Genomic DNA, 288,358 nt, shown 5'->3' on the forward strand with positions numbered 1-288,358 from the left:
CCGTTTGATTTGTTTAGCATCCTTCAATTCATAATAAGATTCTGATATCGCTGCAGTCCCAAGCTCCATCAATTCTGTTAGTAAATTCTTTTGTTCCCGAAATGTTGCGACAATCGTTTTTCAGTTCAATAATATCATCTGAATCTGTACGGCTCACTTCTCTCTGATTTTCTGGCGTCATGTCGCGCTCATAATATTAGTATGAACATGAGATTATCATCTACCGATTTTAGTTTCACTGTTCGCTTGCTCACAAAAAATGAATTACAAAACACAGAATTACAAGTTGGAAACGACGATATCATCGTGTCTTTCATCGATTGCTTCTTTACCAGCGCTAAACAGAATGAAGAAGCGTTTGAACAAGTTATTACATAATAAATTCCTGATCTGTGACTTCTGTGTTATACAAGTCGTGCAAGATATATAAGTGATAACATATAAAGTTGATTTCTTTACGTTTATTATGACACGATATAACCGTTCGATGCGATGAACAGAGTAAAAAGACTAATTTCAGGGCTGAATATCAGCTATAGTTTAGTCGGCTTCGTGCTGGTATGCAATCATTTTTGAGGGAAAGGCATCAGAAAAAAAATTAAAATAATATAAAATTAAATAATATCATAAAGCTTTACTTAGATAAGTTTAAAAAAATCCTTATCCAAAGAATAGTAAAAACTTTTCGATATTTTACTTAATAAGACAGTTACAGCGATATTTTGTTTTTTCGAAAGGCCCTCCCCCATTTCCAGTCCCATGATCCGATTTTGGCCGTTAACGAACTAGACCGAGATTTTCTGACGGGTTATTTTTAAGGAACAATTTGAAAAATTACGGCGGTTATAGTGTTCACAAGAAATTGAAATATACATATATAAAATTTTGAGTTGACGGTGGTTTTGGGGTCTGAGGCTGTGAAACGCCAAGATATGTCGAAATTTTCCTGAAATCAAATCATTGTATCCATTACAATACGTAGCTATCTTTTGAAATCTACTTAAAACATTAGATTGCAGAAAAAAATACTGAAATAAACCGTTTTGTAATTCGTGGGGTTGATAATTCATTCGCTTCGAAAAATAGATATTTTTCGTTTAAAACATCGTTTTAAAAAATGTGTTTCGCGACACATCGTTTAATTTCGCTCTGCTATTCAGGAACGGTGTGAGGATGAGTTTTGTAAGCGGCATCCTTAAGGTATCCCCCCACAAGAAAAAGTCAGGAAAGGATAAATCAGGAGACCGAGGGGGCCACAATCCCTTCGAAATCTATTGTCCACGAAAACACCGATACAAGAAAGTCGGCTATATGAGCCGTAGCTTTGTGCTATTAAAACCACGTGTAATCTATCCGGTCTGCAGGTATAGTGTTTACAAATTGTTGCACCGTCTGTATGTAGCGCTCATATTTCACAGTGCCGGAAAGAATGTATGAAGTTTCGACTGCTGATATTGCACGCGAAACTCCCATTTTTTGTCCGCGGAGAGGAGACTAGTGCACCGATGTGGATTTCCGTACGCGAGATGCGTGAATTCTGTGCGTTCATGGTAGTTCCGTATTGCTGGAACCGTGCCTCGTCGGATCGAAACCGATCGTCAAATTCATCCCCGTCCGAGTTATGACGTGAACCGCTGACAGAAAGCTACACCTTTTCCAGTGTCTTCAGGTAACGACTCGTGAACGACAGCAATTCTGCGTGAACGCATCTTTAAACGCTTGTTCCATGCCGTGCGGGCGTTACCAAAAAAGATCAAAACGGTTAGATAGACGTAGCACAGATTTCTTGGCACTAACAGAATATAAAGCTTGCACGTCGATCGACTTTTCTGATGCTACCGTTTTCGGTCGAGCGCTTTTGGCTGCGTCTATCGCATTCCCTGTCTCTTGATTCTGCCGCTTGATGGAGAACTACTTTTCTGTGAAGGCGTTCTGGGTCTGGGCGTAACTGGCACATCTAATGTATCGGGAGACGACGAATATATTCTGCTGCATTTTGTAACCCGTTTTACCCGATTAAACTTGCAACAAAAGAAGAAAACATTCTTCCGTGAGATTGTGTCGCTCCTTGAACCGTCTGTATTTTAAATAAATGGCTCTAAGATTTTTTAAATCGTTTGATAATTTATTAAAAACGGCAAAGTAAACGCGTATGAAGTATTTTATAAAACTTTACGCTTGACAATTATTAAATATGTACTATACTTATGTATATTGAATTTTAAAGTATAGTAAACCTCTTTACGGTTTCCCTAAAAAGTTAAAACAAATTTTCAAAATGAATAAATAGGCTGCTAGAAAATTGTTTGGCGACGATAAATATGAATCGTGTAGATTGATATTTAGAAAATGAAATATTTTTAGTTATCCTTGAGTTTATATTTATGAATGTGCATTCTTTTCCAAAAATAGTCCCTTTTTAAAAAAATAACAATATCCGTGCTATCAAATCTGATAATAGAACTCTCTTTTTCTGTTTAGCTTCTGGAACTACTGTAAGGTATTACTTCAGAGGATGATATGTATGAATGTAAATGAAGTGTAGTCTTGTACAGTCTCGCATCAACTATTCCTGAGATGTGTGTTTAAATGAAACTCAACCATCAAAGAACACGGTATCCACAATCTAGTATTCAAATCCGTATAAAAGTAACTAACTGCCTTTACTAGGGTTTGAATCTTAGAACTCTTGACTTCGAAATCAAATGATTCACTATGATAAGTTCACCACTAGACCTCGACCGGTTAATGCCGATAAAGAATTTCTTTCTTTTTCTGTTTACCCTCCAGAACCACCGTAAAATATTACTTCAGAGGATGAATGAGGATGACGTGTATAAATGTAAATGAACTAAAGTCTTTAAAGTCTCTGGTCAGCCGCTCCTGAGATCGTTGTTAATTGAAACCCAACCACCAAAGAACGACGGTATCCGTGATCTCGTAATCAGATCTGTAGCCGATATTAGAACCGGTTTCATTTAACTCAGCGCAATACTTTGGCTTACGACAAAGGGCCTTATGCTTCTGTTGCGATTTTAAATAGATTACCAAATCGTTTAAAAACTTCTCCCGACAATTTATTTTAAATAGAATTAAAATATTCTGTTTTACTAAAACATAATATTAATTCTGAAAATAAATTTCTAAATAATAATTGAAAATGTTTAAAAAACTCTAAATTTTCTGCACCTTATTCAGCTTATTATTAATATGTACGTAAATATGGAGTAAAATAATTTTCGTTATGCCTTCTAAATTGTTAGTTATTTTTTATACTTTGTATCTCCATTAAAATACCGTAACATTATTTAATGTTTTTATTTTTTGCATTTAGGCCGACTACAAACCACACAAATGTCATTTCTTCCGCTTTCTTTTTCATTTCCTTCAACATTCTTTTGTTCTTTATATATGTTTGGCATTTATTTTTTTTTTACCGTTTCACTTTGGTATGTCTTTTCCTTCATCGCACATTTCTAACTCAATTTTACGTATTTTTTGTCAGATTAGCTTTCTATCTTTCGTTTCCTGTTCACGGATCCCTAAGTTCTGTAATTCTTTTTTCATCGTTGTAGGTCCCAAAGTCGCTCTTTTGTTCACAGATTTTAATGAAAATCTGTTTATTTAGTCGCTGTTCGTCCATTCTGTACACACGACCCAGGAATTTCAATCTCCACTTTCTTATTAATAAACTTAAAATATAAATACATGTAAACGGTTATTTTGTGACGCTAATCTGGATGGTTTTACCTTGGCTTTCTACGATTCATCCGGCAAAGGCTGCCACAGTTCCTTTTCTTTTTACACGGAATAGTATACGAGTACCGTTTATGAAATCATCTATATAATGTGTTGTTATGAATCGATCAGGATAAAAATTTTATTTATTTATGCTTCAGTTCAACAGAGGATTATTCTGTCTTTAACAAAATTTCTACAAAAAAACCTCCTTAATATTGCATAATTACAATGCGTGTGTTAAATCTTATAATTCACAATATATTACAAACAAACTGAATTATAATCTTTTTTTCAGATATGTTTTTTAAAGAATGTAATTTAACTCATCTTAACGATTGCTTTATTACAATGTAATAATTCAGATGAGGATATTGCAGTCTGGTATGGAATTGATATATTTACACACCGAGGGGGACCACCGAGGTCCGAGGGGGACCTCGGACATTTCTTTAGAAATCATATTAGAAATGTTATGATGCCTGTATATCAACATCCACTAGCTATTATAAGGTCAGTAATATATTTGTTTTTATATTATTTACTACGTTTTTTCTTAATTTTTACGTAAATATTAGAATTTCCTGTTTAATTATATTATATTTTCTGTAAAAGACCCTGAAAAAGATATTTTAATTTTTTTATACTGTTAACAGCCTATGATTATCTTTGTCATTCTTTAGTACTTCTCTTCGTTATGATACTTTTCTATCATTTTTCTTAAATTGTTCTCATATATATATATATATATATATATATATAATTTTGATTATGGATTATTTGAATTTAAATTAACATACCTGAAGATGGAGTTACAGCTCCGAAAGTACTAGGATTTACACTTTTTAAATTGTTGGTTAGTAGAAATTAATTTATACAAAAATAATTTTCATTACAAAAATACTGTAGCCAACGTGATATAATGTGTTGATTTCCGGGACAGTTCGACTGCAGGGAAGTCCTGCATTTTATAAATTTGATTTGTTTATAAAGTCAAAGCCAAATTTTGTGTTGTTAATCTATAAAAATGGTGAAATTAGAAGGTCAGATCAGAATGTCAAAGTAACGTATTATTTGCTGTTAATAGATCGGTCGAGTGGCCGAAAACAAAATAAAACAAACTTAAGAAAAATAATAATGAAACCGATTTCAAAAGAAACACACTAGAGATAAAAATTGCTTTCTTAAATCTTTCAATTTTAACGTATTAGAAAAGTTTTAATTATTTTATTTTAACGTTTTTATAATTTTATTTTTATTTAAAATAAAAATATATCTACAAAATTGTTTTGTGATGGTCGGACAGCGGCCATCTCAAGACCCATCTCGCACACAGTTTACGGTACTGAAGTCTCTCACTCGCAACGGTGTAGAGAGCTGACCTTGAAATTTCAGGAAGCGAATCGGTCAATACAGAAATTGTGAACGACGATTTTCTCGAATCGCCTCATCCACTCGCTCAACGAGATCATCGGTTGACACTCGCTTCCTTCCCAGATCACCTGCATCATGAACATCTGTACGTCCTGTTTTAATGTTACTGCACCGTTGTCGCACTTTGCTGTCGCTCATTAAAGTTACTTATTCGTCGATGAATTTAAGCCGCATTACACCCCTCAGCCTGAAGAAATCGAATTAACGCACGCACCTCACACTCGGCGGGAGATGCTATTGTTGTAGACATGTTTACGCGCTAGCTGCGTGTTCAGAACAAAACGAAGTGACGCGGCGTGATTGAAGGCCTTACTAGAAACGCTGCGTAACACATATGCGCAAAGGTTCATCCGATTTTTGCGAGGGTTTTTATTTCGCGACCGATCGGACCTTGAAAAAAAATAACCGTCGTAGATGTAATATGCCAAAGTTTGGTCAAATTCGGTGGAGTAGTTCTGGAAATACGAAGTGATTTAGGGTGTGAGACTTTTTTTTTGGTTTGTTTTACTTCCGGGTCCGCAGTTAAGCAATTCAATCCGCAGAGATGAGATGAATGTTTTGTATCGTGTGTGAAAAATGCCATGCCTGACCGGGATTCGAACCCAGGACCTCCGAGTGAAAGGCCGAGTTGCTACCACTCGCGCCACGGAGGCCGGCAAGGGTGTGAGACCTAACACCGAACACACACACACGTACATACCAACAACCGGAAAATTTCCATCCGGATTTTTGTTTTTTTCCGGTGAAAACCGCATACCCCAAAACTGGACCGATTACTATACTTTCCCTTCTGTAGTTATAGCTCTGTTATAAGCGCAAGGCGGGAAAGTAATAGTGAATATTTATATTTTCAGAAAGTGGAATAATTAAAACCTTTCGTATCACTTTAAACGCATTAAATAATCCGAAATGTTTTTCTCTTGCCAAAAACTGATGCGCCGATCATATAAACAGATTTAAAGAAATCTCTATTATAAATACTTCTTTTATTTATTTCTTGTAACAGATATTTCTTGTAAAAATGTTTATAATTTTGTTATTTGCTGTTCAATTGCGCAAGAGATAAAACATATTCGTTATCAGAAGACAATATCACTACGACTGAAAGCTTGTAAATTCTTTTACCCACCTACTCGACGTACACCACTATCACCACGTTATTTCCACACTGCGCCCACATCACCTCTTGGACGCCAAACCTAATTGTTCCAAATACGATTTAATTTTTAATGTAGAGCGTTTTTCTAAATATGTTTGTCTATTATTCAAGATTATAGAGAGCGAAGTAAGATTATAATAAATAATTGTATAATAAAATCTTAACTAGAATTTTATACAGAAGAATTGAGAGGAGAGTGGAAGAAGTGTTAGGAGAAGACCAATTTGGTTTCAGGAAAAGTATAGGGACAAGGGAAGCAATTTTAGGCCTCAGATTAATAGTAGAAGGAAGATTAAAGAAAAACAAACCGACATACTTCGCATTTATAGACCTAGAAAAGGCATTCGATAACGTAGACTGGAATAAAATGTTCAGCATTTAAAAAAAATTAGGGTTCAAATACAGAGATAGAAGAAGAATTGCTAACATGTACAGGAACCAAACAGCAACAATAACAATTGAAGAACATAAGAAAGAAGCCCTAATAAGAAAGGGAGTCCGACAAGGATGTTCCCTATCTCCGTTACTTTTTAATCTTTACATGGAACTAGCAGTTAATGATGTTAAAGAACAATTTAGATTCGGAGTAACAGTACAAGGTGAAAAGATAAAGATGCTATGATTTGCCGATGATATAGTAATTCTAACCGAGAGTAAAAAGGATTTAGAAGAAACAATGAACGGCATAGATGAAGTCCTACGCAAGAACTATCGCGTGAAAATAAACAAGAACAAAACAAAAGTAATGAAATGTAGTAGAAATAACAAAGATGGACCGTTGAATGTGAAAATAGGAGGAGAAAAAATTATGGAGGTAGAAGAATTTTGTTATTTGGGAAGTAAAATTACTAAAGATGGACGAAGCAGGAGCGATATAAAATGCCGAATAGCACAAGCTAAACGAGCCTTCAGTAAGAAATATAATTTGTTTACATCAAAAATTAATTTAAACGTCAGGAAAAGATTTTTGAAAGTGTATGTTTGGAGTGTCGCTTTATATGGAAGTGAAACTTGGACGATCGGAGTATCTGAGAAGAAAAGATTAGAAGCTTTTGAAATGCGGTGCTATAGGAGAATGTTAAAAATCAGACGGGTGGATAAAGTGACAAATGAAGAGGTATTGCGGCAAATAGATGAAGAAAGAAGCTTTTGGAAAAATATAGTTAAAAGAAGAGACAGACTTATAGGCCACATACTAAGGCATCCTGGAATAGTCGTTTTAATATTGGAAGGACAGGTAGAAGGGAAAAATTGTGTAGGCAGGCCACGTTTGGAGTATATAAAACAAATTGTTGGGGATGTAGGATGTAGAGGGTATACTGAAATGAAACGACTAGCACTAGATAGGGAATCTTGGAGAGCTGCATCAAACCAGTCAAATGACTGGACAAAAAAAAAAATAATTGTATAGAATATAGGAATAACGGTCTTCACCGCTAGCCTTAACTGTTATTTCATCGACTAAAACCATCGTTCCATGTTACGATATAACTTTATTAATAATAATTAAAGGTTACTTAACGATCACATCCTTTGTTTTTGCTACAGCTTGTAGCGAAAAGCAGGACTCTTATTTCATTTTCCCTTTTACAGTGGACTTATTAACAAATAGAAGATAACGAAACGATTTTATAATCTTTAGATATAAACCTGAAGTATAATTTGAATAACAGCGCTTGCGTAGCTACTTTATTGAACGTTTAATAAAGTTAACTCTAGCAGCTGCTTATCAGATGTTTACGTTTCATATAATCCCAAATTAAATTAACTTATTTTCTCGTCATGCGTCTCCGTATTTGCCCGGGAAATAATACAGATTTTAATGAAACTTGTAAAGATTACATACATGCTTTCAGCTATATTATTAAAATATTTATAGGGTGTCCAACCACTTATAATATTGTCAGCATGACAAAAAAAAAAAATTAAATAAATTGAGAAATATTTTTAAAAAAATTTCTCTCTTCTCTCTCTCTCTCTATTTATCTATCTATCTGCGTCTGTCTCTCTGTTTCTCTCCTGTGAATGTGTAACTGTTTGTGTAAGCCGCGCATCAGAAAACAGTTTTCTGTTTATCGGTAATATTGTGTGTGTGTATTTTCGGTGTTAGTCCTCGCATATAATATCGGTTAAAAACACATGTATTTATATTTATGTACGTACGTAAATAACAGTAAATAATTTTTAACGGGATTTTTAATCGGTACCAACGGAAAGCTTTTATTCGTGATCTATTCACCGAGAATAATCGTAGGAAAACTTTAAAGAAACTTTTTACAACTTTTCAAGAGGAATTTTTTTATTTTTTATTTAACCGCTAAGGGTGAAGTTTGTTAAAATAAAATTTCAGTAAATAAAACAGGAAATGTTTCAAACACGGATTCTACAGATTGATTTTCACGAAAATTTTCATTTCGAACAAATCGCTAAGTAATAGACAAATAAAAAAACAAAAAAAAAACATAGGAATAAAAATTGAACCAAGTAGAATTAAAAAAAACAATCTTTATGTGGATATGAGTATTACGCGTGATTGCGAGACGGTTTTTATTTACGAATGTTTGTTTTTTTAATATAGCTTTGAGTTGCACACCGGTCTAATGACCGATGAAGAATGGTGGATCCTTGGTTTTATTGGAGTTTTTTGTGTTACAGTCAACTTTGTTATCGAAAAGTATTTGCATAATTAAATTAACTACTCGTCAATAAAGATGTTTGGTAATACTCGCATTATTTTTCATCTAAATATGCATTAATATCTTTAATAGGAACATTTCTGATATTTCAAAAACGTCTCTTTTTGGTAGAACGTTGTGTTTTTGTAATCCACTAGTTGGCGTCACAGATTTCACACGATAATAATAATATCGATTTTTTAAAATTTAAATGAATGTTTTCTTTCCGGTTGGAAATTAAATAAGTTCTTTAAAGGACGCTGTTTATTTCAGTTAGTATATGAAGTATAATGTACCGATCGAACTGGAATTATAAAAGTCGAAATAATATAACTGAAATGGAGTGATCGATTGTTATATCTCATTTTTCTATTTGAGAGCCTCACGCCCCTCACGAGAAGTAACTGACTGTTAGTAATTATAAAGTAGGCGGAGAGGGATTTTCATCGCTCCATTTATAGCTTAAATTACAGATAAATTTCATTAGAAATTTTATATTAAATCACGATCGGTGGTCAGTTACACGCGATCAGAATATTATTTTACTATTGCGATTACTAAACTTTAACGTGAGACTTCCTTAGGATGTGAAATGTAAATAAAATCAAAAAGTATAACCTTATAAAAATTCCTCTTACTATGTTGCCGCTTAGGTGAATAAATTTTTGTTTAAAATCAGGCTTATTGAGAATCGCTGTTTATCCTTTCAGATAGAGGTAAACTTTGAAAAATATTATCCCGCAGCAGTGCAAGTTAATATTGCTAGTCGTACTGCCTTAACTTTATTTAAATCCAGGAATTAAAAAAAAAATCCCTTTCTGCACGCCGGAAGGCGGAGATAGATTTCACCGGTGCTAAGTAAAAAGAAAAAAAGATTTCCTTCCTCCTTAAAGTTAAGAAAAACTTCAAATTTACTCGATACGACAACGGATGCATGTGAAAAAAAGTTTCACATGTTTAGCATACGACAGCCCCTTTTTTTACAATTGCAGCAAGATTTTGGTCTGCCTTGCCGTAAGGGTTGGTCATATCAAAAATTATTTCAGTTAAAGTTTTAGGTAATGTTTAGAGGACTAACGACCACTTTAAACCGATTCGACACAGCCTATTAAGGGAGGTATGATTCTTTTTTGTCTTCGAACCCCCATTTTTTCCACCCCCTAGGCCGACGGTTGCTGACATCAAATTTATATAAGTTTTAAGCCCTTATCCAAAGAATAGTAGGATCTTTAAACGAATTCGATATTTTACTTAATAAGAAAGTTGTAGCGATATAACTTTCCCGAAAAAGGTTTTCCCACTTCCACCCTCACGGTCCGATTTTGGCCATTCGACTGAGATTTTGGGACGAGTTATTTTTAATAAACAATTTGAAAGTGATTGCGGCAGTTATCCTGTCCACAAGAAACTGAAATATAACATGTATAAATGTATTTTAAACTTTTGAGCTGACGGTGGTTTTGGAGTCTGCGGGATGTGAAACGCGAAGATATACAGAAATTTTTCGGATGTCGAATCATTGTACCCGTTACAGTAGGTAGTTTTCTATTGAAATCTACCTAAAAAAGAATAAACATATGAAATAACTACTATTTAGTAAACGAAAGCATCGTAAACAAGTAATATATTTTATTTTTATCCATTAATGTACACCGATGATATAATTATTTTTCGAAATTATTAATTAATATTTAATTTTTTCATCCCAATTTCAACAATATACATGTAACATAACTTAAGTTAGCTTTTTAATTATTAGATTTACGATAATTTACATTTAAGTTCATAGAATCTTTTTTTTTATGGACGGGCGAAGAATAACAAAAAAAAATTACTAATACGTATTACAATAAAATTAAAATTAATTATAAAATCGACAAATAATAAAAGTAATAATTAAAATTGCTAACAAGCAGTGACAGCGACTTACAAATTCAAAAAGTAACAATTCAGAAATTATACAAATGAAAAAAAGTAATTAATCAAAGCTAATATTATATTAATGAATGCAATTGAATCAAGAAATGAAAAAAAAAATTAAAGTAATCAGCTGAAATAATTAAAAAAAAAACTCCCGTTCAAATTCAAATATAGTAAATAATTAAATTAATTATTTAATTAGAAGAGAGAGTGCTAATTTGTTCCCATTCTCTAAGTGCACTTGTTGCAATTCGGAACAAAAACATTAAGGATGTCTTAATTTCAAACATCCTGTCCATTTTATACGTTTTAAATCAACGAGGACAGCGATGCATATTTGTATGGACTCCAGGGCATGCTGGTGTTACAGGTAATGAGAGCGCAGACGAAGCAGCCAGAAAGGCAACAGTCTGCGATGATTTGGATGCATTTCCTGTAAGAGTGGCAGACGTTAAAAATTGTCTAACTAACGTAGTAAAAGAACAAGTGGAATACTGAGTGGAGGAGTTTAAATACAAAATTAAACTCGGTGAAAACTTCTCCATATAAATGGAAAAGCGACGTGAAGTTGACTCGCCGAGAACAAGTAGCTGTGACCAGACTTAGAATCGGTCACACGCGATTAACAAATTCATATTTGTTAACCGGCGATGAGAGACCGATGTGCGGTGTTTGCAATAAAACACTTACAATTAAGCATCTAATAGAAGAGCGTACAATATATGAGGACCTCAGAAAGAGGTTCCGTCTAAGAAATTATATTACTACGTTGAACCTACGAGAACTACGTTGGTTGAACCGTTGCGTTATATATCGTCTCACCCTTCAAAAATTTTCAAAAACCCGAAAATGGTTTTTAGATATTTATCTGAACAGTATTTGCAAGCTCCAATCTAATGAATATCGTGTTTAGTATAGTCGGGAATGGGGAAAATTTGTAATAAGTGTTAAGTGTAATAATTTTGAAAAATCTAGAAATTGTTTCTTTTTTTTTAGATATGTACATGAAAATTAAGCACTCCAAAACTCAAGTTGATATCTTCATCTCTTACCAAAAAGTTAAAAAAAAAAATAACAGCCGTGTTTGAAAAAAAATTCAAAATCAATTTTAACTCTTTAAACTTGTAATTTCGAAAAATCTAGATGTTAGCTTTTAGATATTCATATGAAAATTAGACGAATCAAAAATCAAGTTGATACCTTAATTTATTACCAAGAAATTATAAAAAAGTAAATTTCATTGTTATTACATTTGAAACATAAACACTCTGAATTTCAAAAAATTATTTCTTAGTGTGCTCTTCCTAAGAAGAACGTGCATTAATTAAAATTTTCAATAATTTATCTTTAGTAGTTTTTACTGGGCGTTAATGATGAATCAATCGATTAGGTACAGTCAATGTTTTACAGATACAGATATTATTTATATGGTAAATGAAAATTGTTTTCCAAAATAATAATAATAATAATAAATAAATAAATAATTTTTAGTTAAATATATTACAAAAATTAATTTTTATTGAATAATTTAATAATTATTTGACCTCTTGAAAAAAAGATTTATTAATTTAAAAATATAATTTTATTTTCCTTCTCTTGAAATAAAGTAATAAAAACAATTTGTTATGTACATCTGGAACTCGGCTAACAAGATGAGTCAACAGTTGTATAGTTAAGAACGAAGATGACCGATTGTACGCGGAAGGGAACGAATGTAACAAACAGCCGACTCGGTCTAGTTAGTCATCGCTGGATATACAACGAAGTACGTGTAGTTAAATAAGGTACGTTTATTGATATATATATATATATATATATATATATATATATATATATTTCATAATTTCAACTCTTCTATTTTTTTTTTTGTTTGTTAATATTTAAAGGTTTTTTTTATTGTAACAGTAAGATGTACACTTTTTTGTCTGTATTTCATGATGTGTATGTTGCGCGTGTTTATGTGTGTGTGTGTGTGCGCGCGCGCGTCCACGTGTGTATATAGTCAAAAATCAAATTATTTATACTACTTATTTGTTGTATCCCCAACTATTACTTTGCATACCCCCCGGAACTGAGTACGCGTACACCACTTTCGAGACCACTGCTCTAAAGCTGTGGTGAAGAAAGAAATTATGGTAATAAGTCAAAAAATGTGGTATGGGTTATTTCACATTTCTTTACGTTTCATCACCCAGGAACCCCAGAAAACCTAATTAACTGTTGCGGGGAGGGGGGGTAATGTTCATACGTATATAAGTGCGTCTGTTGGCGTGTCGGAAGCTTAATAATTTTTGAATGGATAAATAGAGTTTGATGAAATTTTGTATAGAGATTCGTATGTTAGAGAATTTATTGGTAGAAGTTTTGGATCAACACCTCCGATGTGGTGGGGTGGGCGGGGGCGGGGGGTTGAGGGTTCATTTTTCAAGATTTTGTAAACATAATGACACCGCTTTATAATAATTTCAGTACTTACGTGAGCGCAAGTATTTGTAAAATATATGCCATATTTTAAAAATTTTGCCGCAGAAATCGAAAAAAAAAAATTTTATTTATCGCATATTTTAACTTTCCCGTCTAGATAGCTTTAGAATGAAAAGCATTGTAATCGTTCTAATTTCGGCATATGCGGTTTTCACCGGATCTGAACGTTATGACACCTAACGAACCCGAAAAACCGAATAGAAATTTTTACGGATGTTGATGTACATGTGTTAGGTGTCGGCCGCTAAATAACCTTATATTTACAGAACTACTGGACCGATTTTGACCGTTTTTTGAAAACGTCAAAGAGGTGGGGCTATAGAGAAAGATCACCCTCAGTATTTCGAGATATCGCCTAATTACGGTCACATTTTTCTTAAGAGCGTTTGTTTACGATTAAAAAATTAAAACGATTTGGGAAATCGCATCTTACCTCAAAAAATGTTATTGTAGTCGTACGCTATGTTCTGACGCCATAGGTGAGCGGCAGAATTAAATAAACGAATAAGATTTAAAGTTTTGTAATTGAATATATTTAAAAATTTACTTGTTCTGGCCGGGCGAACTCGATCGCCCGGTTGATACGGTGTCTGGTGCGTAAAGCCTCACGGCTACGCCGACCGTACAAGCTAAATTTGTTGTAAGTCGTGAAATTATATTAGTTGGTACCGCCATATCCGCGCGAATTAAATACGCTATGGGCACGCGGTTTCGTTATAACAATTAAATTAAATAAACGAAGAAATATTATATTTTAATAAAACGATAAATATATTTTAATTAAATGTAATTAACAAGCTGTATATCCACCTTACCGGCAAATAAGTGTTAAATCTTCGAGATCTTTCGGTCTTTTTTGTAACCATCAACAGGAGTTAAAAAAAATTTATCTCCGGTCCCGGAGATAAAAAAAAAAAATTTTTATCACCATCACCATCACCATCACCGGGGCGGCCGTACGGTCTAAATGGCGTCGGTCCCGGTCGAATAGCTTCGATCCTGGCTGACATATACTCGATTACTTCAATTTTCGTTTCGGCCAAATTCTCGGTCTTCCGAAAAAAATACGCCGATGCAGAGGGCATAGGCATCACTGGGGGGGGGGGGGGGGCCGGACGGTCGATATGGCGTCGGTCCCGGTCGAATAGCTTCGATCCTGGCTGACATATACTCGATTACTTCAATTTTCGTTTCGGCCGAATTCTCGGTCTTCCGAAAAAAATACGCCGATGCAGAGGGCATAGGCATCACTGGGGGGGCCGGACGGTCGATATGGCGTCGGTCCCGGTCGAATAGCTTCGATCCTGGCTGACATATACTCGATTACTTCAATTTTCGTTTCGGCCGAATTCTCGGTTTTCCGAAAAAAATACGCCGATACAGAGGGCATAGGCATCACTGGGGGGGTCGGACGGTCGATATGGCGTCGGTCCCGGTCGAATAGCTTCGATCCTGGCTGACATATACTAGATTACTTCAATTTTCGTTTCGGCCGAATTCTCGGTCTTCCGAAAAAAATACGCCGATGCAGAGGGCATAGGCATCACTGGGGGGGCCGGACGGTCGATATGGCGTCGGTCCCGGTCGAATAGCTTCGATCCTGGCTGACATATACTCGATTACTTCAATTTTCGTTTCGGCCGAATTCTCGGTCTTCCGAAAAAAATACGCCGATGCAGAGGGCATAGGCATCACTGGGGGGGCCGGACGGTCGATATGGCGTCGGTCCCGGTCGAATAGCTTCGATCCTGGCTGACATATACTCGATTACTTCAATTTTCGTTTCGGCCGAATTCTCGGTCTTCCGAAAAAAATACGCCGATGCAGAGGGGATAGGCATCACTGGGGGGGCCGGACGGTCGATATGGCGTCGGTCCCGGTCGAATAGCTTCGATCCTGGGTGACATATACTCGATTACTTCAATTTTCGTTTCGGCCGAATTCTCGGTCTTCCGAAAAAAATACGCCGATGCAGAGGGCATAGGCATCACTGGGGGGGCCGGACGGTCGATATGGCGTCGGTCCCGGTCGAATAGCTTCGATCCTGGCTGACATATACTCGATTACTTCAATTTTCGTTTCGGCCGAATTCTCGGTCTTCCGAAAAAAATACGCCGATACAGAGGGCATAGGCATCACTAAGGGGGGCCGGACGGTCGATATGGCTTCGGTCCCGGTCGAATAGCTTCGATCCTGGCTGACATATACTCGATAACTTCAATTTTCGTTTCGGCCGAATTCTCGGTCTTCCGAAAAAAATACGCCGATGCAGAGGGCATAGGCATCACTGGGGGGGCCGGACGGTCGATATGGCTTCGGTCCCGGTCGAATAGCTTCGATCCTGGCTGACATATACTCGATTACTTCAATTTTCGTTTCGGCCGAATTCTCGGTCTTCCGAAAAAAATACGCCGATGCAGAGGGCATAGGCATCACTGGGGGGGCCGGACGGTCGATATGGCGTCGGTCCCGGTCGAATAGCTTCGATCCTGGCTGACATATACTCGATTACGTCAATTTTCGTTTCGGCCGAATTCTCGGTTTTCCGAAAAAAATACGCCGATACAGAGGGCATAGGCATCACTGGGGGGGCCGGACGGTCGATATGGCTTCGGTCCCGGTCGAATAGCTTCGATCCTGGCTGACATATACTCGATTACTTCAATTTTCGTTTCGGCCGAATTCTCGGTCTTCCGAAAAAAATACGCCGATGAGAGGGCATAGGCATCACTGGGGGGGCCGGACGGTCGATATGGCGTCGGTCCCGGTCGAATAGCTTCGATCCTGGCTGACATATACTCGATTACGTCAATTTTCGTTTCGGCCGAATTCTCGGTTTTCCGAAAAAAATACGCCGATACAGAGGGCATAGGCATCACCGGGGGGGGGGGGGGCCGTACGGTCTAAATGGCGTCGGTCCCGGTCGAATAGCTTCGATGCCGGCTAACATATACTTCTTTACGTCATTTTTTGTTTCGGCCGAATTCTTGGTTTTCCGAAAAAAATACGCCGATACAGAGGACATAGGCATCACCGGGGCGGCCGTACTGTCTAAATGGCGTCGGTCCCGGTCGAGTAGCTTCGATCCTGGCTGACATATACTCGTTTACGTCAATTTTCTTTTCGGCCGAATTCTCGGTTTTCCGAAAACAATACGCCGATGCAGAGGGCATAGGCATCACCGGGGGGGCCGGACGGTCGATATGGCTTCGGTCCCGGTCCAATAGCTTCGATCCTGGCTGACATATACTCGATTACTTCAATTTTAGTTTCGGCCGAATTCTCGGTCTTCCGAAAAAAATACGCCAATGCAGAGGGCATAGGCATCACCGGGGCGGCCGTACGGTCTAAATGGCGTCGGTCCCGGTTGAATAGCTTCGATCCTAGCTGACATATACTCGATTACTTCATATTTCGTTTCGGCCGAATTCTCGGTCTTCCGAAAAAAATACGCCGATACAGAGGGCATAGGCATCACTGGGGGGGCCGGACGGTCGATATGGCTTCGATCCCGGTCGAATAGCTTCGATCCTGGCTGACATATACTCGATTACTTCAATTTTCGTTTCGGCCGAATTCTCGGTCTTCCGAAAAAAATACGCCGATGCAGAGGGCATAGGCATCACTGGGGGGGCCGGACGGTCGATATGGCGTCGGTCCCGGTCGAATAGCTTCGATCCTGGCTGACATATACTCGATTACTTCAATTTTCGTTTCGGCCGAATTCTCGGTTTTCCGAAAAAAATACGCCGATACAGAGGGCATAGGCATCACTGGGGGGGCCGGACGGTCGATATGGCTTCGGTCCCGGTCGAATAGCTTCGATCCTGGCTGACATATACTCGATTACTTCAATTTTCGTTTCGGCCGAATTCTCGGTCTTCCGAAAAAAAATACGCTGATGAGAGGGGATTGGCATCACTGGGGGGGCCGGACGGTCGATATGGCGTCGGTCCCGGTCGAATAGCTTCGATCCTGGCTGACATATACTCGATTACGTCAATTTTCGTTTCGGCCAAATTCTCGGTTTTCCGAAAAAAATACGCCGATACAGAGGGCATAGGCATCACTGGGGGGGCCGGACGGTCGATATGGCTTCGGTCCCGGTCGAATAGCTTCGATCCTGGCTGACATATACTCGATTACTTCAATTTTCGTTTCGGCCGAATTCTCGGTCTTCCGAAAAAAATACGCCGATGCAGAAGGCATAGGCATCACTGGGGGGGCCGGACGGTCGATATGGCGTCGGTCCCGGTCGAATAGCTTCGACCCTGGCTGACATATACTCGATTACTTCAATTTTCGTTTCGGCCGAATTCTCGGTTTTCCGAAAAAAATACGCCGATACAGAGGGCATAGGCATCACTGGGGGGGCCGGACGGTCGATATGGCTTCGGTCCCGGTCGAATAGCTACGATCCTGGCTGACATATACTCGATTACTTCAATTTTCGTTTCGGCCGAATTCTCGGTTTTCCGAAAAAAATACGCCGATACAGAGGGCATAGGCATCACTGGGGGGGCCGGACGGTCGATATGGCTTCGGTCCCGGTCGAATAGCTTCGATCCTGGCTGACATATACTCGATTACTTCAATTTTCGTTTCGGCCGAATTCTCGGTCTTCCGAAAAAAATACGCCGATGCAGAGGGCATAGGCATCACTGGGGGGGCCGGACGGTCGATATGGCGTCGGTCCCGGTCGAATAGCTTCCATCCTGGCTGACATATACTCGATTACGTCAATTTTCGTTTCGGCAGAATTCTCGGTTTTCCGAAAAAATACGCCGATACAGAGGGCATAGGCATCACTGGGGGGGCCGGACGGTCGATATGGCTTCGGTCCCGGTCGAATAGCTTCGATCCTGGCTGACATATACTCGATTAATTCAATTTTCGTTTCGGCCGAATTCTCGGTCTTCCGAAAAAAATACGCCGATGAGAGGGCATAGGCATCACTGGGGGGGCCGGACGGTCGATATGGCGTCGGTCCCGGTCGAATAGCTTCGATCCTGGCTGACATATACTCGATTACGTCAATTTTCGTTTCGGCCGAATTCTCGGTTTTCCGAAAAAAATACGCCGATACAGAGGGCATAGGCATCACCGGGGGGGGGGGGCGTACGGTCTAAATGGCGTCGGTCCCGGTCGAATAGCTTCGATGCCGGCTAACATATACTTCTTTACGTCATTTTTTGTTTCGGCCGAATTCTTGGTTTTCCGAAAAAAATACGCCGATACAGAGGACATAGGCATCACCGGGGCGGCCGTACTGTCTAAATGGCGTCGGTCCCGGTCGAGTAGCTTCGATCCTGGCTGACATATACTCGTTTACGTCAATTTTCTTTTCGGCCGAATTCTCGGTTTTCCGAAAACAATACGCCGATGCAGAGGGCATAGGCATCACCGGGGGGGCCGGACGGTCGATATGGCTTCGGTCCCGGTCCAATAGCTTCGATCCTGGCTGACATATACTCGATTACTTCAATTTTAGTTTCGGCCGAATTCTCGGTCTTCCGAAAAAAATACGCCAATGCAGAGGGCATAGGCATCACCGGGGCGGCCGTACGGTCTAAATGGCGTCGGTCCCGGTCGAATAGCTTCGATCCTAGCTGACATATACTCGATTACTTCATATTTCGTTTCGGCCGAATTCTCGGTCTTCCGAAAAAAATACGCCGATGCAGAGGGCATAGGCATCACTGGGGGGGCCGGACGGTCGATATGGCGTCGGTCCCGGTCGAATAGCTTCGATCCTGGCTGACATATACTCGATTACTTCAATTTTCGTTTCGGCCGAATTCTCGGTCTTCCGAAAAAAATACGCCGATGCAGAGGGCATAGGCATCACTGGGGGGGCCGGACGGTCGATATGGCGTCGGTCCCGGTCGAATAGCTTCGATCCTGGCTGACATATACTCGATTACTTCAATTTTCGTTTCGGCCGAATTCTCGGTTTTCCGAAAAAAATACGCCGATACAGAGGGCATAGGCATCACTGGGGGGGCCGGACGGTCGATATGGGTTCGGTCCCGGTCGAATAGCTTCGATCCTGGCTGACATATACTCGATTACTTCAATTTTCGTTTCGGCCGAATTCTCGGTTTTCCGAAAAAAATACGCCGATACAGAGGGCATAGGCATCACTGGGGGGGCCGGACGGTCGATATGGCTTCGATCCCGGTCGAATAGCTTCGATCCTGGCTGACATATACTCGATTACTTCAATTTTCGTTTCGGCCGAATTCTCGGTCTTCCGAAAAAAATACGCCGATGCAGAGGGCATAGGCATCACTGGGGGGGCCGGACGGTCGATATGGCGTCGGTCCCAGTCGAATAGCTTCGATCCTGGCTGACATATACTCGATTACTTCAATTTTCGTTTCGGCCGAATTCTCGGTTTTCCGAAAAAAATACGCCGATACAGAGGGCATAGGCATCACTGGGGGGGCCGGACGGTCGATATGGCTTCGGTCCCGGTCGAATAGCTTCGATCCTGGCTGACATATACTCGATTACTTCAATTTTGGTTTCGGCCGAATTCTCGGTCTTCCGAAAAAAAATACGCCGATGAGAGGGCATAGGCATCACTGGGGGGGCCGGACGGTCGATATGGCGTCGGTCCCGGTCGAATAGCTTCGATCCTGGCTGACATATACTCGATTACGTCAATTTTCGTTTCGGCCAAATTCTCGGTTTTCCGAAAAAAATACGCCGATACAGAGGGCATAGGCATCACTGGAGGGGCCGGACGGTCGATATGGCTTCGGTCCCGGTCGAATAGCTTCGATCCTGGCTGACATATACTCGATTACTTCAATTATCGTTTCGGCCGAATTCTCGGTCTTCCGAAAAAAATACGCCGATGCAGAAGGCATAGGCATCACTGGGGGGGCCGGACGGTCGATATGGCGTCGGTCCCGGTCGAATAGCTTCGACCCTGGCTGACATATACTCGATTACTTCAATTTTCGTTTCGGCCGAATTCTCGGTTTTCCGAAAAAAATACGCCGATACAGAGGGCATAGGCATCACTGGGGGGGCCGGACGGTCGATATGGCTTCGGTCCCGGTCGAATAGCTTCGATCCTGGCTGACATATACTCGATTACTTCAATTTTCGTTTCGGCCGAATTCTCGGTTTTCCGAAAAAAATACGCCGATACAGAGGGCATAGGCATCACTGGGGGGGCCGGACGGTCGATATGGCTTCGGTCCCGGTCGAATAGCTTCGATCCTGGCTGACATATACTCGATTACTTCAATTTTCGTTACGGCCGAATTCTCGGTCTTCCGAAAAAAATACGCCGATGCAGAGGGCATAGGCATCACTGGGGGGGCCGGACGGTCGATATGGCGTCGGTCCCGGTCGAATAGCTTCCATCCTGGCTGACATATACTCGATTACGTCAATTTTCGTTTCGGCAGAATTCTCGGTTTTCCGAAAAAATACGCCGATACAGAGGGCATAGGCATCACTGGGGGGGCCGGACGGTCGATATGGCTTCGGTCCCGGTCGAATAGCTTCGATCCTGGCTGACATATACTCGATTAATTCAATTTTCGTTTCGGCCGAATTCTCGGTCTTCCGAAAAAAATACACCGATGCACAGGGCATAGGCATCACTGGGGGGGCCGGACGGTCGATATGGCGTCGGTCCCGGTCGAATAGCTTCGATCCTGGCTGACATATACTCGATTAATTCAATTTTCGTTTCGGCCGAATTCTCGGTCTTCCGAAAAAAATACGCCGATATAGAGGGCATAGGCATCACCGGGGGGGGGGGGGGCCGTACGGTCTAAATGGCGTCGGTCTCGGTCGAATAGCTTCGATGCTGGCTGACATATACTTGTTTACGTCATTTTTTGTTTCGGCCGAATTCTTGGTTTTCCGAAAAAAATACGCCGATACAGAGGACATAGGCATCACCGGGGCAGCCGTACGGTCTAAATGGCGTCGGTCCCGGTCGAGTAGCTTCGATCCTGGCTGACATATACTAGTTTACGTCAATTTTCTTTTCGGCCGAATTCTCGGTTTTCCGAAAACAATACGCCGATGCAGAGGGCATAGGCATCACCGGGGGGGCCGGACGGTCGATATGGCTTCGGTCCCGGTCCAATAGCTTCGATCCTGGCTGACATATACTCGATTACTTCAATTTTCGTTTCGGCCGAATTCTCGGTCTTCCGAAAAAAATACGCCAATGCAGAGGGCATACGCATCACCGGGGCGGCCGTACGGTCTAAATGGCGTCGGTCCCGGTCGAATAGCTTCGATCCTGGCTGACATATACTCGATTACTTCAATTTTCGTTTTGGCCGAATTCTCGGTCTTCCGAAAAAAATACGCCGATGCGGAGGGCATAGGCATCACTGGGGGGGCCGGACGGTCGATATGGCGTCGGTCCCGGTCGAATAGCTTCGATCCTGGCTGACATAAACTCGATTACTTCAATTTTCGTTTCGGCCGAATTCTCGGTTTTCCGAAAAAAATACGCCGATACAGAGGGCATAGGCATCACTGGGGGGGCCGGACGGTCGATATGGCTTCGGTCCCTGTCGAATAGCTTCGATCCTGGCTGACATATACTCGATTACTTCAATTTTCGTTTCGGCCGAATTCTCGGTCTTCCGAAAAAAATACGCCGATGCAGAGGGCATAGGCATCACTGGGGGGGGCCGGACGGTCGATATGGCGTCGGTCCCGGTCGAATAGCTTCGATCTTGGCTGACATATACTCGATTACGTCAATTTTCGTTTCGGCCGAATTCTCGGTTTTCCGAAAAAAATACGCCGATACAGAGGGCATAGGCATCACTGGGGGGGCCGGACGGTCGATATGGCTTCGGTCCCGGTCGAATAGCTTCGATCCTGGCTGACATATACTCGATTACTTCAATTTTCGTTTCGGCCGAATTCTCGGTCTTCCGAAAAAAATACGCCGATGCAGAAGGCATAGGCATCACTGGGGGGGCCGGACGGTCGATATGGCGTCGGTCCCGGTCGAATAGCTTCGATCCTGGCTGACATATACTCGATTACGTCAATTTTCGTTTCGGCCGAATTCTCGGTTTTCCGAAAAAAATACGCCGATGCAGAGGGCATAGGCATCACTGGGGGGGCCGGACGGTCGATATGGCTTCGGTCCCGGTCGAATAGCTTCGATCCTGGCTGACATATACTCGATTACTTCAATTTTCGTTTCGGCCGAATTCTCGGTCTTCCGAAAAAAATACGCCGATGCAGAGGGCATAGGCATCACTGGGGGGGCCGGACGGTCGATATGGCGTCGGTCCCGGTCGAATAGCTTCGATCCAGGCTGACATATACTCGATTACTTCAATTTTCGTTTCGGCCGAATTCTCGGTCTTCCGAAAAAAATACGCCGATGCAGAGGGCATAGGCATCACTGGGGGGGCCGGACGGTCGATATGGCGTCGGTCCCGGTCGAATAGCTTCGATCCTAGCTGACATATACTCGATTACTTCATATTTCGTTTCGGCCGAATTCTCGGTCTTCCGAAAAAAATACGCCGATGCAGAGGGCATAGGCATCACTGGGGGGGCCGGACGGTCGATATGGCGTCGGTCCCGGTCGAAAAGCTTCGATCCTGGCTGACATATACTCGATTACTTCAATTTTCGTTTCGGCCGAATTCTCGGTCTTCCGAAAAAAATACGCCGATGCAGAGGGCATAGGCATCACTGGGGGGGGCCGGACGGTCGATATGGCGTCGGTCCCGGTCGAATAGCTTCGATCCTGGGTGACATATACTCGATTACTTCAATTTTCGTTTCGGCCGAATTCTCGGTTTTCCGAAAAAAATACGCCGATGCAGAGGGCATAGGCATCACTGGGGGGGCCGGACGGTCGATATGGCTTCGGTCCCGGTCGAATAGCTTCGATCCTGGCTGACATATACTCGATTACTTCAATTTTCGTTTCGGCCGAATTCTCGGTTTTCCGAAAAAAATACGCCGATACAGAGGGCATAGGCATCACTGGGGGGGCCGGACGGTCGATATGGCTTCGATCCCGGTCGAATAGCTTCGATCCTGGCTGACATATACTCGATTACTTCAATTTTCGTTTCAGCCGAATTCTCGGTCTTCCGAAAAAAATACGCCGATGCAGAGGGCATAGGCATCACTGGGGGGGCCGGACGGTCGATATGGCGTCGGTCCCGGTCGAATAGCTTCGATCCTGGCTGACATATACTCGATTACTTCAATTTTCGTTTCGGCCGAATTCTCGGTTTTCCGAAAAAAATACGCCGATACAGAGGGCATAGGCATCACTGGGGGGGCCGGACGGTCGATATGGCTTCGGTCCCGGTCGAATAGCTTCGATCCTGGCTGACATATACTCGATTACTTCAATTTTCGTTTCGGCCGAATTCTCGGTCTTCCGAAAAAAAATACGCTGATGAGAGGGCATAGGCATCACTGGGGGGGCCGGACGGTCGATATGGCGTCGGTCCCGGTCGAATAGCTTCGATCCTGGCTGACATATACTCGATTACGTCAATTTTCGTTTCGGCCAAATTCTCGGTTTTCCGAAAAAAATACGCCGATACAGAGGGCATAGGCATCACTGGGGGGGCCGGACGGTCGATATGGCTTCGGTCCCGGTCGAATAGCTTCGATCCTGGCTGACATATACTCGATTACTTCAATTTTCGTTTCGGCCGAATTCTCGGTCTTCCGAAAAAAATACGCCGATGCAGAAGGCATAGGCATCACTGGGGGGGCCGGACGGTCGATATGGCGTCGGTCCCGGTCGAATAGCTTCGACCCTGGCTGACATATACTCGATTACTTCAATTTTCGTTTCGGCCGAATTCTCGGTTTTCCGAAAAAAATACGCCGATACAGAGGGCATAGGCATCACTGGGGGGGCCGGACGGTCGATATGGCTTCGGTCCCGGTCGAATAGCTACGATCCTGGCTGACATATACTCGATTACTTCAATTTTCGTTTCGGCCGAATTCTCGGTTTTCCGAAAAAAATACGCCGATACAGAGGGCATAGGCATCACTGGGGGGGCCGGACGGTCGATATGGCTTCGGTCCCGGTCGAATAGCTTCGATCCTGGCTGACATATACTCGATTACTTCAATTTTCGTTTCGGCCGAATTCTCGGTCTTCCGAAAAAAATACGCCAATGCAGAGGGCATAGGCATCACTGGGGGGGCCGGACGGTCGATATGGCGTCGGTCCCGGTCGAATAGCTTCCATCCTGGCTGACATATACTCGATTACGTCAATTTTCGTTTCGGCAGAATTCTCGGTTTTCCGAAAAAATACGCCGATACAGAGGGCATAGGCATCACTGGGGGGGCCGGACGGTCGATATGGCTTCGGTCCCGGTCGAATAGCTTCGATCCTGGCTGACATATACTCGATTAATTCAATTTTCGTTTCGGCCGAATTCTCGGTCTTCCGAAAAAAATACGCCGATGAGAGGGCATAGGCATCACTGGGGGGGCCGGACGGTCGATATGGCTTCGGTCCCGGTCGAATAGCTTCGATCCTGGCTGACATATACTCGATTACTTCAATTTTCGTTTCGGCCGAATTCTCGGTCTTCCGAAAAAAATACGCCGATGAGAGGGCATAGGCATCACTGGGGGGGCCGGACGGTCGATATGGCGTCGGTCCCGGTCGAATAGCTTCGATCCTGGCTGACATATACTCGATTACGTCAATTTTCGTTTCGGCCGAATTCTCGGTTTTCCGAAAAAAATACGCCGATACAGAGGGCATAGGCATCACCGGGGGGGGGGGGGGCCGTACGGTCTAAATGGCGTCGGTCCCGGTCGAATAGCTTCGATGCCGGCTAACATATACTTCTTTACGTCATTTTTTGTTTCGGCCGAATTCTTGGTTTTCCGAAAAAAATACGCCGATACAGAGGACATAGGCATCACCGGGGCGGCCGTACTGTCTAAATGGCGTCGGTCCCGGTCGAGTAGCTTCGATCCTGGCTGACATATACTCGTTTACGTCAATTTTCTTTTCGGCCGAATTCTCGGTTTTCCGAAAACAATACGCCGATGCAGAGGGCATAGGCATCACCGGGGGGGCCGGACGGTCGATATGGCTTCGGTCCCGGTCCAATAGCTTCGATCCTGGCTGACATATACTCGATTACTTCAATTTTAGTTTCGGCCGAATTCTCGGTCTTCCGAAAAAAATACGCCAATGCAGAGGGCATAGGCATCACCGGGGCGGCCGTACGGTCTAAATGGCGTCGGTCCCGGTTGAATAGCTTCGATCCTAGCTGACATATACTCGATTACTTCATATTTCGTTTCGGCCGAATTCTCGGTCTTCCGAAAAAAATACGCCGATACAGAGGGCATAGGCATCACTGGGGGGGCCGGACGGTCGATATGGCTTCGATCCCGGTCGAATAGCTTCGATCCTGGCTGACATATACTCGATTACTTCAATTTTCGTTTCGGCCGAATTCTCGGTCTTCCGAAAAAAATACGCCGATGCAGAGGGCATAGGCATCACTGGGGGGGCCGGACGGTCGATATGGCGTCGGTCCCGGTCGAATAGCTTCGATCCTGGCTGACATATACTCGATTACTTCAATTTTCGTTTCGGCCGAATTCTCGGTTTTCCGAAAAAAATACGCCGATACAGAGGGCATAGGCATCACTGGGGGGGCCGGACGGTCGATATGGCTTCGGTCCCGGTCGAATAGCTTCGATCCTGGCTGACATATACTCGATTACTTCAATTTTCGTTTCGGCCGAATTCTCGGTCTTCCGAAAAAAAATACGCTGATGAGAGGGGATTGGCATCACTGGGGGGGCCGGACGGTCGATATGGCGTCGGTCCCGGTCGAATAGCTTCGATCCTGGCTGACATATACTCGATTACGTCAATTTTCGTTTCGGCCAAATTCTCGGTTTTCCGAAAAAAATACGCCGATACAGAGGGCATAGGCATCACTGGGGGGGCCGGACGGTCGATATGGCTTCGGTCCCGGTCGAATAGCTTCGATCCTGGCTGACATATACTCGATTACTTCAATTTTCGTTTCGGCCGAATTCTCGGTCTTCCGAAAAAAATACGCCGATGCAGAAGGCATAGGCATCACTGGGGGGGCCGGACGGTCGATATGGCGTCGGTCCCGGTCGAATAGCTTCGACCCTGGCTGACATATACTCGATTACTTCAATTTTCGTTTCGGCCGAATTCTCGGTTTTCCGAAAAAAATACGCCGATACAGAGGGCATAGGCATCACTGGGGGGGCCGGACGGTCGATATGGCTTCGGTCCCGGTCGAATAGCTACGATCCTGGCTGACATATACTCGATTACTTCAATTTTCGTTTCGGCCGAATTCTCGGTTTTCCGAAAAAAATACGCCGATACAGAGGGCATAGGCATCACTGGGGGGGCCGGACGGTCGATATGGCTTCGGTCCCGGTCGAATAGCTTCGATCCTGGCTGACATATACTCGATTACTTCAATTTTCGTTTCGGCCGAATTCTCGGTCTTCCGAAAAAAATACGCCGATGCAGAGGGCATAGGCATCACTGGGGGGGCCGGACGGTCGATATGGCGTCGGTCCCGGTCGAATAGCTTCCATCCTGGCTGACATATACTCGATTACGTCAATTTTCGTTTCGGCAGAATTCTCGGTTTTCCGAAAAAATACGCCGATACAGAGGGCATAGGCATCACTGGGGGGGCCGGACGGTCGATATGGCTTCGGTCCCGGTCGAATAGCTTCGATCCTGGCTGACATATACTCGATTAATTCAATTTTCGTTTCGGCCGAATTCTCGGTCTTCCGAAAAAAATACGCCGATGAGAGGGCATAGGCATCACTGGGGGGGCCGGACGGTCGATATGGCGTCGGTCCCGGTCGAATAGCTTCGATCCTGGCTGACATATACTCGATTACGTCAATTTTCGTTTCGGCCGAATTCTCGGTTTTCCGAAAAAAATACGCCGATACAGAGGGCATAGGCATCACCGGGGGGGGGGGGCGTACGGTCTAAATGGCGTCGGTCCCGGTCGAATAGCTTCGATGCCGGCTAACATATACTTCTTTACGTCATTTTTTGTTTCGGCCGAATTCTTGGTTTTCCGAAAAAAATACGCCGATACAGAGGACATAGGCATCACCGGGGCGGCCGTACTGTCTAAATGGCGTCGGTCCCGGTCGAGTAGCTTCGATCCTGGCTGACATATACTCGTTTACGTCAATTTTCTTTTCGGCCGAATTCTCGGTTTTCCGAAAACAATACGCCGATGCAGAGGGCATAGGCATCACCGGGGGGGCCGGACGGTCGATATGGCTTCGGTCCCGGTCCAATAGCTTCGATCCTGGCTGACATATACTCGATTACTTCAATTTTAGTTTCGGCCGAATTCTCGGTCTTCCGAAAAAAATACGCCAATGCAGAGGGCATAGGCATCACCGGGGCGGCCGTACGGTCTAAATGGCGTCGGTCCCGGTCGAATAGCTTCGATCCTAGCTGACATATACTCGATTACTTCATATTTCGTTTCGGCCGAATTCTCGGTCTTCCGAAAAAAATACGCCGATGCAGAGGGCATAGGCATCACTGGGGGGGCCGGACGGTCGATATGGCGTCGGTCCCGGTCGAATAGCTTCGATCCTGGCTGACATATACTCGATTACTTCAATTTTCGTTTCGGCCGAATTCTCGGTCTTCCGAAAAAAATACGCCGATGCAGAGGGCATAGGCATCACTGGGGGGGCCGGACGGTCGATATGGCGTCGGTCCCGGTCGAATAGCTTCGATCCTGGCTGACATATACTCGATTACTTCAATTTTCGTTTCGGCCGAATTCTCGGTTTTCCGAAAAAAATACGCCGATACAGAGGGCATAGGCATCACTGGGGGGGCCGGACGGTCGATATGGGTTCGGTCCCGGTCGAATAGCTTCGATCCTGGCTGACATATACTCGATTACTTCAATTTTCGTTTCGGCCGAATTCTCGGTTTTCCGAAAAAAATACGCCGATACAGAGGGCATAGGCATCACTGGGGGGGCCGGACGGTCGATATGGCTTCGATCCCGGTCGAATAGCTTCGATCCTGGCTGACATATACTCGATTACTTCAATTTTCGTTTCGGCCGAATTCTCGGTCTTCCGAAAAAAATACGCCGATGCAGAGGGCATAGGCATCACTGGGGGGGCCGGACGGTCGATATGGCGTCGGTCCCAGTCGAATAGCTTCGATCCTGGCTGACATATACTCGATTACTTCAATTTTCGTTTCGGCCGAATTCTCGGTTTTCCGAAAAAAATACGCCGATACAGAGGGCATAGGCATCACTGGGGGGGCCGGACGGTCGATATGGCTTCGGTCCCGGTCGAATAGCTTCGATCCTGGCTGACATATACTCGATTACTTCAATTTTGGTTTCGGCCGAATTCTCGGTCTTCCGAAAAAAAATACGCCGATGAGAGGGCATAGGCATCACTGGGGGGGCCGGACGGTCGATATGGCGTCGGTCCCGGTCGAATAGCTTCGATCCTGGCTGACATATACTCGATTACGTCAATTTTCGTTTCGGCCAAATTCTCGGTTTTCCGAAAAAAATACGCCGATACAGAGGGCATAGGCATCACTGGAGGGGCCGGACGGTCGATATGGCTTCGGTCCCGGTCGAATAGCTTCGATCCTGGCTGACATATACTCGATTACTTCAATTATCGTTTCGGCCGAATTCTCGGTCTTCCGAAAAAAATACGCCGATGCAGAAGGCATAGGCATCACTGGGGGGGCCGGACGGTCGATATGGCGTCGGTCCCGGTCGAATAGCTTCGACCCTGGCTGACATATACTCGATTACTTCAATTTTCGTTTCGGCCGAATTCTCGGTTTTCCGAAAAAAATACGCCGATACAGAGGGCATAGGCATCACTGGGGGGGCCGGACGGTCGATATGGCTTCGGTCCCGGTCGAATAGCTTCGATCCTGGCTGACATATACTCGATTACTTCAATTTTCGTTTCGGCCGAATTCTCGGTTTTCCGAAAAAAATACGCCGATACAGAGGGCATAGGCATCACTGGGGGGGCCGGACGGTCGATATGGCTTCGGTCCCGGTCGAATAGCTTCGATCCTGGCTGACATATACTCGATTACTTCAATTTTCGTTACGGCCGAATTCTCGGTCTTCCGAAAAAAATACGCCGATGCAGAGGGCATAGGCATCACTGGGGGGGCCGGACGGTCGATATGGCGTCGGTCCCGGTCGAATAGCTTCCATCCTGGCTGACATATACTCGATTACGTCAATTTTCGTTTCGGCAGAATTCTCGGTTTTCCGAAAAAATACGCCGATACAGAGGGCATAGGCATCACTGGGGGGGCCGGACGGTCGATATGGCTTCGGTCCCGGTCGAATAGCTTCGATCCTGGCTGACATATACTCGATTAATTCAATTTTCGTTTCGGCCGAATTCTCGGTCTTCCGAAAAAAATACACCGATGCACAGGGCATAGGCATCACTGGGGGGGCCGGACGGTCGATATGGCGTCGGTCCCGGTCGAATAGCTTCGATCCTGGCTGACATATACTCGATTAATTCAATTTTCGTTTCGGCCGAATTCTCGGTCTTCCGAAAAAAATACGCCGATATAGAGGGCATAGGCATCACCGGGGGGGGGGGGGGCCGTACGGTCTAAATGGCGTCGGTCTCGGTCGAATAGCTTCGATGCTGGCTGACATATACTTGTTTACGTCATTTTTTGTTTCGGCCGAATTCTTGGTTTTCCGAAAAAAATACGCCGATACAGAGGACATAGGCATCACCGGGGCAGCCGTACGGTCTAAATGGCGTCGGTCCCGGTCGAGTAGCTTCGATCCTGGCTGACATATACTAGTTTACGTCAATTTTCTTTTCGGCCGAATTCTCGGTTTTCCGAAAACAATACGCCGATGCAGAGGGCATAGGCATCACCGGGGGGGCCGGACGGTCGATATGGCTTCGGTCCCGGTCCAATAGCTTCGATCCTGGCTGACATATACTCGATTACTTCAATTTTCGTTTCGGCCGAATTCTCGGTCTTCCGAAAAAAATACGCCAATGCAGAGGGCATACGCATCACCGGGGCGGCCGTACGGTCTAAATGGCGTCGGTCCCGGTCGAATAGCTTCGATCCTGGCTGACATATACTCGATTACTTCAATTTTCGTTTTGGCCGAATTCTCGGTCTTCCGAAAAAAATACGCCGATGCGGAGGGCATAGGCATCACTGGGGGGGCCGGACGGTCGATATGGCGTCGGTCCCGGTCGAATAGCTTCGATCCTGGCTGACATAAACTCGATTACTTCAATTTTCGTTTCGGCCGAATTCTCGGTTTTCCGAAAAAAATACGCCGATACAGAGGGCATAGGCATCACTGGGGGGGCCGGACGGTCGATATGGCTTCGGTCCCTGTCGAATAGCTTCGATCCTGGCTGACATATACTCGATTACTTCAATTTTCGTTTCGGCCGAATTCTCGGTCTTCCGAAAAAAATACGCCGATGCAGAGGGCATAGGCATCACTGGGGGGGGCCGGACGGTCGATATGGCGTCGGTCCCGGTCGAATAGCTTCGATCTTGGCTGACATATACTCGATTACGTCAATTTTCGTTTCGGCCGAATTCTCGGTTTTCCGAAAAAAATACGCCGATACAGAGGGCATAGGCATCACTGGGGGGGCCGGACGGTCGATATGGCTTCGGTCCCGGTCGAATAGCTTCGATCCTGGCTGACATATACTCGATTACTTCAATTTTCGTTTCGGCCGAATTCTCGGTCTTCCGAAAAAAATACGCCGATGCAGAAGGCATAGGCATCACTGGGGGGGCCGGACGGTCGATATGGCGTCGGTCCCGGTCGAATAGCTTCGATCCTGGCTGACATATACTCGATTACGTCAATTTTCGTTTCGGCCGAATTCTCGGTTTTCCGAAAAAAATACGCCGATGCAGAGGGCATAGGCATCACTGGGGGGGCCGGACGGTCGATATGGCTTCGGTCCCGGTCGAATAGCTTCGATCCTGGCTGACATATACTCGATTACTTCAATTTTCGTTTCGGCCGAATTCTCGGTCTTCCGAAAAAAATACGCCGATGCAGAGGGCATAGGCATCACTGGGGGGGCCGGACGGTCGATATGGCGTCGGTCCCGGTCGAATAGCTTCGATCCAGGCTGACATATACTCGATTACTTCAATTTTCGTTTCGGCCGAATTCTCGGTCTTCCGAAAAAAATACGCCGATGCAGAGGGCATAGGCATCACTGGGGGGGCCGGACGGTCGATATGGCGTCGGTCCCGGTCGAATAGCTTCGATCCTAGCTGACATATACTCGATTACTTCATATTTCGTTTCGGCCGAATTCTCGGTCTTCCGAAAAAAATACGCCGATGCAGAGGGCATAGGCATCACTGGGGGGGCCGGACGGTCGATATGGCGTCGGTCCCGGTCGAAAAGCTTCGATCCTGGCTGACATATACTCGATTACTTCAATTTTCGTTTCGGCCGAATTCTCGGTCTTCCGAAAAAAATACGCCGATGCAGAGGGCATAGGCATCACTGGGGGGGGCCGGACGGTCGATATGGCGTCGGTCCCGGTCGAATAGCTTCGATCCTGGGTGACATATACTCGATTACTTCAATTTTCGTTTCGGCCGAATTCTCGGTTTTCCGAAAAAAATACGCCGATGCAGAGGGCATAGGCATCACTGGGGGGGCCGGACGGTCGATATGGCTTCGGTCCCGGTCGAATAGCTTCGATCCTGGCTGACATATACTCGATTACTTCAATTTTCGTTTCGGCCGAATTCTCGGTTTTCCGAAAAAAATACGCCGATACAGAGGGCATAGGCATCACTGGGGGGGCCGGACGGTCGATATGGCTTCGATCCCGGTCGAATAGCTTCGATCCTGGCTGACATATACTCGATTACTTCAATTTTCGTTTCAGCCGAATTCTCGGTCTTCCGAAAAAAATACGCCGATGCAGAGGGCATAGGCATCACTGGGGGGGCCGGACGGTCGATATGGCGTCGGTCCCGGTCGAATAGCTTCGATCCTGGCTGACATATACTCGATTACTTCAATTTTCGTTTCGGCCGAATTCTCGGTTTTCCGAAAAAAATACGCCGATACAGAGGGCATAGGCATCACTGGGGGGGCCGGACGGTCGATATGGCTTCGGTCCCGGTCGAATAGCTTCGATCCTGGCTGACATATACTCGATTACTTCAATTTTCGTTTCGGCCGAATTCTCGGTCTTCCGAAAAAAAATACGCTGATGAGAGGGCATAGGCATCACTGGGGGGGCCGGACGGTCGATATGGCGTCGGTCCCGGTCGAATAGCTTCGATCCTGGCTGACATATACTCGATTACGTCAATTTTCGTTTCGGCCAAATTCTCGGTTTTCCGAAAAAAATACGCCGATACAGAGGGCATAGGCATCACTGGGGGGGCCGGACGGTCGATATGGCTTCGGTCCCGGTCGAATAGCTTCGATCCTGGCTGACATATACTCGATTACTTCAATTTTCGTTTCGGCCGAATTCTCGGTCTTCCGAAAAAAATACGCCGATGCAGAAGGCATAGGCATCACTGGGGGGGCCGGACGGTCGATATGGCGTCGGTCCCGGTCGAATAGCTTCGACCCTGGCTGACATATACTCGATTACTTCAATTTTCGTTTCGGCCGAATTCTCGGTTTTCCGAAAAAAATACGCCGATACAGAGGGCATAGGCATCACTGGGGGGGCCGGACGGTCGATATGGCTTCGGTCCCGGTCGAATAGCTACGATCCTGGCTGACATATACTCGATTACTTCAATTTTCGTTTCGGCCGAATTCTCGGTTTTCCGAAAAAAATACGCCGATACAGAGGGCATAGGCATCACTGGGGGGGCCGGACGGTCGATATGGCTTCGGTCCCGGTCGAATAGCTTCGATCCTGGCTGACATATACTCGATTACTTCAATTTTCGTTTCGGCCGAATTCTCGGTCTTCCGAAAAAAATACGCCAATGCAGAGGGCATAGGCATCACTGGGGGGGCCGGACGGTCGATATGGCGTCGGTCCCGGTCGAATAGCTTCCATCCTGGCTGACATATACTCGATTACGTCAATTTTCGTTTCGGCAGAATTCTCGGTTTTCCGAAAAAATACGCCGATACAGAGGGCATAGGCATCACTGGGGGGGCCGGACGGTCGATATGGCTTCGGTCCCGGTCGAATAGCTTCGATCCTGGCTGACATATACTCGATTAATTCAATTTTCGTTTCGGCCGAATTCTCGGTCTTCCGAAAAAAATACGCCGATGAGAGGGCATAGGCATCACTGGGGGGGCCGGACGGTCGATATGGCGTCGGTCCCGGTCGAATAGCTTCGATCCTGGCTGACATATACTCGATTAATTCAATTTTCGTTTCGGCCGAATTCTCGGTCTTCCGAAAAAAATACGCCGATGAGAGGGCATAGGCATCACTGGGGGGGCCGGACGGTCGATATGGCGTCGGTCCCGGTCGAATAGCTTCGATCCTGGCTGACATATACTCGATTACGTCAATTTTCGTTTCGGCCGAATTCTCGGTTTTCCGAAAAAAATACGCCGATACAGAGGGCATAGGCATCACCGGGGGGGGGCCGTACGGTCTAAATGGCGTCGGTCCCGGTCGAATAGCTTCGATGCCGGCTAACATATACTTCTTTACGTCATTTTTTGTTTCGGCCGAATTCTTGGTTTTCCGAAAAAAATACGCCGATACAGAGGACATAGGCATCACCGGGGCGGCCGTACTGTCTAAATGGCGTCGGTCCCGGTCGAGTAGCTTCGATCCTGGCTGACATATACTCGTTTACGTCAATTTTCTTTTCGGCCGAATTCTCGGTTTTCCGAAAACAATACGCCGATGCAGAGGGCATAGGCATCACCGGGGGGGCCGGACGGTCGATATGGCTTCGGTCCCGGTCCAATAGCTTCGATCCTGGCTGACATATACTCGATTACTTCAATTTTCGTTTCGGCCGAATTCTCGGTCTTCCGAAAAAAATACGCCAATGCAGAGTGCATAGGCATCACCGGGGCGGCCGTACGGTCTAAATGGCGTCGGTCCCGGTCGAATAGCTTCGATCCTAGCTGACATATACTCGATTACTTCATATTTCGTTTCGGCCGAATTCTCGGTCTTCCGAAAAAAATACGCCGATGCAGAGGGCATAGGCATCACTGGGGGGGCCGGACGGTCGATATGGCGTCGGTCCCGGTCGAATAGCTTCGATCCTGGCTGACATATACTCGATTACTTCAATTTTCGTTTCGGCCGAATTCTCGGTCTTCCGAAAAAAATACGCCGATGCAGAGGGCATAGGCATCACTGGGGGGGCCGGACGGTCGATATGGCGTCGGTCCCGGTCGAATAGCTTCGATCCTGGCTGACATATACTCGATTACTTCAATTTTCGTTTCGGCCGAATTCTCGGTTTTCCGAAAAAAATACGCCGATACAGAGGGCATAGGCATCACTGGGGGGGCCGGACGGTCGATATGGGTTCGGTCCCGGTCGAATAGCTTCGATCCTGGCTGACATATACTCGATTACTTCAATTTTCGTTTCGGCCGAATTCTCGGTTTTCCGAAAAAAATACGCCGATACAGAGGGCATAGGCATCACTGGGGGGGGCCGGACGGTCGATATGGCTTCGGTCCCGGTCGAATAGCTTCGATCCTGGCTGACATATACTCGATTACTTCAATTTTGGTTTCGGCCGAATTCTCGGTCTTCCGAAAAAAAATACGCCGATGAGAGGGCATAGGCATCACTGGGGGGGCCGGACGGTCGATATGGCGTCGGTCCCGGTCGAATAGCTTCGATCCTGGCTGACATATACTCGATTACGTCAATTTTCGTTTCGGCCAAATTCTCGGTTTTCCGAAAAAAATACGCCGATACAGAGGGCATAGGCATCACTGGAGGGGCCGGACGGTCGATATGGCTTCGGTCCCGGTCGAATAGCTTCGATCCTGGCTGACATATACTCGATTACTTCAATTTTCGTTTCGGCCGAATTCTCGGTCTTCCGAAAAAAATACGCCGATGCAGAAGGCATAGGCATCACTGGGGGGGCCGGACGGTCGATATGGCGTCGGTCCCGGTCGAATAGCTTCGACCCTGGCTGACATATACTCGATTACTTCAATTTTCGTTTCGGCCGAATTCTCGGTTTTCCGAAAAAAATACGCCGATACAGAGGGCATAGGCATCACTGGGGGGTCCGGACGGTCGATATGGCTTCGGTCCCGGTCGAATAGCTTCGATCCTGGCTGACATATACTCGATTACTTCAATTTTCGTTTCGGCCGAATTCTCGGTTTTCCGAAAAAAATACGCCGATACAGAGGGCATAGGCATCACTGGGGGGGCCGGACGGTCGATATGGCTTCGGTCCCGGTCGAATAGCTTCGATCCTGGCTGACATATACTCGATTACTTCAATTTTCGTTACGGCCGAATTCTCGGTCTTCCGAAAAAAATACGCCGATGCAGAGGGCATAGGCATCACTGGGGGGGCCGGACGGTCGATATGGCGTCGGTCCCGGTCGAATAGCTTCCATCCTGGCTGACATATACTCGATTACGTCAATTTTCGTTTCGGCAGAATTCTCGGTTTTCCGAAAAAATACGCCGATACAGAGGGCATAGGCATCACTGGGGGGGCCGGACGGTCGATATGGCTTCGGTCCCGGTCGAATAGCTTCGATCCTGGCTGACATATACTCGATTAATTCAATTTTCGTTTCGGCCGAATTCTCGGTCTTCCGAAAAAAATACGCCGATGCACAGGGCATAGGCATCACTGGGGGGGCCGGACGGTCGATATGGCGTCGGTCCCGGTCGAATAGCTTCGATCCTGGCTGACATATACTCGATTAATTCAATTTTCGTTTCGGCCGAATTCTCGGTCTTCCGAAAAAAATACGCCGATACAGAGGGCATAGGCATCACCGGGGGGGGGGGGGGCCGTACGGTCTAAATGGCGTCGGTCACGGTCGAATAGCTTCGATGCTGGCTGACATATACTTGTTTACGTCATTTTTTGTTTCGGCCGAATTCTTGGTTTTCCGAAAAAAATACGCCGATACAGAGGACATAGGCATCACCGGGGCAGCCGTACGGTCTAAATGGCGTCGGTCCCGGTCGAGTAGCTTCGATCCTGGCTGACATATACTAGTTTACGTCAATTTTCTTTTCGGCCGAATTCTCGGTTTTCCGAAAACAATACGCCGATGCAGAGGGCATAGGCATCACCGGGGGGGCCGGACGGTCGATATGGCTTCGGTCCCGGTCCAATAGCTTCGATCCTGGCTGACATATACTCGATTACTTCAATTTTCGTTTCGGCCGAATTCTCGGTCTTCCGAAAAAAATACGCCAATGCAGAGGGCATACGCATCACCGGGGCGGCCGTACGGTCTAAATGGCGTCGGTCCCGGTCGAATAGCTTCGATCCTGGCTGACATATACTCGATTACTTCAATTTTCGTTTCGGCCGAATTCTCGGTCTTCCGAAAAAAATACGCCGATGCGGAGGGCATAGGCATCACTGGGGGGGCCGGACGGTCGATATGGCGTCGGTCCCGGTCGAATAGCTTCGATCCTGGCTGACATAAACTCGATTACTTCAATTTTCGTTTCGGCCGAATTCTCGGTTTTCCGAAAAAAATACGCCGATACAGAGGGCATAGGCATCACTGGGGGGGCCGGACGGTCGATATGGCGTCGGTCCCGGTCGAATAGCTTCGATCCTGGCTGACATAAACTCGATTACTTCAATTTTCGTTTCGGCCGAATTCTCGGTTTTCCGAAAAAAATACGCCGATACAGAGGGCATAGGCATCACTGGGGGGGCCGGACGGTCGATATGGCTTCGGTCCCTGTCGAATAGCTTCGATCCTGGCTGACATATACTCGATTACTTCAATTTTCGTTTCGGCTGAATTCTCGGTCTTCCGAAAAAAATACGCCGATGCAGAGGGCATAGGCATCACTGGGGGGGGCCGGACGGTCGATATGGCGTCGGTCCCGGTCGAATAGCTTCGATCTTGGCTGACATATACTCGATTACGTCAATTTTCGTTTCGGCCGAATTCTCGGTTTTCCGAAAAAAATACGCCGATACAGAGGGCATAGGCATCACTGGGGGGGCCGGACGGTCGATATGGCTTCGGTCCCGGTCGAATAGCTTCGATCCTGGCTGACATATACTCGATTACTTCAATTTTCGTTTCGGCCGAATTCTCGGTCTTCCGAAAAAAATACGCCGATGCAGAAGGCATAGGCATCACTGGGGGGGCCGGACGGTCGATATGGCGTCGGTCCCGGTCGAATAGCTTCGATCCTGGCTGACATATACTCGATTACGTCAATTTTCGTTTCGGCCGAATTCTCGGTTTTCCGAAAAAAATACGCCGATGCAGAGGGCATAGGCATCACTGGGGGGGCCGGACGGTCGATATGGCTTCGGTCCCGGTCGAATAGCTTCGATCCTGGCTGACATATACTCGATTACTTCAATTTTCGTTTCGGCCGAATTCTCGGTCTTCCGAAAAAAATACGCCGATGCAGAGGGCATAGGCATCACTGGGGGGGCCGGACGGTCGATATGGCGTCGGTCCCGGTCGAATAGCTTCGATCCAGGCTGACATATACTCGATTACTTCAATTTTCGTTTCGGCCGAATTCTCGGTCTTCCGAAAAAAATACGCCGATGCAGAGGGCATAGGCATCACTGGGGGGGCCGGACGGTCGATATGGCGTCGGTCCCGGTCGAATAGCTTCGATCCTGGCTGACATATACTCGATTACGTCAATTTTCGTTTCGGCCGAATTCTCGATTTTCCGAAAAAAATACGCCGATACAGAGGGCATAGGCATCACTGGGGGGGCCGGACGGTCGATATGGCTTCGGTCCCGGTCGAATAGCTTCGATCCTGGCTGACATATACTCGATTACTTCAATTTTCGTTTCGGCCGAATTCTCGGTCTTCCGAAAAAAATACGCCGATGCAGAGGGCATAGGCATCACTGGGGGGGCCGGACGGTCGATATGGCGTCGGTCCCGGTCGAATAGCTTCGATCCTGGCTGACATATACTCGATTACGTCAATTTTCGTTTCGGCCGAATTCTCGGTTTTCCGAAAAAAATACGCCGATACAGAGGGCATAGGCATCACCGGGGGGGGGGGGGCGTACGGTCTAAATGGCGTCGGTCCCGGTCGAATAGCTTCGATGCCGGCTAACATATACTTCTTTACGTCATTTTTTGTTTCGGCCGAATTCTTGGTTTTCCGAAAAAAATACGCCGATACAGAGGACATAGGCATCACCGGGGCGGCCGTACTGTCTAAATGGCGTCGGTCCCGGTCGAGTAGCTTCGATCCTGGCTGACATATACTCGTTTACGTCAATTTTCTTTTCGGCCGAATTCTCGGTTTTCCGAAAACAATACGCCGATGCAGAGGGCATAGGCATCACCGGGGGGGCCGGACGGTCGATATGGCTTCGGTCCCGGTCCAATAGCTTCGATCCTGGCTGACATATACTCGATTACTTCAATTTTAGTTTCGGCCGAATTCTCGGTCTTCCGAAAAAAATACGCCAATGCAGAGGGCATAGGCATCACCGGGGCGGCCGTACGGTCTAAATGGCGTCGGTCCCGGTCGAATAGCTTCGATCCTAGCTGACATATACTCGATTACTTCATATTTCGTTTCGGCCGAATTCTCGGTCTTCCGAAAAAAATACGCCGATGCAGAGGGCATAGGCATCACTGGGGGGGCCGGACGGTCGATATGGCGTCGGTCCCGGTCGAATAGCTTCGATCCTGGCTGACATATACTCGATTACTTCAATTTTCGTTTCGGCCGAATTCTCGGTCTTCCGAAAAAAATACGCCGATGCAGAGGGCATAGGCATCACTGGGGGGGCCGGACGGTCGATATGGCGTCGGTCCCGGTCGAATAGCTTCGATCCTGGCTGACATATACTCGATTACTTCAATTTTCGTTTCGGCCGAATTCTCGGTTTTCCGAAAAAAATACGCCGATACAGAGGGCATAGGCATCACTGGGGGGGCCGGACGGTCGATATGGGTTCGGTCCCGGTCGAATAGCTTCGATCCTGGCTGACATATACTCGATTACTTCAATTTTCGTTTCGGCCGAATTCTCGGTTTTCCGAAAAAAATACGCCGATACAGAGGGCATAGGCATCACTGGGGGGGCCGGACGGTCGATATGGCTTCGATCCCGGTCGAATAGCTTCGATCCTGGCTGACATATACTCGATTACTTCAATTTTCGTTTCGGCCGAATTCTCGGTCTTCCGAAAAAAATACGCCGATGCAGAGGGCATAGGCATCACTGGGGGGGCCGGACGGTCGATATGGCGTCGGTCCCAGTCGAATAGCTTCGATCCTGGCTGACATATACTCGATTACTTCAATTTTCGTTTCGGCCGAATTCTCGGTTTTCCGAAAAAAATACGCCGATACAGAGGGCATAGGCATCACTGGGGGGGCCGGACGGTCGATATGGCTTCGGTCCCGGTCGAATAGCTTCGATCCTGGCTGACATATACTCGATTACTTCAATTTTGGTTTCGGCCGAATTCTCGGTCTTCCGAAAAAAAATACGCCGATGAGAGGGCATAGGCATCACTGGGGGGGCCGGACGGTCGATATGGCGTCGGTCCCGGTCGAATAGCTTCGATCCTGGCTGACATATACTCGATTACGTCAATTTTCGTTTCGGCCAAATTCTCGGTTTTCCGAAAAAAATACGCCGATACAGAGGGCATAGGCATCACTGGAGGGGCCGGACGGTCGATATGGCTTCGGTCCCGGTCGAATAGCTTCGATCCTGGCTGACATATACTCGATTACTTCAATTATCGTTTCGGCCGAATTCTCGGTCTTCCGAAAAAAATACGCCGATGCAGAAGGCATAGGCATCACTGGGGGGGCCGGACGGTCGATATGGCGTCGGTCCCGGTCGAATAGCTTCGACCCTGGCTGACATATACTCGATTACTTCAATTTTCGTTTCGGCCGAATTCTCGGTTTTCCGAAAAAAATACGCCGATACAGAGGGCATAGGCATCACTGGGGGGGCCGGACGGTCGATATGGCTTCGGTCCCGGTCGAATAGCTTCGATCCTGGCTGACATATACTCGATTACTTCAATTTTCGTTTCGGCCGAATTCTCGGTTTTCCGAAAAAAATACGCCGATACAGAGGGCATAGGCATCACTGGGGGGGCCGGACGGTCGATATGGCTTCGGTCCCGGTCGAATAGCTTCGATCCTGGCTGACATATACTCGATTACTTCAATTTTCGTTACGGCCGAATTCTCGGTCTTCCGAAAAAAATACGCCGATGCAGAGGGCATAGGCATCACTGGGGGGGCCGGACGGTCGATATGGCGTCGGTCCCGGTCGAATAGCTTCCATCCTGGCTGACATATACTCGATTACGTCAATTTTCGTTTCGGCAGAATTCTCGGTTTTCCGAAAAAATACGCCGATACAGAGGGCATAGGCATCACTGGGGGGGCCGGACGGTCGATATGGCTTCGGTCCCGGTCGAATAGCTTCGATCCTGGCTGACATATACTCGATTAATTCAATTTTCGTTTCGGCCGAATTCTCGGTCTTCCGAAAAAAATACACCGATGCACAGGGCATAGGCATCACTGGGGGGGCCGGACGGTCGATATGGCGTCGGTCCCGGTCGAATAGCTTCGATCCTGGCTGACATATACTCGATTAATTCAATTTTCGTTTCGGCCGAATTCTCGGTCTTCCGAAAAAAATACGCCGATATAGAGGGCATAGGCATCACCGGGGGGGGGGGGGGCCGTACGGTCTAAATGGCGTCGGTCTCGGTCGAATAGCTTCGATGCTGGCTGACATATACTTGTTTACGTCATTTTTTGTTTCGGCCGAATTCTTGGTTTTCCGAAAAAAATACGCCGATACAGAGGACATAGGCATCACCGGGGCAGCCGTACGGTCTAAATGGCGTCGGTCCCGGTCGAGTAGCTTCGATCCTGGCTGACATATACTAGTTTACGTCAATTTTCTTTTCGGCCGAATTCTCGGTTTTCCGAAAACAATACGCCGATGCAGAGGGCATAGGCATCACCGGGGGGGCCGGACGGTCGATATGGCTTCGGTCCCGGTCCAATAGCTTCGATCCTGGCTGACATATACTCGATTACTTCAATTTTCGTTTCGGCCGAATTCTCGGTCTTCCGAAAAAAATACGCCAATGCAGAGGGCATACGCATCACCGGGGCGGCCGTACGGTCTAAATGGCGTCGGTCCCGGTCGAATAGCTTCGATCCTGGCTGACATATACTCGATTACTTCAATTTTCGTTTTGGCCGAATTCTCGGTCTTCCGAAAAAAATACGCCGATGCGGAGGGCATAGGCATCACTGGGGGGGCCGGACGGTCGATATGGCGTCGGTCCCGGTCGAATAGCTTCGATCCTGGCTGACATAAACTCGATTACTTCAATTTTCGTTTCGGCCGAATTCTCGGTTTTCCGAAAAAAATACGCCGATACAGAGGGCATAGGCATCACTGGGGGGGCCGGACGGTCGATATGGCTTCGGTCCCTGTCGAATAGCTTCGATCCTGGCTGACATATACTCGATTACTTCAATTTTCGTTTCGGCCGAATTCTCGGTCTTCCGAAAAAAATACGCCGATGCAGAGGGCATAGGCATCACTGGGGGGGGCCGGACGGTCGATATGGCGTCGGTCCCGGTCGAATAGCTTCGATCTTGGCTGACATATACTCGATTACGTCAATTTTCGTTTCGGCCGAATTCTCGGTTTTCCGAAAAAAATACGCCGATACAGAGGGCATAGGCATCACTGGGGGGGCCGGACGGTCGATATGGCTTCGGTCCCGGTCGAATAGCTTCGATCCTGGCTGACATATACTCGATTACTTCAATTTTCGTTTCGGCCGAATTCTCGGTCTTCCGAAAAAAATACGCCGATGCAGAAGGCATAGGCATCACTGGGGGGGCCGGACGGTCGATATGGCGTCGGTCCCGGTCGAATAGCTTCGATCCTGGCTGACATATACTCGATTACGTCAATTTTCGTTTCGGCCGAATTCTCGGTTTTCCGAAAAAAATACGCCGATGCAGAGGGCATAGGCATCACTGGGGGGGCCGGACGGTCGATATGGCTTCGGTCCCGGTCGAATAGCTTCGATCCTGGCTGACATATACTCGATTACTTCAATTTTCGTTTCGGCCGAATTCTCGGTCTTCCGAAAAAAATACGCCGATGCAGAGGGCATAGGCATCACTGGGGGGGCCGGACGGTCGATATGGCGTCGGTCCCGGTCGAATAGCTTCGATCCAGGCTGACATATACTCGATTACTTCAATTTTCGTTTCGGCCGAATTCTCGGTCTTCCGAAAAAAATACGCCGATGCAGAGGGCATAGGCATCACTGGGGGGGCCGGACGGTCGATATGGCGTCGGTCCCGGTCGAATAGCTTCGATCCTAGCTGACATATACTCGATTACTTCATATTTCGTTTCGGCCGAATTCTCGGTCTTCCGAAAAAAATACGCCGATGCAGAGGGCATAGGCATCACTGGGGGGGCCGGACGGTCGATATGGCGTCGGTCCCGGTCGAAAAGCTTCGATCCTGGCTGACATATACTCGATTACTTCAATTTTCGTTTCGGCCGAATTCTCGGTCTTCCGAAAAAAATACGCCGATGCAGAGGGCATAGGCATCACTGGGGGGGGCCGGACGGTCGATATGGCGTCGGTCCCGGTCGAATAGCTTCGATCCTGGGTGACATATACTCGATTACTTCAATTTTCGTTTCGGCCGAATTCTCGGTTTTCCGAAAAAAATACGCCGATGCAGAGGGCATAGGCATCACTGGGGGGGCCGGACGGTCGATATGGCTTCGGTCCCGGTCGAATAGCTTCGATCCTGGCTGACATATACTCGATTACTTCAATTTTCGTTTCGGCCGAATTCTCGGTTTTCCGAAAAAAATACGCCGATACAGAGGGCATAGGCATCACTGGGGGGGCCGGACGGTCGATATGGCTTCGATCCCGGTCGAATAGCTTCGATCCTGGCTGACATATACTCGATTACTTCAATTTTCGTTTCAGCCGAATTCTCGGTCTTCCGAAAAAAATACGCCGATGCAGAGGGCATAGGCATCACTGGGGGGGCCGGACGGTCGATATGGCGTCGGTCCCGGTCGAATAGCTTCGATCCTGGCTGACATATACTCGATTACTTCAATTTTCGTTTCGGCCGAATTCTCGGTTTTCCGAAAAAAATACGCCGATACAGAGGGCATAGGCATCACTGGGGGGGCCGGACGGTCGATATGGCTTCGGTCCCGGTCGAATAGCTTCGATCCTGGCTGACATATACTCGATTACTTCAATTTTCGTTTCGGCCGAATTCTCGGTCTTCCGAAAAAAAATACGCTGATGAGAGGGCATAGGCATCACTGGGGGGGCCGGACGGTCGATATGGCGTCGGTCCCGGTCGAATAGCTTCGATCCTGGCTGACATATACTCGATTACGTCAATTTTCGTTTCGGCCAAATTCTCGGTTTTCCGAAAAAAATACGCCGATACAGAGGGCATAGGCATCACTGGGGGGGCCGGACGGTCGATATGGCTTCGGTCCCGGTCGAATAGCTTCGATCCTGGCTGACATATACTCGATTACTTCAATTTTCGTTTCGGCCGAATTCTCGGTCTTCCGAAAAAAATACGCCGATGCAGAAGGCATAGGCATCACTGGGGGGGCCGGACGGTCGATATGGCGTCGGTCCCGGTCGAATAGCTTCGACCCTGGCTGACATATACTCGATTACTTCAATTTTCGTTTCGGCCGAATTCTCGGTTTTCCGAAAAAAATACGCCGATACAGAGGGCATAGGCATCACTGGGGGGGCCGGACGGTCGATATGGCTTCGGTCCCGGTCGAATAGCTACGATCCTGGCTGACATATACTCGATTACTTCAATTTTCGTTTCGGCCGAATTCTCGGTTTTCCGAAAAAAATACGCCGATACAGAGGGCATAGGCATCACTGGGGGGGCCGGACGGTCGATATGGCTTCGGTCCCGGTCGAATAGCTTCGATCCTGGCTGACATATACTCGATTACTTCAATTTTCGTTTCGGCCGAATTCTCGGTCTTCCGAAAAAAATACGCCAATGCAGAGGGCATAGGCATCACTGGGGGGGCCGGACGGTCGATATGGCGTCGGTCCCGGTCGAATAGCTTCCATCCTGGCTGACATATACTCGATTACGTCAATTTTCGTTTCGGCAGAATTCTCGGTTTTCCGAAAAAATACGCCGATACAGAGGGCATAGGCATCACTGGGGGGGCCGGACGGTCGATATGGCTTCGGTCCCGGTCGAATAGCTTCGATCCTGGCTGACATATACTCGATTAATTCAATTTTCGTTTCGGCCGAATTCTCGGTCTTCCGAAAAAAATACGCCGATGAGAGGGCATAGGCATCACTGGGGGGGCCGGACGGTCGATATGGCGTCGGTCCCGGTCGAATAGCTTCGATCCTGGCTGACATATACTCGATTAATTCAATTTTCGTTTCGGCCGAATTCTCGGTCTTCCGAAAAAAATACGCCGATGAGAGGGCATAGGCATCACTGGGGGGGCCGGACGGTCGATATGGCGTCGGTCCCGGTCGAATAGCTTCGATCCTGGCTGACATATACTCGATTACGTCAATTTTCGTTTCGGCCGAATTCTCGGTTTTCCGAAAAAAATACGCCGATACAGAGGGCATAGGCATCACCGGGGGGGGGCCGTACGGTCTAAATGGCGTCGGTCCCGGTCGAATAGCTTCGATGCCGGCTAACATATACTTCTTTACGTCATTTTTTGTTTCGGCCGAATTCTTGGTTTTCCGAAAAAAATACGCCGATACAGAGGACATAGGCATCACCGGGGCGGCCGTACTGTCTAAATGGCGTCGGTCCCGGTCGAGTAGCTTCGATCCTGGCTGACATATACTCGTTTACGTCAATTTTCTTTTCGGCCGAATTCTCGGTTTTCCGAAAACAATACGCCGATGCAGAGGGCATAGGCATCACCGGGGGGGCCGGACGGTCGATATGGCTTCGGTCCCGGTCCAATAGCTTCGATCCTGGCTGACATATACTCGATTACTTCAATTTTCGTTTCGGCCGAATTCTCGGTCTTCCGAAAAAAATACGCCAATGCAGAGTGCATAGGCATCACCGGGGCGGCCGTACGGTCTAAATGGCGTCGGTCCCGGTCGAATAGCTTCGATCCTAGCTGACATATACTCGATTACTTCATATTTCGTTTCGGCCGAATTCTCGGTCTTCCGAAAAAAATACGCCGATGCAGAGGGCATAGGCATCACTGGGGGGGCCGGACGGTCGATATGGCGTCGGTCCCGGTCGAATAGCTTCGATCCTGGCTGACATATACTCGATTACTTCAATTTTCGTTTCGGCCGAATTCTCGGTCTTCCGAAAAAAATACGCCGATGCAGAGGGCATAGGCATCACTGGGGGGGCCGGACGGTCGATATGGCGTCGGTCCCGGTCGAATAGCTTCGATCCTGGCTGACATATACTCGATTACTTCAATTTTCGTTTCGGCCGAATTCTCGGTTTTCCGAAAAAAATACGCCGATACAGAGGGCATAGGCATCACTGGGGGGGCCGGACGGTCGATATGGGTTCGGTCCCGGTCGAATAGCTTCGATCCTGGCTGACATATACTCGATTACTTCAATTTTCGTTTCGGCCGAATTCTCGGTTTTCCGAAAAAAATACGCCGATACAGAGGGCATAGGCATCACTGGGGGGGGCCGGACGGTCGATATGGCTTCGGTCCCGGTCGAATAGCTTCGATCCTGGCTGACATATACTCGATTACTTCAATTTTGGTTTCGGCCGAATTCTCGGTCTTCCGAAAAAAAATACGCCGATGAGAGGGCATAGGCATCACTGGGGGGGCCGGACGGTCGATATGGCGTCGGTCCCGGTCGAATAGCTTCGATCCTGGCTGACATATACTCGATTACGTCAATTTTCGTTTCGGCCAAATTCTCGGTTTTCCGAAAAAAATACGCCGATACAGAGGGCATAGGCATCACTGGAGGGGCCGGACGGTCGATATGGCTTCGGTCCCGGTCGAATAGCTTCGATCCTGGCTGACATATACTCGATTACTTCAATTTTCGTTTCGGCCGAATTCTCGGTCTTCCGAAAAAAATACGCCGATGCAGAAGGCATAGGCATCACTGGGGGGGCCGGACGGTCGATATGGCGTCGGTCCCGGTCGAATAGCTTCGACCCTGGCTGACATATACTCGATTACTTCAATTTTCGTTTCGGCCGAATTCTCGGTTTTCCGAAAAAAATACGCCGATACAGAGGGCATAGGCATCACTGGGGGGTCCGGACGGTCGATATGGCTTCGGTCCCGGTCGAATAGCTTCGATCCTGGCTGACATATACTCGATTACTTCAATTTTCGTTTCGGCCGAATTCTCGGTTTTCCGAAAAAAATACGCCGATACAGAGGGCATAGGCATCACTGGGGGGGCCGGACGGTCGATATGGCTTCGGTCCCGGTCGAATAGCTTCGATCCTGGCTGACATATACTCGATTACTTCAATTTTCGTTACGGCCGAATTCTCGGTCTTCCGAAAAAAATACGCCGATGCAGAGGGCATAGGCATCACTGGGGGGGCCGGACGGTCGATATGGCGTCGGTCCCGGTCGAATAGCTTCCATCCTGGCTGACATATACTCGATTACGTCAATTTTCGTTTCGGCAGAATTCTCGGTTTTCCGAAAAAATACGCCGATACAGAGGGCATAGGCATCACTGGGGGGGCCGGACGGTCGATATGGCTTCGGTCCCGGTCGAATAGCTTCGATCCTGGCTGACATATACTCGATTAATTCAATTTTCGTTTCGGCCGAATTCTCGGTCTTCCGAAAAAAATACGCCGATGCACAGGGCATAGGCATCACTGGGGGGGCCGGACGGTCGATATGGCGTCGGTCCCGGTCGAATAGCTTCGATCCTGGCTGACATATACTCGATTAATTCAATTTTCGTTTCGGCCGAATTCTCGGTCTTCCGAAAAAAATACGCCGATACAGAGGGCATAGGCATCACCGGGGGGGGGGGGGGCCGTACGGTCTAAATGGCGTCGGTCACGGTCGAATAGCTTCGATGCTGGCTGACATATACTTGTTTACGTCATTTTTTGTTTCGGCCGAATTCTTGGTTTTCCGAAAAAAATACGCCGATACAGAGGACATAGGCATCACCGGGGCAGCCGTACGGTCTAAATGGCGTCGGTCCCGGTCGAGTAGCTTCGATCCTGGCTGACATATACTAGTTTACGTCAATTTTCTTTTCGGCCGAATTCTCGGTTTTCCGAAAACAATACGCCGATGCAGAGGGCATAGGCATCACCGGGGGGGCCGGACGGTCGATATGGCTTCGGTCCCGGTCCAATAGCTTCGATCCTGGCTGACATATACTCGATTACTTCAATTTTCGTTTCGGCCGAATTCTCGGTCTTCCGAAAAAAATACGCCAATGCAGAGGGCATACGCATCACCGGGGCGGCCGTACGGTCTAAATGGCGTCGGTCCCGGTCGAATAGCTTCGATCCTGGCTGACATATACTCGATTACTTCAATTTTCGTTTCGGCCGAATTCTCGGTCTTCCGAAAAAAATACGCCGATGCGGAGGGCATAGGCATCACTGGGGGGGCCGGACGGTCGATATGGCGTCGGTCCCGGTCGAATAGCTTCGATCCTGGCTGACATAAACTCGATTACTTCAATTTTCGTTTCGGCCGAATTCTCGGTTTTCCGAAAAAAATACGCCGATACAGAGGGCATAGGCATCACTGGGGGGGCCGGACGGTCGATATGGCGTCGGTCCCGGTCGAATAGCTTCGATCCTGGCTGACATAAACTCGATTACTTCAATTTTCGTTTCGGCCGAATTCTCGGTTTTCCGAAAAAAATACGCCGATACAGAGGGCATAGGCATCACTGGGGGGGCCGGACGGTCGATATGGCTTCGGTCCCTGTCGAATAGCTTCGATCCTGGTTGACATATACTCGATTACTTCAATTTTCGTTTCGGCTGAATTCTCGGTCTTCCGAAAAAAATACGCCGATGCAGAGGGCATAGGCATCACTGGGGGGGGCCGGACGGTCGATATGGCGTCGGTCCCGGTCGAATAGCTTCGATCTTGGCTGACATATACTCGATTACGTCAATTTTCGTTTCGGCCGAATTCTCGGTTTTCCGAAAAAAATACGCCGATACAGAGGGCATAGGCATCACTGGGGGGGCCGGACGGTCGATATGGCTTCGGTCCCGGTCGAATAGCTTCGATCCTGGCTGACATATACTCGATTACTTCAATTTTCGTTTCGGCCGAATTCTCGGTCTTCCGAAAAAAATACGCCGATGCAGAAGGCATAGGCATCACTGGGGGGGCCGGACGGTCGATATGGCGTCGGTCCCGGTCGAATAGCTTCGATCCTGGCTGACATATACTCGATTACGTCAATTTTCGTTTCGGCCGAATTCTCGGTTTTCCGAAAAAAATACGCCGATGCAGAGGGCATAGGCATCACTGGGGGGGCCGGACGGTCGATATGGCTTCGGTCCCGGTCGAATAGCTTCGATCCTGGCTGACATATACTCGATTACTTCAATTTTCGTTTCGGCCGAATTCTCGGTCTTCCGAAAAAAATACGCCGATGCAGAGGGCATAGGCATCACTGGGGGGGCCGGACGGTCGATATGGCGTCGGTCCCGGTCGAATAGCTTCGATCCAGGCTGACATATACTCGATTACTTCAATTTTCGTTTCGGCCGAATTCTCGGTCTTCCGAAAAAAATACGCCGATGCAGAGGGCATAGGCATCACTGGGGGGGCCGGACGGTCGATATGGCGTCGGTCCCGGTCGAATAGCTTCGATCCTGGCTGACATATACTCGATTACGTCAATTTTCGTTTCGGCCGAATTCTCGATTTTCCGAAAAAAATACGCCGATACAGAGGGCATAGGCATCACTGGGGGGGCCGGACGGTCGATATGGCTTCGGTCCCGGTCGAATAGCTTCGATCCTGGCTGACATATACTCGATTACTTCAATTTTCGTTTCGGCCGAATTCTCGGTCTTCCGAAAAAAATACGCCGATGCAGAGGGCATAGGCATCACTGGGGGGGCCGGACGGTCGATATGGCGTCGGTCCCGGTCGAATAGCTTCGATCCTGGCTGACATATACTCGATTACGTCAATTTTCGTTTCGGCCGAATTCTCGGTTTTCCGAAAAAAATACGCCGATACAGAGGGCATAGGCATCACTGGGGGGACCGGACGGTCGATATGGCTTCGGTCCCGGTCGAATAGCTTCGATCCTGGCTGACATATACTCGATTACTTAAATTTTCGTTTCGGCCGAATTCTCGGTCTTCCGAAAAAAATACGCCGATGCACAGGGCATAGGCATCATTGGGGGGGGCCGGACGGTCGATATGGCTTCGGTCCCGGTCGAATAGCTTCGATCCTGGCTGACATATACTCGATTACTTCAATTTTCGTTTCGGCCGAATTCTCGGTCTTCCGAAAAAAATACGCCGATGCAGAGGGCATAGGCATCACCGGGGCGGCCGTACGGTCTAAATGGCGTCGGTCCCGGTCGAATAGCTTCGATCCTGGCTGACATATACTCGATTACTTCAATTTTCGTTTCGGCCGAATTCTCGGTTTTCCGAAAAAATACGCCGATACAGAGGGCATAGGCATCACTGGGGGGGCCGGACGGACGATATGGCTTCGGTCCCGGTCGAATAGCTTCGATCCTGGCTGACATATACTCGATTACTTCAATTTTCGTTTCGGCCGAATTCTCGGTCTTCCGAAAAAAATACGCCGATGAGAGGGCATAGGCATCACTGGGGGGGCCGGACGGTCGATATGGCGTCGGTCCCGGTCGAATAGCTTCGATCCTGGCTGACATATACTCGATTACGTCAATTTTCGTTTCGGCCGAATTCTCGGTTTTCCGAAAAAAATACGCCGATACAGAGGGCATAGGCATCACTGGGGGGGCCGGACGGTCGATATGGCGTCGGTACCGGTCGAATAGCTTCGATCCTGGCTGACATATACTAGATTACTTCAATTTTCGTTTCGGCCGAATTCTCGAGTTTCCGAAAAAAATACCCCGATACAGAGGGCATAGGCATCACTGGGGGGGACGGACGGTCGATATGGCTTCGGTCCCGGTCGAATAGCTTCGATCCTGGCTGACATATACTCGATTACTTCAATTTTCGTTTCGGCCGAATTCTCGGTTTTCCGAAAAAAATACGCCGATACAGAGGGTATAGGCATCACTGGGGGGGCCGGACGGTCGATATGGCTTCGGTCCCGGTCGAATAGCTTCGATCCTGGTTGACATATACTCGATTACTTCAATTTTCGTTTCGGCCGAATTCTCGGTCTTCCGAAAAAAATACGCCGATGCAGAGGGCATAGGCATCACTGGGGGGGCCGGACGGTCGATATGGCGTCGGTCCCGGTCAAATAGCTTCGTTCCTGGCTGACATATACTCGATTACGTCAATTTTCGTTTCGGCCGAATTCTCGGTTTTCCGAAAAAAATACGCCGATACAGAGGACATAGGCATCACCGGGGCGGCCGTACAATCTAAATGGCGTCGGTCCCGGTCGAGTAGCTTCGATCCTGGCTGACATATACTAGTTTACGTCAATTTTCTTTTCGGCCGAATTCTCGGTTTTCCGAAAACAATACGCCGATGCAGAGGGCATAGGCATCACCGGGGGGGCCGGACGGTCGATATGGCTTCGGTCCCGGTCCAATAGCTTCGATCCTGGCTGACATATACTCGATTACTTCAATTTTCGTTTCGGCCGAATTCTCGGTCTTCCGAAAAAAATACGCCAATGCAGAGGGCATACGCATCACCGGGGCGGCCGGACGGTCGATATGGCGTCGGTCCCGGTCGAATAGCTTCGATCCTGGCTGACATAAACTCGATTACTTCAATTTTCGTTTCGGCCGAATTCTCGGTTTTCCGAAAAAAATACGCCGATACAGAGGGCATAGGCATCACTGGGGGGGCCGGACGGTCGATATGGCTTCGGTCCCTGTCGAATAGCTTCGATCCTGGCTGACATATACTCGATTACTTCAATTTTCGTTTCGGCCGAATTCTCGGTCTTCCGAAAAAAATACGCCGATGCAGAGGGCATAGGCATCACTGGGGGGGGCCGGACGGTCGATATGACGTCGGTCCCGGTCGAATAGCTTCGATCTTGGCTGACATATACTCGATTACGTCAATTTTCGTTTCGGCCGAATTCTCGGTTTTCCGAAAAAAATACGCCGATACAGAGGGCATAGGCATCACTGGGGGGGCCGGACGGTCGATATGGCTTCGGTCCCGGTCGATTAGCTTCGATCCTGGCTGACATATACTAGTTTACGTCAGTTTTCTTTTCGGCCGAATTCTCGGTCTTCCGAAAACAATACGCCGATGCAGAGGGCATAGGCATCACCGGGGGGGCCGGACGGTCGATATGGCTTCGGTCCCGGTCCAATAGCTTCGATCCTGGCTGACATATACTCGATTACTTCAATTTTCGTTTCGGCCGAATTCTCGGTCTTCCGAAAAAAATACGCCAATGCAGAGGGCATACGCATCACCGGGGCGGCCGGACGGTCGATATGGCGTCGGTCCCGGTCGAATAGCTTCGATCCTGGCTGACATAAACTCGATTACTTCAATTTTCGTTTCGGCCGAATTCTCGGTTTTCCGAAAAAAATACGCCGATACAGAGGGCATAGGCATCACTGGGGGGGCCGGACGGTCGATATGGCTTCGGTCCCTGTCGAATAGCTTCGATCCTGGCTGACATATACTCGATTACTTCAATTTTCGTTTCGGCCGAATTCTCGGTCTTCCGAAAAAAATACGCCGATGCAGAGGGCATAGGCATCACTGGGGGGGGCCGGACGGTCGATATGGCGTCGGTCCCGGTCGAATAGCTTCGATCTTGGCTGACATATACTCGATTACGTCAATTTTCGTTTCGGCCGAATTCTCGGTTTTCCGAAAAAAATACGCCGATACAGAGGGCATAGGCATCACTGGGGGGGCCGGACGGTCGATATGGCTTCGGTCCCGGTCGAATAGCTTCGATCCTGGCTGACATATACTCGATTACTTCAATTTTCGTTTCGGCCGAATTCTCGGTCTTCCGAAAAAAATACGCCGATGCAGAAGGCATAGGCATCACTGGGGGGGCCGGACGGTCGATATGGCGTCGGTCCCGGTCGAATAGCTTCGATCCTGGCTGACATATACTCGATTACGTCAATTTTCGTTTCGGCCGAATTCTCGGTTTTCCGAAAAAAATACGCCGATGCAGAGGGCATAGGCATCACTGGGGGGGCCGGACGGTCGATATGGCTTCGGTCCCGGTCGAATAGCTTCGATCCTGGCTGACATATACTCGATTACTTCAATTTTCGTTTCGGCCGAGTTCTCGGTCTTCCGAAAAAAATACGCCGATGCAGAGGGCATAGGCATCACTGGGGGGGCCGGACGGTCGATATGGCGTCGGTCCCGGTCGAATAGCTTCGATCCAGGCTGACATATACTCGATTACTTCAATTTTCGTTTCGGCCGAATTCTCGGTCTTCCGAAAAAAATACGCCGATGCAGAGGGCATAGGCATCACTGGGGGGGCCGGACGGTCGATATGGCGTCGGTCCCGGTCGAATAGCTTCGATCCTGGCTGACATAAACTCGATTACTTCAATTTTCGTTTCGGCCGAATTCTCGGTTTTCCGAAAAAAATACGCCGATACAGAGGGCATAGGCATCACTGGGGGGGCCGGACGGTCGATATGGCTTCGGTCCCTGTCGAATAGCTTCGATCCTGGCTGACATATACTCGATTACTTCAATTTTCGTTTCGGCCGAATTCTCGGTCTTCCGAAAAAAATACGCCGATGCAGAGGGCATAGGCATCACTGGGGGGGGCCGGTCGGTCGATATGGCGTCGGTCCCGGTCGAATAGCTTCGATCTTGGCTGACATATACTCGATTACGTCAATTTTCGTTTCGGCCGAATTCTCGGTTTTCCGAAAAAAATACGCCGATACAGAGGGCATAGGCATCACTGGGGGGGCCGGACGGTCGATATGGCTTCGGTCCCGGTCGAATAGCTTCGATCCTGGCTGACATATACTCGATTACTTCAATTTTCGTTTCGGCCGAATTCTCGGTCTTCCGAAAAAAATACGCCGATGCAGAAGGCATAGGCATCACTGGGGGGGCCGGACGGTCGATATGGCGTCGGTCCCGGTCGAATAGCTTCGATCCTGGCTGACATATACTCGATTACGTCAATTTTCGTTTCGGCCGAATTCTCGGTTTTCCGAAAAAAATACGCCGATGCAGAGGGCATAGGCATCACTGGGGGGGCCGGACGGTCGAAATGGCTTCGGTCCCGGTCGAATAGCTTCGATCCTGGCTGACATATACTCGATTACTTCAATTTTCGTTTCGGCCGAATTCTCGGTCTTCCGAAAAAAATACGCCGATGCAGAGGGCATAGGCATCACTGGGGGGGCCGGACGGTCGATATGGCGTCGGTCCCGGTCGAATAGCTTCGATCCAGGCTGACATATACTCGATTACTTCAATTTTCGTTTCGGCCGAATTCTCGGTCTTCCGAAAAAAATACGCCGATGCAGAGGGCATAGGCATCACTGGGGGGGCCGGACGGTCGATATGGCGTCGGTCCCGGTCGAATAGCTTCGATCCTGGCTGACATATACTCGATTACGTCAATTTTCGTTTCGGCCGAATTCTCGATTTTCCGAAAAAAATACGCCGATACAGAGGGCATAGGCATCACTGGGGGGGCCGGACGGTCGATATGGTTCGGTCCCGGTCGAATAGCTTCGATCCTGGCTGACATATACTCGATTACTTCAATTTTCGTTTCGGCCGAATTCTCGGTCTTCCGAAAAAAATACGCCGATGCAGAGGGCATAGGCATCACTGGGGGGGCCGGACGGTCGATATGGCGTCGGTCCCGGTCGAATAGCTTCGATCCTGGCTGACATATACTCGATTACGTCAATTTTCGTTTCGGCCGAATTCTCGGTTTTCCGAAAAAAATACGCCGATACAGAGGGCATAGGCATCACTGGGGGGACCGGACGGTCGATATGGCTTCGGTCCCGGTCGAATAGCTTCGATCCTGGCTGACATATACTCGATTACTTCAATTTTCGTTTCGGCCGAATTCTCGGTCTTCCGAAAAAAATACGCCGATGCAGAAGGCATAGGCATCACTGGGGGGGCCGGACGGTCGATATGGCGTCGGTCCCGGTCGAATAGCTTCGATCCTGGCTGACATATACTCGATTACGTCAATTTTCGTTTCGGCCGAATTCTCGGTTTTCCGAAAAAAATACGCCGATGCAGAGGGCATAGGCATCACTGGGGGGGCCGGACGGTCGATATGGCTTCGGTCCCGGTCGAATAGCTTCGATCCTGGCTGACATATACTCGATTACTTCAATTTTCGTTTCGGCCGAATTCTCGGTCTTCCGAAAAAAATACGCCGATGCAGAGGGCATAGGCATCACTGGGGGGGCCGGACGGTCGATATGGCGTCGGTCCCGGTCGAATAGCTTCGATCCAGGCTGACATATACTCGATTACTTCAATTTTCGTTTCGGCCGAATTCTCGGTCTTCCGAAAAAAATACGCCGATGCAGAGGGCATAGGCATCACTGGGGGGGCCGGACGGTCGATATGGCGTCGGTCCCGGTCGAATAGCTTCGATCCTGGCTGACATAAACTCGATTACTTCAATTTTCGTTTCGGCCGAATTCTCGGTTTTCCGAAAAAAATACGCCGATACAGAGGGCATAGGCATCACTGGGGGGGCCGGACGGTCGATATGGCTTCGGTCCCTGTCGAATAGCTTCGATCCTGGCTGACATATACTCGATTACTTCAATTTTCGTTTCGGCCGAATTCTCGGTCTTCCGAAAAAAATACGCCGATGCAGAGGGCATAGGCATCACTGGGGGGGGCCGGACGGTCGATATGGCGTCGGTCCCGGTCGAATAGCTTCGATCTTGGCTGACATATACTCGATTACGTCAATTTTCGTTTCGGCCGAATTCTCGGTTTTCCGAAAAAAATACGCCGATACAGAGGGCATAGGCATCACTGGGGGGGCCGGACGGTCGATATGGCTTCGGTCCCGGTCGAATAGCTTCGATCCTGGCTGACATATACTCGATTACTTCAATTTTCGTTTCGGCCGAATTCTCGGTCTTCCGAAAAAAATACGCCGATGCAGAAGGCATAGGCATCACTGGGGGGGCCGGACGGTCGATATGGCGTCGGTCCCGGTCGAATAGCTTCGATCCTGGCTGACATATACTCGATTACGTCAATTTTCGTTTCGGCCGAATTCTCGGTTTTCCGAAAAAAATACGCCGATGCAGAGGGCATAGGCATCACTGGGGGGGCCGGACGGTCGATATGGCTTCGGTCCCGGTCGAATAGCTTCGATCCTGGCTGACATATACTCGATTACTTCAATTTTCGTTTCGGCCGAATTCTCGGTCTTCCGAAAAAAATACGCCGATGCAGAGGGCATAGGCATCACTGGGGGGGCCGGACGGTCGATATGGCGTCGGTCCCGGTCGAATAGCTTCGATCCAGGCTGACATATACTCGATTACTTCAATTTTCGTTTCGGCCGAATTCTCGGTCTTCCGAAAAAAATACGCCGATGCAGAGGGCATAGGCATCACTGGGGGGGCCGGACGGTCGATATGGCGTCGGTCCCGGTTGAATAGCTTCGATCCTGGCTGACATATACTCGATTACGTCAATTTTCGTTTCGGCCGAATTCTCGATTTTCCGAAAAAAATACGCCGATACAGAGGGCATAGGCATCACTGGGGGGGCCGGACGGTCGATATGGCTTCGGTCCCGGTCGAATAGCTTCGATCCTGGCTGACATATACTCGATTACTTCAATTTTCGTTTCGGCCGAATTCTCGGTCTTCCGAAAAAAATACGCCGATGCAGAGGGCATAGGCATCACTGGGGGGGCCGGACGGTCGATATGGCGTCGGTCCCGGTCGAATAGCTTCGATCCTGGCTGACATATACTCGATTACGTCAATTTTCGTTTCGGCCGAATTCTCGGTCTTCCGAAAAAAATACGCCGATGCAGAGGGCATAGGCATCACTGGGGGGGGCCGGACGGTCGATATGGCGTCGGTCCCGGTCGAATAGCTTCGATCTTGGCTGACATATACTCGATTACGTCAATTTTCGTTTCGGCCGAATTCTCGGTTTTCCGAAAAAAATACGCCGATACAGAGGGCATAGGCATCACTGGGGGGGCCGGACGGTCGATATGGCTTCGGTCCCGGTCGAATAGCTTCGATCCTGGCTGACATATACTCGATTACTTCAATTTTCGTTTCGGCCGAATTCTCGGTCTTCCGAAAAAAATACGCCGATGCAGAAGGCATAGGCATCACTGGGGGGGCCGGACGGTCGATATGGCGTCGGTCCCGGTCGAATAGCTTCGATCCTGGCTGACATATACTCGATTACGTCAATTTTCGTTTCGGCCGAATTCTCGGTTTTCCGAAAAAAATACGCCGATGCAGAGGGCATAGGCATCACTGGGGGGGCCGGACGGTCGATATGGCGTCGGTCCCGGTCGAATAGCTTCGATCCAGGCTGACATATACTCGATTACTTCAATTTTCGTTTCGGCCGAATTCTCGGTCTTCCGAAAAAAATACGCCGATGCAGAGGGCATAGGCATCACTGGGGGGGCCGGACGGTCGATATGGCGTCGGTCCCGGTCGAATAGCTTCGATCCTGGCTGACATATACTCGATTACGTCAATTTTCGTTTCGGCCGAATTCTCGATTTTCCGAAAAAAATACGCCGATACAGAGGGCATAGGCATCACTGGGGGGGCCGGACGGTCGATATGGCTTCGGTCCCGGTCGAATAGCTTCGATCCTGGCTGACATATACTCGATTACTTCAATTTTCGTTTCGGCCGAATTCTCGGTCTTCCGAAAAAAATACGCCGATGCAGAGGGCATAGGCATCACTGGGGGGGCCGGACGGTCGATATGGCGTCGGTCCCGGTCGAATAGCTTCGATCCTGGCTGACATATACTCGATTACGTCAATTTTCGTTTCGGCCGAATTCTCGGTTTTCCGAAAAAAATACGCCGATACAGAGGGCATAGGCATCACTGGGGGGACCGGACGGTCGATATGGCTTCGGTCCCGGTCGAATAGCTTCGATCCTGGCTGACATATACTCGATTACTTCAATTTTCGTTTTTGCCGAATTCTCGGTCTTCCGAAAAAAATACGCCGATGCAGAAGGCATAGGCATCACTGGGGGGGCCGGACGGTCGATATGGCGTCGGTCCCGGTCGAATAGCTTCGATCCTGGCTGACATATACTCGATTACGTCAATTTTCGTTTCGGCCGAATTCTCGGTTTTCCGAAAAAAATACGCCGATGCAGAGGGCATAGGCATCACTGGGGGGGCCGGACGGTCGATATGGCTTCGGTCCCGGTCGAATAGCTTCGATCCTGGCTGACATATACTCGATTACTTCAATTTTCGTTTCGGCCGAATTCTCGGTCTTCCGAAAAAAATACGCCGATGCAGAGGGCATAGGCATCACTGGGGGGGCCGGACGGTCGATATGGCGTCGGTCCCGGTCGAATAGCTTCGATCCAGGCTGACATATACTCGATTACTTCAATTTTCGTTTCGGCCGAATTCTCGGTCTTCCGAAAAAAATACGCCGATGCAGAGGGCATAGGCATCACTGGGGGGGCCGGACGGTCGATATGGCGTCGGTCCCGGTCGAATAGCTTCGATCCTGGCTGACATAAACTCGATTACTTCAATTTTCGTTTCGGCCGAATTCTCGGTTTTCCGAAAAAAATACGCCGATACAGAGGGCATAGGCATCACTGGGGGGGCCGGACGGTCGATATGGCTTCGGTCCCTGTCGAATAGCTTCGATCCTGGCTGACATATACTCGATTACTTCAATTTTCGTTTCGGCCGAATTCTCGGTCTTCCGAAAAAAATACGCCGATGCAGAGGGCATAGGCATCACTGGGGGGGGCCGGACGGTCGATATGGCGTCGGTCCCGGTCGAATAGCTTCGATCTTGGCTGACATATACTCGATTACGTCAATTTTCGTTTCGGCCGAATTCTCGGTTTTCCGAAAAAAATACGCCGATACAGAGGGCATAGGCATCACTGGGGGGGCCGGACGGTCGATATGGCTTCGGTCCCGGTCGAATAGCTTCGATCCTGGCTGACATATACTCGATTACTTCAATTTTCGTTTCGGCCGAATTCTCGGTCTTCCGAAAAAAATACGCCGATGCAGAAGGCATAGGCATCACTGGGGGGGCCGGACGGTCGATATGGCGTCGGTCCCGGTCGAATAGCTTCGATCCTGGCTGACATATACTCGATTACGTCAATTTTCGTTTCGGCCGAATTCTCGGTTTTCCGAAAAAAATACGCCGATGCAGAGGGCATAGGCATCACTGGGGGGGCCGGACGGTCGATATGGCTTCGGTCCCGGTCGAATAGCTTCGATCCTGGCTGACATATACTCGATTACTTCAATTTTCGTTTCGGCCGAATTCTCGGTCTTCCGAAAAAAATACGCCGATGCAGAGGGCATAGGCATCACTGGGGGGGCCGGACGGTCGATATGGCGTCGGTCCCGGTCGAATAGCTTCGATCCAGGCTGACATATACTCGATTACTTCAATTTTCGTTTCGGCCGAATTCTCGGTCTTCCGAAAAAAATACGCCGATGCAGAGGGCATAGGCATCACTGGGGGGGCCGGACGGTCGATATGGCGTCGGTCCCGGTCGAATAGCTTCGATCCTGGCTGACATATACTCGATTACGTCAATTTTCGTTTCGGCCGAATTCTCGATTTTCCGAAAAAAATACGCCGATACAGAGGGCATAGGCATCACTGGGGGGGCCGGACGGTCGATATGGCTTCGGTCCCGGTCGAATAGCTTCGATCCTGGCTGACATATACTCGATTACTTCAATTTTCGTTTCGGCCGAATTCTCGGTCTTCCGAAAAAAATACGCCGATGCAGAGGGCATAGGCATCACTGGGGGGGCCGGACGGTCGATATGGCGTCGGTCCCGGTCGAATAGCTTCGATCCTGGCTGACATATACTCGATTACGTCAATTTTCGTTTCGGCCGAATTCTCGGTTTTCCGAAAAAAATACGCCGATACAGAGGGCATAGGCATCACTGGGGGGACCGGACGGTCGATATGGCTTCGGTCCCGGTCGAATAGCTTCGATCCTGGCTGACATATACTCGATTACTTAAATTTTCGTTTCGGCCGAATTCTCGGTCTTCCGAAAAAAATACGCCGATGCACAGGGCATAGGCATCACTGGGGGGGGCCGGACGGTCGATATGGCTTCGGTCCCGGTCGAATAGCTTCGATCCTGGCTGACATATACTCGATTACTTCAATTTTCGTTTCGGCCGAATTCTCGGTCTTCCGAAAAAAATACGCCGATGCAGAGGGCATAGGCATCACCGGGGCGGCCGTACGGTCTAAATGGCGTCGGTCCCGGTCGAATAGCTTCGATCCTGGCTGACATATACTCGATTACTTCAATTTTCGTTTCGGCCGAATTCTCGGTTTTCCGAAAAAAATACGCCGATACAGAGGGCATAGGCATCACTGGGGGGGCCGGACGGACGATATGGCTTCGGTCCCGGTCGAATAGCTTCGATCCTGGCTGACATATACTCGATTACTTCAATTTTCGTTTCGGCCGAATTCTCGGTCTTCCGAAAAAAATACGCCGATGAGAGGGCATAGGCATCACTGGGGGGGCCGGACGGTCGATATGGCGTCGGTCCCGGTCGAATAGCTTCGATCCTGGCTGACATATACTCGATTACGTCAATTTTCGTTTCGGCCGAATTCTCGGTTTTCCGAAAAAAATACGCCGATACAGAGGGCATAGGCATCACTGGGGGGGCCGTACGGTCTAAATGGCGTCGGTCCCGGTCGAGTAGCTTCGATCCTGGCTGACATATACTAGTTTACGTCAATTTTCTTTTCGGCCGAATTCTCGGTTTTCCGAAAACAATACGCCGATGCAGAGGGCATAGGCATCACCGGGGGGGCCGGACGGTCGATATGGCTTCGGTCCCGGTCCAATAGCTTCGATCCTGGCTGACATATACTCGATTACTTCAATTTTCGTTTCGGCCGAATTCTCGGTCTTCCGAAAAAAATACGCCAATGCAGAGGGCATACGCATCACCGGGGCGGCCGTACGGTCTAAATGGCGTCGGTCCCGGTCGAATAGCTTCGATCCTGGCTGACATATACTCGATTACTTCAATTTTCGTTTCGGCCGAATTCTCGGTCTTCCGAAAAAAATACGCCGATGCAGAGGGCATAGGCATCACTGGGGGGGGCCGGACGGTCGATATGGCGTCGGTCCCGGTCGAACAGCTTCGATCTTGGCTGACATATACTCGATTACGTCAATTTTCGTTTCGGCCGAATTCTCGGTTTTCCGAAAAAAATACGCCGATACAGAGGGCATAGGCATCACTGGGGGGGCCGGACGGTCGATATGGCTTCGGTCCCGGTCGAATAGCTTCGATCCTGGCTGACATATACTAGTTTACGTCAATTTTCTTTTCGGCCGAATTCTCGGTCTTCCGAAAACAATACGCCGATGCAGAGGGCATAGGCATCACCGGGGGGGCCGGACGGTCGATATGGCTTCGGTCCCGGTCCAATAGCTTCGATCCTGGCTGACATATACTCGATTACTTCAATTTTCGTTTCGGCCGAATTCTCGGTCTTCCGAAAAAAATACGCCAATGCAGAGGGCATACGCATCACCGGGGCGGCCGTACGGTCTAAATGGCGTCGGTCCCGGTCGAATAGCTTCGATCCTGGCTGACATATACTCGATTACTTCAATTTTCGTTTCGGCCGAATTCTCGGTCTTCCGAAAAAAATACGCCGATGCAGAGGGCATAGGCATCACTGGGGGGGCCGGACGGTCGATATGGCGTCGGTCCCGGTCGAATAGCTTCGATCCTGGCTGACATAAACTCGATTACTTCAATTTTCGTTTCGGCCGAATTCTCGGTTTTCCGAAAAAAATACGCCGATACAGAGGGCATAGGCATCACTGGGGGGGCCGGACGGTCGATATGGCTTCGGTCCCTGTCGAATAGCTTCGATCCTGGCTGACATATACTCGATTACTTCAATTTTCGTTTCGGCCGAATTCTCGGTCTTCCGAAAAAAATACGCCGATGCAGAGGGCATAGGCATCACTGGGGGGGGCCGGACGGTCGATATGGCGTCGGTCCCGGTCGAATAGCTTCGATCTTGGCTGACATATACTCGATTACGTCAATTTTCGTTTCGGCCGAATTCTCGGTTTTCCGAAAAAAATACGCCGATACAGAGGGCATAGGCATCACTGGGGGGGCCGGACGGTCGATATGGCTTCGGTCCCGGTCGAATAGCTTCGATCCTGGCTGACATATACTCGATTACTTCAATTTTCGTTTCGGCCGAATTCTCGGTTTTCCGAAAAAAATACGCCGATACAGAGGGCATAGGCATCACTGGGGGGGCCGGACGGTCGATATGGCTTCGGTCCCGGTCGAATAGCTTCGATCCTGGCTGACATATACTCGATTACTTCAATTTTCGTTACGGCCGAATTCTCGGTCTTCCGAAAAAAATACGCCGATGCAGAGGGCATAGGCATCACTGGGGGGGCCGGACGGTCGATATGGCGTCGGTCCCGGTCGAATAGCTTCCATCCTGGCTGACATATACTCGATTACGTCAATTTTCGTTTCGGCAGAATTCTCGGTTTTCCGAAAAAATACGCCGATACAGAGGGCATAGGCATCACTGGGGGGGCCGGACGGTCGATATGGCTTCGGTCCCGGTCGAATAGCTTCGATCCTGGCTGACATATACTCGATTAATTCAATTTTCGTTTCGGCCGAATTCTCGGTCTTCCGAAAAAAATACGCCGATGCACAGGGCATAGGCATCACTGGGGGGGCCGGACGGTCGATATGGCGTCGGTCCCGGTCGAATAGCTTCGATCCTGGCTGACATATACTCGATTAATTCAATTTTCGTTTCGGCCGAATTCTCGGTCTTCCGAAAAAAATACGCCGATACAGAGGGCATAGGCATCACCGGGGGGGGGGGGGCCGTACGGTCTAAATGGCGTCGGTCACGGTCGAATAGCTTCGATGCTGGCTGACATATACTTGTTTACGTCATTTTTTGTTTCGGCCGAATTCTTGGTTTTCCGAAAAAAATACGCCGATACAGAGGACATAGGCATCACCGGGGCAGCCGTACGGTCTAAATGGCGTCGGTCCCGGTCGAGTAGCTTCGATCCTGGCTGACATATACTAGTTTACGTCAATTTTCTTTTCGGCCGAATTCTCGGTTTTCCGAAAACAATACGCCGATGCAGAGGGCATAGGCATCACCGGGGGGGCCGGACGGTCGATATGGCTTCGGTCCCGGTCCAATAGCTTCGATCCTGGCTGACATATACTCGATTACTTCAATTTTCGTTTCGGCCGAATTCTCGGTCTTCCGAAAAAAATACGCCAATGCAGAGGGCATACGCATCACCGGGGCGGCCGTACGGTCTAAATGGCGTCGGTCCCGGTCGAATAGCTTCGATCCTGGCTGACATATACTCGATTACTTCAATTTTCGTTTCGGCCGAATTCTCGGTCTTCCGAAAAAAATACGCCGATGCAGAGGGCATAGGCATCACTGGGGGGGCCGGACGGTCGATATGGCGTCGGTCCCGGTCGAATAGCTTCGATCCTGGCTGACATAAACTCGATTACTTCAATTTTCGTTTCGGCCGAATTCTCGGTTTTCCGAAAAAAATACGCCGATACAGAGGGCATAGGCATCACTGGGGGGGCCGGACGGTCGATATGGCTTCGGTCCCTGTCGAATAGCTTCGATCCTGGCTGACATATACTCGATTACTTCAATTTTCGTTTCGGCCGAATTCTCGGTCTTCCGAAAAAAATACGCCGATGCAGAGGGCATAGGCATCACTGGGGGGGGCCGGACGGTCGATATGGCGTCGGTCCCGGTCGAATAGCTTCGATCTTGGCTGACATATACTCGATTACGTCAATTTTCGTTTCGGCCGAATTCTCGGTTTTCCGAAAAAAATACGCCGATACAGAGGGCATAGGCATCACTGGGGGGGCCGGACGGTCGATATGGCTTCGGTCCCGGTCGAATAGCTTCGATCCTGGCTGACATATACTCGATTAATTCAATTTTCGTTTCGGCCGAATTCTCGGTCTTCCGAAAAAAATACGCCGATACAGAGGGCATAGGCATCACCGGGGGGGGGGGGGCCGTACGGTCTAAATGGCGTCGGTCACGGTCGAATAGCTTCGATGCTGGCTGACATATACTTGTTTACGTCATTTTTTGTTTCGGCCGAATTCTTGGTTTTCCGAAAAAAATACGCCGATACAGAGGACATAGGCATCACCGGGGCAGCCGTACGGTCTAAATGGCGTCGGTCCCGGTCGAGTAGCTTCGATCCTGGCTGACATATACTAGTTTACGTCAATTTTCTTTTCGGCCGAATTCTCGGTTTTCCGAAAACAATACGCCGATGCAGAGGGCATAGGCATCACCGGGGGGGCCGGACGGTCGATATGGCTTCGGTCCCGGTCCAATAGCTTCGATCCTGGCTGACATATACTCGATTACTTCAATTTTCGTTTCGGCCGAATTCTCGGTCTTCCGAAAAAAATACGCCAATGCAGAGGGCATACGCATCACCGGGGCGGCCGTACGGTCTAAATGGCGTCGGTCCCGGTCGAATAGCTTCGATCCTGGCTGACATATACTCGATTACTTCAATTTTCGTTTCGGCCGAATTCTCGGTCTTCCGAAAAAAATACGCCGATGCAGAGGGCATAGGCATCACTGGGGGGGCCGGACGGTCGATATGGCGTCGGTCCCGGTCGAATAGCTTCGATCCTGGCTGACATAAACTCGATTACTTCAATTTTCGTTTCGGCCGAATTCTCGGTTTTCCGAAAAAAATACGCCGATACAGAGGGCATAGGCATCACTGGGGGGGCCGGACGGTCGATATGGCTTCGGTCCCTGTCGAATAGCTTCGATCCTGGCTGACATATACTCGATTACTTCAATTTTCGTTTCGGCCGAATTCTCGGTCTTCCGAAAAAAATACGCCGATGCAGAGGGCATAGGCATCACTGGGGGGGGCCGGACGGTCGATATGGCGTCGGTCCCGGTCGAATAGCTTCGATCTTGGCTGACATATACTCGATTACGTCAATTTTCGTTTCGGCCGAATTCTCGGTTTTCCGAAAAAAATACGCCGATACAGAGGGCATAGGCATCACTGGGGGGGCCGGACGGTCGATATGGCTTCGGTCCCGGTCGAATAGCTTCGATCCTGGCTGACATATACTCGATTACTTCAATTTTCGTTTCGGCCGAATTCTCGGTCTTCCGAAAAAAATACGCCGATGCAGAAGGCATAGGCATCACTGGGGGGGCCGGACGGTCGATATGGCGTCGGTCCCGGTCGAATAGCTTCGATCCTGGCTGACATATACTCGATTACGTCAATTTTCGTTTCGGCCGAATTCTCGGTTTTCCGAAAAAAATACGCCGATGCAGAGGGCATAGGCATCACTGGGGGGGCCGGACGGTCGATATGGCTTCGGTCCCGGTCGAATAGCTTCGATCCTGGCTGACATATACTCGATTACTTCAATTTTCGTTTCGGCCGAATTCTCGGTCTTCCGAAAAAAATACGCCGATGCAGAGGGCATAGGCATCACTGGGGGGGCCGGACGGTCGATATGGCGTCGGTCCCGGTCGAATAGCTTCGATCCAGGCTGACATATACTCGATTACTTCAATTTTCGTTTCGGCCGAATTCTCGGTCTTCCGAAAAAAATACGCCGATGCAGAGGGCATAGGCATCACTGGGGGGGCCGGACGGTCGATATGGCGTCGGTCCCGGTCGAATAGCTTCGATCCTGGCTGACATATACTCGATTACGTCAATTTTCGTTTCGGCCGAATTCTCGATTTTCCGAAAAAAATACGCCGATACAGAGGGCATAGGCATCACTGGGGGGGCCGGACGGTCGATATGGCTTCGGTCCCGGTCGAATAGCTTCGATCCTGGCTGACATATACTCGATTACTTCAATTTTCGTTTCGGCCGAATTCTCGGTCTTCCGAAAAAAATACGCCGATGCAGAGGGCATAGGCATCACTGGGGGGACCGGACGGTCGATATGGCTTCGGTCCCGGTCGAATAGCTTCGATCCTGGCTGACATATACTCGATTACTTAAATTTTCGTTTCGGCCGAATTCTCGGTCTTCCGAAAAAAATACGCCGATGCACAGGGCATAGGCATCATTGGGGGGGGCCGGACGGTCGATATGGCTTCGGTCCCGGTCGAATAGCTTCGATCCTGGCTGACATATACTCGATTACTTCAATTTTCGTTTCGGCCGAATTCTCGGTCTTCCGAAAAAAATACGCCGATGCAGAGGGCATAGGCATCACCGGGGCGGCCGTACGGTCTAAATGGCGTCGGTCCCGGTCGAATAGCTTCGATCCTGGCTGACATATACTCGATTACTTCAATTTTCGTTTCGGCCGAATTCTCGGTTTTCCGAAAAAAATACGCCGATACAGAGGGCATAGGCATCACTGGGGGGGCCGGACGGACGATATGGCTTCGGTCCCGGTCGAATAGCTTCGATCCTGGCTGACATATACTCGATTACTTCAATTTTCGTTTCGGCCGAATTCTCGGTCTTCCGAAAAAAATACGCCGATGAGAGGGCATAGGCATCACTGGGGGGGCCGGACGGTCGATATGGCGTCGGTCCCGGTCGAATAGCTTCGATCCTGGCTGACATATACTCGATTACGTCAATTTTCGTTTCGGCCGAATTCTCGGTTTTCCGAAAAAAATACGCCGATACAGAGGGCATAGGCATCACTGGGGGGGCCGGACGGTCGATATAGCGTCGGTACCGGTCGAATAGCTTCGATCCTGGCTGACATATACTCGATTACTTCAATTTTCGTTTCGGCCGAATTCTCGAGTTTCCGAAAAAAATACCCCGATACAGAGGGCATAGGCATCACTGGGGGGGACGGACGGTCGATATGGCTTCGGTCCCGGTCGAATAGCTTCGATCCTGGCTGACATATACTCGATTACTTCAATTTTCGTTTCGGCCGAATTCTCGGTTTTCCGAAAAAAATACGCCGATACAGAGGGTATAGGCATCACTGGGGGGGCCGGACGGTCGATATGGCTTCGGTCCCGGTCGAATAGCTTCGATCCTGGTTGACATATACTCGATTACTTCAATTTTCGTTTCGGCCGAATTCTCGGTCTTCCGAAAAAAATACGCCGATGCAGAGGGCATAGGCATCACTGGGGGGGCCGGACGGTCGATATGGCGTCGGTCCCGGTCAAATAGCTTCGTTCCTGGCTGACATATACTCGATTACGTCAATTTTCGTTTCGGCCGAATTCTCGGTTTTCCGAAAAAAATACGCCGATACAGAGGACATAGGCATCACCGGGGCGGCCGTACGGTCTAAATGGCGTCGGTCCCGGTCGAGTAGCTTCGATCCTGGCTGACATATACTAGTTTACGTCAATTTTCTTTTCGGCCGAATTCTCGGTTTTCCGAAAACAATACGCCGATGCAGAGGGCATAGGCATCACCGGGGGGGCCGGACGGTCGATATGGCTTCGGTCCCGGTCCAATAGCTTCGATCCTGGCTGACATATACTCGATTACTTCAATTTTCGTTTCGGCCGAATTCTCGGTCTTCCGAAAAAAATACGCCAATGCAGAGGGCATACGCATCACCGGGGCGGCCGGACGGTCGATATGGCGTCGGTCCCGGTCGAATAGCTTCGATCCTGGCTGACATAAACTCGATTACTTCAATTTTCGTTTCGGCCGAATTCTCGGTTTTCCGAAAAAAATACGCCGATACAGAGGGCATAGGCATCACTGGGGGGGCCGGACGGTCGATATGGCTTCGGTCCCTGTCGAATAGCTTCGATCCTGGCTGACATATACTCGATTACTTCAATTTTGGTTTCGGCCGAATTCTCGGTCTTCCGAAAAAAATACGCCGATGCAGAGGGCATAGGCATCACTGGGGGGGGCCGGACGGTCGATATGACGTCGGTCCCGGTCGAATAGCTTCGATCTTGGCTGACATATACTCGATTACGTCAATTTTCGTTTCGGCCGAATTCTCGGTTTTCCGAAAAAAATACGCCGATACAGAGGGCATAGGCATCACTGGGGGGGCCGGACGGTCGATATGGCTTCGGTCCCGGTCGAATAGCTTCGATCCTGGCTGACATATACTAGTTTACGTCAATTTTCTTTTCGGCCGAATTCTCGGTCTTCCGAAAACAATACGCCGATGCAGAGGGCATAGGCATCACCGGGGGGGCCGGACGGTCGATATGGCTTCGGTCCCGGTCCAATAGCTTCGATCCTGGCTGACATATACTCGATTACTTCAATTTTCGTTTCGGCCGAATTCTCGGTCTTCCGAAAAAAATACGCCAATGCAGAGGGCATACGCATCACCGGGGCGGCCGTACGGTCTAAATGGCGTCGGTCCCGGTCGAATAGCTTCGATCCTGGCTGACATATACTCGATTACTTCAATTTTCGTTTCGGCCGAATTCTCGGTCTTCCGAAAAAAATACGCCGATGCAGAGGGCATAGGCATCACTGGGGGGGCCGGACGGTCGATATGGCGTCGGTCCCGGTCGAATAGCTTCGATCCTGGCTGACATAAACTCGATTACTTCAATTTTCGTTTCGGCCGAATTCTCGGTTTTCCGAAAAAAATACGCCGATACAGAGGGCATAGGCATCACTGGGGGGGCCGGACGGTCGATATGGCTTCGGTCCCTGTCGAATAGCTTCGATCCTGGCTGACATATACTCGATTACTTCAATTTTCGTTTCGGCCGAATTCTCGGTCTTCCGAAAAAAATACGCCGATGCAGAGGGCATAGGCATCACTGGGGGGGGCCGGACGGTCGATATGGCGTCGGTCCCGGTCGAATAGCTTCGATCTTGGCTGACATATACTCGATTACGTCAATTTTCGTTTCGGCCGAATTCTCGGTTTTCCGAAAAAAATACGCCGATACAGAGGGCATAGGCATCACTGGGGGGACCGGACGGTCGATATGGCTTCGGTCCCGGTCGAATAGCTTCGATCCTGGCTGACATATACTCGATTACTTCAATTTTCGTTTCGGCCGAATTCTCGGTCTTCCGAAAAAAATACGCCGATGCAGAAGGCATAGGCATCACTGGGGGGGCCGGACGGTCGATATGGCGTCGGTCCCGGTCGAATAGCTTCGATCCTGGCTGACATATACTCGATTACGTCAATTTTCGTTTCGGCCGAATTCTCGGTTTTCCGAAAAAAATACGCCGATGCAGAGGGCATAGGCATCACTGGGGGGGCCGGACGGTCGATATGGCTTCGGTCCCGGTCGAATAGCTTCGATCCTGGCTGACATATACTCGATTACTTCAATTTTCGTTTCGGCCGAATTCTCGGTCTTCCGAAAAAAATACGCCGATGCAGAGGGCATAGGCATCACTGGGGGGGCCGGACGGTCGATATGGCGTCGGTCCCGGTCGAATAGCTTCGATCCAGGCTGACATATACTCGATTACTTCAATTTTCGTTTCGGCCGAATTCTCGGTCTTCCGAAAAAAATACGCCGATGCAGAGGGCATAGGCATCACTGGGGGGGCCGGACGGTTGATATGGCGTCGGTCCCGGTCGAATAGCTTCCATCCTGGCTGACATAAACTCGATTACTTCAATTTTCGTTTCGGCCGAATTCTCGGTTTTCCGAAAAAAATACGCCGATACAGAGGGCATAGGCATCACTGGGGGGGCCGGACGGTCGATATGGCTTCGGTCCCTGTCGAATAGCTTCGATCCTGGCTGACATATACTCGATTACTTCAATTTTTTTTTCGGCCGAATTCTCGGTCTTCCGAAAAAAATACGCCGATGCAGAGGGCATAGGCATCACTGGGGGGGGCCGGACGGTCGATATGGCGTCGGTCCCGGTCGAATAGCTTCGATCTTGGCTGACATATACTCGATTACGTCAATTTTCGTTTCGGCCGAATTCTCGGTTTTCCGAAAAAAATACGCCGATACAGAGGGCATAGGCATCACTGGGGGGGCCGGACGGTCGATATGGCTTCGGTCCCGGTCGAATAGCTTCGATCCTGGCTGACATATACTCGATTACTTCAATTTTCGTTTCGGCCGAATTCTCGGTCTTCCGAAAAAAATACGCCGATGCAGAAGGCATAGGCATCACTGGGGGGGCCGGACGGTCGATATGGCGTCGGTCCCGGTCGAATAGCTTCGATCCTGGCTGACATATACTCGATTACGTCAATTTTCGTTTCGGCCGAATTCTCGGTTTTCCGAAAAAAATACGCCGAAGCAGAGGGCATAGGCATCACTGGGGGGGCCGGACGGTCGATATGGCTTCGGTCCCGGTCGAATAGCTTCGATCCTGGCTGACATATACTCGATTACTTCAATTTTCGTTTCGGCCGAATTCTCGGTCTTCCGAAAAAAATACGCCGATGCAGAGGGCATAGGCATCACTGGGGGGGCCGGACGGTCGATATGGCGTCGGTCCCGGTCGAATAGCTTCGATCCAGGCTGACATATACTCGATTACTTCAATTTTCGTTTCGGCCGAATTCTCGGTCTTCCGAAAAAAATACGCCGATGCAGAGGGCATAGGCATCACTGGGGGGGCCGGACGGTCGATATGGCGTCGGTCCCGGTCGAATAGCTTCGATCCTGGCTGACATATACTCGATTACGTCAATTTTCGTTTCGGCCGAATTCTCGATTTTCCGAAAAAAATACGCCGATACAGAGGGCATAGGCATCACTGGGGGGGCCGGACGGTCGATATGGCTTCGGTCCCGGTCGAATAGCTTCGATCCTGGCTGACATATACTCGATTACTTCAATTTTCGTTTCGGCCGAATTCTCGGTCTTCCGAAAAAAATACGCCGATGCAGAGGGCATAGGCATCACTGGGGGGGCCGGACGGTCGATATGGCGTCGGTCCCGGTCGAATAGCTTCGATCCTGGCTGACATATACTCGATTACGTCAATTTTCGTTTCGGCCGAATTCTCGGTTTTCCGAAAAAAATACGCCGATACAGAGGGCATAGGCATCACTGGGGGGACCGGACGGTCGATATGGCTTCGGTCCCGGTCGAATAGCTTCGATCCTGGCTGACATATACTCGATTACTTAAATTTTCGTTTCGGCCGAATTCTCGGTCTTCCGAAAAAAATACGCTGATGCACAGGGCATAGGCATCATTGGGGGGGGCCGGACGGTCGATATGGCTTCGGTCCCGGTCGAATAGCTTCGATCCTGGCTGACATATACTCGATTACTTCAATTTTCGTTTCGGCCGAATTCTCGGTCTTCCGAAAAAAATACGCCGATGCAGAGGGCATAGGCATCACCGGGGCGGCCGTACGGTCTAAATGGCGTCGGTCCCGGTCGAATAGCTTCGATCCTGGCTGACATATACTCGATTACTTCAATTTTCGTTTCGGCCGAATTCTCGGTTTTCCGAAAAAAATACGCCGATACAGAGGGCATAGGCATCACTGGGGGGGCCGGACGGACGATATGGCTTCGGTCCCGGTCGAATAGCTTCGATCCTGGCTGACATATACTCGATTACTTCAATTTTCGTTTCGGCCGAATTCTCGGTCTTCCGAAAAAAATACGCCGATGAGAGGGCATAGGCATCACTGGGGGGGCCGGACGGTCGATATGGCGTCGGTCCCGGTCGAATAGCTTCGATCCTGGCTGACATATACTCGATTACGTCAATTTTCGTTTCGGCCGAATTCTCGGTTTTCCGAAAAAAATACGCCGATACAGAGGGCATAGGCATCACTGGGGGGGCCGGACGGTCGATATGGCGTCGGTACCGGTCGAATAGCTTCGATCCTGGCTGACATATACTCGATTACTTCAATTTTCGTTTCGGCCGAATTCTCGAGTTTCCGAAAAAAATACCCCGATACAGAGGGCATAGGCATCACTGGGGGGGACGGACGGTCGATATGGCTTCGGTCCCGGTCGAATAGCTTCGATCCTGGCTGACATATACTCGATTACTTCAATTTTCGTTTCGGCCGAATTCTCGGTTTTCCGAAAAAAATACGCCGATACAGAGGGTATAGGCATCACTGGGGGGGCCGGACGGTCGATATGGCTTCGGTCCCGGTCGAATAGCTTCGATCCTGGTTGACATATACTCGATTACTTCAATTTTCGTTTCGGCCGAATTCTCGGTCTTCCGAAAAAAATACGCCGATGCAGAGGGCATAGGCATCACTGGGGGGGCCGGACGGTCGATATGGCGTCGGTCCCGGTCAAATAGCTTCGTTCCTGGCTGACATATACTCGATTACGTCAATTTTCGTTTCGGCCGAATTCTCGGTTTTCCGAAAAAAATACGCCGATACAGAGGACATAGGCATCACCGGGGCGGCCGTACGGTCTAAATGGCGTCGGTCCCGGTCGAGTAGCTTCGATCCTGGCTGACATATACTAGTTTACGTCAATTTTCTTTTCGGCCGAATTCTCGGTTTTCCGAAAACAATACGCCGATGCAGAGGGCATAGGCATCACCGGGGGGGCCGGACGGTCGATATGGCTTCGGTCCCGGTCCAATAGCTTCGATCCTGGCTGACATATACTCGATTACTTCAATTTTCGTTTCGGCCGAATTCTCGGTCTTCCGAAAAAAATACGCCAATGCAGAGGGCATACGCATCACCGGGGCGGCCGGACGGTCGATATGGCGTCGGTCCCGGACGAATAGCTTCGATCCTTGCTGACATAAACTCGATTACTTCAATTTTCGTTTCGGCCGAATTCTCGGTTTTCCGAAAAAAATACGCCGATACAGAGGGCATAGGCATCACTGGGGGGGCCGGACGGTCGATATGGCTTCGGTCCCTGTCGAATAGCTTCGATCCTGGCTGACATATACTCGATTACTTCAATTTTCGTTTCGGCCGAATTCTCGGTCTTCCGAAAACAAATACGCCGATGCAGAGGGCATAGGCATCACTGGGGGGGGCCGGACGGTCGATATGACGTCGGTCCCGGTCGAATAGCTTCGATCTTGGCTGACATATACTCGATTACGTCAATTTTCGTTTCGGCCGAATTCTCGGTTTTCCGAAAAAAATACGCCGATACAGAGGGCATAGGCATCACTGGGGGGGCCGGACGGTCGATATGGCTTCGGTCCCGGTCGAATAGCTTCGATCCTGGCTGACATATACTAGTTTACGTCAATTTTCTTTTCGGCCGAATTCTCGGTCTTCCGAAAACAATACGCCGATGCAGAGGGCATAGGCATCACCGGGGGGGCCGGACGGTCGATATGGCTTCGGTCCCGGTCCAATAGCTTCGATCCTGGCTGACATATACTCGATTACTTCAATTTTCGTTTCGGCCGAATTCTCGGTCTTCCGAAAAAAATACGCCAATGCAGAGGGCATACGCATCACCGGGGCGGCCGTACGGTCTAAATGGCGTCGGTCCCGGTCGAATAGCTTCGATCCTGGCTGACATATACTCGATTACTTCAATTTTCGTTTCGGCCGAATTCTCGGTCTTCCGAAAAAAATACGCCGATGCAGAGGGCATAGGCATCACTGGGGGGGCCGGACGGTCGATATGGCGTCGGTCCCGGTCGAATAGCTTCGATCCTGGCTGACATAAACTCGATTACTTCAATTTTCGTTTCGGCCGAATTCTCGGTTTTCCGAAAAAAATACGCCGATACAGAGGGCATAGGCATCACTGGGGGGGCCGGACGGTCGATATGGCTTCGGTCCCTGTCGAATAGCTTCGATCCTGGCTGACATATACTCGATTACTTCAATTTTCGTTTCGGCCGAATTCTCGGTCTTCCGAAAAAAATACGCCGATGCAGAGGGCATAGGCATCACTGGGGGGGGCCGGACGGTCGATATGGCGTCGGTCCCGGTCGAATAGCTTCGATCTTGGCTGACATATACTCGATTACGTCAATTTTCGTTTCGGCCGAATTCTCGGTTTTCCGAAAAAAATACGCCGATACAGAGGGCATAGGCATCACTGGTGGGGCCGGACGGTCGATATGGCTTCGGTCCCGGTCGAATAGCTTCGATCCTGGCTGACATATACTCGATTACTTCAATTTTCGTTTCGGCCGAATTCTCGGTCTTCCGAAAAAAATACGCCGATGCAGAAGGCATAGGCATCACTGGGGGGGCCGGACGGTCGATATGGCGTCGGTCCCGGTCGAATAGCTTCGATCCTGGCTGACATATACTCGATTACGTCAATTTTCGTTTCGGCCGAATTCTCGGTTTTCCGAAAAAAATACGCCGATGCAGAGGGCATAGGCATCACTGGGGGGGCCGGACGGTCGATATGGCTTCGGTCCCGGTCGAATAGCTTCGATCCTGGCTGACATATACTCGATTACTTCAATTTTCGTTTCGGCCGAATTCTCGGTCTTCCGAAAAAAATACGCCGATGCAGAGGGCATAGGCATCACTGGGGGGGCCGGACGGTCGATATGGCGTCGGTCCCGGTCGAATAGCTTCGATCCAGGCTGACATATACTCGATTACTTCAATTTTCGTTTCGGCCGAATTCTCGGTCTTCCGAAAAAAATACGCCGATGCAGAGGGCATAGGCATCACTGGGGGGGCCGGACGGTCGATATGGCGTCGGTCCCGGTCGAATAGCTTCGATCCTGGCTGACATAAACTCGATTACTTCAATTTTCGTTTCGGCCGAATTCTCGGTTTTCCGAAAAAAATACGCCGATACAGAGGGCATAGGCATCACTGGGGGGGCCGGACGGTCGATATGGCTTCGGTCCCTGTCGAATAGCTTCGATCCTGGCTGACATATACTCGATTACTTCAATTTTCGTTTCGGCCGAATTCTCGGTCTTCCGAAAAAAATACGCCGATGCAGAGGGCATAGGCATCACTGGGGGGGGGCCGGACGGTCGATATGGCGTCGGTCCCGGTCGAATAGCTTCGATCTTGGCTGACATATACTCGATTACGTCAATTTTCGTTTCGGCCGAATTCTCGGTTTTCCGAAAAAAATACGCCGATGCAGAGGGCATAGGCATCACTGGGGGGGCCGGACGGTCGAAATGGCTTCGGTCCCGGTCGAATAGCTTCGATCCTGGCTGACATATACTCGATTACTTCAATTTTCGTTTCGGCCGTATTCTCGGTCTTCCGAAAAAAATACGCCGATGCAGAGGGCATAGGCATCACTGGGGGGGCCGGACGGTCGATATGGCGTCGGTCCCGGTCGAATAGCTTCGATCCAGGCTGACATATACTCGATTACTTCAATTTTCGTTTCGGCCGAATTCTCGGTCTTCCGAAAAAAATACGCCGATGCAGAGGGCATAGGCATCACTGGGGGGGCCGGACGGTCGATATGGCGTCGGTCCCGGTCGAATAGCTTCGATCCTGGCTGACATATACTCGATTACGTCAATTTTCGTTTCGGCCGAATTCTCGATTTTCCGAAAAAAATACGCCGATACAGAGGGCATAGGCATCACTGGGGGGGCCGGACGGTCGATATGGCTTCGGTCCCGGTCGAATAGCTTCGATCCTGGCTGACATATACTCGATTACTTCAATTTTCGTTTCGGCCGAATTCTCGGTCTTCCGAAAAAAATACGCCGATGCAGAGGGCATAGGCATCACTGGGGGGGCCGGACGGTCGATATGGCGTCGGTCCCGGTCGAATAGCTTCGATCCTGGCTGACATATACTCGATTACGTCAATTTTCGTTTCGGCCGAATTCTCGGTTTTCCGAAAAAAATACGCCGATACAGAGGGCATAGGCATCACTGGGGGGACCGGACGGTCGATATGGCTTCGGTCCCGGTCGAATAGCTTCGATCCTGGCTGACATATACTAGATTACTTCAATTTTCGTTTCGGCCGAATTCTCGGTCTTCCGAAAAAAATACGCCGATGCAGAAGGCATAGGCATCACTGGGGGGGCCGGACGGTCGATATGGCTTCGGTCCCGGTCGAATAGCTTCGATCCTGGCTGACATATACTCGATTACTTCAATTTTCGTTTCGGCCGAATTCTCGGTCTTCCGAAAAAAATACGCCGATGCAGAGGGCATAGGCATCACTGGGGGGGCCGGACGGTCGATATGGCGTCGGTCCCGGTCGAATAGCTTCGATCCAGGCTGACATATACTCGATTACTTCAATTTTCGTTTCGGCCGAATTCTCGGTCTTCCGAAAAAAATACGCCGATGCAGAGGGCATAGGCATCACTGGGGGGGCCGGACGGTCGATATGGCGTCGGTCCCGGTCGAATAGCTTCGATCCTGGCTGACATAAACTCGATTACTTCAATTTTCGTTTCGGCCGAATTCTCGGTTTTCCGAAAAAAATACGCCGATACAGAGGGCATAGGCATCACTGGGGGGGCCGGACGGTCGATATGGCTTCGGTCCCTGTCGAATAGCTTCGATCCTGGCTGACATATACTCGATTACTTCAATTTTCGTTTCGGCCGAATTCTCGGTCTTCCGAAAAAAATACGCCGATGCAGAGGGCATAGGCATCACTGGGGGGGGCCGGACGGTCGATATGGCGTCGGTCCCGGTCGAATAGCTTCGATCTTGGCTGACATATACTCGATTACGTCAATTTTCGTTTCGGCCGAATTCTCGGTTTTCCGAAAAAAATACGCCGATACAGAGGGTATAGGCATCACTGGGGGGGCCGGACGGTCGATATGGCTTCGGTCCCGGTCGAATAGCTTCGATCCTGGCTGACATATACTCGATTACTTCAATTTTCGTTTAGGCCGAATTCTCGGTCTTCCGAAAAAAATACGCCGATGCAGAAGGCATAGGCATCACTGGGGGGGCCGGACGGTCGATATGGCGTCGGTCCCGGTCGAATAGCTTCGATCCTGGCTGACATATACTCGATTACGTCAATTTTCGTTTCGGCCGAATTCTCGGTCTTCCGAAAAAAATACGCCGATGCAGAGGGCATAGGCATCACTGGGGGGGGCCGGACGGTCGATATGGCGTCGGTCCCGGTCGAATAGCTTCGATCTTGGCTGACATATACTCGATTACGTCAATTTTCGTTTCGGCCGAATTCTCGGTTTTCCGAAAAAAATACGCCGATACAGAGGGCATAGGCATCACTGGGGGGGCCGGACGGTCGATATGGCTTCGGTCCCGGTCGAATAGCTTCGATCCTGGCTGACATATACTCGATTACTTCAATTTTCGTTTCGGCCGAATTCTCGGTCTTCCGAAAAAAATACGCCGATGCAGAAGGCATAGGCATCACTGGGGGGGCCGGACGGTCGATATGGCGTCGGTCCCGGTCGAATAGCTTCGATCCTGGCTGACATATACTCGATTACGTCAATTTTCGTTTCGGCCGAATTCTCGGTTTTCCGAAAAAAATACGCCGATGCAGAGGGCATAGGCATCACTGGGGGGGCCGGACGGTCGAAATGGCTTCGGTCCCGGTCGAATAGCTTCGATCCTGGCTGACATATACTCGATTACTTCAATTTTCGTTTCGGCCGAATTCTCGGTCTTCCGAAAAAAATACGCCGATGCAGAGGGCATAGGCATCACTGGGGGGGCCGGACGGTCGATATGGCGTCGGTCCCGGTCGAATAGCTTCGATCCAGGCTGACATATACTCGATTACTTCAATTTTCGTTTCGGCCGAATTCTCGGTCTTCCGAAAAAAATACGCCGATGCAGAGGGCATAGGCATCACTGGGGGGGCCGGACGGTCGATATGGCGTCGGTCCCGGTCGAATAGCTTCGATCCTGGCTGACATATACTCGATTACGTCAATTTTCGTTTCGGCCGAATTCTCGATTTTCCGAAAAAAATACGCCGATACAGAGGGCATAGGCATCACTGGGGGGGCCGGACGGTCGATATGGCTTCGGTCCCGGTCGAATAGCTTCGATCCTGGCTGACATATACTCGATTACTTCAATTTTCGTTTCGGCCGAATTCTCGGTCTTCCGAAAAAAATACGCCGATGCAGAGGGCATAGGCATCACTGGGGGGGCCGGACGGTCGATATGGCGTCGGTCCCGGTCGAATAGCTTCGATCCTGGCTGACATATACTCGATTACGTCAATTTTCGTTTCGGCCGAATTCTCGGTTTTCCGAAAAAAATACGCCGATACAGAGGGCATAGGCATCACTGGGGGGACCGGACGGTCGATATGGCTTCGGTCCCGGTCGAATAGCTTCGATCCTGGCTGACATATACTCGATTACTTCAATTTTCGTTTCGGCCGAATTCTCGGTCTTCCGAAAAAAATACGCCGATGCAGAAGGCATAGGCATCACTGGGGGGGCCGGACGGTCGATATGGCGTCGGTCCCGGTCGAATAGCTTCGATCCTGGCTGACATATACTCGATTACGTCAATTTTCGTTTCGGCCGAATTCTCGGTTTTCCGAAAAAAATACGCCGATGCAGAGGGCATAGGCATCACTGGGGGGGCCGGACGGTCGATATGGCTTCGGTCCCGGTCGAATAGCTTCGATCCTGGCTGACATATACTCGATTACTTCAATTTTCGTTTCGGCCGAATTCTCGGTCTTCCGAAAAAAATACGCCGATGCAGAGGGCATAGGCATCACTGGGGGGGCCGGACGGTCGATATGGCGTCGGTCCCGGTCGAATAGCTTCGATCCAGGCTGACATATACTCGATTACTTCAATTTTCGTTTCGGCCGAATTCTCGGTCTTCCGAAAAAAATACGCCGATGCAGAGGGCATAGGCATCACTGGGGGGGCCGGACGGTCGATATGGCGTCGGTCCCGGTCGAATAGCTTCGATCCTGGCTGACATAAACTCGATTACTTCAATTTTCGTTTCGGCCGAATTCTCGGTTTTCCGAAAAAAATACGCCGATACAGAGGGCATAGGCATCACTGGGGGGGCCGGACGGTCGATATGGCTTCGGTCCCTGTCGAATAGCTTCGATCCTGGCTGACATATACTCGATTACTTCAATTTTCGTTTCGGCCGAATTCTCGGTCTTCCGAAAAAAATACGCCGATGCAGAGGGCATAGGCATCACTGGGGGGGGCCGGACGGTCGATATGGCGTCGGTCCCGGTCGAATAGCTTCGATCTTGGCTGACATATACTCGATTACGTCAATTTTCGTTTCGGCCGAATTCTCGGTTTTCCGAAAAAAATACGCCGATACAGAGGGCATAGGCATCACTGGGGGGGCCGGACGGTCGATATGGCTTCGGTCCCGGTCGAATAGCTTCGATCCTGGCTGACATATACTCGATTACTTCAATTTTCGTTTCGGCCGAATTCTCGGTCTTCCGAAAAAAATACGCCGATGCAGAAGGCATAGGCATCACTGGGGGGGCCGGACGGTCGATATGGCGTCGGTCCCGGTCGAATAGCTTCGATCCTGGCTGACATATACTCGATTACGTCAATTTTCGTTTCGGCCGAATTCTCGGTTTTCCGAAAAAAATACGCCGATGCAGAGGGCATAGGCATCACTGGGGGGGCCGGACGGTCGATATGGCTTCGGTCCCGGTCGAATAGCTTCGATCCTGGCTGACATATACTCGATTACTTCAATTTTCGTTTCGGCCGAATTCTCGGTCTTCCGAAAAAAATACGCCGATGCAGAGGGCATAGGCATCACTGGGGGGGCCGGACGGTCGATATGGCGTCGGTCCCGGTCGAATAGCTTCGATCCAGGCTGACATATACTCGATTACTTCAATTTTCGTTTCGGCCGAATTCTCGGTCTTCCGAAAAAAATACGCCGATGCAGAGGGCATAGGCATCACTGGGGGGGCCGGACGGTCGATATGGCGTCGGTCCCGGTCGAATAGCTTCGATCCTGGCTGACATATACTCGATTACGTCAATTTTCGTTTCGGCCGAATTCTCGATTTTCCGAAAAAAATACGCCGATACAGAGGGCATAGGCATCACTGGGTGGGCCGGACGGTCGATATGGCTTCGGTCCCGGTCGAATAGCTTCGATCCTGGCTGACATATACTCGATTACTTCAATTTTCGTTTCGGCCGAATTCTCGGTCTTCCGAAAAAAATACGCCGATGCAGAGGGCATAGGCATCACTGGGGGGGCCGGACGGTCGATATGGCGTCGGTCCCGGTCGAATAGCTTCGATCCTGGCTGACATATACTCGATTACGTCAATTTTCGTTTCGGCCGAATTCTCGGTTTTCCGAAAAAAATACGCCGATACAGAGGGCATAGGCATCACTGGGGGGACCGGACGGTCGATATGGCTTCGGTCCCGGTCGAATAGCTTCGATCCTGGCTGACATATACTCGATTACTTAAATTTTCGTTTCGGCCGAATTCTCGGTCTTCCGAAAAAAATACGCCGATGCACAGGGCATAGGCATCACTGGGGGGGGCCGGACGGTCGATATGGCTTCGGTCCCGGTCGAATAGCTTCGATCCTGGCTGACATATACTCGATTACTTCAATTTTCGTTTCGGCCGAATTCTCGGTCTTCCGAAAAAAATACGCCGATGCAGAGGGCATAGGCATCACCGGGGCGGCCGTACGGTCTAAATGGCGTCGGTCCCGGTCGAATAGCTTCGATCCTGGCTGACATATACTCGATTACTTCAATTTTCGTTTCGGCCGAATTCTCGGTCTTCCGAAAAAAATACGCCGATGAGAGGGCATAGGCATCACTGGGGGGGCCGGACGGTCGATATGGCGTCGGTCCCGGTCGAATAGCTTCGATCCTGGCTGACATATACTCGATTACGTCAATTTTCGTTTCGGCCGAATTCTCGGTTTTCCGAAAAAAATACGCCGATACAGAGGGCATAGGCATCACTGGGGGGGCCGGACGGTCGATATGGCGTCGGTCCCGGTCGAATAGCTTCGATCCTGGCTGACATATACTCGATTACTTCAATTTTCGTTTCGGCCGAATTCTCGGTTTTCCGAAAAAAATACCCCGATACAGAGGGCATAGGCATCACTGGGGGGGACGGACGGTCGATATGGCTTCGGTCCCGGTCGAATAGCTTCGATCCTGGCTGACATATACTCGATTACTTCAATTTTCGTTTCGGCCGAATTCTCGGTTTTCCGAAAAAAATACGCCGATACAGAGGGTATAGGCATCACTGGGGGGGCCGGACGGTCGATATGGCTTCCGTCCCGGTCGAATAGCTTCGATCCTGGTTGACATATACTCGATTACTTCAATTTTCGTTTCGGCCGAATTCTCGGTCTTCCGAAAAAAATACGCCGATGCAGAGGGCATAGGCATCACTGGGGGGGCCGGACGGTCGATATGGCGTCGGTCCCGGTCAAATAGCTTCGTTCCTGGCTGACATATACTCGATTACGTCAATTTTCGTTTCGGCCGAATTCTCGGTTTTCCGAAAAAAATACGCCGATACAGAGGACATAGGCATCACCGGGGCGGCCGTACGGTCTAAATGGCGTCGGTCCCGGTCGAGTAGCTTCGATCCTGGCTGACATATACTAGTTTACGTCAATTTTCTTTTCGGCCGAATTCTCGGTTTTCCGAAAACAATACGCCGATGCAGAGGGCATAGGCATCACCGGGGGGGCCGGACGGTCGATATGGCTTCGGTCCCGGTCCAATAGCTTCGATCCTGGCTGACATATACTCGATTACTTCAATTTTCGTTTCGGCCGAATTCTCGGTCTTCCGAAAAAAATACGCCAATGCAGAGGGCATACGCATCACCGGGGCGGCCGTACGGTCTAAATGGCGTCGGTCCCGGTCGAATAGCTTCGATCCTGGCTGACATATACTCGATTACTTCAATTTTCGTTTCGGCCGAATTCTCGGTCTTCCGAAAAAAATACGCCGATGCAGAGGGCATAGGCATCACTGGGGGGGGCCGGACGGTCGATATGGCGTCGGTCCCGGTCGAATAGCTTCGATCTTGGCTGACATATACTCGATTACGTCAATTTTCGTTTCGGCCGAATTCTCGGTTTTCCGAAAAAAATACGCCGATACAGAGGGCATAGGCATCACTGGGGGGGCCGGACGGTCGATATGGCTTCGGTCCCGGTCGAATAGCTTCGATCCTGGCTGACATATACTAGTTTACGTCAATTTTCTTTTCGGCCGAATTCTCGGTCTTCCGAAAACAATACGCCGATGCAGAGGGCATAGGCATCACCGGGGGGGCCGGACGGTCGATATGGCTTCGGTCCCGGTCCAATAGCTTCGATCCTGGCTGACATATACTCGATTACTTCAATTTTCGTTTCGGCCGAATTCTCGGTCTTCCGAAAAAAATACGCCAATGCAGAGGGCATACGCATCACCGGGGCGGCCGTACGGTCTAAATGGCGTCGGTCCCGGTCGAATAGCTTCGATCCTGGCTGACATATACTCGATTACTTCAATTTTCGTTTCGGCCGAATTCTCGGTCTTCCGAAAAAAATACGCCGATGCAGAGGGCATAGGCATCACTGGGGGGGCCGGACGGTCGATATGGCGTCGGTCCCGGTCGAATAGCTTCGATCCTGGCTGACATAAACTCGATTACTTCAATTTTCGTTTCGGCCGAATTCTCGGTTTTCCGAAAAAAATACGCCGATACAGAGGGCATAGGCATCACTGGGGGGGCCGGACGGTCGATATGGCTTCGGTCCCTGTCGAATAGCTTCGATCCTGGCTGACATATACTCGATTACTTCAATTTTCGTTTCGGCCGAATTCTCGGTCTTCCGAAAAAAATACGCCGATGCAGAGGGCATAGGCATCACTGGGGGGGGCCGGACGGTCGATATGGCGTCGGTCCCGGTCGAATAGCTTCGATCTTGGCTGACATATACTCGATTACGTCAATTTTCGTTTCGGCCGAATTCTCGGTTTTCCGAAAAAAATACGCCGATACAGAGGGCATAGGCATCACTGGGGGGGCCGGACGGTCGATATGGCTTCGGTCCCGGTCGAATAGCTTCGATCCTGGCTGACATATACTCGATTACTTCAATTTTCGTTTCGGCCGAATTCTCGGTCTTCCGAAAAAAATACGCCGATGCAGAAGGCATAGGCATCACTGGGGGGGCCGGACGGTCGATATGGCGTCGGTCCCGGTCGAATAGCTTCGATCCTGGCTGACATATACTCGATTACGTCAATTTTCGTTTCGGCCGAATTCTCGGTTTTCCGAAAAAAATACGCCGATGCAGAGGGCATAGGCATCACTGGGGGGGCCGGACGGTCGATATGGCTTCGGTCCCGGTCGAATAGCTTCGATCCTGGCTGACATATACTCGATTACTTCAATTTTCGTTTCGGCCGAATTCTCGGTCTTCCGAAAAAAATACGCCGATGCAGAGGGCATAGGCATCACTGGGGGGGCCGGACGGTCGATATGGCGTCGGTCCCGGTCGAATAGCTTCGATCCAGGCTGACATATACTCGATTACTTCAATTTTCGTTTCGGCCGAATTCTCGGTCTTCCGAAAAAAATACGCCGATGCAGAGGGCATAGGCATCACTGGGGGGGCCGGACGGTCGATATGGCGTCGGTCCCGGTCGAATAGCTTCGATCCTGGCTGACATATACTCGATTACGTCAATTTTCGTTTCGGCCGAATTCTCGATTTTCCGAAAAAAATACGCCGATACAGAGGGCATAGGCATCACTGGGGGGGCCGGACGGTCGATATGGCTTCGGTCCCGGTCGAATAGCTTCGATCCTGGCTGACATATACTCGATTACTTCAATTTTCGTTTCGGCCGAATTCTCGGTCTTCCGAAAAAAATACGCCGATGCAGAGGGCATAGGCATCACTGGGGGGGCCGGACGGTCGATATGGCGTCGGTCCCGGTCGAATAGCTTCGATCCTGGCTGACATATACTCGATTACGTCAATTTTCGTTTCGGCCGAATTCTCGGTTTTCCGAAAAAAATACGCCGATACAGAGGGCATAGGCATCACTGGGGGGACCGGACGGTCGATATGGCTTCGGTCCCGGTCGAATAGCTTCGATCCTGGCTGACATATACTCGATTACTTAAATTTTCGTTTCGGCCGAATTCTCGGTCTTCCGAAAAAAATACGCCGATGCACAGGGCATAGGCATCATTGGGGGGGGCCGGACGGTCGATATGGCTTCGGTCCCGGTCGAATAGCTTCGATCCTGGCTGACATATACTCGATTACTTCAATTTTCGTTTCGGCCGAATTCTCGGTCTTCCGAAAAAAATACGCCGATGCAGAGGGCATAGGCATCACCGGGGCGGCCGTACGGTCTAAATGGCGTCGGTCCCGGTCGAATAGCTTCGATCCTGGCTGACATATACTCGATTACTTCAATTTTCGTTTCGGCCGAATTCTCGGTTTTCCGAAAAAAATACGCCGATACAGAGGGCATAGGCATCACTGGGGGGGCCGGACGGACGATATGGCTTCGGTCCCGGTCGAATAGCTTCGATCCTGGCTGACATATACTCGATTACTTCAATTTTCGTTTCGGCCGAATTCTCGGTCTTCCGAAAAAAATACGCCGATGAGAGGGCATAGGCATCACTGGGGGGGCCGGACGGTCGATATGGCGTCGGTCCCGGTCGAATAGCTTCGATCCTGGCTGACATATACTCGATTACGTCAATTTTCGTTTCGGCCGAATTCTCGGTTTTCCGAAAAAAATACGCCGATACAGAGGGCATAGGCATCACTGGGGGGGCCGGACGGTCGATATGGCGTCGGTACCGGTCGAATAGCTTCGATCCTGGCTGACATATACTCGATTACTTCAATTTTCGTTTCGGCCGAATTCTCGAGTTTCCGAAAAAAATACCCCGATACAGAGGGCATAGGCATCACTGGGGGGGACGGACGGTCGATATGGCTTCGGTCCCGGTCGAATAGCTTCGATCCTGGCTGACATATACTCGATTACTTCAATTTTCGTTTCGGCCGAATTCTCGGTTTTCCGAAAAAAATACGCCGATACAGAGGGTATAGGCATCACTGGGGGGGCCGGACGGTCGATATGGCTTCGGTCCCGGTCGAATAGCTTCGATCCTGGTTGACATATACTCGATTACTTCAATTTTCGTTTCGGCCGAATTCTCGGTCTTCCGAAAAAAATACGCCGATGCAGAGGGCATAGGCATCACTGGGGGGGCCGGACGGTCGATATGGCGTCGGTCCCGGTCAAATAGCTTCGTTCCTGGCTGACATATACTCGATTACGTCAATTTTCGTTTCGGCCGAATTCTCGGTTTTCCGAAAAAAATACGCCGATACAGAGGACATAGGCATCACCGGGGCGGCCGTACGGTCTAAATGGCGTCGGTCCCGGTCGAGTAGCTTCGATCCTGGCTGACATATACTAGTTTACGTCAATTTTCTTTTCGGCCGAATTCTCGGTTTTCCGAAAACAATACGCCGATGCAGAGGGCATAGGCATCACCGGGGGGGCCGGACGGTCGATATGGCTTCGGTCCCGGTCCAATAGCTTCGATCCTGGCTGACATATACTCGATTACTTCAATTTTCGTTTCGGCCGAATTCTCGGTCTTCCGAAAAAAATACGCCAATGCAGAGGGCATACGCATCACCGGGGCGGCCGGACGGTCGATATGGCGTCGGTCCCGGTCGAATAGCTTCGATCCTGGCTGACATAAACTCGATTACTTCAATTTTCGTTTCGGCCGAATTCTCGGTTTTCCGAAAAAAATACGCCGATACAGAGGGCATAGGCATCACTGGGGGGGCCGGACGGTCGATATGGCTTCGGTCCCTGTCGAATAGCTTCGATCCTGGCTGACATATACTCGATTACTTCAATTTTCGTTTCGGCCGAATTCTCGGTCTTCCGAAAAAAATACGCCGATGCAGAGGGCATAGGCATCACTGGGGGGGGCCGGACGGTCGATATGACGTCGGTCCCGGTCGAATAGCTTCGATCTTGGCTGACATATACTCGATTACGTCAATTTTCGTTTCGGCCGAATTCTCGGTTTTCCGAAAAAAATACGCCGATACAGAGGGCATAGGCATCACTGGGGGGGCCGGACGGTCGATATGGCGTCGGTCCCGGTCGAATAGCTTCGATCCTGGCTGACATATACTAGTTTACGTCAATTTTCTTTTCGGCCGAATTCTCGGTCTTCCGAAAACAATACGCCGATGCAGAGGGCATAGGCATCACCGGGGGGGCCGGACGGTCGATATGGCTTCGGTCCCGGTCCAATAGCTTCGATCCTGGCTGACATATACTCGATTACTTCAATTTTCGTTTCGGCCGAATTCTCGGTCTTCCGAAAAAAATACGCCAATGCAGAGGGCATACGCATCACCGGGGCGGCCGGACGGTCGATATGGCGTCGGTCCCGGTCGAATAGCTTCGATCCTGGCTGACATAAACTCGATTACTTCAATTTTCGTTTCGGCCGAATTCTCGGTTTTCCGAAAAAAATACGCCGATACAGAGGGCATAGGCATCACTGGGGGGGCCGGACGGTCGATATGGCTTCGGTCCCTGTCGAATAGCTTCGATCCTGGCTGACATATACTCGATTACTTCAATTTTCGTTTCGGCCGAATTCTCGGTCTTCCGAAAAAAATACGCCGATGCAGAGGGCATAGGCATCACTGGGGGGGGCCGGACGGTCGATATGGCGTCGGTCCCGGTCGAATAGCTTCGATCTTGGCTGACATATACTCGATTACGTCAATTTTCGTTTCGGCCGAATTCTCGGTTTTCCGAAAAAAATACGCCGATACAGAGGGCATAGGCATCACTGGGGGGGCCGGACGGTCGATATGGCTTCGGTCCCGGTCGAATAGCTTCGATCCTGGCTGACATATACTCGATTACTTCAATTTTCGTTTCGGCCGAATTCTCGGTCTTCCGAAAAAAATACGCCGATGCAGAAGGCATAGGCATCACTGGGGGGGCCGGACGGTCGATATGGCGTCGGTCCCGGTCGAATAGCTTCGATCCTGGCTGACATATACTCGATTACGTCAATTTTCGTTTCGGCCGAATTCTCGGTTTTCCGAAAAAAATACGCCGATGCAGAGGGCATAGGCATCACTGGGGGGGCCGGACGGTCGATATGGCTTCGGTCCCGGTCGAATAGCTTCGATCCTGGCTGACATATACTCGATTACTTCAATTTTCGTTTCGGCCGAGTTCTCGGTCTTCCGAAAAAAATACGCCGATGCAGAGGGCATAGGCATCACTGGGGGGGCCGGACGGTCGATATGGCGTCGGTCCCGGTCGAATAGCTTCGATCCAGGCTGACATATACTCGATTACTTCAATTTTCGTTTCGGCCGAATTCTCGGTCTTCCGAAAAAAATACGCCGATGCAGAGGGCATAGGCATCACTGGGGGGGCCGGACGGTCGATATGGCGTCGGTCCCGGTCGAATAGCTTCGATCCTGGCTGACATAAACTCGATTACTTCAATTTTCGTTTCGGCCGAATTCTCGGTTTTCCGAAAAAAATACGCCGATACAGAGGGCATAGGCATCACTGGGGGGGCCGGACGGTCGATATGGCTTCGGTCCCTGTCGAATAGCTTCGATCCTGGCTGACATATACTCGATTACTTCAATTTTCGTTTCGGCCGAATTCTCGGTCTTCCGAAAAAAATACGCCGATACAGAGGGCATAGGCATCACTGGGGGGGCCGGACGGTCGATATGGCTTCGGTCCCGGTCGAATAGCTTCGATCCTGGCTGACATATACTCGATTACTTCAATTTTCGTTTCGGCCGAATTGTCGGTCTTCCGAAAAAAATACGCCGATGCAGAAGGCATAGGCATCACTGGGGGGGCCGGACGGTCGATATGGCGTCGGTCCCGGTCGAATAGCTTCGATCCTGGCTGACATATACTCGATTACGTCAATTTTCGTTTCGGCCGAATTCTCGGTTTTCCGAAAAAAATACGCCGATGCAGAGGGCATAGGCATCACTGGGGGGGCCGGACGGTCGAAATGGCTTCGGTCCCGGTCGAATAGCTTCGATCCTGGCTGACATATACTCGATTACTTCAATTTTCGTTTCGGCCGAATTCTCGGTCTTCCGAAAAAAATACGCCGATGCAGAGGGCATAGGCATCACTGGGGGGGCCGGACGGTCGATATGGCGTCGGTCCCGGTCGAATAGCTTCGATCCAGGCTGACATATACTCGATTACTTCAATTTTCGTTTCGGCCGAATTCTCGGTCTTCCGAAAAAAATACGCCGATGCAGAGGGCATAGGCATCACTGGGGGGGCCGGACGGTCGATATGGCGTCGGTCCCGGTCGAATAGCTTCGATCCTGGCTGACATATACTCGATTACGTCAATTTTCGTTTCGGCCGAATTCTCGATTTTCCGAAAAAAATACGCCGATACAGAGGGCATAGGCATCACTGGGGGGGCCGGACGGTCGATATGGCTTCGGTCCCGGTCGAATAGCTTCGATCCTGGCTGACATATACTCGATTACTTCAATTTTCGTTTCGGCCGAATTCTCGGTCTTCCGAAAAAAATACGCCGATGCAGAGGGCATAGGCATCACTGGGGGGGCCGGACGGTCGATATGGCGTCGGTCCCGGTCGAATAGCTTCGATCCTGGCTGACATATACTCGATTACGTCAATTTTCGTTTCGGCCGAATTCTCGGTTTTCCGAAAAAAATACGCCGATACAGAGGGCATAGGCATCACTGGGGGGACCGGACGGTCGATATGGCTTCGGTCCCGGTCGAATAGCTTCGATCCTGGCTGACATATACTCGATTACTTCAATTTTCGTTTCGGCCGAATTCTCGGTCTTCCGAAAAAAATACGCCGATGCAGAAGGCATAGGCATCACTGGGGGGGCCGGACGGTCGATATGGCGTCGGTCCCGGTCGAATAGCTTCGATCCTGGCTGACATATACTCGATTACGTCAATTTTCGTTTCGGCCGAATTCTCGGTTTTCCGAAAAAAATACGCCGATGCAGAGGGCATAGGCATCACTGGGGGGGCCGGACGGTCGATATGGCTTCGGTCCCGGTCGAATAGCTTCGATCCTGGCTGACATATACTCGATTACTTCAATTTTCGTTTCGGCCGAATTCTCGGTCTTCCGAAAAAAATACGCCGATGCAGAGGGCATAGGCATCACTGGGGGGGCCGGACGGTCGATATGGCGTCGGTCCCGGTCGAATAGCTTCGATCCAGGCTGACATATACTCGATTACTTCAATTTTCGTTTCGGCCGAATTCTCGGTCTTCCGAAAAAAATACGCCGATGCAGAGGGCATAGGCATCACTGGGGGGGCCGGACGGTCGATATGGCGTCGGTCCCGGTCGAATAGCTTCGATCCTGGCTGACATAAACTCGATTACTTCAATTTTCGTTTCGGCCGAATTCTCGGTTTTCCGAAAAAAATACGCCGATACAGAGGGCATAGGCATCACTGGGGGGGCCGGACGGTCGATATGGCTTCGGTCCCTGTCGAATAGCTTCGATCCTGGCTGACATATACTCGATTACTTCAATTTTCGTTTCGGCCGAATTCTCGGTCTTCCGAAAAAAATACGCCGATGCAGAGGGCATAGGCATCACTGGGGGGGGCCGGACGGTCGATATGGCGTCGGTCCCGGTCGAATAGCTTCGATCTTGGCTGACATATACTCGATTACGTCAATTTTCGTTTCGGCCGAATTCTCGGTTTTCCGAAAAAAATACGCCGATTCAGAGGGCATAGGCATCACTGGGGGGGCCGGACGGTCGATATGGCTTCGGTCCCGGTCGAATAGCTTCGATCCTGGCTGACATATACTCGATTACGTCAATTTTCGTTTCGGCCGAATTCTCGGTTTTCCGAAAAAAATACGCCGATGCAGAGGGCATAGGCATCACTGGGGGGGCCGGACGGTCGATATGGCTTCGGTCCCGGTCGAATAGCTTCGATCCTGGCTGACATATACTCGATTACTTCAATTTTCGTTTCGGCCGAATTCTCGGTCTTCCGAAAAAAATACGCCGATGCAGAGGGCATAGGCATCACTGGGGGGGCCGGACGGTCGATATGGCGTCGGTCCCGGTCGAATAGCTTCGATCCAGGCTGACATATACTCGATTACTTCAATTTTCGTTTCGGCCGAATTCTCGGTCTTCCGAAAAAAATACGCCGATGCAGAGGGCATAGGCATCACTGGGGGGGCCGGACGGTCGATATGGCGTCGGTCCCGGTCGAATAGCTTCGATCCTGGCTGACATATACTCGATTACGTCAATTTTCGTTTCGGCCGAATTCTCGATTTTCCGAAAAAAATACGCCGATACAGAGGGCATAGGCATCACTGGGGGGGCCGGACGGTCGATATGGCTTCGGTCCCGGTCGAATAGCTTCGATCCTGGCTGACATATACTCGATTACTTCAATTTTCGTTTCGGCCGAATTCTCGGTCTTCCGAAAAAAATACGCCGATGCAGAGGGCATAGGCATCACTGGGGGGGCCGGACGGTCGATATGGCGTCGGTCCCGGTCGAATAGCTTCGATCCTGGCTGACATATACTCGATTACGTCAATTTTCGTTTCGGCCGAATTCTCGGTTTTCCGAAAAAAATACGCCGATACAGAGGGCATAGGCATCACTGGGGGGACCGGACGGTCGATATGGCTTCGGTCCCGGTCGAATAGCTTCGATCCTGGCTGACATATACTCGATTACTTAAATTTTCGTTTCGGCCGAATTCTCGGTCTTCCGAAAAAAATACGCCGATGCACAGGGCATAGGCATCACTGGGGGGGGCCGGACGGTCGATATGGCTTCGGTCCCTGTCGAATAGCTTCGATCCTGGCTGACATATACTCGATTACTTCAATTTTCGTTTCGGCCGAATTCTCGGTCTTCCGAAAAAAATACGCCGATGCAGAGGGCATAGGCATCACTGGGGGGGGCCGGACGGTCGATATGACGTCGGTCCCGGTCGAATAGCTTCGATCTTGGCTGACATATACTCGATTACGTCAATTTTCGTTTCGGCCGAATTCTCGGTTTTCCGAAAAAAATACGCCGATACAGAGGGCATAGGCATCACTGGGGGGGCCGGACGGTCGATATGGCTTCGGTCCCGGTCGAATAGCTTCGATCCTGGCTGACATATACTAGTTTACGTCAATTTTCTTTTCGGCCGAATTCTCGGTCTTCCGAAAACAATACGCCGATGCAGAGGGCATAGGCATCACCGGGGGGGCCGGACGGTCGATATGGCTTCGGTCCCGGTCCAATAGCTTCGATCCTGGCTGACATATACTCGATTACTTCAATTTTCGTTTCGGCCGAATTCTCGGTCTTCCGAAAAAAATACGCCAATGCAGAGGGCATACGCATCACCGGGGCGGCCGGACGGTCGATATGGCGTCGGTCCCGGTCGAATAGCTTCGATCCTGGCTGACATAAACTCGATTACTTCAATTTTCGTTTCGGCCGAATTCTCGGTTTTCCGAAAAAAATACGCCGATACAGAGGGCATAGGCATCACTGGGGGGGCCGGACGGTCGATATGGCTTCGGTCCCTGTCGAATAGCTTCGATCCTGGCTGACATATACTCGATTACTTCAATTTTCGTTTCGGCCGAATTCTCGGTCTTCCGAAAAAAATACGCCGATGCAGAGGGCATAGGCATCACTGGGGGGGGCCGGACGGTCGATATGGCGTCGGTCCCGGTCGAATAGCTTCGATCTTGGCTGACATATACTCGATTACGTCAATTTTCGTTTCGGCCGAATTCTCGGTTTTCCGAAAAAAATACGCCGATACAGAGGGCATAGGCATCACTGGGGGGGCCGGACGGTCGATATGGCTTCGGTCCCGGTCGAATAGCTTCGATCCTGGCTGACATATACTCGATTACTTCAATTTTCGTTTCGGCCGAATTCTCGGTCTTCCGAAAAAAATACGCCGATGCAGAAGGCATAGGCATCACTGGGGGGGCCGGACGGTCGATATGGCGTCGGTCCCGGTCGAATAGCTTCGATCCTGGCTGACATATACTCGATTACGTCAATTTTCGTTTCGGCCGAATTCTCGGTTTTCCGAAAAAAATACGCCGATGCAGAGGGCATAGGCATCACTGGGGGGGCCGGACGGTCGATATGGCTTCGGTCCCGGTCGAATAGCTTCGATCCTGGCTGACATATACTCGATTACTTCAATTTTCGTTTCGGCCGAGTTCTCGGTCTTCCGAAAAAAATACGCCGATGCAGAGGGCATAGGCATCACTGGGGGGGCCGGACGGTCGATATGGCGTCGGTCCCGGTCGAATAGCTTCGATCCAGGCTGACATATACTCGATTACTTCAATTTTCGTTTCGGCCGAATTCTCGGTCTTCCGAAAAAAATACGCCGATGCAGAGGGCATAGGCATCACTGGGGGGGCCGGACGGTCGATATGGCGTCGGTCCCGGTCGAATAGCTTCGATCCTGGCTGACATAAACTCGATTACTTCAATTTTCGTTTCGGCCGAATTCTCGGTTTTCCGAAAAAAATACGCCGATACAGAGGGCATAGGCATCACTGGGGGGGCCGGACGGTCGATATGGCTTCGGTCCCTGTCGAATAGCTTCGATCCTGGCTGACATATACTCGATTACTTCAATTTTCGTTTCGGCCGAATTCTCGGTCTTCCGAAAAAAATACGCCGATACAGAGGGCATAGGCATCACTGGGGGGGCCGGACGGTCGATATGGCTTCGGTCCCGGTCGAATAGCTTCGATCCTGGCTGACATATACTCGATTACTTCAATTTTCGTTTCGGCCGAATTGTCGGTCTTCCGAAAAAAATACGCCGATGCAGAAGGCATAGGCATCACTGGGGGGGCCGGACGGTCGATATGGCGTCGGTCCCGGTCGAATAGCTTCGATCCTGGCTGACATATACTCGATTACGTCAATTTTCGTTTCGGCCGAATTCTCGGTTTTCCGAAAAAAATACGCCGATGCAGAGGGCATAGGCATCACTGGGGGGGCCGGACGGTCGAAATGGCTTCGGTCCCGGTCGAATAGCTTCGATCCTGGCTGACATATACTCGATTACTTCAATTTTCGTTTCGGCCGAATTCTCGGTCTTCCGAAAAAAATACGCCGATGCAGAGGGCATAGGCATCACTGGGGGGGCCGGACGGTCGATATGGCGTCGGTCCCGGTCGAATAGCTTCGATCCAGGCTGACATATACTCGATTACTTCAATTTTCGTTTCGGCCGAATTCTCGGTCTTCCGAAAAAAATACGCCGATGCAGAGGGCATAGGCATCACTGGGGGGGCCGGACGGTCGATATGGCGTCGGTCCCGGTCGAATAGCTTCGATCCTGGCTGACATATACTCGATTACGTCAATTTTCGTTTCGGCCGAATTCTCGATTTTCCGAAAAAAATACGCCGATACAGAGGGCATAGGCATCACTGGGGGGGCCGGACGGTCGATATGGCTTCGGTCCCGGTCGAATAGCTTCGATCCTGGCTGACATATACTCGATTACTTCAATTTTCGTTTCGGCCGAATTCTCGGTCTTCCGAAAAAAATACGCCGATGCAGAGGGCATAGGCATCACTGGGGGGGCCGGACGGTCGATATGGCGTCGGTCCCGGTCGAATAGCTTCGATCCTGGCTGACATATACTCGATTACGTCAATTTTCGTTTCGGCCGAATTCTCGGTTTTCCGAAAAAAATACGCCGATACAGAGGGCATAGGCATCACTGGGGGGACCGGACGGTCGATATGGCTTCGGTCCCGGTCGAATAGCTTCGATCCTGGCTGACATATACTCGATTACTTCAATTTTCGTTTCGGCCGAATTCTCGGTCTTCCGAAAAAAATACGCCGATGCAGAAGGCATAGGCATCACTGGGGGGGCCGGACGGTCGATATGGCGTCGGTCCCGGTCGAATAGCTTCGATCCTGGCTGACATATACTCGATTACGTCAATTTTCGTTTCGGCCGAATTCTCGGTTTTCCGAAAAAAATACGCCGATGCAGAGGGCATAGGCATCACTGGGGGGGCCGGACGGTCGATATGGCTTCGGTCCCGGTCGAATAGCTTCGATCCTGGCTGACATATACTCGATTACTTCAATTTTCGTTTCGGCCGAATTCTCGGTCTTCCGAAAAAAATACGCCGATGCAGAGGGCATAGGCATCACTGGGGGGGCCGGACGGTCGATATGGCGTCGGTCCCGGTCGAATAGCTTCGATCCAGGCTGACATATACTCGATTACTTCAATTTTCGTTTCGGCCGAATTCTCGGTCTTCCGAAAAAAATACGCCGATGCAGAGGGCATAGGCATCACTGGGGGGGCCGGACGGTCGATATGGCGTCGGTCCCGGTCGAATAGCTTCGATCCTGGCTGACATAAACTCGATTACTTCAATTTTCGTTTCGGCCGAATTCTCGGTTTTCCGAAAAAAATACGCCGATACAGAGGGCATAGGCATCACTGGGGGGGCCGGACGGTCGATATGGCTTCGGTCCCTGTCGAATAGCTTCGATCCTGGCTGACATATACTCGATTACTTCAATTTTCGTTTCGGCCGAATTCTCGGTCTTCCGAAAAAAATACGCCGATGCAGAGGGCATAGGCATCACTGGGGGGGGCCGGACGGTCGATATGGCGTCGGTCCCGGTCGAATAGCTTCGATCTTGGCTGACATATACTCGATTACGTCAATTTTCGTTTCGGCCGAATTCTCGGTTTTCCGAAAAAAATACGCCGATTCAGAGGGCATAGGCATCACTGGGGGGGCCGGACGGTCGATATGGCTTCGGTCCCGGTCGAATAGCTTCGATCCTGGCTGACATATACTCGATTACGTCAATTTTCGTTTCGGCCGAATTCTCGGTTTTCCGAAAAAAATACGCCGATGCAGAGGGCATAGGCATCACTGGGGGGGCCGGACGGTCGATATGGCTTCGGTCCCGGTCGAATAGCTTCGATCCTGGCTGACATATACTCGATTACTTCAATTTTCGTTTCGGCCGAATTCTCGGTCTTCCGAAAAAAATACGCCGATGCAGAGGGCATAGGCATCACTGGGGGGGCCGGACGGTCGACATGGCGTCGGTCCCGGTCGAATAGCTTCGATCCAGGCTGACATATACTCGATTACTTCAATTTTCGTTTCGGCCGAATTCTCGGTCTTCCGAAAAAAATACGCCGATGCAGAGGGCATAGGCATCACTGGGGGGGCCGGACGGTCGATATGGCGTCGGTCCCGGTCGAATAGCTTCGATCCTGGCTGACATATACTCGATTACGTCAATTTTCGTTTCGGCCGAATTCTCGATTTTCCGAAAAAAATACGCCGATACAGAGGGCATAGGCATCACTGGGGGGGCCGGACGGTCGATATGGCTTCGGTCCCGGTCGAATAGCTTCGATCCTGGCTGACATATACTCGATTACTTCAATTTTCGTTTCGGCCGAATTCTCGGTCTTCCGAAAAAAATACGCCGATGCAGAGGGCATAGGCATCACTGGGGGGGCCGGACGGTCGATATGGCGTCGGTCCCGGTCGAATAGCTTCGATCCTGGCTGACATATACTCGATTACGTCAATTTTCGTTTCGGCCGAATTCTCGGTTTTCCGAAAAAAATACGCCGATACAGAGGGCATAGGCATCACTGGGGGGACCGGACGGTCGATATGGCTTCGGTCCCGGTCGAATAGCTTCGATCCTGGCTGACATATACTCGATTACTTAAATTTTCGTTTCGGCCGAATTCTCGGTCTTCCGAAAAAAATACGCCGATGCACAGGGCATAGGCATCACTGGGGGGGGCCGGACGGTCGATATGGCTTCGGTCCCGGTCGAATAGCTTCGATCCTGGCTGACATATACTCGATTACTTCAATTTTCGTTTCGGCCGAATTCTCGGTCTTCCGAAAAAAATACGCCGATGCAGAGGGCATAGGCATCACCGGGGCGGCCGTACGGTCTAAATGGCGTCGGTCCCGGTCGAATAGCTTCGATCCTGGCTGACATATACTCGATTACTTCAATTTTCGTTTCGGCCGAATTCTCGGTTTTCCGAAAAAAATACGCCGATACAGAGGGCATAGGCATCACTGGGGGGGCCGGACGGACGATATGGCTTCGGTCCCGGTCGAATAGCTTCGATCCTGGCTGACATATACTCGATTACTTCAATTTTCGTTTCGGCCGAATTCTCGGTCTTCCGAAAAAAATACGCCGATGAGAGGGCATAGGCATCACTGGGGGGGCCGGACGGTCGATATGGCGTCGGTCCCGGTCGAATAGCTTCGATCCTGGCTGACATATACTCGATTACGTCAATTTTCGTTTCGGCCGAATTCTCGGTTTTCCGAAAAAAATACGCCGATACAGAGGGCATAGGCATCACTGGGGGGGCCGGACGGTCGATATGGCGTCGGTCCCGGTCGAATAGCTTCGATCCTGGCTGACATATACTCGATTACTTCAATTTTCGTTTCGGCCGAATTCTCGGTTTTCCGAAAAAAATACCCCGATACAGAGGGCATAGGCATCACTGGGGGGGACGGACGGTCGATATGGCTTCGGTCCCGGTCGAATAGCTTCGATCCTGGCTGACATATACTCGATTACTTCAATTTTCGTTTCGGCCGAATTCTCGGTTTTCCGAAAAAAATACGCCGATACAGAGGGTATAGGCATCACTGGGGGGGCCGGACGGTCGATATGGCTTCCGTCCCGGTCGAATAGCTTCGATCCTGGTTGACATATACTCGATTACTTCAATTTTCGTTTCGGCCGAATTCTCGGTCTTCCGAAAAAAATACGCCGATGCAGAGGGCATAGGCATCACTGGGGGGGCCGGACGGTCGATATGGCGTCGGTCCCGGTCAAATAGCTTCGTTCCTGGCTGACATATACTCGATTACGTCAATTTTCGTTTCGGCCGAATTCTCGGTTTTCCGAAAAAAATACGCCGATACAGAGGACATAGGCATCACCGGGGCGGCCGTACGGTCTAAATGGCGTCGGTCCCGGTCGAGTAGCTTCGATCCTGGCTGACATATACTAGTTTACGTCAATTTTCTTTTCGGCCGAATTCTCGGTTTTCCGAAAACAATACGCCGATGCAGAGGGCATAGGCATCACCGGGGGGGCCGGACGGTCGATATGGCTTCGGTCCCGGTCCAATAGCTTCGATCCTGGCTGACATATACTCGATTACTTCAATTTTCGTTTCGGCCGAATTCTCGGTCTTCCGAAAAAAATACGCCAATGCAGAGGGCATACGCATCACCGGGGCGGCCGTACGGTCTAAATGGCGTCGGTCCCGGTCGAATAGCTTCGATCCTGGCTGACATATACTCGATTACTTCAATTTTCGTTTCGGCCGAATTCTCGGTCTTCCGAAAAAAATACGCCGATGCAGAGGGCATAGGCATCACTGGGGGGGGCCGGACGGTCGATATGGCGTCGGTCCCGGTCGAACAGCTTCGATCTTGGCTGACATATACTCGATTACGTCAATTTTCGTTTCGGCCGAATTCTCGGTTTTCCGAAAAAAATACGCCGATACAGAGGGCATAGGCATCACTGGGGGGGCCGGACGGTCGATATGGCTTCGGTCCCGGTCGAATAGCTTCGATCCTGGCTGACATATACTAGTTTACGTCAATTTTCTTTTCGGCCGAATTCTCGGTCTTCCGAAAACAATACGCCGATGCAGAGGGCATAGGCATCACCGGGGGGGCCGGACGGTCGATATGGCTTCGGTCCCGGTCCAATAGCTTCGATCCTGGCTGACATATACTCGATTACTTCAATTTTCGTTTCGGCCGAATTCTCGGTCTTCCGAAAAAAATACGCCAATGCAGAGGGCATACGCATCACCGGGGCGGCCGTACGGTCTAAATGGCGTCGGTCCCGGTCGAATAGCTTCGATCCTGGCTGACATATACTCGATTACTTCAATTTTCGTTTCGGCCGAATTCTCGGTCTTCCGAAAAAAATACGCCGATGCAGAGGGCATAGGCATCACTGGGGGGGCCGGACGGTCGATATGGCGTCGGTCCCGGTCGAATAGCTTCGATCCTGGCTGACATAAACTCGATTACTTCAATTTTCGTTTCGGCCGAATTCTCGGTTTTCCGAAAAAAATACGCCGATACAGATGGCATAGGCATCACTGGGGGGGCCGGACGGTCGATATGGCTTCGGTCCCTGTCGAATAGCTTCGATCCTGGCTGACATATACTCGATTACTTCAATTTTCGTTTCGGCCGAATTCTCGGTCTTCCGAAAAAAATACGCCGATGCAGAGGGCATAGGCATCACTGGGGGGGGCCGGACGGTCGATATGGCGTCGGTCCCGGTCGAATAGCTTCGATCTTGGCTGACATATACTCGATTACGTCAATTTTCGTTTCGGCCGAATTCTCGGTTTTCCGAAAAAAATACGCCGATACAGAGGGCATAGGCATCACTGGGGGGGCCGGACGGTCGATATGGCTTCGGTCCCGGTCGAATAGCTTCGATCCTGGCTGACATATACTCGATTACTTCAATTTTCGTTTCGGCCGAATTCTCGGTTTTCCGAAAAAAATACGCCGATACAGAGGGCATAGGCATCACTGGGGGGGCCGGACGGTCGATATGGCTTCGGTCCCGGTCGAATAGCTTCGATCCTGGCTGACATATACTCGATTACTTCAATTTTCGTTACGGCCGAATTCTCGGTCTTCCGAAAAAAATACGCCGATGCAGAGGGCATAGGCATCACTGGGGGGGCCGGACGGTCGATATGGCGTCGGTCCCGGTCGAATAGCTTCCATCCTGGCTGACATATACTCGATTACGTCAATATTCGTTTCGGCAGAATTCTCGGTTTTCCGAAAAAATACGCCGATACAGAGGGCATAGGCATCACTGGGGGGGCCGGACGGTCGATATGGCTTCGGTCCCGGTCGAATAGCTTCGATCCTGGCTGACATATACTCGATTAATTCAATTTTCGTTTCGGCCGAATTCTCGGTCTTCCGAAAAAAATACGCCGATGCACAGGGCATAGGCATCACTGGGGGGGCCGGACGGTCGATATGGCGTCGGTCCCGGTCGAATAGCTTCGATCCTGGCTGACATATACTCGATTAATTCAATTTTCGTTTCGGCCGAATTCTCGGTCTTCCGAAAAAAATACGCCGATACAGAGGGCATAGGCATCACCGGGGGGGGGGGGGGCGTACGGTCTAAATGGCGTCGGTCACGGTCGAATAGCTTCGATGCTGGCTGACATATACTTGTTTACGTCATTTTTTGTTTCGGCCGAATTCTTGGTTTTCCGAAAAAAATACGCCGATACAGAGGACATAGGCATCACCGGGGCAGCCGTACGGTCTAAATGGCGTCGGTCCCGGTCGAGTAGCTTCGATCCTGGCTGACATATACTAGTTTACGTCAATTTTCTTTTCGGCCGAATTCTCGGTTTTCCGAAAACAATACGCCGATGCAGAGGGCATAGGCATCACCGGGGGGGCCGGACGGTCGATATGGCTTCGGTCCCGGTCCAATAGCTTCGATCCTGGCTGACATATACTCGATTACTTCAATTTTCGTTTCGGCCGAATTCTCGGTCTTCCGAAAAAAATACGCCAATGCAGAGGGCATACGCATCACCGGGGCGGCCGTACGGTCTAAATGGCGTCGGTCCCGGTCGAATAGCTTCGATCCTGGCTGACATATACTCGATTACTTCAATTTTCGTTTCGGCCGAATTCTCGGTCTTCCGAAAAAAATACGCCGATGCAGAGGGCATAGGCATCGCTGGGGGGGCCGGACGGTCGATATGGCGTCGGTCCCGGTCGAATAGCTTCGATCCTGGCTGACATAAACTCGATTACTTCAATTTTCGTTTCGGCCGAATTCTCGGTTTTCCGAAAAAAATACGCCGATACAGAGGGCATAGGCATCACTGGGGGGGCCGGACGGTCGATATGGCTTCGGTCCCTGTCGAATAGCTTCGATCCTGGCTGACATATACTCGATTACTTCAATTTTCGTTTCGGCCGAATTCTCGGTCTTCCGAAAAAAATACGCCGATGCAGAGGGCATAGGCATCACTGGGGGGGGCCGGACGGTCGATATGGCGTCGGTCCCGGTCGAATAGCTTCGATCTTGGCTGACATATACTCGATTACGTCAATTTTCGTTTCGGCCGAATTCTCGGTTTTCCGAAAAAAATACGCCGATATAGAGGGCATAGGCATCACTGGGGGGGCCGGACGGTCGATATGGCTTCGGTCCCGGTCGAATAGCTTCGATCCTGGCTGACATATACTCGATTACTTCAATTTTCGTTTCGGCCGAATTCTCGGTCTTCCGAAAAAAATACGCCGATGCAGAAGGCATAGGCATCACTGGGGGGGCCGGACGGTCGATATGGCGTCGGTCCCGGTCGAATAGCTTCGATCCTGGCTGACATATACTCGATTACGTCAATTTTCGTTTCGGCCGAATTCTCGGTTTTCCGAAAAAAATACGCCGATGCAGAGGGCATAGGCATCACTGGGGGGGCCGGACGGTCGATATGGCTTCGGTCCCGGTCGAATAGCTTCGATCCTGGCTGACATATACTCGATTACTTCAATTTTCGTTTCGGCCGAATTCTCGGTCTTCCGAAAAAAATACGCCAATGCAGAGGGCATAGGCATCACTGGGGGGGCCGGACGGTCGATATGGCGTCGGTCCCGGTCGAATAGCTTCGATCCAGGCTGACATATACTCGATTAGTTCAATTTTCGTTTCGGCCGAATTCTCGGTCTTCCGAAAAAAATACGCCGATGCAGAGGGCATAGGCATCACTGGGGGGGCCGGACGGTCGATATGGCGTCGGTCCCGGTCGAATAGCTTCGATCCTGGCTGACATATACTCGATTACGTCAATTTTCGTTTCGGCCGAATTCTCGATTTTCCGAAAAAAATACGCCGATACAGAGGGCATAGGCATCACTGGGGGGGCCGGACGGTCGATATGGCTTCGGTCCCGGTCGAATAGCTTCGATCCTGGCTGACATATACTCGATTACTTCAATTTTCGTTTCGGCCGAATTCTCGGTCTTCCGAAAAAAATACGCCGATGCAGAGGGCATAGGCATCACTGGGGGGGCCGGACGGTCGATATGGCGTCGGTCCCGGTCGAATAGCTTCGATCCTGGCTGACATATACTCGATTACGTCAATTTTCGTTTCGGCCGAATTCTCGGTTTTCCGAAAAAAATACGCCGATACAGAGGGCATAGGCATCACTGGGGGGACCGGACGGTCGATATGGCTTCGGTCCCGGTCGAATAGCTTCGATCCTGGCTGACATATACTCGATTACTTAAATTTTCGTTTCGGCCGAATTCTCGGTCTTCCGAAAAAAATACGCCGATGCACAGGGCATAGGCATCATTGGGGGGGGCCGGACGGTCGATATGGCTTCGGTCCCGGTCGAATAGCTTCGATCCTGGCTGACATATACTCGATTACTTCAATTTTCGTTTCGGCCGAATTCTCGGTCTTCCGAAAAAAATACGCCGATGCAGAGGGCATAGGCATCACCGGGGCGGCCGTACGGTCTAAATGGCGTCGGTCCCGGTCGAATAGCTTCGATCCTGGCTGACATATACTCGATTACTTCAATTTTCGTTTCGGCCGAATTCTCGGTTTTCCGAAAAAAATACGCCGATACAGAGGGCATAGGCATCACTGGGGGGGCCGGACGGACGATATGGCTTCGGTCCCGGTCGAATAGCTTCGATCCTGGCTGACATATACTCGATTACTTCAATTTTCGTTTCGGCCGAATTCTCGGTCTTCCGAAAAAAATACGCCGATGAGAGGGCATAGGCATCACTGGGGGGGCCGGACGGTCGATATGGCGTCGGTCCCGGTCGAATAGCTTCGATCCTGGCTGACATATACTCGATTACGTCAATTTTCGTTTCGGCCGAATTCTCGGTTTTCCGAAAAAAATACGCCGATACAGAGGGCATAGGCATCACTGGGGGGGCCGGACGGTCGATATGGCGTCGGTACCGGTCGAATAGCTTCGATCCTGGCTGACATATACTCGATTACTTCAATTTTCGTTTCGGCCGAATTCTCGAGTTTCCGAAAAAAATACCCCGATACAGAGGGCATAGGCATCACTGGGGGGGACGGACGGTCGATATGGCTTCGGTCCCGGTCGAATAGCTTCGATCCTGGCTGACATATACTCGATTACTTCAATTTTCGTTTCGGCCGAATTCTCGGTTTTCCGAAAAAAATACGCCGATACAGAGGGTATAGGCATCACTGGGGGGGCCGGACGGTCGATATGGCTTCGGTCCCGGTCGAATAGCTTCGATCCTGGTTGACATATACTCGATTACTTCAATTTTCGTTTCGGCCGAATTCTCGGTCTTCCGAAAAAAATACGCCGATGCAGAGGGCATAGGCATCACTGGGGGGGCCGGACGGTCGATATGGCGTCGGTCCCGGTCAAATAGCTTCGTTCCTGGCTGACATATACTCGATTACGTCAATTTTCGTTTCGGCCGAATTCTCGGTTTTCCGAAAAAAATACGCCGATACAGAGGACATAGGCATCACCGGGGCGGCCGTACGGTCTAAATGGCGTCGGTCCCGGTCGAGTAGCTTCGATCCTGGCTGACATATACTAGTTTACGTCAATTTTCTTTTCGGCCGAATTCTCGGTTTTCCGAAAACAATACGCCGATGCAGAGGGCATAGGCATCACCGGGGGGGCCGGACGGTCGATATGGCTTCGGTCCCGGTCCAATAGCTTCGATCCTGGCTGACATATACTAGATTACTTCAATTTTCGTTTCGGCCGAATTCTCGGTCTTCCGAAAAAAATACGCCAATGCAGAGGGCATACGCATCACCGGGGCGGCCGGACGGTCGATATGGCGTCGGTCCCGGTCGAATAGCTTCGATCCTGGCTGACATAAACTCGATTACTTCAATTTTCGTTTCGGCCGAATTCTCGGTTTTCCGAAAAAAATACGCCGATACAGAGGGCATAGGCATCACTGGGGGGGCCGGACGGTCGATATGGCTTCGGTCCCTGTCGAATAGCTTCGATCCTGGCTGACATATACTCGATTACTTCAATTTTCGTTTCGGCCGAATTCTCGGTCTTCCGAAAAAAATACGCCGATGCAGAGGGCATAGGCATCACTGGGGGGGGCCGGACGGTCGATATGACGTCGGTCCCGGTCGAATAGCTTCGATCTTGGCTGACATATACTCGATTACGTCAATTTTCGTTTCGGCCGAATTCTCGGTTTTCCGAAAAAAATACGCCGATACAGAGGGCATAGGCATCACTGGGGGGGCCGGACGGTCGATATGGCTTCGGTCCCGGTCGAATAGCTTCGATCCTGGCTGACATATACTAGTTTACGTCAATTTTCGTTTCGGCCGAATTCTCGGTCTTCCGAAAAAAATACGCCAATGCAGAGGGCATACGCATCACCGGGGCGGCCGTACGGTCTAAATGGCGTCGGTCCCGGTCGAATAGCTTCGATCCTGGCTGACATATACTCGATTACTTCAATTTTCGTTTCGGCCGAATTCTCGGTCTTCCGAAAAAAATACGCCGATGCAGAGGGCATAGGCATCACTGGGGGGGCCGGACGGTCGATATGGCGTCGGTCCCGGTCGAATAGCTTCGATCCTGGCTGACATAAACTCGATTACTTCAATTTTCGTTTCGGCCGAATTCTCGGTTTTCCGAAAAAAATACGCCGATACAGAGGGCATAGGCATCACTGGGGGGGCCGGACGGTCGATATGGCTTCGGTCCCTGTCGAATAGCTTCGATCCTGGCTGACATATACTCGATTACGTCAATTTTCGTTTCGGCCGAATTCTCGGTTTTCCGAAAAAAATACGCCGATGCAGAGGGCATAGGCATCACTGGGGGGGCCGGACGGTCGATATGGCTTCGGTCCCGGTCGAATAGCTTCGATCCTGGCTGACATATACTCGATTACTTCAATTTTTGTTTCGGCCGAATTCTCGGTCTTCCGAAAAAAATACGCCGATGCAGAGGGCATAGGCATCACTGGGGGGGCCGGACGGTCGATATGGCGTCGGTCCCGGTCGAATAGCTTCGATCCTGGCTGACATAAACTCGATTACTTCAATTTTCGTTTCGGCCGAATTCTCGGTTTTCCGAAAAAAATACGCCGATACAGAGGGCATAGGCATCACTGGGGGGGCCGGACGGTCGATATGGCTTCGGTCCCTGTCGAATAGCTTCGATCCTGGCTGACATATACTCGATTACTTCAATTTTCGTTTCGGCCGAATTCTCGGTCTTCCGAAAAAAATACGCCGATGCAGAGGGCATAGGCATCACTGGGGGGGGCCGGACGGTCGATATGGCGTCGGTCCCGGTCGAATAGCTTCGATCCTGGCTGACATATACTCGATTACGTCAATTTTCGTTTCGGCCGAATTCTCGGTTTTCCGAAAAAAATACGCCGATGCAGAGGGCATAGGCATCACTGGGGGGGCCGGACGGTCGATATGGCTTCGGTCCCGGTCGAATAGCTTCGATCCTGGCTGACATATACTCGATTACTTCAATTTTCGTTTCGGCCGAATTCTCGGTCTTCCGAAAAAAATACGCCGATGCAGAGGGCATAGGCATCACTGGGGGCGCCGGACGGTCGATATGGCGTCGGTCCCGGTCGAATAGCTTCGATCCTGGCTGACATATACTCGATTACTTCAATTTTCGTTTCGGCCGAATTCTCGGTCTTCCGAAAAAAATACGCCGATGCAGAGGGCATAGGCATCACTGGGGGGGCCGGACGGTCGATATGGCGTCGGTCCCGGTCGAATAGCTTCGATCCTGGCTGACATAAACTCGATTACTTCAATTTTCGTTTCGGCCGAATTCTCGGTTTTCCGAAAAAAATACGCCGATACAGAGGGCATAGGCATCACTGGGGGGGCCGGACGGTCGATATGGCTTCGGTCCCTGTCGAATAGCTTCGATCCTGGCTGACATATACTCGATTACTTCAATTTTCGTTTCGGCCGAATTCTCGGTCTTCCGAAAAAAATACGCCGATGCAGAGGGCATAGGCATCACTGGGGGGGGCCGGACGGTCGATATGGCGTCGGTCCCGGTCGAATAGCTTCGATCCTGGCTGACATATACTCGATTACGTCAATTTTCGTTTCGGCCGAATTCTCGGTTTTCCGAAAAAAATACGCCGATGCAGAGGGCATAGGCATCACTGGGGGGGCCGGACGGTCGATATGGCTTCGGTCCCGGTCGAATAACTTCGATCCTGGCTGACATATACTCGATTACTTCAATTTTCGTTTCGGCCGAATTCTCGGTCTTCCGAAAAAAATACGCCGATGAAGAGGGCATAGGCATCACTGGGGGGGCCGGACGGTCGATATGGCGTCGGTCCCGGTCGAATAGCTTCGATCCTGGCTGACATAAACTCGATTACTTCAATTTTCGTTTCGGCCGAATTCTCGGTTTTCCGAAAAAAATACGCCGATACAGAGGGCATAGGCATCACTGGGGGGGCCGGACGGTCGATATGGCTTCGGTCCCTGTCGAATAGCTTCGATCCTGGCTGACATATACTCGATTACTTCAATTTTCGTTTCGGCCGAATTCTCGGTCTTCCGAAAAAAATACGCCGATGCAGAGGGCATAGGCATCACTGGGGGGGGCCGGACGGTCGATATGGCGTCGGTCCCGGTCGAATAGCTTCGATCCTGGCTGACATATACTCGATTACGTCAATTTTCGTTTCGGCCGAATTCTCGGTTTTCCGAAAAAAATACGCCGATGCAGAGGGCATAGGCATCACTGGGGGGGCCGGACGGTCGATATGGCTTCGGTCCCGGTCGAATAGCTTCGATCCTGGCTGACATATACTCGATTACTTCAATTTTCGTTTCGGCCGAATTCTCGGTCTTCCGAAAAAAATACGCCGATGCAGAGGGCATAGGCATCACTGGGGGGGCCGGACGGTCGATATGGCGTCGGTCCCGGTCGAATAGCTTCGATCCTGGCTGACATATACTCGATTACTTCAATTTTCGTTTCGGCCGAATTCTCGGTCTTCCGAAAAAAATACGCCGATGCAGAGGGCATAGGCATCACTGGGGGGGCCGGACGGTCGATATGGCGTCGGTCCCGGTCGAATAGCTTCGATCCTGGCTGACATAAACTCGATTACTTCAATTTTCGTTTCGGCCGAATTCTCGGTTTTCCGAAAAAAATACGCCGATACAGAGGGCATAGGCATCACTGGGGGGGCCGGACGGTCGATATGGCTTCGGTCCCTGTCGAATAGCTTCGATCCTGGCTGACATATACTCGATTACTTCAATTTTCGTTTCGGCCGAATTCTCGGTCTTCCGAAAAAAATACGCCGATGCAGAGGGCATAGGCATCACTGGGGGGGGCCGGACGGTCGATATGGCGTCGGTCCCGGTCGAATAGCTTCGATCCTGGCTGACATATACTCGATTACGTCAATTTTCGTTTCGGCCGAATTCTCGGTTTTCCGAAAAAAATACGCCGATGCAGAGGGCATAGGCATCACTGGGGGGGCCGGACGGTCGATATGGCGTCGGTCCCGGTCGAATAGCTTCGATCCTGGCTGACATAAACTCGATTACTTCAATTTTCGTTTCGGCCGAATTCTCGGTTTTCCGAAAAAAATACGCCGATACAGAGGGCATAGGCATCACTGGGGGGGCCGGACGGTCGATATGGCTTCGGTCCCTGTCGAATAGCTTCGATCCTGGCTGACATATACTCGATTACTTCAATTTTCGTTTCGGCCGAATTCTCGGTCTTCCGAAAAAAATACGCCGATGCAGAGGGCATAGGCATCACTGGGGGGGGCCGGACGGTCGATATGGCGTCGGTCCCGGTCGAATAGCTTCGATCCTGGCTGACATATACTCGATTACGTCAATTTTCGTTTCGGCCGAATTCTCGGTTTTCCGAAAAAAATACGCCGATGCAGAGGGCATAGGCATCACTGGGGGGGCCGGACGGTCGATATGGCTTCGGTCCCGGTCGAATAGCTTCGATCCTGGCTGACATATACTCGATTACTTCAATTTTCGTTTCGGCCGAATTCTCGGTCTTCCGAAAAAAATACGCCGATGCAGAGGGCATAGGCATCACTGGGGGGGCCGGACGGTCGATATGGCGTCGGTCCCGGTCGAATAGCTTCGATCCTGGCTGACATAAACTCGATTACTTCAATTTTCGTTTCGGCCGAATTCTCGGTTTTCCGAAAAAAATACGCCGATACAGAGGGCATAGGCATCACTGGGGGGGCCGGACGGTCGATATGGCTTCGGTCCCTGTCGAATAGCTTCGATCCTGGCTGACATATACTCGATTACTTCAATTTTCGTTTCGGCCGAATTCTCGGTCTTCCGAAAAAAATACGCCGATGCAGAGGGCATAGGCATCACTGGGGGGGGCCGGACGGTCGATATGGCGTCGGTCCCGGTCGAATAGCTTCGATCCTGGCTGACATATACTCGATTACGTCAATTTTCGTTTCGGCCGAATTCTCGGTTTTCCGAAAAAAATACGCCGATGCAGAGGGCATAGGCATCACTGGGGGGGCCGGACGGTCGATATGGCTTCGGTCCCGGTCGAATAGCTTCGATCCTGGCTGACATATACTCGATTACTTCAATTTTCGTTTCGGCCGAATTCTCGGTCTTCCGAAAAAAATACGCCGATGCAGAGGGCATAGGCATCACTGGGGGGGCCGGACGGTCGATATGGCGTCGGTCCCGGTCGAATAGCTTCGATCCTGGCTGACATATACTCGATTACTTCAATTTTCGTTTCGGCCGAATTCTCGGTCTTCCGAAAAAAATACGCCGATGCAGAGGGCATAGGCATCACTGGGGGGGCCGGACGGTCGATATGGCGTCGGTCCCGGTCGAATAGCTTCGATCCTGGCTGACATAAACTCGATTACTTCAATTTTCGTTTCGGCCGAATTCTCGGTTTTCCGAAAAAAATACGCCGATACAGAGGGCATAGGCATCACTGGGGGGGCCGGACGGTCGATATGGCTTCGGTCCCTGTCGAATAGCTTCGATCCTGGCTGACATATACTCGATTACTTCAATTTTCGTTTCGGCCGAATTCTCGGTCTTCCGAAAAAAATACGCCGATGCAGAGGGCATAGGCATCACTGGGGGGGGCCGGACGGTCGATATGGCGTCGGTCCCGGTCGAATAGCTTCGATCCTGGCTGACATATACTCGATTACGTCAATTTTCGTTTCGGCCGAATTCTCGGTTTTCCGAAAAAAATACGCCGATGCAGAGGGCATAGGCATCACTGGGGGGGCCGGACGGTCGATATGGCTTCGGTCCCGGTCGAATAGCTTCGATCCTGGCTGACATATACTCGATTACTTCAATTTTCGTTTCGGCCGAATTCTCGGTCTTCCGAAAAAAATACGCCGATGCAGAGGGCATAGGCATCACTGGGGGGGCCGGACGGTCGATATGGCGTCGGTCCCGGTCGAATAGCTTCGATCCTGGCTGACATAAACTCGATTACTTCAATTTTCGTTTCGGCCGAATTCTGGGTTTTCCGAAAAAAATACGCCGATACAGAGGGCATAGGCATCACTGGGGGGGCCGGACGGTCGATATGGCTTCGGTCCCTGTCGAATAGCTTCGATCCTGGCTGACATATACTCGATTACTTCAATTTTCGTTTCGGCCGAATTCTCGGTCTTCCGAAAAAAATACGCCGATGCAGAGGGCATAGGCATCACTGGGGGGGGCCGGACGGTCGATATGGCGTCGGTCCCGGTCGAATAGCTTCGATCTTGGCTGACATATACTCGATTACGTCAATTTTCGTTTCGGCCGAATTCTCGGTTTTCCGAAAAAAATACGCCGATACAGAGGGCATAGGCATCACTGGGGGGGCCGGACGGTCGATATGGCTTCGGTCCCGGTCGAATAGCTTCGATCCTGGCTGACATATACTCGATTACTTCAATTTTCGTTTCGGCCGAATTCTCGGTCTTCCGAAAAAAATACGCCGATGCAGAAGGCATAGGCATCACTGGGGGGGCCGGACGGTCGATATGGCGTCGGTCCCGGTCGAATAGCTTCGATCCTGGCTGACATATACTCGATTACGTCAATTTTCGTTTCGGCCGAATTCTCGGTTTTCCGAAAAAAATACGCCGATGCAGAGGGCATAGGCATCACTGGGGGGGCCGGACGGTCGATATGGCTTCGGTCCCGGTCGAATAGCTTCGATCCTGGCTGACATATACTCGATTACTTCAATTTTCGTTTCGGCCGAATTCTCGGTCTTCCGAAAAAAATACGCCGATGCAGAGGGCATAGGCATCACTGGGGGGGCCGGACGGTCGATATGGCGTCGGTCCCGGTCGAATAGCTTCGATCCAGGCTGACATATACTCGATTACTTCAATTTTCGTTTCGGCCGAATTCTCGGTCTTCCGAAAAAAATACGCCGATGCAGAGGGCATAGGCATCACTGGGGGGGCCGGACGGTCGATATGGCGTCGGTCCCGGTCGAATAGCTTCGATCCTGGCTGACATATACTCGATTACGTCAATTTTCGTTTCGGCCGAATTCTCGGTCTTCCGAAAAAAATACGCCGATGCAGAGGGCATAGGCATCACTGGGGGGGCCGGACGGTCGATATGGCGTCGGTCCCGGTCGAATAGCTTCGATCCTGGCTGACATATACTCGATTACGTCAATTTTCGTTTCGGCCGAATTCTCGGTTTTCCGAAAAAAATACGCCGATACAGAGGGCATACGCATCACTGGGGGGACCGGACGGTCGATATGGCTTCGGTCCCGGTCGAATAGCTTCGATCCTGGCTGACATATACTCGATTACTTAAATTTTCGTTTCGGCCGAATTCTCGGTCTTCCGAAAAAAATACGCCGATGCACAGGGCATAGGCATCATTGGGGGGGGCCGGACGGTCGATATGGCTTCGGTCCCGGTCGAATAGCTTCGATCCTGGCTGACATATACTCGATTACTTCAATTTTCGTTTCGGCCGAATTCTCGGTCTTCCGAAAAAAATACGCCGATGCAGAGGGCATAGGCATCACCGGGGCGGCCGTACGGTCTAAATGGCGTCGGTCCCGGTCGAATAGCTTCGATCCTGGCTGACATATACTCGATTACTTCAATTTTCGTTTCGGCCGAATTCTCGGTTTTCCGAAAAAAATACGCCGATACAGAGGGCATAGGCATCACTGGGGGGGCCGGACGGACGATATGGCTTCGGTCCCGGTCGAATAGCTTCGATCCTGGCTGACATATACTCGATTACTTCAATTTTCGTTTCGGCCGAATTCTCGGTCTTCCGAAAAAAATACGCCGATGAGAGGGCATAGGCATCACTGGGGGGGCCGGACGGTCGATATGGCGTCGGTCCCGGTCGAATAGCTTCGATCCTGGCTGACATATACTCGATTACGTCAATTTTCGTTTCGGCCGAATTCTCGGTTTTCCGAAAAAAATACGCCGATACAGAGGGCATAGGCATCACTGGGGGGGCCGGACGGTCGATATGGCGTCGGTACCGGTCGAATAGCTTCGATCCTGGCTGACATATACTCGATTACTTCAATTTTCGTTTCGGCCGAATTCTCGAGTTTCCGAAAAAAATACCCCGATACAGAGGGCATAGGCATCACTGGGGGGGACGGACGGTCGATATGGCTTCGGTCCCGGTCGAATAGCTTCGATCCTGGCTGACATATACTCGATTACTTCAATTTTCGTTTCGGCCGAATTCTCGGTTTTCCGAAAAAAATACGCCGATACAGAGGGTATAGGCATCACTGGGGGGGCCGGACGGTCGATATGGCTTCGGTCCCGGTCGAATAGCTTCGATCCTGGTTGACATATACTCGATTACTTCAATTTTCGTTTCGGCCGAATTCTCGGTCTTCCGAAAAAAATACGCCGATGCAGAGGGCATAGGCATCACTGGGGGGGCCGGACGGTCGATATGGCGTCGGTCCCGGTCAAATAGCTTCGTTCCTGGCTGACATATACTCGATTACGTCAATTTTCGTTTCGGCCGAATTCTCGGTTTTCCGAAAAAAATACGCCGATACAGAGGACATAGGCATCACCGGGGCGGCCGTACGGTCTGAATGGCGTCGGTCCCGGTCGAGTAGCTTCGATCCTGGCTGACATATACTAGTTTACGTCAATTTTCTTTTCGGCCGAATTCTCGGTTTTCCGAAAACAATACGCCGATGCAGAGGGCATAGGCATCACCGGGGGGGCCGGACGGTCGATATGGCTTCGGTCCCGGTCCAATAGCTTCGATCCTGGCTGACATATACTCGATTACTTCAATTTTCGTTTCGGCCGAATTCTCGGTCTTCCGAAAAAAATACGCCAATGCAGAGGGCATACGCATCACCGGGGCGGCCCGACGGTCGATATGGCGTCGGTCCCGGTCGAATAGCTTCGATCCTTGCTGACATAAACTCGATTACTTCAATTTTCGTTTCGGCCGAATTCTCGGTTTTCCGAAAAAAATACGCCGATACAGAGGGCATAGGCATCACTGGGGGGGCCGGACGGTCGATATGGCTTCGGTCCCTGTCGAATAGCTTCGATCCTGGCTGACATATACTCGATTACTTCAATTTTCGTTTCGGCCGAATTCTCGGTCTTCCGAAAAAAATACGCCGATGCAGAGGGCATAGGCATCACTGGGGGGGCCGGACGGTCGATATGGCTTCGGTCCCGGTCGAATAGCTTCGATCCTGGCTGACATATACTCGATTACTTCAATTTTCGTTTCGGCCGAATTCTCGGTCTTCCGAAAAAAATACGCCGATGCAGAGGGCATAGGCATCACTGGGGGGGCCGGACGGTCGATATGGCGTCGGTCCCGGTCGAATAGCTTCGATCCAGGCTGACATATACTCGATTACTTCAATTTTCGTTTCGGCCGAATTCTCGGTCTTCCGAAAAAAATACGCCGATGCAGAGGGCATAGGCATCACTGGGGGGGCCGGACGGTCGATATGGCGTCGGTCCCGGTCGAATAGCTTCGATCCTGGCTGACATAAACTCGATTACTTCAATTTTCGTTTCGGCCGAATTCTCGGTTTTCCGAAAAAAATACGCCGATACAGAGGGCATAGGCATCACTGGGGGGGCCGGACGGTCGATATGGCTTCGGTCCCTGTCGAATAGCTTCGATCCTGGCTGACATATACTCGATTACTTCAATTTTCGTTTCGGCCGAATTCTCGGTCTTCCGAAAAAAATACGCCGATGCAGAGGGCATAGGCATCACTGGGGGGGGCCGGACGGTCGATATGGCGTCGGTCCCGGTCGAATAGCTTCGATCTTGGCTGACATATACTCGATTACGTCAATTTTCGTTTCGGCCGAATTCTCGGTTTTCCGAAAAAAATACGCCGATACAGAGGGCATAGGCATCACTGGGGGGGCCGGACGGTCGATATGGCTTCGGTCCCGGTCGAATAGCTTCGATCCTGGCTGACATATACTCGATTACTTCAATTTTCGTTTCGGCCGAATTCTCGGTCTTCCGAAAAAAATACGCCGATGCAGAAGGCATAGGCATCACTGGGGGGGCCGGACGGTCGATATGGCGTCGGTCCCGGTCGAATAGCTTCGATCCTGGCTGACATATACTCGATTACGTCAATTTTCGTTTCGGCCGAATTCTCGGTTTTCCGAAAAAAATACGCCGATGCAGAGGGCATAGGCATCACTGGGGGGGCCGGACGGTCGAAATGGCTTCGGTCCCGGTCGAATAGCTTCGATCCTGGCTGACATATACTCGATTACTTCAATTTTCGTTTCGGCCGAATTCTCGGTCTTCCGAAAAAAATACGCCGATGCAGAGGGCATAGGCATCACTGGGGGGGCCGGACGGTCGATATGGCGTCGGTCCCGGTCGAATAGCTTCGATCCAGGCTGACATATACTCGATTACTTCAATTTTCGTTTCGGCCGAATTCTCGGTCTTCCGAAAAAAATACGCCGATGCAGAGGGCATAGGCATCACTGGGGGGGCCGGACGGTCGATATGGCGTCGGTCCCGGTCGAATAGCTTCGATCCTGGCTGACATATACTCGATTACGTCAATTTTCGTTTCGGCCGAATTCTCGATTTTCCGAAAAAAATACGCCGATACAGAGGGCATAGGCATCACTGGGGGGGCCGGACGGTCGATATGGCTTCGGTCCCGGTCGAATAGCTTCGATCCTGGCTGACATATACTCGATTACTTCAATTTTCGTTTCGGCCGAATTCTCGGTCTTCCGAAAAAAATACGCCGATGCAGAGGGCATAGGCATCACTGGGGGGGCCGGACGGTCGATATGGCGTCGGTCCCGGTCGAATAGCTTCGATCCTGGCTGACATATACTCGATTACGTCAATTTTCGTTTCGGCCGAATTCTCGGTTTTCCGAAAAAAATACGCCGATACAGAGGGCATAGGCATCACTGGGGGGACCGGACGGTCGATATGGCTTCGGTCCCGGTCGAATAGCTTCGATCCTGGCTGACATATACTCGATTACTTCAATTTTCGTTTCGGCCGAATTCTCGGTCTTCCGAAAAAAATACGCCGATGCAGAAGGCATAGGCATCACTGGGGGGGCCGGACGGTCGATATGGCGTCGGTCCCGGTCGAATAGCTTCGATCCTGGCTGACATATACTCGATTACGTCAATTTTCGTTTCGGCCGAATTCTCGGTTTTCCGAAAAAAATACGCCGATGCAGAAGGCATAGGCATCACTGGGGGGGCCGGACGGTCGATATGGCTTCGGTCCCGGTCGAATAGCTTCGATCCTGGCTGACATATACTCGATTACTTCAATTTTCGTTTCGGCCGAATTCTCGGTCTTCCGAAAAAAATACGCCGATGCAGAGGGCATAGGCATCACTGGGGGGGCCGGACGGTCGATATGGCGTCGGTCCCGGTCGAATAGCTTCGATCCAGGCTGACATATACTCGATTACTTCAATTTTCGTTTCGGCCGAATTCTCGGTCTTCCGAAAAAAATACGCCGATGCAGAGGGCATAGGCATCACTGGGGGGGCCGGACGGTCGATATGGCGTCGGTCCCGGTCGAATAGCTTCGATCCTGGCTGACATAAACTCGATTACTTCAATTTTCGTTTCGGCCGAATTCTCGGTTTTCCGAAAAAAATACGCCGATACAGAGGGCATAGGCATCACTGGGGGGGCCGGACGGTCGATATGGCTTCGGTCCCTGTCGAATAGCTTCGATCCTGGCTGACATATACTCGATTACTTCAATTTTCGTTTCGGCCGAATTCTCGGTCTTCCGAAAAAAATACGCCGATGCAGAGGGCATAGGCATCACTGGGGGGGGCCGGACGGTCGATATGGCGTCGGTCCCGGTCGAATAGCTTCGATCTTGGCTGACATATACTCGATTACGTCAATTTTCGTTTCGGCCGAATTCTCGGTTTTCCGAAAAAAATACGCCGATACAGAGGGCATAGGCATCACTGGGGGGGCCGGACGGTCGATATGGCTTCGGTCCCGGTCGAATAGCTTCGATCCTGGCTGACATATACTCGATTACTTCAATTTTCGTTTCGGCCGAATTCTCGGTCTTCCGAAAAAAATACGCCGATGCAGAAGGCATAGGCATCACTGGGGGGGCCGGACGGTCGATATGGCGTCGGTCCCGGTCGAATAGCTTCGATCCTGGCTGACATATACTCGATTACGTCAATTTTCGTTTCGGCCGAATTCTCGGTTTTCCGAAAAAAATACGCCGATGCAGAGGGCATAGGCATCACTGGGGGGGCCGGACGGTCGATATGGCTTCGGTCCCGGTCGAATAGCTTCGATCCTGGCTGACATATACTCGATTACTTCAATTTTCGTTTCGGCCGAATTCTCGGTCTTCCGAAAAAAATACGCCGATGCAGAGGGCATAGGCATCACTGGGGGGGCCGGACGGTCGATATGGCGTCGGTCCCGGTCGAATAGCTTCGATCCAGGCTGACATATACTCGATTACTTCAATTTTCGTTTCGGCCGAATTCTCGGTCTTCCGAAAAAAATACGCCGATGCAGAGGGCATAGGCATCACTGGGGGGGCCGGACGGTCGATATGGCGTCGGTCCCGGTCGAATAGCTTCGATCCTGGCTGACATATACTCGATTACGTCAATTTTCGTTTCGGCCGAATTCTCGATTTTCCGAAAAAAATACGCCGATACAGAGGGCATAGGCATCACTGGGTGGGCCGGACGGTCGATATGGCTTCGGTCCCGGTCGAATAGCTTCGATCCTGGCTGACATATACTCGATTACTTCAATTTTCGTTTCGGCCGAATTCTCGGTCTTCCGAAAAAAATACGCCGATGCAGAGGGCATAGGCATCACTGGGGGGGCCGGACGGTCGATATGGCGTCGGTCCCGGTCGAATAGCTTCGATCCTGGCTGACATATACTCGATTACGTCAATTTTCGTTTCGGCCGAATTCTCGGTTTTCCGAAAAAAATACGCCGATGCAGAGGGCATAGGCATCACCGGGGCGGCCGTACGGTCTAAATGGCGTCGGTCCCGGTCGAATAGCTTCGATCCTGGCTGACATATACTCGATTACTTCAATTTTCGTTTCGGCCGAATTCTCGGTTTTCCGAAAAAAATACGCCGATACAGAGGGCATAGGCATCACTGGGGGGGCCGGACGGACGATATGGCTTCGGTCCCGGTCGAATAGCTTCGATCCTGGCTGACATATACTCGATTACTTCAATTTTCGTTTCGGCCGAATTCTCGGTCTTCCGAAAAAAATACGCCGATGAGAGGGCATAGGCATCACTGGGGGGGCCGGACGGTCGATATGGCGTCGGTCCCGGTCGAATAGCTTCGATCCTGGCTGACATATACTCGATTACGTCAATTTTCGTTTCGGCCGAATTCTCGGTTTTCCGAAAAAAATACGCCGATACAGAGGGCATAGGCATCACTGGGGGGGCCGGACGGTCGATATGGCGTCGGTCCCGGTCGAATAGCTTCGATCCTGGCTGACATATACTCGATTACTTCAATTTTCGTTTCGGCCGAATTCTCGGTTTTCCGAAAAAAATACCCCGATACAGAGGGCATAGGCATCACTGGGGGGGACGGACGGTCGATATGGCTTCGGTCCCGGTCGAATAGCTTCGATCCTGGCTGACATATACTCGATTACTTCAATTTTCGTTTCGGCCGAATTCTCGGTTTTCCGAAAAAAATACGCCGATACAGAGGGTATAGGCATCACTGGGGGGGCCGGACGGTCGATATGGCTTCCGTCCCGGTCGAATAGCTTCGATCCTGGTTGACATATACTCGATTACTTCAATTTTCGTTTCGGCCGAATTCTCGGTCTTCCGAAAAAAATACGCCGATGCAGAGGGCATAGGCATCACTGGGGGGGCCGGACGGTCGATATGGCGTCGGTCCCGGTCAAATAGCTTCGTTCCTGGCTGACATATACTCGATTACGTCAATTTTCGTTTCGGCCGAATTCTCGGTTTTCCGAAAAAAATACGCCGATACAGAGGACATAGGCATCACCGGGGCGGCCGTACGGTCTAAATGGCGTCGGTCCCGGTCGAGTAGCTTCGATCCTGGCTGACATATACTAGTTTACGTCAATTTTCTTTTCGGCCGAATTCTCGGTTTTCCGAAAACAATACGCCGATGCAGAGGGCATAGGCATCACCGGGGGGGCCGGACGGTCGATATGGCTTCGGTCCCGGTCCAATAGCTTCGATCCTGGCTGACATATACTCGATTACTTCAATTTTCGTTTCGGCCGAATTCTCGGTCTTCCGAAAAAAATACGCCAATGCAGAGGGCATACGCATCACCGGGGCGGCCGTACGGTCTAAATGGCGTCGGTCCCGGTCGAATAGCTTCGATCCTGGCTGACATATACTCGATTACTTCAATTTTCGTTTCGGCCGAATTCTCGGTCTTCCGAAAAAAATACGCCGATGCAGAGGGCATAGGCATCACTGGGGGGGGCCGGACGGTCGATATGGCGTCGGTCCCGGTCGAATAGCTTCGATCTTGGCTGACATATACTCGATTACGTCAATTTTCGTTTCGGCCGAATTCTCGGTTTTCCGAAAAAAATACGCCGATACAGAGGGCATAGGCATCACTGGGGGGGCCGGACGGTCGATATGGCTTCGGTCCCGGTCGAATAGCTTCGATCCTGGCTGACATATACTAGTTTACGTCAATTTTCTTTTCGGCCGAATTCTCGGTCTTCCGAAAACAATACGCCGATGCAGAGGGCATAGGCATCACCGGGGGGGCCGGACGGTCGATATGGCTTCGGTCCCGGTCCAATAGCTTCGATCCTGGCTGACATATACTCGATTACTTCAATTTTCGTTTCGGCCGAATTCTCGGTCTTCCGAAAAAAATACGCCAATGCAGAGGGCATACGCATCACCGGGGCGGCCGTACGGTCTAAATGGCGTCGGTCCCGGTCGAATAGCTTCGATCCTGGCTGACATATACTCGATTACTTCAATTTTCGTTTCGGCCGAATTCTCGGTCTTCCGAAAAAAATACGCCGATGCAGAGGGCATAGGCATCACTGGGGGGGCCGGACGGTCGATATGGCGTCGGTCCCGGTCGAATAGCTTCGATCCTGGCTGACATAAACTCGATTACTTCAATTTTCGTTTCGGCCGAATTCTCGGTTTTCCGAAAAAAATACGCCGATACAGAGGGCATAGGCATCACTGGGGGGGCCGGACGGTCGATATGGCTTCGGTCCCTGTCGAATAGCTTCGATCCTGGCTGACATATACTCGATTACTTCAATTTTCGTTTCGGCCGAATTCTCGGTCTTCCGAAAAAAATACGCCGATGCAGAGGGCATAGGCATCACTGGGGGGGGCCGGACGGTCGATATGGCGTCGGTCCCGGTCGAATAGCTTCGATCTTGGCTGACATATACTCGATTACGTCAATTTTCGTTTCGGCCGAATTCTCGGTTTTCCGAAAAAAATACGCCGATACAGAGGGCATAGGCATCACTGGGTGGCCGGACGGTCGATATGGCTTCGGTCCCGGTCGAATAGCTTCGATCCTGGCTGACATATACTCGATTACTTCAATTTTCGTTTCGGCCGAATTCTCGGTCTTCCGAAAAAAATACGCCGATGCAGAAGGCATAGGCATCACTGGGGGGGCCGGACGGTCGATATGGCGTCGGTCCCGGTCGAATAGCTTCGATCCTGGCTGACATATACTCGATTACGTCAATTTTCGTTTCGGCCGAATTCTCGGTTTTCCGAAAAAAATACGCCGATGCAGAGGGCATAGGCATCACTGGGGGGGCCGGACGGTCGATATGGCTTCGGTCCCGGTCGAATAGCTTCGATCCTGGCTGACATATACTCGATTACTTCAATTTTCGTTTCGGCCGAATTCTCGGTCTTCCGAAAAAAATACGCCGATGCAGAGGGCATAGGCATCACTGGGGGGGCCGGACGGTCGATATGGCGTCGGTCCCGGTCGAATAGCTTCGATCCAGGCTGACATATACTCGATTACTTCAATTTTCGTTTCGGCCGAATTCTCGGTCTTCCGAAAAAAATACGCCGATGCAGAGGGCATAGGCATCACTGGGGGGGCCGGACGGTCGATATGGCGTCGGTCCCGGTCGAATAGCTTCGATCCTGGCTGACATATACTCGATTACGTCAATTTTCGTTTCGGCCGAATTCTCGATTTTCCGAAAAAAATATGCCGATACAGAGGGCATAGGCATCACTGGGGGGGCCGGACGGTCGATATGGCTTCGGTCCCGGTCGAATAGCTTTGATCCTGGCTGACATATACTCGATTACTTCAATTTTCGTTTCGGCCGAATTCTCGGTCTTCCGAAAAAAATACGCCGATGCAGAGGGCATAGGCATCACTGGGGGGGCCGGACGGTCGATATGGCGTCGGTCCCGGTCGAATAGCTTCGATCCTGGCTGACATATACTCGATTACTTCAATTTTCGTTTCGGCCGAATTCTCGGTCTTCCGAAAAAAATACGCCGATGCAGAGGGCATAGGCATCACTGGGGGGGCCGGACGGTCGATATGGCGTCGGTCCCGGTCGAATAGCTTCGATCCTGGCTGACATAAACTCGATTACTTCAATTTTCGTTTCGGCCGAATTCTCGGTTTTCCGAAAAAAATACGCCGATACAGAGGGCATAGGCATCACTGGGGGGGCCGGACGGTCGATATGGCTTCGGTCCCTGTCGAATAGCTTCGATCCTGGCTGACATATACTCGATTACTTCAATTTTCGTTTCGGCCGAATTCTCGGTCTTCCGAAAAAAATACGCCGATGCAGAGGGCATAGGCATCACTGGGGGGGGGCCGGACGGTCGATATGGCGTCGGTCCCGGTCGAATAGCTTCGATCTTGGCTGACATATACTCGATTACGTCAATTTTCGTTTCGGCCGAATTCTCGGTTTTCCGAAAAAAATACGCCGATACAGAGGGCATAGGCATCACTGGGGGGGCCGGACGGTCGATATGGCTTCGGTCCCGGTCGAATAGCTTCGATCCTGGCTGACATATACTCGATTACTTCAATTTTCGTTTCGGCCGAATTCTCGGTCTTCCGAAAAAAATACGCCGATGCAGAAGGCATAGGCATCACTGGGGGGGCCGGACGGTCGATATGGCGTCGGTCCCGGTCGAATAGCTTCGATCCTGGCTGACATATACTCGATTACGTCAATTTTCGTTTCGGCCGAATTCTCGGTTTTCCGAAAAAAATACGCCGATGCAGAGGGCATAGGCATCACTGGGGGGGCCGGACGGTCGATATGGCGTCGGTCCCGGTCGAATAGCTTCGATCCAGGCTGACATATACTCGATTACTTCAATTTTCGTTTCGGCCGAATTCTCGGTCTTCCGAAAAAAATACGCCGATGCAGAGGGCATAGGCATCACTGGGGGGGCCGGACGGTCGATATGGCGTCGGTCCCGGTCGAATAGCTTCGATCCTGGCTGACATATACTCGATTACGTCAATTTTCGTTTCGGCCGAATTCTCGATTTTCCGAAAAAAATACGCCGATACAGAGGGCATAGGCATCACTGGGGGGGCCGGACGGTCGATATGGCTTCGGTCCCGGTCGAATAGCTTCGATCCTGGCTGACATATACTCGATTACTTCAATTTTCGTTTCGGCCGAATTCTCGGTCTTCCGAAAAAAATACGCCGATGCAGAGGGCATAGGCATCACTGGGGGGGCCGGATGGTCGATATGGCGTCGGTCCCGGTCGAATAGCTTCGATCCTGGCTGACATATACTCGATTACGTCAATTTTCGTTTCGGCCGAATTCTCGGTTTTCCGAAAAAAATACGCCGATACAGAGGTCATAGGCATCACTGGGGGGACCGGACGGTCGATATGGCTTCGGTCCCGGTCGAATAGCTTCGATCCTGGCTGACATATACTCGATTACTTAAATTTTCGTTTCGGCCGAATTCTCGGTCTTCCGAAAAAAATACGCCGATGCACAGGGCATAGGCATCACTGGGGGGGGCCGGACGGTCGATATGGCTTCGGTCCCGGTCGAATAGCTTCGATCCTGGCTGACATATACTCGATTACTTCAATTTTCGTTTCGGCCGAATTCTCGGTCTTCCGAAAAAAATACGCCGATGCAGAGGGCATAGGCATCACCGGGGCGGCCGTACGGTCTAAATGGCGTCGGTCCCGGTCGAATAGCTTCGATCCTGGCTGACATATACTCGATTACTTCAATTTTCGTTTCGGCCGAATTCTCGGTTTTCCGAAAAAAATACGCCGATACAGAGGGCATAGGCATCACTGGGGGGGCCGGACGGTCGATATGGCTTCGGTCCCGGTCGAATAGCTTCGATCCTGGCTGACATATACTAGTTTACGTCAATTTTCTTTTCGGCCGAATTCTCGGTCTTCCGAAAACAATACGCCGATGCAGAGGGCATAGGCATCACCGGGGGGGCCGGACGGTCGATATGGCTTCGGTCCCGGTCCAATAGCTTCGATCCTGGCTGACATATACTCGATTACTTCAATTTTCGTTTCGGCCGAATTCTCGGTCTTCCGAAAAAAATACGCCAATGCAGAGGGCATACGCATCACCGGGGCGGCCGTACGGTCTAAATGGCGTCGGTCCCGGTCGAATAGCTTCGATCCTGGCTGACATATACTCGATTACTTCAATTTTCGTTTCGGCCGAATTCTCGGTCTTCCGAAAAAAATACGCCGATGCAGAGGGCATAGGCATCACTGGGGGGGCCGGACGGTCGATATGGCGTCGGTCCCGGTCGAATAGCTTCGATCCTGGCTGACATAAACTCGATTACTTCAATTTTCGTTTCGGCCGAATTCTCGGTTTTCCGAAAAAAATACGCCGATACAGAGGGCATAGGCATCACTGGGGGGGCCGGACGGTCGATATGGCTTCGGTCCCTGTCGAATAGCTTCGATCCTGGCTGACATATACTCGATTACTTCAATTTTCGTTTCGGCCGAATTCTCGGTCTTCCGAAAAAAATACGCCGATGCAGAGGGCATAGGCATCACTGGGGGGGGCCGGACGGTCGATATGGCGTCGGTCCCGGTCGAATAGCTTCGATCTTGGCTGACATATACTCGATTACGTCAATTTTCGTTTCGGCCGAATTCTCGGTTTTCCGAAAAAAATACGCCGATACAGAGGGCATAGGCATCACTGGGTGGCCGGACGGTCGATATGGCTTCGGTCCCGGTCGAATAGCTTCGATCCTGGCTGACATATACTCGATTACTTCAATTTTCGTTTCGGCCGAATTCTCGGTCTTCCGAAAAAAATACGCCGATGCAGAAGGCATAGGCATCACTGGGGGGGCCGGACGGTCGATATGGCGTCGGTCCCGGTCGAATAGCTTCGATCCTGGCTGACATATACTCGATTACGTCAATTTTCGTTTCGGCCGAATTCTCGGTTTTCCGAAAAAAATACGCCGATGCAGAGGGCATAGGCATCACTGGGGGGGCCGGACGGTCGATATGGCTTCGGTCCCGGTCGAATAGCTTCGATCCTGGCTGACATATACTCGATTACTTCAATTTTCGTTTCGGCCGAATTCTCGGTCTTCCGAAAAAAATACGCCGATGCAGAGGGCATAGGCATCACTGGGGGGGCCGGACGGTCGATATGGCGTCGGTCCCGGTCGAATAGCTTCGATCCAGGCTGACATATACTCGATTACTTCAATTTTCGTTTCGGCCGAATTCTCGGTCTTCCGAAAAAAATACGCCGATGCAGAGGGCATAGGCATCACTGGGGGGGCCGGACGGTCGATATGGCGTCGGTCCCGGTCGAATAGCTTCGATCCTGGCTGACATATACTCGATTACGTCAATTTTCGTTTCGGCCGAATTCTCGATTTTCCGAAAAAAATATGCCGATACAGAGGGCATAGGCATCACTGGGGGGGCCGGACGGTCGATATGGCTTCGGTCCCGGTCGAATAGCTTTGATCCTGGCTGACATATACTCGATTACTTCAATTTTCGTTTCGGCCGAATTCTCGGTCTTCCGAAAAAAATACGCCGATGCAGAGGGCATAGGCATCACTGGGGGGGCCGGACGGTCGATATGGCGTCGGTCCCGGTCGAATAGCTTCGATCCTGGCTGACATATACTCGATTACTTCAATTTTCGTTTCGGCCGAATTCTCGGTCTTCCGAAAAAAATACGCCGATGCAGAGGGCATAGGCATCACTGGGGGGGCCGGACGGTCGATATGGCGTCGGTCCCGGTCGAATAGCTTCGATCCTGGCTGACATAAACTCGATTACTTCAATTTTCGTTTCGGCCGAATTCTCGGTTTTCCGAAAAAAATACGCCGATACAGAGGGCATAGGCATCACTGGGGGGGCCGGACGGTCGATATGGCTTCGGTCCCTGTCGAATAGCTTCGATCCTGGCTGACATATACTCGATTACTTCAATTTTCGTTTCGGCCGAATTCTCGGTCTTCCGAAAAAAATACGCCGATGCAGAGGGCATAGGCATCACTGGGGGGGGGCCGGACGGTCGATATGGCGTCGGTCCCGGTCGAATAGCTTCGATCTTGGCTGACATATACTCGATTACGTCAATTTTCGTTTCGGCCGAATTCTCGGTTTTCCGAAAAAAATACGCCGATACAGAGGGCATAGGCATCACTGGGGGGGCCGGACGGTCGATATGGCTTCGGTCCCGGTCGAATAGCTTCGATCCTGGCTGACATATACTCGATTACTTCAATTTTCGTTTCGGCCGAATTCTCGGTCTTCCGAAAAAAATACGCCGATGCAGAAGGCATAGGCATCACTGGGGGGGCCGGACGGTCGATATGGCGTCGGTCCCGGTCGAATAGCTTCGATCCTGGCTGACATATACTCGATTACGTCAATTTTCGTTTCGGCCGAATTCTCGGTTTTCCGAAAAAAATACGCCGATGCAGAGGGCATAGGCATCACTGGGGGGGCCGGACGGTCGATATGGCGTCGGTCCCGGTCGAATAGCTTCGATCCAGGCTGACATATACTCGATTACTTCAATTTTCGTTTCGGCCGAATTCTCGGTCTTCCGAAAAAAATACGCCGATGCAGAGGGCATAGGCATCACTGGGGGGGCCGGACGGTCGATATGGCGTCGGTCCCGGTCGAATAGCTTCGATCCTGGCTGACATATACTCGATTACGTCAATTTTCGTTTCGGCCGAATTCTCGATTTTCCGAAAAAAATACGCCGATACAGAGGGCATAGGCATCACTGGGGGGGCCGGACGGTCGATATGGCTTCGGTCCCGGTCGAATAGCTTCGATCCTGGCTGACATATACTCGATTACTTCAATTTTCGTTTCGGCCGAATTCTCGGTCTTCCGAAAAAAATACGCCGATGCAGAGGGCATAGGCATCACTGGGGGGGCCGGATGGTCGATATGGCGTCGGTCCCGGTCGAATAGCTTCGATCCTGGCTGACATATACTCGATTACGTCAATTTTCGTTTCGGCCGAATTCTCGGTTTTCCGAAAAAAATACGCCGATACAGAGGTCATAGGCATCACTGGGGGGACCGGACGGTCGATATGGCTTCGGTCCCGGTCGAATAGCTTCGATCCTGGCTGACATATACTCGATTACTTAAATTTTCGTTTCGGCCGAATTCTCGGTCTTCCGAAAAAAATACGCCGATGCACAGGGCATAGGCATCACTGGGGGGGGCCGGACGGTCGATATGGCTTCGGTCCCGGTCGAATAGCTTCGATCCTGGCTGACATATACTCGATTACTTCAATTTTCGTTTCGGCCGAATTCTCGGTCTTCCGAAAAAAATACGCCGATGCAGAGGGCATAGGCATCACCGGGGCGGCCGTACGGTCTAAATGGCGTCGGTCCCGGTCGAATAGCTTCGATCCTGGCTGACATATACTCGATTACTTCAATTTTCGTTTCGGCCGAATTCTCGGTTTTCCGAAAAAAATACGCCGATACAGAGGGCATAGGCATCACTGGGGGGGCCGGACGGACGATATGGCTTCGGTCCCGGTCGAATAGCTTCGATCCTGGCTGACATATACTCGATTACTTCAATTTTCGTTTCGGCCGAATTCTCGGTTTTCCGAAAAAAATACGCCGATACAGAGGGTATAGGCATCACTGGGGGGGCCGGACGGTCGATATGGCTTCGGTCCCGGTCGAATAGCTTCGATCCTGGTTGACATATACTCGATTACTTCAATTTTCGTTTCGGCCGAATTCTCGGTCTTCCGAAAAAAATACGCCGATGCAGAGGGCATAGGCATCACTGGGGGGGCCGGACGGTCGATATGGCGTCGGTCCCGGTCAAATAGCTTCGATCCTGGCTGACATATACTCGATTACGTCAATTTTCGTTTCGGCCGAATTCTCGGTTTTCCGAAAAAAATACGCCGATACAGAGGACATAGGCATCACCGGGGCGGCCGTACGGTCTAAATGGCGTCGGTCCCGGTCGAGTAGCTTCGATCCTGGCTGACATATACTAGTTTACGTCAATTTTCTTTTCGGCCGAATTCTCGGTTTTCCGAAAACAATACGCCGATGCAGAGGGCATAGGCATCACCGGGGGGGCCGGACGGTCGATATGGCTTCGGTCCCGGTCCAATAGCTTCGATCCTGGCTGACATATACTCGATTACTTCAATTTTCGTTTCGGCCGAATTCTCGGTCTTCCGAAAAAAATACGCCAATGCAGAGGGCATACGCATCACCGGGGCGGCCGTACGGTCTAAATGGCGTCGGTCCCGGTCGAATAGCTTCGATCCTGGCTGACATATACTCGATTACTTCAATTTTCGTTTCGGCCGAATTCTCGGTCTTCCGAAAAAAATACGCCGATGCAGAGGGCATAGGCATCACTGGGGGGGCCGGACGGTCGATATAGCGTCGGTCCCGGTCGAATAGCTTCGATCCTGGCTGACATAAACTCGATTACTTCAATTTTCGTTTCGGCCGAATTCTCGGTTTTCCGAAAAAAATACGCCGATACAGAGGGCATAGGCATCACTGGGGGGGCCGGACGGTCGATATGGCTTCGGTCCCTGTCGAATAGCTTCGATCCTGGCTGACATATACTCGATTACTTCAATTTTCGTTTCGGCCGAATTCTCGGTCTTCCGAAAAAAATACGCCGATGCAGAGGGCATAGGCATCACTGGGGGGGGCCGGACGGTCGATATGGCGTCGGTCCCGGTCGAATAGCTTCGATCTTGGCTGACATATACTCGATTACGTCAATTTTCGTTTCGGCCGAATTCTCGGTTTTCCGAAAAAAATACGCCGATACAGAGGGCATAGGCATCACTGGGGGGGCCGGACGGTCGATATGGCTTCGGTCCCGGTCGAATAGCTTCGATCCTGGCTGACATATACTCGATTAATTCAATTTTCGTTTCGGCCGAATTCTCGGTCTTCCGAAAAAAATACGCCGATGCAGAATGCATAGGCATCACTGGGGGGGCCGGACGGTCGATATGGCGTCGGTCCCGGTCGAATAGCTTCGATCCTGGCTGACATATACTCGATTACTTCAATTTTCGTTTCGGCCGAACTCTCGGTCTTCCGAAATAAATACGCCGATACAGAGGGCATAGGCATCATCGCTGGGGGGGGGGGGGGGGGCGTACGGTCTAAATGGCGTCGGTCACGGTCGAATAGCTTCGATGCTGGCTGACATATACTTGTTTACGTCATTTTTTGTTTCGGCCGAATTCTTGGTTTTCCGAAAAAAATACGCCGATACAGAGGACATAGGCATCACCGGGGCGGCCGTACGGTCTAAATGGCGTCGGTCCCGGTCGAGTAGCTTCGATCCTGGCTGACATATACTAGTTTACGTCAATTTTCTTTTCGGCCGAATTCTCGGTTTTCCGAAAACAATACGCCGATGCAGAGGGCATAGGCATCACCGGGGGGGCCGGACGGTCGATATGGCTTCGGTCCCGGTCCAATAGCTTCGATCCTGGCTGACATATACTCGATTACTTCAATTTTCGTTTCGGCCGAATTCTCGGTCTTCCGAAAAAAATACGCCGATGCAGAGGGCATAGGCATCACTGGGGGGGCCGGACGGTCGATATGGCGTCGGTCCCGGTCGAATAGCTTCGATCCTGGCTGACATAAACTCGATTACTTCAATTTTCGTTTCGGCCGAATTCTCGGTTTTCCGAAAAAAATACGCCGATACAGAGGGCATAGGCATCACTGGGGGGGCCGGACGGTCGATATGGCTTCGGTCCCTGTCGAATAGCTTCGATCCTGGCTGACATATACTCGATTACTTCAATTTTCGTTTCGGCCGAATTCTCGGTCTTCCGAAAAAAATACGCCGATGCAGAGGGCATAGGCATCACTGGGGGGGGCCGGACGGTCGATATGGCGTCGGTCCCGGTCGAATAGCTTCGATCTTGGCTGACGTATACTCGATTACGTCAATTTTCGTTTCGGCCGAATTCTCGGTTTTCCGAAAAAAATACGCCGATACAGAGGGCATAGGCATCACTGGGGGGGCCGGACGGTTGATATGGCTTCGGTCCCGGTCGAATAGCTTCGATCCTGGCTGACATATACTCGATTACTTCAATTTTCGTTTCGGCCGAATTCTCGGTTTTCCGAAAAAAATACGCCGATGCAGAGGGCATAGGCATCACTGGGGGGGCCGGACGGTCGATATGGCTTCGGTCCCGGTCGAATAGCTTCGATCCTGGCTGACATATACTCGATTACTTCAATTTTCGTTTCGGCCGAATTCTCGGTCTTCCGAAAAAAATACGCCGATGCAGAGAACATAGGCATCACTGGGGGGGCCGGACGGTCGATATGGCGTCGGTCCCGGTCGAATAGCTTCGATCCAGGCTGACATATACTCGATTACTTCAATTTTAGTTTCGGCCGAATTCTCGGTCTTCCGAAAAAAATACGCCGATGCAGAGGGCATAGGCATCACTGGGGGGGCCGGACGGTCGATATGGCGTCGGTCCCGGTCGAATAGCTTCGATCCTGGCTGACATATACTCGATTACGTCAATTTTCGTTTCGGCCGAATTCTCGATTTTCCGAAAAAAATACGCCGATACAGAGGGCATAGGCATCACTGGGGGGGCCGGACGGTCGATATGGCTTCGGTCCCGGTCGAATAGCTTCGATCCTGGCTGACATATACTCGATTACTTCAATTTTCGTTTCGGCCGAATTCTCGGTCTTCCGAAAAAAATACGCCGATGCAGAGGGCATAGGCATCACTGGGGGGGCCGGACGGTCGATATGGCGTCGGTCCCGGTCGAATAGCTTCGATCCTGGCTGACATATACTCGATTACGTCAATTTTCGTTTCGGCCGAATTCTCGGTTTTCCGAAAAAAATACGCCGATACAGAGGGCATAGGCATCACTGGGGGGACCGGACGGTCGATATGGCTTCGGTCCCGGTCGAATAGCTTCGATCCTGGCTGACATATACTCGATTACTTCAATTTTCGTTTCGGCCGAATTCTCGGTCTTCCGAAAAAAATACGCCGATGCACAGGGCATAGGCATCACTGGGGGGGGCCGGACGGTCGATATGGCTTCGGTCCCGGTCGAATAGCTTCGATCCTGGCTGACATTTACTCGATTACTTCAATTTTCGTTTCGGCCGAATTCTCGGTCTTCCGAAAAAAATACGCCGATGCAGAGGGCATAGGCATCACCGGGGCGGCCGTACGGTCTAAATGGCGTCGGTCCCGGTCGAATAGCTTCGATCCTGGCTGACATATACTCGATTACTTCAATTTTTGTTTCGGCCGAATTCTCGGTTTTCCGAAAAAAATACGCCGATACAGAGGGCATAGGCATCACTGGGGGGGCCGGACGGACGATATGGCTTCGGTCCCGGTCGAATAGCTTCGATCCTGGCTGACATATACTCGATTACTTCAATTTTCGTTTCGGCCGAATTCTCGGTCTTCCGAAAAAAATACGCCGATGAGAGGGCATAGGCATCACTGGGGGGGCCGGACGGTCGATATGGCGTCGGTCCCGGTCGAATAGCTTCGATCCTGGCTGACATATACTCGATTACGTCAATTTTCGTTTCGGCCGAATTCTCGGTTTTCCGAAAAAAATACGCCGATACAGAGGGCATAGGCATCACTGGGGGGGCCGGACGGTCGATATGGCGTCGGTCCCGGTCGAATAGCTTCGATCCTGGCTGACATATACTCGATTACTTCAATTTTCGTTTCGGCCGAATTCTCGGTCTTCCGAAAAAAATACGCCGATGCAGAGGGCATGGGCATCACTGGGGGGGCCGGACGGTCGATATGGCTTCGGTCCCGGTCGAATAGCTTCGATCCTGGCTGACATATACTCGATTACGTCAATTTTCGTTTCGGCCGAATTCTCGATTTTCCGAAAAAAATACGCCGATACAGAGGGCATAGGCATCACTGGGGGGGCCGGACGGTCGATATGGCGTCGGTCCCGGTCGAATAGCTTCGATCCTGGCTGACATATACTCGATTACGTCAATTTTCGTTTCGGCCGAATTCTCGGTTTTCCGAAAAAAATACGCCGATACAGAGGGCATAGGCATCACTGGGGGGACCGGACGGTCGATATGGCTTCGGTCCCGGTCGAATAGCTTCGATCCTGGCTGACATATACTCGATTACTTCAATTTTCGTTTCGGCCGAATTCTCGGTCTTCCGAAAAAAATACGCCGATGCACAGGGCATAGGCATCACTGGGGGGGGCCGGACGGTCGATATGGCTTCGGTCCCGGTCGAATAGCTTCGATCCTGGCTGACATTTACTCGATTACTTCAATTTTCGTTTCGGCCGAATTCTCGGTCTTCCGAAAAAAATACGCCGATGCAGAGGGCATAGGCATCACCGGGGCGGCCGTACGGTCTAAATGGCGTCGGTCCTGGTCGAATAGCTTCGATCCTGGCTGACATATACTCGATTACTTCAATTTTTGTTTCGGCCGAATTCTCGGTTTTCCGAAAAAAATACGCCGATACAGAGGGCATAGGCATCACTGGGGGGGCCGGACGGACGATATGGCTTCGGTCCCGGTCGAATAGCTTCGATCCTGGCTGACATATACTCGATTACTTCAATTTTCGTTTCGGCCGAATTCTCGGTCTTCCGAAAAAAATACGCCGATGAGAGGGCATAGGCATCACTGGGGGGGCCGGACGGTCGATATGGCGTCGGTCCCGGTCGAATAGCTTCGATCCTGGCTGACATATACTCGATTACGTCAATTTTCGTTTCGGCCGAATTCTCGGTTTTCCGAAAAAAATACGCCGATACAGAGGGCATAGGCATCACTGGGGGGGGCCGGACGGTCGATATGGCGTCGGTCCCGGTCGAATAGCTTCGATCCTGGCTGACATATACTCGATTACGTCAATTTTCGTTTCGGCCGAATTCTCGATTTTCCGAAAAAAATACGCCGATACAGAGGGCATAGGCATCACTGGGGGGGCCGGACGGTCGATATGGCTTCGGTCCCGGTCGAATAGCTTCGATCCTGGCTGACATATACTCGATTACTTCAATTTTCGTTTCGGCCGAATTCTCGGTCTTCCGAAAAAAATACGCCGATGCAGAGGGCATAGGCATCACTGGGGGGGCCGGACGGTCGATATGGCGTCGGTCCCGGTCGAATAGCTTCGATCCTGGCTGACATATACTCGATTACTTCAATTTTCGTTTCGGCCGAATTCTCGGTTTTCCGAAAAAAATACGCCGTTACAGAGGGTATAGGCATCACTGGGGGGGCCGGACGGTCGATATGGCTTCGGTCCCGGTCGAATAGCTTCGATCCTGGTTGACATATACTCGATTACTTCAATTTTCGTTTCGGCCGAATTCTCGGTCTTCCGAAAAAAATACGCCGATGCAGAGGGCATAGGCATCACTGAAGGGGCCGGACGGTCGATATGGCGTCGGTCCCGGTCAAATAGCTTCGATCCTGGCTGACATATACTCGATTACGTCAATTTTCGTTTCGGCCGAATTCTCGGTTTTCCGAAAAAAATACGCCGATACAGAGGACATAGGCATCACCGGGGCGGCCGTACGGTCTAAATGGCGTCGGTCCCGGTCGAGTAGCTTCGATCCTGGCTGACATATACTAGTTTACGTCAATTTTCTTTTCGGCCGAATTCTCGGTTTTCCGAAAACAATACGCCGATGCAGAGGGCATAGGCATCACCGGGGGGGCCGGACGGTCGATATGGCTTCGGTCCCGGTCCAATAGCTTCGATCCTGGCTGACATATACTCGATTACTTCAATTTTCGTTTCGGCCGAATTCTCGGTCTTCCGAAAAAAATACGCCGATGCAGAGGGCATAGGCATCACTGGGGGGGCCGGACGGTCGATATGGCGTCGGTCCCGGTCGAATAGCTTCGATCCTGGCTGACATAAACTCGATTACTTCAATTTTCGTTTCGGCCGAATTCTCGGTTTTCCGAAAAAAATACGCCGATACAGAGGGCATAGGCATCACTGGGGGGGCCGGACGGTCGATATGGCTTCGGTCCCTGTCGAATAGCTTCGATCCTGGCTGACATATACTCGATTACTTCAATTTTCGTTTCGGCCGAATTCTCGGTCTTCCGAAAAAAATACGCCGATGCAGAGGGCATAGGCATCACTGGGGGGGGCCGGACGGTCGATATGGCGTCGGTCCCGGTCGAATAGCTTCGATCTTGGCTGACATATACTCGATTACGTCAATTTTCGTTTCGGCCGAATTCTCGGTTTTCCGAAAAAAATACGCCGATACAGAGGGCATAGGCATCACTGGGGGGGCCGGACGGTCGATATGGCTTCGGTCCCGGTCGAATAGCTTCGATCCTGGCTGACATATACTCGATTACTTCAATTTTCGTTTCGGCCGAATTCTCGGTCTTCCGAAAAAAATACGCCGATGCAGAAGGCATAGGCATCACTGGGGGGGCCGGACGGTCGATATGGCGTCGGTCCCGGTCGAATAGCTTCGATCCTGGCTGACATATACTCGATTACGTCAATTTTCGTTTCGGCCGAATTCTCGGTTTTCCGAAAAAAATACGCCGATGCAGAGGGCATAGGCATCACTGGGGGGGCCGGACGGTCGATATGGCTTCGGTCCCGGTCGAATAGCTTCGATCCTGGCTGACATATACTCGATTACTTCAATTTTCGTTTCGGCCGAATTCTCGGTCTTCCGAAAAAAATACGCCGATGCAGAGGGCATAGGCATCACTGGGGGGGCCGGACGGTCGATATGGCGTCGGTCCCGGTCGAATAGCTTCGATCCAGGCTGACATATACTCGATTACTTCAATTTTCGTTTCGGCCGAATTCTCGGTCTTCCGAAAAAAATACGCCGATGCAGAGGGCATAGGCATCACTGGGGGGGCCGGACGGTCGATATGGCGTCGGTCCCGGTCGAATAGCTTCGATCCTGGCTGACATATACTCGATTACGTCAATTTTCGTTACGGCCGAATTCTCGATTTTCCGAAAAAAATACGCCGATACAGAGGGCATAGGCATCACTGGGGGGGCTGGACGGACGATATGGCTTCGGTCCCGGTCGAATAGCTTCGATCCTGGCTGACATATACTCGATTACTTCAATTTTCGTTTCGGCCGAATTCTCGGTCTTCCGAAAAAAATACGCCGATGAGAGGGCATAGGCATCACTGGGGGGGCCGGTCGGTCGATATGGCGTCGGTCCCGGTCGAATAGCTTCGATCCTGGCTGACATATACTCGATTACGTCAATTTTCGTTTCGGCCGAATTCTCGGTTTTCCGAAAAAAATACGCCGATATAGAGGGCATAGGCATCACTGGGGGGGCCGGACGGTCGATATGGCGTCGGTCCCGGTCGAATAGCTTCGATCCTGGCTGACATATACTCGATTACTTCAATTTTCGTTTCGGCCGAATTCTCGGTTTTCCGAAAAAAATACCCCGATACAGAGGGCATAGGCATCACTGGGGGGGACGGACGGTCGATATGGCTTCGGTCCCGGTCGAATAGCTTCGATCCTGGCTGACATATACTCGATTACTTCAATTTTCGTTTCGGCCGAATTCTCGGTTTTCCGAAAAAAATACGCCGATACAGAGGGTATAGGCATCACTGGGGGGGCCGGACGGTCGATATGGCTTCGGTCCCGGTCGAATAGCTTCGATCCTGGTTGACATATACTCGATTACTTCAATTTTCGTTTCGGCCGAATTCTCGGTCTTCCGAAAAAAATACGCCGATGCAGAGGGCATAGGCATCACTGGGGGGGCCGGACGGTCGATATGGCGTCGGTCCCGGTCAAATAGCTTCGATCCTGGCTGACATATACTCGATTACGTCAATTTTCGTTTCGGCCGAATTCTCGGTTTTCCGAAAAAAATACGCCGATACAGAAGGCATAGGCATCACTGGGGGGGCCGGACGGTCGATATGGCTTCGGTCCCGGTCGAATAGCTTCGATCCTGGCTGACATATACTCGATTACTTCAATTTTCGTTTCGGCCGAATTCTCGGTCTTCCGAAAAATATACGCCGATGTAGAGGGCATAGGCATCACTGGGGGGGCCGGACGGTCGATATGGCGTCGGTCCCGGTCGAATAGCTTCCATCCTGGCTGACATATACTCGATTACGTCAATTTTCGTTTCGGCAGAATTCTCGGTTTTCCGAAAAAATACGCCGATACAGAGGGCATAGGCATCACTGGGGGGGCCGGACGGTCGATATGGCTTCGGTCCCGGTCGAATAGCTTCGATCCTGGCTGACATATACTCGATTACTTCAATTTTCGTTTCGGCCGAATTCTCGGTCTTCCGAAAAAAATACGCCGATGCACAGGGCATAGGCATCACTGGGGGGGCCGGACGGTCGATATGGCGTCGGTCCCGGTCGAATAGCTTCGATCCTGGCTGACATATACTCGATTACTTCAATTTTCGTTTCGGCCGAATTCTCGGTCTTCCGAAAAAAATACGCCGATGCAGAGGGCATAGGCATCACTGCGGGGGCCGGACGGTCGATATGGCTTCGGTCCCGGTCGAATAGCTTCGATCCTGGCTGACATATACTCGATTACTTCAATTTTCGTTTCGGCCGAATTCTCGGTCTTCCGAAAAAAATACGCCGATGCAGAGGGCATAGGCATCACCGGGGCGGCCGTACGGTCTAAATGGCGTCGGTCCCGGTCGAATAGCTTCGATCCTGGCTGACATATACTCGATTACGTCAATTTTCGTTTCGGCCGAATTCTCGGTTTTCCGAAAAAAATACGCCGATACAGAGGGCATAGGCATCACCGGGGGGGGGGGGGGGGGGGCGTACGGTCTAAATGGCGTCGGTCCCGAAAAAAATACGCCGATGCAGAGGGCATAGGCATCACTGGGGGGGCCGGACGGTCGATATGGCGTCGGTCCCGGTCGAATAGCTTCGATCCTGGCTGACATAAACTCGATTACTTCAATTTTCGTTTCGGCCGAATTCTCGGTTTTCCGAAAAAAATACGCCGATACAGAGGGCATAGGCATCACTGGGGGGGCCGGACGGTCGATATGGCTTCGGTCCCTGTCGAATAGCTTCGATCCTGGCTGACATATACTCGATTACTTCAATTTTCGTTTCGGCCGAATTCTCGGTCTTCCGAAAAAAATACGCCGATGCAGAGGGCATAGGCATCACTGGGGGGGGCCGGACGGTCGATATGGCGTCGGTCCCGGTCGAATAGCTTCGATCTTGGCTGACATATACTCGATTACGTCAATTTTCGTTTCGGCTTAATTCTCGGTTTTCCGAAAAAAATACGCCGATACAGAGGGCATAGGCATCACTGGGGGGGCCGGACGGTCGATATGGCTTCGGTCCCGGTCGAATAGCTTCGATCCTGGCTGACATATACTCGATTACTTCAATTTTCGTTTCGGCCGAATTCTCGGTCTTCCGAAAAAAATACGCCGATGCAGAAGGCATAGGCATCACTGGGGGGGCCGGACGGTCGATATGGCGTCGGTCCCGGTCGAATAGCTTCGATCCTGGCTGACATATACTCGATTACGTCAATTTTCGTTTCGGCCGAATTCTCGGTTTTCCGAAAAAAATACGCCGATGCAGAGGGCATAGGCATCACTGGGGGGGCCGGACGGTCGATATGGCTTCGGTCCCGGTCGAATAGCTTCGATCCTGGCTGACATATACTCGATTACTTCAATTTTCGTTTCGGCCGAATTCTCGGTCTTCCGAAAAAAATACGCCGATGCAGAGGGCATAGGCATCACTGGGGGGGCCGGACGGTCGATATGGCGTCGGTCCCGGTCGAATAGCTTCGATCCAGGCTGACATATACTCGATTACTTCAATTTTCGTTTCGGCCGAATTCTCGGTCTTCCGAAAAAAATACGCCGATGCAGAGGGCATAGGCATCACTGGGGGGGCCGGACGGTCGATATGGCGTCGGTCCCGGTCGAATAGCTTCGATCCTGGCTGACATATACTCGATTACGTCAATTTTCGTTTCGGCCGAATTCTCGATTTTCCGAAAAAAATACGCCGATACAGAGGGCATAGGCATCACTGGGGGGGCCGGACGGTCGATATGGCTTCGGTCCCGGTCGAATAGCTTCGATCCTGGCTGACATATACTCGATTACTTCAATTTTCGTTTCGGCCGAATTCTCGGTCTTCCGAAAAAAATACGCCGATGCAGAGGGCATAGGCATCACTGGGGGGGCCGGCCGGTCGATATGGCGTCGGTCCCGGTCGAATAGCTTCGATCCTGGCTGACATATACTCGATTACGTCAATTTTCGTTTCGGCCGAATTCTCGGTTTTCCGAAAAAAATACGCCGATACAGAGGGCATAGGCATCACTGGGGGGACCGGACGGTCGATATGGCTTCGGTCCCGGTCGAATAGCTTCGATCCTGGCTGACATATACTCGATTACTTCAATTTTCGTTTCGGCCGAATTCTCGGTCTTCCGAAAAAAATACGCCGATGCACAGGGCATAGGCATCACTGGGGGGGGGCCGGACGGTCGATATGGCTTCGGTCCCGGTCGAATAGCTTCGATCCTGGCTGACATATACTCGATTACTTCAATTTTTGTTTCGGCCGAATTCTCGGTCTTCCGAAAAAAATACGCCGATGCAGAGGGCATAGGCATCACCGGGGCGGCCGTACGGTCTAAATGGCGTCGGTCCCGGTCGAATAGCTTCGATCCTGGCTGACATATACTCGATTACTTCAATTTTCGTTTCGGCCGAATTCTCGGTTTTCCGAAAAAAATACGCCGATACAGAGGGCATAGGCATCACTGGGGGGGCTGGACGGACGATATGGCTTCGGTCCCGGTCGAATAGCTTCGATCCTGGCTGACATATACTCGATTACTTCAATTTTCGTTTCGGCCGAATTCTCGGTCTTCCGAAAAAAATACGCCGATGAGAGGGCATAGGCATCACTGGGGGGGCCGGACGGTCGATATGGCGTCGGTCCCGGTCGAATAGCTTCGATCCTGGCTGACATATACTCGATTACGTCAATTTTCGTTTCGGCCGAATTCTCGGTTTTCCGAAAAAAATACGCCGATATAGAGGGCATAGGCATCACTGGGGGGGCCGGACGGTCGATATGGCGTCGGTCCCGGTCGAATAGCTTCGATCCTGGCTGACATATACTCGATTACTTCAATTTTCGTTTCGGCCGAATTCTCGGTTTTCCGAAAAAAATACCCCGATACAGAGGGCATAGGCATCACTGGGGGGGACGGACGGTCGATATGGCTTCGGTCCCGGTCGAATAGCTTCGATCCTGGCTGACATATACTCGATTACTTCAATTTTCGTTTCGGCCGAATTCTCGGTTTTCCGAAAAAAATACGCCGATACAGAGGGTATAGGCATCACTGGGGGGGCCGGACGGTCGATATGGCTTCGGTCCCGGTCGAATAGCTTCGATCCTGGTTGACATATACTCGATTACTTCAATTTTCGTTTCGGCCGAATTCTCGGTCTTCCGAAAAAAATACGCCGATGCAGAGGGCATAGGCATCACTGGGGGGGCCGGACGGTCGATATGGCGTCGGTCCCGGTCAAATAGCTTCGATCCTGGCTGACATATACTCGATTACGTCAATTTTCGTTTCGGCCGAATTCTCGGTTTTCCGAAAAAAATACGCCGATACAGAAGGCATAGGCATCACTGGGGGGGCCGGACGGTCGATATGGCTTCGGTCCCGGTCGAATAGCTTCGATCCTGGCTGACATATACTCGATTACTTCAATTTTCGTTTCGGCCGAATTCTCGGTCTTCCGAAAAATATACGCCGATGTAGAGGGCATAGGCATCACTGGGGGGGCCGGACGGTCGATATGGCGTCGGTCCCGGTCGAATAGCTTCCATCCTGGCTGACATATACTCGATTACGTCAATTTTCGTTTCGGCAGAATTCTCGGTTTTCCGAAAAAATACGCCGATACAGAGGGCATAGGCATCACTGGGGGGGCCGGACGGTCGATATGGCTTCGGTCCCGGTCGAATAGCTTCGATCCTGGCTGACATATACTCGATTACTTCAATTTTCGTTTCGGCCGAATTCTCGGTCTTCCGAAAAAAATACGCCGATGCACAGGGCATAGGCATCACTGGGGGGGCCGGACGGTCGATATGGCGTCGGTCCCGGTCGAATAGCTTCGATCCTGGCTGACATATACTCGATTACTTCAATTTTCGTTTCGGCCGAATTCTCGGTCTTCCGAAAAAAATACGCCGATGCAGAGGGCATAGGCATCACTGCGGGGGCCGGACGGTCGATATGGCTTCGGTCCCGGTCGAATAGCTTCGATCCTGGCTGACATATACTCGATTACTTCAATTTTCGTTTCGGCCGAATTCTCGGTCTTCCGAAAAAAATACGCCGATGCAGAGGGCATAGGCATCACCGGGGCGGCCGTACGGTCTAAATGGCGTCGGTCCCGGTCGAATAGCTTCGATCCTGGCTGACATATACTCGATTACGTCAATTTTCGTTTCGGCCGAATTCTCGGTTTTCCGAAAAAAATACGCCGATACAGAGGGCATAGGCATCACCGGGGGGGGGGGGGCGTACGGTCTAAATGGCGTCGGTCCCGGTCGAATAGCTTCGATGCTGGCTGACATATACTTGTTTACGTCATTTTTTGTTTCGGCCGAATTCTTGGTTTTCCGAAAAAAATACGCCGATACAGAGGACATAGGCATCACTGGGGCGGCCGTACGGTCTAAATGGCGTCGGTCCCGGTCGAGTAGCTTCGATCCTGGCTGACATATACTAGTTTACGTCAATTTTCTTTTCGGCCGAATTCTCGGTTTTCCGAAAACAATACGCCGATGTAGAGGGCATAGGCATCACCGGGGGGGCCGGACGGTCGATATGGCTTCGGTCCCGGTCCAATAGCTTCGATCCTGGCTGACATATACTCGATTACTTCAATTTTCGTTTCGGCCGAATTCTCGGTCTTCCGAAAAAAATACGCCAATGCAGAGGGCATAGGCATCACCGGGGCGGCCGTACGGTCTAAATGGCGTCGGTCCCGGTCGAATAGCTTCGATCCTGGCTGACATATACTCGATTACTTCAATTTTCGTTTCGGCCGAATTCTCGGTCTTCCGAAAAAAATACGCCGATGCAGAGGGCATAGGCATCACTGGGGGGGGCCAGACGGTCGATATGGCGTCGGTCCCGGTCGAATAGCTTCGATCCTGGCTGATATATACTCGATTACTTCATTTTTCGTTTCGGCCGAATTCTCGGTCTTCCGAAAAAAATACGCCGATGCAGAGGGCATAGGCATCACTGGGGGGGCCGGACGGTCGATATGGCGTCGGTCCCGGTCGAATAGCTTCGATCCTGGCTGACATATACTCGATTACGTCAATTTTCGTTTCGGCCGAATTCTCGGTTTTCCGAAAAAAATACGCCGATACAGAGGGCATAGGCATCACTAAGGGGGCCGGACGGTCGATATGGCGTCGGTCCCGGTCGAATAGCTTCGATCCTGGCTGACATATACTCGATTACTTCAATTTTCGTTTCGGCCGAATTCTCGGTCTTCCGAAAAAAATACGCCGATGCAGAGGGCATAGGCATCACTGGGGGGGCCGGACGGTCGATATGGCTTCGGTCCCGGTCGAATAGCTTCGATCCTGGCTGACATATACTCGATTACTTCAATTTTCGTTTCGGCCGAATTCTCGGTCTTCCGAAAAAAATACGCCGATGCAGAGGGCATAGGCATCACTGGGGGGGCCGGACGGTCGATATGGCGTCGGTCCCGGTCGAATAGCTTCGATCCTGGCTGACATATACTTGATTACGTCAATTTTCGTTTCGGCCGAATTCTCGGTTTTCCGAAAAAAATACGCCGATACAGAGGGCATAGGCATCACTGGGGGGGCCGGACGGTCGATATGGCTTCGGTCCCGGTCGAATAGCTTCGATCCTGGCTGACATATACTCGATTACTTCAATTTTCGTTTCGGCCGAATTCTCGGTCTTCCGAAAAAAATACGCCGATGCAGAGGGCATAGGCATCACTGGGGGGGCCGGACGGTCGATTAGGCGTCGGTCCCGGTCGAATAGCTTCGATCCTGGCTGACATATACTCGATTTCGTCAATTTTCGTTTCGGCCGAATTCTCGGTTTTCCGAAAAAAATACGCCGATACAGAGGGCTTAGGTATCACTGGGGGGACCGGACGGTCGATATGGCTTCGGTCCCGGTCGAATAGGTTCGATCCTGGCTGACATATACTCGATTACTTCAATTTTCGTTTCGGCCGAATTCTCGGTCTTCCGAAAAAAATACGCCGATGCAGAGGGCATAGGCATCACCGGGGCGGCCGTACGGTCTAAATGGCGTCGGTCCCGGTCGAATAGCTTCGATCCTGGCTGACATATACTCGATTACGTCAATTTTCCTTTCGGCCGAATTCTCGGTTTTCCGAAAAAAATACGCCGATACAGAGGGCATAGGCATCACCGGGGGGGGCCGGACGGTCGATATGGCTTCGGTCCCGGTCGAATAGCTTCGATCCTGGCTGACATATACTCGATTACTTCAATTTTCGTTTCGGCCGAATTCTCGGTCTTCCGAAAAAAATACGCCGATGCACAGGGCATAGGCATCACTGGGGGGGCCGGACGGTCGATATGGCGTCGGTCCCGGTCGAATAGCTTCGATCCTGGCTGACATATACTCGATTACTTCAATTTTCGTTTCGGCCGAATTCTCGGTCTTCCGAAAAAAATACGCCGATGCAGAGGGCATAGGCATCACTGGGGGGGCCGGACGGTCGATATGGCTTCGGTCCCGGTCGAATAGCTTCGATCCTGGCTGACATATACTCGATTACTTCAATTTTCGTTTCGGCCGAATTCTCGGTCTTCCGAAAAAAATACGCCGATGCAGAGGGCATAGGCATCACCGGGGCGGCCGTACGGTCTAAATGGCGTCGGTCCCGGTCGAATAGCTTCGATCCTGGCTGACATATACTCGATTACGTCAATTTTCGTTTCGGCCGAATTCTCGGTTTTCCGAAAAAAATACGCCGATACAGAGGGCATAGGCATCACCGGGGGGGGCCGTACGGTCTAAATGGCGTCGGTCCCGGTCGAATAGCTTCGATGCTGGCTGACATATACTTGTTTACGTCATTTTTTGTTTCGGCCGAATTCTTGGTTTTCCGAAAAAAATACGCCGATACAGAGGACATAGGCATCACCGGGGCGGCCGGACGGTCGATATGGCGTCGATCCCGGTCGAATAGCTTCGATCCTGGCTGACATATACTCGATTACGTCAATTTTCGTTTCGGCCGAATTCTCGGTTTTCCGAAAGAAATACGCCGATACAGAGGGCATAGGCATCACTAAGGGGGCCGGACGGTCGATATGGCTTCGGTCCCGGTCGAATAGCTTCGATCCTGGCTGACATATACTCGATTACTTCAATTTTCGTTTCGGCCGAATTCTCGGTCTTCCGAAAAAAATACGCCGATGCAGAGGGCATAGGCATCACTGGGGGGGCCGGACGGTCGATATGGCGTCGGTCCCGGTCGAGTAGCTTCGATCCTGGCTGACATATACTCGTTTACGTCAATTTTCTTTTCGGCCGAATTCTCGGTTTTCCGAAAACAATACGCCGATGCAGAGGGCATAGGCATCACCGGGGGGGCCGGACGGTCGATATGGCTTCGGTCCCGGTCCAATAGCTTCGATCCTGGCTGACATATACTCGATTACTTCAATTTTCGTTTCGGCCGAATTCTCGGTCTTCCGAAAAAAATACGCCGATGCAGAGGGCATAGGCATCACTGGGGGGGCCGGACGGTCGATTAGGCGTCGGTCCCGGTCGAATAGCTTCGATCCTGGCTGACATATACTCGATTTCGTCAATTTTCGTTTCGGCCGAATTCTCGGTTTTCCGAAAAAAATACGCCGATACAGAGGGCTTAGGTATCACTGGGGGGACCGGACGGTCGATATGGCTTCGGTCCCGGTCGAATAGGTTCGATCCTGGCTGACATATACTCGATTACTTCAATTTTCGTTTCGGCCGAATTCTCGGTCTTCCGAAAAAAATACGCCGATGCAGAGGGCATAGGCATCACCGGGGCGGCCGTACGGTCTAAATGGCGTCGGTCCCGGTCGAATAGCTTCGATCCTGGCTGACATATACTCGATTACGTCAATTTTCCTTTCGGCCGAATTCTCGGTTTTCCGAAAAAAATACGCCGATACAGAGGGCATAGGCATCACCGGGGGGGGCCGGACGGTCGATATGGCTTCGGTCCCGGTCGAATAGCTTCGATCCTGGCTGACATATACTCGATTACTTCAATTTTCGTTTCGGCCGAATTCTCGGTCTTCCGAAAAAAATACGCCGATGCACAGGGCATAGGCATCACTGGGGGGGCCGGACGGTCGATATGGCGTCGGTCCCGGTCGAATAGCTTCGATCCTGGCTGACATATACTCGATTACTTCAATTTTCGTTTCGGCCGAATTCTCGGTCTTCCGAAAAAAATACGCCGATGCAGAGGGCATAGGCATCACTGGGGGGGCCGGACGGTCGATATGGCTTCGGTCCCGGTCGAATAGCTTCGATCCTGGCTGACATATACTCGATTACTTCAATTTTCGTTTCGGCCGAATTCTCGGTCTTCCGAAAAAAATACGCCGATGCAGAGGGCATAGGCATCACCGGGGCGGCCGTACGGTCTAAATGGCGTCGGTCCCGGTCGAATAGCTTCGATCCTGGCTGACATATACTCGATTACGTCAATTTTGTTTCGGCCGAATTCTCGGTTTTCCGAAAAAAATACGCCGATACAGAGGGCATAGGCATCACCGGGGGGGGCCGTACGGTCTAAATGGCGTCGGTCCCGGTCGAATAGCTTCGATGCTGGCTGACATATACTTGTTTACGTCATTTTTTGTTTCGGCCGAATTCTTGGTTTTCCGAAAAAAATACGCCGATACAGAGGACATAGGCATCACCGGGGCGGCCGTACGGTCTAAATGGCGTCGGTCCCGGTCGAGTAGCTTCGATCCTGGCTGACATATACTAGTTTACGTCAATTTTCTTTTCGGCCGAATTCTCGGTTTTCCGAAAACAATACGCCGATGTAGAGGGCATAGGCATCACCGGGGGGGCCGGACGGTCGATATGGCTTCGGTCCCGGTCCAATAGCTTCGATCCTGGCTGACATATACTCGATTACTTCAATTTTCGTTTCGGCCGAATTCTCGGTCTTCCGAAAAAAATACGCCAATGCAGAGGGCATAGGCATCACCGGGGCGGCCGTACGGTCTAAATGGCGTCGGTCCCGGTCGAATAGCTTCGATCCTGGCTGACATATACTCGATTACTTCAATTTTCGTTTCGGCCGAATTCTCGGTCTTCCGAAAAAAATACGCCGATGCAGAGGGCATAGGCATCACTGGGGGGGCCGGACGGTCGATATGGCGTCGGTCCCGGTCGAATAGCTTCGATCCTGGCTGACATATACTCGATTACTTCATTTTTCGTTTCGGCCGAATTCTCGGTCTTCCGAAAAAAATACGCCGATGCAGAGGGCATAGGCATCACTGGGGGGGCCGGACGGTCGATATGGCGTCGGTCCCGGTCGAAAAGCTTCGATCCTGGCTGACATATACTCGATTACTTCAATTTTCGTTTCGGCCGAATTCTCGGTCTTCCGAAAAAAATACGCCGATGCAGAGGGCATAGGCATCACTGGGGGGGGCCGGACGGTCGATATGGCGTCGGTCCCGGTCGAATAGCTTCGATCCTGGCTGACATATACTCGATTACGTCAATTTTCGTTTCGGCCGAATTCTCGGTTTTCCGAAAGAAATACGCCGATACAGAGGGCATAGGCATCACTAAGGGGGCCGGACGGTCGATATGGCTTCGGTCCCGGTCGAATAGCTTCGATCCTGGCTGACATATACTCGATTACTTCAATTTTCGTTTCGGCCGAATTCTCGGTCTTCCGAAAAAAATACGCCGATGCAGAGGGCATAGGCATCACTGGGGGGGCCGGACGGTCGATATGGCGTCGGTCCCGGTCGAGTAGCTTCGATCCTGGCTGACATATACTCGTTTACGTCAATTTTCGTTTCGGCCGAACTCTCGGTCTTCCGAAATAAATACGCCGATACAGAGGGCATAGGCATCATCGCTGGGGGGGGGGGGGGGGCGTACGGTCTAAATGGCGTCGGTCACGGTCGAATAGCTTCGATGCTGGCTGACATATACTTGTTTACGTCATTTTTTGTTTCGGCCGAATTCTTGGTTTTCCGAAAAAAATACGCCGATACAGAGGACATAGGCATCACCGGGGCGGCCGTACGGTCTAAATGGCGTCGGTCCCGGTCGAGTAGCTTCGATCCTGGCTGACATATACTAGTTTACGTCAATTTTCTTTTCGGCCGAATTCTCGGTTTTCCGAAAACAATACGCCGATGCAGAGGGCATAGGCATCACCGGGGGGGCCGGACGGTCGATATGGCTTCGGTCCCGGTCCAATAGCTTCGATCCTGGCTGACATATACTCGATTACTTCAATTTTCGTTTCGGCCGAATTCTCGGTCTTCCGAAAAAAATACGCCGATGCAGAGGGCATAGGCATCACTGGGGGGGCCGGACGGTCGATATGGCGTCGGTCCCGGTCGAATAGCTTCGATCCTGGCTGACATAAACTCGATTACTTCAATTTTCGTTTCGGCCGAATTCTCGGTTTTCCGAAAAAAATACGCCGATACAGAGGGCATAGGCATCACTGGGGGGGCCGGACGGTCGATATGGCTTCGGTCCCTGTCGAATAGCTTCGATCCTGGCTGACATATACTCGATTACTTCAATTTTCGTTTCGGCCGAATTCTCGGTCTTCCGAAAAAAATACGCCGATGCAGAGGGCATAGGCATCACTGGGGGGGGCCGGACGGTCGATATGGCGTCGGTCCCGGTCGAATAGCTTCGATCTTGGCTGACGTATACTCGATTACGTCAATTTTCGTTTCGGCCGAATTCTCGGTTTTCCGAAAAAAATACGCCGATACAGAGGGCATAGGCATCACTGGGGGGGCCGGACGGTTGATATGGCTTCGGTCCCGGTCGAATAGCTTCGATCCTGGCTGACATATACTCGATTACTTCAATTTTCGTTTCGGCCGAATTCTCGGTTTTCCGAAAAAAATACGCCGATGCAGAGGGCATAGGCATCACTGGGGGGGCCGGACGGTCGATATGGCTTCGGTCCCGGTCGAATAGCTTCGATCCTGGCTGACATATACTCGATTACTTCAATTTTCGTTTCGGCCGAATTCTCGGTCTTCCGAAAAAAATACGCCGATGCAGAGAACATAGGCATCACTGGGGGGGCCGGACGGTCGATATGGCGTCGGTCCCGGTCGAATAGCTTCGATCCAGGCTGACATATACTCGATTACTTCAATTTTAGTTTCGGCCGAATTCTCGGTCTTCCGAAAAAAATACGCCGATGCAGAGGGCATAGGCATCACTGGGGGGGCCGGACGGTCGATATGGCGTCGGTCCCGGTCGAATAGCTTCGATCCTGGCTGACATATACTCGATTACGTCAATTTTCGTTTCGGCCGAATTCTCGATTTTCCGAAAAAAATACGCCGATACAGAGGGCATAGGCATCACTGGGGGGGCCGGACGGTCGATATGGCTTCGGTCCCGGTCGAATAGCTTCGATCCTGGCTGACATATACTCGATTACTTCAATTTTCGTTTCGGCCGAATTCTCGGTCTTCCGAAAAAAATACGCCGATGCAGAGGGCATAGGCATCACTGGGGGGGCCGGACGGTCGATATGGCGTCGGTCCCGGTCGAATAGCTTCGATCCTGGCTGACATATACTCGATTACGTCAATTTTCGTTTCGGCCGAATTCTCGGTTTTCCGAAAAAAATACGCCGATACAGAGGGCATAGGCATCACTGGGGGGACCGGACGGTCGATATGGCTTCGGTCCCGGTCGAATAGCTTCGATCCTGGCTGACATATACTCGATTACTTCAATTTTCGTTTCGGCCGAATTCTCGGTCTTCCGAAAAAAATACGCCGATGCACAGGGCATAGGCATCACTGGGGGGGGCCGGACGGTCGATATGGCTTCGGTCCCGGTCGAATAGCTTCGATCCTGGCTGACATTTACTCGATTACTTCAATTTTCGTTTCGGCCGAATTCTCGGTCTTCCGAAAAAAATACGCCGATGCAGAGGGCATAGGCATCACCGGGGCGGCCGTACGGTCTAAATGGCGTCGGTCCCGGTCGAATAGCTTCGATCCTGGCTGACATATACTCGATTACTTCAATTTTTGTTTCGGCCGAATTCTCGGTTTTCCGAAAAAAATACGCCGATACAGAGGGCATAGGCATCACTGGGGGGGCCGGACGGACGATATGGCTTCGGTCCCGGTCGAATAGCTTCGATCCTGGCTGACATATACTCGATTACTTCAATTTTCGTTTCGGCCGAATTCTCGGTCTTCCGAAAAAAATACGCCGATGAGAGGGCATAGGCATCACTGGGGGGGCCGGACGGTCGATATGGCGTCGGTCCCGGTCGAATAGCTTCGATCCTGGCTGACATATACTCGATTACGTCAATTTTCGTTTCGGCCGAATTCTCGGTTTTCCGAAAAAAATACGCCGATACAGAGGGCATAGGCATCACTGGGGGGGCCGGACGGTCGATATGGCGTCGGTCCCGGTCGAATAGCTTCGATCCTGGCTGACATATACTCGATTACTTCAATTTTCGTTTCGGCCGAATTCTCGGTCTTCCGAAAAAAATACGCCGATGCAGAGGGCATGGGCATCACTGGGGGGGCCGGACGGTCGATATGGCTTCGGTCCCGGTCGAATAGCTTCGATCCTGGCTGACATATACTCGATTACGTCAATTTTCGTTTCGGCCGAATTCTCGATTTTCCGAAAAAAATACGCCGATACAGAGGGCATAGGCATCACTGGGGGGGCCGGACGGTCGATATGGCGTCGGTCCCGGTCGAATAGCTTCGATCCTGGCTGACATATACTCGATTACGTCAATTTTCGTTTCGGCCGAATTCTCGGTTTTCCGAAAAAAATACGCCGATACAGAGGGCATAGGCATCACTGGGGGGACCGGACGGTCGATATGGCTTCGGTCCCGGTCGAATAGCTTCGATCCTGGCTGACATATACTCGATTACTTCAATTTTCGTTTCGGCCGAATTCTCGGTCTTCCGAAAAAAATACGCCGATGCACAGGGCATAGGCATCACTGGGGGGGGCCGGACGGTCGATATGGCTTCGGTCCCGGTCGAATAGCTTCGATCCTGGCTGACATTTACTCGATTACTTCAATTTTCGTTTCGGCCGAATTCTCGGTCTTCCGAAAAAAATACGCCGATGCAGAGGGCATAGGCATCACCGGGGCGGCCGTACGGTCTAAATGGCGTCGGTCCTGGTCGAATAGCTTCGATCCTGGCTGACATATACTCGATTACTTCAATTTTTGTTTCGGCCGAATTCTCGGTTTTCCGAAAAAAATACGCCGATACAGAGGGCATAGGCATCACTGGGGGGGCCGGACGGACGATATGGCTTCGGTCCCGGTCGAATAGCTTCGATCCTGGCTGACATATACTCGATTACTTCAATTTTCGTTTCGGCCGAATTCTCGGTCTTCCGAAAAAAATACGCCGATGAGAGGGCATAGGCATCACTGGGGGGGCCGGACGGTCGATATGGCGTCGGTCCCGGTCGAATAGCTTCGATCCTGGCTGACATATACTCGATTACGTCAATTTTCGTTTCGGCCGAATTCTCGGTTTTCCGAAAAAAATACGCCGATACAGAGGGCATAGGCATCACTGGGGGGGGCCGGACGGTCGATATGGCGTCGGTCCCGGTCGAATAGCTTCGATCCTGGCTGACATATACTCGATTACGTCAATTTTCGTTTCGGCCGAATTCTCGATTTTCCGAAAAAAATACGCCGATACAGAGGGCATAGGCATCACTGGGGGGGCCGGACGGTCGATATGGCTTCGGTCCCGGTCGAATAGCTTCGATCCTGGCTGACATATACTCGATTACTTCAATTTTCGTTTCGGCCGAATTCTCGGTCTTCCGAAAAAAATACGCCGATGCAGAGGGCATAGGCATCACTGGGGGGGCCGGACGGTCGATATGGCGTCGGTCCCGGTCGAATAGCTTCGATCCTGGCTGACATATACTCGATTACTTCAATTTTCGTTTCGGCCGAATTCTCGGTTTTCCGAAAAAAATACGCCGTTACAGAGGGTATAGGCATCACTGGGGGGGCCGGACGGTCGATATGGCTTCGGTCCCGGTCGAATAGCTTCGATCCTGGTTGACATATACTCGATTACTTCAATTTTCGTTTCGGCCGAATTCTCGGTCTTCCGAAAAAAATACGCCGATGCAGAGGGCATAGGCATCACTGAAGGGGCCGGACGGTCGATATGGCGTCGGTCCCGGTCAAATAGCTTCGATCCTGGCTGACATATACTCGATTACGTCAATTTTCGTTTCGGCCGAATTCTCGGTTTTCCGAAAAAAATACGCCGATACAGAGGACATAGGCATCACCGGGGCGGCCGTACGGTCTAAATGGCGTCGGTCCCGGTCGAGTAGCTTCGATCCTGGCTGACATATACTAGTTTACGTCAATTTTCTTTTCGGCCGAATTCTCGGTTTTCCGAAAACAATACGCCGATGCAGAGGGCATAGGCATCACCGGGGGGGCCGGACGGTCGATATGGCTTCGGTCCCGGTCCAATAGCTTCGATCCTGGCTGACATATACTCGATTACTTCAATTTTCGTTTCGGCCGAATTCTCGGTCTTCCGAAAAAAATACGCCGATGCAGAGGGCATAGGCATCACTGGGGGGGCCGGACGGTCGATATGGCGTCGGTCCCGGTCGAATAGCTTCGATCCTGGCTGACATAAACTCGATTACTTCAATTTTCGTTTCGGCCGAATTCTCGGTTTTCCGAAAAAAATACGCCGATACAGAGGGCATAGGCATCACTGGGGGGGCCGGACGGTCGATATGGCTTCGGTCCCTGTCGAATAGCTTCGATCCTGGCTGACATATACTCGATTACTTCAATTTTCGTTTCGGCCGAATTCTCGGTCTTCCGAAAAAAATACGCCGATGCAGAGGGCATAGGCATCACTGGGGGGGGCCGGACGGTCGATATGGCGTCGGTCCCGGTCGAATAGCTTCGATCTTGGCTGACATATACTCGATTACGTCAATTTTCGTTTCGGCCGAATTCTCGGTTTTCCGAAAAAAATACGCCGATACAGAGGGCATAGGCATCACTGGGGGGGCCGGACGGTCGATATGGCTTCGGTCCCGGTCGAATAGCTTCGATCCTGGCTGACATATACTCGATTACTTCAATTTTCGTTTCGGCCGAATTCTCGGTCTTCCGAAAAAAATACGCCGATGCAGAAGGCATAGGCATCACTGGGGGGGCCGGACGGTCGATATGGCGTCGGTCCCGGTCGAATAGCTTCGATCCTGGCTGACATATACTCGATTACGTCAATTTTCGTTTCGGCCGAATTCTCGGTTTTCCGAAAAAAATACGCCGATGCAGAGGGCATAGGCATCACTGGGGGGGCCGGACGGTCGATATGGCTTCGGTCCCGGTCGAATAGCTTCGATCCTGGCTGACATATACTCGATTACTTCAATTTTCGTTTCGGCCGAATTCTCGGTCTTCCGAAAAAAATACGCCGATGCAGAGGGCATAGGCATCACTGGGGGGGCCGGACGGTCGATATGGCGTCGGTCCCGGTCGAATAGCTTCGATCCAGGCTGACATATACTCGATTACTTCAATTTTCGTTTCGGCCGAATTCTCGGTCTTCCGAAAAAAATACGCCGATGCAGAGGGCATAGGCATCACTGGGGGGGCCGGACGGTCGATATGGCGTCGGTCCCGGTCGAATAGCTTCGATCCTGGCTGACATATACTCGATTACGTCAATTTTCGTTACGGCCGAATTCTCGATTTTCCGAAAAAAATACGCCGATACAGAGGGCATAGGCATCACTGGGGGGGCTGGACGGACGATATGGCTTCGGTCCCGGTCGAATAGCTTCGATCCTGGCTGACATATACTCGATTACTTCAATTTTCGTTTCGGCCGAATTCTCGGTCTTCCGAAAAAAATACGCCGATGAGAGGGCATAGGCATCACTGGGGGGGCCGGTCGGTCGATATGGCGTCGGTCCCGGTCGAATAGCTTCGATCCTGGCTGACATATACTCGATTACGTCAATTTTCGTTTCGGCCGAATTCTCGGTTTTCCGAAAAAAATACGCCGATATAGAGGGCATAGGCATCACTGGGGGGGCCGGACGGTCGATATGGCGTCGGTCCCGGTCGAATAGCTTCGATCCTGGCTGACATATACTCGATTACTTCAATTTTCGTTTCGGCCGAATTCTCGGTTTTCCGAAAAAAATACCCCGATACAGAGGGCATAGGCATCACTGGGGGGGACGGACGGTCGATATGGCTTCGGTCCCGGTCGAATAGCTTCGATCCTGGCTGACATATACTCGATTACTTCAATTTTCGTTTCGGCCGAATTCTCGGTTTTCCGAAAAAAATACGCCGATACAGAGGGTATAGGCATCACTGGGGGGGCCGGACGGTCGATATGGCTTCGGTCCCGGTCGAATAGCTTCGATCCTGGTTGACATATACTCGATTACTTCAATTTTCGTTTCGGCCGAATTCTCGGTCTTCCGAAAAAAATACGCCGATGCAGAGGGCATAGGCATCACTGGGGGGGCCGGACGGTCGATATGGCGTCGGTCCCGGTCAAATAGCTTCGATCCTGGCTGACATATACTCGATTACGTCAATTTTCGTTTCGGCCGAATTCTCGGTTTTCCGAAAAAAATACGCCGATACAGAAGGCATAGGCATCACTGGGGGGGCCGGACGGTCGATATGGCTTCGGTCCCGGTCGAATAGCTTCGATCCTGGCTGACATATACTCGATTACTTCAATTTTCGTTTCGGCCGAATTCTCGGTCTTCCGAAAAATATACGCCGATGTAGAGGGCATAGGCATCACTGGGGGGGCCGGACGGTCGATATGGCGTCGGTCCCGGTCGAATAGCTTCCATCCTGGCTGACATATACTCGATTACGTCAATTTTCGTTTCGGCAGAATTCTCGGTTTTCCGAAAAAATACGCCGATACAGAGGGCATAGGCATCACTGGGGGGGCCGGACGGTCGATATGGCTTCGGTCCCGGTCGAATAGCTTCGATCCTGGCTGACATATACTCGATTACTTCAATTTTCGTTTCGGCCGAATTCTCGGTCTTCCGAAAAAAATACGCCGATGCACAGGGCATAGGCATCACTGGGGGGGCCGGACGGTCGATATGGCGTCGGTCCCGGTCGAATAGCTTCGATCCTGGCTGACATATACTCGATTACTTCAATTTTCGTTTCGGCCGAATTCTCGGTCTTCCGAAAAAAATACGCCGATGCAGAGGGCATAGGCATCACTGCGGGGGCCGGACGGTCGATATGGCTTCGGTCCCGGTCGAATAGCTTCGATCCTGGCTGACATATACTCGATTACTTCAATTTTCGTTTCGGCCGAATTCTCGGTCTTCCGAAAAAAATACGCCGATGCAGAGGGCATAGGCATCACCGGGGCGGCCGTACGGTCTAAATGGCGTCGGTCCCGGTCGAATAGCTTCGATCCTGGCTGACATATACTCGATTACGTCAATTTTCGTTTCGGCCGAATTCTCGGTTTTCCGAAAAAAATACGCCGATACAGAGGGCATAGGCATCACCGGGGGGGGGGGGGGGGGCGTACGGTCTAAATGGCGTCGGTCCCGAAAAAAATACGCCGATGCAGAGGGCATAGGCATCACTGGGGGGGCCGGACGGTCGATATGGCGTCGGTCCCGGTCGAATAGCTTCGATCCTGGCTGACATAAACTCGATTACTTCAATTTTCGTTTCGGCCGAATTCTCGGTTTTCCGAAAAAAATACGCCGATACAGAGGGCATAGGCATCACTGGGGGGGCCGGACGGTCGATATGGCTTCGGTCCCTGTCGAATAGCTTCGATCCTGGCTGACATATACTCGATTACTTCAATTTTCGTTTCGGCCGAATTCTCGGTCTTCCGAAAAAAATACGCCGATGCAGAGGGCATAGGCATCACTGGGGGGGGCCGGACGGTCGATATGGCGTCGGTCCCGGTCGAATAGCTTCGATCTTGGCTGACATATACTCGATTACGTCAATTTTCGTTTCGGCTTAATTCTCGGTTTTCCGAAAAAAATACGCCGATACAGAGGGCATAGGCATCACTGGGGGGGCCGGACGGTCGATATGGCTTCGGTCCCGGTCGAATAGCTTCGATCCTGGCTGACATATACTCGATTACTTCAATTTTCGTTTCGGCCGAATTCTCGGTCTTCCGAAAAAAATACGCCGATGCAGAAGGCATAGGCATCACTGGGGGGGCCGGACGGTCGATATGGCGTCGGTCCCGGTCGAATAGCTTCGATCCTGGCTGACATATACTCGATTACGTCAATTTTCGTTTCGGCCGAATTCTCGGTTTTCCGAAAAAAATACGCCGATGCAGAGGGCATAGGCATCACTGGGGGGGCCGGACGGTCGATATGGCTTCGGTCCCGGTCGAATAGCTTCGATCCTGGCTGACATATACTCGATTACTTCAATTTTCGTTTCGGCCGAATTCTCGGTCTTCCGAAAAAAATACGCCGATGCAGAGGGCATAGGCATCACTGGGGGGGCCGGACGGTCGATATGGCGTCGGTCCCGGTCGAATAGCTTCGATCCAGGCTGACATATACTCGATTACTTCAATTTTCGTTTCGGCCGAATTCTCGGTCTTCCGAAAAAAATACGCCGATGCAGAGGGCATAGGCATCACTGGGGGGGCCGGACGGTCGATATGGCGTCGGTCCCGGTCGAATAGCTTCGATCCTGGCTGACATATACTCGATTACGTCAATTTTCGTTTCGGCCGAATTCTCGATTTTCCGAAAAAAATACGCCGATACAGAGGGCATAGGCATCACTGGGGGGGCCGGACGGTCGATATGGCTTCGGTCCCGGTCGAATAGCTTCGATCCTGGCTGACATATACTCGATTACTTCAATTTTCGTTTCGGCCGAATTCTCGGTCTTCCGAAAAAAATACGCCGATGCAGAGGGCATAGGCATCACTGGGGGGGCCGGCCGGTCGATATGGCGTCGGTCCCGGTCGAATAGCTTCGATCCTGGCTGACATATACTCGATTACGTCAATTTTCGTTTCGGCCGAATTCTCGGTTTTCCGAAAAAAATACGCCGATACAGAGGGCATAGGCATCACTGGGGGGACCGGACGGTCGATATGGCTTCGGTCCCGGTCGAATAGCTTCGATCCTGGCTGACATATACTCGATTACTTCAATTTTCGTTTCGGCCGAATTCTCGGTCTTCCGAAAAAAATACGCCGATGCACAGGGCATAGGCATCACTGGGGGGGGGCCGGACGGTCGATATGGCTTCGGTCCCGGTCGAATAGCTTCGATCCTGGCTGACATATACTCGATTACTTCAATTTTTGTTTCGGCCGAATTCTCGGTCTTCCGAAAAAAATACGCCGATGCAGAGGGCATAGGCATCACCGGGGCGGCCGTACGGTCTAAATGGCGTCGGTCCCGGTCGAATAGCTTCGATCCTGGCTGACATATACTCGATTACTTCAATTTTCGTTTCGGCCGAATTCTCGGTTTTCCGAAAAAAATACGCCGATACAGAGGGCATAGGCATCACTGGGGGGGCTGGACGGACGATATGGCTTCGGTCCCGGTCGAATAGCTTCGATCCTGGCTGACATATACTCGATTACTTCAATTTTCGTTTCGGCCGAATTCTCGGTCTTCCGAAAAAAATACGCCGATGAGAGGGCATAGGCATCACTGGGGGGGCCGGACGGTCGATATGGCGTCGGTCCCGGTCGAATAGCTTCGATCCTGGCTGACATATACTCGATTACGTCAATTTTCGTTTCGGCCGAATTCTCGGTTTTCCGAAAAAAATACGCCGATATAGAGGGCATAGGCATCACTGGGGGGGCCGGACGGTCGATATGGCGTCGGTCCCGGTCGAATAGCTTCGATCCTGGCTGACATATACTCGATTACTTCAATTTTCGTTTCGGCCGAATTCTCGGTTTTCCGAAAAAAATACCCCGATACAGAGGGCATAGGCATCACTGGGGGGGACGGACGGTCGATATGGCTTCGGTCCCGGTCGAATAGCTTCGATCCTGGCTGACATATACTCGATTACTTCAATTTTCGTTTCGGCCGAATTCTCGGTTTTCCGAAAAAAATACGCCGATACAGAGGGTATAGGCATCACTGGGGGGGCCGGACGGTCGATATGGCTTCGGTCCCGGTCGAATAGCTTCGATCCTGGTTGACATATACTCGATTACTTCAATTTTCGTTTCGGCCGAATTCTCGGTCTTCCGAAAAAAATACGCCGATGCAGAGGGCATAGGCATCACTGGGGGGGCCGGACGGTCGATATGGCGTCGGTCCCGGTCAAATAGCTTCGATCCTGGCTGACATATACTCGATTACGTCAATTTTCGTTTCGGCCGAATTCTCGGTTTTCCGAAAAAAATACGCCGATACAGAAGGCATAGGCATCACTGGGGGGGCCGGACGGTCGATATGGCTTCGGTCCCGGTCGAATAGCTTCGATCCTGGCTGACATATACTCGATTACTTCAATTTTCGTTTCGGCCGAATTCTCGGTCTTCCGAAAAATATACGCCGATGTAGAGGGCATAGGCATCACTGGGGGGGCCGGACGGTCGATATGGCGTCGGTCCCGGTCGAATAGCTTCCATCCTGGCTGACATATACTCGATTACGTCAATTTTCGTTTCGGCAGAATTCTCGGTTTTCCGAAAAAATACGCCGATACAGAGGGCATAGGCATCACTGGGGGGGCCGGACGGTCGATATGGCTTCGGTCCCGGTCGAATAGCTTCGATCCTGGCTGACATATACTCGATTACTTCAATTTTCGTTTCGGCCGAATTCTCGGTCTTCCGAAAAAAATACGCCGATGCACAGGGCATAGGCATCACTGGGGGGGCCGGACGGTCGATATGGCGTCGGTCCCGGTCGAATAGCTTCGATCCTGGCTGACATATACTCGATTACTTCAATTTTCGTTTCGGCCGAATTCTCGGTCTTCCGAAAAAAATACGCCGATGCAGAGGGCATAGGCATCACTGCGGGGGCCGGACGGTCGATATGGCTTCGGTCCCGGTCGAATAGCTTCGATCCTGGCTGACATATACTCGATTACTTCAATTTTCGTTTCGGCCGAATTCTCGGTCTTCCGAAAAAAATACGCCGATGCAGAGGGCATAGGCATCACCGGGGCGGCCGTACGGTCTAAATGGCGTCGGTCCCGGTCGAATAGCTTCGATCCTGGCTGACATATACTCGATTACGTCAATTTTCGTTTCGGCCGAATTCTCGGTTTTCCGAAAAAAATACGCCGATACAGAGGGCATAGGCATCACCGGGGGGGGGGGGGCGTACGGTCTAAATGGCGTCGGTCCCGGTCGAATAGCTTCGATGCTGGCTGACATATACTTGTTTACGTCATTTTTTGTTTCGGCCGAATTCTTGGTTTTCCGAAAAAAATACGCCGATACAGAGGACATAGGCATCACTGGGGCGGCCGTACGGTCTAAATGGCGTCGGTCCCGGTCGAGTAGCTTCGATCCTGGCTGACATATACTAGTTTACGTCAATTTTCTTTTCGGCCGAATTCTCGGTTTTCCGAAAACAATACGCCGATGTAGAGGGCATAGGCATCACCGGGGGGGCCGGACGGTCGATATGGCTTCGGTCCCGGTCCAATAGCTTCGATCCTGGCTGACATATACTCGATTACTTCAATTTTCGTTTCGGCCGAATTCTCGGTCTTCCGAAAAAAATACGCCAATGCAGAGGGCATAGGCATCACCGGGGCGGCCGTACGGTCTAAATGGCGTCGGTCCCGGTCGAATAGCTTCGATCCTGGCTGACATATACTCGATTACTTCAATTTTCGTTTCGGCCGAATTCTCGGTCTTCCGAAAAAAATACGCCGATGCAGAGGGCATAGGCATCACTGGGGGGGGCCAGACGGTCGATATGGCGTCGGTCCCGGTCGAATAGCTTCGATCCTGGCTGATATATACTCGATTACTTCATTTTTCGTTTCGGCCGAATTCTCGGTCTTCCGAAAAAAATACGCCGATGCAGAGGGCATAGGCATCACTGGGGGGGCCGGACGGTCGATATGGCGTCGGTCCCGGTCGAATAGCTTCGATCCTGGCTGACATATACTCGATTACGTCAATTTTCGTTTCGGCCGAATTCTCGGTTTTCCGAAAAAAATACGCCGATACAGAGGGCATAGGCATCACTAAGGGGGCCGGACGGTCGATATGGCGTCGGTCCCGGTCGAATAGCTTCGATCCTGGCTGACATATACTCGATTACTTCAATTTTCGTTTCGGCCGAATTCTCGGTCTTCCGAAAAAAATACGCCGATGCAGAGGGCATAGGCATCACTGGGGGGGCCGGACGGTCGATATGGCTTCGGTCCCGGTCGAATAGCTTCGATCCTGGCTGACATATACTCGATTACTTCAATTTTCGTTTCGGCCGAATTCTCGGTCTTCCGAAAAAAATACGCCGATGCAGAGGGCATAGGCATCACTGGGGGGGCCGGACGGTCGATATGGCGTCGGTCCCGGTCGAATAGCTTCGATCCTGGCTGACATATACTTGATTACGTCAATTTTCGTTTCGGCCGAATTCTCGGTTTTCCGAAAAAAATACGCCGATACAGAGGGCATAGGCATCACTGGGGGGGCCGGACGGTCGATATGGCTTCGGTCCCGGTCGAATAGCTTCGATCCTGGCTGACATATACTCGATTACTTCAATTTTCGTTTCGGCCGAATTCTCGGTCTTCCGAAAAAAATACGCCGATGCAGAGGGCATAGGCATCACTGGGGGGGCCGGACGGTCGATTAGGCGTCGGTCCCGGTCGAATAGCTTCGATCCTGGCTGACATATACTCGATTTCGTCAATTTTCGTTTCGGCCGAATTCTCGGTTTTCCGAAAAAAATACGCCGATACAGAGGGCTTAGGTATCACTGGGGGGACCGGACGGTCGATATGGCTTCGGTCCCGGTCGAATAGGTTCGATCCTGGCTGACATATACTCGATTACTTCAATTTTCGTTTCGGCCGAATTCTCGGTCTTCCGAAAAAAATACGCCGATGCAGAGGGCATAGGCATCACCGGGGCGGCCGTACGGTCTAAATGGCGTCGGTCCCGGTCGAATAGCTTCGATCCTGGCTGACATATACTCGATTACGTCAATTTTCCTTTCGGCCGAATTCTCGGTTTTCCGAAAAAAATACGCCGATACAGAGGGCATAGGCATCACCGGGGGGGGCCGGACGGTCGATATGGCTTCGGTCCCGGTCGAATAGCTTCGATCCTGGCTGACATATACTCGATTACTTCAATTTTCGTTTCGGCCGAATTCTCGGTCTTCCGAAAAAAATACGCCGATGCACAGGGCATAGGCATCACTGGGGGGGCCGGACGGTCGATATGGCGTCGGTCCCGGTCGAATAGCTTCGATCCTGGCTGACATATACTCGATTACTTCAATTTTCGTTTCGGCCGAATTCTCGGTCTTCCGAAAAAAATACGCCGATGCAGAGGGCATAGGCATCACTGGGGGGGCCGGACGGTCGATATGGCTTCGGTCCCGGTCGAATAGCTTCGATCCTGGCTGACATATACTCGATTACTTCAATTTTCGTTTCGGCCGAATTCTCGGTCTTCCGAAAAAAATACGCCGATGCAGAGGGCATAGGCATCACCGGGGCGGCCGTACGGTCTAAATGGCGTCGGTCCCGGTCGAATAGCTTCGATCCTGGCTGACATATACTCGATTACGTCAATTTTCGTTTCGGCCGAATTCTCGGTTTTCCGAAAAAAATACGCCGATACAGAGGGCATAGGCATCACCGGGGGGGGCCGTACGGTCTAAATGGCGTCGGTCCCGGTCGAATAGCTTCGATGCTGGCTGACATATACTTGTTTACGTCATTTTTTGTTTCGGCCGAATTCTTGGTTTTCCGAAAAAAATACGCCGATACAGAGGACATAGGCATCACCGGGGCGGCCGGACGGTCGATATGGCGTCGATCCCGGTCGAATAGCTTCGATCCTGGCTGACATATACTCGATTACGTCAATTTTCGTTTCGGCCGAATTCTCGGTTTTCCGAAAGAAATACGCCGATACAGAGGGCATAGGCATCACTAAGGGGGCCGGACGGTCGATATGGCTTCGGTCCCGGTCGAATAGCTTCGATCCTGGCTGACATATACTCGATTACTTCAATTTTCGTTTCGGCCGAATTCTCGGTCTTCCGAAAAAAATACGCCGATGCAGAGGGCATAGGCATCACTGGGGGGGCCGGACGGTCGATATGGCGTCGGTCCCGGTCGAGTAGCTTCGATCCTGGCTGACATATACTCGTTTACGTCAATTTTCTTTTCGGCCGAATTCTCGGTTTTCCGAAAACAATACGCCGATGCAGAGGGCATAGGCATCACCGGGGGGGCCGGACGGTCGATATGGCTTCGGTCCCGGTCCAATAGCTTCGATCCTGGCTGACATATACTCGATTACTTCAATTTTCGTTTCGGCCGAATTCTCGGTCTTCCGAAAAAAATACGCCGATGCAGAGGGCATAGGCATCACTGGGGGGGCCGGACGGTCGATTAGGCGTCGGTCCCGGTCGAATAGCTTCGATCCTGGCTGACATATACTCGATTTCGTCAATTTTCGTTTCGGCCGAATTCTCGGTTTTCCGAAAAAAATACGCCGATACAGAGGGCTTAGGTATCACTGGGGGGACCGGACGGTCGATATGGCTTCGGTCCCGGTCGAATAGGTTCGATCCTGGCTGACATATACTCGATTACTTCAATTTTCGTTTCGGCCGAATTCTCGGTCTTCCGAAAAAAATACGCCGATGCAGAGGGCATAGGCATCACCGGGGCGGCCGTACGGTCTAAATGGCGTCGGTCCCGGTCGAATAGCTTCGATCCTGGCTGACATATACTCGATTACGTCAATTTTCCTTTCGGCCGAATTCTCGGTTTTCCGAAAAAAATACGCCGATACAGAGGGCATAGGCATCACCGGGGGGGGCCGGACGGTCGATATGGCTTCGGTCCCGGTCGAATAGCTTCGATCCTGGCTGACATATACTCGATTACTTCAATTTTCGTTTCGGCCGAATTCTCGGTCTTCCGAAAAAAATACGCCGATGCACAGGGCATAGGCATCACTGGGGGGGCCGGACGGTCGATATGGCGTCGGTCCCGGTCGAATAGCTTCGATCCTGGCTGACATATACTCGATTACTTCAATTTTCGTTTCGGCCGAATTCTCGGTCTTCCGAAAAAAATACGCCGATGCAGAGGGCATAGGCATCACTGGGGGGGCCGGACGGTCGATATGGCTTCGGTCCCGGTCGAATAGCTTCGATCCTGGCTGACATATACTCGATTACTTCAATTTTCGTTTCGGCCGAATTCTCGGTCTTCCGAAAAAAATACGCCGATGCAGAGGGCATAGGCATCACCGGGGCGGCCGTACGGTCTAAATGGCGTCGGTCCCGGTCGAATAGCTTCGATCCTGGCTGACATATACTCGATTACGTCAATTTTGTTTCGGCCGAATTCTCGGTTTTCCGAAAAAAATACGCCGATACAGAGGGCATAGGCATCACCGGGGGGGGCCGTACGGTCTAAATGGCGTCGGTCCCGGTCGAATAGCTTCGATGCTGGCTGACATATACTTGTTTACGTCATTTTTTGTTTCGGCCGAATTCTTGGTTTTCCGAAAAAAATACGCCGATACAGAGGACATAGGCATCACCGGGGCGGCCGTACGGTCTAAATGGCGTCGGTCCCGGTCGAGTAGCTTCGATCCTGGCTGACATATACTAGTTTACGTCAATTTTCTTTTCGGCCGAATTCTCGGTTTTCCGAAAACAATACGCCGATGTAGAGGGCATAGGCATCACCGGGGGGGCCGGACGGTCGATATGGCTTCGGTCCCGGTCCAATAGCTTCGATCCTGGCTGACATATACTCGATTACTTCAATTTTCGTTTCGGCCGAATTCTCGGTCTTCCGAAAAAAATACGCCAATGCAGAGGGCATAGGCATCACCGGGGCGGCCGTACGGTCTAAATGGCGTCGGTCCCGGTCGAATAGCTTCGATCCTGGCTGACATATACTCGATTACTTCAATTTTCGTTTCGGCCGAATTCTCGGTCTTCCGAAAAAAATACGCCGATGCAGAGGGCATAGGCATCACTGGGGGGGCCGGACGGTCGATATGGCGTCGGTCCCGGTCGAATAGCTTCGATCCTGGCTGACATATACTCGATTACTTCATTTTTCGTTTCGGCCGAATTCTCGGTCTTCCGAAAAAAATACGCCGATGCAGAGGGCATAGGCATCACTGGGGGGGCCGGACGGTCGATATGGCGTCGGTCCCGGTCGAAAAGCTTCGATCCTGGCTGACATATACTCGATTACTTCAATTTTCGTTTCGGCCGAATTCTCGGTCTTCCGAAAAAAATACGCCGATGCAGAGGGCATAGGCATCACTGGGGGGGGCCGGACGGTCGATATGGCGTCGGTCCCGGTCGAATAGCTTCGATCCTGGCTGACATATACTCGATTACGTCAATTTTCGTTTCGGCCGAATTCTCGGTTTTCCGAAAGAAATACGCCGATACAGAGGGCATAGGCATCACTAAGGGGGCCGGACGGTCGATATGGCTTCGGTCCCGGTCGAATAGCTTCGATCCTGGCTGACATATACTCGATTACTTCAATTTTCGTTTCGGCCGAATTCTCGGTCTTCCGAAAAAAATACGCCGATGCAGAGGGCATAGGCATCACTGGGGGGGCCGGACGGTCGATATGGCGTCGGTCCCGGTCGAGTAGCTTCGATCCTGGCTGACATATACTCGTTTACGTCAATTTTCTTTTCGGCCGAATTCTCGGTTTTCCGAAAACAATACGCCGATGCAGAGGGCATAGGCATCACCGGGGGAGCCGGACGGTCGATATGGCTTCGGTCCCGGTCCAATAGCTTCGATCCTGGCTGACATATACTCGATTACTTCAATTTTCGTTTCGGCCGAATTCTCGGTTTTCCGAAAAAAATACGCCGATACAGAGGGCATAGGCATCACCGGGGGGGGGGGGGGCCGTACGGTCTAAATGGCGTCGGTCCCGGTCGAATAGCTTCGATGCTGGCTGACATATACTTGTTTACGTCATTTTTTGTTTCGGCCGAATTCTTGGTTTTCCGAAAAAAATACGCCGATACAGAGGACATAGGCATCACCGGGGCGGCCGTACGGTCTAAATGGCGTCGGTCCCGGTCGAGTAGCTTCGATCCTGGCTGACATATACTAGTTTACGTCAATTTTCTTTTCGGCCGAATTCTCGGTTTTCCGAAAAAAATACGCCGATGCAGAGGGCATAGGCATCACTGGGGGGGGCCGGACGGTCGATATGGCGTCTGTCCCGGTCGAATAGCTTCGATCCTGGCTGACATATACTCGATTACGTCAATTTTCGTTTCGGCCGAATTCTCGGTTTTCCGAAAAAAATACGCCGATACAGAGGGCATAGGCATCACTGGGGGGGCCGGACGGTCGATATGGCTTCGGTCCCGGTCGAATAGCTTCGATCCTGGCTGACATATACTCGATTACTTCAATTTTCGTTTCGGCCGAATTCTCGGTCTTCCGAAAAAAATACGCCGATGCAGAAGGCATAGGCATCACTGGGGGGGCCGGACGGTCGATATGGCGTCGGTCCCGGTCGAATAGCTTCGATCCTGGCTGACATATACTCGATTACGTCAATTTTCGTTTCGGCCGAATTCTCGGTTTTCCGAAAAAAATACGCCGATACAGAGGACATAGGCATCACCGGGGCGGCCGTACGGTCTAAATGGCGTCGGTCCCGGTCGAGTAGCTTCGATCCTGGCTGACATATACTAGTTTACGTCAATTTTCTTTTCGGCCGAATTCTCGGTTTTCCGAAAACAATACGCCGATGTAGAGGGCATAGGCATCACCGGGGGGGCCGGACGGTCGATATGGCTTCGGTCCCGGTCCAATAGCTTCGATCCTGGCTGACATATACTCGATTACTTCAATTTTCGTTTCGGCCGAATTCTCGGTCTTCCGAAAAAAATACGCCAATGCAGAGGGCATAGGCATCACCGGGGCGGCCGTACGGTCTAAATGGCGTCGGTCCCGGTCGAATAGCTTCGATCCTGGCTGACATATACTCGATTACTTCAATTTTCGTTTCGGCCGAATTCTCGGTCTTCCGAAAAAAATACGCCGATGCAGAGGGCATAGGCATCACTGGGGGGGCCGGACGGTCGATATGGCGTCGGTCCCGGTTGAATAGCTTCGATCCTGGCTGACATATACTCGATTACTTCATTTTTCGTTTCGGCCGAATTCTCGGTCTTCCGAAAAAAATACGCCGATGCAGAGGGCATAGGCATCACTGGGGGGGCCGGACGGTCGATATGGCGTCGGTCCCGGTCGAAAAGCTTCGATCCTGGCTGACATATACTCGATTACTTCAATTTTCGTTTCGGCCGAATTCTCGGTCTTCCGAAAAAAATACGCCGATGCAGAGGGCATAGGCATCACTGGGGGGGCCGGACGGTCGATATGGCGTCGGTCCCGGTCGAATAGCTTCGATCCTGGCTGACATATACTCGATTACGTCAATTTTCGTTTCGGCCGAATTCTCGGTTTCCCGAAAAAAATACGCCGATACAGAGGGCATAGGCATCACTAAGGGGGCCGGACGGTCGATATGGCTTCGGTCCCGGTCGAATAGCTTCGATCCTGGCTGACATATACTCGATTACTTCAATTTTCGTTTCGGCCGAATTCTCGGTCTTCCGAAAAAAATACGCCGATGCAGAGGGCATAGGCATCACTGGGGGGGCCGGACGGTCGATATGGCGTCGGTCCCGGTCGAGTAGCTTCGATCCTGGCTGACATATACTCGTTTACGTCAATTTTCTTTTCGGCCGAATTCTCGGTTTTCCGAAAACAATACGCCGATGCAGAGGGCATAGGCATCACCGGGGGGGCCGGACGGTCGATATGGCTTCGGTCCCGGTCCAATAGCTTCGATCCTGGCTGACATATACTCGATTACTTCAATTTTCGTTTCGGCCGAATTCTCGGTCTTCCGAAAAAAATACGCCAATGCAGAGGGCATAGGCATCACCGGGGCGGCCGTACGGTCTAAATGGCGTCGGTCCCGGTCGAATAGCTTCGATCCTGGCTGACATATACTCGATTACTTCAATTTTCGTTTCGGCCGAATTCTCGGTCTTCCGAAAAAAATACGCCGATGCAGAGGGCATAGGCATCACTGGGGGGGCCGGACGGTCGATATGGCGTCGGTCCCGGTCGAATAGCTTCGATCCTGGCTGACATATACTCGATTACTTCAATTTTCGTTTCGCCCGAATTCTCGGTCTTCCGAAAAAAATACGCCGATGCAGAGGGCATAGGCATCACTGGGGGGGCCGGACGGTCGATATGGCGTCGGTCCCGGTCGAATAGCTTCGATCCTGGCTGACATATACTCGATTACTTCAATTTTCGTTTCGGCCGAATTCTCGGTTTTCCGAAAAAAATACGCCGATACAGAGGGCATAGGCATCACTGGGGGGGCCGGACGGTCGATATGGCTTCGGTCCCGGTCGAATAGCTTCGATCCTGGCTGACATATACTCGATTACTTCAATTTTCGTTTCGGCCGAATTCTCGGTCTTCCGAAAAAAATACGCCGATGAGAGGGCATAGGCATCACTGGGGGGGCCGGACGGTCGATATGGCGTCGGTCCCGGTCGAATAGCTTCGATCCTGGCTGACATATACTCGATTACGTCAATTTTCGTTTCGGCCGAATTCTCGGTTTTGCGAAAAAAATACGCCGATACAGAGGGCATAGGCATCACTGGGGGGGCCGGACGGTCGATATGGCTTCGGTCCCGGTCGAATAGCTTCGATCCTGGCTGACATATACTCGATTACTTCAATTTTCGTTTCGGCCGAATTCTCGGTTTTCCGAAAAAAATACGCCGATACAGAGGGCATAGGCATCACTGGGGGGGCCGGACGGTCGATATGGCTTCGGTCCCGGTCGAATAGCTTCGATCCTGGCTGACATATACTCGATTACTTCAATTTTCGTTTCGGCCGAATTCTCGGTCTTCCGAAAAAAATACGCCGATGTAGAGGGCATAGGCATCACTGGGGGGGCCGGACGGTCGATATGGCTTCGGTCCCGGTCGAATAGCTTCGATCCTGGCTGACATATACTCGATTACTTCAATTTTCGTTTCGGCCGAATTCTTGGTCTTCCGAAAAAAATACGCCGATGCACAGGGCATAGGCATCACTGGGGGGGCCGGACGGTCGATATGGCGTCGGTCCCGGTCGAATAGCTTCGATCCTGGCTGACATATACTCGATTACTTCAATTTTCGTTTCGGCCGAATTCTCGGTCTTCCGAAAAAAATACGCCGATGCAGAGGGCATAGGCATCACTGGGGGGGCCGGACGGTCGATATGGCTTCGGTCCCGGTCGAATAGCTTCGATCCTGGCTGACATATACTCGATTACTTCAATTTTCGTTTCGGCCGAATTCTCGGTCTTCCGAAAAAAATACGCCGATGCAGAGGGCATAGGCATCACCGGGGCGGCCGTACGGTCTAAATGGCGTCGGTCCCGGTCGAATAGCTTCGATCCTGGCTGACATATACTCGATTACGTCAATTTTCGTTTCGGCCGAATTCTCGGTTTTCCGAAAAAAATACGCCGATACAGAGGGCATAGGCATCACCGGGGGGGGGGGGGGGGGGCGTACGGTCTAAATGGCGTCGGTCCCGGTCGAATAGCTTCGATGCTGGCTGACATATACTTGTTTACGTCATTTTTCGTTTCGGCCGAATTCTCGGTCTTCCGAAAAAAATACGCCGATGCAGAAGGCATAGGCATCACTGGGGGGGCCGGACGGTCGATATGGCGTCGTTCCCGGTCGAATAGCTTCGATCCTGGCTGACATATACTCGATTACTTCAATTTTCGTTTCGGCCGAATTCTCGGTTTTCCGAAAAAAATACGCCGATACAGAGGGCATAGGCATCACTGGGGGGGCCGGACGGTCGATATGGCTTCGGTCCCGGTCGAATAGCTTCGATCCTGGCTGACATATACTCGATTACTTCAATTTTCGTTTCGGCCGAATTCTCGGTCTTCCGAAAAAAATACGCCGATGTAGAGGGCATAGGCATCACTGGGGGGGCCGGACGGTCGATATGGCTTCGGTCCCGGTCGAATAGCTTCGATCCTGGCTGACATATACTCGATTACTTCAATTTTCGTTTCGGCCGAATTCTCGGTCTTCCGAAAAAAATACGCCGATGCACAGGGCATAGGCATCACTGGGGGGGCCGGACGGTCGATATGGCGTCGGTCCCGGTCGAATAGCTTCGATCCTGGCTGACATATACTCGATTACTTCAATTTTCGTTTCGGCCGAATTCTCGGTCTTCCGAAAAAAATACGCCGATGCAGAGGGCATAGGCATCACTGGGGGGGCCGGACGGTCGATATGGCTTCGGTCCCGGTCGAATAGCTTCGATCCTGGCTGACATATACTCGATTACTTCAATTTTCGTTTCGGCCGAATTCTCGGTCTTCCGAAAAAAATACGCCGATGCAGAGGGCATAGGCATCACCGGGGCGGCCGTACGGTCTAAATGGCGTCGGTCCCGGTCGAATAGCTTCGATCCTGGCTGACATATACTCGATTACGTCAATTTTCGTTTCGGCCGAATTCTCGGTTTTCCGAAAAAAATACGCCGATACAGAGGGCATAGGCATCACCGGGGGGGGGGGGGGCCGTACGGTCTAAATGGCGTCGGTCCCGGTCGAATAGCTTCGATGCTGGCTGACATATACTTGTTTACGTCATTTTTTGTTTCGGCCGAATTCTTGGTTTTCCGAAAAAAATACGCCGATACAGAGGACATAGGCATCACCGGGGCGGCCGTACGGTCTAAATGGCGTCGGTCCCGGTCGAGTAGCTTCGATCCTGGCTGACATATACTAGTTTACGTCAATTTTCTTTTCGGCCGAATTCTCGGTTTTCCGAAAAAAATACGCCGATGCAGAGGGCATAGGCATCACTGGGGGGGGCCGGACGGTCGATATGGCGTCTGTCCCGGTCGAATAGCTTCGATCCTGGCTGACATATACTCGATTACGTCAATTTTCGTTTCGGCCGAATTCTCGGTTTTCCGAAAAAAATACGCCGATACAGAGGGCATAGGCATCACTGGGGGGGCCGGACGGTCGATATGGCTTCGGTCCCGGTCGAATAGCTTCGATCCTGGCTGACATATACTCGATTACTTCAATTTTCGTTTCGGCCGAATTCTCGGTCTTCCGAAAAAAATACGCCGATGCAGAAGGCATAGGCATCACTGGGGGGGCCGGACGGTCGATATGGCGTCGGTCCCGGTCGAATAGCTTCGATCCTGGCTGACATATACTCGATTACGTCAATTTTCGTTTCGGCCGAATTCTCGGTTTTCCGAAAAAAATACGCCGATGCAGAGGGCATAGGCATCACTGGGGGGGCCGGACGGTCGATATGGCTTCGGTCCCGGTCGAATAGCTTCGATCCTGGCTGACATATACTCGATTACTTCAATTTTCGTTTCGGCCGAATTCTCGGTCTTCCGAAAAAAATACGCCGATGCACAGGGCATAGGCATCACTGGGGGGGGCCGGACGGTCGATATGGCGTCGGTCCCGGTCGAATAGCTTCGATCCTGGCTGACATATACTCGATTACTTCAATTTTCGTTTCGGCCGAATTCTCGGTCTTCCGAAAAAAATACGCCGATGCAGAGGGCATAGGCATCACTGGGGGGGCCGGACGGTCGATATGGCTTCGGTCCTGGTCGAATAGCTTCGATCCTGGCTGACATATACTCGATTACTTCAATTTTCGTTTCGGCCGAATTCTCGGTCTTCCGAAAAAAATACGCCAATGCAGAGGGCATAGGCATCACCGGGGCGGCCGTACGGTCTAAATGGCGTCGGTCCCGGTCGAATAGCTTCGATTCTGGCTGACATATACTTGTTTACGTCAATTTTCGTTTCGACCGAATTCTTGTTTTTCCGAAAAAAATACGCCGATGCAGAGGGCATAGGCATCACTGGGGGGGCCGGACGGTCGATATGGCGTCGGTCCCGGTCGAATAGCTTCGATCCTGGCTGACATATACTCGATTACTTCAATTTTCGTTTCGGCCGAATTCTCGGTTTTCCGAAAAAAAAACGCCGATACAGAGGGCATAGGCATCACTGGGGGGGCCGGACGGTCGATATGGCTTCGGTCCCGGTCGAATAGCTTCGATCCTGGCTGACATATACTCGATTACTTCAATTTTCGTTTCGGCCGAATTCTCGGTCTTCCGAAAAAAATACGCCGATGCAGAGGGCATAGGCATCACTGGGGGGGCCGGACGGTCGATATGGCGTCGGTCCCGGTCGAATAGCTTTGATCCTGGCTGACATATACTCGATTACGTCAATTTTCGTTTCGGCCGAATTCTCGGTTTTCCGAAAAAAATACGCCGATACAGAGGGCATAGGCATCACTGGGGGGGCCGGACGGTCGATATGGCGTCGGTCCCGGTCGAATAGCTTCGATCCTGGCTGACATATACTCGATTACGTCAATTTTCGTTTCGGCCGAATTCTCGGTTTTCCGAAAAAAAATACGCCGATACAGAGGGCATAGGCATCACCGGGGGAGCCGGACGGTCGATATGGCGTCGGTCCCGGTCGAATAGCTTCGATCCTGGCTGACATATACTCGATTACGTCAATTTTCGTTTCGGCCGAATTCTCGGTCTTCCGAAATAAATACGCCGATGCAGAGGGCATAGGCATCACCGGGGCGGCCGTACGATCTAAATGGCGTCGCTCCCGGTCGAATACTATCGATTCTGGCTGACATATACTCGATTACGTCAATTTTCGTTTCGGCCGAATTCTCGGTCTTCCGAAAAAAATACGCCGATTCAGAAGGCATAGGCACCACCGGGGGGGGCCGGACGGTCTAAATGGCGTCGACAAGATGTTTCTCTAGCGCTGAGCCACTTCACTTCTCTTCTGCCATTTCCACTCACCTAAATCATCATTTCCCTGAGAAATTGAATTGTCATTGAAGTCCATGTTCCTAGTCGCCAAGATCACCTGATCTGACACCTTTAGATTTTTGTGTCTGGGAATGGATTAAAAATATTATATACAAAACAAAAATACGTTCTCGTGAGGAATTAATTGTCCACATTATGGATGCCACTGAACAACTTAAGGGCAGTCCTGAACAACTAAAAATCGATACAAAAGCGTGCCAGGAATCGTGTTGAAAATGGTGTGTTTTATTTTTGAACATTTACTGTAAACTTTTATGTATAATCCACATTGGTCTAGTGTACTATTTCTAAATAAAATTTGAATTTTTCTACCTTTTTTTTGTTTTATTCAACTTATTTTACAATATTTTATTCAGAATGAAATTCTCTACAAGTTTTTCTTAAAAGTTTTATGTGTTTATTATCCATTTAAAAAAGTTATACGCCAAGTATAAAAAACAGGGTTTTACCCCAATTTATTGGTATTCACCGTAGATTTCTCAAAAACTACTGCATATACAGTGCAGTAGTTTCTACTATTACTCTTCTAGGACCTATTTTATTCAATTTTTCCAGTCAAAAACCGATAAGAAATCACTAATTCTGCCACTTAATTAACATCTTAAAAATCTCAGTATGACCTCATTTTATCAGGGTATAACTGAATATATACGAGGTGCGACAATAAAGTAATGAGACTGATCTTTGACCTTGGTCTATAAGCTACTTCTAGTCCAAGCGGCACATTGATGCAACTGCTCAGTCGTGAGTTGTGCTGTAATAAATGAACACGTGTTTGTGTCTCTCGTCACAGAAATGAAACCGCAAAATATTGCGCAACGGTATGCCATTTCTTTTTGCGTTAAATCGAGTGAAAACACGACGACAACTTATGATAAGCTTCAGAAGGCTTTCGGAGAGGAGGTTATGTCAAGAGCTCAAGTTTTTCGGTGGCATAAAATTTTTAGTGAAGGCAGAACGAATGTTGAAGATGAAGACCGCAGTGGACGACCATCAACTTCACGGACAGATGTCAACTTGACCAGGGTGCGTGAAATCGTACGATCTGATCGAAGATTATCCGTGAAAATGATCGCAGAAGAACTCAACATCAATCGAGAAACGGTTCGTCTAATATTAACTGAAGATCTTGGTATGAGAAAGATTTGTGCAAAAATGGTCCCCAAAAAGTCATACAACAACAGCGAGAAACACGGAAAAATGTGGCAGCCGATCTGTTCGAGCAAACGGAAATCAATTCAGATTTGTTGAGCCGTGTTATCACTGGTGATGATTGTTGGGTTTTTCAATACGATCCAGAAACAAAACGCCAAAGTTTGCGATGGTGCTCAAAGGGATCACCCAGACCAAAAAAAGCTCGCATTTCAAAGTTAAAAGTGAAACGCATGCTTGTGTGCTTCTTCGATTCCAAGGGAATTGTTCATAAAGAGCGGGTGCCTCCTGAACAAACAGTTAACCGATAATCTACAAAGAAATTTTAGAAAGACTTCGTAAACGAGTTCTTCGCGTCCGTGCCAACATTGCTGATAATTGGATTCTGCATCACGATAATGCGCCATCCCATACTGCTCTGTCAGTACAGCAGTTTTTAACCTCAAAACTAATTTCAGTACTACCACGCCACCTTATTCACCAGATATCGCTCTGTGCGACTTTTTTCTATTTCTAAGAGTCAAAATGGCGGTCAAGGGACACCATTTTCAAACAACACAAGATGTCCAAAAAGCTGTGATGAGGGTCTTGGAGGATATTACAGAAGATGAGTTCCACAAATGTTACCATCAATGGCAGAAGCGCTGGAATAAGTATGTGCAATCAGAAGGAAACTACTTTGAAGGAGACAACACTAAACATGACTAAAACAGTAAGCAACATTTTTTTCACATCATTCTCATTACTTTATTGTCGCACCTCGTATATATAGATTAAATGTACACAATTGAAAGTCTGATAAAACATGAACATTAAAACAATAAAACAAAATGAACATTACAGAACTTCACAAAATATAACCTTCCCCTTTTTCCCTTTCCTTTTCCCATTTTCCATTTTACCTATTTTCATTTTTACCATATTCCCTTTCACTTTCTCCCATTTCCCCTCTTTTCTGCCCATTCCTTCCCCCATTTATATTCTCCTTGTTTTCCTTTCCCCTTTTCTTTTGTCTCCCTTCCCCTTTCTGTTTTCTTTTCCCATTTTTTCCTTTTCAATTTTCCCCTTTTTTTCTTTTATCTTTTTCAATTTTTCCTGTTTCCAATTTTTGCCTTTCTCACTTTTCCCCACCCATAAATTGTTCCAGTAGTTTTTTAGTCTAAATCGTAAAATATAGTAGGTATCGTGTGTATTGCTTTTACATCCAACAGATAGCAATGTTTTTCAAAAAAAGTATGTTTTTACCTGTCTCAGGTGTGACATCTTAGGTATATAAAAACACGCACATATTCGAATGCAGTGTGTCAAAATTTCAAAGCAATCGGTGAAGAACTTTCGGAGATTGAAAATTTTGAACAAAGTAACATTTACATTTTTATTTATATAATAGAATAGGTTATGAAAGTCCTGGGAGAACTTCATGTTCCATTCTGTTATAAAAGATGTAATTCTAATTTTATTTCTATTACTAAATGAAAGAACTACTGTACTCTCCATAGTAAATTGTATTTATATAAAGTAATAGGTTGTTAATAAAAGTATTATAAAATTTAATAATAAATAAAAATTTTCTTTATTGTTTTTATTAATTTGTAACAGATAACTGACCAGGTTGGTAAAACTCTTGTTCTTCCACATAAAGAGAAAAAAGCTTTGTTATCAGCAATGGCACTACATGAAAAAGGAAAAGCTGCTCTTAAAAAGGATGAATTTGCTCTTGCACTCATATTTCTACTCGAAGCAGTTAAGGAATTTAGGTTGGTTGTCATTTATTAACTAAATAATAATTAGTAGTAATATTCTAGTAAATATAGTAAATGGACAGAATATTATATAAATATTTATTGTTTATTAAATGTTATATAAAAAACAAAAATAAACTGTTTATAATTATGTATATTTATTTTACAGTTCTTGTAATTCTCAGCTGCTGAATTCTGTTGATAATTATGCATTACTTAATTTGGATATTGCATGGTGTTATCTTTGTTTGAAAAATGTTACCCAGTTACCAGACGCTGAAGAAAGATTGAAAATATGCGAATCAAAATTCAGATATAGTTATGGACCTAACTTGGAAAGAGTTGTAGCTTTAAAAGGAAGTTCTGGTAAGTTGATTAGTTTAATACTAGAACAAGGTAGATCATTCTATCTATTCAATGATTATTTCATAAAGGTATACTTAAGTAGATGAAGGAAACCCAGCCTCATCCAAATTGTATTATAGTCGCCGAGTACAATTATTGTGTAACTCCCAGATTGGAAATGGAAGTCACTGGAATAGGGTTGAGAGATATCTTTGTACATATCCGACTGAAAAAAATTTGATCTAGACACCACATGACTTCCTTGTATGCCTACTAAATTACATATATACATTTTTTTAAATGAAAAATGCATAAAATTTTATTTCATTAATAACTTCTCTTTTTTTTATTGTTATTATTGAATTATTATTTATTATATTTTTTTTTACGATCAGATATTAATAATTATTAATAAATCAATATATTTAAATTAAAATAAAAAGTTAAAAAATTGGAGATGAAGTCTGATTCAAACTGATGTGCCTTCCCCTTTTAAGATCCAAATATTTCATTAATTAAAATTTAATTTGACTATAACTCTGGAACCAATGGAAATAACCCCAAAATCCAATTTTTTTTGGGATTTTGGGCTTTTTTGGACACTTTCAGTCAATTGCAATCAAAAGGGGAGGGGTGCACAACTAGATGTTACTACAGACCTAAATCCAAAATTTCAACATCATACAGCTAATCATTTTTGGGTTATGCGAAATACATATGTATGTACAGACATCATGCCAAAACTAGTCAAAATGGATTCAGGGATGATCAAAATGGATATTTTTGTTGAATTCTGAAAACTGAAATTTTTTGCAATCACAATACTTCCTTTACTTCGTACAAGGAAATAAAAAATAAATTATAAAATAAGGGTTTGAGGAGTGATATCAAATACCCTCTAGCAAGAAATGTATACTTCTTAAAGATGACAATAGGCAGCATATATATATGTTTTTTACTCAGAAATTAAAGTTTAGAAGCATGAAACATACTCAGGATTTCCTAAGGAAACTCCTTATCTATAATTGTAGTGACGTGTGAAAGGAAGTAATGTATAAGTTGTGTCAGTGCAATAGTTTCTGAAAACTTTATTATTGATGATGATTATTAAGCAGTTAAAAAGTGCACTTATCTTTTTTTATAGATTGTCTGCATTTTCCTCTTGGTAATTTTTTTCAAAAACAGTTTAGAAATGTTAATTTTTCTGGTAGTCAGCCCTCTTGTTTTTAATATTTATTTGATTTAGCTTTAAAAACTTAGGATTTTTTTAAACCTGCTTATATTAATGTTTTAAATTATTCTGTAGAGAAAAAATATTTCTGAGGCTTATCATTAATTTAATCATAAAAAGTATGTCCACCAAAGAGGTGATTTAAATGCCAAATATAATCGGTTAAATTTTGAAGTAAAATGTTTTTTTTTCTAAGAGATTCTGATTCAACAATTGACCTGGATCATCAAATAAAATTTTGTTTTTTTTTAAATAACCTGTGTTTTTATAAACATACCAATATTTTTGTAGTAAATATTTGTATAAATATTGAATATTTATATCTTCTGTAACTATAAAGCAACTTGTCCTAACTGGCTGATTCATTAACACCTAGTAAAAACTACTGAAGATAAATTAATGAAAATTTGTATATTGATTTTTTTAAATTCCAAGTTTAAAGGGTTGAAATGGAGTATCAATGAAATTTACAATTTTTTTTTTTAATTTTCAGTAACAAATGATAACAACTTGATTTTTAGTGTGTCTAATCTTCATGTGAATGTTTTAAAGCTAATTTTTAGATTTTTTAATCTCCATGTTAAAGGGTTAAAATGGATTTAAAATTTATTTTTGAAGAGCCTTTTTTTTTATTGTACTTTCTTGGTAACAAATGAAGAAATCAACCAGATTTTTTGTGTGTAAATTTTATGTAAATATCTAAAATCCAATTCTAGATTTTACAAAATTCAATCTTGAAGTAGTAACGAAAAGTGAAAAAAGTTTTGACAATTCTTGCAAATTTTTCTCATTTCCAACTATACTAAACAAGATATTCACTAGACTGGGTCTTGCAAATACTCTTAAGATAAATATCTAAAAATCACTTTCAGGTTTTTTAGAATTTCGAGTTTTTAAGAGGTGCGATTGTGTACGATGTGGTGATTTAACCAACACAGCCACTGTTATTGTATGTGTAACACAACTGGCTGCATCTGCTTACAGTTACTTGACTAAAAAACAAAAAAAAATAAAATCAATTAAGAAATTAGAAATGAAGTGTGGTCATATCTATTGGTGTTTGTTGGGTAACACTAAAAACCGAGCAAAGTAAAATTTTGCCCATATGAAGGATAGATAACCAGTTATAACTATTATTTTTAGGATGGAGGCCAACTATTTTGAAACCCACATTCTTCAGATCATTGAATGTTTTGGCCAAACTCTTTTAAGTTCTCTTAAATCCATGGCAGAATAAAATATACCTGAAAAATTTTGTCATAATTTTTTTAAAAAAATATTATGTTTTTTTTCTTTTATTTTGTTAATTTCTCTTTTGTTTTAGAGAAAAAACAATTCTAGGATAGTCTATGAAAATAACAGAACTTTTTTTAATTCTTCCCTTAAAGTAGTGTCATTTATGATAAAATGTTAAAAGTAATTTTTTATTTGTAAATTTTAATAAAGTTTCCCCCATATTTTTTTTACAACATTGGTTTACCAGTCACTTGTCGTAAATAGAGATGTATTTTGTCAAAATTAAATAAAATAAAGAGTAAGACTAATTATTCTGCATTTTAGAATACAGACTATTGTCAGATTTGTTCACTTTCATCTTTTTAGGAGACTTTTTCGTCATAATTACTTCAGCAATTAGGTTTATTGCATGACCACTGAACAAACTGCTTTTTTCCCATCAGAGTAAACTTTATTAGTGTATTCTGATAACTCATGCATACATCAGAATCTTTTTTTTTTTACTAATTGGTTAGTTTCAGGATTACGCACAGCAGTGTTGAATTTGTAAATGCTTACTTCATTGGTCAAGCAAAAACAAAGTAGTATTCTATTTCTACTTAACCTTTTCGTAATTCATCTATGTATTTTTTCCAATTTTTACAGAATATTCCAGCAGTAACTTTTGTTGTTCTTGCTGTTAGGCAAAACAGCATTTATAATTTTTCATAAATCATTCTGTTTTAAAATCAGCACCTACATTAAATGATAGTCAGTATAATCATTGGAAGAGTGTTGATTAGGGACATTACTTACCAAGTTATTGCCTAGCAGGTACACTTTGAACATCATACTTTGCAGTTATTAATTTCATTGAATATTTATTGCAAATATTACAGTAAAATAACTGGAAAAAAACTATAAATATAGCGAAAGTAACTAATCAAAAGTCATCGGTTAATTTATATTCAGTGTCCGTACTAACAGTGGTTATAATGTTGCATACTGTAAAATTATTTTTGGCATTGATTGGATTTTTCACAATCAGTTAAAATTGACAACCTCATTTGTACTCTAATTTTAACTTTAACTTTAACATTTTAATTTTAACTTTTATTCATTTTCATTCTGCAGCTAAATCTCTTCAATTCACTACATGCATTATTAATTCTGCTGTTTATTAGCATCTTACTTTTTTATTCAGTTTTGAATCAGATTGGAAAAAAAAGATGGTTAAAATAATTTTTTTTTTTTATTTTGCAAATCCTATTTTAACTTCACTACATACTATGGTTTTATCCTTATAAAACTTTTTTGAAGCAAGAATTTATATACTGGGAAAAATTTCTATTAAGTTTATGATTTACGGGGTATTTTTTTTTTTTTTTGTATATTTTCTTTTATTCTCATTTAACTTACACTTATATTAGTTATTGTAACTTAATGATTTGCCAGGGAGCTGATATTTGATACAATTCAATCTCAAAACTGGCATAGTAGTACATTATCATAATTATAAAATATGAATCAACATTTTTTTACTGGGGTTATCCTGTTATTTATAAATATTTATAAGTTTTGAAAATATTATTTTTATTTAAGTAGACAGTTAGCATGGAACATAAAATTGCAAGATTCTAACTATATATTTATTCACCTTTAAAATAAAAACCTTATTTAGTTTCACTAATTTTGTTTAGTTTTATAATCAACTAAGAAACATAATCATGAAATTTTATCATCCCTGTTACATCATTGTGTAATTTTTCTGCAAAAATAGTGTACAGGGAATTTAAATTGTTTATGGAATTTGTATTAATGACGTAAAGGGAAAAATATAATATCTTTTTCCTAATGTAAAATTTAACAAGACCTATAGCAGTTTTTAAGCAAACTACATTTTTTAATCATTTATTAAGATGTATTTACCCATTTTTATATTTTGTAATTAAAATTTTCAGAACGGTTTCATTCACCTGTCAAAATTTCCTAGCTGATTAAATTTATCTGCTGGAAAATCTTTTAACATTTTCTCATGCTATTTGTAATTATATTTATTTAAATATTTTTTTTTTTTTTTTTTTTTTTTAAGAAATGAGTCAGCACTTCTAATGAGATTACATTTACTTCAAGGTATCGTTTTATTTCATCAAAATAAACATTCTGAAGCTAGAAAAATTCTTGAAGAAACACAGCATGAATTAGCTTTACTTAAAGTTGATGACACAAGCCTTTGTGAACTTGTTGAATTTGGTACGCAAGACATTTTTTTAATAATAATTATTTATTTATGTTACATTTATTCTTTGTTAATTAAACTAAGAAATTGAAAAAAACGATTTTATAAGATAGTTCTGTAAAATCAGGATTAATAAAACTTTGGTCACCATGATTATTTAAAATATTTTAAATTATTATTTTTTTTTTTTTTTGTCTTCAGTCATTTGACTGGTTTGATGCAGCTCTCCAAGATTCCCTATCTAGTGCTAGTCGTTTCATTTCAGTATACCCTCTACATCCTACATCCCTAACAATTTGTTTTACATATTCCAAACGTGGCCTGCCTACACAATTTTTCCCTTCTACCTGTCCTTCCAATATTAAAGCGACTATTCCAGGATGCCTTAGTATGTGGCCTATAAGTCTGTCTCTTCTTTTAACTATATTTTTCCAAATGCTTCTTTCTTCATCTATTTGCCGCAATACCTCTTCATTTGTCACTTTATCCACCCATCTTATTTTTAACATTCTCCTACAGCACCGCATTTCAAAAGCTTCTAATCTTTTCTTCTCAGATACTCCGATCGTCCAAGTTTCACTTCCATATAAAGCGACACTCCAAACATACACTTTCAAAAATCATTTCCTGACATTTAAATTAATTTTTGATGTAAACAAATTATATTTCTTACTGAAGGCTCGTTTAGCTTGTGCTATTCGGCATTTTATATCGCTCCTGCTTCGTCCATCTTTAGTAATTTTACTTCCCAAATAACAAAATTCTTCTACCTCCATTATCTTTTCTCCTCCTATTTTCACATTCAGCGGTCCATCTTTGTTATTTCTACTACATTTCATTACTTTTGTATTGTTCTTGTTTATTTTCATGCGATAGTTCTTGCGTAGGACTTCATCTATGCCGTTCATTGTTTCTTCTAAATCCTTTTTACTCTCGGCTAGAATTACTATATCATCAGCAAAACGTAGCATCTTTATCTTTTCACCTTGTACTGTTACTCCGAATCTAAATTGTTCTTTAACATCATTAACTGCTAGTTCCATGTAAAGATTAAAAAGTAACGGAGATAGGGAACATCCTTGTCGGACTCCCTTTTTTATTAGGGCTTCTTTCTTATGTTCTTCAATTGTTATTTTTTCTGTTTGGTTCCTGTACATGTTAGCAATTGTTCTTCTATCTCTGTATTTGAACCCTAATTTTTTTAAAATGCTGAACATTTTATTCCAATCTACGTTATCGAAAGCCTTTTCTAGGTCTATAAACGCCAACTATGTTGGTTTGTTTTTCTTTAATCTTCCTTCTACTATTAATCTGAGGCCTAAAATTGCTTCCCTTGTCCCTATACTTTTCCTGAAACCAAATTGGTCTTCTCCTAACACTTCTTCCACTCTCCTCTCAATTCTTCTGTATAAAATTCTAGTTAAGATTTTTGATGCGTGACTAGTTAAACTAATTGTTCTATATTCTTCACATTTATCTGCCCCTGCTTTCTTTGGTATCATAACTATAACACTTTTTTTGAAGTCTGATGGAAATTCCCCATTTTCATAAATATTACACACCAGTTTGTATAATCTATCAATCGCTTCCTCACCTGCACTGCGCAGTAATTCTACAGGTATTCCGTCTATGCCAGGAGCCTTTCTGCCATTTAAATCTTTTAATGCTCTCTTAAATTCAGATCTCAGTATTGTTTCTCCCATTTCATCCTCCTCAACTTCCTCTTCTTCCTCTAACACCATTTTCTAATTCATTTCCTCCGTATAACTCTTCAATATATTCTACCCATCTATCGACTTTACCTTTCGTATTATATATTGGTGTACCATCTTTGTTTAACACATTATTAGATTTTAATTTATGTACCCCAACATTTTCCTTAACTTTCCTGTATGCTCCGTCTATTTTACCAATGTTCATTTCTCTTTCCACTTCTGAACACTTTTCTTTTATCCACTCTTCTTTCACCAGTTTGCACTTCCTGTTTATAGCATTTCTTAATTGCCGATAGTTCCTTTTACTTTCTTCATCACTAGCATTCTTATATTTTCTACGTTCATCCATCAGCTGCAATATATCGTCTGAAACCCAAGGTTTTCTACCAGTTCTCTTTATTCCGCCTAAGTTTGCTTCTGCTGATTTAAGAATTTCCTTTTTAACATTCTCCCATTCTTCTTCTACATTTTCTACCTTATCTTTTTTACTCAGACCTCTTACGATGTCCTCCTCAAAAATCTTCTTTACCTCCTCTTCCTCAAGCTTCTCTAAATTCCACCGATTCATCTGACACCTTTTCTTCAGGTTTTTAAACCCCAATCTACATTTCATAATCACCAAATTATGGTCGCTATCAATGTCTGCTCCAGGGTAAGTTTTGCAGTCAACGAGTTGATTTCTAAATCTTTGCTTAACCATGATATAATCTATCTGATACCTTCCAGTATCGCCTGGCTTTTTCCAAGTGTATATTCTTCTATTATGATTTTTAAATCGGGTGTTGGCAATTACTAAATTATACTTCGTGCAAAATTCTATAAGTCGGTCTCCTCTTTCATTCCTTTTGCCCAGCCCGTATTCACCCACTATATTTCCTTCCTTGCCTTTTCCAATGCTTGCATTCCAATCTCCAACTATTATTAAATTTTCATCTCCTTTTACGTGTTTAATTACTTCATCAATCTCTTCGTATACACACTCTACCTCATCATCATCATGGGCGCTTGCAGGCATATAGACGTTAACAATCGTTGTCGGTTTAGGTTTTGATTTTATCCTTATTACAATGATTCTATCGCTATGCGTTTTGAAATACTCCACTCTCCTCCCTATCTTCTTGTTCATCACGAAACCTACTCCTGCCTGCCCATTATTTGACGCTGAGTTAATTACTCTAAAATCACCTGACCAAAAGTCGCCTTCCTCTTCCCACCGAACCTCACTAATTCCTACTATATCCAAATTTGTCCTACCCATTTCCCTTTTTAAATTTTCTAGCTTACCAACCTTTTTTAAGCTTCTAACATTCCACTCTCCGACTCGTAGAATGTTATTTTTTAATTTTCTGGTGACCCCTTCCTTAGTAGTCCCCACCCGGAGATCCGAACGGGGGACTATTTTACCTCCGGATTTTAAATTATATATACGAAAAAGTATATTTAAAAAAAAAAAAAAATTTAATGAAATGTAATATAGAATCTGGGAAACAATCGTTAAATGTATCTTACGGTTTATGAGTATTGACATACTCATAAACCATAAGATTTAACTCATAATGTAGGACGATGTGTTCTTCATGTTATGGTTTATTTTTAAATTTTGCACCATTCTATATGTATTAATGAAAAGTGATTTCAAGAGATTACAATTCTGCATAATATGACCTAAAATAACCTCCATCACCCAGCACTTTGCAACTACGTGCTTCAAGCAGCCATTAACATGTCCTGTTCTTACTTACATTCCCCCAATTATTATTTTATATTAAAGGAGGTATATTTCTAATTGCAGTTAATTTATTCACCGGTGACATTTTAACAAAAGGTTACCATTGAAAAATTTAAAGGTTGTTAACTGTTTTTGGAAATTTCTCTAAAACCACCATGAATTTCTTTTTTTGTATTTTTAGTAATTAATTGCTTTTAAATAGCATAAAAAAAGGCCGTTTAATGATCAGCGGTTAGATATAAACTTACAACCAAAATTCAGTTTGTTGAGAAGAGAGATACATGCTTTTTGTGATGTGTGTAACAAAACTTTTTGGACATGGTAATATAGGCTGAAAGGCTATTGTGACTTTGCACAATAAAGCAAAGCAGTGTAATGAAATAATTAAGATAAGGAATTCTCAGCCTTTACTGAAAGCTTTTTTATCTCCCGGTGGTACTTTGACTCTACAGACTAAATCTTTGATCAACAGTTGTGAGAACGGTAGTTGTGATACATCTGTGTGTTCTTTGCCTGGATCTTCTGATCAGAGTAATAACATTTCAGCTCCAAAGGTGATACATTTGAATCGTCGACTTCATTTACGCAAATAACAAGTATTTCCTGTTCAAATTTGAAATTTGAGCCATTTAAAAGAATGGATCACTAGACATTCTCTGTCTTTATTGCAATAAAATGAATACTGTCTTGCTATCTGCAGGACAACTAAAGGAGTTGCCCTGTGACTCATAGATTCTTGAAAGAATATTTTTATGTATACTTCATGACTTTATCATGGTTATTCCAAAACGATGACTATTTGAAACCCCGCTATTACATTATGGACAAAATATTATCGAAATATTATGACTACATGAAGTTATATATTAATTTGGATTATATACCATTTGCAATTTGTTAATGGATTTCTATACTAGTTCCGCAGTGAAATCAATAATACTGAAAATTAATATTTATTTGTTTAGGTTTGAAAAATTTGTAAATCTACAGTAAAATGTATCTGATGTATAATCAGTATTCCTTATCTTTGTTGATAAGATTAATATAATTAAATATTATAATAAACTGATGTAGATGATGCATGATATGTTCACATCATTTTTATATGATGAACCTTGAGCCACGTTCCTTGCAACATGTTCATCTCCATTCTCATCTGTTTCGTACTAAACTTACAATCCCAAGAGCTCCCATTTCCATTAGACTTTCTACAATTTTTTACTTTTATAGCCTCTCTTTTATAAAACTGCTGATCCTTCTAATACTATTTTAAGCAATTCTCCTTTCATGAGACATTACAGTCAGCTTTACTATTTTTAATTATTTTTATTATGTTCTATTCTTGTTTACTCTTCCCATAATTTCATTTTTCATTTAGTCTGTCCTTTAATCTTCTCCAATCTCTTCCATGTTCATTCTTCAAATGCTTCCTGCATTTTTCTTTTCTTTGTGTATGCTTCATATGAGGTCTACTCAGAAAATAAACAAACGTTTTTAATTACATGCCCCAGTGGAGATATTTAGTGACATGTGGTTGGCAGCATTGTGTTTCACATAATCTCCTCTGTAAGCACATGTTCTTGGATTGTTTATTTCTCATTTAGTTTTCGTGTTATTGTTATTTCAGTGCAACGTGTTTAAGTGCTGGTAGCAGTTTTTGTAAGGTGTGATTTTTTAACGATTGAACTTTTGTTTCAATGTCATAGCCATAACCAACTTTCATCTCCCATTATGATCCTTTGCATGAATGTTACATCATCATTGGGTTCTTCAAGAAGTTGCCGACAAACGTCCACTTGATGTTTTTTCTGCTGTTTGGTCATCAAATGAGGAACAAACTTTGCTGTAACTCAATGCACGTTCAATTTTTCAGTCAAAATGTCACGGCATGATCCAATTAGTAAATACCAACATGTGTAAACTCAACAACAAGTAAATAACAACATGAGAAACTGCACCCAACATTGTTTAACAACAGTTATCTATAAAACTGATTTGTTAAATGCAGCTTGGGCTGTTACATTTTTTTTATATCTACTCTACAACTATCAAATATCAGAAGTTGGTCTGTGAAATGTTTCATACGTTGTGGAATTATCAGCTTTTCAATCTCATTGAACAGAATAGTTTTGATCGAGTCCCTTGTATTAAAAACAAGCCCCCACATAATAGAAGTTACTTATACTAATAATCTATTACTTAATATTTCATATTTTTCTTAGGTTTTACTCCAGCTGAAGCCAGAATTGGTGTACGAGCTACTAATGGTTGTGTAAATTCAGCTGTCGAATATATACAAAAAAGAAGACAAGAACGGGAGGAAATTAGAGAAAAAGAAAAGTAAGTGTGATGGAAGAAGATTTTTTTCTTTTATACATTTCATTATAAAAAAACTTATTTTGCTGATATTGTTTTTTATAATATAGTACCTTAAGTAAGTATGTAGACATTACCTCTTCCTTGTATAATTAAAAGTTATAAAGTAAAGCAATCTATTAAATTTTACTTATAAAATAAGAAAGTTTCATACTTACAGTCAAAATTGGTGTTGTATGAAATCTTAATATAGAAGTTTACATAGCATACATGCTGCTTGATAGAATATTTTAATAATGTATGCATATTATCAACAATGACAATGACAATGATAACATAGTTAAAGTTGAAGTTCAAGCTGATGTAAAGTACTTTGTTTTAAAAGAAGAGTTAGCTTCCGCTTAAAAAGATTATTCCCTTTCATTTTTGACTGTAGAAAAGTGGGCTGCTGAATTTAAACATGGTCGTATATATTCCATTCAAGATGTTGAATACTCAGGACATCCCAAAAATCACTATGACTGACAAAACCATTAAAAAAATTCAGTGCCATATTAAATTTGATTGCCGACTGAAAGTACTCAACCCTAGTGTAAATAGTTTAGAAAATAAAATATAAATAGTTTAGATTGTTAAATATTAAATAGTTGAGAAGATATGAAATAAGATCAACAGCCAAAGTGACATTTAATAAAGTTGTTCTCTTAGAGCTTTCAAGTTAAAGTTAGTTTGCTGCTATTTATTAATAACTAATGACCATACCAATTCAATGAGACACTTATATGAATAATACAGTTAGTATTATTGATTAGGTCCAGGATTAATAACTGCTGTATATTGTAATATTTATGTTACAATGAAGCAGTTTTCATTATTTTTAATTTTTAATTGGGTCTTTGTTCAGATGGTCAACAGTATGTGGAATCTAGACTAGTTAAACAGTTAGAAGCGATGGGATTTTCTCGTTTTATGGCGATCGAAGCTTTAAGGCACACTAATAATGCTGTAAATGATGCAATAAATTTAATACATCAACAACCAGAGTTATTGCAAGCGACATTGTCTGGCAATATTGACAGTCCTTTTTTTAAAGAACTTATTAATCGGGTAAGCATATCGGTTTAATTCATGGTTTTTAATTATCTGCTGAATGAATAAAAACCTGTTATTTAACTTTTTTTTTTGTATTGAAACAATTATTGCTGCATATTGATTTCAACCTAACATTTACATTTCAGATGTCCTGATTCTTTGAACTTTTCTTTATTTCCTTTTTTTATCTATCATTCTTCAACTACTGTTTCTGGAAAAAATTTTAAATTCCACTGATATTAAGGATGTTTTATTTTTAAGGATCCAAGTAATAGCATTTTGGCGGTTAACCAAAAGGCTGAAGCAGATTACAATATAAAAGTTTGTTTACCATCAAAGTAAGTCACCTTTTAGAAGCTGAATTAAAGTCATAGATTGTTTCTTGTTACCTTACAGTTCCAGTAAATTAAAGAAACTTTATCACACAAAATCTCAGAACATTTTATAAAAGGATATGCAATCTTTATCTCCAAATGAAACTTTATAATTTTGTTTTAAAAGGGAAATATATTTTTTTGAAATGTAAGTTCTATGAGGGCTGTTCAGAAAGTAACTTCCGAATCGTTTTAAAAAAAAACACCAATAAATAAATAAATTTATTATAAATTATATATATATATATATATATATATATATATATTTATGTTATTATTTTTATTTAGCTACTTTTCTTCATAATTGCCATCTAAATTAAGGTACTTGTCATATCTGTAAACAAGTTTTTGAATACCCTCATCATAAAACTACTGTCTGAATTAATCCAGGTAACAACACTGTTTTTCAACTCCTCACAATACCGAGTCCTAGAAGTTAATTTCTAAATAACCTTGAACTGAAATAATCCTGAAACTTATTGTGAGATGTTGCAGAAATTAAGAAAGGTCATACAAAACAAACAACGCGGCATGCTGAGTTCAAGCATTGTTTTCTTCATGACAACGGCAATCTGCATACTGCCGTATGCACTCAACCCTAAATTAACAGTATCAAATGGGAGATGTTTAACCATCCTCCCATTTTTGGGAAAAGGTTTTGGTGTTAGAGTTTTGTGAAATTCATCTGCAGGTCACGTATTAAAAACTTGGGCCATTAATTACGATTTTGAGTAGTGAAAGACAAATTTAATTACATACAGAGGATGTAAAACGTTACGTATATAAATAATAAAAACGTACATTTTTTATTTTTATTTTTTACTTTGTTGAAAATGCCTGCTTATAATCGAAAAATTCATTTTTTGAATAGCAGTTTAATATGATTTTGAACTGAACCTAAAAAAATTACGAAAGATACTAAAAGCTGCATCGGCAGCCTCTATCTTATTTTAGGATTATTTTACTACGCTTCAGACGAGATATTCGCAGAACATATAGAGATATCTAAATAGTTTAATTTTTGCCGGCCTCCGTATCGCGAGAGGTAGTTCTCGGCCTTTCATCCGGAGGTCCCGGGTTCGAATCTCGGTCAGACATGGCATTTTCACACGCTACAAATTATTCATCTCATCTTCTGAAGCAATACCTAGCGGTGGTCCAAGAGGTGAAAGAAAAAAAATGCAATGTATGTACGATAGGTTTCTGAAGTCCATTAAAAGATGTGTATAAAATGGACATAATTGAAATAACTTAGATTAATTCTCTTGAACTGTGCTATGTTAATTATATCTAAAAAAAATCTAAATTTATAATAAAATGTAATATCTAGTTCGGTATATTTGCAAATATATTTTCATTAAAATTAACTAAAAGATTGAGCCATATTAATCTTTTTTTCACGTAATTTAATAAAACAATATTTAAATAGCGCGATGGTTCTGGGTTCGAATCCCGGTCAGCTACGGTAACTTTTCATACGCTATCGATTTTCACCGGGCTAATGACCGTAGCTGTTGATACTCGTTCTTTCATAAAAAGAAAAAGTATATATATTTAAATATTTGTCGTTTTTCGGAAGCTTACATAAACCTCGAAGTTTCAGTGATTTTAAAAACAACTCGTTTCTAATAATAAAAATAAAAATTCTTTTTCAAAACCCTAATCAAAATAAATTTGAGAAAATTATCAATATTTGTCATTGAATCTGCAATTCTAAACAAGTTTTCAAGATGGCTCGTCAGGATCAAAATTTGCTGTTTGTAAATTAAGCCAATTTTTAAGTATTTTTCTTAAATAATTAATGAACAGTAGATGTGTTGTTACGCACCAAATACGATTAACAAATTTAAAACTGTCCACATTCGTTGTGATCTGTGTAAATAAACAGATTTAAAACACTGCACTTTAAATAACTTCCTCAGTGTTCCATATATTGTTTGCTATTGAATTAAAGGCTTGTTGTTTAGCGATATAAAAACTTAACAAGTAAATTAGAATAAAGTAAAACTGTACAATACAAGTACAAGTACCGGGCAAGTATTATTGTTATTAAATTTTTATTCTTTATTCATTATATATTGTTGGTTTTAGTTATTTCCAAAGAATTTCCATTTACGCCTGGTTTTATTGATTTCACATACCTATTATACGCCGTTCTCTCCTTGTATTGTATTTGCATGGGACTTGAGGTTCGATCTGTTTAAACTGGATGCATATAATCTGAAATTTTTTAATTAAAACAAAAAATATATATATAATAATCCTGAATAAATTGTTTTTAGTTTAAAATTTTATTGAACGTAAAATATTATTATTAGTAACAAAATGTAAATAATTTAAAGCTAGGATAAATAAAATCTAACTGAAATAGATTTTTGTATTGAGCATTTTTAAAAATTGCCTAAAATTGGTACCAATATTAATTAAAAAAAAAAAAAAAACTATAATAATTAGTATACTACTTAATAATGCAAAGATTTGTACTTTAACATGGGCACCCCACTCTTTGGGCCATTCATCACGCGTATGAAAAAATTGACAAAAACATCAAATTTTTAACTTGAAGCTATGACTTTCACATAATCTTACATATCATCATCAAAGCTTGTTGTCAAATCCATTCTGAGATATCGTCCAAAAATTATTTTTTACCTTTTAGCACGTTTAATTTAAGAGTAATGCGTTAATTTTTTTTTAATTTCTATGTTTTAGTTCATTTAATATAACACTGTTTTTTAAAAAAGTTGTTTTTATTTATTTGTTCATTTCTACTTCTTAGTCTTCAAAAGTTGATACTTTACAGCTGCACTAGCGCACAGGTTTGAGCGATTATATGAAATTTGAATTTTTTTCTCGGCGGTAGAAAAAATACGTTCATTCAATCTAATCGATTGAAACGACAATATCATGTTACGAATTATTCATGTTTAATGGATAAATTAAACACGGATAATTCTTTCACTAAGAAAATATGCATGTATACGAGGTTGCGTAAGTTCGAGAGGCATTTTTTTTTCAGTTAGCAACTTAGGGGCGTCTTAGAGACTTGTAAATATTGTTAAAATATGTCATTATCAGGAGCAAACCTCTATGAAAAATTACAGAGCGAATGGTTAAGCGGAAGGGCTTCAAAATTCGATCGGAAGGTTCCGTACCGTGAATTTCACGTATAGTCGAAGAGCGAGTTAATATAAGAGCGTTAAAAATAACAGTAGAATAATTCATATTTTCACAGAAAACTAGTTACAATCAAATTTTTGTGTCGTACCTAATATACATGTAAACATGTCTGTGTATTTGTACCGATATTTGTTGTAAATTATATGATTTGAAACGATCTAAATGGTTCTGTAAGTACGTATTTTTTACGACCTAAACTGCTTAATTTTAAATTTATTTGGATAACTTCATAATTTTTTAAGTAGAAACTTAAATCGAGATAATTACAAGTTTTAAACGTTTATTATTCGTGCAGTGATATTTTAAAACGCCGAGTAAATTACTTCCTCTAAGAAAAAAGTCAATCATTACACGACTGTCATAATTAATATTTACGATACAATCTTAAGCTTTTCTTTTTTGCATTGTTACTTTAAAAAAAAGCTATCCGTTCTGAAAATATAATACAAAATTAATTATTTCTATCTTCATAAGTAACAGGCAAGCGAGACGGTTTTTGTAGTCGACTCAAATATATTTATTCATATAAAACAAAAGTTTTATTTTTCAGTAAGATAAAAACCCGTAACGTAAAACCGTAATGTAAAAGTCCATTTCCTCGACTTTCTTATTAGAGATTATAGACGAAAATATGTACAAATTTTAATAAAAATTTCTAGATAAATCTATTTTAATCCTGTTTGAAATTTGAGAAAAATTTCAACATGAAATTAGTAGGAGTCTCGTACAACTCGTAACAAAAAAATATTTTTCTCCCGCTTTTTGGTTAAAAGTTTAGAGAAAAAGAAGTAGGACAAAAATGTTAAACCTCCATGACGTTTTTTCACACGCTAGATAATATGTATTTCATCATCCCATGCCCAAGCTTCGAGCTTACGTGGTGAATTAATCATCAACCAAAAACAAAACAAAAAAAAACTTAAATATTTATCAATTATTATCATTCGAAAAAGTTGAAAATACATAAATACATTCACGTAAATCCTGACCCTCGTAGAGGAAGATCTCGGACGCCATAACACCCCTTACGTTCCTAGTTCTGATGGGCTTTACCGGAGATCATCTTATAGACCCTCTGACTTTGATTACGTATCACAGTATTAGTTTGGCCTCTGTCGGGATACCATCGATGCGAATTCCTGGGCAGACATTTCCAGTGTTTTAATTCAACTTTACTATCCCTTTCGTTACTGGCTTTTCCAAATTTTTGCTCATCTACTCTTATTTGTAACTCTCAACTAATTAAATAACCGTTTCGCGGAAGCGTTATCCACGCGCCTAACTGAGTTATGGGAAATTTTGATTATATAACAGGAAAATGGTTATTTTGTGACCGAAGGTAACAAAATAACCGTTTCCCATAACTCAGTTTCAAACTAGACATCGTTATCTATATATAAGATTTCATTCGACTTTACTAGAAACATCTAAATTTTTATTCTTATACTTCTTTAATAAATGATTATTGCAACAACGACAGTTTTGTTCAACATATATCCAAATCCATCTCAGTCTGTCAAAGACAATTATGAAATCTTAACACGAAACAAACACTAACTTACTCTGTTCTGATTCGTTTTTGGGAACGAGGAAACCTTCACCCTCCTGCACTTTAGCCCCATCACCGAATTTCTAACTTATTCTACTTCTGTCTTGAAGACGAATAACTAAACTAACCGTGGCTCGATGCCAAAACGCCTACCTTGGTGAAGTAAACGCCCAAACCGGCCCCTAGCCATCCGGGTTTCACTCTGTCTATTAGAGCAACAAACTCCTTTAGCCATCCTCTGCGAGGCCAGAAACCTAAGGAAGCGAGCAACTTTATTCTACACCCTTTGGGGTTTTCATTTGACAAATCTAAATTATAATTAATTCTCGGAAGTTCTCTTAACTATTCTAGTTCAGATTCGTATTTGGACAGACATACAGAAAACGATTACTTATTTAGAACATTTTAACTTTCTTTTTCCTGTTTAGCATCCCGTAACTACCGTTTAGATAATACTTCGGAGGATGAATGAGGATGCTGCTTATGAGTTTCAATGGAGTGCAGTCTTGTACAGTCTTAATTCGGCTATTTCCGAAATGTTTGGGTAATTGAAAAAACCCAACCGCCAAAGAACACCGATATCCACGATCTAGTATTTAAATCCGTATAACAGTAACTGACTTTACTAAGACTTGAACGCTGGAACTCTTGACTTCCAAATAAGCTGATTTGGGAAGACTCGTTCACCACTAGACCGACCCGGTGAGTTACTAACTTAGAACAAAATGAGGTAAACTGTTTTTGTTATACAAATCGGTTACAGTTTTGAGATTATTTAAAATTTAATTTCCGTTAGACATCTAGTCATAGATATCAGTGTGACTTATTTGTGAAAAAGGATAGGGCTATATATGAAAACTTTACAAAAACTCTTCTGTTGTTACGCATCTGGTGACTGACGATTGGCTGTTAGATGGGAGAATGTTTAGGTCAAGTGATGGTTTAAATTTCGTACATGGAGTCGATGCATCGCATGATGTTACTCTTCGCGACTGTGAGGTACGTTTTGCGATTCGTTATCTGTGACCTAGCAGAAGTTGTTTAATTACATAATCTGTCGCAATCACAATGCGGTGATGCATATAAAGCGCAACAGATGCAAGAGATAAAATTGCTTTCGCTTTCATTAAGAATATTGATTTACATACGCGATCGGTCCCAGTGTTGAACAGAGCGAAGTTGTCGCTTGTACAGGTGAAAGATTTCCTGCGTTTTAGTGGGGTGGCCTACTCTGGGTAGAAGACAACGGGTAATCGCTTCAGCCCTCGCTTTCCTTATTATGCCCGTCGTGAAATGCTTTTTTCTTGAGAACGGCAATGCCGTCTTGTGGGACTTGTATCACGTATCTTGTCGCATTCGATCCTTTGTTTACGGCAAATAAGCAAATGGACATGTATAAATGTCTATAAATATTTTATTGACTTTTTTCAAACTACAATTTCTTCTTAAGCAATTAGAAATAAAAAAAAAATTATCGTATCGGCTGCGATTATCTATCGTGTTTTAAAATAAATATCTAAACTTCAATCGGGTTTAATGTAATTCTTAATTACAAAAAATTGTTCGGCTCTTCTTATGCGATGTTAGGACAAACGGATAAAAACCGGCAAGTTTTACTTAAGTAAAAATCTAAAGCTATCGTGAAAAGTCCTTTCTCCTCAATGTATAGACAAATGTAGCATGTTTATGATTTCTGGTAATAAAAAAAAAAAACGTTGTCTAAATATTTTGTTATTTGGATCGCTATATCTTACAAACATATCTGCCCTAAACTTTCGTCTAGTCGCTTTCCACTCTCGGGTGGACCCGAGAGTCTTGTTGCACCGCAACACCGACTTTTGTAGAAATGAATTTTGAAATCCACCACCCGTCCATTTCTGAGCACCTTGTTAGTTCATTATACCGATTAACAGACAAATCTTTATCTTAATAAAGAGAAGGTATTCAAACATGTCCGGACAATAAAAATCTCCAACTTGAACCGACAACTAAAGTCTTTAAGTGGCCTACAGGGTAAGATTATGCATTTTCATTCAGACGAATAACAGCCATCGAGAGCAGCCTGCACCGTTTGATTTGTTTAGCATCCTTCAATTCATAATAAGATTCTGATATCGCTGCAGTCCCAAGCTCCATCAATTCTGTTAGTAGATTCTTTTGTTCCCGAAATGTTGCGACAATCGTTTTTCAGTTCAATAATATCATCTGAATCTGTACAGCTCACTTCTCTCTGATTTTCTGGCGTCATGTCGCGCTCATAATATTAGTATGAACATGAGATTATCATCTACCGATTTTAGTTTCACTGTTCGCTTGCTCACAAAAAATGAATTACAAAACACAGAATAACAATTTGGAAACGACGATATCATCGTGTCTTTCATCGATTGCTTCTTTACCAGCGCTAAATAGAATGAAGAAGCGTTTGAACAAGTTATTACATTATAAATTCCTGATCTGTGACTTCTGTGTTATACAAGTCGTGCAAGATATATAAGTGATAACATATAAAGTTGATTTCTTTACGTTTATTATGACACGATATAACCGTTCGATGCGATGAACAGAGTAAAAAGACTAATTTCAGGGCTGAATATCAGCTATAGTTTAGTTGGCTTCGTGCTGGTATGCAATCATTTTTGAGGGAAAGGCATCAGAAAAAATATTAAAATAATATAAAATTAAATAATATCATAAAGCTTTACTTAGATAAGTTTAAAAAAATCCTTATCCAAAGAATAGTAAACACTTTTCGATATTTTACTTAATAAGACAGTTGCAGCGATATTTTGTTTTTTCGAAAGGCCCTCCCCCATTTCCAGTCCCATGATCCGATTTTGGCCGTTAACGAACTAGACCGAGATTTTCTGACGGGTTATTTTTAAGGAACAATTTGAAAAATTACGGCGGTTATAGTGTTCACAAGAAATTGAAATATACATATATAAAATTTTGAGTTGACGGTGGTTTTGGGGTCTGAGGCTGTGAAACGCCAAGATATGTCGAAATTTCCTGAAATCAAATCATTGTATCCATTACAATACGTAGCTATCTTTTGAAATCTACTTAAAACATTAGATTGCAGAAAAAAATACTGAAATAAACCGTTTTGTAATTCGTGGGGTTGATAATTCATTCGCTTCGAAAAATAGATATTTTTCGTTTAAAACATCGTTTTAAACGATGTGTTTCGCGACACATCGTTTAATTTCGCTCTGCTATTCAGGAACGGTGTGAGGATGAGTTTTGTAAGCGGCATCCTTAAGGTATCCCCCCACAAGAAAAAGTCAGGAAAGGATAAATCAGGAGACCGAGGGGGCCACAATCCCTTCGAAATCTATTGTCCACGAAAACACCGATACAAGAAAGTCGGCTATATGAGCCGTGATTCTGCGTGAACGCATCTTTAAACGCTTGTTCCATGCCGTGCGGGCGTTACCAAAAAAGATCAAAACGGTTAGATAGACGTCGCACAGATTTCTTGGCACTAACAGAATATAAAGCTTGCACGTCGATCGACTTTTCTGATGCTACCGTTTTCGGTCGAGCGCTTTTGGCTGCGTCTATCGCATTCCCTGTCTCTTTTGATTCTGCCGCTTGATGGAAACTACTTTTCTGTGAAGGCGTTCTGGGTCTGGGCGTAACTGGCACATCTAATGTGTTGGGAGGCGACGAATATATTCTGCTGCATTTTGTAACCCGTTTTACCCGATTAAACTTGCAACTAAAGAATAAAACATTCTTCCGTGAGATTGTGTCGCTCTTTGAACCGTCTGTATTTTAAATAAATCGGCGCTAAGATTTTTTAAATCGTTTGATAATTTATTAAAAACGGCAAAGTAAACACGTATGAAGTATTTTATAAAACTTTACGCTTGACAATTATTAAATATGTACTATACTTATGTATATTGAATTTTAAAGTATAGTAAACCTCTTTACGGTTTCCCTAAAAAGTTAAAACAAATTTTCAAAATGCATAAATAGGCTGTTAGAAAATTGTTTGGCGACAATAAATATGAATCGTGTAGATTGATATTTAGAAAATGAAATATTTTTAGTTATCCTTGAGTTTATATTTATGAATGTGCATTCTTTTCCAAAAATAGTCCCTTTTTAAAAAAATAACAATATCCATGCTATCAAATCTGATAATAGAACTCTCTTTTTCTGTTTAGCTTCTGGAACTACTGTAAGGTATTACTTCAGAGGATGATATGTATGAATGTAAATGAAGTGTAGTCTTGTACATTCTCACATCAACTATTCCTGAGATGTGTGTTTAAATGAAACCCAACCATCAAAGAACACGGTATCCACAATCTAGTATTCAAATCCGTATAAAAGTAACTAACTGCCTTTACTAGGGTTTGAATCTTAGAACTCTTGACTTCGAAATCAAATGATTCACTATGATAAGTTCACCACTAGACCCCGACCGGTTAATGCCGATAAAGAACTTCTTTCTTTTTCTGTTTACCCTCCAGAACCACCGTAAAATATTACTTCAGAGGATGAATGAGGATGACGTGTATAAATGTAAATGAACTAAACTCTTTTAAAGTCTCTGGTCAGCCGCTCCTGAGATCGTTGTTAATTGAAACCCAACCACCAAAGAACGACGGTATCCATGATCTCGTAATCAGATCTGTAGCCGATATTAGAACCGGTTTCATTTAACTCAGCGCAATACTTTGGCTTACGACAAAGGGCCTTATACTTGAATTTTGCGTTAGTTTCTTGGAACTTACGTTATTCGGTTTTGTTTTGTATTTTTTTTTGTTGGAAAATTTTCTAAAGATAATACTGATAAGTACGGGTTCGAGTAACTGACTTTACGGCAATAACATATATTTTAGATGTATCTAATGCGCTTGAGAAATATCGACGTGAAAATATTGAAATATTATTAATACATTCTGAAGTCAATAATTTGTTACTTAAAAACTGTAGACGGTTTTCTGTGGAACTAAAAAAGATTTTATCAGTGAATGTACGTAAATGGAATATTACAATATTTTTCTATCGGCGCGAGTGTTGTTACGACTATACCTATTATATAATATTCACGAGACGTAATTTTTACGAGATGCAAAGTTCCGTTTAAAAATTTATCAAAACCATTTTATAAAATTTATCGACGTTTGTTTTTTTTTACTATCGGCATAGAACGTTAAAAACCTTCTCTGGATTATAACGCTTAATTTAAATCTAAATTATTTTTATAGAAAATTTAACCCGGATAAAACTTTGCCGATATTATACACGGGAGAGGGAGAGAGTTTGAGCGAGAGAACAATCGAGATGGCGCGTTGGTGTAGGGGAAGTAGGAGTATACGAGCGAAAATGATTCATCAATTTTACGATAAACCAAATATAAAATTAATTTTGTCCGTAACCGGTTTTTTTTTGCAACGCGTGCTTTTTAACTTTTAAATAAATAGGTAATGGGAAAACGATTTCACAGAGCAAACCGGATTTAATTCTAAAACTAAAGGTGTACAAAATGTTTTATTAACTTTTTTATCCGTTTCAATTTATCTGAATACAAAATTCAAAGTTCAACGCGAATATAATGATCTGTGATTTTGTAAACTTTAATTTTTATTTACGATAATTTTTTTACGTTCTTATAAATAAATAGAGGTGATATAAAATAAAAAAATGTTCGGTTTTGTTTTCCACAATCTATTAGGTAGATTTCATAAGAAAGCTACCTATGTAACGGATACCGTGATTTAACTTCTGGAAAGTTTTGACATATCTTCGCGTTTTTACATCCTCCAGACCCCAAAACTACCGTCACTTCAAAAGTTATACGTATGTATATTTCACTTTCTTGTGGACACGATAACTGCCGTAATTTTCCGCCGATCACTTTCAAATTGTTCTGTAAAAATAACTCGTCAGAAAATCTCGGTGGAATTCTTTAACCGCCAAAATCGGACCGTGGGAATAGAAACGGGGGGGACTTTTTCGAAAAAAATAAAATATCGCCCTAACTTTCTTATTAAGCAAAATATCGAACTCGTTTAAATTTCCTACTGATCTTTGGATAAGGGCCTAAAACGTATCTAAGTCAAGGTTTTTGATATCATCAACCGTCGGCCCAGGGGGTGAAAAAAATTAGGGTTTAAAAACAAAAAAAAATCATACCTCGCTTAATAGGCACGGTATCGAATCGGTTTAAAGCGGTCGTTAGTCCTCTAAACATTACCTAAGACTTTCGTTTGAAACAATTTTTTATGACCGACCCTTACGGCAAGGGATGACCAAAATGTTGTTGGAATTGTAAGAAGATATGCTTAAATAGCTTGTCGTATGCTAAACACGTGAAACTTTTTTTCATATGCAACCGTCGTTGTATTTAGTAAATTTGAAGTTTTTCTTAAATTTAAGGTGAAAATTTTCTTATTTTCTACTTAGGATCGATGAAATCTACCTCCGCGTTCCGGCATGCCGAAAGGGATTTCTTTTATAATATCTTGAATTTATTCAGTATTATTAACATGAAAAGTTCATTCGTTTATTCCTTAAGTTTTCCTTTGCTTGTTTTTGTATACCTGTAATTATAACGTACCGATCGTAAAAAGTCTAATTTATTTTCATTTAATTTACCTTTTACTTTTCCATCTAGAGGGCGTTACAGCAGATCTATAGCTGTAGAAGGGAAAGTATTGTAATCGGTCCGGTTTGGGCATGGCGTTTTGACACGTAAGGAACCCATAAAACAAAAAAAAAGGATGGAAGTTTTTCGGATGTTAATGTTCGTATTTTGTGTCGGCCTCTAAATCACCTTCCGCTAGATCGCACCCCGGATCAAAAAATACTACTGTAGTCGTCTGCTATGTTTTAACGTCACAGAATTAAGTAAACGAATACTTTTTAAATTGTAAAAAAATAACTCGGTCTAGCTGGGTCTTGACGAACCGGATCGCTCGGTTTACTCGGTTCTTGGTGCGTTAAGCCTCGCGGCTACCGTACAACCGTACAAGCGAAATTTGTTTAGTTAGTGCCGATCATCGCCGCTAGAACCGCCACATCCGCGCGAATTAAATACGGTATGTGCGCGTGCTTTAGTTAGAATTATTATGTTACGTTCCGCTTTTGCCGTCGGGTGCTAGAGCTCTCCGACAAGCTATGTTCATACGATGTCCTACGTCATAATACCGCAAGGAGCGGTCATTACGATGCAGCGACTTCTATTCATTCGGGGCCCGAATCCTGCAAAGAGCAGTCGTATTTTCGATTTCGTCCGGATGGACGATTAGTGTTACTAGTAGTATTTTTGATAAGGTTCAAGTCTAGTTATATTAGCATTTATTATTTTCAATTTAGTTTGTCGTGTTAGTTGTTATGTCAAGAGTGTAACGACATATTAAACGTAACGATTCAAAGGCGACAAGGAGTTGTTTTATTTCATCATCTACAGTCCATACTCGCTCTAAAACCAACCGCAAAGGTTTTACGGTCCTCTGCATCGCAAAGGATCTAACATACGTTTTGCTGCTAAACTTGATCTTCAAACCAAACCTGTTTTAATGCCGATCACCGGCATAAAACAGGCTTAGGTTTAGGTTACTGAATCTAAGCTAAGTGTCGATTTAAATATTAAATCTGTTCGATCGACTCGTAATTCCGATCGTACCGTACTTCAAGAAACTCGTCTTGGTTTCATAGTCTCTGGTCAACTCCCTACTAAGCCTAGTAAACGGAAAAATAATTCAGATTCAATATCCCTTCTTGTTAGTAACGAACAACTTTCCTCTTAAATAGAAACATTTTGGAGATCTGAAGAGATCGAAGATCGTTTACCGACTGTGGAGGAATCCTTTTGCTAAAAACATTTCCTTCAAAATATCTTTCCTGATCAACAAGGCAGATTTGTTGTATCTCTTCCTCGTAAGGAAAACTGTACTTTAGGAGATTCTTATGAAAATGCGAGACGTCGTTTCAATTTGTTACATCGTAGATTTCAGAAAAACGCTAAACTTAAAGAAGATTACTTCCGTTTCACGAAGGAATATCAAGAATTAGATCGCATGCGACCTGTAGATTCATTTCAGTCTAAGGTTCCATCTGAAACCTTTTATTTGCTTCACCACGGAGTATTTCGTGAATCTTCCACCGCTACTAAACCTAGAGTAGTATTTGATGGTGGGGTGAAAACTTTGAACGGCTAATCGCTCGATTCAATTCTCGCTACGGTCCAGTAATACAACAAGATTTATTTTCAATCTTAATTCGTTTTAGAACTCCTAGCTACGTGCTATCAGGAGATATTCCCAAAATGTATAGACAAATTCGCATCGATACTCAGGACTTCCCATCGCAAAGAATCGTCCGATATGATAATGAAAACTCATCAAATACAGTCCATACTCGCTCTAAAATCTATCAAATTGAATTAAAATAAACGAAAAAATATTATATTTATATATAACGATAAGTATTTTAAATTAACTTGTGTGTATGCGTATATAAGCCGTGCATCAGAAACAACCTATAATTTTTCAGTTATTGTTGTACAAATCCGGTAAAACTACATAATAGTTATTGTATTATCTTATCCAGGAAATAATTTTGGAAGAAAAGTTATCGATAAAAATTGTTTTTAACAGACTTCCATGAAAGAAAGAGACTATAAGTTCAGTCCATTTATTTTTTGTGTGTATCCGTTAAAGCATTACTCTTCATCAAATGCTTTTATATTATCGACGAAGTAGCTTTGATCATTCAGCGTTAAGATGCGGTTGTCATATTCACGTAAAATATAATTTAAAAAAAAAAATAAGAACCTACATTGTTTTAATTTTTTTTTATTATAACGACATAGCAACTTTACAATCTGTTCAGCAAGATAATTGAACAATAAGTAGATAAGATCTATTTGAACTAACATTAAGCAGCCACAAACCCAGCGGCTTGTTTAATAATGAAATAGAAGAGCACTCTGTACGGCCAGACCGTAAAGTCACCTGATTGAAACGATAATGCAGATCAAGAATATTGTTCCTTAGCGATCTTGAAAAATCATCGATCGTGTTAACCAATAAATTGACCGCCAAATTATTCGGGTGACGATCAAACGATTTTGATACCGTAGGCTGATCAGAGAGATTTCCTGCCGAACGGTTCGAAATTTAAGATCATTTTAATATATGAGGCTGTTGCTTATGTACTAAGGTATGTTTAGCGTTTTTCGCAATGTTTTTGTCTAGTTGCGTTCAAGTATGTCCAAATAGGCTTGAAAACTCATTTATAAATCGATAATTTACTTTCTCTATTTCCTATCCGCCAGTACTTGAGATCCAACTGATGTTTCGCCCAAATATTTGCAGTCCTGAGATCTCGGAATCGGAATAATGAAGATAGAAACAGTAGCACACACTGTTCCTTACTAAGGAACTTGACGCGCTTTGATTTTGTTTCGTTTATTATTTTTTTTCCACCGCGTAAGCCAAGATATAATCTTGAATAAAACGAGACGCAGTAGTCGGATTTTCTTAGAAAGTAAGAATTTTCATCGTCAGCAAACGTTGCTACTGTGACATCTGCCGTAATCGGCAAGTATTAATTAAAAAACTGAAGAATTTTTTTTTCATTTCATTTTCTTGTCATCATCATTAACTTACTATTGTTTTTGTAGCAAAATCATATAATATTGATAACGTTACTGACAAAACCTAGCTTACATTTTAACTTTGCTACCGTTGTCGGGATCTCGTACACAAGAAAAGCTGTGAAGAATTTTAAATGGAGAATTTTTTTCGATTTTTGAGTTCCGTTAAAAATACCCTCTTGGCATTTTTGAAATTTCCACCATTTTGTCAATAAGGCGGCCAACAACTTAATTTTTTTTAATGGAATCCTTTCCCGATTTTTATCGTACTTTTAGATACGACATATAATATTATAACATGTTTTTATTTTTTTACATTTTCCCTTAATCACAACCGTTCAGGAGCTACATCTCTTCTCCTGTTGTACCTATTGAGGGTATAAGGATGATTCAAAATGAACTTCACAACTTTAAAAGCGTATAAAAATTTATGTAGATAACACTTACAGATTCGGTTTAAGTCTCATTTCATAGAAAAATACATCAAGTTTGTCATCCGACGTTCACTTTGGTTCGATGCGGCTTCCATTTGTGGTGCGACATACATCCCACCTGAAGTGAAAGTTTTCTCCCGGATTTCAGCTAACCCGGTGAAATGAGATCGTACTGAAATTTTTAGTATGTTAATTAAGGGACAAAATTAGTGAATTTTTATGGCTTTTTACTTGAGAAATTGAATAAAATAGGTTCCAGAATCTTATATGCAGTAGTTTCTGAAAAATCTGGCGTGAAATTCAGTAAATTGGAGTAAAAACGCCTTTTTTTATGTTCGACGTACGATAATTTTGTTAAATGGGTAATAAACGCATAAAACCTTTAAAAAAACTTGTAGAAAATTTAATTCTGAACAAAATAGTGTAAGATAAGTGAATAAAACAAAAAAGTATCTATACGAACATGTTTGTTCATATAGAATAATTAAAGGGCAATTTTGTATATAGTATAATTTTGTTTTAAATTTTCGTAAACATACATATATATAGCCTATAAGATTCCTGGTAACGTAAGGATTCCGACACGAGAGTCACACATCTACATCGGTTCAGCCATTGAGCTGTTTCGGTGGAACAAATATACATACAAACATAGGAGTATATACATCCTAAATACATTACAGTCCTTTTTGGACAGTCGTGTAAAAACACTAGTAAGACAATTTAATACGTATGAGATACGAGGTTTGCGAATCATTCAGAACGAAGCGTTGAGATGCGAGTTATTCAAAAACAACCCGTTTGTCTGATAATTTTTTCAAATTTTTTAAATTTATATAAAAATATATATACGAGGTGCAATAATAAAGTAATGAGACTGATTTTTCTTTGCAAGATGTGGCAACCCTGCAGCTTGGGTAGGCACACCATCTTTGACCTTGGTCTATAAGCTACTTCTAGTCCAAGCGGCACATTGATGCAACTGCTCGGTCGTGAGTTGTGCTGTAATAAGTGAACACGTGTTTGTGTTTCTCGGCACAGAAATGAAACCGCAAAATATTGCGCGACGGTATGCCATTTCTTTTTGCGTTAAATCGGGTGAAAACGGGACGACAACTTACGGTAAGCTTCAGAAGGCTTTTGGAGAGGAGGTTATGTCAAGAGCTCAAGTTTTTCGGCGGCATAAAATTTTTGTGAAGGCAGAACGAATGTCGAGGATGAAGACCGCAGTGGACGACCGTCAACCTCACGGACAGATGTCAACTTGACCGGGGTGCGTGAAATCGTACGATCCGATCGAAGATTATCCGTGAAAATGATCGCAGAAGAACTCAACATCGATCGAGAAACGGTTCGTCCAATATTAACTGAAGATCTTGGTACGAGAAAGATTAGTGCAAAAATGGCCCCTAAAAATCTCACACAACAGCGAGAAACACGGAAAAATGTGGCAGCCGGTCTGTTAGAGCAAACGGAAATCGATCCACATTTGTTGAGCCGTGTTATCACTGGTGACGAAGGTTGGTTTTTTCAATACGATCCAGAGACAAAACGCCAAAATTCGCGATGGTGCTCAAAGGGATCACCCAGATCAAAAAAAGTTCGCATGTCAAAGTCAAAAGTGAAACGCATGCTTGTGTGCTTCTTCGATTCCAAGGGAATTGTTCATAAAGAGCGGGTGCCTCCTGGACAAACAGTTAACCGATATTTCTACAAATAAATTTTAGAAAGACTTCGTAAACGAGTTCTTCGTGTCCGTGCCAACATTGCTGATAATTGGATTCTGCATCACGATAATTCCATCCCATACTGCTCTGTCAGTACAGCAATTTTTAACCTCATACAGAAATTTTATCCACCTTTTTCCATCATACGTAGGTCATGTGAAAGTTCCAATTTTTCCGTATGTTTTTTTTACTGATCTGTGACTACGCCGTACGGTCATCAGAATATTTCAAAAACAAAATTGATATCTACAGTAAAAGTAAATTGAAATTTACAAAATTAAACAAATGTGTGCTCGTGCATATTTGTATGTACGAGTATATATATATATATATATATATATAAGAAGGGACAGACTTATAAGCCACATATTAAGGTATTCTGGAATAGGAATAGTCGCCTTAATATTAGAGGGTCAGGTAGAAGGAAAAAATTGTGCAGGCAGGCAACGTTTGGAATATGTAAAACAAATTTTTAGGGATGTAGGATGTAGGGGGTTGACCGAAATGAAACGACTCGCACTAGGGAATCTTGGAGAGCTGCATCAAACCAGTCAAATGATTGAAGACAAAAAAAAAAGTATATATATATATATATATATATATATATATGTCCACACACGCGCGCTAAACTATTCATCAAGAATCGAGTAGGCTGATTAACTATCTTCTTTTTGTTGTAGGCCATCGAATATGTTAGGTCAGGGTAAAACGATACCTATGGATGACAAACTGTGTGTAAGATAAAGTTCCACTTACCAACAATTATGAAAGTATATATCTGAGTACTTTCGGAGCCGTTCCTCCATCATCAGGAATTTCCCAAAAGATGTTATTTCAAATTCAAATGTATAACTCTGTTTAAAGTAAAATTGTTACGTTCACAATAGTCGGTCGGCAAGAAATAAAATTAAATTGTACGTCAATAAGAACGTAACGTCATGTTCGTGAGATGTTTGCGACTATTATGTCCATTTAATAGATAATTCCTGATGACGGTGTAACGGCTCCGAAAGTACTCCGATATATACTTTTAAAATGATCGGTCGGTGAAACATTATTTTATACGATCGTATTAATAGTAACGGTGCCAAACGCTTAGTAAATTAAATTTAAACCGTACAATATAATAGTAGACTCAAAATCGGTATAAACAGTTCGCCTACTAATGACAAACGGAAATCATTTCTTTCTAATTAAAAATGAGTACAACGACGAGGGTGTAAAAGGGAATACAAATAAAATGAATACAATGTTTATTGATTTTCCGAAATCGTATTTCACCAGAAAACATAACGAGCTGGCCTAGTTATTCAGATTTCAGGAATACTGAAATATGAGCTCTGAACGTGACCGACTTTGAAACGAAGCGAATAAGTATACACTCGGATCGTTAGATTTAAAGTCTCCATTTAAAATCTACGGAATCATAAATATAACATCTACAAAGTACATTCTTTTTATTTAGGAACCGATCACTAATACAGACACAAAAATCCATTTATTACTGGTGACTGGCGGCGTATTATTTTTTATTTTAGTAACTAAATCTTAACTCCTTTCCTTCAACGTAGGGATTTTTTAATTTAACATTTACGCCATTCATGTAATATCTATTTTATTATTAAAATATTCTGTTGAAAGTTTGACATAACGTGGGACCAGGGAAAATAACGTATGGAAAAATTGCATTTACCATGTGATTAGGATCACAGCTGTTTACGTCATTCTGCATTCATATTAAGCGACCCCAAACAACAACAAATGAGGTTGTAATGTTTGTATACGTACGTGTATTGGCGTGTTTGAAGCTTAACAGTAACTTTTTGACCGGATAAACTGATTTTGATGAAATTTGACTCAGAGGCTCGTGTGTATGGGCGATTTGTTAGTAAACGTCTTTCTGAAAATTTTGCTAACTTAACTCCATTATATTAACCTCAATACATGCTTACAAGCTTACGTTCTTTAAAAAAATTTTGCCTCCCAATTTTTTCTTTTCTCAAAAATCGAAAAAACATATTTTTTTGTCTTCAAAACACAATTTTTTCAACCAACTGGGCAAATGGTTAGTGATAGCAAGAAACTTTACTTACGTTATCAGCCCTTATCTAAGGAATAGTAGGAACTTTCAACGAATTCGATATTTTACTTAATAACAAAGTTATAGCGAATTTTTTTTTCGAAAAAGCCCATTCCATTTCCACCCTCATGGTCCGATTTTTCCTATTAACGAACTCGACCAAGATTTTTAGACGAGTTATCTTTTTAAGGCTCAGTTTGAAAGTGATTGGCGCAAAATTACGGTAGTTATCTTGTTCCCAAAAAAGTGAAATATATATTGTATATATAAGCTTTTGAACTGACGGTGGTTTTGGGGTCTGGGGAATGAGAAACGCGAAGATATGTCGAAATTTTTCGGAAGTGGAGTCATGGTACCATATTACATTAAGTAGCTGTCTTATGAAATCTACCTAAAAAATAAATAGTTAATAGCTCATGTCCATTAGGACACACTTTTATTCTATACAAACACATTCCAATAATTTATTTTCTGTAGTGAATTTTTTTGAGGTTAAGTCCATTTTGATTTTCTGTTGACTCAGCAAGTCGAGGGTCTTTTATGATCGATCCTGAACAGCATCAATATTCTCCGAGTATAAATATTTTGTATATTTTAGTTATCTATGTATATATCAACCCACCGGGTCGGTCTAGCGGTGAACGCGTCGTCACAAATCAGCCGATTTAGAAGTCGAGAGTTCCAGCGTTCAAGTTCTAGTAAATTCTGTTATTTTTACACGGATTTGAATTCTAGTTCGTGGATACCGGTGTTCTTTGGCGGTTGGGTTTCAATTAATCACACTTCTCAGAAATGATAGACCTGAGACTATACTTCATTTACAATCGTACATATCATCCTCATTCATCCTCTGAAGTCATACTTGAACGGTAATTCCTGGAAGATAAACAGGAAAAAGGAAGATATACAAACGTAAGAATTTCGAAATTTATTAAAAACAATTCGTTTATCAAAACTTGGCAGATTTTACTTTCTTTTTCTTTATTTTTTCTGTTTAGCCTCCTGGAATTACCGTTCAAGTATTACTTCAGAGAATGAATTAGAATGATATGTATGAGTGTAAATGAAGTGTAGTATTGTACAGTCTCAGTTCGACCACTCCTGAGATGTGTGTTTAATTGAAATCCAACCGCCAAAGAACACCGGTATCCTCGATCTAGTATTCAAATCCGTGTAAAAATAACCGATTTTACTAGGACTTGAACGCTGGAACTCTCGACTTCCAAATCAACCTTTAGAGGGAAGAATCATTCCCTCTTCCCCTTTTTTCGATTTTTCCCCTTTTCCCCTCGTGTAAATCGGTCCAGTAGTTTTTGAATCTATAGCGGACACACATATCGGAAACATTGAAATGGAATCGTAAAATATTTCTTATAGCGTGTGTTACTTTTACGTCCAACAGATAGCGTTGTTTTTAAAAAAAAAAAAAAACATTTTACCCGTCACAGGTGTAACATCTTAGGTATATAAATAGTAGGTATACAAAAACACGCGATTACTCGGATGCAACGTTGTGTGAAAATTTCAAAGCAATTGCTGAAGAACTTTTGGAGATATAAGATTTTGAACAAACGAACATCACGTTTTTGTTTATATAGACAACTGGTTACCCGTACTTCGGAAAGGTAAAAATGTATTTTACCCGGTTCTTAGTGTTACTCGACAAATACCACTTCAAGGTGACCGTATTTCGTTTCTTATATTTTTAATTTTTTAATTACTTTTATTTTTTTAGCCAAGTAACTGGAGCAGATGTAGCCAGTCGTATCGGACAAACAATAACAGTTGCTACGTTGGTTGAACCATTGCGTTATATATCGTCTCACCCTTCAAAAATTTTCAAAAACCCGAAAATGGTTTTTAGATATTTATCGGAACAGTATTTGGAAGCTCCAATCTAGTGAATATCGTGTTTAGTATAGTCGGGAATGGGGAAAATTTGTAATAAGTGTTAAGTGTAATAATTTTGAAAAATCTAGAAATTGTTTCTTTTTTTTAGATATGTACATGAAAATTAAGCACTCCAAAACTCAAGTTGATATCTTCATCTCTTACCGAAAAGTTAAAAAAAAAAATAGCCGTTTTTGAAAAAAAATTCAAAAATCAATTTTAGCTCTTTAAACTTGTAATTTCGAAAAATCTAGATGTTAGCTTTTAGATATTCATTTGAAAATTAGACGTATTAAAAATCAAGTTGATACCTTAATTTATTACCAAGAAATTATAAAAAAGTAAATTTCATTGTTATTACATTTGAAACATAAACACTCTGAATTTCAAAAAATTATTCTTAGTGTGCTCTTCCGAAAAAGAACGTTTATTATTTAAAATTTTCAATAATTTATCTTTAGTAGTTTTTACTGGGCGTTAATGATGAATCAATCGATTAGGTACAGTCAATGTTTTACAGATACAGATATTATTTATATGGTAAATGAAAATTGTTTTCCAAAATAATAATAATAATAAATAAATAAATAATTTTTAGTTAAATATATTACAAAAATTAATTTTTATTGAATAATTTAATAATTATTTGACCTCTTGAAAAAAAGATTTATTAATTTAAAAATATAATTTTATTTTCCTTCTCTTGAAATAAAGTAATAAAAACAATTTGTTATGTACATCTGGAACTCGGCTAACAAGATGAGTCAACAGTTGTATAGTTAAGAACGAAGATGACCGATTGTACGCGGAAGGGAACGAATGTAACAAACAGCCGACTCGGTCTAGTTAGTCATCGCTGGATATACAACGAAGTACGTGTAGTTAAATAAGGTACGTTTATTGAGATATATATATATATATATATATATATATATATATATATATATTTCATAATTTCAACTCTTCTATTTTTTTTTGTTTGTTAATATTTAAAGGTTTTTTTTTATTGTAACAGTAAGATGTACACTTTTTTGTCTGTATTTCATGATGTGTATGTTGCGCGTGTTTATGTGAGTGTGTGTGTGTGTGTGTGTGTGTGTGTGTGTGTGTGTGTGTGTGTGTGTGTGTGTGTGTGTGTGTGTGTGTGTGCGTCCACGTGTGTATATAGTCAAAAATCAAATTATTTATACTACTTATTTGTTGTATCCCCAACTATTACTTTGCATACCCCCCGGAACTGAGTACGCGTACACCACTTTCGAGACCACTGCTCTAAAGCTGTGGTGAAGAAAGAAATTATGGTAATAAGTCAAAAAATGTGGTATGGGTTATTTCACATTTCTTTACGTTTCATCACCCAGGAACCCCAGAAAACCTAATTAACTGTTGCGGGGAGGGGGTAATGTTCATACGTATATAAGTGCGTCTGTTGGCGTGTCGGAAGCTTAATAATTTTTGAATGGATAAATAGAGTTTGATGAAATTTTGTATAGAGATTCGTATGTTAGAGAATTTATTGGTAGAAGTTTTGGATCAACACCTCCGATGTGGTGGGGTGGGCGGGGGCGGGGGGTTGAGGGTTCATTTTTCAAAATTTTGTAAACATAATGACACCGCTTTATAATAATTTCAGTACTTACGTGAGCGCAAGTATTTGTAAAATATATGCCATATTTTACAAATTTTGCCCCCTTCCCCAAAAATCGTAAAAAAATAATATTTTATTTATCGCATATTTTTACTTTCCCGTCTAGATAGCTTTAGAATGAAAAGCATTGTAAACGTTCTAATTTCGGCATATGCGGTTTTCACCGGATCTTAACGTTTTGACACCTAACGAACCCGAAAAACCGAATAGAAATTTTTACGGATGTTGATGTACATGTGTTAGGTGTCGGCCGCTAAATAACCTTATATTTACAGAACTACTGGACCGATTTTGACCAAACTTGGTCAGATTAATTCTATACATGGGGGATTTATGCCGTTGAATTTTCAACTTAAAACGTCAAAGAGGTGGGGCTATAGAGAAAGATCACCCTCAGTATTTCGAGATATCGCCTAATTACGGTCATATTTTTCTTAGGAGCGTTTGTTTACGATTAAAAAATTAAAACGATTTGGGAAATCGCATCTTACCTCAAAAAATGTTATTGTAGTCGTACGCTATGTTCTGACGCCATAGGTGAGCGGCAGAATTAAATAAACGAATAAGATTTAAAGTTTTGTAATTAAATATATTTAAAAATTTACTTGTTCTGGCCGGGCGAACTCGATCACCCGGTTGATACGGTGTCTGGTGCGTAAAGCCTCACGGCTACGCCGACCGTACAAGCTAAATTTGTTGTAAGTCGTGAAATTATATTAGTTGGTACCGCCATATCCGCGCAAATTAAATACGCTATGGGCACGCGGTTTCGTTAGAACAATTAAATTAAATAAACGAAGAAATATTATATTTTAATAAAACGATAAATATATTTTAATTAAATGTAATTAACAAGCTATATATCCACCTTACCGGCAAATAAGTGTTAAATCTTCGAGATCTTTCGGTCTTTTTTGTAACCATCATCAGGAGTTAAAAAAAATTTATCTCCGGTCCCGGAGATAAAAAAAATTGGAATAACCAATTTTTATTTAAATTTATACTACTGAATGATACAATTTAATTTTGATAGATACGATCATCACGAGTTCTATTTCACAGAACGAGTAGAATGATTTATTTATTAAGATTTATCAAAGCCTTCGTTGTATTAATCTTTTATTTTTAAGATACTTTTTACGGTTATATGTAGAACTCTTTTCAAAAATTTGATTTACAATACGGTAAATTCGTATTACGTGTTTGTTTTACGTATAAATATGCCCGGTTACGCGTATATTCACACGCACGCACACAACGCGCGCGCACATTAACACAAAATATATATAAATCTTTGATACCGTATTCAAACTTTTTTATGCATAGCTTAGTTGTTATATAAAATCAAATAAATTATTTTTTTTAATTTATATTTTAAAAAATATAATGGAAGTATTTCATCACGTACATATACGATTCAGGATAAAATATTAATCCGGTGATTAAAAAAAAAATGAATAAATATTAATAAAAAAATTCATCTGTAAATCTCATTTATCTATTATTATTTTTTTGTGTGATTTATTGACTGTACTCTGCATACAAATGGCTTATAATTTAATCTACATATGAAAACTTATTTTTTTTAAAGCTATTTTTATCGCGTAATCGAAAAATTGTGTGTGTAATAGATATTTCATGCAAAAGAATTGTATTAAAAAAAAAAAAAACATGAAATAAAAAAAAACAAAAAATTGCATATTTTTCCTGGGGTTTATTTTTAATTTTATTTTACTAATGTGTACGTTGCAACCTGTTTAACTAGTGAACAATAAGCAATCCCCCACGGTAAAATGAGATGAGGATATCTATGATATGTAAATGAAGTATAATCTGGTACAGACTCAGGCCGACCGTTACTAAGACGAGCGGGTAATTGAATCTTACCACCGAAGTACGGTTGACACAATTCCTGACAGGCCGTTTGGTCTTTCGTTCGTACCTGTCTGGACGAAGAAGAGCTGAAGACCCCTTCTGCCCCTACTGTCGGGAGTTAGACACGCCGGAGCACGTGATATTCCAGTGCCTCGGTATGACGAGGAACGCCGCGACTGTACTGCCGTAACTGGGCATCTCGAGATGGGGGACCATCGTTGGAACGATGTTACAAAGTTCGACACTTAGACGTGTTTTATAATATCGTGAAGCGAGAAAGGGTTAGCGACGGCTACGTACAAAGCTGCCCTTTGCCCGTTCTTACACGGGTAGGCGGTGGTGATGAAGGGCAGGTACTCTCGTCCGCTGAGCTAAAAGACTGAATCCCGGCGGGGCGGTCCCTTTGAGGGTGTCCCTGTTAGAGGCAAAGCGCAAAGGTCCAAGTCCTGGTTGCTGGATGATGGTAGCCGGGAACGGCATAGCCGGGCCTGGCGTTTCCCTCATCTGGCGGATAGAGGCAAAGGCATCTCCCGGAACCGTGTTCATCCTTAATCGGGGGGTCTGGTTTCGGGAGGCAGGGTTAAAAAAAACTACCAAAGTACACCGGTATCCAATTTTTAGTATAAAATCCGTATTAAAGTAATAAACGTTTATAGGAGTAGTATATATTGTGCAGGTTGTGCTTGAATTCTCAGGACTGGTCGGCAGACAATTTAAGCAGAACCTGAACGTCGTTTTCGCGATACATTAAAGAACGATTTTATAATACATTAAATAACCAGTTATCGAGAACACTTTTTCATGAATATATTGAATACATTAAAGAACGATTTACATTACATTAAATAATCAACCCAGAATATTGAAACAAAATTATACGACTACATTAAAGAATGATTTATACTAAATGCGCTTTACTTATACGATTTTGATTATTTATTTTTAATGTTAATAAATAAGATTATCTATCAAGGCAGTTTTCAATGTGAAAGTCAGATCTATGACGTCATGGGGAATCCCAATCTTTTACATGGCTATATATACATAGAGTGAATGCTAACATCAATAACATATATCGCTTGGTTTGTATAGATGCATATATAGAGTGGCTTTTTCCCGACCTTTAAATCGGCCGAATTCAGTAGACAGACAAAGAGCGTCCCTATGGCAGCTGTTGACCATAGGTGATCGTCGAACGGCCGTCGTCCAGACTGTGGGTAGAGTTTGCAATTTCAATCGATCAACTTACTTAAGACGTGCACACTGTTTTAGAGAAAAAGTTACATATATGCAGCATTTACAGGAAGAAATCACATATTTCACATTCTTTCGCAATCACAATTTTCTTATTGACGATTCATTATTGTATATGTTACTGAAAAACATTTGCAAAAACGAAAAAATAAAATATATTCATCGTTAACAGAAACATTATAAAAAATTAATTATAATTAAATATAAACATTATATTTTTTGTTAATGTTAAATTATCTAACAGCGCGGCCTTGATGATAAATTTATCTGTATGTTAGTCATTCATACGAATTAAGTAACAGATTATTGTCTCAGACCAGTCGAGCCAAAACCCTTATCATTACGTTCGGTTTCATCTAATGTTTCGCTTTCCGTCCACGATATGCGTTTGTATTTCGATATTACCATTTGCGCGATTCTCATTCCTCTTTGCACTGTAAATTCTTTATCGCTCAAATTTATAAGACCGATTTTAATTTCACCGCGATAATCAGCATCGACTGTACCCGGTGAATTCACAACAGTAATGCCATAGCTCATAGCCATACCCGATCTAGGCCTTATTTGCGCTTCATACTTTTTAGGCAGCGATATAGCAATGCCGGTCGCGATTATTTTTATTTCACCCGGCTTTAAAATAGTATCGATCGTTGAAACTAAATCTAAACCGGCGCTTTGTTCGGTAGCGTATTTAGGAAAATCAACGAAATTATTCAATTTCTTAATTTTAAAAATTTCCATTTGAAATCTATATTGTAAAATAAATAATTCAATGCAAATAATCTATCGAGGGAAAAAATTATTTATTTATCTATTGTATATGTTCCTTCAGATTTGTGATATGCTGCAAAATACCGATTAAACGGTAGAAATGTAAGTCATTCATACAAATAACATAATAAAGCGTATGCATGACATCATGGGGATTCCCTGGTCTGTAGCATTAACCTTTGTTCGCGCAAAATAAATAATACAAAACTAAAAATCTATCGATGGCAAAAAAATGAAAATAAAAATATCTGCGACCTTTCACTTATTATTCTTGCTTTATCGCTTTACCAGTCAGCGGAGAATACGCGATTACATTATCGTATATCAATAAACAGTATGCTACTGTATTTGGTTTAAAATTCTCTTCCGCTTCAACTTTAATCTTAAAATCGATTACACCAATCTTTACGGATTCATTTTGACGCGAGCAGTCGATCACATACAGAGGGTATTTGGTTTTGTAATCTGAAAACGTGTACGGTGAATCTATATTTTTATAATATGATTTTTGAAAATTAATAAACATTCTATACATCAACGCTTGATTCCCTCGTAAATCTTCATACGGATATTTATTCGAATTAATCATTACACAAATATTTTTAACGTTACACGAATCGAATTCTGACGCGTCCTTCATGGCTTTATCTTTCCTATCGGTTTGAAAACCTACAATAACATAACGCGGTTTATCAATTTGCGACAACGTTGTCACATTCCATATAAAAGAATTCGTTTGAGGAACCGCCGTATTTTCATGAAGGTCCCACGCTCTGAACGCCATACGCACATCTTTATTTTGATCTCTTATTTTAGCTAATTCCAATTCATATTCGGGTGCCACCTTGAGGTACGGAACAACCCACACGATGTCTGTTAATTCTATCTTAGATTTATGGTCGGAAACCGTAGCGCATATCGCGTTTACATCGCTATCAAAACGTCTCAACGCCGATTCCTGTCTGTTGTTTATGATTATTTTTTTATAGTCTTCAGCGAAACCCAACAGCATCGATAACGGTACGCGTAAATTAAAATTACCATTTTCATCTAAATGGACTTTATTTTTTCCACTAATCCATCCCGCTATTTCGGCAGATGTCAACGTAGAATTTGTCATTGAAAGAGCGTTTTTCATAACCGTTGTCACGCCTACATTTCTCACCGAAGCTACTTCTTGCGCGTTAATAAGATATCGTATATCCTGGAATAAGAAGGCCACACAAAAATTAACTAATTCTGAAGTAGTTGATTTTTTTCCGTCTGCTCCGACGAGTTTACCGGAAACAATCAGATAACTTTCACCCGGAACGGTATACACGTCTGGTTGATTTATAGGGATTTTAATCTCCTTTTCGATTTTATTCGCTAAGGAATAGTGATTGTGAAATTGATTATATGTTAGGGACTCATCTGAACGCGCTATTTTATTAACTATTAAATAATTCATCTCTATAGAGAAAGTTTAATTTTTTTTATTTCAATAACGTAATGGTGCTTTTAAGTTTCCTGTCGACGATTTCAAAACCTAAAGATTTTAATTTTTTAACGCTTTCTTCGGTCAATTTGTAACGTTTTTTAACATTAATTTCATCATCACTTTCAAATACTAGCGGCATGTCTATCTAAAATAACAAAATAAAAATCCAAATTACAATATTATATTCAGAAACTCCGATGGGTCCTTGATTCTTTCAATACTAACATCGTGTTTACTCGTTCACCACGCAAATTCAATAAATTATCATTTTCATCGGTCAACGATATAACTAAATCGTAAATTGCTCTCACATCTACCGGTAGAAATTCAATATAGGGAGGATATTCTTCAATCATATCACCCGGATCTACACTCAGCGGAAACTCATATAAAATGCGGTCTTGATTTTCATTTCTATAACTGCCCGAAATAATGTTACATTTCACGCGTACTATATTCACGGAAGCGATATTTATTATTTCATCGGAAAGATGCGTTGCATTCGCTTTCAGAATTATCGGCCCGTAGCCCAACAGCCTGCCGATACTGCAATCTGTATCCGACAGGTCTATCCATACGGTGCTTTTAATTTCACACTGTAACGTATTTGGGTTAGCTCGCAGTGTGATGGTTTGATTAATTTTATTCATTTTATTCTGTATATAGTTACTGATATCTTCAATTTCGTAACTGCCCGTTGGTATTGTTATGTATTGCTTTTTTGTCAACACATAATTATTATTTTCATCTTTTTTGACATCCTTTTCCAAAGCGAAACAAAATTTATTATTTTTGTTTTCCTCGACGTTCGGGATAGTGTTGGCTGTCATCAACCATTTGAGACCCGATTCGTATTGGCCTTTTGAAAGATCGATCGGAGGAAAAAATGATTTTTTAATCATCGAACTGTTACCGTCAATCGATAATAGACACGACATATCTATTTAGAAAAAATAAAAAACAAAAAACGTATAATTTATTCGGATAAAAATTCTAAACATAATCGACCGCAAATCACATCATCATCGGTCTGATATCTATTGTAGTTGTACGTTACGTTAGAGTTTCTGAAATAATTCATCAGTTCTGGAGGCGGATGCGCATCGCCTATGCTATCAAAATAATCTACGTTTTTGTCGATTTTTCGGAAACAAACCCAATGCGTACCGCGGCCGTTTGAAGTGTCTAAATTCACTATCGAGCATTCATTTTTCCAAATCATTTTCGGTAAAGCGTCCAACATAAAAACACCGCGGAAGTGTGGAATTTTCAATTGTTTCACGTATTCAATCATTTCGTGATCGTACAAAGCGCGATTTGGTATTGAATCGATTATTATTTATTATTTTTTTTCTTAGCCGTACCGCTGCCTTTCTTCAATCTCAATCGACCGCCAAATTTGGATTTAAGTTTCATCGCGTTAGTTACTGCGTAGGGTGCGACCACACGTTTCCAAGCCCGTTCGGCAAGCGCTTTATCGGCTTGTGATCTTGTTTTATTATCTGAATATTTCGAATATGCTATATCGTGCAGTTTACACGCCTCATCTAATTTATTTAAGCCTCTATCACCACGCTTCAACCTCTTATCCAAATTCGTGCCCGGACCGCAATAATTGTAACCTGGTATATGAGCTTCAAACGGTAATAAATCTACAGCCTTATTGATTACTGACCCGATTATACCGCGTCCGCCTTTTTTCTTGGAAATATTTTTCTTCTTCACCTTCATATCTCTGTATATAAAAAAAATTATTTTTTCATTCAAATAAATTATTCATCATGACGAACCAAATTTATTTTTATGCCATCATTATTGTTTTTGTTAATCGCTTCCAAAATTTCCTTAATGGCCGTCTCTATCGCGTCATCTATATATCTATCAACTTTTGTTTTAAGCTTGATGTTTTCATCATTTATAAATCGTAAAGTATCGTTAGCAAGCCTTTCCATTTCATCTTCTATGTATTTTCTAATAACCTCATCGTATGCATTTAATCATTCTAAACCTATAAACTTTTCATACAGATGGATTGTGTATTCATCAAACATAGTTTTGCTTCGACGCAGATTCAACGCGTCCGCATCATCGACAGGATCGGACACGTTACACAACCTATGATTTTTTATATCGTAATTTCCATCGGTTGTGATGGGGAAACCCGACGAAATTTGTTTGGCATGTTTCAAATTCACCGCATCCGAATCACCGATAGGATCGGACACGTTGCACAATCTATGGTGATTTATATCATAATTTCCATCACCAGTCGACGAAAAACCTTCCCCAGGAGGCCCTCGTTTTCTCGCTGTTCGACGTCCATTACGACCTAATCTTAATCGTGACATTTCTATATTTGCAAAAATTAAAATTAAAAACAAATAATCTATTCTTCAAATTCAACTTGTTTCAATTCTTTAATTATGGATATCAGTTCGTTAGAAACGCCCTTGTTTCCAGCGTCATATTCGCCTACAAGAGTATGCGATCTAGCTACCAGATCGTTTGGATCGTGCCGATATAAATAGACCGGATTATAATTGAGTTGCGCGTGCAACAGCCCGGTGCCGCTGAACGATGACGATGGTGTCTTATATGGTGAAATTGATTTGACGGGTCTTTTTGAAGGGAACAGTTTTCTGATGACTTCGTTGTATTTGAAAGATTTATTCGTTTTTACTGCGCCGGCGTCCGTCAAGTGAGCACCGGTACGCTTCAACATTTCACCGTAAGTTTGCATATCTGCCGTGTGAACTTTTTTCAGATCTGGATTTTTAAACAACAACAGCTCGAGAACGCCCGGTGTGGCCGAATATATCATCTCTCCCAAATGGATTTTATCACCGACAAATTCAATTTTAATATCGCCCGATGTAGCCGTATCTGTATTTTTATCGTATTTCACACCGTTTACATGATCTAGAGATACTTTTGGACCGGTCTTCAACATTTGTTTGTATGGTTTTATAGCTTCTGAATAATCTTCACCTGTAATTGTTTCTTGCGTCTCAGAAATTTGTGTAGATGGAGTGTCTGGCAAAATATGTATATATTTAACAAGCTCTTCGTCACCTTCATACGCAGTTTGAGTTTGTTCACGTGGTAGAGTTGTTTGTTGAGATAACACTGTAGAAGAAGCTACATCTTCTTCATCATCTGAAAGTTCTAAATCTTGTTCCAATAAACTCTGTTCACATCTCTCTTCATGTCTGTCTAAATTACTCATCAGTCTATCGCCCAATTCGCGTCCTACTCTATCTATATCAATTTCTCCATCGGTCAGAGGTAGAGGAGACGGTTTTGGTTTATCTATTTTTTCTCTAATTTCTTGGATCGGTTCGATTATCGGTTTGAAACGTTTAGCGAATAAAGCTTCCTCTTCGGCTAAACCCAACATGAAAGCCGCACGTTTACGTTTAAAATCTTTATTCAATCTATCAATTTCCATCATTTGTTTCTCCTGCTTATACATTGTTCTATATATAAAAAAATTAAAAACTGAAACAAATAATCTATTCGCGTTCAATATAGCATCGCTGCGTTCAACGCTGCGTTCGACGGTGCGTTCAATATAGCATCGCTGCGTTCAATCGATGATCGTAGATACTCTTTAATCGAATCAGGTAGGGAAGAAGTCTCCCCTGGATTAATATTTTTTCTAATTATCTAATTTTACGGTTTTACTTACTATTTCATTAAAATTAATTATCTTCTGGTCCGCTACTTTTCGGTATTTTGCACCGCTAAGCCTTTTGCGTCCATCCATTTTTTTTGGTTAAAATAACATAACCAAACTTAACTTTAGACCAAAAGTATACTAACTGAACTAAGTACTTACAAAATAAATGCACTAGAATATTCTAGGATTTTAACTAAAGCAAGTTACATTTAAAAAAAAATTAATGTAAACGTTTTACATAAAAGAACTTTCACTGAAACAGCAGAATGGCAGGAAAATCGCCATGGCGCAACAAGACACCAGATACCTGACTGTCAGCTTCAACAGACGACAGACTTGAGCGCTCGCCACGGCCGTACTCAGTACTTCGCTTGCTGCCGTCCTCCTCAACAGATTTACGTATAAGGCAATCGTTCATTTACTGACTTCATATGCTTGCTGGCAAAAAACAACGTTGTGCCACAACTGAACTGCCGCAATTATCGTGCTTTAGACTACTATTAAAATAAATATTGCGTGTATTTCCTGATGAATGTACTTTTTTAATGTTTGATTTAATATTTTTAAAAATATATTTTAGGAGCGGCTAAAACGTAGTCACCTTCCAGCCAATATCATGTCGGCTAGCAGTCCTCAGCATTGATGGCACTATCAGGACCCACATCCTGTCAGTCCGTGCCCCTGCTGAAACAAGCTCCGATCCAGCCAAGGATGAATTCTATACTCAGCCCCAACACACGCTGGATTTAATCCAAACAATTGAGATGATCATTCTGGCCGGCGATTTCAATGCCCGCGTCGGTACGAATAGGCTTGGATGGAAGCTAACAAAGGGCAACTTCAGGCATGAAGTTATCGACAACAATGGCCTTCGCTTATTGCCCTTCTCAGCATAAAATAATCTGGTTGTAGGAAACAGGATCTTCCAACATCCACTCAAGCACCAAATCACTTGGCAAAATCAATCTGGCATTGACTCTGCAGCGTCGGGCTATGTTCTGAAAAGTTCTCGATTCCGGTAATCGCTTCAGGATATGCGTGCCATGCGAGGACTAGACTGTGGATCTGAACACTACCTAATTCGGCCCAAAATACATGTTCGCCTTCATCGCGCCATGCGCAAGTCACTACCCATAGCCAGACCGAACTGGTCGTGATCAACCAGCGATTGAAGAAGTTAAAGCAGCAATAAGGACATTGAAGAATGGAAAAGTATCGGGAGTGGATGACGTCACAGCGGAGGCGATCAAAGCTGGAGGAGACATTCTGTTTTACCGACTCCACACGCTATTTCAGTCGATCCGGCTCATAGAGTATGTACCTTCCACATGGAAGAAAGCCTTCATCATACCGATCCGTAAAACGCGGGACAGTCAAGATTGCAAAAACTACCGTGACATCAGTCTCCTTTCAATCATCGGCAAAGTCTTTATGAAAGTCATTTAAGTGCGACCGCAGAAAAATCGTGAACAGACGAGCCGTGAAGAGGAAACTGGATTTCGGCCGCATCGAGGCTGATGTGATGAGTTCTTCGCCATCCGCCAGCTGATGGAAGAAAAAAATCAAGTGCGGGATACGAACAGTTGTTGCGTTCATCGACTTCAAGTCAGCATTCGACCGGTCTGCACTGTGGAATGCACTGAAAGCCGAACACGTACCCCAGGAAACCGTTCGCTTTTTCCAAGCATCATGCAACGGATCAACCGGCTGTGTGCTAATCCGAAACGAATTATCTAATTCGTTTTCCATTCAAACAGGAGTTTGCCAGGGGGATGTCATCTCTCCACTACTATTAAACATTTTAATCGACGCTATAATGAGAAAAGCTTTTGCAGAGAGGTGTGGAGTACAGTACGATAAGGATAACTACCTAACCGACCTGATGTTTGCAGTCGGCAGCGCCATATTTGCTGCCAGTGATGCCGAGATATTTCGTATGAAATCTCCAGTGTAGCAGAGTCCTTTGGACCGAGGATCAGTGTTAACGAAACGAAGGTACTAAAAACTGACGGCTCACAGTCCATCGTTTACCTCGGAGGAGCTGAGATCGAACAGATACAATAATTCACATATCTCGGATAGCCGGTCCAGTAAAACAAAGCGGCATCTACAGCTGAAATCCACGCCAGGATCGGGCAGGCAGCTACAGCTTTCGTCTCGCTAAAATGGTGCCTACGAAAGCGAGCAAAGATTACCATGCAGACAAAAATCCGCCTCTTCCGCACGCTTATCATCCTAATTCTGCTCTACGGATCAGAAATTTAGACCCTATTCCAAACAGACTTGAACCGGCTACAGGGTTTCCAAATGCGGTGCCTGCATCTGATCATACGGGTCTAGCTTTACGACCGCATCCGAAATGAAGTCATCAGATCACCAGATGCGGGCAGGAACCGACAGTCGAAGAGCAGATCCAATTGCGGAGGCTGAGACGGCTTGGTCAACCGCGTACCGGATGGATCCAGATCGCTTGCCGCACAGACTCCTCTGTAGGCGACTTGCTACAATTCAAAGAGCTGCACCAAAGAAAATCTGGATAAAACAAATTGCAGATGACCTGAGGAATCGGCGAGTCGATCTCGACCAGGCCAGGATCATCGCTATAGACGGTAAAGCACGGAAAAGTGTTGTGAACAAAGTTCGGAAAAGTGCGGCACTCACAGCATCGTATACCGGTTGCGCGGCCAGTCTCTCCCTCCAGTCGCCAGCTAGGGATCAAAGAAAAAGAAGAAAAGATATTTTTGTTATTACAAGTTAACCCCTGTAGCTTTATAATTTTTTTCAGAACAGTGTCGACCTTCTTGCGATGTTTATGATAATTCTATCCCGTAAATAGTTACTACCAATACGGGTCTTGATTTTTTAACAGGCGATCTAATAATAAACGATATTTTTTAATTTGGAAGTTAAAAACCGTATAGATATTTTATGCGAATCATAAAACAAACAATTTTTTGTCTGTTTACATAAGTAAAACAAATGTAAAAGAAACTTATTTAGCCGAACCTAACTTTAGATTCGTTTTTATTTAATAAAACTATCGAAAAAAAAGCATACCTTAATTAGTAATATGTTAATCGTCGGGCACTGTCGGCTCAAATATAGAAATACAAAGAGAATAAAACATTTATTGACGTGTAATAGCAGCGCATTTATTGCTTCTGCTATCGCAACATCTTAAAACTGTATTTTCAAACCTACATAGTGGGATGTAATACTTTTATGTGATTTTTAGACAGGTCTACCGGTTGAAGCGAGCAAAGGTTTATAATTTATATTTTTCTCTTTTCAGTGATATGGCGGAAGGAAAGAGTTTCAAAACGAGCGCATTTATGAAAAAATATAAACTTGGAAAACCAATCGCCGGGAATTATTTTGTAGCAAAATCGGCAAAATAATTTATGTATTTTTAATTTTGTAGAGATAATAATGTAATATAATAATGCAAATTTTGATCGCTGATTTTTGTCACCTAAATTATTATATATTGTGAGATTTTGCAAGTTAAAAACAAATCGATACGTGAAAATAAATAAAAATGATTTATTTTATTAATACAGTACATATATTTAAAAAAATTATTTTATAATTTGCAATAAAAGTAGGTTTTTACTTACTTGTACAAAGTATAGGAAGTATTGTGATGGAGAAAAATTTCGGTTTTCAGATTTCAACGGAAATATTCATTTTACCATCCCTAAATCCATTTTGACTAGTTTCGGCATGACGTCTGTACGTACGTACGTATAGAACTTCAACCGTTGCCTTGAAAAGGACTGATCCCCGCTGATTTTAGCTACGAGCCGCTACTGATAATGAAAATGTGAAGAGCGGTTGGCGAAGCCGGTTAAGAGATTCAGATCTATCTTATCAGTACTAACCACCCAGGCTGTGAATAAGGGAAAAACTGTTTCGTACTCGTATACCTGTATTAAAAAAGTAAAATTAAGTAAAAGGCTTTAGTAAAGTTTTTAGTAAAAAAAATAACATTTTTATTTAAATTTTTCAGTTTAATAATTAGTAATGTTTAAAAATATTTAAGAGGCATTTAAATAACAATCGTAATGTGTAGTACGTGACTTATCGGTTATTTGCTAAACTATCATTTCAGTTTATTAATGTACCGCATAAATACTTTGGCCGTACTACCAATTAATTCTTAAAAATAAGCAGAAACGGGTAAATTTTTTTATTAAAAGAAATATGCCAAAATCAGGATTTTTAAATCCAACATTAATTTGTAAGTAATCATCATTCGCCATGTTTCAGTATAATTATGTAAATAATTCTAAACGACAGTATATTTTTAAATATAGATTTAAAAAAATTATCGTCACCAACCGACCAGCCGATCGGCATTCGGAAACGATTTTATTAGATATATGATTTTTGCTTTTAATTCTTACTTCGATAAAAAATTTATATAAAAAAGAGTATTTGGCTAAAGGAAAAACGTTGAATGATGTGTCAGGTAATTAGATATAGTTTTTAAATTAAGTTATTTTTGTGAAAAAAAAAATTATTTGCGGTATATGAACGCGAACAACAAATTTATCTAAACGAATCGCATTATAAAAACATTTTTTGATAGGATAGGAAAAATTCAATCTACAGATAATATAAATTTTTTTAAAATTATAATTCATAAATGCGACGTAAAAGAGGTAACTTGAACCGGTCGGTGAAGGCGTTTTGATCGGTACGAGTGTAACACTGATTTATCTTAAAACTCGTTTGTTTTCTGAAGCGTGCACAGTCACGAACGGTGTTGTCAAAGTTAGACTAGGCGCGGGATTCGCGGTTTCGGTTAGTTAGTCTGAGGAAATCATGCTAGGTCGGATGTGAAGATGTCCGTTTGAGGCCTACGTGAAGGCAAAATTCGATTTGTATTTTACCGATGCGATGTCTGCCGAGGCATTTACATCGGTGGGATCCCGACCGAGGCCTGGCTGATGACTGAGAGAAGTAATCGGTCAGAGGATCTCAGGGCTCGAAACGGAGGGGGTGGTGCGGCGACCGGTAACGTCACAAGGTGGATGTCTTCCCCCTACCGGGTTGGTGAAGGCATACAGAATTTAAAGCCGTAAAAAAACGAAATTTTAATTTGCGTTTTGCATTTTTTATTTATAAAATTAAATTTCTCTAAAATTGTAACTAGGGTAAAAGTAATGAAATACCAAAAACATTTTATATCGGTTTGATGGTTTTCGGTAAATAGAATTACTTGACAGACCTGTGATCTATGTAGACTGTTGTACCTTAACCCTCTTACAAAAAGGAAATATTTTATTCGACGGAATCAGAAAGTACATTCTACGCTCGACTATTCGAATTTCAAACCTTATACCCGTCCGATTTTCGAAAACAAGCCGAATCAAAATTAACATAATTTCATTCTGCGTTTGATGATGTTAAACGTACTTTAAAATTCATTTTTAAATGTATATTTTTGCTGTCATAATGGAAAAGGGCACCGGTTTTTTAGTCTTCTGTCGCGTAGCTTGATTTCAATCGCTTGTCGTAAAAAACTACTCTTACGAATCTCGCTCAAAGTTTTATACAAGCCCGTACAATTAATTTATCACCTCTTAAACTTCAGGTCGCATCTTTAACAGTTTACGAATCGTTTTTCGGTTTATATCTCCGTAAATAATGAATAAGTCAATTTTCCACTTCGACTGCATCGCGTTGGAACGTAAAGGAGTATTGCGATGACGAAAAATTTCGTTTTTCAAATTTCAACGGAAATATACACTTTGACCATCCCTGAATCCATTTTGACTAGTTCGGCGTGACGTCTGTACGCACGTATGTAAGTATGTATGTATGTATGTATGTATGTACGTACGTACGTACGTACGTATGTATCTCGCATAACTCAAAAACGATTAGCCGTAGGGTATTGAAATGTTTGATTTAGGACTGTTGTAACATCTATTTGTGCACCTCTCTTTTGATTGCAATCGACTGGACCAAAAGTGTCCAAAAAAGCTCAAACTACAAAAAAAAACTGGATTTTGGACTTTTTCTTAACCGCAGTAATAAACCCTCATTCAGAGAGAGCTTTTCAGCGATATATCATAAGCGGTACTTATTTTCATCGGTTCAAAGTTATAGACAAGTAAAATGTTAATTAATGAAATATTTGGATCTTACACGGGGAAGGCGGTTTAAATCAGACTTTTTCTTCTTTTTTTTTTAATTTAAATATATCGATTCATTAATAATTATTAACCTCTGATTGTAAAAAATAATCGATACGATAAATATAATTTAATAATAACAATAACAAAAAAAAGGATGAAAAAATATCACAAGTTATTTATAAAATAAAATTTTATGTACATTTTCATAAAAAAAAAATGTGTATATGAAATTTAATAGGCGTACAAGGAAGTCATGTGGTTCCCACATCAGATTTTTTCTGTCTCCGGAGCCACCGTAAGGTATATGTGTTAAAATAAATGAAACGTAGTCGTGTACGCTCTCAGGTCAACCGTTCCTGAGATGTGTGGTTAATTGAAACCCGACCGTCAAAGAACACCGGTATCCACGATCTAGTAGTATTCAAATCCATATAAAATTATGTAACTACCTTTACTAGGATTTGAACGTTGGAACTCTCGACTTGGAAATCGGCTGATTTGCGATGCCGCTAGACCAACCCGGTGGGTGATATAGTATTGAGCCAAAATATCTGCAGCCATGTCGTTACCAACCTAACCGAAAATATCGTGCTTGGCTGACACCTGTAGTACGGCTAATGTAAACTGCAGAACTAACATTCGTCAAAATTAAACTATTTCATAATACACCTCATTAATACGTAATTTAGAAATAATTATTATGAATTCGTTAATTAATATATTTAGTTGATATTAAAATCAAAATACGATCTTAAAATAAGGTACTTTATCTATAGCATAAACTACACGTATTACTTTAAATCCAAATTTATCCGATAAAATGCGAAATTAATTAATAAAGTACGATGACTAAGTACGTTATTGTAATAGGAAACAAAATAATTAGGTAGTGTAATATTTAAAAACATATTTTCTGCCGATTAATTACAACTATTATCAACTATTTCATAAATTTTATTATAATAGTAAAATATTTTACTGCAATTACCCTACAACGAAACGGTAAGAAAATGATACGGTTTTATTTATCACCTATCACTTAACTATTAGCACTACGTTAACGATTAAGGATAATAAAAAAGTAATAATCAAGGCTATCCGCTCGAGTGATCATGTCGTAAGGAAGAAAGAAGATGACAGGAGAACAAAGAAAACAAACGAATTTGAACAGCGTTCCCTTAATACCATTTTGGTGTTACACCAAAATGTAACAAAAATGCCAAACAATGCCTACTCGTTCTCGTAACCTCAGTAGATGTTATTTTTTCCTAAGGAAGTTCCTAAATCCAAAGTGTACGTAAATAGACCCCTAATTTGGATGAACTTCAGAAGACTATAAGAAAGGAAAATGCTACCGTAACGCAAACGGTTGTGTTTTATGAGAGATTTGGTGAAAGGCTTGAAGTATGTCTAATGAAAAATATACGTCTTCTGGATGACGTCATTTTCAAAAGTTAAACTTTATTTTTTCATATCTTTTGTATAATCGAGAAGTGGACGTATATATACGTCCGAATTAGGTTAATTTTAACAACATATTGTTGGTAGTTTCCAGTGTTGATTGTTACTTTATCACCAAAGCATGCAAGTGTGGGTTAGTCGGGTATCTGTCCCTCCCTAAAAAAAATTATTTTTCCCAAGTAGTGAGAAAATTTATCCTAGGTCTTTTTTTACTAGTAAAGTAGAAATAAAACAAAGATAAATTACTAATATTTTTTATTAGTTTCACTTATATGTGTCTACTGGCTTTCGTTAATTTTAAATATAGAAACAAGTGAAACTTATTTAACGTATGAAGTAAACTGCACCGATAAAGATTTTCAGTGTCCTCTTTATTTTGTATGTCAACCGATTTGCGCATACAACGGAGACAAAACTATGACGTATAAAACTTTTGACTCTCTTTGTGACATGTTGCTGAAAAATTGCAAGCTATTTGGATCACAAAGTAAGTTAGACAATTTCACGATTGTATAGCCTTAACGCAATGAATAATGCTGACTGTAAAACGTTATGCGTTAATTCAGATGACACAAAAAAGAATGGGAACTTTAGAATTCCCTCTGTGTACCCTCCAAACTCTCATTAGTTTTGTAAAACATTTTTACGGCACACTGCTCCATGAAGACTGAGTGGCAAGTTTGCCTTTGCGTAAAGTAGTGCTGCCGACTGTACATGGCAGCCATTACGCATTTCACTTTTTGTATGTATATATACTATATAATTGCTTTAATAATCGTAAAGTTACCTTTTAAAAAAATGCATCTCTAAAAGTCATCTACTGAGTTTTGTTCTTTAAATTTTTTGTTTGATTTTTTGCAATATAACAGAGCGTTTCTAAAACGGTGGGCTGGCTTACTTTTTCGGATTCTACTTGTAAAACTAATTTTGTATAAAAATTTATATCTCAAGTTCCGACGGACGAATCGCATTAATATTTGGCAAGCGTCTTGATATTGAAGTTTTAAAATTAGAAAAAAATCGGGACTTAAATACCTTCGCAAATTACAAAATGGTGGCCATGTTTATTTTTCAATTCTTTACATCTCAGTAAATATTAGTTTTATCAAAATTTATGTTATTTTCTAAAATATTAAGCCTTTTATTTTAAACAAAATGACATTTTAATTTTTAAAATCGGTTGACAAATAGCCGAGTTACTAGAGAAAATTGATGTTGTAATTATGTGTCTGTTTTCATGACCTCCACTTTACGTTCAATTCGATGAAATATTAATCGTTTCTATTTATTGTTAATTCTAGTACTGTAAATTTATATCAAATAAGTAATAATTTTCTCACAATAATACACCTAATAATTATACACAAAACTTCAACAAAAGTTTTTCCCGTAACTCGACTATTTGTTAACCGATTTAAAAAAAAAATAAAACATCATTTTGTTCAAAGGCTTAATATTTTAGCAAATAATATAAATTTTGATAAAACTAATATTTATTGAGATAAAACGGATTGGAAAATAAACATGGCCGCCATTTTGTAATTTGCGAAGGTATTTAAGTCCTGTTTTTCGCTAATTTTAATACTTTATTACCAAGACGCTTACCAAATATTAATATGGTTCGTTTTTCCGAACTTGAGATATACATTTTTATATAAAAATCACAAGATGGCGGACCGTGGGAGAACGAAAGAGAAATTGCCATTTTTCCTAACGGTATTTTTTGTTTGGTTTTACGATTAGAATTCTAAAAAGTGCAGCCAGCCCACCGTTTTAGAAACGCTCTGTCTCATAAGTAATTACACTGTGAGGATTACACTGTAAGGATACACTGTGAGGGTGTTTTAATGATGCATTAATTTCAGTTTCTAACTTCTATATAAGGAATACAATATTTAAAGATTTATAGATTGTAGTACATTATTTACATACACAAAACTTTGTCGAACGGAAATATCTAAAAACACCCGTCTCTAAAGCGGAGCGTAGCATCACCGCATTTCAACTACAATCGAGGTAAGAATTTTCATTCGCTTTAAATTTCAACGTTTAATTTTTTTTAGCAGGTCTGTGGCATGAAAAGGTGATGCGTCTGGTTGCCAAATTACTACCGGACTGCGGGGGACCGAGGCAGCAGAGGAGGAAGCTTATACAGGGGTACTTTTGAGTCGGTACACAGAAGGAGCTGCCTCCGTATTACAGCTGCACATCGCACATTTTCTCGAGAGGCAGTCCAAGTGTTGGCGGGAATATTACCGACCTGGAGATCACCCGCAGGAAGAAGTTTAAAGAGCAACGGGTGTCAACACCTGCGGAAAAAAGGAGAGTGGCTAACTCCATTATGGAAGAAACGAGGAGAGAATGGGAGGTGCGGTGGGACACTAGCGATACAGACCGATGGACACACCGCATTAACGGGGACCTAAGAAGTTGGTGCGAGAGGTCTCATGGCTCGTCGGATTACAGTCTCATACAGTTTCTAGCGAGCCACGCTGGGTTAAGAGAATATAGTTTTTGGTTTAAGCTTGATCATTCCGCTAGTCGTCCGGTGTGAGTAAACGAGGAAGAGACAGCGTATTTCGTCTTCCTTTGTTGTCCCCGATTTGAGGATGCGAGGAGAGAAATATTGGACACCATAGATAGAAGGGAAATGCAGCAGATCATGTTGGAAAGCGCGGAAAACTGGACGGCTGTAGCAAGGTTTGTTAGGAAAATCATGGGGGAGCTGTACATCTGGAAGGAGTCTCGCAGGGGTAGAAGAAGTGGTCGTCGGAGGGTTCGGAGGTGGACAGGCACGCGGCTGAGAGCCTAGGGGGTTCCCCGTACGTGTGGGAGTCGCCTGGGTGTGATGAGGTCGTGGGCACCCCGCTCCCGCGTCCGATTATTTACCCGTGAGTTAAGTACGCTGTAGTGTTCGATTGCCTATGAGGTGTTTGTTTATGCGATCGGATGCGACCGATCGATTGTGGCACGATGTGTGGACTGTGAGGCGTGAGGCATTCTGGAGCGATGATTGGATGTCGTGGAATATGTGGTGTGATTTTAGTCTGATGTGAGGTAACTTGTGGTCGTGTGAGGTCAGTGTCTGTTGACTGTGGTGTCTGAATGTGTGTGAGGGCGCATTCCCCCCTTCCAGAAGTAGTGCACACCAGCTGTACCAGGGGTGGAGGTTTAGTCGGTAGTGCGCAGGAACACATACGTATTTAATAACATCTTGCGAAACCTGTTTGCGAACTAGACACTGCCAAGGCGTCCGACAAGGTCACTTACTAAGACAATAAGTGCTATTACAATGCAAATATGGGACTGGTTAGAGGAAGAAGTAGTTTACTTATGAGAAAAAAATGCCATTAAAAAAACATTAATGTACTAAAACAGTAACAAAATTTCCTTACTGTTTTGCCACTTATTACTTGGTAAAAAGTGTAAAAAATTTTTCTTTCATTGAGCTTTCCTTTGTACAAGTTTGCTTTAAATTACTTTTGGTACAAACAACGTTTTATTTATTTTTAAGCTATTTAGTGTAACTAATCGATAATAATATGTCTGTAACATAAATATACCTGTACACATATCGGTTTTATTTTTTCAGAGTGGAAAATAATAAGCGATGAAGAATGTTAATTATGCAACAACCATGATTTTTAAATTTAATAATAACCGCATAGTACATTTAAATTGCAAAATAGTATTGTATTATAAATCGTACTTACAAAAGTCAATACTATGTGTATACACATGTTTTGCGGTATAATCATATATCATCAGAGATCTAATATTAAAACTTTTAACATTTGTATCGTAAATTTGTCATCAAAGAGTTCTAAATAATAGTTTAGTTCTTTTTATTTATTTATCTTTTACATTAATCCTTTGGAAGACGGTTCAACAATTTGTTGTAATTGGTATTGTTTCCGCTTAATTCAGGTGATTATGACGATTCGTGTAGATTTAAACCTGTTTACACCTATTCCTGTTTTTCCCTTAAAATTTTTAATAAAATATTATTTACACATCTAACAGCAACTTTATTTTCAAATAAATATTAGTCGCAAAGAAAATAATTCCTTTCGGCACGCCGGAAGGCGGAGGTAGATTTCACCGGTGCTAAATAGAGGATAAAAAAGATTTCCACCTTAAAGTTAAGAAAAACTTCAAATTTACTCGATACGACAACGGTTGCATGTTAAAAAAATTTCACATGTTTATCATACGACAAGGCGCATCTTACATTTTGGTCATCCCATCTTACATTTTGGTCATCTTACATTGGACAATTCCAGCAACATTTTGGTCATCCCTTGCCGTAAGGGTTGGTCATATCAAAAATTGTTTAAAATATAACTTTTAGGTAATGTTGTTCATACGACTAACGACCACTTTAAACAGATTCGATACTGTGCCTATTAAGGGAGGTATGATTCTTTTGTCTTCGAAATCCCATTTTTTCAATCCGCTGGGCCAATGGTTGGTGATATAAAGACAATTTACTTTGAGAAATTTTAGGCTCTTATCCAAAGAATAGTAGTAAGTTTAAACGAATTCGATATTTTACTTAATAAGAAAGTTATAGCGATATTTTTTTTTTTCGAAAAAGCCTCCCCGTTACTACTCCCACGGTCCGATTTTGGCCGTTAACGAACTCGAACGAGATTTTCGGACGAGTTATTTTTAAGGAACAATTTGAAAGCGATTAGTGGAAAATTACGGCAGTTATCGTGTACACAAGAAAGTGAAATATATATATATATATAATAAAGCTTTATTTATGTATAGCCTTCTTATGAAACCTACCTAAAAACATTTAAAGAGTTACAGTATTATGAAAAATAACAATTTACTTCATCGCTTTGCTAATTAAAAAACAAAAATATATTATATGGTGCTAATTCCATTATTTATTTAAACTTAAACAAAATATTGATTTGTTAAGGGAATACATTAAGCAATTTTGTTAGTACATACAAGCAAAAAATCAGTACATACTCATATATTTAAACCCGCTTTTTTTCTTAATAATTTCATTCTGAAATTATTGGGAGAAGGAAAATATAACTTAAATAATTAAATAGAAACAATAATAATTTTCTTCGCTTACTATAAATTTGACTTTTTAAATGTAGTTTTTTATAAACATTAAAATATATAAAGATGATCTGACAGCAATTTATATCTTTCATTTAAATTTAAATTTTTTCCCGAGATTAAAAAGGAATTTTTGAGTGGAAAGAACATCCAGATTAATCTTGACATCCACCAAATTCTCACCGCTGATTGCTAGCAGCAGAATTTTTCAACACCGGAATCACCAATACCTCTCCTGATTCTTTCTTTGATGTCAAAGATTATTATAAAAAATTACTTTAGATATATTACCTTTGTAAAAATAAAGTAAGGCAAGATTTTGTCATAAATAGATAACGATAAACCTTAATCAAAGCTGCATCACAAAATGTACAATTAATAATAAAGTATATATTTATCCGTCGTAAAAAATGGAGCGACCATTTGATGCGTATATCGCTTTGTAGACTTCCTTCTCAAGTATGGAGGTACAAACCGAGGAGAAGAAGAGATATTGGATGCCCAGGAAAGCGATGAGCCTGATCCGTGACGGATGAGGATGGTAAAATATATATACGGTTTAAGTTCAAAATAACTATTTGAAATAGAAACGTATAGACACGAAGATACTAAATAGGAGCTCGGCTGTTAAATTTTGCACACTAGGGTGCTACACGAAGACAAAAGGTACTTTCGAGTTAGGCGTGGCAGCACACGATAGCTAAAATCTCCCTCTATAAACCTGCGATAATGCGTTGAAATCCGTTTAATCAGACGAGGGATCCCGTATAACCCATAAGCAACAGCTTTGTTGCTGCAAGGACTGTAGTCCTTGCAGCAACAAAGCTGCAAGGACTGTAGTCCTTGCTGGTGTTTTATAAATTTATAAGGGAGGTTGCCGATTCAATCTTTCTTCTCGCTCGAGGCTTGATGGACAACCAGGTTGTTTAATTCTACATCGGTGTTGGTCAATGAGTTCCTCTATCGCTATTTTTCCATATTCTTTATGAACCGTCATTGATTTTGCTTGCTTCTGTAAATTCATGTTAAGCAGCAGTTAGCTATTTACAATGGACACATCCAAGAACGAAAAACATAACTACCTCCACCACGAGTGATTTTCGAGAAAAATTGTACGATGAAACGTAACGATCAAGTTTGTCTACAACACCCGTGTACATGTTATAGTCACAAATTACGTAAGGTTTCAATATTTTATCTTCTCCTTTATCTTTTACCTTTCTTTTAATTATTTTTGATTTATTATTATGAAAAGAAGACAAAATAATGATGTTTCTTTTATCCCGCCATGCAAAAACAAGAACGTCATCCTCTGGACTTTGAAATGTTTTTTTTTTTTTTAGTTTTTGGAGCGCTTTCAAATTTTTACCTTTTACTTCTTCCGATAAGGCAATACGATTACTCGTTACTACGCCAGTGAAATGAATTTTCATTCCTTTCAGAGCCATAGCCAGCGGTAAACTTGTGTAATACCGGTCCGTGTACATGTGAAAACCACATCCAGGAAAACTTTGAGATAAACTTTAAGTTTTGTAACACAACACGAGCTGTTACATCCGGATCTGGTCTACAAGGTTGTTCTGTTGTTTTAGCATCATAATATGGTAGAAACGCAAATATATAACCAGAACATGCATCTGATAAGACCCCCGCTTAGTCGGTTTATTTTTATTATAAGATTTTAAATAAATTTGCCCTTTGAAACCCGCTGTACTTTCATCGATTGAAATACGATATGAAGCGTAAAATACTGTTGTAATTTATTCTGAAGAAGAGCGACTAAATTTTTTATCTTGCCGCTTCTGGTACGCCCTTGATTTATGGGGTTTGCAGGACAGATATGGAAAGCCCAGAATATCTGCTGGAACCGTTCGCTTGAAAAAACATCAGTAAAACGATTCTGTTTATAAAGTCATTTCATAGAAAAATACTCTTCAATATGTAGTTTATTATTCGATGCCGTATTCAAAATAATATCAAGAAAAGCTTTTATTTCAGGGAATGTAACGTTACTCCAAGAATACCATACAGATCGATTACTTGAAGGTTCTTTCCCAGGCCTCTAACTAATTTTTCTTGAGCGTAACGGTTAGTTTCACTTACTGCTCCTGTCAGAAGTTAATCTGTGAAAAATTACTAAATAAACTCGGAATGGAATGCAAAGTTGGCAGGAGTCTATTACTCCCTACTTTATCGCAGAACCTGGACAGAGTCCCTTGCTGCTGGATCATTCTAATCGGGCTTGTTTTTAAAAGGGTTATTTTTTTAATCTCGGATCTAATTTTTCAAGTTTTGTCTATTATTATTTTAGTGAATTTAAGACGGATTTAATTGCATTCCAATCCGTTGTTAAACCAGCGTTATCGAACCCATTTCATGGGCCGACCGCGGAAGGCTAGGCTTATAAAGCCTGTCCTCCCGACGTAATTCCCCTTCAGACCGTCCGCTGAAGTCCTTTCGGTGCTAACTCTTTAATAGGCTAGCAGGAATACGCCACAACGGGGCACTAGCTATAAGGAGGGAGCAATGCGTCCCCTTTTCCGGAGGAGTCGCAATTGCTGGGATATTTTGTCTTACTGTAAGTTTTTTTTTTAAAATTTAGACCGCGTTTTTGTTTTATGCGCGACTTACCGTGTTTGACGTCTTCAAACTATATAACTCGCGAAAACTTTTCACTCGCGACCCCGGAAACGCGTCTGACGCACTATTCCGTTTATGGCTCATGCGATATGGAGGCCCCTAAGCCTGGTTTGTCGATTTTCGGCTACCGCACCGCACCATCACGGTGGTTCGTCCAGTACGGCGTGAGGCCGCTTCCTTACAACTGTCGGAGTTGGGTCCTCTCGGCAGATGTCCCGAAGATGACTGTGTTCGGACACAGCCGCTCTCCCGAACAGTCTGCGCGCCTGCGCCACCCCCACCTCGGACACGGATTGAAATCTCGCATCAGATCGGAGAGTGGCGTTCCTGACGAACCACGGAGCTCCAAAGATCGTCCGCAACGCGATGTTTTGGACGGCCTCGATCTTCTTTTGAAGCGAGGAGCTCAACACTGCCCCCCATGCCGGGTAAGCATATGTTAGAATCGGCAGTACGTACAGCCGAAAAATGAGGAGCTTAGTTGCCAGTGGGTACGGGCTGGCACTGTTCAGCACTGGGTATAGCGAGGCTCTGGCGGCCTTAGCCCTCCGGGTCGCATAATTTACATGTTCGCCGAAGGTAAGCCGCCTGTCCAACACCACCCCCAGGTACTTAACTGTTTTCTCAAAAGGGATTTTCTCCCCTGAGATTTCCAGCTCTCTGGTCGGTTTTCGTGTCTTGCATGTGAACATCACGGCCACCGATTTTTCACCGTTGACCCTGATTCTCCACATGTCGAGCCACGGTTCCACTAAGTCCAGCTGCCTTTGGAGCCTCCGGACCGCGTAATCCACATTTGCGGATTCGTAGAAATATGCCGTGTCGTCTGCGTAAAGGGCCGTTTTGACCCCTTCCGACAGCGGCATATCGTTCACGTACAAAGTGTACAAGAACGGGGAAAGTACTGCTCCTTGGGGAACCCCAGCGGCTATTTCTCTGGTAGAGGAAATCGTTTCCCCTACGCGCACGACAAAATGTCGGTCTAGCAGATATGACCGCATCAGTCTGACATAGCGGTACGGGATCGCCGATCGCGCTAGCTTATAAAGCAGCCCGCTATGCCAAACTTTGTCAAAGGCCTTGGCCACATCCAGAAAAACGGCTGCAGTCACCCGTTTCCTGTTCAGGCCTCCGACAAGGTCGTCTATTATTTTTACCAGTTGGAGGGTGGTTGAGTGACCCTCCCTGAACCCAAATTGCTCGGGCCGCACTTCTCCCTCCATGTATCGCCTCAGTTTTTCGAGAAAAATCCTCTCGAACAACTTAGACAATACCGGTAACAGGGAGATTGGCCTATAATTCCGTGGGAAAAGTAAACTTTTCCCCGGTTTGGGTAAACATGCGACTTTGGCCGTTTTCCAACAATTCGGGAAATATCCAACGTACAAAATGGACGTGAATATCACCGAAATTGCTGTAATCACGGAGGCCGGTATGTTCCGGAATGCACGGGCGCTGATCCCGTCGACACCCGGGGCCTTGTCGGGGCTTGTGGCCTTAATGGCTGCGGAAACTTCCGCTTCAGTGACTTGGTCAATCTCTAGAGGGGCGTCCTCCACCTGTGAGAAATAATCTACAAGAAAGGATTCCACCTCGGTTGTGTGCTCGTCGTTCGGGGAGGGAGGGGGGTTTGGAGTGAACTGCTCCTCCAAGGTATCGGCGAATACCTCGGCCCTCTCCGCCTCCGAGTATGCAAGAAAACCTCGCTGCCCCACAACCGGATGGCGAGGCTTCTTCCCTTCTCGCAGTCTCCTGTTCAACCTGAACACCGAGGAGATGTCGTCAGAGACCGAGGCGAGGTATTCGTTCCACGAATCCTCTCGATGGCTTGTCAGCAGTTGTTTTACCCTGTCCGTTTGATTATAAAAGGCCCGCTTATCAGCGGGGGACAGGGTGATTCGATATCTCCTCCTCAGTCGTCGTTTCTCCGTTATGGCTTCGGAGATATGAGGAGGGAGGTCGTTTCGAACAACTGCTCGAGTTTTGGCCGATGAGCTGCCTGCCAGGGCCTCGGTCATTGACGACGTGACGCGCCCGACAGTGTCGTCGATTTCCTCCGGGGTGTTCAGGAGCTCAGGATTTACCGGCCTGTACTCCCGCTGGAGGGTCTCGTAGAACCTTTTCCAGTTGACTGACCTTCGGGGTATAGGCGGGGGATCTCGGCCACCCCCTGCCTGACCTAGTTCCAACAGGACAGGGGAATGGTCCGAGCTGAGGTCTTCTATCGTTTCAATCATGAATGGGAGGGTACCCCCCTTCATGACTGCGATATCCAGCACGTCAGGCCTAGATCTGCCTGAGCGATGCACGAACGTGGGCACCTCAGGGCCTACGACGACCAAGCGGCGGGCTCTCGCCCTTTCGTACAGCAATCTGCCATTCGGATTTGTCAGAATGCTGTTCCATGACACGTGTTTGGCATTGAGGTCGCCCATGAGTATCACGGGCCCATCCCAATTTTCCAGCACGGCATCCAGATCTGCGCCGGTTACCGCGTCGTTCGGCTTGCTATAAGCCGAAACCAGCCGATACACCGTGCCCAGATGCTCCACATGCACACACGTTTGCTCCATCACGTTTGTATGAAGAACAACGCGCGTATGCATGTGGCGTCTGTGGACTAAAACCGCAGTTCCACCAGAGGTGCGAGATCCGGGTCGAACTGGCCTATCCGTCCTATATGTAAAATAGTTCCGAAGGGTCAGTTGCTTGTTTGGGTTCAAGCACGTCTCAGACAACAGTATCACGTCTATCAGTAGATCCTCGGCCAGACGGCATAGTTCCTCCGTCCGGCCTACTACTGAGTTGGCGTTCCACTGCAAGAGTCTGAGGGTGGGCCTAACCATACCTTGACAGTACAGCCATGAGGCACTCTATTAAGGACTGAATACAGTCCTTGAGAGATTTTGCCTGGAGCAGGCGTGGCAAAACCATCATGATATCTGGCAGGATATCCTTCACTGTCATCTGCGACAGGAAGTCCATGCCAGTGGTCTCCAACGGGGTAGCCGGTTTCGGATTGCCGCTGGGGGTGCCTTTTGGCGCGGCCGCGCTTTTGGTGGGGCGCGGGGCCACAGGGGCCGCGGTGTTTTTAACAGCCTGCTTGGCCTTCCCAGCCGGAGCAGGCTTTGCCTTTCCCGTCGAGGAAGGCTTGGCCTTCTTTGCCGGGGCCGGCTTTGCCTTTCCCGTCGAGGAAGGCTTGGCCTTCTTCGCCGGGGCCGGCTTTGTCGCCGCCTTTTGTTTTACCACCTTCTTGGTGGTTGCCGCCGGTTTTGGCTTGGCGGGTGTTGGGGAGGTTACCTCCCCTTTTTTCACGACCGCTTTGGCCACGGGTGCCGGCACCTCCGGTTTGGGGACTGTTTTTCCCCCACCGGCAACACGGGCCCAGCTGCGGCCGTCCAAAGTCGCGGGCTTTTTAAGTCCCTTGACTTTGTTTGTCTGCTCCTTATAATAGGGGCAGCCCCTGTAATTGGCCGGATGTGGCCCCTTACAGTTGACGCATGAGGCTGGTTCCTCACGCGGCTTGACGCAGGCAGAAGTGTCGTGGTTTCCACCACACTTTACGCATTGCTGGGCCCTCTGGCAGTAATTGGACGAGTGTCCAAATTTCTGGCATCTGTGGCACTGGGGTGGCCCCCCTCGTGACACAAATGCAGTCACTGCGACCTTGCAGTAAAAAATACTGCCAAGGTCATAAATGGCCCGGGCCAAAGGGGTCCTCTTAAGGGCCACTAGGCAGGTCGGGGTTTCCCGACCGTCCCTTGTGAGGAGCTTCTTAACCGAAACCACCTCATAGCCAAGGGAGGTCAGTTCCTCCCTTACTTCCTCCGGGGCAGCCCCATAGGGGATCCCCCGTATAACCACCTTCAGCTCCCTGTCCTTCGGGAGCTGAAAGGAGTGAAAGGCGATTCCCTTCGAGTGCAGAAAACTCTGCACCGCCCGGTAATCTGCCTCGCTGCCCAGCTGCAGCCTTATCGAGAGCCCGGTGCTTTTAGCCACCAGGCGCCCCCCAATCCTCGACTTTATGTCCCTCGCCAATGCTGGCCACTCTTTCGGGCAGTCCAGCATTATCGGCGGGATTTTCTCCCGCCTGACGGTAGCAGGCTGTGATGGGGCCCCATCATCAGCCTGCGAGTTGGCGGCTGCTGCAGCCTTGCTACAGCCCGCTACGGGCTCCGCCTCCATAGGAAGCGCGGAGTCCCGGCGTTTCTGGCGCTTCCTAGCGCCAGACCCGCTTTCCTCTCCACCGTCGGACAGTTCCGTGGTGGGAGAACGGGGTGGAGGAGGCCTTATTTTTCCTTCCATTGAGGAAAATAAGGAAGAAAAATTTAAAAATTAAAATTAAAATTAAACTTAATTTACACTTCTTAATCTACACTTGATGTAAAATAAAATCACTGACAAGAAAATAAATTAAAAAATAAAATTATTTTAAAAGTAGCACAATAGTCCTATAATAATAGGCTATTTACTTAACGTATTCACAATGACTACAAGAGTTCACTTTACATTATTAGAAATATTGAATAGTATAAAAGTAAAATTAAGAAAAGGATTATCCTTTTCTTAATGTGACTGGCCTGTAGTCCAGGTAGCTGGCCGCCCGGCTGATGTCCTAGCAGACCCTTCTCACATTGTCTGGCGACGCAGGTAGAAGAACTGTTGAACACCTGGCTGGACTGGTTACAACTGACAATTCACAGAGCACAATAAAACACAACCTTTCACTACAAGAGCCAAGGATGGAATCCTAAATAAACTCAAGAGAAGATTGTGGCTCATAATGTTGCGGTCTTTATAGCCCTGCCGCATGAGTAAAGAAGAATATCAAAATTAGAACCGTTACGTTTATATATGTTCCGCATAAAAACAGGGGCATGATTACCGCCTGCTGCAGGAACAACAATTGAAACAGCATTAGAATCATCAGATTCGTTTTCTGAATCAGAAATATTCTTAAGAGCAGGTAATACAAAATCACTGTCTGAAGAACTAAAGCTACTATAACCAGACATACTAGTACCAAAAAATGCAGAAATTTCTGCTTCAGTAAGTTTTTTGCATGTACTTGCCATATTATAAAATAAAAAAGAGTACAAAAAAAATACAAATCACAAAGTAAATAACAAACTTATAAATTAGTTTTATTCCGACACTAACCTATAAAAAATAAGCACAAACTGCATTTTACACAGAACGTTCCTATAAAACGAAAAATAAAAATACCGGTATTGCTAACGCTAAAAAAATTACAAAGATTTTATAAATATTGAAAAATTAACTAGTGTGTTTCTTAGTTATAGACTAACAGACACAATACTTAAGTAGTAGACAAAAAAACCGAAGATAAATGTAAAACTATTAACCTACGTCGCTCATTAAAAACACGAAAACAACATTATAGTTTGACATCGAGGTATATAATCAATAGGTCGAAAGAAATCGATTATGAACGATAGTATCGCAATACAATTGTCTACAAGTGTGTAATCTTACTCTATGAATCGCGAAACTTTGCCGATGGCGAGAGGGCTTGAGCACTCGGTGATACAGAGTAGCTGGACCGAAGGTGCAACCGTATCGGAGAGGTATCTGTTGAGAGCCAGATTAAGGAATGATTGCTGAAAGAAGGCATCCCAACCCCGTAGGGGGAAGACATTCACTTTGTAAAGTTACCGGTCGCCACACCGCCCCTTCTGTTGCGAGCCCTGAGGGGCTTTACCGGAGGTCGTCTTTAGACCCTCTAACTGATTGCAGCTCACAGCCGTCAGCCAGGCCTCGATCGGGATCCCACCGATGTAAATACCTCGGCAGACATTTGCATCGGTAAAATACAAATCAAATTTTGCCTTCGCATAGGCCTCAAACGGACATCTTCACATCCAACTTGACATGATTCCCTCAAACTAACCGACCGAAACCTCGGAAGCGCGAACCCCGCGCCTAGTCCAGATTTGACAGCACCTTTCGTGACTGTGAATGCCTGAAAAAACAAACGAGTTGAAAGGTAAATCAGTGCTACACTCGCAAAATTATGTCTCGCGCAACGTAGAAATTCAGACATACACCCTAATAAGTCAACCGGTTTAAGGTCACCTAACAAGGGAAACGTAACCTCATTACGGTCCGCGCAGGAGCCGGGGACAAACCCCGTACGTCCACCCGGTCCCATCATGGAGTCTCGTGTGGGACAAGTCACCATCAGCACCGCCACCGGCGGAACGAAGCCACGCCCCCGGTAGCACGGGCTACCATACCCCGGCGGCACGGCCACCCCCACCAAATCGAATCATAAACAACACCAATATAACCGTGGCACGATGCCAATGCGTCTACCTCCAACCGATCCAATACCTAAGCCGGAACCCTACCCGCTTGGGGTCCTACCACGATCGAGTACCTCTTTCAGTAGTTTTTAAGGGCGTAGGTCATCACTTAAAGGCCGTATAAACATCACTCAATCTTCTGAGTACTGCGCAGCTGAAAGCAATGGATAACTGCTGTTGTCTTTTTTTCCAAAAAAAATGTAGCTCTGCATTTTCACGTAACAAAAATGGAGGCGCCTTCCTTGGTAAAATATTCCGGAGGTAAACAAGTCCCCGGTTCGGATCTCCGGGTGGGAACTACTAAGGAAGAGGTCACCAGAAAATTAAAAAATAACATTCTACGAGTATGAGCGTGGAATGTTGAGTCTAAAAAAGGTTGGTAGGTTAGAAAATTTATAGAGTGTTCAAATTAGATGCATATTACAGAGTGAAAGTATAATTTTGGTATATTAATGTGTACCTAGGACATTGTACAGTACATACTGATTAAATACAACATTGAGTACTATATAAAGTACCTCATTCTACTATGCGTTACTGTATTGGTGTAATGGTTAAACAAATTCTAACACTAAATGTTAAGTAGTTAAATCTTAACCGTAAAACCTTTTTTAAACATTAATTCCATTAGGAAATACATGGAATAAAATAGAATATAAAAGTGGTATTTTATATAAATTACATATTTTGTGTGTGTGTGTGAGAGAGAGAGAGAGAGAGAGAGAGGTTAAGATAGACATTTTTTAATTAATTTCTATCTTGGAAAAGAATGGAGATATAAAACTGCTGGATCAAGTGAAAAATGAGGAGGTGCTTAGAAAGATTGTTGAGGCGATGCAATCTTACACACAATCAGAAGAGAAAAGAAAATTGGAAAATTTTTTTATTTTGAAGTAATAATAATAAGTGTTCTGCCGAAAGGCAGGTTTTCACATGGCCGCCCTCCATTCTGCTCGATTCTGTGCCATCCGTTTCATTTTATAGTAACTTGTTCCCTTTTTATATCGTCTACCGTTTTCATTCTTCTCCGACCTCTTGCTTTCCTCTCCGTTACAAATCCTTCCAATGCCGTCACCAACAGACAGTCACGTCTCAGCCAAAGTCCCAACCGACTGAATTTTCTTCTTTTTATTATTTCAATAATCGCCATCTCTTCTACCATTCTACGAAGCACCTCCTCATTCCGAACTTTCTCCGACCAGCCGATCTTTTCCATCCTCCTCCAAATCCACATTCCAAAGGCCTCCAGTCTTCTGTCTTCTCCCTTCCTAATAGTCCATGTCTCTGCCCCATAAAGGGCTACACTCCACACAAAACATTTCGCAAGTTTTTTCCTTAGTAACGACTTAATACTACTTACTACGACTTAATAACGACTTACATACGACGAATGAGTTTTAGTTTTTTCATTTTAAGAATAATATAAAAGTATTTTGAGTTTCTGAAGATGGATTTGGTATCCGAAAGTACTTGAACATATATAAAAAAAGTTTGTCGGTAAGTGGTTTTTATAAATTATTATTATTGTATAATCGTTTGATAAAATTATCGCAGTAACGAATCACAAATATGTTCAATCTGAGCACCTTTTTCCCGCGGCTAACATAAAACCGATACGAGAGTTCGTCACGTGCTTTAACTGGCATATCTGGATTAACAAAAGCGACAGCGGCTTCTATCCTTACCTCAAACGGAGTAGATTAGCAGGTAGCGAAACCAAATACGAGATAGCTTTTATAAAATCTTAAAGAAAAAGATTTCACGGGGTCAGATCGGGTAACTTAGAGGTCTTTGTCATCGGGTCTATGTATACTGATGCAGCGGTCGGAGAAAATATCATTCGACCGATCACGACTATCTTGTTGCCAAATTAAATTCTTCGGTCCATATTGCGGTCGAGGAAAATGGTATGTACGGAGCATATCTAGATACACAACTCTCAGCGAAAAAGAACGGTCCGGGCGAACTTGCCATCGGGATATGCCACGGAAAACATTTAATTTGGAGAATCTCTTTGGCATTGTAACACTTGACGGGGAATTTCTGACCTACACCTACGTACATTATGAGCGTTAACGTTTCCACTAAGATGAAATGACGCATTATTAAACACGTAACGATCAAGAAAGTCATCGTTTTATGCTACAACATTTCGAACGCCAAGTCGACACGCGTAATAGATAGGCCTCAGAGCCTGTAACAGCTGCAAACGGCGTGAAACATTATACAATATTATCACCGACGGCCGGCCTTCCAAACAGACGTTTTTTAGGACTACGTAGGAATAACTCCCTTATAAGTTCAATATTTTATTCAGACACCGTCGATCGTCCCTTTAAGAAACATCAGGTCATTTCAAACCGATTTTGCCATCGGCGAGTGTTATTATCATTCGAAGGATCACAATTAAACTTTCTACGTAACGCATGCTGAACGGTAACTACAGATTTACATTTAGCCGACTGCAAAGGACATAAGGCTTTCTGTTCAGGAGCTATCGAGTGAAAAGATAGAGAGAGAATCTAACTTTTTTCAAAATATGTTATATTTCAGTTAAGATTATTAAAATTTATTTGTAAATTATTTTCCCCCTTTCCTAGTATTGTTACTCCAACATTCGTAGTTCACGCGTTTCGGAGTACCTCAATTCTCAAAACTACGTACTTTTAGCACTCTGTAGTGCTAAAAGTAGTAATCCAAAGTAGTACTAAAAGTAGTGACAAAACTGGAAAAGGCAGAAAATAACACTCAAATCAGTAGGTAATCAATTTACGGCCATGCGCGCAACTAAAACTGTCCTCCTTGCTCTTTGATTCTCGCTTTAAATCAACACAAACAGGTATAACAAATTACAAATCCAGAATTTTTAACCTATTCTAAATACACAGACAAAATAAGAAGAAAACTTATTTAAAATACCGATGCTTTTACACGACTAACAAAAAGGTTTTCTCGATTCGATTCACATGCTGGCCTGATTTTATTGATTTTTCTTTTATATTGTAGAGGAAATTTCCCAGATAACTTAGGTGAGTGTATTATGTGTATATACTTGTGTGTATGTGTGTGTGTGTGTGTGTGTGTGTGTGTGTACACAACTTTTTTTTTAATCATACGTATATCTTATTTTTATACTCGTATAATGAGTGTACGAAAAAGAAATCCGGGGTTTCAAGAACGAATATAGTTTTACGTGGACAACAGTTAGGTTTTAATTTAATTTACGCATTGTCTGTCATGTAGCTGCTGAATTAGACTGTTGCACGGACCAAGCTGTTATGAGCCTAGTAAGTGGCGCCACCGTAAGTGGCGAGAACAGTTTTCGGAAGTAGGAAGCCTTTTGAAAGGACAGTCATTTGTAAAGGAAAAGCGTTTTGTAAAAAAAGTGCCAAAGACAGAGAGGCCAAGTCCAAAACTTTCAGTTCGTAGTGTCAGTCCGTCAACTAAACATCCGTAAGCGCTGCGTACGGTATTTGCAAGGAATTGAAACTTCGAGCTTATAAACCGCAGCTACTTCGTGAAGTTAAACCTAACGATAAGCCACGAACAGTTCAATTTGTAACGACCTTGTTTTAGTTTATTTCTGTTGCGCATTTTATTTTTTGATGAAGGATCATTTCATATTCATCGAGTCGTGTGAATCTGTGTGAGCATGCGCTCAGAATATACATACAAATCGGTGAAATTCGCCCGCAACTGTCCGAAAGTGAATGTCTGGTACGGTATCATGCATAATCGAATTTTTGGGTCATTTTTCCACGATCAGACTATTACGAGCATATTAAGAGAACTTTTTGTTTCGACAAACTGATAATTTGGAAGGCCTAATTTTCCAATAACATAGAACCTCTCCATATTAAGCAAAAAGTTTGCAGACTGCGCTCAACGACAAAATGAATCGACAAAAATCCGATCCCAGAAGATCGGATCTGAAGAGATGTTGTCATCGGTTGCAACCACGAAGTTCCGTTTTGACGGCAAGGTCTTTCTTTTTTCTTTTTTTTTGATATACGTAAAATACATTGTACACCAAAAAAACTCAGTCGCTCGATTATCTGAGCCGAAGAATGACAGCAGCCGTGGAACCGTTTCCTGCATACTTGCTTGCCAGAGTGGATTATCGGGATAATCCACCTGGATTATCCCGACGTCTGCAAGGCTGTAAATGGTGCTCATGTTGAATTACATTTAGAGGTTAAAAAAAATCTTTACTTTGTACTTTCATGTAATAAAATAGGTACATTTGTAATTAAATGTGATAAAGAAAAATTTAATTTAAAACCACGGAGCGGTTTTAACAGACAGCCGACAAATTTTATAAATATATATACAGCAAAAGGATAATGTCATTTGATATTCTAAGTATAGTCGCACGAAACTTCAAGAAAATAGTTATAAAATTTAGGCTAAATAAAACACAATCCCATATTCCAGACGTACTCAAGACTTTAATTTACTGTCAGTGATGAGCTCTCGACATTTTGTTGAGATTTTTTTTTTCATCATAAAAAATGTCTTGTCTTGCATTTCTAGCTAAAAGATTTTTTCTAATACAATACTATATTTAATAGAGATATAAACTTGAAGAAAGAAAGAAAACGATTTTAATTTTTTTTATTTTAAATTACAGATAAAATATTCTTTAAATTTTAAAGTAATTTATTCCTTTTACGAATGTGTATTAGTAAATTTTAATCGTGTTTTGTAATCTCATGTTTTGTAAAAGTGTTACACTTTTCCCTTTGGATAACTACCCGGGTGGCAGATTGGGAAATATCAGATATATTGAGAATTGTAACGATATATGATAAATAATTACCTCAGTATGTTAGGATTAACACAAAACTGATAATTTTAAATAAAATTTGGTTTTCACCCAGATCTCAATTTATTTCGTTATTAATAAAGTTTTGCAGAATTTTATTTATCAGTAAAATATATATATATATTTTGTTATTTTATATCAAACAAAATTATCTTCATTAATTATAAAATTCGAACAACAGTTGTTACTAGATTTGTATAAATAAAACTTCAGTTAATATTATTATCACTTTAAAAATAATGGCAGTTAGACAAAGCAATAGTTCAACAATGTATTGATTAAGAATAACATAAACACTGTGTTCAAAAGTTTGACAGAAAGTAAACAAATACTGGTACCGGTTGTATTGTAAATTTACCGATAAATCTTCTTAAGACAGATTTCAATTTAACTAATAAACGTAACATAATTATGTAAATGATTACCTTTCAAACAAGTAAATAAAATACTGAAAGCACATAACTAATATTCTGAAAAGTAATCATTTGCTTACTGCACACACGTACTGAGTATATACAGTTTTTCCACAAATTATTCCGATCGGAACTAAACCTACACGTGTTAAATATGTTATGTTATTTGATCGATTAGAGATGTTAAAAAATATTTTACGTACTTTGAGTATGACTTTAATCATCTTAACCGCGATTAAAGGAGAATGTTTGAAAAACACTACTTTCAAATCTGCATGCCCTTTTCAAAATATAGTTTTACTAACGTTTGATAATATTAATTTCAATAGTTCAAAGTGTAATAAAATAGTGAATAAAGCGCATTTTAAATAAACATATTAAATGCTAATGAGGTAACAACACTTAATATTAAAGTCATTTTGATAATGTCTAAGTTTAACTTTATATATTAATCAAAATATTTGTTTGTTTGAATTGATATTATTAAAAATTAAAAAAACCGCTTGACCGATTAAAATTTTTTCTTTCACTGTTTTCACAAATTATCCGGTTAACTACATTACTAGGATCGGTAGTAAAGCTTAAAAGTTACCTTTTTTTAGGTTTGTAAAATAAGTTACGGTTCACGTCTTCTTATACAATGTCATTTATCTTGTAGCAATATTTTGAATCTTTAATTAAATCGCTTTCTGTAGAAAGTAGTATGATTTTCAGGAGTGAATTTGTACCGGCTGTACAAAATATAAGAGTTGACCCCAGTCATTGCGTCAAGCAACGTGAAAAAAGTAGCCATCGGCCACCTTCGTGTTTTCCGGCTTGATGAGTAGTCGGCGAATTTTTTGTCGACTGTCAACTCCACCTTTCGTGACATTATAATTCCACTATCTCTTATTTTCCGGTCGACGGGTGTGTACAAGTCTTGTGGTGCATTGAAGATATCAGCACGACCGCTTTATTCCTATCCGAAACAAATAACAGCGTCACGTCTTCTGTGAACCCGTACAGACTTTGTTTGATAAAAACCGAAGGGGAATCTTCCTTTTATTTTTCTTCGTAGACCCGGCTTACGTAATACCTCTTTTTAACAATTCTGCGATTAAATCTACGGAAGTTAGATTTCGTCGGGTATTCTCAATAGGCGGGATAGATTGTAAAACGGACTGAGTAGGTATTGAAATTTTTTTTCCATTTCTCTCTTCCAAGGTAATCCCGTCACTATCATTTCAGGCGTATATGTAAACATTATATAGATAATTCGTCCTTGCATCTGTGAGGCGTTGCACTTTTATGCCGATTATGGCCGGCTTGCTCGGCATGTACATCCGAAATCGGCACCGCCCGAATGAAACCAACTTTTCGTCTATGAAGACATAGGCAGCCATGAAATATAAACGTTTGCTATTTTCTATGAGCGTAGAAAAAATATTGGAAATCGGTGCGGTTGGGTCTTGTATTTTCCTTTCTTCACAATCACTTTCTTTCTTTCTTTTTCCTGTTTAGCCTCCGGTAACTACCGTTTAGATAATACTTCAGAGGATGAATGAAGATGATATGTATGAGTATAAATGAAGTGTAGTCTTATACATTCTCAGTTCGATCGTTCCTGAGATGTGCGGTTAATTGAAACCCGACCACCAAAGAACACCGGTATCCACGATCCGTGTAAAAATAACTGGTTTTATTAGGACTTGAACGCTGGAACTCTCGACTTCCAAATCGACTGATTTGGGTAGACGCGTTTACCACTAGACCGACCCGGTGGGTTTTCTTCACAATCACGGGGGTTATCAAACCGTAAACATGTCAAAATAAACAATAATCTTTGTTTTGACATGGTATATCTGAAAATGTTCTGTACAGTACCATCCGTTGCATATAAACTGTGAACCGACTCGTCTTCTGATTTGAACGCATATGTGAAAATAAGGAAACCAAGGAATGCCTTTACTTCAATGATATTCAGGTCTTGAAACCGGTTCGATGTTTTCCTCGAGTATCGAGCTTTTTCAATTTTCACGTCGGTCCATTTCAAAATCTCTTCCAAAATGTTCTCGGTAAAATAAAGTGACCGTATTTTTTCATACGGGGAGACTCTCCAAATATTTTTACTGGAGGCCATGGCCCTGGTAATTGTGTTATTATATTGTGCTGCCTGGCTGTCCTTTCCTCCATTTGAAGCAACGTTTTTTTCCAAAATAAAATAAATTTTAAGGCTCGCCTCCTTTTTCTCCAAAGTCTTGTTCAACTTCTAGGTCATCGATGATTTCCCCTTCATTGTCAACTAAATCATCAGATTCGTGTTCACTTCGGATTTCAAAGTCGGAGTCATTGTTGCTGTCTGTAGGGGATGTAGCGTTTCATTATTTTCACCCGATATCTGTTCAACATATCACATTTGGGGCCATCAGCAGACCGCATGGAAGGAGTCTGTGTAGATGGACCTTCCAGTGATTCTTCTTTTCGATTTGATATCATCTAAAATAACAAACACTCATTTGATGTCTAATGTAACAAGAAATGCAAGATAAAGATAAAAGAAATCAATAAGGTATCTGCTGTCGCTTCGTCCATGACGTAAAAGAAAATAATAATTATAGTAATTCTATGAAAATAATAATCGAAAGAACGTCTTCAAAAGTTAAAAGGAATTAGTTAGACGAATCAAAATGATTAATTCTGTCACAATACATAAAAAAAGTTACATAATCACTATCGTTCATCTACGGGATCGCTAGACAAACTCAAATAAAGATGTTCACTCACCAGAACGCACAACAGAAATGACCTTGCACGATATTAAAGTCGGTACTGAGAGTAAAAGGTTAGGAGGAGGTAGTGGCCTAGACCAAAGGGAATCGGCACCGTTACTATATTCCTCTCAGGAATATGTGGGGTCTGACACTTACGGGTTAAAATTACCGATGTGCCCTCTAAGAAAAACAGATTTAGGGCTTTATCGATTCAGAATGTGGTTTCCAAAAAAAAAGTAATAGGTAAAATTAAAAACTTGATTTAATTTTGGCGGAAGAGAAATTTTTACTAAGAAAATATTTAAGGCGCTCCAACTAATCATGTCATACTGCACGTGCAATGTGCCATACTTAGAGATCCAGTTTCTAGCACGCTCCTCCTTGGCTATATTGTCAATGTACTGTTTTGATCAGCTTGTTTTGTTTTATTAATGGTTTTTTTAACTCGTTTTTCTGATCACTCTTAAACATCAGTCTTATATTTGGGATATGATTTTAATGTTCGTATCAGATTTCCTATCACGGAATTTTTAAGTCGCCTACTGCTGCACTGTTTTAACTTTCATTTGACTTGTTTAGTCGACAAAAGAAGGCATCATCTGACTTTCTGCGATTATAAATTTACAACCTTATAAGTTTAGAACAGTTTATACCAAATGAAAGCTACTTCTATTTTACATTATTTTAAAAATAATTATTTATACTGTAAGAAACCCAACATTATGCAGAAATCACAGGAAAACTGAATTCCGTTATTTTTATTTTTTTTTTTGCTAACATATTTTTCAAGCTCTATAACTCTGATAAAATTTTGTAAAAATGTGGTCATCATTTACGCTAAAATATCGATTTTTATCTTTAGCCTCCTAAAATTTTTATCTGTTTGTTATTTTGGTGGCAGTGGTGTGTTTGAAAAAATCTTCCTTTATCCCTATAACATTATTAAATCATTTGAAATCATTTACAGTAAACAGTTTTACCAAATAAATTTATAAATTTCATAGTTTATAAACCTGGAGGAGTGATTAAATAGGAGTGAAATTAATGAAAGTAGAAATTCATTTTTTACTCTTTTAGTTTATATCGAACCGGTTTACTCTTATTCACTCTATCGGTTGAGCGATTAGCCAAGAAAACTACTAGCGCCAAATTTATTGAGGATCTCATAATTCTTGCAAGTCTTATGAAATTTAAATAATATTCCCAATAATACATTTAAAAAATTTTACCAATGCTATACCAATAATGAAATTGTAAATCGGATGTGTAATAAAGACAAAATAACTGCTAACAGTGTCGAGGCTATTGTAGATATCCAGTTTTTAAACTGATAAGAGGGTTCTTCCTAGATATTTTTTAAGGAATTTCATTTTAAGGACTTGAACAGTCCTGATATTTATATCATGACATGATAGTATTTAAAACAACACTAATAATAAATAAACTTGGATATGTCATGAATTTCCGGCTTAATTATTTGAGGAGAACGGTTTATTTTTAAATAGGGCAGATCAACTATAGTTATCAAGGCCTTTTTTTTATAGAGGCTCTTTTTAGAAAGTATCTACTTGGGTATGAAGAATTAATCATGCTCACGCTCCGCAATTTGATTTGCTTTGGATTGCGTCAGTGAAACATAGACGGTTGGATTTGTTCAACTTGCGATCTAATCGGTTCTACAATTTCTGTTTTCTTGCTATTTAAAAGATTAGTGGATTATCATAGCATCCTCAGTCTATTCAAAGCGTTTGGAGTTAAAATCCTTTGGGGAAATTTTTTCTTTAGAACCATAGATTTGGAAGCTATGATGAATTTATTTTATCTTAAATGGATTTTTTTTTAAATAAATTTTTGTATTTATATTTTATGAAAATAATTAATTATTGTATTACAGACAGAACAATACGGAGAGATTCTTTAACAACAAAATCACATTACCCGATAACGATTCATCGGATTGTTTACAATTTAAGTGTAAGTTACTTTCTGCATTTATTAATATTCAATATAATTATAAATATTAAAATTAATGTTAATAGTAACCTGTTTGACAAAAATATAAATTTGTCACAATGTCAGTCGGTTCTTAATAGTTTCATTAAAAATGAAGCTCATGCTATTTCTCATTTCTATTATAAGTATTCTTTTAAAAATACAATTAATAAATAAATTCAATAAACAGTTATTTGATCTTATTGTACCGTAGTGGTCATGTGATGTTACCATATTTTTTCTAATTATTATAATTATTTAAAACTAAAATTTTAAATGACAAATCCACATTTGGTGAGCTTCTGGTTTGTTTCTATTAGATTTCTGGCAAATGTTAACTGAGAATTGTTTATGTTTGTTAATTTGACATATTTTTTTGTTTTGCTTACTTTTGTTTTTATTTATTTTTTGTAAGAGATGTCAGTGTGTATTAAGTATTTTATAATGCTGAATTCTTTTGTATGGTTTACAGGTGGCACTGCTTTTTGAACAATCTGTGTATCGTATTTCTAAACGTAGATATTATATGTGAGGTCGGGTAGTTTGGCATATTATGAATGAGTATCATTGTTGGCTTTTTCCACAGAGTGATTTGTGAAGAATGTGATAAACTTTCAGGACATGATCAACCGGTGAAAATAAAGAAGGGAGTTCAGTTCATAATAGGTTCGGAAACGCTTCATTAACTGGCAAAAGATTTCGCCCAGATTTTTGCACCTATGGTAAAATTAAGCCAGGATGTAATTTTTGGAACCCAGTTAAAAGGAAAATATAGAAGTTTTATAAAAAATCTGACGTGAAAAATTAAACAAAAAAATAGGTCCCAGAACTTTATTTTTAATAATTTTCGAGGAATCTGGGGTAAATAGAAAAAATTGAGTCGAAAAGTGGGATTTTCGTCACCATTATTTTGTCTTAAGGGGGTAAGTAAACCCAAATTTTGACTACTAAAATATTATTTTTTTTGTTAAAAAAAATAATTTTTTGTCATTTATTGATTATTTAAAATCTGCTTTTTAGTGTGATATAATTATTTTTTTCTACATTTTAACTCTCTCTCTCTCTATATATATATATATATTATAGATCATTGCTAGATAAAATTGACTCACATTTAAGAAATTTGCAGAAATACAGATTAGGCTCTTTGTAAATTATACAGTAAATTACTGTACTTTATTTTACTATTACAGTGTCAATGTACCACTATTTTAGTGATATTACAGTACAATGTATGTATTTATAAAGAAAAAAATATGTACCATTTATTTATTTTCTCCTTTCAGTGACACTATCTAACAACTAACTACAACAACAACTGACTATCTACAGATCGGCTGGGGGCGTCTTTAAAAGTACCATATTTTTTGCTTCCAATTGTGTTGTTCATGTACATGTACATTTCATAATAGGGTTGCAATGGGATCATGTTAAAAAATAATTAGGTACACCAGAATATTCCAATTTTTCCTCCTCAGTGGCAGTTATACAGTCAATGAAAACCCTTCCACTCTTTCAGACTGGGTCACTTGATAGACAGAAGAGTAGCATGCACTCCTAGTGCCAACAAAAGAATGTATATGTTTCTTCCTGTTGAGATAAGTAAAGTAATATTCAGTCTAGATCATCTCTTGGAAAAGAAGGTTTGGTGGTGCACTCCCAAGAGAATTGATCATATCTATAATGTGAAACAAAAAAATATTTTTTTCAGACTTCAGTCGCTCTTTGTTACTAAGCTTGCTTTTCTCTACATATTTGCAGTTTTATGACTAATTCATCATAGTCTTGGACCAGAATACAGTGACCAGCATGGAACCATCAACTTCTATAGCTTCAAGTAAAATGTACTGTTGCAATCCATTTGAAAAGTCAAAGTCATAAATCCTGTAAGAAAAACCTGACAAGTGCAAGCAAGAATTTGGTGCGTACATTTACTTTTCTTAAACAAGGTTACAAAATTTGTAGTACTTGCCGCAAACAGATTAAAGCTTCTGCTAAAAATAATGCTGAAGAAACTACTTCTGATGAAGAATTTCAACAATTAGATCCTTTGTATACCCCAGAAAAAATGAAGCTGTAAATGCTCTCATCAAAAGTTTGATTGTTTTAAATGAATCACCTATTCAGAAAAAAAGGACTATGTGAGAGAAAATACTCTCAGGAAAAGGTTAAGAAAGCAGCAGTAATGTTGAAAAGCAAAATATTGAACATCGATTCAGATTCTGAACAAGAAGCTGTTCCTCTCATCTGACTGTGAAATTATCAACCGATTGAAAGAAAAATGTAATACTGCAGATAATAAGAGCATAAAAAGTAACTAATCTGTATGAGAGTGAAGAAATAATTGTATGAGGGTGAAGAATCGATCGATGCCTGGAAAAAAGATTTTATTTCACTTTAGATAAATGGAAGATTGAGCATGTTCAGAAATAAATTAATTTTGTGTTATCTCCGTGAAGCTTTTGCATCGTTTAAACAGAGATATCTGTTGCTGAAATTAGGATTTTCAAAGTTCTGTGAACTCAGGCCTAAGTACTGTGTTCTTGCAGTTGCGAGTAGAACCCACAGTGTTTGTGTATGGGTCAATCCATTTTAAGTGTCCCAAAAAAACATAAGCTGGTTGCTTGACCGAAAAAAAAAAAAGCCACTTTCAATTCAATTCAAAATACCCACTTAAAGACCTTAAAATTACTTTTTAAAATTTTTTATTTAAGCAGTTTACCTGTGGTGGCCATTTTTGTTATGGTGTGCACACCTATTTTTGTGATTTTAAGGGTTTACAGAAAAAATTATAACTAAAAAACTATTGGTCCTGGAAGGATGAAAAAAGGCAATTTATTCATATTTTTTCAAGGTAAAATACTGATTCAGTGGTTTATTTACCTATCTCCCTTTTTTCTATGAAAAAATTACAAATAAATTTGAACATGAAAGATTGTGAAATTTCACTTTTGTTAATTATTTTTCAAGATGCAGGGATGGCAAACACAGTTTGAATTATTTTTTTACGTGTAGGTATATGTTAGTATTATTACCATAAGTAATATCAATGGTGATATACTTGCCCCTAAATTTTCATGAATTTTTGAAAATAATTTTTATTAAAAACTTAAAATTTTGTCTTTAAATAACTCTGATGGGGCTGGTGATAAAAATCTCAAATTTGCACAACTTGCAGTGTTTTTGTGTAGATGCTTATGGTAAATAAAAAAATTTCTTGTGTATTGTACTATTAAAAACATTATCTCTCTCAAAACTCATGAAAAACCTGTTAAAAGCGATACCATTTTGATTTGCTAAATAAGTGCTCCAAGGGGGGGTTTCTTGTCTTCTTTGCACTTTACATTTTTTATATTTAGCCCCTATGTTGTTGAAGTTGATGTTCACAATATTTTTAAAATAGCTTTTGTTTTTTAATTATTAATGATATGTTGCATAATTTAAGCAGCATTCAATTGTTCAGTATTGTGATGCGGGACAATGCAATTTTCTTGGTCTTTGCGTTCATGTAGTTGTTTGTTCTGCTGAAAAAAAAAACCTTTTGAAACAGTTAACACAAAGAGACATTCCAGGAACTAAATTTAAATTTGGAAAAATGTGTTTTTTAAGAGCTTGCTTTAATGTTATTTGTTCTTAAGTTTTTCTTAATTGTTTTTATGAGTTCTCAAAGGGTCACAACAGAAGTGTCCATACAGGTGACTGAATTTTTACATAAGCTTTTTTCATAATATTTACAAACACTAGTGACATCTGAATTAACATGGAAAAAAGTAAGTTGTTGGTTTTCATCACCAAATTCACAAATTTTAATCAGTTCTTTTGACACTGTACCATACATGTTTTTTAACACTCTTCATTCACATAAATTCCTATGGAACGTTGTTCTTCCCTTGTTATTGAAATTACTTGAAAATAATGTAAAAATTTAACTGATTTTAAGATTATAATAATATTAAGTAAAACTTATTTATTTAATAAACACTTCCAAGCACAGGATGAAATTTGAGACATTCAGTAAGATGTGAACAGGTCACTGACTGACGTCAAACTGACCAGTCTGTAACTGCAAAGCCAAATGATGCAATAAGCATAAATGAGCATGTTGCAACATGAATTTCCCTGACGACTGGAAATGACTTCAAGTGCCTGTTATAAATGAACACTGCAGTTGAACGGTTCAAACAAGTCTATTTCAACTATAGTAATAAGTATAAAATTATTAAAGCGCCAAGAAGACAAGAAACCTCCTTGGAGCCCTTATTTAACTGACTTCTTTAGTAGAATATAAAAGCATTGCTGCCTTTGATGTAGAAGGTTCTTGGTTTGAATCGCAGTCAGGCGTGGCATTTTTCACTTATTACAAAGTAGCAATGATAAGTCTACATAAGAAGCTCACTACAGTAATTATTTGATCAAATAAATTGAGATTCTTGACTTGACTTTCACTATTTCATTTGATTTTGAGCCAGTTACAGCCAAATGTGGATTTGATATGAAATTCTGAATTGGAGTTCTTAGCTGTTAGGTGAAACAATGAATGCATAACAGTTTTTGATCAAATTTCCCATTTCAATATGGTGGCAGTAATATTTCTTAAATTGAGTATTTTTTTTCTTAGAAATTTACAAAAAATTGAATTTAATGTATAAAAATGTTTTAATATATTTATTTTAATAACCGTTATAATTTTATTAAATTTTTAATATTTCTAATACAAAAATATTATAAATATGTTATTATCTTTATTTAAAATAGATTGATGATCTGGCTGGAAAATTACCTGCGAATTCAGTTGTGGGAAGTAAGTAAATTTTTTTTGTTTTCATTATAACTTAGTATTTATTGTTAATTTGACATTAAATTTTCATACTGATATTACCGTTAATTTTTTCAGAATACCAGGCTCCAAATCCACCGAGCAGGAAAGCAGGTTATTACATTTATATGTTTGTTGTATTTCGCCATGAGAAAGTTTACAATGTATCATTTACAAGATTAGAAGGTAACAGTAGATGAACAGTTCTAAGTAACCGGTTGAATCGAATTAAAAGTAATATCAACTTATGCGGCCCAGTTGCTGGTTTTCAGTTTAGAGCTGCCAATTTTTGTTCTGATTTTAGAACAGTAAATAAAATAGAACGTACATTTGTATTTTTAATTTTAATTTTTATTACATTAAAAGTTATTTAAAATTGAACTGTTAAACATATATATCTATTAAATATGTATATCAGCTGCAGATACCTTTATAATAATTTTTAACTTAAGTACGACTATTTTTTTATTCCTTGTATGACAATTACACATTGTTTTTTAGGAGAAGGATCTTACATGTAAAAATTTTATTAATATTCTTGCATATAAAAACAAGGAAACACAACCTGCCAACATGATTTAATATTCAATCTTAACTACATAATTCATATATCATGCGTTTAACAAGTAAATGACGATATAGCGATGTTCTATCTTCGTATATTTTATTAAATATAATTTCTTTGCTGTGACTATAAATTAATATAATCTCTTTTGTATCACCTTAACAATGTAGTTTAATTGAAAAAATCCTTGTGCAAAGTTTCATCATCCACTCTTGTTTATAACATTTGGTTATTAAAAGAAATATCACATTCACTGTTACCGACTGGTATTCCTGTAATTTAATAAAAAAAACTACAAAAATGCTTTTATAAAAATAAAAGCTTAATTTTATGTTATGAAACTTTGTCATAAATCTTGTAATTTTCCCAAAACATGTATTCAAATCGAATCAATTGTTGTGAAAAGGGCATCGCTTAGAATTTTTGACAAATTCAGGTTATGTAGGATTCATATTCTACACACACCTAAACACATGAAAATGTGTAAGAAAAGCATCAGGGAAAAAATCTGTTGGGCATGAGTCAGTGACCTTTTCAATACAAAACTGTTTGTAAGACTGTATGTCAGGTGAACATTTGTTAATTTATTTCTTCTTTATTTCAGCCTTATAAGAAAAGATTTAGCCATATAAGAAAGAGTAAGAAATCTTACAATAGATTAAATGAAATTCAGAATCGTTTTAAGAAAATAAAAATATTGCACGGTGTGCACTGATTACATGCAAAACTTTCCCTCTCCATGCATTCCCTTTCAAGAGGTATTCTATATGTGCAAACTGTGATTGATTTACACGGCATTTATTCCGCCACCATCCCATTCGGTCGCCTTAAAGCATAAGACTGAACGGTTGTGCTACAAACAGCTACTGAGCTTCAAATCAGTTTAGCGACCGGTGAACTAAATAGTTCCTAGAGCTAACCTAATTGCGTTAGCAAACTAAGCATGGTGCCACACACCACTTGCTTCATGTCCCACTGCTCACTTGTCATTATTCTAAAATGGGTAGGCGCACGCCGTCAACTACTAAAATATATCGGATAATAATAAATTAAATTTATCTTGTCAAGACGGCAATTCGCTGCCACGCCTAGGTCGCTGAATGCCAGCAAGTACCTGCCCACCAATATTAAAGCGCTTGGAGCTATAATTGGCTGATCGCCAGCCATACCTCTCGGGTAGCTTCCATAGCAGCAAGGTAGGAGTCTTTCCCTTAAATAAACTGCGGATGCCGGTTGAACAAAGCAACGGAATCAAGGAACACCGTACGGTCTGACAATGCGGCTCACGTCACATTGACTCGCTGCTTTTGAGTGGCCAATTTTCCCCTTGACCTCTAACTTCCAGGGTGGCCTGAGTTCTGGCCCCCCCTAAAAGCTGGGCGGTTGACGAACATCACATGTTCGTTCGACTGGACCTTCCCGCAGACGCACAGCTCATCAGCTGCCAGGCAGAACCAAAACAAATATCGGTTCAAGTTCATGCGGTTGGAGAGCACTTGGGCAACTTTGCCCTTAAAAATGGAGAGGCATACCATCTTCCTTGTATGTATAAATCCATACAAGAAAGGACCTTCCCTTAGTCGTGGTATGCCATTCTTGCTGCCGTGCATCCATCGTGAGGCTGTAAACCCTCTTCTGCAGGCGGAAGATGGGTAAAAGAATGAAATTTAGAACCGGTGCATTGTGATCACCATTCCGCTTTGGTACAGGCCCGGCTCGAAACCGCATCCCAAATACCTCAGCCTCCTTGCCTCTTCGCAATTTCCACATCGCTGCCCGAACTTTCACCCGGACTTTTCGCTCCGCGGGTCCAGGACATTTTTCAGAGTCGGCTCCGTCACCGCAGATCAAGTCCCCCCGGACCAGGGTTACTGGGACCACCTTAACGGTGGCCCACTTAATTTTGTTTGCCGGCGCCTGGACTGGCGGCGGGGGACTAACTCGTTTAGGCCTAGGTGCGGCTGTTACCGCAGCGAAGGAGACAGGCTTTTTTACCTTCTCCTCCACCCGTTTCAAAGAAGTGTGGATCTCACCGAGGACTCTTCCCGTTGCCGGTTTGAAGTCCCTGACTCTTTCCACCGTCTGGTGCAACTTGCCCGACAGCCGATCAACGACTGAATCTAAGGCACGGTTAGCGTCCTGGAGGCCCTCAGATTTTAACGCCGGCTCAGCAGCCATCGAGCTACATTCAGACAGGTACGAGTCGACAAGCTGCCGAAACTCGACCGAAATACGCGACTCCTTGGAGGAGATTTTGGACCGTCTCAACTGTTGGACCCGTAGTTCACCTTTACAGGCGGACGACCTTCCGACTTGGCTCGCCCCTTGCCACCGTGATCTCCTTGTGCAGTTCCAGCCACCGCCTACCCTCCACAACTCGAAGCAGAGGCTACCGCAGGTTTTTTGTACAATGCCCCTGATCACGATGGGGTAGGGGTACCTCCCCTGCGCAGACCACGGGATCCATAGCCGGAGCCCAAAACCAGGTGACTGTCTTCAAATGTAGTCCGAGCAAGGCTGTCTGTTCTTACACAAACCTGCTCGAACAGTCAAAAGCTAAAATGCCCTCGATATATGACCGCTGGCAAGGTCAGAGTGAAATTGCTTCCAGAGGACCTGAAGTTTCCTTGGCCTCATTAACTATGAAATAGGGACTCTTCACACGCAAAGGAAATGTCCTTATTTAGCCGATGGTGGCACTACTGCAACACACTACGCCGCTGTTTTGTGTAACACTCTGCAGCGATGTAGGTTGACTAACCGGCACCCATCGGTGTACAGCCCCGACAACGAGAACGTAGAACAAGTTACTGCCAACTGCAAGTCAGTATTTTTTGTATATGAACTAAAAATTGAAAATTCATTTTTTATTGTTTACAATCTTGAAGGAATTAGAAAAAAGGAGGCAAATTAAGATAAAAATTTTTCTGAACATTATTTTAATGCAGGGATTAAAAGGGTGCACATTTTTCACATTTTTTTCTAGTAAAACAACATTACGTCTTGCAGGATCGAGTAAATTTGATGAAATTTATCAATACTTTTTTATCAGGGGACATCTTTTCTCTGTAATTAACAGTTTAGGATCATAAAGAAAAAACTAAAAGATTTTGATACGTGTTTATACACCATATAAGTACGTAAATTATTTTTGAATCGATTATTGGAAACATATTTTCAGTTACACGACAGATAATGATACTGTTAACGATTTATAAGTCGACCTACTGCTATTTACAAGCCAAACATTTTATCTGTTGATAAGAACACAAGAAAACCTAATCTGGTCTAATGGTAGCTTAGTATTTTAATAAGGTAGCACCGAGCTATATAATTATGCTGTCTATCGTTACGAAATTTCGTCGTACCGGTAGTGTATCGTATCAACGGAAGGAAAGATCTGGTAGGCCAGTAAAGAATGATGAACGTGTCCTCGATCAGGTTTTGGAGTCACCTAAACAAAATCTTAGACACATTGAAAATGAACATCAGCAATACGTTGTTTCGGCGATTGTTTTTAAAGACATAGGTGGATGTACCGAATTCAGGTCGAACAACGATTCACGAACCAAGATATGGATGCCAGGAAGGCATCTATTGTGTATTGTGGAAGATTTTTGTTCACGGTGTACGAAGATCCGGATTTCTTGCTCATTGTGTGGTTCTCCGACGAAATTCACATTCACTTGGATCGCCAAACAACTCGCTTCCGTGGTTTCGAGAGGCCAGATGTTATCGTCGAGAAAACGTTATATAGTGAGCGTGTGACGATATGGTGTGCTGTGTCAGCACACGGTGTGCTCGGTCCGTATTTCATCGAGAATGATAACGGTATACCTCTTACTGTTACCCAGAAACGTTATAGGAACATGACGGTCCCGCTATTTATTCAGGATTTAAGAAGGTCGTCCTGGCAGGAATCTTTGGATAGATAGACGGTGATTTCAACAGGACGGGACGGCCAGCCACACCGCTCGACAGTCTTTAGCAAGACTATATAATTTCCAGTCTGCACCCCTATAGACAAGGGAGTAAGATGCGATCCAATTTCCCACTTATTAGTTTTAAACAGATACTAGCTCCCTGTCGCAGCTTCGTCCGTCCTATATGCTTACTTGTGTTTTCCGTAGCGGTCAATATTTTTATTTTATGTTTTTTAGTCAAATAACCAGAGGCAGGTTCAGCCAGTCACACATACAGTAACAAGTGGCAGTGGCTGTCACAGCGCTGTATAACTTCTCACCCCTTAAAAATATCGGAATCTAAAAAATCTGAAAATGGTTTTGCAAGCCCAAATCTACTGAATATTTTGTTTATTACAGCACGGATTGGGAAAATTTACAATCGTTGTTCAATATTTTTTTACCTTTCTTTATCGCTTTTCAAGGTGGAATTTCAAAAATCTAGAAATCGGTTTATTAACATGAAGATTACACTCGTCAAAAATCAGGTTGATTTCTTCATTTGTTACAGAGAAATAAAAACATTTGCAGGGTTTCAAAAAAATTCCCGCATTCATTTTAACCCTTTAAACTAGTAATTTAAAAAAACCTTTCTTAGTGTGCAGTTACACCGTAAGAAGAACACGTATACAAATTTTCATCGATTTATATTCAATAGTTTTAGCTTAACATCGATTACGATTCGTTCACAGTATGTTGTCTTCAATATCAATAAGACTTCTACTGAATCTTGAGAGACTTGACTGAATCTTGCTGACCTCCGTGCGGAGGTCCTGGGTTCGAATCCCGGTCAGGCATGGCATCTTTCAACATGTTACCGATTTCCATCCGGCTAATGACCTTAGATGTTGATGCCCGCTCTTTCATATCGTTTTAGAGAAATACAGTAATAAATTTAAAAATATATTTTTATTTATTAATGTATTATTATATAATAATAATAAATATAATATTATATTATTTATTAATATATTTCTATTATATATTAATAAATTAAACATTTTACATCGAGTTGAATTTTAATATCGTATAAAAATTTTTATTATTTGTATTAATTTTTAATTTTAACGTTCGATTAAAAAAAAAGTAAATTTTAGGTTAAGGAAGAAATATAACTCTGTGTAAAACATTATTCTTCTACTTTAATAAATGCCGATTATGTTTTCAAATTTTCTGTAAATTTACTCGTTTGATATTAAAACATTTTTATTATTTTTCACTATTTTCGGGTCTAATATTTTTTTAAAATTATTTTTGCCTTATTCAAAATATTCTTTAGTCTTCCCTGATTATTTAAAGTTTCTACAGCGTAAAAACTTTGAGGTTTTTTGTAACCGTATTGTAACGTTTGAATTTCACATTGTAAGCAGTGTTCCCTCTAATTTTTAGTAACTTGTGTGCCCATTTTTTTGTGCGTGATTTTGTTATGTGATTATTTGCGTTTCCCGTCGCGGTCAGGGAATATTTAGCAGGTCAGAGCGAGCCCATCCCTTCTAGCCAGGGGACTCTGCTCCCTGGGTTCCCATGTGTTCGTTAAGCACATGCTTGTGAGAATAATAATGATAAATAAAAATTAAAGTCTGTTCAATTTATAAAAAATATCAGTGTATTATAATTCCTTCAGAACAACAGTTTGGCTGTGCAGGAACCGAAACTTTGAGTGATAGTGACCTGAAGAATGCGAGTTTTAAAATAGCCGGCCTCCATCTTAAAATTAAATATTAGTTATAGCAGTTGCTTATCCGTTCTTTTGTACGGGTAAATCTGTATTTTGCCGTTTATTAACGTTACCCGACAAAAACCACTAGGAGGTGACCGCACTTCTTTTCTCACTTTTTTTTAATAATTTGTTTTATTTTATATATTTTTAATACAGTAACAGCCAGTTGCTTCGTACATAGAGTAATAGCAGCCGCGCCGTACACAGTCATACCCTTAAAAAATAGAAATTCAAAGAAATCCAAAAATGGTTTTTAAATATTTAACTGAACAGGATCTGCAAACCGAAATCTACTGAATATCTCGTTTAATATAGTTGGAAATGATGAAAATTTGCAATCATAGTTCAAAATCTGTTTGTCTTTCTTCACCTCTCTCAAGGTCGAATTTTAGAAAATTTGTTTTTAGATATTCATATGAAGATTTTATACGCAAACAATTAAGTTGATATCTTCATTTATTATAGAGAATATGAAAAATAGTCGGGTTAAAAAAAATTCAAAAATCCATTTTAACCCCTAAAAACTCGAAATTTCAAAACATGTAGAAACTGGTTTTTGGATACTCACATGAAAATTATACACACCAAAAATCAAGTTGATATCTTTATTTGTTAGAGAAAAAAAAACAAAATTAGTACCCTTCATTTCTACTCGATTTTAATCCTTTAAAATCAAGATTTCAATAAATCATGTGCACTTACGTAAGAAGAACGTGTATAAACATTTTCGTCAATTTATCTTCAGTAGTTTTTGCTGGACGTTGAATACGATTGACTCGCGAATGTTATTTTATATATATATGTACATGAATTTAAAAAATTTAATACGACTTCCTTGTATGCCTATTAAATTAAATGCATACATTTTTTGCTGCTCGTCATTTAAACTTATTTCATTTGAAAGTGAGAATCGGTCCTCCAATTCTTTAATAAAGTGGACAGTTACATAGTTGGTAAAATATTAGTTTTTATTAACATCAAATATCTATACGATTATTAATTCGACAATCTTGCTCAAATATTAGGATAGAGTTCCTTTATTACCCTTTAAATAAATGTAACCTTGTGTCTATCCAATACTTGTTTTTAAATTATTATGATGTAACCGACAACAAAATAAAACAAAAATTTGGTTTTAACATTTTCTTCCTCTTTATATTTATCATCTTCTCTTAATGTTTTTATTCTTTCTTTATTTGCAACATTTACTTTCTCATTATATTAGTCGTAACACAGACATTATATCTAGTCATTTTTTTTTTTTAGATATATTTTTCCATGTTATCTTTCTTTTTCCTATATGATTGTTTCTTTTTCATTTTATTATTCGACAAATAATAATCCGATAATAAAAATTGAATATTTTATACCGGAAGTTCAAAAATAACATTTTTAACCGGTATACAGGAATTCACTAAATGGAATAGTTTAATTATTATTAACTTTTATTTATACGACACACCAGAAATCTGAAACTTTTGTTAATCAGCAACTCACGAAGATACGAATAATACCGGATCTAGAACAGTATATTACGTAACAAGAGTTATAAGAAGCATATTACGCACTAGTGAAACAATTTACGTATTTTCACGAGTGCGTAATACGTGTTGCAAGTCGAATTATGTACTATACTTTTCCTACGACCAGAATCACTTACCCGTAACATAAAGAAAAAGATGTCATTTGAAATATACATACATTTTCCTTAAACAGAAATATAAATTTGAAGGATAAAGTAAGTATTTTGAAATTAATAATTTGCAAGTCATTCTTATTATTAATGAAAACAATTTTTCTAGTAAATACAAATATTTAAAAAAATATATATTATTTTAATTCAAATGTCAACGGTAATTAATAAAATAATTTCCAAAAATCGCTTTAAATTGAATACGATTCAAAAATGTACAGTTAGTACCCGCATTGTATTGTTTTGTCAAATAATTAAATAAAACGATAAAAAAAATATACAACATTTTTAGGAGATTTTGCTAAGAAAATCCAAACATAATACAATTCTATATTATAATTTTTAATTAATATTACATAATCAGATATAATATACATGGTTAATACCAATATAACATTCGATTATTCTAAATGTCGATTGCAGTCAAGAGGGGAGGTGCACAACTAGATGTTACAACAGTCCTAAATACAAAATTTCAACAATCTACGGCTAATCGTTTTTGAGTTATGCGAGATACAGACGTACAGACGTCACGCCGAAACTAGTCAAAATGGATATTTCCGTTGAAATCTGGAAAAGGAAATTTTTCGCTATTACAAAACTTCCTTTACGCGGAACTAGGAATTAAAAAATTAAAAACAGTTCTTTTTAGAACAATAAGTTTAGACCGTTGGAAAGCTAGGTTGGCAACATTAATTGAATTAATTGAAAATAAGGATTTCCAAGGACTGTGTCTAAAGTCGGGTGATTTGGCTGTCCCTTAAGACGGGTAAAATAAGATGCTAGAACCTGGTTCTGTCTATCCCAAAGTGAAGGCTCACCACAGTCAACATGGATGCTTATGACAGGGCTTGAACTAAAGTCGCTTGTAGCAAGTGAAGGAAAGCATGATGTACAGCATCCACCATTTTAAACATGGTATTACGCACTGAAGAGTAAGCGACACACCCGTAATCAAAATGGGAACTAACTAAGGAATAATAAAAACACAACATACATGACTGAATGGCACCCCGATTGGTATTCCTAAGGACTTGCCAGCATATTTAAAAGTTTGGAACATCTCGTTTTTAATTCTTTGATGTGCTTGACCCGCATAAGGCGGCTATCAAAAATAAACCTAAAAATCCGACATCAGTTGAGATAGCAATTAGCTCTCCACAGAGAAAGACTTGCAGAATAAAGGAGTCCTGCAAACAAGAAAAGACTACACATTTTGTTTTCTAAGGTGAAAATGTAAAGGCGAGATACAGTGTTCTGTAGTAGTCTCTTCGCTGTGGCTGTAGAACAGGACGCAATATATATAGCAAAAACATCAACAAATAAAGAAGATGAAACAGGCGTCTGCACACATTTAATAATACTGTTGATGGCTATAGAAAATAACGTGGCACTTAATACACTTCATTGGTACTCCATTCTCCACATTGACGCTACCTGAGAGAGAATCTCCACACAAACATGGAGAGTTCGACCATTTAAGAAACCCCTAATAAAAGCAAGTATAATGCCCTTGAGTCCCCATTCTTTGAGGGTGTTTAGGATAGCATGTCGTCAGGCTGTGTCAATTTCAAGAATGATATGTTATTAAACATTTTTCAGAGAAGATTCTTGATTTAATAAATAATCGAATTTGATTTATAGCACAGATTTCTACCTGTTTTTAAGAGGAAATTAATGCATTTTGAAACGTTACCAAAGTTGTATGAATACCTTTTTCTGGCCTTACTCCAAACTATGAAAAAACAACTAACAAAAATTATTACTATATAACTGTATAAAAATACTTGTAGGAAACAGATATAAGAAAAATAAAATCGGTTGTTTAAAATCATGAGAAAATAAAACCTACTGTTTTAAATATGCTCCTGTTCACCAAAGATTACTACAAAAAACTTAAACTGTTCCAGAATGAGTTTTGAAATCATATTTTATTTAATTCTGTGTATTTTTTTAAATCTATTTTCATCAATGACTATCATGCAAATATAAATAGCAAAAGTTAATTACATTTCAAATTAAACAGATGCTGTTAATTAACCAAATTCTTTTTTATTTTCATTTTAGGCATTTGTATATGTATCAACAGCCTACTCTAACTGTCACTTGAATAAAATTGAAGCGAAATTTTATATATCAACCATTGACGACAACAAATTAATAACATTAACAGAGTGCCTTAACAATCAACAGTTAAAAAATCTGACACTTTGTAAGATTTATTTTATTTATTGATTGTATCCATTAGTACTAAAAAATTATTAAAAAAGTGAAAATCCACCTTACCAGCAAATTAAATGTGTTTTTCTAGATCTTTACCTTAGACCACTGTCAGGAGAATAATGACTGCTTAATCATTTTAATTTTTGACTATTTTATAAAATTATTTTATTTTCCTGACGATGTTCTAAGGAACTGAAAGATCTAGAGACACATTTAATTTGCTGTTAAGGTGGATTTCACTTTTTTAATAATTTATTAAACATATCAGCAGTAATCAGTAATCATGCTTGAGAAATTAATACAAAATTATTGATGTGTTTATCTATAATAATATATTTAAAAAAGCCAAAAAAAAGAAGGTGAATTACGATCATTATTATATTATATACCATTATCAGTATACATACCTTAAGATTACTTGTCAAAAATAGGCATGGAATTGTGTTCAGAGAAGGAAGTAATGATTCATTAAATGTTTATTATATTATAAGTATTCAAAAATGTTTATTTTCCATATTCAAATATTTTAATTAGTAATCATATTTGAATAATACAGATTATGAAAAAAAAATTAGATGTGAGTTTACCATAGAATGAAGATCCAAATCATTTTTTCATTCTTATTTTAAAATCTGTTATGTGCTGGAACATACAAGATCAGTACACTGTAAAAATATCATATAATTATGGGGGGAAACTGAACTTTCTTGGTGCAGATATATAAATTTTTTAACACTTTCATAGGCTTTAATCATTTTAGTTCTATGTTTTGAAAGTAAAGAACAACATGTTTTATTTTTTAATGAAGATAGAGACTTGAATCGTTTAAAGTATATTAATATCTAATAAAGCTGAAGATTCTTAAAATGTTCTCTTAAGTATAATTTATAAAATGGTATTTTGTACAATGCATACTAGCAAAATAATTAATTGAAACAATCAGTTAATAAAGAGTCTTTAAGACAATCCCCCATCTTAAAGATTTATTTATTCATTTTATAAAAATCAGTTTAGCAAAACTAGTTCCGATAAATTTCTTAGATACCCGTTTTACCAAACGGTAATTAAAACTTTTCTTAATATTTCTGTTTGCTGTATTATTACAACCTTTTATAACCGAATGAAGATATACAAAAGTGTGCAGAAAGACTGCATACTAGTTTCATCTCAAGTGCTAACATTTAAAAAAAAAGTGGTAATACAATATTATATCATTTAACTCAAGATAACATCTCTACAATGAGAGGCATGATTTTATATATGATTAACATCTTTATGGTTTATATATATGTAGAACTTAATATGAAAATTATTTTATTTCAGACTGCTGGATGATATTCCTAATACATATGTATATACTAAAGCAGTAGCAGAAGACATTGTTAGAAGATGTAGTAAAGGGTTACCAGTAGTTGTAGTACGACCAAGCATAAGTAAGTATATATGATGAAGTAAGTATGGCTTTTAATTTTATCAGCTTATATTCTTTAAGTTAATCTTGGTAGAACAGCTCTGATCACAAATACTCAAATTATTATATCTTCTGTAGTACGATCATGAAATTATAATTGTTATCATAATTAAAAATGAAATCCAATTCATCGGTGATGTCAACATAAATACTTGAAAACAAAATGTTCCTTTCATACTTAGGCGAACTGCAAAGAACAGATTTTTAAAAATATCTCATTGAGGGTGCAATATAAGGCTGGAAAATTAGAATTACAGGCGTAGTTTTTCTTTTTTTTTCTGTTTTTAGCCTCCGGAACCACTGTTACAGCATTACTTTAGACGATTTATATGAGTGTAAATGAAGTGTAGTCTTGCACTGTCTCAGGTTGACCATTCCTGAGATGTGCAATTAATTGAAACCCAACCACCAAGAACACTGGTCTCACAATATAATATTCAAATCCATATAAAAGTAACTAAGGTTCAACTCTCGATATCAAAATCAGCTAATTTGCGATGATAAGTTCAACACTAGACCAACTCAGTGGGTACAGGTTGAGTAGTATATGTATTATTTAATCATTAAATGAGATGAAGTCATTTTTACTGACATATTTTTAAGAAGACTGAGAAATTATGTACAAAAAAATTATATGAATTTACTTTTTACCAACTGCCATATAATTTTCTAGATTGTACAATTTCTAGATTGTGTAATTACCGGAAACTAATCAAATACTTGTATCATCAGTAACGCCTAAAATAAGTTAAATAAAAGGTTACTATTACTTTAAAGCAAATATAGAGGAAATCAAGCTGCTCTAGATTAGCTTAAAAATGTTAAAACAAATAATTTTTTTACGCGGTTCTTTATAAACATTTGCAAATGTAGATCAATCAAAATGGAATACCCACCCTAATGATTTGTTACTTCACTCTGAAAAAGCTTCCAATGAGCACTTAGTTTCTTACTAGAGCTGCTTTAACATATCAGAAGAAAGAATTGAGGGGTTCTTCTTAAGATATCCTACCAACACAGGGTTTAAAACTGATGTAGGCAGGAACAACAACTGAGTAATATAATTATATTTCAGTGAAAGTAATAACTTGTTTCTGATTAAACGTTTACTAATACTAGAAAATGAAAACTGTTGTGTTGAAGTTGTCCTTTATGTATTTGTGCACATTATGAAGTATTATTTTTTTTCTTAATAAATACTGTGCATAGACTTAATGTTAATGAAACTATAGACTTAATGAAATTGTAATTGTAGAAACTTTGTCTAGTTTTACTCGCATAAATATGTGAAAACAATTTTTCATTTATCTGAAACTTCTCTTAAATGTTGTGTTTTTGTTTGCTTGTTATATAATATTTTTTCCCTAGAGTTAGGAGTTTCAAATAATGTTAGTAATCACGGTGCTATTTCTTACCTTTCTGAATACCAGCAAGCAAACAAGCTTCAGTAAATTTAACCATAACTTGCTTGATACTATTTTGGGTCCAAATCTAAATTCTTCATCCTGGCAATTAATTATCTCATCCTTCAGCAGTAGATGCTGCATGGATGTTAACATTCAAGTAATCTTGCCTATTATAATTTATTAAAATTTTGAGTTTTAATTTCAATGTAGATGCTATCTACTACACCAGTTATGTAAGGGAATTTAAACCCACTAGTATTTCACTTTCTTGTAGCATTAATATTTCTCTGTAATTTTTTTCCTTTTTGGAAATGTAATAAGAAGCTTTTTTATTGAATGCTCCTAACATGTAAGTATCTGTACACCCGATTAATTGTTAAATTGAATTATTTTAACATGTATAAGCAACATTACTGAATTTTTATTGTTCTAGCTAGACATATTTAATATATACTTAAAATGTGAACTTAACTAAAAACATAAATTATTATAACTCATTGCAATGTTTAATAAATGAAGTGTAAATTTTGAAAGCAAATAAAGGAAGTGATTATGAATAATTGGTTATATGGCATTACTTATTATATACAGTTTAGATCCAACGAATTGCTCCATGGCTGAAATTGTTGTACTTTTTTTTTTGTCCTCTGGGCCGGATAATTAAGAAATATGGATATGACTGGATAATTAAATAATTATGTGAAATATCAGCTACTTGTGAAGTTCTCATATTGCGAAATACATATAAATACATTGCAATTTGGCAAATTCAATCTTCATTGGTGATATTCAATAATAATAATTAAATTATGAATGAATGAAAATATTATTTTGGAGTTTTGTTCACTTCATTGGATCTAGGTTCATAATTTACGTTAACACCAATATCTATATAATATTATTAGTGTAATTTAGTTTTATTTAGTTTTTTTGGCCATATTAGTTATTGTAATCATTATGGATAAAGAACAATTTTTAAGACATTGAAAATCAATTAAGGCTTTCGTAACAAGAATTGCAACATTCGCGGATAAATTTGACGCATCACAAGATGAGAGCTATACTGTACTCAAATTACAAAAATTTGCACCGCAAATATGATTCCATTCAGATACAATTAGAAATGGATGTTGATAATGATAGTTTGTCTTTAGGTCAAGAACAAATCAAGAAAAAATTATGCAACATAGAATGTAAGCTGCAACATTTTTTAAATAGTCAGCATAGAGTAAATAATCAAGAACATTCTGTAGACACAGCTACTAAACAATTACAATTACACCTTTTCAATTTACCGTTGTTTAACGGTGACATTCTTGAATAGCCTCAAGTTTTTAATACATTTAATGAATCAATCCACACTTGAAAAGATTTAACAAATGTTCAAAAATTACATTACTTACATTCACCGCTAAAATGAAGCATTAGCCATTATTAAAAAGCTTCCATTAACCAATGAAAATGATAAAATCACATTAAATTTATTAATAAAACATTTGATAAAAAATTTATGACTATATTTTAATACAGATTGCATTTTAAAAATACATTTTTTAAAAAGAGAATCATTAGCTCTTCAGTCTAAATTCATTAATGATATTTCTTCATTTTTAAACTCACTTGAAGCAATACAACATCCAGTTAACATATTCAAATTCGTTGCAATTCAATTTCTAACAACACGGCTGGATTACGGAAGGAAAGATTATCAAATAAGGGTGGTCCAAACTTTCAAGAGTTCTTAGAATTTCTTGAAACCCGATGATACAACCTGGAAAATCTTAGTTTGAGTATTATAAATTCACAATTCAGTATTGGAAATGTTGAAGGACAATATTACAATGCATTTAAATCTCATTGCAAACATCCTACTTTAAATGTTAACAAGATTCATAAACAACAATGTTAGTTATTATTTTAGATCTAACTTTAAACATTGTTTATTTTGTAATGGCAATCATAAATTAAAAAAAAATGCAAAGAATCTTTAAATTTATCCAATGATGAACGAAGAGATTTTTGAGGATAATAATAGTTGTCTCATATGTTTTCACAAAGGTCATAGTAACAATCAATGTTACTCAAATAACTTATATGATTTATGTCAACAAAAATACAACATACTAGTTCATACTGATAACATTAATGATTCTAAATTAAGTAATGATAAATTTAGTAATTATGACTCCTCATATGATATGCATTAACTGTTCTGCATATTTAAGAGGACGGCTGAAACGTACACAGAAGGCTTTGCCATTTTGTATACCTATGGTTTGGCATGAACCAAAGGATCATGCAACCGATTGTTACTTTTTTTAACAAATGTGTCTAGAATTTCTAAAAAACCTAAACATATGTAAAATATCCTTCGTTGCCATCTGCAATCAGACCTGTACCTCACAGTGAAATTATTCCAGTTCCTGAGCCACCTGTGGATGTATGTTTTGAAAGCAGCGATGAAGAATCAGGCAGTACTGAAGGGCAACAATGATTTTGATTTTGAATTATCTTCAAATAAGCCACTCTTATATCACAAGGTGACTAAACCTTTAATTAATAGGTAATTAAATGACTTAGTTAGGGATTTAAATTCATAAAAAAAAAAAAAAAAAAGCTGAACTGTTAGGATTAAGACTGCAAGGTTGGAATTTACTTCAAAAAAATACAAAATTTCAGCCTTTTGAAGCCGGCAAAAAGAAATTTTCAGTACTTATTGATGAAAATAATTTGATTTATTGCAAAAATATATGAGCTTATGTTGCACTTAGGACAAGCTCATAAACCTGAGGACTGGCACCTTTTGATAGATTTGTCAAACAAGTATAGTTTAAAAGCGGTTCTACTACACAACGGTAACAAATATCCTTCAATACCAATCACTTATGATATTAATTTGAAAGAGATATACGATGTGATGAAGACGTCCTTGAACAAATAAATTATAAAAAACATAGCTGGAACATATGTGGTGATTTGAAATTTATAGCTATTTTGTTAGACTATACCAAGTACATGTGTTTTCTTTGCGATTGGGACAGCCAAGCTAGGGATAAACATTTAGTTACTAAAGAGTAGAAGAAATGAGATAACTTAACTCCAAAAGGGAAAAATATTATTCATGAGCCCTTAGTTGAACCCCAAAAAATATTTTTACCTCCTACCCAATCAAGCTAGGACTAATGAAAAATTTTGTAAAAGCAATGAAGAAGGATAGTTGCATTCAGAAATTTCTGAATGCAAGTGAAGGAAAACTTAAAGAAGGAATATTTGTTGGTCCTCAAATAAGAGAGAGGTCAAAGATGATGTATTTAACACAATGTTAAATAATGTAGAACGTGTAGCTTGGGCTTCATTTAAAGACGTTTGCAAAATTTTTCTCGGCAAACAAAAATCCAACAATTACCATGATATTGTTAATCAACTTTTACTTCATAAGAGCTATGGTATATAATATGTCTGAAAATACATTTCCTCCACTATTATTTGGAATTTGCAAAGGAATTTAAAAGGATCATGCAACCGATTGTTACTTTTTTTAACAAATGTGTCTAGAATTTCTAAAAAACCTAAACATATGTAAAATATCCTTCATTGCCATCTGCAATCAGACCTGTACCTCACAGTGAAATTATTCCAGTTCCTGAGCCACCTGTGGATGTATGTTTTGAAAGCAGCGATGAAGAATCAGGCAGTACTGAAGGGCAACAATGATTTTGATTTTGAATTATCTTCAAATAAGCCACTCTTATATCACAAGGTGACTAAACCTTTAATTAATAGGTAATTAAATGACTTAGTTAGGGATTTAAATTCATCAAAAAAAAAAAAAAAGCTGAACTGTTAGGATTAAGACTGCAAGGTTGGAATTTACTTCAAAAAAATACAAAATTTCAGCCTTTTGAAGCCGGCAAAAAGAAATTTTCAGTACTTATTGATGAAAATAATTTGATTTATTGCAAAAATATATGAGCTTATGCTGCACTTAGAACAAGCTCATAAACCTGAGGACTGGCACCTTTTGATAGATTTGTCAAACAAGTATAGTTTAAAAGCGGTTCTACTACACAACGGTAACAAATATCCTTCAATACCAATCACTTATGATATTAGTATATCACTTATGAGCCCTTAGTTGAACCCCAAAAAATATTTTTACCTCCTACCCAATCAAGCTAGGACTAATGAAAAATTTTGTAAAAGCAATGAAGAAGGATAGTTGCATTCAGAAATTTCTGAATGCAAGTGAAGGAAAACTTAAAGAAGGAATATTTGTTGGTCCTCAAATAAGAGAGAGGTCAAAGATGATGTATTTAACACAATGTTAAATAATGTAGAACGTGTAGCTTGGGCTTCATTTAAAGACGTTTGCAAAATTTTTCTCGGCAAACAAAAATCCAACAATTACCATGATATTGTTAATCAACTTTTACTTCATAAGAGCTATGGTATATAATATGTCTGAAAATACATTTCCTCCACTATTATTTGGAATTTGCAAAGGAATTTAAAAGGATCATGCAACCGATTGTTACTTTTTTTAACAAATGTGTCTAGAATTTCTAAAAAACCTAAACATATGTAAAATATCCTTCATTGCCATCTACAATCAGACCTGTACCTCACAGTGAAATTATTCCAGTTCCTGAGCCACCTGTGGATGTATGTTTTGAAAGCAGCGATGAAGAATCAGGCAGTACTGAAGGGCAACAATGATTTTGATTTTGAATTATCTTCAAATAAGCCACTCTTATATCACAAGGTGACTAAACCTTTAATTAATAGGTAATTAAATGACTTAGTTAGGGATTTAAATTCATAAAAAAAAAAAAAAAAAAGCTGAACTGTTAGGATTAAGACTGCAAGGTTGGAATTTACTTCAAAAAAATACAAAATTTCAGCCTTTTGAAGCCGGCAAAAAGAAATTTTCAGTACTTATTGATGAAAATAATTTGATTTATTGCAAAAATATATGAGCTTATGTTGCACTTAGGACAAGCTCATAAACCTGAGGACTGGCACCTTTTGATAGATTTGTCAAACAAGTATAGTTTAAAAGCGGTTCTACTACACAACGGTAACAAATATCCTTCAATACCAATCACTTATGATATTAGTATATCACTTATGAGCCCTTAGTTGAACCCCAAAAAATATTTTTCAGTTCCTGAGCCACCTGTGGATGTATGTTTTGAAAGCAGCGATGAAGAATCAGGCAGTACTGAAGGGCAACAATGATTTTGATTTTGAATTATCTTCAAATAAGCCACTCTTATATCACAAGGTGACTAAACCTTTAATTAATAGGTAATTAAATGACTTAGTTAGGGATTTAAATTCATCAAAAAAAAAAAAAGCTGAACTGTTAGGATTAAGACTGCAAGGTTGGAATTTACTTCAAAAAAATACAAAATTTCAGCCTTTTGAAGCCGGCAAAAAGAAATTTTCAGTACTTATTGAGGAAAATAATTTGATTTATTGCAAAAATATATGAGCTTATGCTGCACTTAGGACAAGCTCATAAACCTGAGGACTGGCACCTTTTGATAGATTTGTCAAACAAGTATAGTTTAAAAGCGGTTCTACTACACAACGGTAACAAATATCCTTCAATACCAATCACTTATGATATTAGTATATCACTTATGAGCCCTTAGTTGAATCCCAAAAAATATTTTTACCTCCTACCCAATCAAGCTAGGACTAATGAAAAATTTTGTAAAAGCAATGAAGAAGGATAGTTGCATTCAGAAATTTCTGAATGCAAGTGAAGGAAAACTTAAAGAAGGAATATTTGTTGGTCCTCAAATAAGAGAGAGGTCAAAGATGATGTATTTAACACAATGTTAAATAATGTAGAACGTGTAGCTTGGGCTTCATTTAAAGACGTTTGCAAAATTTTTGTTGCACTTAGGACAAGCTCATAAACCTGAGGACTGGCACCTTTTGATAGATTTGTCAAACAAGTATAGTTTAAAAGCGGTTCTACTACACAACGGTAACAAATATCCTTCAATACCAATCACTTATGATATTAATTTGAAAGAGATATACGATGTGATGAAGACGTCCTTGAACAAATAAATTATAAAAAACATAGCTGGAACATATGTGGTGATTTGAAAGTTATAGCTATTTTGTTAGACTATACCAAGTACATGTGTTTTCTTTGCGATTGGGACAGCCAAGCTAGGGATAAACATTTCGTTAATAAAGAGTAGAAGAAATGAGATAACTTAACTCCAAAAGGGAAAAATATTATTCATGAGCCCTTAGTTGAACCCCAAAAAATATTTTTACCTCCTACCCAAGCATGCTAGGACTAATGAAAAATTTTGTAAAAGCAATGAAGAAGGATAGTTGCATTCAGAAATTTCTGAATGCAAGTGAAGGAAAACTTAAAGAAGGAATATTTGTTGGTCCTCAAATAAGAGAGAGGTCAAAGATGATGTATTTAACACAATGTTAAATAATGTAGAACGTGTAGCTTGGGCTTCATTTAAAGACGTTTGCAAAATTTTTCTCGGCAAACAAAAATCCAACAATTACCATGATATTGTTAATCAACTTTTACTTCATAAGAGCTATGGTATATAATATGTCTGAAAATACATTTCCTCCACTATTATTTGGAATTTTTCCCAGACAACCTTGGAGATAGTGATGAACACAGTGAATGTTTCTAGAGACATTTTGGTGATGGAAAGCTGTCTATAAAGGGAAATGGAATACTAAAATGCTAGTCGATTACTGTTGGATATTAATTTGGGATGTGCTTGAGGCTATTTATAACAGAAAAACATCAGTGAAATCATTCTAACATAGGTATGGCCATGCAAAATTATAAATTTTACAGATTTTAACTATATTTTCCTTTCATTTTATTTTGAAGCGTAATTTACTTAAAACTAAGGGCGATAGAAAAATTCTATTTACAGATCTGTATTGTATGCAAAAATGAAATTCAAGAAATGGTATCACACTTGGAGAAACATTAAAAATTTTTTTTTTTTTGCCTATCAGTGTAATCATAATATTGCTACTCCTGAGCACAACTGTTCTATTCCTTTAGCCCATGAACATGAGTTACATATCTTAGGCATTTTATGGAACAATTATACAGACACATTTACTCAATCTATTGATACTAAAAGAATTATTCTCACTATTATTGCAGGAATATTTGACCCATTAGGTCTAATTGGTCCTATTGTTTTCTATCATAAATGTTTTATGCTATCTTTAATGCAACTTAAAATTGATTGGGATGATAGATTACTTACAATGATGTTACCTCAACGATGTAAATTATACAATCAGTTGCACTTAATTGATTTAATTAAGATGATTCGTCTAATTAAATTCATCGATGGTGCTGAGGTTAATTCAATCTAAATACATGGATTTTCAGATGCCTCCATAAAGGATTACAGTCGTACATTCAAACTCTTATTTTCTAATCAAACAATTTTGTGTAATTTACTTTGTTCCAAATCAAGACCTACTTCTTTAAAGCAAATAACACTACCAAGGTTTGAATTATCTGGTTCTTTACTACTCTCACATTTATTAGAGAAGGTAATAAATGCTCTGAATAAACATATTCATGAAATACATTTGTATTCAGATGCAACATTAGCATTCTCCTGGATTTATGAACGTTCATTTGCTTGGAAGGTATTTATAAGTAATAGAATTAGTACTATTACTAGGTACTATTACTAAGTAATAGAATTACTATATTTCTTAGAAAAGTTTTTACATAATATAAACAAAAAAGAAAAATTATTTTTTGGGCATGTGAAAAATTTGTAAAAATAAAATTTGCTGTTAAAAAATAAAAAAAAAAGTGGAAATTACACAACTATTGACAGAAATAAAATAAATTTAAAAGATTATTTCAAAGTTGCCAATAAAATAACTGTTCAACATTATGCAACACTGGATTTTAAATCATTCTTGAGGTACATTAAGTATATCGGGTACAGCAAACTGCGCTATCGTTATCGAAGTCTTTCTGTGAATTTCACTTTGAATGTAATCGGTCTGTCATTGAAGTAATGCCATACTTATTTACAATAGAGAAATACGCTGATATGGGGTGAATGTAATGGTAATGCTACAGCTGCTGTTGTAGAATATGAAATACGTTTTCTGAATCACAGGATTGCAGTATCAAAACAATTAACGTGAATTTTCGCAATCTTCAGGAAACTGGTTCACTACCTATTATTCGTATCAGCTACAAATGATCTAACCGACACGATGCTGTTATTGATAAAATTATTATTGAAGCAATTCATTGCAGTCCAGGCATCATGTACGGCACCTTTCTAAGTGGACCGGAGCTTCACATTTGATGGTTTGGAAGACATTTAAAAAACAAGTTTTATCCTTATAATAAACAACCACTTCAACATCTACAGCCAGAGATGGTCTGATTCACATACAGTTCTACAACTGATGGAATACAAATTGACAACTCTACAAGTACGTTTTATTTGCTGACGAAGCAAATTTCACTTGAGATGGTGTCAACAACTTATGAAATGAGCTTACAGAGGCAAAAGTAAATCATGGAACGGTGAAAAACAATGTTCAACACAGAATTAGCATCAGTGTATGGTACAACCATTTTCATAACCAGCTGTTTTGACTGTTCATATAACCTGGCCGCTTAATGCTGAGGTCTATTTACATCCTCAGGTGTACCTAAGATGTTACTCTGCCAATGAGACACAAAGTGTAGCACGATGGTGCACCTCCCCACTTTTCTAATGCTGTTTCAACTCACTTAAATCATCATTTCTCTGAAAAATGGATTGGTTGTGGAGATCCACATTCCTGGTGACCAAGATAGTCTGATCTAACACAGTTAGAATTTTGCGTCTGAGGATGATTAAAAAAGATTTTGTATGAAACAAAAATACATTCTCGTGAGGGATAAATTGTCCACATTATGGATGCAGCTGAGTCGCTTAAGGACAACTGAAGAACAAAAAGAGCAACAAAAACAGTATAGAAAGAAGCATGCAAAAAAATGTGTTGAAAATGGTGGGCTCATTTTTGAACATTTATTACAAATCGGTATGTATAATGCACTAGTAAACTTGATCTAGTGTACTGTTTCTAAATAAAATTCAAATTGTTCTAACTTTTTTTGTTTTATTCAACTTATCTTACACTATTTCACATAGAATTAAATTCTCTACACGCTTTGTTTAAAAGTTTTCTATGTTTATTACCCGTTTAATAAAGTTATTGTATACTCCACATAAAAAAACAGGGTCTTTACTTCTAATTTATGGGATTTCAACAAACAACCCCCCCCTCATGGCCAATTAAAATAAGGGTGATATGTATGACATCATGTAAATAAGATGTAGTCTTGTACAGAATCTGGCTGACCTTTCCTGACTCGTGTGGTTAATTGAACCCCAATCACGAAAGTATACCATATTCACTGTCTAGCATTCAAATCAATATAAAAGAGATTAACTATTATAAGGATTAGAACCTCAAAACCTTCGACTTCAAAAATCAACTATTAAACAACTGATCTGTGACAATGATTTAACCATTAGACCAGCCCGTCGGGCTAATAAACATATTAACATATAATTATAAGTTATTAATTTAAGAACATAAATAAAATAAGACAAATCAATAACAATAGTAGTGACAACAGTAATAATAATAAAAAACCACAATAATAAACAAATAATAAATTTAAAAACCTGATACCTAAATTAATCGATTAACTTGTTTTTATTTATTTGATTTCAGGTTATTAATAATTTCAGAAAAAATTGACAAATTTATGGATGTAATCTCATATTTCTCTTTAAGGCAATGGGAATTTTCTGATAAAAATACACAGGATTTATGGCACTCATTAGATGAGAGAGACAAAGAAATTTTTCCATTTAATTCAAAAGATCTCAAACGGGAAAAATATATTAATATTTATATGCGTGGAATTAGACAATATCTAATAAAAGATGATTTGTCAACAATTCCAGAAGGAATAAAAAGGTTTCACACTTCCCTATTCCTGAGATGGTGTAAAGAGTACAATTATAACTGATCTGAATAAAGTCATTATTAATTTAAAATGTTTAACTTATCATATCAATAAACTGAACCAAATTGTGTAATTACTATAAAAAAATATATATACTTTAACACATATTCATATGCTTTTATGACAACCTTTAGTTTGAAGTCTGATTAAAAAAAAAGAAGTTGCTTACAATTTGGTTTTGTTTATCATTGTAGAAGTTAAATTTTTACAGAAAGACTGCTTGACTTGAGTTACTGATGAAGGTTGAAAACTTTTTCAAGTTTTTAAAAAAAAATTTATTATGCAATTTCATTCAGTTTGTCGTTTAAAGTTACAATTTTAAATTAATATTTTTGCTGTCATAAACAAAAACGTAGAAAAAAATTATTTATTAAATGTTCCAGGGATTAAGGAGAAGAAAAGTGTATTAACATTTTTATACATTATATTGGTTAATTTTTACATTAAGGTCATCCAGTTCGTTCTATTAAAAAAGAAATTTTTTTTGTTATAAAATATTCTGCTGTATAACATGGTCTTCAATGTAATCACTGTTACTTTGTTTATTTTCTTTATGCTGTTTAAAATATTCTGCTCATAGTATAGTTAGTTTTTTTTATTTGTATATTTTTTGTTGAATACTGAAGTTATATCCAATTATTCTTTGTAAACTTAAAAAAACTTTCAAATAGATGCTGTCTTTGCCTCTAACATTGTAATTCAGAGATTTTAGTTTTAATGAAGTAATAATTAAATATACTGAAATGAAACGACTAGCACTAGATAGGGAATCTTGGAGAGCTGCATCAAACCAGTCAAATGACTGGTTTGAAGACAAAAAAAAATAATTAAAACTACCTATTTTGTATTTTTTATAAGTAGTTTTTTGTTTCAATTTGTTTTTTGTTTAATTTTACACAGTAGGTGTTAAGCCATTAGCATATGCTTTGTATTAGATTAAATAAAATGAAGAATCTAACATATTTAAGTTCGTTTTTAATGAACAATTAATGAACAATGCTTAGCAAACGCTTAATGAACAATTAAGCGTACAGATTAATTTTTGAGATTAAAGATGGTCATGACTACACTTGTTATAATTTTCACAAACAGGGAATTCATTTAAAACTATGTAATTATTATTTTGTTCTGATTTCAGTGGTTAAAATTAATTTTTTTTTTATTCCGCCTAGTTATTTATATAAGTAAAAATATTTCAAGGGTTAGTTTAAAATCTCCCAGATGTGTATACGATCACTTTTTATTATAGTTTCACAATCAAATTTTTATGGTTAACCCGCATGAGTATTCTCAAAACTATTGCTAATGTCAACAGGCAGCTGTCAGTAGCTGTTTAACTGTACCTGATTTTTCATATGTTAGCTGCTTGGGAATTAAAAAAATAAACCTTTGAAATTTTAAATCGATCTTTTAAGACTATTCAGTATATTTGTAGAACAGATTTTTAGTTGACTGCAGTACAGTTTAATTACAAATAGAATTTATAAAAACCTTCCACTGTTATCTACTTAACAACTTGAAATTTTAATTTGGTTTTTTACATGCAAAATAACACAATGTAATATTACAGTGTGTAATGATGTCATTTCTTAGATGTGATTTATCTATTTTCATATTATTTTTAGTGAAACATTTCCATAAAAATGTAACCCGATAAATTTAAAGCCGGTGTTTATCAATGTTTGATTAACAGTTACACACATCTCAGGAACGGTCGAACTGAGAATGTACAAGACTACACTTCATTTACACTCATACATATCATTCTCATTCATCCTCTGAAGAATTATCTAAACGGTAGTTACCGGGGGCTAAACAGGAAAAAGAAAAAAAGGTACTAAGTACTAGCTGCATGTGGGCATCTAATCGATAAGCTATTACAATTATCTATCAGTTTATTTATTACTAATTTAAATGTTTGTTAAGTTTAATACTTTCTATTAATCATATCTTTTTATCAGTTTTAAAAAGTGCCGTTTTAAATTTATTGATTCTTGATCTTATCGCAAATACGGTTATGTTGTTGGCATTAAATAAGTAAGGTATTTATAAATTCTGAGTTTCTTGTATTTAACTAGCGATTTGAATTAAATAGTTTAAATTAAAATATACTTTGATAATATAAATTAACCAGCAGGCATGCAAAATTACCAGTATTTTAAAGAAAATCAGTTACTGTATTAATTTTACAACTAAAAACAAATTATATAAAATCATTAAATACAATTCATATTGTATTATAGATATACAGTATGAAAAACACATGAAAATTATAAAGAAAAGATATGTATTGTTATATTTTTTTTTTTTTTTTTTTGTCTTCAGTCATTTGACTGGTTTGATGCAGCTCTCCAAGTTCCCTATCTAGTGCTAGTCGTTTCATTTCAGTATACCCTCTACATCCTACATCCCCAACAATTTGTTTTACATACTCCAAACGTGGCCTGCCTACACAATTTTTCCCTTCTACCTGTCCTTCCAATATAAAAGCGACTATTCCAGGATGCCTTAGTATGTGGCCTATAAGTCTGCCTCTTCTTTTAACTATATTTTTCCAAATGCTACTTTCTTCATCTATTTGCCGCAATACCTCTTCATTTGTCACTTTATCCACCCATCTGATTTTTAACATTCTCCTATAGCACCACATTTCAAAAGCTTCTAATCTTTTCTTCTCAGATACTCCAATTGTCCAAGTTTCACTTCCATATAAAGCGACACTCCAAACAAACACTTTCAAAAATCTTTTCCTGACATTTAAATTAATTTTTGATGTAAACAAATTATATTTCTTACTGAAGGCTCGTTTAGCTTGTGCTATTCGGCATTTTATATCGCTCCTGCTTCGTCCATCTTTAGTAATTCTACTTCCCAAATAACAAAATTCTTCTACCTCCATAATCTTTTCTCCTCCTATTTTCACATTCAGTGGTCCATCTTTGTTATTTCTACTACATTTCATTACTTTTGTTTTGTTCTTGTTTATTTTCATGCGATAGTTTTTGCGTAGGAGTTCATTTATGCCGTTCATTGTTTCTTCTAAATCCTTTTTACTCTCGGCTAGAATTACTATATCATCAGCAAATCGTAGCATCTTTATCTTTTCACCTTGTACTGTTACTCCGAATCTAAATTGTTCTTTAACATCATTAACTGCTAGTTCCATGTAAAGATTAAAAAGTAACGGCGATAGGGAACATCCTTGTCGGACTCCCTTTCTTCTTAGGGCTTCTTTCTTATGTTCTTCAATTGTTATTGTTGCTGTTTGGTTCCTGTACATGTTAGCAATTGTTCTTCTATCTCTGTATTTGAACCCTAATTTTTTTAAAATGCTGAACATTTTATTCCAGTCTACGTTATCGAAAGCCTTTTCTAGGTCTATAAACGCCAAGTATGTGGGTTTGTTTTTCTTTAATCTTCCTTCTACTATTAATCTGAGGCCTAAAATTGCTTCCCTTGTCCCTATACTTTTCCTGAAACCAAATTGGTCTTCTCCTAACACTTCTTCCACTCTCCTCTCAATTCTTCTGTATAAAATTCTAGTTAAGATTTTTGATGCATGACTAGTTAAACTAATTGTTCTGTATTCTTCACATTTATCTGCCCCTGCTTTCTTTGGTATCATAACTATAACACTTTTTTTGAAGTCTGATGGAAATTCCCCTTTTTCATAAATATTACACACCAGTTTGTATAATCTATCAATCGCTTCCTCACCTGCACTGCGCAGTAATTCTACAGGTATTCCGTCTATTCCAGGAGCCTTTCTGCCATTTAAATCTTTTAATGCTCTCTTAAATTCAGATCTCAGTATTGTTTCTCCCATTTCATCCTCCTCAACTTCCTCTTCTTCCTCTATAACACCATTTTCTAATTCATTTCCTCCGTATAACTCTTCAATATATTCCACCCATCTATCGACTTTACATTTCGTATTATATATTGGTGTACCATCTTTGTTTAACACATTATTAGATTTTAATTTATGTTCCCCAAAATTTTCCTTAACTTTCCTGTATGTTCCGTCTATTTTACCAATGTTCATTTCTCTTTCCACTTCTGAACACTTTTCTTTAATCCACTCTTCTTTCGCCAGTTTGCACTTCCTGTTTATAGCATTTCTTAATTGCCGATAGTTCCTTTTACTTTCTTCATCATTAGCATTCTTATATTTTCTACGTTCATCCATCAGCTGCAATATATCGTCTGAAACCCAAGGTTTTCTACCGGTTCTCTTTATTCCGCCTAAGTTTGCTTCTGCTGATTTAAGAATTTCCTTTTTAATATTCTCCCATTCTTCTTCTACATTTTCTATCTTATCTTTTTTACTCAGACCTCTTGCGATGTCCTCCTCAAAAATCTTCTTTACCTCCTCTTCCTCAAGCTTCTCTAAATTCCACCGATTCATCTGACACCTTTTCTTCAGGTTTTTAAACCCCAATCTACATTTCATTATCACCTAATTATGGTCGCTATCAATGTCTGCTCCAGGGTAAGTTTTGCAGTCCACGAGTTGATTTCTAAATCTTTGCTTAACCATGATACAATCTATCTGATACCTTGCAGTATCGCCTGGCTTTTTCCAAGTGTATATTCTTCTATTATGATTTTTAAATTGGGTGTTGGCAATTACTAAATTATACTTCGTGCAAAACTCTATAAGTCGGTCCCCTCTTTCATTCCTTTTGCCCAGCCCGTATTCACCCACTATATTTCCTTCCTTGCCTTTTCCAATGCTTGCATTCCAATCTCCAACTATTATTAAATTTTCATCTCCTTTTACGTGTTTAATTGCTTCATCAATCTCTTTGTATACACACTCTACCTCATCATCATCATGGGCGCTTGTAGGCATATAGACGTTAACAATCGTTGTCGGTTTAGGTTTTGATTTTATCCTTATTACAATGATTCTATCGCTATGCGTTTTGAAATACTCCACTCTCCTCCCTATCTTTTTGTTCATCACGAAACCTACTCCTGCTATTCCTGCTACTCCTCCTATTGTTATATTAATATTATAATATTAATATTATTATATTATATGATTAAGTATTGTGGCAAATAGATGAAGAAAGAAGCATTTGGAAAAATATAGTTAAAAGAAGAGACAGACTTATGGGCCACATACTAAGGCATCCTGGAATAGTCGCTTTAATATTGGAAGGACAGGTAGAAGGGAAAAATTGTGTAGGCAGGCCACGTTTGGAATATGTAAAACAAATTGTTAGGGATGTAGGATGTAGAGGGTATACTGTAATGAAACGACTAGCACTAGATAGGGAATCTTGGAGAGCTGCATCAAACCAGTCAAATGACTGGTTTCATTAAAAAAAAAAAGATACTAAATGAAAAAATATATTATTTTCTCATTAAAATATACATAAATATTTATATATAATATTTAGACAAGACAAAATAATCTTTGATAGCTTCTACAGTAAATTATTTATATAAGTATCTCTAAAAAATGGTTTAGAAGAACGATTTTGATGTAATTTGAAAGCGAGTAATAATTTTTAATATTTTAGTTTATCATGTTTCATTGTGTTAATCGGTGAATTAAGTGTTAGATATTTAATGTTTTAGATAGATCTATAATAAAAGAAATACTAACTTTGACATGCAGCTGTAAAATAAAAACAAGATGTATTTAGAAAACAGAAAATATAAATATTATTATTCTAAATATTTAGATATATCTAAATATTATAAATATTAGATATATCTATTATATTCTAAATATTTAGAAAACAGAATGTATTTAGAAAACTTAACAATCATGTTAGGAACTCATAGCCATCGCTGAAACCTTTTGTAAAACTTTTCATTTTATATTTGTAATTTATTAACCGTAAATACTTCCATTCCTTCATACATTCACGCCCGTAATTTAAAAAAAATTTTAATGTTTGTTATTTTATGTTTTATAAATTAATGATGTTCTTTTATTTTTTTATAGGGTGGATTTCATTATGTTTTACCATTTATTTTTGTTCTTTCTTCAACCGCTATTGAATATACAACTGCACTTTTCTTTTGTTATATTAATTTTGAAGCTGAATTTGAAAAAATGGAAAATATTTTTATAATAAACGTAATTCTAGCAGGTAGTATAAAAACTAGTTTAAATATTAAACATATAATAAGAGTGTTGAAGGAGATATTTGCCACCAACATTTTCGGGGTAAAAATAGGCGCAAAATGTTTGGCTGCATAAATTTTGTGTTCGCTTTAACAATTTCAACCATATCTCAAACTTTTTTATCGATGTATTTAAACGAATGGGGAATCATTTTGTTCATAATAAAATGCTTAAAATTTTATCTAATAAAACATAATTCGATAAAACTAACGCTATTTGTATAATGATTATTTTAATTCAATAAAATACGTACAATAAATTACTTTTATTCGATAAAGCTCTTTGCAGACCTATTAACGATTAAAAAATGTAAATGGCCACCGATTTGGAATTTTCAAAGGTAAAACTTAAGGGTGGAGTATCCCCATTAATTTAAGGAAAATTTACAAAAACCGCCAAACTTTTTCCTGTTTTTCTGAAAGCCTAAAGTCTGCTCAAAATAACGGTGTAATTACTGTTTCAGTAAATGTTTAATTTTATCCAAAAAATTATAATTTGACAAAAAAAATATTAACACAAAAAACCTCTTATGAATCAAAGAATGAGGTTTTATCTCTTATTTAACGCTAAATTTAATAATGGGGCAAGAGAACTCTAATTTATGACCATCTCCATCCTGCATTTTCACTTTAACACATTTTTTAAGGAACGGTTGAGGTTGAATGCTAATTATGTATAATGAAAATATTTCATTTACCTACAGGAATCGCATTATAAAATATCAGCTTTATATGATTTACAGGAAAAACATTTTTTTTCAGGTATACTCCTCTCTTAAATTGTGTTGGGATATGTGTATCAAATTTCATTAAAATATCTAAATTTGTTCTTAAAGTATATAATTATTTTTTATTGAAAAATTACAAAATGAAGTGAATCAAGGTACTTGTTCATGTGAATGTTTTTGTTTAGTTTCATATCCCGAATCAGTCCCTTAAGTTTGGCCAATTCCTCCTTGGACACCCTATAATATATATACATAACTATTTTTTTTGAAAATTTAAATAATCGATTAACATAATTACCTAATGATTAGTGTGCTAATTAAATTCAATATTAACTGATAACCTAATCACTAAAAACAGTAAAACTTAACCAAAATCGATTTTACGGGATCCCGCATCATCAGCCGGTATACAATTATATAATTGCATAAACAAATTTTAAAAAACCTAGATTTATACTCAAATTATTACTCGTTCCAGTAATAGTTCTGGAGTTATATTTTCATCGTAACAAATTTTAGTGTTATAATACTGGTAATGTAAGTTTTTTCTAAATTTTTAGATTTTTAATATTTGATTAATGTAATTATAACATTTTATTCCAATCGATAATGCGGGATCCCGCGATCGATTTTGGTGTTAAGTTTTTTAAGCTTTTGCTTATGTTACTGGGTTTTGGTGGTTAGGTTTTCATTTAATATACGTATATTTTTTATCGGAAATTCTAATAATTTATTAATATATTGACAATTGTGTTTATAAAACTTAACATTTTATGAAATATAAACCGCCAAAACCAAAGTTGCACTTAAAATATTCCAATAATCGATTTTCTCTCTTTCGCAGTAATCGATCCTGCATCTTCATATTTTAATATTATTATAAATTAAATACAATCTGAAGATGCTGGATCCCACGATAATTGATTATTGGAATTAATACGGTACGTACAACTTGTCTACTATATTTTGGCGGTTTATAAACCATATAGACCGTGTAATAATATTATAACCGTAAACCATATAATATTGGTTAAAATACGGATGATATATCACGTTAAGTAGATATTTTAGCAGCTCATTCATTACATGTAAAAATAAAAATAAAAGCTGACAACATGGTTGTAGGACTTTCCCGTCACGCGGCTTTACACAAACATACACAACTTAATTAAAAATATTAATCAATTTATTTAAATATAGTATTTTTTATTTAATTAAATGACTCTAACTAAAACGCGCGCGCATACCTGATTTCATTCGCGCGGGTGTGGCGGTACTAGCAGCCACTTAAAATATCATTAATTCTATCGCTCACCTGTGACGTTACAACATAGTTAGTGACAGAGCTAAACAGAAAAAGACTTCAGTACGACTACAGTAGTTGTACATCAGCGGTACACTAGCGGTTCTTGTGGTGAGAACGGATACTAATGACACACCAACCCGCTTAGTCGCTAGTTTATTTAGAATATATTTTAGAGCGGGGTGCGATTTTGGATAACTTTTTTTGGAAATATTATTTTTTAAGTAGCAAATGGGCCTAAGAAAAATAAGACCTTCATCAGTGGAAATCTCGAGATACTGAGTGCGACCTAGTTGCAAGCTTACCCCCTTGACATTTTAAATTGAAAATTTAACGGCATCAGTGCCCCGTATATAGAAGTAAACCAAACACGTACAAGTACATTCCAAGATTCGGAAAATTTCTACCCGGTTTTTCGGGTTCCTTAGGTGTCAAAACGTAAAAATCCGGTGAAAACCGCATATGCCCAAATCGGACAGATTGCCGTACTTTCCCTCTACAGTATATGTCTACTGCAGCGCTAGGCAGGAAAATAAAAGTACATGTAAACATACGTCCGGAAACGCTGCGTTAACGAGTTAACGGCTAGCGAAAAATTTCGCTCGTATTTCATCTCCTCCGGTGAAATGAAGCCATACATTAATTCTTGGGACGCAAAAATGTAAGCTATTTGATGGTTTCATATGAAATTCAATCTGAAAAATTGAAAAAAAATGAGTCCGAGAACCGTAACTTCTGTAGTTCTTTTTAGAAAAACGCAAAAAACGGTAGTCGAAGAACGGACATTCTTAGTCTAACTTTTAACATCTTTTTTAAATTGCCAATAAACAGATAAAACTTGTACGAAATTTAATTCTAAAGAGAATAGTATAAATAAAGCAAACAGAAAGCGAGTAACAATTAAATAAAATGAACTTTTATTTAGAGCGATACAAAGCTACATTTAACGGAAACATGATTTTTAACGTAAAAAGTTGATAAAATTTAATAAATTTTCGAAAATTTATTGTAAAAATGTTATAAAATTTTCACGATTGTGGATCGGTCGTGTTGCTTTAGTTCATCGGGGCTGTTCTTTAACGTCACAAAAGCATCAGTAATACGGTCAAGTAACTTCTATCGGGTATTTACTTTCAATTTATAAACATTACACTTCATCCAACCCCATACTCAAAAATCCATTGGCGTAAGATCTGGTGATCTGGGTGGTGAGGGTTGTGTACCGTCTCGATCGATCAATTTATCTGGGAATTGCTGATTTAATTAGGCGGAAAAAATACGAAAGAAATGTGGAGACGATTTGAAAAAAGTCACGCGTTCAGATTAATTGTTAACATATAATCGATTTCACAAAGCGGTCGATAAGGTTCGAATAAGAATAAATCAACCGGGTGATAGTTTTTTACGTATTTGTGGGAAGCTTGTAGGCGAAAACGGTAAAAACTTAACAACATCAGAATCGGTTAATTTCGCGGGCGCCTTTCTATTTGACGAGATACAAAATATAATAAACGGGAAAGAAGTGGCCAGAACGGGAAATGCAGGTGTGACCTCTAAAATGAAAAACGCAATTTCAATGACAAATTCTTTAATTCCATTACCTGAATTAGGCGGATGGGTTAAGGATACAAATAAAATTGATACCGACTACGATAGTAATTTTAGTTTTTGTATACCGTTATCGATGTCGATAGGTTTCGCTGAAGCCTGTAAAAAAATAATCGTAAACAATAGGCAGGAGTTTTATTCTTGAAACGTAGTCGAGATGATGTGAAACCGATACCGGCTAGAGTTTCATATCGTAAATCTACACTAGAAATAACAGAAATCGCACGGGTTATACCGTATTTAAAGGCGGGGTCTCAATATCTATTGGAATCGCTCGATAAAGAAAAACGAAGAGTTGCGTATGCCGTTTAGAATTTGGGAACTTTCTCGAAAATCCAACAGTTCCTCAAACAAAATCTGTGGCGTGGAACGTGAAAACATCATCACAATTAGACAAACCGCGATACGTTATTGCGGGTTTTCAAACCGATAGGATAAATAAAGCTACAAGGGACGCGTCAGAATTTGATTCGTGTAATGTGAAAAATATTGAAGTATTCATAAATTCAAATCGTTATCCGTACGAGGATTTAGAAGGGAATCGAACGATGATGTTTAAGATGTTTATAGACTTTCAAAAATCATATTATAAAAAGATCGATTCGCCGTACACGTTTTCAGATTGTAAAAACAAATATCCGTTGTTCGCGATCGATTGTTCGAGACAAGATGAATCGGTTAAAATAGGCGTTATCGATTTGAAAATTAAAACCGAAACAGAAAGAGAACTTTACACCTAATACAATAGCGGATTGTTTATTAATTTATGAAAGTATAGTTTCTTACTCACCATTAACAGTGAAAAAGTAGTAAAATACGAGACAAACGAAGAGTCACAGGCTGTAACCTGAGTAACTGTTAGATAATTTTAACACATTTTTTTGCGTTTGCAGTTAAATTTCACGATGAAAGAGTGGATTCAATGAAAATATAATAGTAAAACACCACTGATTTTTTTGATGAGAAGTTATTATTTAATATATCGAAAATCCCTGAAAAAAATACGTCCACATACATCATTTTGACCTTTGACCCCCTTAATTTTTGGGGAAATAAAATTTGAAACCCGTGTTTTAATACGTATTTTACAGTGAATGCACTCTTTCAGCTTGAAAATTTAACGAAAAACAGGAAGTAATTGTGGAGGGGTGGTCTCCCTTTAATTTTCCAGCTTTCTGATGACGGGGTCAAGGTCGAATTGATGCCGTATGTGGACATATTATACTACTGCTACAATCTTCGCTGATGCAGCTTTGAAACCCCAGGTCAAAGAAATATTTTAATCTTCTGATAAGAATTTAATCCTTCACCCTTTTATTTATTTACATCAGGCCGAAACCGATTATTTGTTGAAAAAATTAAGTTTTTTTATACGTAGCGCTGATAGACCTACATAATTTTTGTGATTACGCATATTCATTAACTCAGCGATTTTACAACGCCCAGCACATGATTTTACTTTTCAGGTTGATCTGAGGTAGCGTTAAAATTTCTGTAGTAATTATTAGAAGAAAAAAGAAGCTTTTCACTTCATTTAAATATTTACAGATACTAAAAAATAATTATGTATATTTTACAGAAAATTCTCATCAGGCCGATAAGTACTCCGAACGTCGTAAACACCAAACAATTTTCATTTTTTTTTCACAAGAAGCGAATTTTTTTACTAAAAAACCGACGAGAAAAAGTAAATATATTTTTTTTTATTCACTTCACCCATTAAGCGTAATAAATTCCAACATACACCCTTATGTAAACGATTTTCCCGGAATAGATATTCTGTTGAGTCGGAAAAATAAATGTGTCTAAACGGGTCACTTTTAGAACGATAGTAATTCTTTTCCAGTATTATTATGCTTTTCATTGTAATTTTCATCTCAACCACTTCTTTTGCAACGAATTTAACTAAAATTCAAGATCACTGCATAACCAACCAACCAGATTTTTTTTTAAATTTAAATTTGAATTTTTATTTAAATTTTTCTCAGAAATTACGTTTTTATCACGAATATTAAAAGCATGGAGCGCCCTTCATTGTATTACATAGAAAATTATGAATGAAATGATTATAAAATATAATTAATACAATAAAGGGAGCCCCATGCGCCCTTTTATTATTCGTGATATAAATGGAAAAGAAATTTTGGATCTCATAGGTTATACGACCTATATATATATATATATATATATATATATATATATAAATTTATATAATAAATAAATCTAAAAGTATAAATACAATCTAACCTAACTTACCTACGCTCGCTTCGCTCGATAGTCATGGTTAGCGAGAGAAGCAAGGGTAGGTTAAGTTTTGTGGGTTTTATATATATATATATATTATTTGGTTATCTCATAACCGTAATTGGACAAATATTTATGGACAGATATTTATTTATTGGATATTTATAGTGGGGGTCGTATAACTCATGAGACCCGAAATTTTGTTAATAAATTCCTTCAATATGTATTATTATAAATATATGTTCACATAAAAGTAAAATCACTACCGTCAGTAGAAAACAGATGTAAAGATCATCATTATCAATAAAAAACGTTATTTGAATTTATTCAAAGAGTTTATTATAAAGATTTATTCTTGATTTAATATGAAAGTAAAATTATTTTTATTTTTTTCATGCATCTTTAAACAAAAGCGTATTTTTAATTTTTTTAAAATATTTTTTGAGAACGCTATTAGTGATTTACTGTAGATGTATTATAACTAATTGTGAAAATATTTAATGGCCACCATTTTGACAGGGTTGTTGTAGTCCGAAATTTTTACCCCAAAATTCTTGTTTCTTTTTAGAGCATGGGTGTTTGGTAATCTAATACCGAAATTTAAATCGTTTTGAGATTGGAGCATTTACTAAATTTTATTTTATACTCGTATATTTATTTTTTAGTTTTGATTGTTGAACAGTTATGTAAGAGGTACTGAAGATTATTTCTTTAATTATCTCTAAAAAAAGGCATTAAATGACCGCCATTTTTATTAGACTTCACGTTGCCTGATTGCTTTATGTAAAGCAAACATTTTTGTTTTTCAATCCCCTTCACAATTATGTGTCATAATCCTATTGCTGAATTTAGCTTTTCTATATTTAACTGTTGAAAAGTTATTTCAGGATTGCCGTATTTTGTTAAGATTATGTATAATAGTTCCCGTAGAATTAACAGTATATTTTATGGAAACCATACTTTTATACGAATGTGACTACTGCTGCAGCGATTTTTTAATTTCTTAAATGGGTAAAGATTTAAAATTTTATAATTAATCGATTTCATATAATTTGTTTTATAAAAACACAAATGTTAAAAGACAGACTCGATAGAAGCATGCTCGGCTATAAAACCGAAAAGTCTCTGGTTTGATTCCCGGCTAGGTTTTAAAGAAAATTTTAAATAAATCAACTTCAACATAGTCAATAATACAATGCTGACGATTAAAAAAAAAATTTGTCTATTAAAAGAAGGTATCTAATTCTATTTATTAACTAACCGTGCGAAGCCGAGTAAAAATTCTTTTTTATGAATATTTAGTAAAATTTAACAATACATAAAGACTTGTGTATGTAAACGAAAAATAAAACGTTATTTTGATCGAAATATAGTACATTATATTATATAGATCACGTCAGTATAAGTAACAAATATAAAAAGAAATTATATATATATATATATATATATACATTGGAAATTGTTTTGAGCACATATTTACGTACACGTTGAACGGGATGCAAAAAACTCATATTTTTGATTAGTATTACCAAAAATTCATCAACAGAATAATATTTTTCCTGTAAAAGAAAGATAACAAAGTTAATGAATAGAGCCCGTGCGAAGCCGGGTAGAAATTCTAATATATATTTTTTGTTAACATTTAGTACAATCTACTACTTACATTTCATTACTGTTTTTATATTATCTATTTCTATTAAAACAACACACAGTAAAACTGAAAATAAAACTGTTAAAAACGAACGTGAACGTAGGCTAACCTTTCAATCTTAAAATTCAATAATAATTTGGTTAAATTATAATAGACGTATTTAATTACTAGTAACCAAAAAACCATTAACAAGATTTTCTTAAAATTGCTACAATCATTGCTTTTTAAACGTTCTCTCATTTTTTTTACTCACTAGGACTGATTTAATTTCACCTAACCTATCTTTGCCCGAACATATGATCAAATCAAATGTGCTACATATATACGTACGGTTGCATTAATCACAGCAGTTTTTATTGATGACTATTTTTATTGTTTTTAAAAAAAATAAAGATTGTTTTTAAAAAATATTTAAAAAATATTAATATTAATATTTTTTAAAAAATATTGTTTTTAAAAAAAATAAAGATTACATTATTTTTATAAATTATAATAAAATAGTATTTTAATTAAAAATTCAATTCACTCATAATTATAATAAAAATTCATAATTAAATAAAAATTATTCACATTAAAATTAAAAGTTATAAATTCAGTGAAGAAAAAGAAGATAACGAAAATCTTGTTTTCGACGTCAGTCGGTTAACGTATCTCTTTGTCGTCGCAATTACGGAGTAGTTAACTTCAAATCCGTCGTTACTTTAAAATAAAATGTAAAACTGACCAGGATTTTAAGTTAAAATTAGGGTAAGCTTATTGAATACAACATATTAATGCTAGGAATATTGTTATTTCATAGTTTTAAGTATTTTAAATTGAATTATTTAATTAAAACTTTAACGTAAATGTTTACTGACAACGTGGCAGGCACATGCCTTTGTTCAAAA

General features: G+C 43.6%; 2 protein-coding genes across 2 annotated transcripts; both read left to right on the plus strand.

The window, feature by feature from the left end:
* Positions 1–207: 207 nt before the first annotated feature.
* Positions 208–181,677, plus strand: LOC142325812 (NEDD8 ultimate buster 1-like). Its single transcript, XM_075367839.1, has 5 exons — positions 208–366; positions 170,628–170,785; positions 170,940–171,136; positions 175,654–175,814; positions 181,467–181,677. The coding sequence occupies exons 1-4, from the start codon at positions 208–210 to the stop codon at positions 175,671–175,673; spliced, it is 534 nt and encodes a 177-aa protein (XP_075223954.1). The 3' UTR covers positions 175,674–175,814; positions 181,467–181,677.
* A 58,263-nt stretch (positions 181,678–239,940) lies between these two features.
* Positions 239,941–251,091, plus strand: LOC142324655 (uncharacterized). The gene is made up of 4 exons (XM_075365521.1): positions 239,941–240,034; positions 245,756–245,835; positions 250,609–250,654; positions 250,748–251,091. The coding sequence occupies exons 1-4, from the start codon at positions 239,941–239,943 to the stop codon at positions 250,867–250,869; spliced, it is 342 nt and encodes a 113-aa protein (XP_075221636.1). The 3' UTR covers positions 250,870–251,091.
* Positions 251,092–288,358: the final 37,267 nt, after the last annotated feature.

The sequence above is a fragment of the Lycorma delicatula genome, chromosome 5, assembly GCF_047948215.1.
Source record: "Lycorma delicatula isolate Av1 chromosome 5, ASM4794821v1, whole genome shotgun sequence".
NCBI classification, from domain to species: Eukaryota; Metazoa; Arthropoda; class Insecta; order Hemiptera; family Fulgoridae; genus Lycorma; species Lycorma delicatula.

Bases quoted from the DNA above. Each gene is read 5' to 3' on its own strand.
- LOC142325812 (XM_075367839.1), top strand. From the start codon at position 208: ATGAGATTATCATCTACCGATTTTAGTTTCACTGTTCGCTTGCTCACA. The intron at 367-170,627 runs GTTATTACATAA...AATTTGTAACAG, and splicing joins ATGAAGAAGCGTTTGAACAA to ATAACTGACCAGGTTGGTAA. The intron at 170,786-170,939 runs GTTGGTTGTCAT...TTTATTTTACAG, and splicing joins GAAGCAGTTAAGGAATTTAG to TTCTTGTAATTCTCAGCTGC.
- LOC142324655 (XM_075365521.1), top strand. From the start codon at position 239,941: ATGACAGCAGCCGTGGAACCGTTTCCTGCATACTTGCTTGCCAGAGTG. The intron at 245,836-250,608 runs GTAAGTTACTTT...TATTTAAAATAG, and splicing joins GGATTGTTTACAATTTAAGT to ATTGATGATCTGGCTGGAAA. The intron at 250,655-250,747 runs GTAAGTAAATTT...TAATTTTTTCAG, and splicing joins TGCGAATTCAGTTGTGGGAA to AATACCAGGCTCCAAATCCA.